The sequence below is a fragment of the Dromaius novaehollandiae genome, chromosome 2, assembly GCF_036370855.1.
Source record: "Dromaius novaehollandiae isolate bDroNov1 chromosome 2, bDroNov1.hap1, whole genome shotgun sequence".
NCBI lineage: Eukaryota > Metazoa > Chordata > Aves > Casuariiformes > Dromaiidae > Dromaius > Dromaius novaehollandiae.
The window spans coordinates 157,897,022-158,185,379 of record NC_088099.1 but is presented as its reverse complement, the minus strand read 5'-3'; the positions used below and the strand labels follow the sequence as shown (position 1 = coordinate 158,185,379).

Genomic DNA, 288,358 nt, shown 5'->3' with positions numbered 1-288,358 from the left:
AGTCAACACGGCTAACTCTTTATAAAGCAAGAGGTAACAAGCTGGTCTGTACACAAAGTCACTGGTAGTATTACTAGAAAATGATACTGATCTCCTCTTATGAAATTTTCTAAGATTTAAGCAAAAGTACAGGGATTCTTATGCTGCTCTGAAAAATCCCAGTTTAGATGCTTTGCTTTTAGCTATACATTTGGAAGTGGAATTACACAAATGATAGATTTAGCTGGACTAAATGATAACGGTCTCTGAAGCTAAGGCTGTTCAGGAAGGTTTCACTCAGAAGGGTTTACCTTCTGAATTCCAGTTCCATTGTTTCTCATTCACTACAGGATGAACTGGCTGCCTAGACTCACCAATTTTAACCCACCTTCTGCACTCACCCCTAGTTATCTCAAGAATATCTGACAGCAAACTGAGTGGAAAACTCATCGGCATTTTATCCTATTACAGCAGAAAGGAATAGTCCCATTAAACTGGCCTCTTTCTCTAAGCACAGCATGATTGCATCTACGTAAATTCTTATTTTCATCACCACAAAGCAAACATTGCCTTTTCAGCAATAGGGTAGCATGAGTATTCTGCAGTGCAGTTCAGTACTTCATGCCATTCTCTGCAATACGTCTTCCTATAAAAGCAAGCTAGAGCCCACCCTTGCCTGAAACCCCATTTAGATAATGGAATCTTAACAATCCATTCCAAAAACTACCAGAATCCATCGCAATGAGAGACCGTTTCAAGGAGGATTTATAGGTAGCAGGCCTTTGGTAGATGGTTGTGTTACCCATCTGTGAATTCCCATTGCTGTGCATAATTAGGAAGTATTTACATATGCTACTGCATTTCACTGTTCTGGGCCACTCTAAGGATGCCAAGCTACAGTATCATAAATTGTATTGTTGAAGCAGATGGAGCTCCTTGCTCAGTTCAAACTTACAGTTAGATGTAATTAGAGAAGTCTGTGAAGAATATTCTTTATTCCTTTAACAACTTATCAAGTTCTTTATATTGCAAAGCAATTCAGATGAGAGGTCTTTAGAAATGTATTACTAATAAGTATTTTTAAACCATATCTTACAGACGGCTCAACAATTACACACTGAAGGATTATTTCCCACCCTGGTCCAGGCACAGTTACCTTGTCATTTCCCTCCCTCTTTCCCTCTTTCAGAAAAATTACTCGACTGGCCATTTCTCTAGCATTTTCCATTTAAGGATCTCAGAGCATTGCCACTATGAAGTATCACAACACTCCTCCAGGATACTAACCTCATTAGCTTCTGAAGAAATTGAGTGCAAAGAGATTAATGTGAAGATATTTTAAAAGTTGCTGAAGGTTTGGTTGCTTTTTTTTTTTTTTTTTTTTTTTTTTTTTACTCACTGTGGCCTCATTTTCAGAAGTGCAGTTCAGCCACAAATTCAAGCAGCAGAAACTGTAGATGCTCCGTATCTTAATCACTTTTACAAGGCTCAGACTGGGTCTTGGCTGGTACCCCGAGTAAGCTGGCATTGAAATTCAAACCTACAGAGCATCCCTTCATTACACAGGGTCATGGAGCAGGCTGGGACATCCTACGTAACATCAAATCCATTCGGTATTTTAAGAGAAGTTAGGAATTTTAGTAAGATCTTCACAAAGGATTAGTTTTACCAGTTTTCTTCACTCCAGTTGGCTTCTGCTGGGCAGTTAGAGCCTCTCTACAGCACACTCCCAGGGCTCAGTGGGAAGACCCGTGGCGGGTCTGGTGCAGGCCAAGCCCAAAACCTTGCTCCTTGTCTTGACACAGCAATGCACTGCAACCAAGAGGCTTTCCAGAAGCCAAGTGCTAGGGAGCAGGTGCAGAGAGACAGCTTCTGGAGCAAAATCACCTCAGATCCTGCATGGCCAGTGATGATAAAACCCAGCTAAAATCAGCATTAAACACAGAATGGCCCTGGCTGTACTCCTGTTTTGGAAACACAGTGCCGAGAGAACTGAGTTGTATCCAGAAGGATTTATTTATTGCTATCCATGGTGTATTGGAAGCTAAATTAGTCTTACAAATGCCATTTCTGGATTGGTGAAGCACTGCACTTCAGCTTAGTAACCCTGCCAGATGCAAGAAAACTCTTCACCTTCAGCACAGATAAGCACCATCTGGACACAGCTACTGAGAGCTGACACAGTGTCAGTGCTGCAGGTGAAGTCTTGCTCCCTTCTCCTGGCAGCTCAAGGCAACCAGAGTCTGACCAAGTCCAAATAAGGACCCATCCCTCTGAATTGGGATCTGCAGTCAAATTGCCTCTACCCTACTGCTCCTCTGTCATGTAACACACTTCCACCTTCACATCCATCATGCCGGTACTTCAGGGATGCAATCTGACTCTCCAGATGCACAGAGTTGATAGGAGGAACAATGACAAATTTCCCCTCACCCAGAGCCACACAAGATACGTTAAGATGAAATTTGCTCAGTTTCATGAGAAAGATCAGAGCATGCAGGTTGCTTCCCTCCCCTCTTGAATTATCCAACTGAGCAATTAGAGTAGCTTCTGTCCAACACACAACCACAGCCCTCTGTCTCAAGTAACCAGCTCCGATAGGTGACAAGTGACCTCTACTGAATGGCTTAGTTGCCAGGCCATTTCTCACAGGAAAAACACTTTTTTTTCTCCTGAGCAGAAGCAAGCTAGTAGTTTGGAGCGATTACAATTCAAAGGAAGCACTCTTAAGTCAATGATCATCACTGAATGACCTCATGAGTCACCTCAGTAGGTCTATGCCATGAGAAAGGATTACTGCAGCAAGGTCAGCACCCCATAGGGATATTAGGCCAAGTTGGAAGCAAAAGGACAGTAGGAGGGTAAAGACCAGCCAAGCAAACAAAATAGACTTTGCACTCTGATAATTCCCAGTTCACACTCTTTACTTGAACAAAATAGCAAGCTGTGTAAAATATTTTTAAAACTGCTGAGAGAAACAAGCAGGTGAAATTTAGAAGTGCACACAAGCTCTCACTGCATCCCATCATAATCATGTTCTGACCATGTTCCTGCTGTGTCCACCTGTGACTTGTTAGCAAGTCTCTTGGCATGAGAGAAATGCCCATTTCTGAACTATCATCTTTGTTTCTTCAGGTATAACTTTGTCAGGAAGTTTTGTCACATACTACCATAACATCTAAATGCACACACAATATCTGACTTACTATCCCCCCCCCCTCTCCTGAAAGGATTATGACTTTCCATTTTGGGATCTGCTTAATGGCAAAATCTGCTGCTAACAGAAATGATCCAGATAAGAGTACCAAAACCTAGAGGAAAAAAGCAAAGCTAAGTAACAAAGCAAAACTACAATAGAGGTAATAAAACAGCAAGATGATTTACACTGCAAGGGACAATCTGAACCTGTCATACAGGTACCTGAACTTCTTAGCCTCTCCTTACTCACAGTAAGGAGACTGTGAGGCCATGTATCAGTATTGCTTACTCTTTCAAATGTGCCCTTTTTTATAACTCAAGGCAAAGATGGTACCCTGTCTTCCAAAATCTCTGGAGACTTATTCCATGGACATAGCACCACCAGCTACAATATTTGAATTAATTGCCCTTTCCGGTTCACATGCTCCTTAGCAACTGGTTCTTCCATGTTGAGAAACTTCATATAGCAACTTCTCTTCCAACAAGGTGTCAGCTGTCATCTTCCAAAGCTCCCCATTACTCCTTGTTTTGCACCAGGAGATGCCTGTTCTTTTTTGGATCAGACACTGTTAAGACAGATAGCTATTTACTAACATAGTTATAGAAAAGGTAATAGCAATCATATGACCCTCTGATGATGGGAAACCTGAGATGATAGAGCATCGGACGGACCTCTCATAGGACTATGGCATGACACGCAGAATTCTCAGTCATGGTGAGGTTCATCAGCTCCTTCTTCTGGCCATTTATACACCCTAGCTGACAATACCTTCACTAATATTAATCACTGAAATATGGACTGAGCTTTGGAAAGCCCCTGGGGTTATACGCCGTAACATCACAATTATCACAATTATCACAAGCTAATCTTAGAAATAGTAGATATAGTGGACAGACAAAGTTATACTATAAATCAGGTGGGCAGAATAATACATCTCATCATATGCTTGTCTACTGACACATATAGTGTTCACAGTAGGCATACACTTGGATCAGCCTTTATGTGGATCACTAACGCCTCATACAACAGTCTTCCAGGTTAACCGCTACACTCCTCTTCAGGCAGAAGCATCTGTAAAGACATCTATGTTGCGAGTTTCTAGCACCCTAGTCTCTATAATATTGTGGTGACTGTTCTTTCATCATTACAGCCTTTTCTTTGCTATTGCATACTCAGTGACCTCATCACAGACTGCTTTCTCTCCCTGGTCACCTAACTTCTTCCTATTCCAGCTCTCATAAGCTAACTATAAAAATTCTACACAATTCATCCCTCTTTTTCTGATGAAATATTCTTCCCCTCATTGTATGGAAAATCTGTACTTTGGTCTCTGCCTGCTCAGAACTTCTTCCTTCCCTTCACACTGTGCAAGTATCCTTCACAAGCAGCTTTAAGCTCTGCAGCAAACCCAAGAATTGCAGAATCACAGAATGGTTGAGGTTGGAAGGGACCTTTAGCGATCATCTTGTCCAACCCCCCCTGCTCAAGCACAGTCAACTAGTGCAGGTTGCACGAGGTCATGTCCAGACAGCTTTCGAATATCTCCAGAGGAGACTCCACAACCTCTCTGGGCAACCTGTTCCAGTGCTCTGTCACCCTCACAGTAAAGAAGTTTTTCCTCATGTTCAGATGGAACTTCTTGTGTTTCAGTTTGTGCCCGTTGCCTCTCGTCCTATCACTGGGCACCACTGAAGAGAGTCTGGCCCCATCCTCTCTACACCCTCCCTTCAGATATTTATATGCATTGATAAGATCTGCCCCCCGCCCCAGTCTTCTCCAGGCTAAACAGTCCTAGCTGTCCTAGCCTTTCCTCATATGAGAGATGCTTCAGGCTCCTAATCATCTTTGTAGCCCTTCACTGGACTCACTCCAGTAGCTCCATGTCTCTCTTGTTCTGGGAAGCCCAGCACTGGACACAGCACTCCAGATGCAGCCTCACCAGGGCTGAGTAGAGGGGGAGGATCACCTCCCTCAATCTGCTGGCAATGCTCTTCCTAATGCAACCCCAGGATACCATTGGCCTTCTTGACCACAACAGCACATTGCTGGGTCATGGTCAACCTGGTGTCCACCTGGACCCCCCAGTTCTTCTCTGCAAAACTGTTTTCCAGCAGGTCAGTGCCCAGCCTGTACTGGTGCCTGGGATTATTCCTCCCTCAGTGCAACACTCTGCACTTCCCTTTGCTGAACTTCATGAGGTTCCTCTCTGCCCATTTCTCCAGTCTGTCGAGGTCCCTCTGAATGGCAGCACAGCCCTCTGGTGTATCAGCCACTCCTCCCAGTCTTGTATCAGCAAAATTGCTGACAGTACCTTCTGCCTCAACAACATAATGAATAGGCTGAACGGGACTGGACCCAGTATTGACCACTGGGGCACACCACTAGCTCAGGCCTCCAACTAGACTTTATGCCACTGATCACAACCTTCTGAGCTCTGCCATTCAGTCAGTTTCCAAACCACTTCACTGTCTGCTCACCTAGCCCACACTTCCTGAGCTTGCCTATGAGGATGTCATGGGAGACAGTGTCAAAAGCCTTACTGAAGTCAAGGCAGACAACATCCTCTGCTCTCCCCTCATCTACTAATCTAGTCATCTAATCATAGAAGGCTATCAGGTTGGTTAAGCATGATTTCCTTTTGTAAATCCATGCTGACTACTTTTTTGTCCTTCATGTGCCTGGAAATGGTATCCAGGATTAGCTGCTCTATCACCTTCCCAGGGATCAAGGTGAGGCTGATCAGCCCGTAATTCACTGGATCCTCTTTCTTGCCCTTCTTGAAGATTTGAGTGGCGTTTGTTTTCTTCCAGTCCTCAGGCACTTCTCCTGATTGCCATGACTTTTCCAAGATGATTGAAAGTGATATCTTTCAATAATATCAGCCAGCTCCCTCAGCACTCATGGGTGCCTCCTGCCAGGGCCTCAAGTCTCACCAAACACCACCGAAGAACTCTTTCCTCTTGCATGAAGAGCTCATAAATGACAGATGTGCTGCTATGTGCAATGTCATTGGCACATCTCCCTCCAGTCTCAACCCCTTAAATAATCCCCAGCTCTGGTTATTTCTAGAACCTGCTGCTATTTGACAATTAGCAGCAGAGACTGCATCCTGCTGAGTTTTTTCAACTTTCAACAGCTCTGTCCCACCAAATCTTTTGTCTTTGGAAAAGACCTCTCGCCATTCACACCACTAGCATTTCTGACCAATTCATTTTAACAAATTAAAGCCATTCTTGCTTCTCCTTTATTGCCTTACAGCCAAGCTCTGCTCCAGAAACTACAGACACATTTGCTCCTTACTCATGACAATTTCAAGGTCTTTACAAGAGCAATTTTCAATTTCCCTTGCTCTGTGCAGCACCAAGCACATCAGATCCTAATTTTGCACGCCACTGAGCACTGCACAAGTGTCAAGTAATGAATAGAGCTGTCAATATTTAATTTACTGGGCTCTTCCCTGGGGCCGTCAACACACCTCTCCAAAGCTCTTGCTAAGAGGTTCCTTCACCATGAAGAAAGCTCATCCATTTGATCCACTCATTTTTTAGACTTTTCTGTGGCATGACCTGCAAAGAACTGAAATGATACTTACATATCAGGTTCATCATCTCGGAGCATGAGCTCTTCTCCCTCTTCAGTCTCTTTCAGATAGAGGCAGTTCGCTGAAGCATGAGGCACCCTAATCTAATACATTTAGCCTTTTCTTACCAACCATTTCATGTTCAGTTAGTGAGGGAAGGGAGAGAACAGTACCGACAGGCAGAATAGACTTGGACAAGCTTCGCTCCCCTTTTTTCCCACAGAGAGTCTGTGACCAAGAAGAAGGAAGGTAAGAGGAAGACCTTAAAGGCCTTGCAGGAGGACATAGAGATAAATATACACATAGTGCATAGTTCTTATCCTGTGTCACAACATATATTTATCACAAACTAAGTGAAAATAGAGATAAAGAGGACTTTAAGAGGTCTCTTAGTCCATCAAGGCAAGTTCAAGTATACTCAAGCCATCTCTCTTCTTCCATTTTCCAGCACAAATTGCAACATGCAATTTGGTGTTTCTATCCCAAGGCAGGGCTTCTCTTCATATTTATGATTATATTCATGTAATCTTCAAGAAGCTCTGTGAACGCTCAGAGGACACCTGGACTAATGCAGTGGGCAGGAGCCATTACCTGCCAACAGATGGATTTGGAAGGAAAGGAGGCAGTTCCTTCAAGCCAGAAAGACAGTCAGATTGAAAAAAAGCAGACCTCATGAGGCAGAACAAGGAACAGGGAAACAAAAAACAAGGGGAGAGAGAAACTTTCTTAACAATGTGTTCAGCAACTGGACTTCAAGGTCTCACTGAGCAGTGTAACACAAGGGGACTTTTCAGCTTGAGGCAATAAGGCAGGAAGGGCTGATTCTGCTAGTAGTACAGCTCACTGATGCTGTGCCAGCATTTTAACAGGGAAAAACCACAAAAACGATCTCCCTTCAGCTTGCAGCTTAAGAGTCCATGTAAGTTGGAGGCAACATCTGAACACATCAAAGTTCACTTCATTATTTCCAACCTGAGGAACATGAGAGACCTGCAACAAAATGAAGCAAGTCAGACTCGGTTTTCAAGAATCACTTTCTTCAGACTGGGCCAGTACTTAATGTTTAAAATATTGTAAGCTAGGTTCTCAGTTGGTCCAGACAGAACCAGAGCTTTTGAAGGGACATACACTTATTTTCATCTGCTGAATGTCTGTCTGCTTTTACCTGCAGTTCTGATTGCCAAACTTATCATTTTCTAAGACAGACCATTTTTTACATGAAAATGCATTCATCTTTATAGATTCGTTATTACAGTTTCATAATAGGATTACACATTTACCGATAAATACAGGAACGTCATGTCTGAATCTCTGATCCTGCACAAAGAGATTTTTGTTTAACAAACAATCCATTGTTTCCTGTTGCTTTGTTGCCCAGGGGTTAATTTGGGCATGCCACACGCTAAGGGAATGTATTGCTTTGAGTCAGAGAACACTGGGGATGCTGTTTGTCTGGAATATAAAGAAAATGGAGCCAATCACTAAGGAAAATAAACATTCGGCCTTATGCTTTGCCTTCTTTGAAGTTGGGTTGGTTCTGAAGGTGGCACTTGATCAGTCTGATGAAAAACAAACACTGACATTGTTAATATTGTGACTCAGCCCATGTGTTTTCTGCAGAGTGATACACCATTGTAAAACACTGAAGCATTATATCCAGAGGGAGGGTCTGTCCCACTGCACAGAAAAGTGCCTGGTTTCTCAGCCACAGCCCTATCCTGGAAGAAGTCTGACTCACTAGGATACCTTGGGAGCTGTGGGAAATGTATACCAGATTAGAAAAGACTTCCACCAGTAAGGCTCAGTGGATGTTCCCACCTGCCCACGCAAAGGGTGAAATGGTCAAAGGCTAGCACAGAGAGCACAAACAGGAACGCCCCCCCCCCCCCCCCGCCCAAAAAAAAAAAAAAAAAAAAAAGCAAAAAATCAATGTTAGCAACAGAGAAATTGTAAGACTGGCTCCGGGACTCAAGAGCTGCTAACAGACCTGGTCTGCCAGCCTTCCAGCTCTGGTCGCACATAAGCCTGGTCCAGCTTGGCAGAGCCAGGAGAATCTGAGTCAGTCATGTCCATTTGTCTAATCCCACATGCAGTGAGGTATCTCTTAAGAGATCTCAGCATCTGTGGCAGTGTAACAGGAGAGGGGTAAAAAGCATGGGTCCAGCAACAGAGAAGTGGAAAGACTGTAAAGCTTTAGCAGATGGGTTCATTCTGTGGAGAAAGCCACCTGTTTGGAGAAAAAGCAGGAGTCCATACTCTCTGTTGTAGATGGCAGCATATTCTGCTTAGTTCAAAGGCAAAGTGGCATCAAGATATATGGAGATGCCACATAAAAAGGGAAAAATTAAGATCTCCAGGCCGTGGCTTCAGGTTTTGTTTTCTGATTCCAAAGTTGGCATTTTGCTGCACCAGTTTTGTGGAAAGGCATGAGATACGACTAGGTGACTCCACCACTTAGGGGAGGAGAGTTTTGTCATTCAACCTCAGCTTCTTTTAATATAGAAAGGGTTTTTTCATTGATTGTAACTAGCAGTCATTTTAATTGCAGTGGGGAACAGGAAGTGTAAGTATAACTTACACTTAAGTTAATAATAAGTGGAGACATCTCGCACATGAAAGAATGCCCCATGGGAGGAATACAACGGGAGAAGGTAGGTGTAAGGCTACATCACTGCACCCCTCCTCCCAGGACATGAGCCCTGTAGGTATCCAGCAAGCCTGTTGCCATCAGGTGCCCCCGCAGAGGGGCAGCCCCTCTTCAGGGCAGAGGGACAGGAAGGTGCCAGTGTCACACAGATCCCAGTGCATGATGGAGGAAAGGGGAGAGCTTGCTAACATCTCCTTTCCCCTGCCCCAAACCCTGCATGGAGGTGAACCCTGTCTCACACAGCTCAGATCATACCTCAAATCCCAGTCCATAAGGAAAAGCAGGGAAAGTGACTGAGGCAGTCTTTGAAGGCCCCATATACCATTTTACCCCAGGGAGAGGGCAGGAAAAGGGTCTATAGGGGCCTTCTTGTCCTTCCCCCTCTTCCCATCTCCCCACATCAGATCACAGCTTACATCTAAAAAAAGGAGCCTGAGACACTAACCAGAGCTCCCTCACTGTGATCATCCCCTGCCTCCCTGCTCCAACCAAATTTTCATCCTTTCTCCACCAGAAGTTTTGATCTTCTCTTTCCCTTCTTTTCTTTGAGAAAACAGTTTTCAGGCTTTCTGGACTGCCCACTGAATGCACTCCCAAAAAAGAAACATGAAAAATGCTCTTGGTGAGGGAGGAGCACAGCAAAATCCCTATTTTCCCTCCTAGATTTCTACCTGCACTGGCTTTGGGAAGAAACCAGCAGCTTCAGCAAAGACAGAGTCTGCAGGAGTCCCCACAGCTCATGTAAAAGCAACAGGCTAGAAATCCTTTTGCATTTTCCTTCAGGACGTGCAGAGATATCTCCCTGGACATTTAGGACAGAGATTTGGTTCTCAAGTACATGAAAAAGAAAGAAAGAATCAGACAAGTGTAGCTGGTTCCCTTCATTTGTCTTTTCAGGCAGGGAACAAGGAGATGGAGAAAGGGCATGCCACACACTGGATCTCCTTGCTTATGTGATTCTAACATGGGAGAACTTGCCTGTGCTGGCCCTCCACATGTCCTATCAAATTTCAAAGCAATCTAAGAAAGTGGGTAGATTTTGGACCATGCAGGCAGTCAGCCCTCAGGAACAGAGGAGGAGTCTGCAATCTTGATTGCAGCAGGACATGGTCTGGAGCCTCATCAGGTCCCACGTGATACACCTATTAATACATTAGATTCACAAAGACCTTCATGCTCCCCCTCCTTCCTAGGTGGGGTCCTCCTCCTTCTCTCAGGTGTTTGTAGAGCCTGGCCACAGTCTCTCCTTTGCTTCTTGGCCCAGCCTGCACCATGTAGCTGATCAAGTCATTGTGTTCTCTATTGAGTAACCATGTCTGGAGCATGAGATCAAGGAAGAGAAGTGAGGTCCTCAGGCTTGACTGCTGCAAGGCTCGTGCCACCAGGGTTGCTCCTCCCACAGCTGCAGAGCTCCAGCTCCAGCTGTGTTCTCCTTCCCCAGCCCAGGTGCAGTGATGAATGTCTTGTGCGTGGTATCATGGCCAGGCCTGGATCTTCCTGGCTATTCTGACTCACAAACTCTCACCCTGGGAAAATGGTATGTGAAGGGCCCATGGCTTCAAAACCAAGCACCACAGGACCATGACCCCAAAATGCCTGCATTCTCACTAGTTGTGCTTTTATGTTGTCATATATTTCATTAGCTTGCAGAGCAGCTTTGCTTTGAGAAGTGAAGTATCAACCAAAGCAGTACCAAAAAAGCTAGCAGATACAGTCTTTGTTTCTTGAGTCCTCTACTTTTTATAAAAGCAGGAGAAAAGATGTTCCCCCAGTAAAAAAGAATAAATTAAAACTCTAGTGGTGTTCTTTCATGGTGCTGAAGAACTCTGAAGTGTGCGAGTAGAGAAGGGAAATGGGTTAATATCCAGGGCTGGCATTTTTAAAGGTACCTAAAGGACTTAGATGCTTAGCTCTCCCTAAAGACCAGGCAGAACAGAGTGACAAGCTACATAAGCTCTTTTTGAAAATCCTTTCCTTAAAGAGCATATTAAAGCAAAGGTGGAAAGCAGAAGGCGGACATGGTGGTACAGATATCCATGCAATGATTAGTCCTGAGGTCAGCAGAAGTAATAATCAATTATTTGTTCTGCAGCTTGGACTATGGACTGCAAGTTTATGCCAGGCCCCACTGGGCAAATGCATCAGGAAAAGACAGTCCCAAGGAGCTTGCTTAAGCATTTTATTCATTTCATTAATTTTTTGCCTGGAGACTTCTTTTCCCCTTGGGGATGGAAGACTTAAGATATGGTTGGAATTTTTAAAGTAGTGTGTGGGACTTAGCCAAGAAACTGTCCCTAAAATTATCAGAGGAGTTGGATTAAACCCTTTGTGCTGCTTGAAAAACAGTCACCAATATGCAGATAGGCTTGCCCCAGGGTAAAAAACTTTTTACTTCCTAAGGATGGGACTGGCCTTTTGGGTTTACCCTAAAGGGTAAACATACCCTGCAGTGCTATTCAGTACTGCTTGTGTACGGCAGGCAGGAGAGAAAACCATGTAGCTTCAAGAAACATGGAATACTATGATCTTTTGTATAAAATGACTCTGTGAACAGTGTATGGCTCGCAGATGCTGGTCCTGCCCTTCAAGATTGGACATATCAGTGCAAGAGCCTGGATTACAGAGCAGTGCTGGCAACTGAGTTACAGTTCAGGACTGGGGACTGCTGCTGTTTGTGTTCAAGGAGTGTCGAAATCTTCTGAAATGTTTAAAAGATCGACCAGGAAAATGCTGTTTAAAAAAAAAAGAAGAAGGTGGTTTTAAAGTCCAGGTGAGGCTGTTATTGCTCTCTACTCTGCTGGTATCTTCAGAACAGCTGTGTTTGATACTTCCCTGCGGGGAGGATGGCTATAAAAGTCAACAGCATGGTTTTGTTGTGTCAGATTTCCTGGCATGTCTCGAGGATGTGGCTGCCTCAGTTGGGACTGTGGGGAACACGACAGCTTGCTGCTAGAGCTGGAGAACTTTGGGAATATCCTGGAAAGAGAGAGGAGGAAGCTAATGACTGTATCTGCTAGCTTGTGCAGAGGCACATAATCATGCCCATAGGTCTGCACAGTTCTGCCAAAATCTCATACGCTGGGCATCAAGATTCACACAGATCACTCCTTCCAGGCGCTTGGCCTGTATCTCATGCAAGTACAAATCCGCACCATGGCTTCTCTTCAGCTTCGTGGCCCCGTCACAGGAAAATCAGTTGGTGACCCTGATCTCTTGAGCAACTGCACCTGGCACAGGGCGTCACGGGGCAGGAGAGCAGCAGTACCTGGGCTGTGCCACCTAGTTGTGCCTTACTACACTTGTGACACCTCTACAACATGGTGCTCCCACTTCTAGCCTCGCATCTAGGTTGCGTGACCAGAAATATGAGGTCTCACCCATTAGAGGAACAGAAAATATAGACAAAATGCAGGCAGGCCTTCCAGAGATGAGGCGAGACCCTAGAACTGTTATTTCTTAGCAGCGGGTGTTCTCTTTACCACTGATATAACACAGAAGTCACTCCCCATAAGATATAAAGATCAATCAGGCCCAGCATCAAAACCAAAACTGTAATTAAAGCAAATCCTGAAGAACATAGAGTTCTGTACCACAGCACTGACCCAGCAAAGTCTTCATATAGTTAAATCACACTCTCCAGCAAAATGTTTATGCCATACAGTAATTGCACCAGCTGTAAGATCTGCAATGATGGAAATCCTTTGGAAAAGTTAGAATGATAATTCTATAATATGTTCCTATTAATGGACATTTTATACTTCAAACAGTGAGCCAGGAAAATGTTTTCTCCTCTCTTTCTACCCTCTTTTCCCAGGGCTCTGCTGTGGATGCAAACACTGAGAACAACCAACATCACTCATACTTTTTTTCTGATTTGCAAACACTTCCCCTCCTAGTTAGAATGAAAATCATGAGACCATTTGAAAAGAAAGCTTAAAAGCATAAAAAAGTAGTGGTGTCTTGCACTAGAAAGCAAGCTTTGGAAAAAATTTCAAAAGCAGCAGGGTTTTATACTGAATAAAAACTGGGAATAATAATACTTTTTTTTTCTTTTTTTAAAAAATGCTGCTTTGCAACTTCAGAACTTAGAATTCAAAATCTACTTTATTCTCAGTTAAATGCCCATACAACCCTAGCTGGGGCTAAAGGTGTTTTTACAGAAAGCTCATATTAGCCTGCCATCTACTTAAATCACAGCAATTGCCATTTTTTGTCATTATTAACGTGCAGAGCTGCATTTCCCAATGTTCTTATAGGAGTATGAATCACACTGACATTCAGCGGGATTTGTGCTCCTAGATAATATTTGAAAATTCTACCCATAAATATTTATACTGAAAATATTGCCTGGAATACATCTCAATAAAGCCAGTGTCCCAGTTGCACAGAGTAATGACAGAGTAATTTAAATAGTAACATCAAAAAACAAGGCATTGCACAACTGAGGCACTAAGGTACATCCCACTGAGAAGGAAGGCAAAATAGAGTCCGGCACAAGATGCCACGGTGTTTGAATCATCTCATTATGATCATGACAGACAAAAGCTGAGCAGAGAGCCCCAGCAACAACTGGTATTTCAGTGGCATTTCAGCACAGTGCTTAGCATGCTAATTACCAGAAAATAACACAGCCCTCTGTCGTAAAGCTAAATTGAGGCTGTTGCACTCCACATAGGCCAAACCTAAATGCACACTTGATTTGGCATTAAACATGTACCCGGGCATCAGCAGTGTTTTCAGCCGTACACGGAGGGTTTGTGGCAGGGCTTAGTCCAGAGCGGTGTCTGGCAGTTGAGCTGTGCCACCTTCCGATTGTGCTCAGCCCCCGGAGGAGGAGAAGCGCTCTGGCAAGTGCAATGCTCAGCTTTGATAACTCCAACTTGCGATATTGGCAATATTGCACAGGATCCAAAAAACTGCAAGCCAGAAAAACTTGGACTTCCATTTCTCTCAGCCCAAAGGCTGAGAGAAAGATCTAGAGGAAAGAAAGGATTCTGTGAAGGTTGGGGGATGCATTTGAATTACTGCATGCTTTGCTTCTTTGCTGGGATGGAGGTGTGAAAATAGGACAGCTGCAAGATGGCAGCAGCAGAGGACAGGGCAAAGACCATATCCATCCAGATGGCTCCTGAATGTCAAAGCAGAGTTTCAACAGGTGAATAGAAACTCCTGAAAGGAGGCTGTCATGTCAGAAAAGTAGTCTGGAGGAGATGCAAACAAATCCATGTCAAATGAGTATGAAAGCAGTGAAAATAGGGAAATATCAACAGGAAAAGAAGACCATGGGAAAGAGCAAATCTTTGAGTGAATTACTATTGGGAGATAAAAGCAGTAGGAGAGAGACTAGAGCTGCCTGGGATGTCAGATCAGTATCCAGCAATATTTGCTTAGGATTTATATAGCCCTTAAAGCGAGGTTAGACAGAACAGATGGGTAGTGCATAAGTGTTCCTTGGAGTTGGTCAGGGTGCAAACCCTTAGCAAGCCCTGGAGAGGCTGGAAGAGAGCAGCCCAGGAGCTAGAAATGTAGACCTTCAAATTCCCAAAGGAAGTTGCAAATACCCAACACTGTTTTGCATAACCAGCACCCAACTGTTTCTGAATATATAAGGTATCTCCAAAGCAGTGAAAACTCCCACATTCACTTGGCCTTCAGTTAGCAGCAGTAGTGTAGAACCAAGCAAATGAACTTCGACAAGCAGCATTTCCATGCCAGGAAACAGCAACAGTCTTCATACACTGCCCACATGTAAACATGAGAAGCGCTTTCTTAGCCTCATAGCCTCTCCTAGCAGGGCATCTCTGTTCTGGAGGGAGTGTGCCTACATTGACTACTCCAGCAGGGAACAGAGAGAAGGGATGGTCCTTTTGATAGACACACAAAAAAGAAAGTTCCTATGTACAGAAACCTAATTCCCTCCATAAGACAGATATTCACAAATTCAGCTTTGCTCCAAAACAAAGATATAAACTCTATTATACAAAATAAGCATCTCAGCACTCAAGGCAAGTGCAGAGCTTCAGCAGTAATAAGAAGCTCCTCAGGTTTGGCTCAAGGGCCTGCAATGAAGGCAAAGGGAACTGTTCCTCTTGGTGCTCTATCACTGCCTGGGTGCTGGGCTGGGTCCTTGAGAACAGTCTGGAGTGGTTTAAGCTGCAGTAGTACAGAGTCAAAGTAGATTTTGCAGCCCGCACTAAGATGCATGGCAAATTCACTGAGCTGAGCTCTGCTGTGGCAAGTTTGCAACCGATATTGGAGTCAGGCAGTGAAAAGCCATGGGACATCTCTGCATGATACTGCTGTGGTACCCTGGTACACTTCCTGGAGAAAAACAGTGGATACCCAGTAACATGCTGCCCTTTATTAAAAAGCAGGAATTTCTAACTTGCCAAGTGCTGCATTGTTCTTGTATTCACTGTCAAACATGGTCTAGAAGCAAGAGTGACATGTGATTGACTAGATTATCTGAGAGATGCACTTTTTTCCCTAAGCAAATATAATGAAGAGAAATGTTAATATCCCAGAAGAACTGTGCACAGTATAACGTACTCTTCACATCTGACCATTGCCTGTAACAGCAAAAGCTTTCACTTTCATTAAAATCCCAGCTTCAAAATGTCTCTGTAGCTCTGTCAAGAGCGACTCTTTGCAAGTCTCTCTGAAAAAAAATTGAACACACTTTTTTTTCTAATCTAGTTGGCAGCTTTTTCTAACCTAAATGACATTCACATTTTATGTAACACTTCTTTTGCGCACCTCACTGCTAGTGCGTCTCCCAGCATTACAACACCTTTGTCTCACGGCCACCATGATTATTAGGGGGCAAGGCTGGTACAGGAGTCTACCAGGTCAGGATGTCAAGCACTCTAGCCATGATCGCTAACTGTCCTTGAAGACATGCTTCTAAAATAGCTATGGAGAGCACAACTGGACCGCTGCCCGCCTCTCAATGCTATTGCTAGAATGACGTGAGCCAGCTAGGTTACGTGTGATTAGGATACATGCTGCAACCACATCTCCGTGTTGCAGTACAAATAAACTTTCACAACAGTTATTTGACAGGGGAAAGAGTATGGTGAAAGGGGTGGGTGGGTCAGAGTTAAGATTACAGTAAATGGGCTGTAATGTCACATGCAGCAATAGCAGCCATGTGATCAGTTACATGCCGTTAAGAGTGGCAGCTTCTCATTTCCTTGTTTTTTCTGGGTTTCCATCTAGCATGTAGCTGCCTGAACAAATCAACTTAATGGCGTTTCTCCATCTGTTGGGATATAGTGTGATAAGCTTGTATAATTTGTAAGTTAATTATTTACATATGTTCCTGAAATCAGAGAAAAAGAGAAAACTGTATACAGGGAAGGAGCAGGGACAGAAGGGTTAAGAGACACAACAGCCAAGTTCACCTCTGATCTTATTGCAGCTAAGGGTGAGCTTGATGGCTCTTACTGACTTCCAAGAATCCTCAGGTATGAGGTTTGAAGAAAGCATTCCAAAATCTAGTTATCAGGCCAGGTTTCCCACTAAAAGTGGTTAATGCGGAAGGATCCTAACGTTCTTACAGAGTCCCAGGCTCTGCTGAAGCACGAGCCTTTCGAGCTGGCCCGTCAGGGACAGGGTGCTGCTGGCATCCCGCACACTCTTGCTCTCCCCCAGCAGCTCCACTGTCCCAGGGCACACAAGGAGGGACTTCCCTGCCTCCCTCACAGACAGGCCCCTCCAGGCCAAAACCTCCCTCTGATAAAGGCACTTCTGGCAAGAGAGTGCTTTACACTTGGAGTGGATGTGTTGAAATATCCATCTGTTTCATCTTACATCGTTTCCAAACGTAACGCATTCACAAGTCTGGCACAGCAGACACACAGGTTTGGGCTACAGCTGCTGTTCTCTGCAAACACCGAAGGTTTAAAAGCCTCATGTCTCCAGACTGCTTTTAGTCATTGATTTTGTTTAATTATTGCCTTGGACACAAATTGCTGCCAGACAGACCCTTTCCTTCACACAAGCAATGAGCAAGACAGCAAGAAAGGGAATCATTGCGGTATCTTTGGGCAACCCCACAAGTTCTGGCTTGGGACCGAGCATGAGATACTAGAGACAAGAACATCTTTCGGATCAGACAGCCTCACACTTTTGTGAGATACAAACTTTTGGAGGGATGGAAATGACAAGTAAGCAATGTCATTCCCTCTCTTTCTGTGGGACCAGCTTAACCTGACAAAAACCTAACAGTTGTGCAGGGCTACAAGCCATTTTGCAACAGTTGATGCCCCAAGTTCAGGGAGAGGCAGGACATTTATATTTTCCAATTTTTCTCCTGGACACCATTTGCCAGCGGATTCCAGGGGAATCGTAAGGCTGACTTGCTCGCTTCCTCACTCCACACATTGCACCCAACAGGAGGGGTAAACGAAACAACCTGTCAAAACTGTTAAAATTTCAGTTTTTGCTAAAATAAAGCTTTTGTGAAAGAAGCATCTGCTTCTCATTGAAAAAAATATATTTTTCCTAAAACTGCCATAATATATGAATTACACAATATATTGCCAGCTAATTTTACATCACCCATCTTACACTATAAATAGGGGCTCTTGAGACCATATTGTGCTGTACAAGGTGCATCTGGATCAGGACTTCTATGAAATGCCATTGTCCCTTGCCACAAGAAGACTTGCGGTGTATTATAGGAAACACATGCTATTAAGGATCCTGGCCCACGGAAGAGAAAAAGAGCGTCGTACTGAATTAAAACTTCCACTATGATCCCATTTCTGGGAATGGGGATGCCGAAGGGTTTTGACAAATAGAAGATGCTGAGGGGACAATGTCATGATGTTAGAGAGACTTTTGGTAGTTCTTACTCAGACAAGAAATTCTTAACAAGACAAGTAGCACCATCCTCTGGACTTCAGTGGGAATCAAGCAAAACGTGAACAAGCTTGGTTCTTTAGCTAGTGTTGGATTCAGATTTCACTGTCTGTGGAAGTGTCGAGTTCCCTGTATTCCCACCACTTGCTGGAGTCCAGTGTGAGGTTTCCATCAGCACCACGCTCAACAGTCTCAGAAATTTAATTCAGAATAAAACCAAAGCCACCGGAGCAACAGATTAAAAGCAGAAAGAAGAAAAAATTAGCTGAAGAGAGAAAACCAAGAAAAAGCAGTGTATATGAGGATGTAAGCAGAGCTCTTTTGAGAGCTATTTTCCATACTATTTTACAACCTGTAGACCAGTATCATGCTCTCCCGATTATCACCAAGTCATTGAGTCAAAGTACTGAACAGAATCAATTTATTCTGAGACATACATTAAGGAAAGCTTTGACTACTCATTAACACTAAAACAAATCCTGGCATTTTCTCTTCATTCTTCATTCAAGAAGTTAAGGACCTTGTAGAAAAAAAAATCCGAATATTGGAAAAATGAGTAGTTTCACAGTGGTTCCTCTGTAAATGGATTCAAAACGATCCTGATTTCTTTCTCAGTTACTTTGATGTTTTCACTTTACTTCAAACCTGTGTTCAAGTTTGGGTGCAACTGTGTAAGAACAAAGTAAAAAGCTAACAATTTCTTAAAAAAAACAGTGCTAAAAAAGGAAAATTCATTCTTGAACAGAAATGACTGGATTTTTAACCATGATGTTGCAAAAGACAAGATTCAAACCATCGCCCTATTGGGAAAAATCCAAGTGAAAGAATGAGTAGTTTATCAGACCGAGTAGAGAATTTGCTCTTGTCATTATGATGCCTGAAAAGACATCTTTCTCTGTGATGTAACCTACTGAACGAACAGATTATGGGGCCTGATGCTACTAATGTGCAAGGTAGGGAGGCAGAATTCCTGGAAGGGAAATGCACTGCTCTGTATAGTATAGGAATACTATATATTATATAGGCATTACACTAGGGGATTTCCTCAATTCAGTCAGCTTATGAAATCTTGGTGCTTAATTTATATTTGTTGCAAAACAAAACACCTTTTGAATCATGCAGGGATAGTGGTAAACCTATGTCAGATGGGACTATAAAATCATTCTGGTAGTTTTTCAGGTAGTGTACTGGAAGGAAGATAATTTGGTGTTTTGAATTAAGACATGTTGCTTTCAATATACAGCAGAAAGGAGATTTAGCACTTAATTTCCCTAACTGCTCTGCCAATACTTATATCTGAATAGGGACTAGATGACTGTTAGATTAGATAGGGTTGGACTAGCTGATATCCAGTGGTCCCTTTCAACCCCAGCAATTATGTGATACCCCTAAAAATCTTTGCCTCCTCTGTCACCATCCTGATAATTTGGTGTCTTCCTTTGTTTCAACAGATACCAAACAATATCATCGTCCTTATGGAGAAACATTGTTAGTATTTCACACTGACAGCTGTAGTCTATTCTGGGACATATCATTATAGATATTGAGGATCTGAAGCTTCTGTGAAATCAATGGGAGCAAAAGATGCTCAGCAGCTCATGACTGAGCTCATTCAAGGAGACAGCATTCAGCTTTTGTTCACAAACATCTCTCTGTACTGGTTATGACTTCTGCTCCCCATTAGCACCTCCTGAGGAGATGTTCAGCACACAGATATGGCCAGGGTCTGGGGATGGTTCCTTATAAGCATACCTGGTTTGTTATGTACTGGCAATAAGTCATTATAGTAGCAGATAAGGCTCTTAGCACCAGACTTTGCAATGTTTTTCTGTAGAAACACATACTGGCTGAAGAAAAAAGTGAGAAGCTTGTATTCACTGATGCAAAGACATTTTGCCCACCTTTGAACTCACTCAAGACACTGAAATGAGGAGCAGAGCCAAGAATGCAGCAGCCCTGCGCTGTGCTGGGAATTGGCCTCTGGCCAGCTTGCTGCCCAGTGCTGACAGCGGCAAGCCACTGCCACTGCTGGCAGAAACTCTGAACTGGTTGAACCTGTACCTCTCGGCTTGGGGGAGGATTTTTTGCAACACAGACCAGGAAAGCTGAAGGAGAGTATCAGAAGACGACTGCAAGCTACCGCCCTTGTCTACAAAGAGTGGTTGCTCAGTTCTGCTCCTCTTGTTGGGTGACTGTGCTCTGTATTGGGAGTGCATGTACACATGTATAAATAATACCCAGATATACTGTACCTGCCTCTCACCAAAGGAGAGCACAGATGACCCCACCAGGCTCCAGACACTCTCCTGTCCAAATAATTCTTCCCTTCTGTTGATGCTGGGTGAAGATCCATGGTCCATTCTCTCCATTCGCTACTTTCCAGTCCTGTTCCCAAATGATCTGCTTTAGGGATGCATTCCTTATATTTACTGTTGCATCAAAATAGAGATGAATTTCCTCCTCATCTGCCATGTAATTTTCCTGTAACACCCTTCCTTTCCTTCTTAAGTTGCCTACAAGGAAGCTGACTCAGAGTGATCATTTGCTCTTGCAGTTGGTCTAAAAATAAAAATCTAAAGGCAAAGGATTTCAAATGAAAGGCGATGCAGTGACTGCAATCATCAGATCTGAAGAAGATGAAAACACAGAAAGTGAGAAGAATCCCCTGTCTATCTTGCAATATTTGTATGTTCTCGCAGTATTGGTGCTGAGCTCCTCTGCATTGCTATATTGCTTATAGCTGGATTTCCTTTACTGAATTAAGAAAGCAACCTACCCAGCCCTCATTTCTTGAACTGTTGTTCAGCCTTTCTTTACAATGCTTTCCTCAATTTTTTAATGGTTTGGTGGATGTTTAAGGAAACACAGAAGTTATTTTAATTGCCCTTTTCCTAGAATGTTTCAGCCTTTCAAATTGGAAGTGGAAAAGCAGCCTCAAGGACACACAGGTTTTGTAGGATAACCATATTTATCTAGTGCTGGAAACCTTTGGCCTCAAGCTTCACAGCTCATTACACACCTGAGATGGAGAATATCTGACAAGAACTGCATGACCTGAAGGGATGAGGGGCTCCCTTACTAATTTTGGTCTTTGTATGATGCACCTTCCATTTGGGAAGAGGGCTAGTTCTTTGGTGCCCAAGGACCCAGCAGTTTTCAGCCAGGGTGCTGTATGATAAACACACACAAAATCATCTCTCCCAAAGCCCAGTCAAAACAGATTTCTCCAGATGTACATTCTGCTCCGAGCTCCCATTGTAATGGAAGGGAGAATTGCACTGAAATTGAAAACTGACTGAAAATTCAGTGGTCTTAGACATACTAAAAATACTAAAAATGCCAGTAATTTCTGTTCTTGTTTCTGACTGAAATGAGCCGCAAACACTTCTCAGTATTTTTCTAAATGACCAGAATTTGTGGGTGAAGTAAAAAATGTAGTTAATAAACTAGAGGGACTGTGTTTGAAACACTTGTCCTAATTAACAAGAGAACAGGGAATGAAACAGATGCTCCCTTTGGTCCTGTAACAGGACTGCTGAGATAAACCTACTTCTGCAGAGTCTCAAGGTTCAGAATAGCTCAGATCCAAAACCCTCAATTCCCCCTTCCTCATCTAAAAAAAAAAAAAAAAAAAAAAAAAAAAAAAAAAACAAGGCAGCCTGTTATGCCTCTGCCTTCACAGCACTACTTTTGGTCTGCTGCTGACCTGGGTGGAGCTGAGGCAGGGAGCAGGCAGTGTAGGAGATGAGATGTCAAAGATGGGATGCTACGTTTTCTAGACTGTCAGGCCTTTGATCTGACAGACTTTAGCTCTTCCCCAAGGAGGACATTGTTTGGTTTTCCTTCTTCCATTGCAGCTTCTCACCTCTCTCCATTCCCCCATCTCAGCTCCTACCTGAGGAATCACAGGAGACAAATTCTCCAAAGTGACCCTGGTAGTCGTTTCTTCTGCTGGACTTCTGAGCCATTCAGAGCTGATTTCCTTTTGCCTCTCCAAAACACACCAGTTTGAATTTCTCTGGTTATATGACATTGTATCTTATTGTCCATTGGTCTATAATAAGTTCCAAATACCATGATCCTTCCTCTGCATTTACTGCACAGTTACATGGAAAGGAACTTTATCATGGCTACGTTTTTGGTTTTCTCTTCGTTGCAGCCTGCCCATGGAGGTATGCAAGTCTTCTCTTGCTACTAGTTACAGCCACAAGAGTCTCGGCGAGACTAATAAAGTTGTAGTGGTGTAAGTAATGGCAGAGTTTTCCTCATCCTAGAAAACTCCTGTAGCTTCATATTGTGACCTTTTTCAAATCCTCTCCTCCAAGCTGGTCTCTTGAAATAGATATATTTCAAAATACATGGCATTTTAAAACCAAGAACTGTACATATGCTGTAATTACGCTTTATTTTGTCAAGGTCTGTGCTAGTCTTTAAAATGCTTGCAGTAGGCCTCAATCCAGGAAGGAAGGCAGCATCATTTTCCAAGGAAATAGTTTAATTTACTAAGTGTATGTGTTTATGACTCTGCATACACACAGTTGTCAAATATTCAACAATGAACCACCCTGGTATTTACCATGAAATATTCAGAGCAGAAGTAACATTATCACAGCTCCCACTGGAGCTCTCCGGGAGTGGGTACTATACTGGTCTCATGCACAGAATAAGACAAAAGGCAGCCCCATAGCGGACACTGGCCAAGAAACCGTGTCCTTGTAATTTTGCCAGGCTACCCCAACAAGCTTTCTCCCTCCCATAAACAATAAGGTGAAAAGGATTTATCTGTTTACCAACTGCAGTTAAAAATTCCTTTGAAACGTCTACGTCTACTCTCAGGAGGAAGAAAAAGCACCTTCACTTCTCTACGTGAGCCTTTCTCTTAATCTCCTCCTGCTATTTTTTATTTCTCAGGTCCCTTGAGGCTTTTTCTATATGCATCTTGCATGCTACTAAACTCATTGCAGCTCAAACACTAAGGCTTCCCATTTACCAGTAATATTGGTAATTCTCTTCCTTTAAGTACTAAAAACATTGTGTCCTTTGACATTTTGGTGATGCATTACCTGTTGTTTGGAATATAAATGTGAACCCAGAACTGATTTTGCAACAGACAGCAGATTAGCATTTTCTTGTAGAAGTATTTCAAGGTTTTAAGTTCCATTCCCAGCTTTTTCACAGGACTGGCAGAATTTGACATCATTATGCATCTTTGACTGAGGAGAGTACTTCAACATGAACATTACCTTGATTATTACAATGTCCAGCAAAGTCCTGTTTAACTGAAATTGCTTCTATTATTTGACCTTGAAGGTAACTGCTGATTCCATTAAGCAGCCTACAGTGAAAGGACTGCTTACTCTGAGCTAAGCTGTACAAACCTCACTAAGCAGACCCACTAAAACCAAAGAGTACTGGCATATTGGTTCACTTTGTACAAAGAGTGTATGTTAAGAAACAGGATATATGGATGTGAAAAATAGATAAATAAATAAACAACCTATTTACAGAAAAGAGGAACAGAAGATTTTCAGACTAACTTCAGATATCTCCTATAGGAAGCTACTCTCTCCCTGTGCATCCAGTGGATCAACACTAGCCCTTCTAGAGAAGAGACCTAACTCAGATATCCTGAACTACTCTCTGGAGAAGTTTGTCACTCTCCACTGATGGCATAAGTGTCCTATTTTAAATACTATTGAATTAGATGCAGTAAGTTAGGCAGTACCTTTTCTCCCCAAAGTCACACTCCACGTTTGTTTTGTTTTCTGGTTTTGGGGTTTTTTTTGTAAGTACAAAGAATGCAGATATGGCTATAGGGCTGATATTGTAACTATAGTCCAAGTTAACTTTTCTTATTAAAAACTGTAACTTAAGGAAGCAATAAACCAAGTCTTCCAATGCATCATGAGAAACTATGTTCTTTTGTATAAGTTAGATGCTGCTCTCCTTGAATACTTCATCCCCTAGACAGTTCACTGTATTAAAAAAGTGGTGAGTCAGGTTTGCAATGTGGCTTCAGCAATGTGCTTCTCCTAAATTAATGGGGAACCATTCTCCACAGTCACATATTTTCAAAGTGCTATATCAGTGAGAGTGCCACGACTTGAGGGGATAGTTAATAGACCTGATGTGTTTGAAAAAGTTAATCAAAAAGAAGTATGTTACTTCTTTTACAGTAGCATATTCAGTAGCATCAGTTGCTCTATAATCCCATATTGTCTGGCAGATGTGAGGCATGTAACTGCAAAGCAATGCTAATGGAAGATCTATTTTGCCCAGACATCAATTCAGCAGTACCTATAAGCACACAGTTCAAAAGCTTTCTGAATTTGGGTCTCAATTATAAATTAAATAGTGTTAGGGGTGGATGAAGGGGAGTTTGAAGAATTCCATTTAAACAGCTTCTGCAGGTAAGATAATTCAGGCTCACTTTTCCACAATGCAGCTGTACACAATTTCCAGTCAATAAGCTGAGCAAACGGCATCTGCTTGCAATAAAGCAACCGGCAACAGCTGCAGCAACTGATAAAGAAGCAGAAACATGCCCTAGCAGGGACTACCCTCTTCCACAGAAGCCTTGAGGGCCAAGCTTATGTAGGGGAGACCACACACATGCAAGGGAGGCAGCAAGTTCCCTGTGGCTCCAGGGCTCCTGCTCCTCCTAGCAACACGGGCTTGGCAGCGAGCACCCTGGGGAGACAAGATGCAAGAGGTGGTAGCAACCTCCACTCTCAGAGGAGTCAGATGCAGATGATGACATTACACAAGATGCCTTTCTTCAACTTGGCCTCACCCCCAGGCTTCTCTCCTGCCCCCTTATCAATGACCGCTCTTCCTTTCCTCTTTCTCTTATTTATTTGCTCTTATTTAATCTACTCATCACAGGACTCAACAAGCCCATAATTCCGTCATCATTAAATGAAAAACAAAAAGACCACCTAATGTGGCTCTAAACCCAGCTCTTCTTTCAGTTAGTTCACCATTCCCCCCATGTCCTCCTCAACTGTCTAGGTATAACCCCTCCAAGACAGGGCCTTTACTGTCTCACTGGATTTGGAACAAGAGGAATCCAAATATTTGTCAGCAGTGTTACACAGATGAGCAAGATACAAACCAAGTATGACTTTCTTGTGTCTCTCACCTTTGCCTGTCTTTTTAGAATCTTTAGGTAGTGAAACAGGTATATAGACAAACATAAAAAGATTTGGCCCAAGAGCTGAAGTATCAGTATCTTCTGGTACCTTGCACCACCAAGGGACTTAGCACTCAGAACTACAGTGAGACTGTTGTCTTCCTCTTGTGCCTATACAATGTGAGATACTGACTCTTTCATCACACTTTCTCAGCCAATTGTGCTTGCAGTTATGGGTCTTAATAGCAGTAAGGGTCCAGCTCAGCACTTGATTACCAAGCAAAAGTCACAGGAAAGCCAGGAGCAACAGGATCACCCCTGGGGATTTCAAAAACAGCACCCTTCATTAAGTTCTCCATGGCTGTAGTTTCTAGAGGAGAAAAATCATCTCTTTCAACATCATGGTGAAAAAAAAAAAAGTGAAAGGTGTAGACTTTGAAGTGGTGGGGAAATACCATCATTCACTCACAGACAGAAGTCTGGCATTCGTTACGTGTGACAGGGAGGCTGCGTGCTGCAATGCACATAAGGACACATTCCCTATAGAAAGCAGAGATAGGCACATGCTGCAATCTCACATGCCGTGCAGGTTACTTTTTACACAAGCTGGCTAGCTGACACTTATTCCTCCCCACTGCTGTGGGAAGCCATGAAGGTCTTCCTCCTCTTTTGGCCATTTTTCTTTCTGAGGCATCTCATTGCTAGCTGGAAGTTTATCCTACCTGCATGTGGACTGTCATCAAGCCTAGGTTTTTTCTGTTCTGGCTTTGATCTCCTATCCAATTTAAAGACTGAAGTCCTTGATCTAACTGTAACATTTTCTGTATCCCCTCTCTCTGATGGAACAATTAACCTCTCTGATTTTTACTAGGAATACTGAATTCGTTATTGACATCCTGTATCTGTTCCCTGCTCCTACTACTATTCCTTTGCTCACTTGTAGGTTTATGACAAATTCTGAAATGCAGGTAGGACTTCCTGAAATGCCAAGCCAGTTTTAAAAACCTAAGAGCTGGGCCAGCCGACACTAGCCAAGGAAAAGGACGTGTATTTAAATCGTCTAAAAAAAATCCTAGCTCCTATTAATTAATAACAGAATATTGATTGAGAAGATGATAAGCAGTAACATTAAAAGCAAAGGTTTAGCTTTATCATCACATTTCCTGATTAGTCAGAGTTTAATTTCTCCCCTTGGAGACTGCATTAGTGTTGTTTGCACTGAGTACCGTGGTTAGTCCGCATAGCCTGTTACTAACGACATTCATGAGGATATGGTAGGCCAAAGAAATATCACAAACAAAAGAAAGAGAAAACTATGCCTTGGGCTTGACATCTGAGACTACTCACTTCTTTTCTTGGCTATATGGACTATTCACTTCCCTGCTACACGAATGGCAGCAAACTCACGTTGGGCCCGCAGAGCTCTGACCAGCCAAAATTGTGCCTGACTGAAGGCTGCTCAGTTCACTTGAAAATTTCCAAAGTCAGAAGACACGTACGAAGGATACTACGGGACATCCCCTGTGTTACAGCCAGTGGCTTTAAGGATAGTGAAAGCATCAAAAACCCACAGGGTTCCCCACTGGAGCAGAACCAGGGAGGAGGATTAATATGCTTCCTATTGTCTCCAAAACTGCACCCATCCAAAACCCGTTCAATCCCCCATCATCACCTGCCAGTCCCCACCAAGCCTCCCCAGCTGTCTTTGCAGAGATCTGCCAGGCTGTGGGATCCCGAGGGATTATAGGGAAGCAGTTACAAATGGATTTTGGATCCTAGATGAAAGAGCTTGACAACTACTCTAGTCTTTCTGAGGGAAACACTGAGAAGGAAAATCATAATCTCCCAGTCCCATCCTGACAGTGGGATCTTGCATAAGTCACTACCATTTGTGTGTTCAGATTTGCCCTGCACCAAAAAAGCCTGATAGTGTCCATTTACCTGTAATACTGTGTGGGGATACAGCATGGATTAATTAGTACTTGTGCAACACTTTGAGAACAAAACAGTGTTATTTATGATAGTAAACACCCTCAAGCCAAAGTCATCTCTGGCCAAGGGGCTTCAGGAATGGATTTGGTCTGTTATTTCTAAGCATTATTTATCAGCTTAACAACAGTGATTTCAGCTGTTTCCAAGTTTCCAAGTTCTGAACCTGTATTCCATGAAACAGGTATTAAAACTGCTTTTGACTTTCTTCCATGAAGGTAGAAAGATTAAATATACACATTTACCTGTCAGTAAGGATCATTCAGGCAATGCTCCCATTACAGAACCATTCATGTTAATTACTGTATTATGTTTTGCATGCTCTGTCACCTCCCTGTGGCACACTGGAAAAAAATGGAATTTTTGAGAAAAACCCACAACTATTTTTTCCTCTTGTTAGAACAGAAAGACTTTCAGCAAATTGTCCTTTTTCTGCTTCTTTGGAATTCAAGCAGAATTCGAGCTCCCCCTGCTGTTTGCAAAAAAATAATGTATGTCTGAGCTAAATCAATTCTTAATATTGAGTTTCTCTGGCCAAGGGCCAGATCCTTGGGGATCCCACTATGGAGAGAAATAAGTAGCTAGATTTCAGTCTAAGTCTGTTCTTGCAGTCCTGCATCTGAATATGGAAAATATTAACAAGGAGTTCAGATATTTGATGTTTGAGTCAGAAGAGCAGAACATTTAAGTGAGCCCAAGAAGGTGTTGACCTTAAACTATATTCCAATCTGAAGCCAGAAGTGGATCCAGACCTTTTTTAGTAGACAGTTTTCCTGGCAACACTCCTGAGGCTAGAGCAGAGGTCAGAGCCAACTTGCTGTGTGATGCTGAAGTTATATCATAAACGAAAACAGTAACTTTGCACATGGAATGATGTCTTTTATATATGGGAAAATATTCTGAACTGAGGTTATTGAAAGAAAGGATATTGCCCCTGCCAGAACAACTCTTAAATCAGTAGGGCGCAGGCCAATACTAGAGAAACTAAACAATTTGAGATGCCTTATTTTTTGGCAGCTCACCTTGACAGAACAGAACAGAGTCCGGTTATCTGGAGCCAAGGGTTTTAAGTCCCATTTTTAAAATACCTCCGGCATCTTAGTGTGAGGTGTGAATTCCCCTTAGATTAACCAGTAGTTGCCCTCAGTCTTTTAATTTGCTCATCAAAGAGGCAAACAGCTCTGAACTGCTCTCCAGAAGAGGCTAAATGAGATGCTGTGAATCACCCTCCAGGAGCACCCCTCTGGTTGACTAGACAGGAAGACCGCGGCGAGTCGTGAGCCAGCAGAGACACCCAGGTGCCTTCATCACCCATCCTTGATCTCCGCAACTGATGTGATGCTTTTGAAAATAATGTCTTTTACCGAGGTTAACCCCAAGGGAGGGGGGGAGGGGCAGAAAGAAAGAAAAATAAAGGAGACTTCTTCTAATACAGATTCCCAAAGGCTAAAATCTTTTCCTGTTTTTCTGGTTGTATGTTGGGTCTCGTAATGCAGCATTAGTGAACTTGTTCCAGGCAAGTTTTAGCGTAGTTGTTGTTTGTGGTTTTGCCTAACGTATGTGAAAGGGCAGTCTAAGTATGGCTTGTTTTCAAACTAGTTTAACAATCAGAAGAGTTGGGTGGGAATATAAAAAATGAGGAACAGGGTTAAAGTTTAAGATTCAACACTTGCTCTGTATCTGTAAGAGAAAAAGTGAAAAGCATTATTCTGCGCTTGAGTTTGCTCTTCCGTCACAGCACAGCAACACATAACTCTTGAGTGGGATTCGCTATGGTTTTGTCTGCATTTGGGTCCTGCTTGAAAGCAGGGTGATCAGAGGCTTCCCCACGTAAATCCTGCTTCACTATTACTGCAAAAAGTACTTATACCAGCACAGCCATCTTGGCAGAGCCTTGTCATTCCTAGAAAGTTTCAGCAGATTAGATGCATCTGATATGTGCAAAAGGTCATGCAGCACTTGTTTTCTTTGGAAGAATTCCCCAGCTTCCAAGTATAACGGCACAAAAGGAGAAAGGTATGAATAGCAAATGGGCACATTCAAATTGATGAGGACCGCCGAGGCAAGATCTTGGCGCTATCAGTATTCTCGAGCTCTCTCCTTTATTACTGCCTGGCCACTTCACTCCTTGAATAGCAGTACCAATTTCTAAAGAAAAAGTTATTGACACCGAGGGAAAAAAAAAAAAAAAAAAAAAACCTCCAACTCTTCAACTTTGTCTAGTGAAACAAAAACATTCTGCAAGAGAAATTGAGAATTGTTATCATCTGGATGGTAACAGAGGCAGATGAGTCAGCCGTGCATTGCTACTGCTTGCTTTGTTTATGTTTCCCATACCACTTTGAGTCTCTCCATTATTCATTTTTATTTATTTTACAGCATCAGGGTTGCAAAAGCTGTGAGCTGTTACAAGAGCAAGGTCAATACTCCACAGAGTGCAAAGTTTAGCAAAGCTGTCTGTGTATCTGAACTCTATTCTGCAATCCTCATATTTAAGTGAGCTGTAAGAGCCCAGACCAGCTGCCAGATCACAATATGCATGGGCACTTCTGCAAGGTTTGCTAGACCTTCAGGTCTTCCTAAGGAATACAGGATTCTCATCAACCTAGAATGCACACAAAAAGAAATTAAGTAATTTACAGTTGCAAATGTTTTCCACTTCTCTTTTAGTACTCATGGATGCAACATGCGCTACATGAGACACCCTGCTAACATGGAAATGCTAAGTGAAAACCCTGCCGCTCAAGAACGGCGTTTAACGAGCCTGTAACACCATCACTGATAGCTAGCAGTCACTCCGGTCCTAGGAAACTGCCTCCACACGAGAAGTTTCTGGGGAAAGGAGCATGAGAGGAGCATGAGTTTGCCCCAGCACTTCTCCAAGGATAAACTCCTGGTGGGACAGGAAGAGCAGTTTTATTTCTACCACCATGTTTCTATCTGTGCTCCAACTCCCTCCTTATAACACCACTGATGTAGGTTTCTCCAGCTCCAACAAATATTTTCAAATCAGTTTAGTGGCATCGCTGTATTACCAGCTACCCAAATCCTTTGGTTTTGCCATCAGGCAAAGATCCAAATAGCATCTTTTCATAAATATTCTTTCCTCTAACAGGGTGACAAACAACAGCCAGCAGTTTTCTCTTACCACACCTTAATTCTTAACTAAGAGACTCCCTTCATTGTATTTTCTGCTCACCAACCTCAACAAGCACTAGAGGTGCCTAACCAAGACCTTGAACACCCTGGCCACCTTGCAGATTATCACACACCTATAACGAACCAGTAAACATGGCTGCACCACACAGCATATTGGCAGCATACTGAAGCGCTAGCAAAAGCCTGTAGCGTCCTTCAATGCAAAGTTGTTTAACCTGTCCCAAAGCAGCATTACTGTCCTTTCCTTACACCCTTCAGGCAGTTGCATCCAGGTTTCCTAAAAAGTGGCAGTATAAACACAGCTGTGGACTTGGTCTCTCTTAAAGCCTCATTACTGCAGTTCAATTGTTGCTGGCTATTTTTCCTTTGACTTTCCAAATTACCTGCAGCCTCTATGTTGCTGTAAACTAATTAGGCTTTAATAAGTCAGAAAAGGAGGCAGATTAGGATAATTAGCTGGGCCCTGTGATTGATTACCTGGGCTGTTGTGGAATACACTAGGTGAAAGGCAATGAAGAAGGGACTGGGCATTTGCAGAGAGCCAACTGGCTTGGGAAAACGGACACTTAGATTAGCCCTGATGAATATTACCATTCCTCAGCTAAATTTAGCTAATTCATAATAAAAAATGCCTCTAGCATAGGTGCATCTCTTTCTGGATGCAAAGAAAAGTCAACGGCTTAAACATCCAAAGTTTGGACTTCTAGCATTTAGGCAAACACGGTTTTCTCTCTCTTGTCCAGATGGCAGCTCTTGGGCAGCAGCGACCAGCGTGGTCTGTCCTTGGGATGCGACCGCTTGCACAGGCAGCACAAGAACAAGGAAAACCCCGTGCCCTCTTTGGCGTTCCCTGCCTGGAGAGCTTTCAGAGAGGCTTTGAGTCAGCCCGAAACACCTGCCCGCGTGTCCCGTCGCACCGAGCGCTTGCAAACACCCAGCCAGAAGGTCTTTCGGCAAACACCCTGAAATAGCACAGGCTCTGCGCTCGCGTACAGGCGGGCCGTGAGTCATGCCCTCTGAATCTAGGTGTGCGATTTTATTTCCCCCATGATAATGAACAGGTAGCAATTCTCAGCTAGTCGGCTCATCACATCAGCATAGCAAAGCTTTAATAACCTAATCCAGCTCTGAAATGGATCCAGATTTGAACCAATTGAAAAAAAAGTCCTCCAAGCAGTTATGAATGAGTCAGTTTATCGCATAGCTTTAAGTGAATTTTGATAAAATGTTCAAAGAAAATGACTGCACCTGTGTGAGGCAACACTGAGTAACAGGGAAAGTTTTCAGAAGACATAGCCATGTTTTGAAAAACACCCAGTGCAGATAAAATGAAAGAATTTCTTCCATCTTTTCTTCCTCCTACGTATCCTCAAGAAATCAGAAGATTTTTAGAAACCAGCAAAAGTTAGTAGTATCTGGGAGAATATTATTATGGTGCATCAAAGCTCCAGCCCCATCAGACCTTTGGGTGAGACTGGGCTGCCTCTGCAAAATTAAGAAAGGAGAAACTACAACTTTATCAGCCGGGGGAAAAAAGGAAGTTTAGTTCCAGAATTTTGGCAATGTTAGGGCTATGATTACTTATCTCTGCCAAATTATCAGTCCCTTGACAAGCACATTAGAGAGAAACTCCTTTAAGATGCCAGCCCTATAAATACACATATTTATTAGGAAGCATGTAGTCACTGATGAAAAAGAACCCCTTATCCAAAAGCTGTTCCTGAAAGCAGAGCAGTGGGGTAAGGCTGTTCAGATAAGGTGAACTCAGCTACACCGGATCCCAGGATGCTATCATTTAACTTAAAAGCTGTAATAAGCTGCAGGACAAAGGTTTCCAATGAAATATAATTGCAATAGTCTACTTCTAGAAAACAGTCTTAACGAAAAGCCTCAAGGGTCGCAGCACTATGCTATAGCACTGAAAAGCTGCTGTCTACCCCCTCTCTGCCATAGGCTCCCTGCATGATTTGGGGCACATCATCAAATAGTATTTTTATTCTGGGTCCAGCACCCACATTACAAATAATTGTAAGCTCAGCTCAAAGTTGTGAACCTGAACACCACTGCTCATTGCCACATGGGCACCTCTGGTCATGATCCAACACCTTCCCAAAAAGCAATGGGTTTTTGTGAGTCTGAGCAACATCAGGCCTCATTCAAGCCTGAAGTCACTCTGAATTCAGGAGTTCGCTCTATAGCTCATTTACTGACAGGATCAGGCCTCTCAGGAAAAGCTGCAGCACCAGATGTTTTCCTTCCAAAGCATCAGTCTAATGCTTAGTACCCTCAGCCACTAAGCGGGAGAGTAAAGGTTGGGTTTTTTTCTGCTGCTGACAGAAATTAAAAGCCCTGTTTCCCCTTCAGAAGGTTGTTAATTGAAACGCTTTGAATCACTTCTTTTGAAATACAGGTAAAAATGCAGTTCTAGCCCAACGCTTATGGAGCTGCCTGTGAGGGAGAGGCTGGATTTCAGTCTCAGGCCAGTTTTACCTAAAACTATTGCTGTTTTATGCCCTACCTGCTCCAGTGAGTGTGAGGTTATTGTCTGCACAGCTGTCAAAGGGAGGAGGAAGGGTGCCACATCCACATAGTAGCCTGTAGTACAATATTTAAGACATTTTTCACAGAAATAGCATTTGCAGTTTTGCAAAATCTCAGGATAAGGGGAGAACTTCCATGTCTGCTACGTTGTTATAAAAGGGTAGGCATCACCCTCTAACCCCTTCTCTGAATGAGGATCCCACTCAGTAGTTACTCAATACTTAGAAAGAGCATACAGTTCCCATTCTTGCTCTTTCCTGCCCCCAGCACTCACCCCCATCATTTCAGGGCCAGAGTTTCTAAGTAGGCATAGGACTATAGGGAGGTGCTTAAATCAAGACTTTTGGGGCTGGGATTTACCACCCACCCCTGTTCTCAGCCACTCTGACTAATTAGTGGTAGGCAGCTGCATGCTGAATACACTGACTTTGGGTAATTCCCCGCTTAATGCACTAGCTTTTTGGGTCATCACCTTTTTTTTGCCTCAGCTCTCATCTAGAGGGAGGGAGATGCCACAAGGTTCCTTAGTAAGTCAATTTTTGCAACCTTTCTCATGTATTGAAGACGATGAAGGTTCTGGATTCTGCTCTAATCTCCCAACTTTTATGTGTCTAATTCATTATCGAGGTCTATTCTTGTAATCCTGCTCTTATGAGGAGGTACGTGGTGGGGGGACTGACTTGCATCTCTCTCTAGCTCTTTCTGCAATGCGTGCTGCAAAAGGGCCCGAGTTTTCCCTGGGACTCTGCGGGTTGCTGTGATGCAAGCGGCGCGCTGCAATAATTAATAACACGCAGATATGAAGAGCAAAAGGTTGTTTCTAGTTTTGAAGAAGCAGGTTTGGCTGAGGTTCTGCTAAGTCAGTTCCCACACTTGAGCTGAAAAGCAAATGCAAATGTTTCACAGTGCCCTGAGCAATTTCACTAAGTTCAGCCAGGGCCAGCAGGATAGCTCTTCTTGGGAGGGTTCCTCCCTGGCTCTTTTCCTCTCTTTTCTGTGCTGCATCCTTTCACTACACGGGAGGAGAGAAAGGCCTCAGATGCAGCTTCTTCCCTGGGACCTATTTAAAATGTCTCCTTCTGTGTAAGCCATGGAAAGCAAGCAAAAGTGTGGATAAAAGCTTGAGCCTTTCTCCTTGTGTGTAGATGTTTGTAATTATTAATCTCACAACAGCAGAGGTAAATATGATAACTGCATGACTCAGACTATGCCTCAAAGGTCATTCTCAGTTCCTATCCCAAGCCAAAGGGGAAGAAGGAAAAAAGCCTGTTATATTCGTGTTCTCATTTCTCTCTGAGGTGAGTCACCCTACCAGTTAAATGCTATAAAATGACAAACATTGGTAAATAAGATAATACTAATGATACTGATGATTCAACTGAAATAAACACACATCAGTCACTGCTCAGTAGCCTGAAAGGACCTTATGAGAAGAAAAAACCTGCTCAAATCAAAGATGAGATGATGATTGCAAATCTGTTATTAATAAATATTTTTCTATGACAAAGTGTTCCGCGCAGTATTTATATTTCATTATGCACAACACAAACCAAGTGACTGGAAGCATTACTCATAGCAATTGTGGAAAAAACTGTGAGAACTCTTTTTCATTTCTGCTAGGGCAGTGCAATTCCCTCTTTGAAAGAGCAACAAGCTCGCATTCATACAAAATACTTTTGTTCTTTTACTTGGAAGTTTAGGTTTCTTTCCCAGATTTGTGGGACCAGCAAGCAGATTGTTACCAACTCCCCAACCAAGCAAGAAGCTGCACCGCACATCTGCTTTTAAGGTGTACACCCAATGCACAGAGAGGCTTGCAAGAACTACAGTTTGACAGAATGGCTCTTCAGCTCCAGGGGCAAAAATTCAAGGCTTTCAGCCCCAGGAAGTCCCAGGTTTCGGTGCAGAGAGCTGCCATCACAGGCTTTGATCACACAGCTCACACAGGCAATGATCTTCCCCAAGAAAAGGGCACGAGGCACAGAGACACGATGCAAGGCAACATTTTGATCGACAGCATGTTCTCAGTACACTGCTCACATATGTGCTTGCAACCTCCTCTCTTTCACCTTAGGGATTTCACGAGATGTACCAGCAACAGACTGAACAGGCACAGTCCTTTCTGCACTTGATTTCCCTCTCATATTTTCATTTGTCCTAGGTTAATGACTCTCTCATTCATCTGACAGCATATTTGTCCTTCAGTAGAGTCTGCAGCTGGGAGAGTCCAAATTAAAAAAACACTGAGCCAGAATGAAGCCTAGATATTACCAAGGTTGGTGTGCAGGCTTTAATGCAGGTGGCATTCCCAATTTTGCTGCTGCAACAACCTTTTCTTATAAGAAAGTCTGAAGGTACAAATCCTGCCCCTGATACATGGCTGCCACCGAAGTCACCAACAGGTGTTTGCACAGAAGGTAGAATTTGCAGCTTGCTTTGCAGAGCAATTAAGCCTGATCTGCTGGAGAAGGGTGAGTCACCTCACGCTCACCTTCCTCCCCTTGTGAAGAATGAGCAAACTTCAGCCTGGTAACCACACATATCTGCTCTGCAGCACCTATGGGATCTCTGATAATTCAGAGTCAACATGGAGAGGGAGAGAATCTGCACCAAAATACCAAACAGAAACAATTTTAGGCCTGATCTTGCAGAACAGCAGTGATTGATTGACTTCACTTTCTGACCTCATATTCCAGAGTGTTTTCATTTACAAGGATATAAATATAAAGAAATTCTAATGTCTTTGGGTGTAAATCAGAAGTAACTCAGATGAAGGCACTAGTGTACGTTTTGTTATTACTTGCAGTGTGTGCCATATATCACCTAAACCACAAATTTCAAGGCCAAATTCTGTTCTCATCTGACATGGTATAAATCCGGAGGAACTTATCTAAGCACACCCAAGTCTCTCCAGACCTGACTTTGTCTAGCTGTATTTGTGATTTAACAGCCACAGCACAACGGTCACAGAGCTGGAAAGGCACCAGGGACGAGGAACTGCTCTGCAGTTAACCTTGAGGCTGGCCATCTGCACTGGCTTCCCGGCTTTGTCACAGTCTCTTTTCCCTAATTCCCTTTATCCCAATGGATCAGTTCTGCCTCTTGGAAACAGAGGGTATTGATTCCCTCCCAAATTGTCTCATTTGTCAACTCTCCATCACGATGACAGACTCTTAGTAGGTGTTTCAAAAAACTCTGTGACTAGATTGAAAAATGTACTCGGCTACATCCATTTTTATGTAATAATGTTAATCCCTGCATGGCAAAACAGTGGCATTAAAAAAGTGTCAGTCCCTCCTTTTCTTATTGTTAATTGACCTACTTGATAGTTTTTTTAACCAAAAGGACTTTTAGGAGGCAAGTAGTATTGGCTCTGCGACCTTGCAATAACACTTTCCTTTGGAACTTCTGAATACTTCCCTAGGCAATTGAAATGATTTCAGTAGCTCCATCCACCCATGGGTTCGCGTGAAAACAATTAGGTTCTGAGAAAACATCTACGCAGCTGAGCTTATGATCCAAAGTAGTGAGGAAATATCTCCTCTCCACCACCACTGTGAATTTTACATAAAGCTACCAATGAGCACAGACTCAAATACAGCTTTTCCACCCTTAAAAATAGCTTCTCTAAGTTAAGCTTCAGGATCCAGCATTTTGCTATTATTTCTTTTATCTGCCTTAATTAAATGATTCTTAATAAAAAGTCTGAGTTTCTGAATATTCTGGATTTCACAGCTATTCATTAATGGATATTAACTAGATTTACAGACAATAATCACAGCACAGGAATATGATTAAGATTCCTGTCCTAGATGAAGGGTTTTTTTAAATCTTTTTTCCTTTGGAACCATGTAAGAATTTGCAAAAATGAAGAACTGAACACAGATAAAATAAGCTGACGCAGGTGGTTTGTCAGGGTGGTTTTGTACAAATATTCCAAGGGGCAAAGACAGTCACCAGCCTAGCTAGAAATGCCATATAATGAAACATGTTCAAGGAAGGAGCTGCTCCCACCACTCGTCCCGGGACTGACCCCCTGGTTTCCACTTTGGCTGTACTGTGCGTCTCTAAGAAGCCCTCTCTATTTCAGTAGCCCTTGCTGAACAGCAGCATATCATCTCACTTGCAACAGCCTGAACCCAGAATAACTCCTGGTGATCTCAATTACTGTAGATTTAAAATACTTTCACTGAGGCTGGAAGCTGGCCTGCAGAGTGGGGAGAGGATGGAATAAGGTTCATGCACTAACCACTGCAATAAGGCCGCTTCCTGACCGACAAACACTCTGTGCTCCCTATCCCGCAGTGGACTTAATTCTGGAGCAGCGATGTAGAGAACCATTTATCTCCTTGAGAAGGGAATTTGGGGCATTACCAAGAGAGGAGAGCTGCCCCGAGGCATGCTGGATCTCTGCCTGGGCAGCCCTGCTCGGCGGAGGAAGCCGTGTGGAATGTCTCAGGGCTGCTTATGTAATTTGTTAAGCAAACTTGGCTGCATACCGGTGCTGGTCAGAACATTTTCCACAAAGTGAGATTTCAGAACTGAGATGTTCTTGTCAAGACATCAGGTTTTGAGAAACGGTTTGCTTTTTTTTTTTTTTTTTTTTTTTTTTGCAAGAGAGTCTTGCAATTTACATCTTGGTGGTTGGGCCAGTGGCCAGGAGATGAAAGAACCAGGTGAAACTCCTTTGCCTGCACAGTTGAGAAAGAGCTGGAACAAAATCTTTTGACCAGGAAGACAGCTGGGGATAAACAAGTCTCTCACACTCCAGGCACCTATTGCCTTAAAGACAGGGAACAAAAAAACAGTCTGAAACCCCGAAAATTACTGCAAAACAGAGTAGTCATCTTCTAAGTTAGTTCTCCTTCGTATGCAGCGGGTATGAGTAAAGTGGTTTCATGTAGGGAACAGTAATTGAAAACAGTTACTGAAGCGGTAAACAAAACCAGAACACTAAATATTAATGTGCAGTAAGTGTCCATGTAGGTTTTCCTTCAATATTAAGGATTTAAACCCCACAGTGTATTTGCAATAATCCATTCTTGTCATTTTTAAAACATTTTGTTCAAGATAGCTCAAAACACTGATCGCTCTTGGCAATGAGAACAACAGTTTTCTACTGGAAGCTAAGGATAACTTGTTCTAAAGCTAAAATTTCTATAAAGTTCAACCAAGTGGCTCACAGGCAAACAGGCTCTAGCAAGAATAGTGGGTCAGGACCTTGGTTTTTAATTCTCATCTGAAAAAGAGCACCTCCAACAACACAGAGCCCCATAGCAACATGCTTGGGCATTGACTCTGCACTGAGTCAGAGGGAAGAATGCCATTTAATGACTCACCAGCACCACTTATGCTGCATTGTATAATGCTAAATAATGTAATCTGTCTATCTACTTGAGAGCCTTTAAAGAGTGCTAGTATGCAACATAAAGAGTTTTCACTGGCATACATGAAAGGCATTAAAGACTGGATCCTACTCAATGGAAAGTTGCCATCATTTCCACTGGGAGCTGGACCAGCTTATATGCAGTGCATAGTGTTTGGGAAAGCACTTAGGGGAAAAAAGAAAAAAAAAAAAAGAAAAAGGAGGTTCTTGAAATCAAAAGGCAATAGCTATCAAAGACAGTGGTTTCTGGACAAAGTTCTGTTCTCAGGTATTCTACATTATCTGTGCATGCAGATCTCCCTTTGATGTCGATGAGAAACCTGCTCATCAGTGGAGCACCACACCGACAGTGAAATCTCATTGTACCGAGCAGGGAGAAAAGCGTAGCCTTACTGTGACACATTACCTTCGTTGAGTTTCCGTGTCGTTTCCTGTAGGTGGCACTGCTAAATTTTTTAACAAAAGCAAATTTTGTGAACTCTGACTAAGTTCTCAGTTATTTAGTAATCTTATCTGAATGGAAAAGCTAAACCATGCAAGTCATTTCCTTGTCACAGCAGCACGCCTAGCACAGACACAGAGGAGTCCATGCCTGATCCTGCACGCAGAGAAAGTCTAAGGCAAAAGAAGCTCGAGACTTGTACTCGTGTCATCAGCTGAAATCTTTCCTACCAGGAATTTAATACAGATGGGGAATTCTGGATCTGACTTCCTCTCCGGATTGCAATTTTAGGAAATCTTTACCTTCCCTTTTACACTGTAACATGCGGACATGTTGGAGCCATTCCCTACCTCTGCTATAAAACATACACTCCTCTTTCAGTTCGTGGCCCATGATAAATAGCTGTCTACTGTTTGCATCTGCCAGCAGTTTCAGTGCCTCACAAACTGTAAAGTGAGAGTATCATAGATGCCAAATTTCTCCTCTTGTGGCAGAAGAACTATTTCTCCTTTCCCAGCCTTACAGACAAACCCTGACATTTGCAGCAAGCCAAGATGGTCAAAGTGGCAGCAGATGAGGAAGGCTGTCTGGAAGGCAGAGGATAGATCCCTTTAGGGACTCTTCACCTCCACATAAGCTCTGGGCATCCCATCTGAGGCCCCTACACAACAGAACCATGGCACATCTGCACACACAGGGACGTAAATGAGGGTACAGGCATCACTCTGCAAAACACCGCCCCGTGCAAGAGCCATACCCCAGCTGCCAGCAGGCTGGCTAGCAATGGGCTGACACTAGAAGGGCAGTCCCACACAAATCCAAGCAGCAGATGCCATAATAAGATGGACAAAACACAACAGGTACTGCAGTACTGGGCAGGCCCCAGATCTGCAAACTGAGTACTCCATCTTCAGCTGCTGGCCACCACCACATATTATTAAAAAATCAGCAACATATGTTGGTTTTCCTGCTAGCTCTGTCTGACTAATATGTAACCTGTCAATATGCTTCTCTTCAGATATTGTAGATAAATGGATAAAAACTCCTTGTTTCAAGAGCATCATGTGGCAGGAAGTCCCTCATGGCAGATGTTACAGCAGCAATTACAGATTGATCACCCTCAATTTCACTGGCTGTCCTTTTCATTGTCAGATATAAGGAACAGTAGCTAGCAGGGCCACATAACCTTTTGGAACATCCTATTCGGATAACATTGTTCCTTTCCATGTTCTCAGTTCACAGAAGACTCAAATTTCCCCCCAGACTTGCTGTTTTCCTTATTATGGGAACAGAATTCATGCAGGACTCAGAGTATGCCATAATTAAAGCTCCTCTGGTGGCCACATTCAGAGCAATGTGGATATAATCATAAGGCAGAGAGAAGCTTCTATCATGACTGCCCGCTTTGTACCCCTTTGATTAATGGAGGACCTCTCAAGCCAGCTTCTTCTGCCAGCACTGAAGGAAGAGAGCAAAAAAAAATCCATCTTTTCCTCTATTCCAATTGCACTCGTTTGACAGGCACTCAACCCAAGGACATTGCTTGCCTTCCAAGGTGAAAGCTCTCAAAAAATTAATGCTTATGTATCTTGTAAACTCCCAGTTTTTACTATCATCGTGGGATTCAAGTATCTGGAGAAGAGATTTGACTTATGAGGGATGGCAGCATTAGCAGCTCAAAAGTTCATTCATCCTCAAGAGCATATATATCAGCTGAAATGGGTTTCAAAGGACTGCTCACTTCAGCTGATTTACAAGTACACCACCAGACACAGAGACACTTCTCTCAATGACATAATTTTAACAGGCCAGGAGCATTTTGGTATTGCAGCCAAGATTAGGATTTTTTTTTTTTTTTTTTTTTTTTTTTTTTTGTCAGAGGGAAGCTTTGTTTTGCATGTATTTAGCCTCAGGTACAGTTTCCTGTCAGTATTGCCAAGAGCGCATCATTTCTGCAGTAGAGGAGAAATTGGGAGACTGATGTGCTTCACTGCTTCACCAGTCCCAACTGGAGCTGATCAACGCTTTTGCAGCCGGTCAGGCAGAGGACAGGAGCCAAAGTGCCTGGTGCAGGTGTGCCGAGCGGCAGAGGAAGCACAGCATTGCCCTTTGCTGTCTGCTCCCGGGGCTGGAAGCAGCTGCAGTTTGGCTGCTCATGCCCCGAGAGCAGCAGAGCCGACTGGTCCCTCTTCACCTCCTAGCAGAGGAAGGCAGCCGCAAGACTGCGGTGCGGCCTGGCAGGCTGCCGTCACAGGGGGCACTATGGAGGAGGCTCTGGAGAAGGTGCAAAACTTCTCTTTGGGTATAAAGTTTTTTTGCACAGCCCCAGGGATTACGGACGATGACGAGGCCATCAGCTCACAGGAGCACTGCCCAGCTGGCCAACGGTGCGGTGCATTGGCTCACTGGCAAACCCGACTTCCAAACCAGCGTCATCAGCACCCACGATGCCAAGCAGGGCCTGCTGCCTCATAGGATGAGAGAGGGTTCATTGAGGGAAACGGTAAACTGCATAATACTCCCCACCCCCTCAACAAAGCCGATACTTGATGGGGGAAAAATGAGGTGGCAAGGCTTAATTTTTCATACGTTACATTTTTTCCCCTCTGCTAGAAAGCGGAACTTTTCAGCCCCAGCATTTTCGCCTCCAAACTGAGTCTGTGGAACAAACTTTGAGCTGCTGACTCAGATGAACGCCCATTGCTTTCAGTGGGAGTTTTGCCCAAGCTACGACTGCAGGATTTGGTCACTATCATATAGGAGCTAGGTATTTTTAAAAGTAATTTTTAACTCATGTGCTGCCTTCTCCTCTGCTCATGGAACAGGCTGCCAAAGCTCATGTTATTCTGATGCTTCTTCAAGACTCTTCCTTTAAGTCTATCCAATTTTCTCTCTATTTGAAGAGTGATGGGGAAAAAAGAGAGAATTCTGAATTTCTAAGTTTTTTCCTCATCTAAATTTCCCAGATTCAGGGAAGGGGGGGGGGGGGGAGCTAAGTCTTGGAAACTCTAAGCGTCGCTAGGTAGGGACTGCTTTTATAAACCTTTCATAACACAGAACATTTTGCTAGAGTCTAACTAATAGCAGTCATGGTTCAAATCATTATCCCTGTGAAGGATCCTATAGCCCACTATAATGTTAAATTCATGTTAAGCAAAATGCGTTTCTACCATAAATATTCTAATAGGAGACAGTCATGAAGTCAAACTCTGCTCCCAGATGCAGTGGGCTCAGCCTGACCTAGCTGATCACAGGAATATTTCACCCTAGAACAGAGAGGGGAGATGAAAGAATGATTTTTACTCCAGTTTGCCAGATGCTTCATCACTGGGGTTGCTGTAGAGCAAGACACAGTCAGGCACTTGGATGGCAGACAGCCATGGCCCTCATCAGTACCACTGAGGTGAAAATTATCACGCTATAATTCAAGCCCTGTCATGCCTCATTGCTTAATTATACAGTTCTGATTACAACGGAATCATTTTTCTATAGTATGTCCCAAGCTGACATCACTTTGATTAACAACTCATTTATCTGATTACATAGTAACTCAATAACATTTTGAATTGGAAGGAAACCAGGAAGCCCTTTCATGCCCGTTCAGCTTCCTAGCTAGCGTGCATGTAAGTACCTTGTAATTTCATCTTCTTTATTTATGGCATGAACAATGCTTTAATGACCTGCAGAATGGATCAAGCAGTAAGGCACAGAGATATGAAGATAATAAAACATCTAAGAGCCGTGAGAGAAAGAGATAGGACCTACAGGGACCTGTAGCACTCCTACAACTGGTGCCATCTTCAGGCTTACATTCCTAATCGTTTATTGCAGCAGGGCTCAGAGGCACCAGCTATGTCGTAGACCTATTATGCTAGGCACTGAACAGGCCTCTAATTGAGGAGAGTCTTTTTCAAGGAACTCACAGGCTTAAGCTTTGATTCAGCAAAGAACTGAGGCATTGAGTTTCTGTCTTTAGGCTTCATTATCATACCTCCTCTTGCAACACCGACTCTTTCTTTTATGACTCCCAATGTTTCCATAATACGTTGTAGTTCACATCTTCAAAGTGCTATAAAATATAGCTAAATTAAGCTTTAAAACTACCCCAGTGAGATCAGCAGACAGTTGTTTCAGAGATAGAAACTGAGTCATAGAAATATGAATTGACTTATCCAAGGCCCCATGGTAAATCATTGATAGCAAGTCAAACAGAAAATTACTACTTCCTAAATGTCTGCTAAGCCCACCACACCTTGCTATGTACTCTAGATTCACCCATTTCCTTTTAGGTAACTTCCTATATATGCTTTGGGAATAGGAAGAGAAGAAGATCACCATTAATGACCATATGGCCCTAATTGTCATGGGATCTAGGAGAGAGAACCATGAGGCATAGCAACAGCATTTCAGCAGAAAAGTTTCCCATCAAAAAAGGGCTGTTTGGGTGAGATCAGTGTTCCACAGAAGTACACTCATTCCAGCAAACACCCCAGTGGAAGCCAAACAGGCTGGCGTGCTCATTGCCTGCCTCATTCCTGCTACTTGACTCCAGCACACTTCAGCAGCGCTCCAGGGAGCAGGGTATGCCCCAGACAGTGGCTGCTACCCACCTGGGACCCTGCAGGATTTCCATTGACCCAGCTGTCCAGCAACTCTCCTGCTGAAGCCAAGGCAAGGGCTATTAAAACAAATAGAAATTATACTCCAAAGCTGCTTTTCAAATGAGACTTCTGGCAATTTATTTTTTCATGTGGCAAACCTAGTTTTTCATTCCAGTTTGGTTAGAACAGTTCTGATAACAAAACCATTTTTTTCTACACTCCTCTCAATGGTTTCAGCTGCTTAGAGCAGCATTTCAGCTTGTAACATCCTCAGCAAAGGCACGTCTGCCATACATGTAAGGTGATGTTAACAGCTGCCAGGTATATTGTTCATTGTCAGCTCAGGGTTACAACTTCTCTGACCCCTTAAATAACAGCTGTATTTAATTCCTAAGGCCTCTCCAAAGCCAGCACTCAGGGTACACATCCTTGTCTACTCTGCTGATGAGTGGGGAGATTTCAACTGCAAGTTGCTCTGAGTTTCCGAGATGTAGCTCTATCCATTAAAGCTCAAATCAAGACCCTCGCTATGTGATGTGCTGTGTAGAAGCACATGAAATAAGCCATTTGCTGCCAAAGTTCACAACCTATGTGACAGATCAGAGGCAACAGGTGTGGCTATCTTGTCAAGAATTATCTTGGTAGTTTTCCAGTTGTTTTCCAGTCCAATGTCTGTTTATTGACCTCCTGGCATTTCATCTGTGAATACTTCCTACTTCTCTTCTTGACTACATGGGCTTGGTATGCAGCCTTCTGCAAGAGAAAGATAATGTCCATCATGTGGACACTCGATTTGTCTGGAAATGTCTTCCCCAAATGCCAGTGGAAATGAAATGTTTTGCATATATCTGCAGCAGACTGCAACTGAATTGAACACAAAATGACAGCTACCTGAAGCCTACAGCCCCCTCTGAAAAATTTAGAGGGGCAACAGAAGGAAAATCATAAGCATTTTACATCCCCTTTGAGGGTACATGCTGAAATATGACAACCAGAACTTGGTTAAATTCGTTAACGAGCAGCTGGAAGAGTCCAGAAGCACAATTTCTAACCTGCTTCCAAGACACAGAGAAAGGATTTCTGCTGTACAGCATATTCCCGTAACAGTTACTTTGCTGTCTCCACCACACAAAGCCATCTGGCTTCGGTTTTACCCACAGCCCAGCACTCGTTATTTGAAAGGCTGGCAAATCTTTCAGGCCAAGACTGATCCAGCTCTGAGCAACCAGGGGCAGATTGGGAGTGTGGAGTGAGAAGCATCATCACAGGTCTGGGGTCCACAGGTCGGCGAATAAATCCAAACCAAAGAAGTCACCCATGAAAAACCCACCCAAACTCGAGCAAATTTGCAGAATCCTGAAGAGCCGAAGCCACTGCATTTGCTTTACTTTCTAATGGGGAATAAAATACAAATCATGGTGAAAACATGATTGTGAAAACTGTTTGCAGGACCCATCCTGCTTCACTTCTAGCCCAAGGCATAGATGCGAGGGGAAGACAGCCATAAACAAACTGCGTATAATTATTCCATTATTACAGTACATGCCTACTGCGTGGGTGGGAATTCTTCTCTTATATCTCTAACGTTTCCCTGCATAGCTTCCTTCACCCCCCATCATCTGTTCAATTAAGTAACACAACCAAAGGACATTACCTCAATGTATTAACAGTGGATACCAAAGCAATAGCAAACAATGTCTGACAAACTTTTATACAGGTGTGTATTCATCTGATTAAAAAAAATAATAATAACACTCCCACAACCTCCGGGTTCTTTACTGCTTTTCTTTGCCTTTCCAGCTTTGCCAGGTGTAAGTTATTTGCATTTTATTATTATTTTTTAAAGAGTAATAATTAGGGAGGGTGTGAACACAGAAGCACACTGCATCTGGCTACAACCTTTGCCAGACTTCTAGTCCTCCTTGCATTCCAGGGATAGAATCAGGGAATTAAGGACTTTTGTAATGTGGTGCTGTGGAAAAATGTATTTCTCAACCAGGGCATGATTCCTTACTCATTCATATAGATGTAAATCAGGAGTAACTGCATTAAATCAGCTGAATGTTACAGAATTAGGATTGCAAGGAACAGAAGTTATCCTGGCTTTCTTTTTTTGAAAAAAGGAGAAATACAATGAAAGATTTCTTGTGGACAGTTTGTATTTGCATATTTATTCCCAGAAGTGTAGAATATTCTTTGTGTGCTTGAAGAGAAGGTGTATTAATTGGATAAACAGCTATATATGAAATGGTGACCAGCAGTCTCCTTAGAATACCCTATTGCCTCTGTCAATGGAAAGGCTTGGGTAATCAAACACAAGTTTATATCTCTTATTCTTTGGGTTGGAAAATGGCCTGGACTAACTCTTTGCTGGAAAAATGTTTCTAGCATCTCCCATGACCCCAGCATCAGTGGGTTAAGCTACAGCAGACATTGTGGGTTGTCTCTCAGGAATACTAGTACTCGATATCGTAAATCTTAATTAGCAAATAGTCCTAAATGATACCTGGATCAGCAGTTTTCCTGTACGTTCTCTCACAGGGGCTGTGCTTTTCATACTCCATTTTGACTAACATCACATTTGCTGCAATGAATACTTCACCCTACTGGGACAGCCTGAGCTATATTTGCCAACCTTCAGTAAATATCGACAGCTTGACATGTTCTTCTGTATTTATTGACGAATGAGAGAGACCACCCAGTTCCTAAGTTCTTGAATTCACATTCAGCTTTCAGCTACTAAAGGACCATAAACTGATATTATTCTATAATAATAGGGACATGAGACAATACCTTGGCTGGAACATCACTCCACTTTTCAGAACTGTTCACCTGTAGGGTAGGTGGGTCATTAGTTTCTTCAAAGACTGCATTCCTCTATTAGCTCCCTTCCTATTACACCCTACATTTTATTAATACCTCCTAATGGAGAAAAGTCGCTTCTTTGGCTCCAGCTAATTCCACATACACCATCCAAACCACTGTTGTCCTGTACTGGCTGCTAGCATTTACAGCTGTGCACAGCAGAGGTAGGATATTACTCTGTCCCAAGTGAATGATGTGCCATCCTTTCTGTACTGCATCCTTTCTGTGAAGCAGAGGGCAATCGACAGTTTTCTGCATGTGCCCTTTATCTGAAGGACATCCATACACAGTATATTTCTATACATACAAGTCAGATATCTTGCTCAAAAAGATAGAAAACCAGTCCTGTATTTTCCTAATCTCTCAGTCTCTTTGCAGTTGGCAGGTTTTGCCCATAAATACACATTACGCTTTTGAAGTAAACAAAAAGTTTAGGGTACTCTGCATTTATCCAGTCCAGCATATGTCTGTTATATGAAAAGAAATAGATCTTAACACACAGAGGACAGTTGTCCTGCCACGTGCGGAACTACTTTTCTCTATTAAAAGAGCATCATGTCATAATGAGCTAGTCAGGCTGTGAAATACAGTTTTAGCCTTTAGCTAAAATTGTAGGAAAAATTCTACAGCCTTTTAAACCTCAGTGAAGGGAATTATTTATGTTCAGACTATGACATTAACATTTTGTCCTTCAGGATCTGCTAGTATCAAATGAAACTTGTGTTTATTATTTGCAAGGTGAACTAAAATAGTGTCCAGACTGGACAAGGAGGTCATGACTCAAAAAAGGCCTACATTTAGAAGCGCTTAGGCATTTTAGCATCACTAAGATGTTAAAAAACCTTGCTCAGCTGACATCTAGTGCTGCAGGCAACCAAGCTCATGCCAGAAGCAACCTTTTTTTTCTGACACTATCAGGCTTTTTGATAGCATCTTAGCTAATGCTCAAATCCTGTCTGGGCAGGATTGAACCTAGATATTCTCCCACTTGTCTCCAGGGTTCCAAACCAGTAGATGTACTCTACACCTACATCGCCACACCTTCATGCTCAGACCTCATACAGAAGACCACTAGTGAGAAGGCTATTTTATGTTTATCCTCATCCCATTTGAAGCCATACCAAGATGATTTCCCTTGAACTGAGGAAGTTTTAGGTTCATTCACTTCTTCAAGCACTCAGGAGATGTGAGAATCTGAAACCAGGTCTCTTGACTCCCAAATGAGAGTCATAGTCCCTGAATATCTGGGTATCAAGGAGAAGACATGTCCTTCTCCCCAGTGTGAAAGGATTGTGCTGGCAGGCCCCTCCAAGAGCAGCTAAAGTCCTCCTAACTTGCAGTCAACATCAGGACTGCCTGGAGGGAGGCACCCCAGTTAAGGGGTCTAGCTGTTGTTTTTTCCTACCAGGCAGGTTAGAAGTCTTTGCTCAGCTTGCGGGTGTCTACAAACCCCTGTGCTAAAGGTTTTACGCTCCCCAAGCTTTGCATGGGAAGGAAGTCTGAGTGCCTAACGCAGGGCTGGAGACAGCACGAGGCAGCAGGGTGCCTGGAAGTTAGGCAATGCAATGTCTATGATCACATAAGGAGTTAGCCCAAATGGCCTCAGAGATATTTCACAGAGAAATGAAACAGAGTCTCCAACCATTGCAACACTTGCCATCAGAAACTGCAAAGTCAGCTGATTTTGAGAGCAAATTACTGGTGAACACAAGCGCTAGCATTTCAAGCTTTCTACTGACGCATGCTTTAAAACTGTAATACTCCCAGCACTAGGCTGAAAATATCGTAAATGCCTTATTTTTCCTTTTCCTCTATTATTAAAGAAACTACCTTGCTAATTAGAGAAAACCTTCTCGTGAGAACCTCTGTCGGTAAGTGAAGCAGATAACTGCTCTTTTCTCCATTTGACAATCTCTTTCAAACTCACTTTTTCAGTCCACCCACTGACAGGAGAAGCCAAGACCCACCTGCTCTAATACTCCAGGAACTTGATTCTGTTCCTGGCTCTGAGACTGATTTACTGTGTGACTTTCATCTCCGTGGGAGTCCGTTTCCCTTCCCCAGCTCCATCATCCTTCTCTCTTGTTAGACTGAATCGTTCAAGAGAAAGGCAGCTTCTCATTAGCATGAATGCTTTTACCTAGCATGGAAGAAGCCTGATATAAACTGGATAGTTTTAGTGCTTACAGGATGCAACTGCCCACCTAGGGGAATTTAAAGGAGCCAACTATTAGACTAGATTTAGACTAAAACATGATCCTCGGGCTGGAGCTTCTTTCAGCTTTGGAGCAGCATCAAGAGACTGGAAATCATTCCTACTATTTTGTTTGTATGTCTTGATTTTCCAGTTCTGGTATGAATGCAGCCAACAGTAGCTGGAGTTCAAGGAGGTCTGTATGCAGACAGCATAGACAGATGATTTTATGATGTCTTCATTATTCCATTTACATGTGATGCCCAGAAGAGTAAAGAAGTTAATGAGCATCTTCTAATGCTCACTGGCCTGTGAGAGAGGCTTTCTGGGTGTATGGGAAGTCTGCACGGTCTCAAACCTGAATACGCTTTCTGTTAGAAGTTTATTGCACAAGGTCAGATTTCCTCAGAAAACAGCAGTTTGTTACTGTGGGCTGCAATAAGTTACTACAGCTCCGAGAAACAATCCAAACAAGCAAAAACCTCCGAATGCAATACAGCATCTTTCCTTTCAGCAAACATGACAGTGCTGACCCTGCTGAATCTGCGAGTCATGTTTGCACCGCAGGCAGCTAGCCACCATGGCTGGGATTCCTTCGCCTTCACTTAGCTGTCCAAAAGCTAAACACCAGGGTCTGCTCTAATCACATTAGGCTTGCTGTATATATAATTAATGGGGAGTAAGAACTGTTTTCACCCCAAATACTTCCTTCCATAGACTTTTTACAAAAGATTCAGGTCTGAATAGGTCAGATTTTGATATCTACCCTGTGCCACACATTCATGCATCCTCCATCACAAGGCCCATGATGGCTTAGTCACAAATCCTGCAGAATAAACCCTGAAGCTAGAATAAAGGTCATCATGACTCTTCTCCCATTCTTGAGTTTACATTGCTCAGCTCAAGTGCTTTCACAGAAGGTCATCAGCCTGAATAAACCGAGGTTCAGATCACCACCCCTGACTTCTTATTCGGTGTGACTGCTGCTTTCAAGGGATATAGCTCCAGAGTTAAGGTCTAATGGGAGGTTCAGATTACTAAAGGACAATAGTTTTACATGGTAACAATTGTGCTGAAGTGTCCACAAAAAGATGACAGTTTTCTCCATTTGTCTGCTTCTGCAGTAGTAAGACTGCACTGTGATGACTCTGTCTGGAGAAAAAGAATCAAATTTTAGGCAGAACCTAGATTTTTGTGACTGGTAGGCATAGTAGCCTGAAGGCAGACAATGACCTGGTGAATCCTTACTCAGCACTGAGCAGTGCCTTTCAACAGTTCTTCTTATTACAAGACCTGTCTGCTTCAACACATACTGCTAATCAAAGGCCATTTTCTTATGTTACTGCTAAGTCCTTATTTTTAAGGATGCAGAAGAAATTTGGGGATATGATGTGAATTTTGAAGCATTCAAAAGATATCCCAGAAAACCCTGGGATATACATCTGCTTGTGAGCACTGTTTGTAAAGACAAAATTAGGGCTGGCATCTAGATCCAGGTGCATATTAAAGTCTTTGTCCTGTCAGATCTCTGAGATGTGTGTCAGATATGTCACATGAGCTAATAAAAATCATCAAAGGGACACTGTTTTTCCAACTGGGAGGGATACATCTCACAATTTCCTCTGATCAGCAAAGTGGTCTCTCATTCCAGTTTCATGGAAAGGTTTCTGATCCAAGTAGAAGATTTGTTAGAAGACTGAAGGGACCTCAAATGTTAACGACATCCAAGTAATCTTGGAATTATACTATGAGACACACAGGAGTGACATTCAGAAGATCCTGTATTTTTTGAAGAGTGAATTAAGTAGCATGATTTACTTATGAATAGTACCAGAAAATAAGCACATTTGTCACCAGGCCTCTTTCTTTCCCAAAAATGTAATCTTCTCATCAAATGTTGACTGAAGAAATCTTCCTTGTGGTTTTCTACTCCAGCTGAATTTTCTTGTCCAAGTGCACCTATTTCACACAAACATTTCCCAGCATGCTTTCTTCTGGTTTCAGTCAAGGCAAAATCCAAAGGTCAGCAGTCTGCTTCATGAACTTGCTTCTTGTGGGCTTTACAGTAGAGATGGGTGGATGAGAGCTGGGCAGAGAGGCCATAGGAAGTAAAGAGAGGTAGAAAGAGGTCATATGAAGGACTTAGACTGGAAACCAAAAAAAAAGGTGTCTTGTGAATAGAGGAAAACACAGTAAAACTGAACATTGCTGGTATGCACTGAAGAGAGAAACACCTGGCAAGAACAACCTGCTTGTTTTTTCTTTTACACTCAGAAGAATCAGTGTTGTTGACTGCAGACACGAGGACGCTGAGAAACTAGCATATTTTTTGAGCTCTGCAGTGTCTGCTGACACAAAGGAGAAGAATTCCTTTGGCTGAAAGGATTACTAAGTTAAAAGGTATGGCCAGGTTCGAGTAGCCAGGTGAGATCATCTGCCTGACCCTTCCACCCTAAAAAATTACAAAACATGCCCTACATTTCACATACAACCATTAGCATCAGTATCTCTGAAAGTCAAGCCATTTATTCATCACATTTCAAAATTTAGGCAACTACACTTAAAATATAGTCTTTAGCTTTTTTAGGCCACATATTACTTTCATTACAACCCCACTGAAAGTGTAAAGAAAAAATATATCCCTGGCATTACCACCTGGATTTTCTCCCTTTTCTCCCCATTGCTAACATCAGGATATTTCAGGCTATAGCAAGGTTTCTTGCATTATCATCTTGTAAACTGTTGGAAACCTCCAGACCACTGCAAACCTCAATGCTGACTATTCATATTTATTAGAAAATGTATTTTCATTTAGAACTTATTGAATTCTATTTTCCTTCACTGCATACTTTTAGGTCTAAAAAGTTTTAAACATGTTGAGGGAGGAAGCACCAGAAACTACCCAAGACTTGACTCTTGGCTATGTGTGCTGGCACTGCTCCTGCAAAGCACTTAAGCACATGCTCAGCTCAGCACACAGGTAGGCCTTCATTGACTTTGCTAGGAAAGGTATGCTGGCTATGCAACATCTTACAGGACAAAGCTCTTCACACAGCAGTTCTCAAACACTTCCCTGTTACAACTCAGTTCGTGACATTCGCATGACTGAATATTAATCCAAACAGTTTAGTATCTGTTGAGTCAGGATGCCACTTGTAACCCACTTGGGGCATGACCTCTAGTCTCAGAACTGTCCTAGAGCCCTGCTAGCACACAGTAAGTTTCTGTTTTGATTGTATGCCAGTATGTGACCACTACACAAGCAAGGAAAACCTAACTTCTCTAATTACTGAGGCTGGTTTGGGCACTAGTCCAGTTCTGCCAAGTTCTTTATCTTCCCATGTAGTTAGTAATCAGTCTGTTTCCACCTCACCCATATTTACTCTGGTAGCTGAGCACCATCTCAATAAGGTGAGCTGCTCATTTTAGATTCTCTTTCCTAATTGGAGCCTTTAGGCATCAGATCATGTTTGTGCAAGACACTATAAAACACCTCAAAAAATTCAAGCTCTAGTTAATTGAGGCAATAGGGAGCCTTGATGTCATCTGTTGTCTCTATGATGAATTGGTTGCTGTGACTCTGAAAGTCATAAGACACATTCCTGCTATGATCCTCATCATTTAAGATGAGTTTTCAGTATCTTTTTAGATCACTAGGACAGAGCATTCCTATATATCTGAAGTTCTGGTTTCTATCTGTAACTCTAAGCATCATCATATTAATGAAAACATTTGATGCTTTTCACCTTTTTTCATCTTTTGTCTCTTGTTCTATGATATACTAGCTCTTTGGGGAAGAGAGGGTATTTCTGTTCAGTTTTTATCAGCTCGTCATTGTGTTCAAACAGCTCCTGCTCTGAAACTAAGGCCCCTGGTCCCTGTAATGGAAATGCTTATACCCGCTGTGAGTGAGGGAACCAATAACCACAAATCCCATACGAGCAGGCTAATAGCAGGAAATTAGCACAAAGTAAAATGTCATCTTAAACAATCATATAACACTTTAAAGCATATTCCATCTCTGGTTTATACCCTAATTTTCCATGTAAACAAATATTTCCTTAAAAAAAATCACTGTGGGATTCATCCCACTTAAGTAAGCATCTGCAAGCTTTGTCTTCTCCAGGGTACTCCTTGAGGCTCCCTCCACACTCAGTGGTGAGACAGACTCTTCAAACAGCAATTCAATCCCATCCTAAGAGAAGTGGATTTTGTCACCTGATACTTTTTGCTTCCCCCTTAATTGAATGTTGCCTTGTTCTTTTATAGTTCAAGAGGGTAAACAGGAACACCCCCCTGACTTTCTCTATTCCATTCATTAATTTGTATAGCTCTTAGTCATCTGCTCTCTAACAAAGTAGTCCTATTCTTTTCAGTTTTTTTCCTGAGGGAAGTCTGTCCCTGCTTAATTATTTGTGTTGTCTGTTCTCAAACCCCCTCTGTTTCTGCTGTCTCCTTTGTCAGGGCAAGCTGCACTTGGTAGTCTTGATTGCAAGGCTGACAATTCACACTGGCAATTCACGCTTTGCTGACTAGTTATGCAAGACATTCAAGTCAGAGGAAGAGAAACTCCACATATCTTGTGCAACTAACCAAAACCATGTAAATTACTACTGAATATGCAACTAGGACTGCTCTGCTTCCTGTAGCAAAAGAAAAAGGATGGGAGCTTCTGGTAGGCCTTTGTATTCCTCGCTGTTTCCAAGCCAAGGAGAAGAGCCAGGGCTGTGGGAAGGAGGGGGGTGCCCCGCACAAAGTTAAACACGTCCCAAGACACGGCGCCTTACTCTCTAAATCGCCACCTTGTCCTGTTTCAGTGTGCTGTTTCCCACCATTCAGTCCCTAGGACTCAGCTCCCTCGGTAGCCCCTGTCCTCACCTCCACCTTTTCCCCCTGCCTCCCACCCTCTGCACCAGAGCAGTTCCCATTGCCCTCAGCAATCAACCCCCCCAAATCCCCCTTTCTCTTATTCTGCCAGACACCCCTCCCTGCTTGCCAGTGTCTTCTCGACCCATCCCTGTGACAGAAGCACCCCACCCCTGAGTACCCCTTCACCTAACCTCTGCCCCAGAAGGCTTGGAGAGGTTTGCATGTCCAAACAAGGATGCTGCTGCCCCTTCATCAGACTTTGCCACAGGGAGGGAAGTAAACAGGGGCTGACAGACCTGGTTACCATAACTGAGCATGAGCCTGGCCCACTCTTCCCACATAAACAAGCCTTGGTCCTTGCTCTGCTGGGCACTCAAAAGTAGGATGTAGACCACGCTTCTCAAAAAAATCTCCCTCACTTGCACCTGAAAAGAGATAAAGAGGGTGTCTGACAGAAAAGAGGAGCTTCTGAAGCCTTCTCCACAGCCCAAAACTGGGATTAATTCCCTTTTTCCTTTTTTTACTTTTCTAAAAGCAGCTGTGAATTATATAATACGACTGGGAGGCAAACGGAATGCTCTGTCCTGCTGCTGAGACTCAATGCAGGCAGAAAGCACAAGCCGTTCACAAAAGATCATCAGCCTGTGAGTGACTACTGGGGAAAAAATGCGAGTGACTTCCAGCAGCAAAGCAGCCTTGGGTGCTTATTACCAGCACCCACTGTGAGACAGCCATGGGAGAGGGAAGCTTTCCCGTGCACCAGCAGCAGGCTGGTATGTCCCACATAAGCCTCGGCTAGTTAAATAACACAGTTCTGACTCTGCCTTGCCTGAGCATCTTAGGTAAGAGTGAATTGTGAAATCCACAACCCAATATTACCCTCTGACATTTGCTTTTGAAGAAGTTACCACAGAAACCTCAAAAGCAGGTTTCAGCGAGACACACGTAGGGCTTCAGCCCTGCATCGGCCCCATGCGAGGAAGTGCGTTTCATCCCTGCTCCCTCTCTCCCCTCCTGAGGCCCCACCAGCCTAAGAGGGCCCTACAAGGAGACCACAGATGCGCCATGGGGGGTCTCATGGGGCAAGGTGGGAAGGTCATCCATGAGAAGGAGCTGTGTGAACCTCTGTAGGAACCACAATGTATGTTTACAAGCCTAAGCCCAGATTCGGGTATCTGCCCGATGAGTAGGGATGGCAGAAGATGGCCATGGGGGTTCCCACCTTCACCTCTGTGCCCTGCCCCTGCTTCAAGACAGCTCAGCTGCTAGTGTGGCAGTAATCGAAACCACTGCAAATTACAACTTCGTGCATTAAGGAGAGACAGAGCCGGTGCCAGATTTGCTGTTAATATTACTGGTCTGCAAATTGTGCTGGTTCCACGGCTGCCTCCCAAAGAGCTGAGGCACCTTCGCAGTGGGAATGAGAGCTTCCGAGGGAGAGGTGGGGCCGACTGCCAGCGGCAGGAATCGCTGCAGGCATCTCCGGGCAAGTCAGCATTGCCCATGAATCAGAGGCCTTACAAAGTGGATCCGAGGCGGGATGTAAAATAATGCACATAGCTCTAATAACTGAGGAGTTTTCTGAGCCTCATGATGTATGGCATTTCCCCATGGCACAGACTAAATCCATGACTGCATGCTTTCTAAGAAGCTTAGGAAGTGATTGTATAAAATTAGTATTAACTAGTTTCACTGTTATTAGATGGAAAATTAAAGCTTTCAACACTAAGCTATTCAAGGTGGTTGCTACACAAATGCTCTGTAATGCCCTCATCAACAATAACCATAATTAAGGCTGCTCCTTAAAAGCTGAGGAAAAATGCATAATCTGTTGTATTATAATCCACTTTCCTATAGCAGCCATGAATTTAAAAATCTATTAAGAATGGCATGTACAGGAAGCAATTTCCTGTAAGATCACAGAACTGCTCAGCCATAAACAGAGCAAACTCTAATCAGTTGCAAAGGATAATCAGACACATCCTGTCCAGGATTCAAAACACCAATTTATCTGTTTGGCTGACTTTGCTTCTTTCTGCATATTACAGTTTGTGGTTCTAGTGTACCAATATATTTAAGGAAACCAAAAACCTTGGAGGATGATTCGCTTGTACCATAGTTTGGTCATCTTAAAAATCATACATCTTTCTTTCCCTTTTTCTCTCTTTTTTTTTTCCTTAAGGTCCTCAGCATCTACAGACTTCAGATCTATTGAACTGCATCTAGCCAGGCAAAGAAACACAAACTCACCCTCCTAGGCCTGCCAGGACAGACCAAAGGAAAAAGCTAATATTAATGCTAGCAAGGCAAAGCAAGCTGCGAGGTGCAGCGAGAAAGGCTGCTAACAGTGCTGCCACTGGAATAAGGGACAGCAAATCTGCTGCAACAGCTGCAGCCTGCCCCAAAGAGTCGTCCATGTGCAAGAGGGGGAAAAGGGGGCAAAAGTGTGTCAGGACTGGATTCAGAGAGCAGGCTGCTAGCTGGACCACATCTGAACCAAGCCTAGTGGAGAGGGTCACCTTGTGTCAGCCCTGCATGGTTAGTAAATGATCAGTTTCCCTATTTTGCAGATCAGAAAGTGGAGAACAAATTATTTAAGGCCATCCAGAGGGTCAGTGGTAGAAGAAGTACTGTTTTTCTCACAGGCTCTGAGCTGTACACACGGTTTTCTAGAATGACATATTCTACCAACAGCATTCAAAATAAAATGATAATGCTCAAGAATTCTAGAGAAAAAAACAGTGCAGCTGTCTTGCTCTAATGGATCTGTGATTACCTGCTTCACTAGTACCCCAGCATAAAGGGAAAAAAAAAAGTGGGAGAGGGCCTAAAATCCCCTCTGAGATTCGGATCCTTAAAGTTATTTGGGTGGGCAAAAATGTAGATGGAGTCCCCAAGGCACTACCTCACCATGCAGGCAGTAAGTTCTCAGTGGCAGGGCAGTCTGCCAAGGACTCAGGTGAGGTTTTAATGATCAAGGCTCTATATTCAGCAGAAATTAACTGAATATGTGATGTTTTAAATAAAACATTTCAGTCTGATTCCATGTTGGAATAACACACCTATGTGCTCTCAGGATTGTCAGTCACAAGTTTTTCCTGGAGTGAAGCTCACAAACCAGCCCTTCTTCATTAGAATGAAAAAGCAAAACTTAAAAAAAAAAAAAAAAGAAAGAAAAAGGAGAGCTAATGATGTAGTTATGGTTCTTGGATTCAGATTTCTGGTTCAAGAGAAGGGGGACAGCCTTCCTTGAATTTAAATTTCCCATGTGCTGGAGTAATGCCTCACTGGTGGATGTGCAATTTTCACAAGCCATCTTCTAGACAACACTGACAATCTTTCTTTGAATATGTTTTATACGAGGCCTGATCTTAGTTATGTTCCAAGGGTGCCCATGAATTAGACTGTATAATCAAATATACACCAGAAAGGCAAAGTGGAGAATCCTGTGGAGTCTTGCCATGAGCAGAGGCTGTGAGACATCCCATATCCCAGCTCTTGGGCACTTCAACCTACATCTACGTGCAGAAACCAAGACATTCAGGACTTTTTCCCAGCCAACTTGGCACAGAGACCCTCCCTCCCCCCATGCTCAGTACAAAGCATTTGCCATGAATATCCTGGCCTGGATTTTGCCATCGAAAATCCTAGTATAACTTGCTGTTGACAGAACATGGTCTGTTCTTTCATAAAAAGAGATTTAAATAAATCTCCTGTGTGAATACATAGGGTTCAGCAAGCAGGCAAAATTGGATTTTCAAGAGCCCTTGCTATTGTTTTCATTAAAGTTAGCAGAAAAACTCTTATTAAGTTTGAGGGGGACTCTGCAGCCAGTGCTAAGCTACTTTAAAAATCCTGTCTCTATTGACTGAAATCTACAGTCTCACTCCAAACAAAAATCAGTTTCATGCAAGCAGCTCAAAAGAACTAGACTATGAAAAATCCATAAATTAGCTCATAGGCTAATCAGCTTTTCAAAGTCATTCTTATTTGTTTCCCTGGCAATGAAAAACAGCCAGAAGAAAAAGTCTTCACACTCATGAAAGTGTTCTCTCTATAGCTACATGAAAAAGATCTGAGGGCTTAAGTGAATGATGAGTGCCCAGTAATAACCTCTTCAAAGTGTGCCCTCTATGCAAATGTCCCTGATTGTGATAGTCAAAGGAATAATAAAATTATACAGACTAAAATTCACCCCGGGTGGAAGGATTCAAGTGGTACTTGCCTGATGCTGGTTGTCTCATGGAGGTCAAACTGAAGCCACTATAAAACTGATAACTAGATGATTCTAGGGTTGGTAGGAGACCTTCCTGATGTGTCTAAAACATACTGTTGGTGGTTATGTTTTGGTTTTCATAGATTTTCTTCCCCCTTTTCAGATCATAAAAAGGAGGGGTTTAGGTGGTTTGGAGGACTGGAACTCTAGGCTACCAGACTCAAACCAGCACAAACACCTCCTTTCCCAAGGAGACATGACCCAATAACTCATCAGTGGCTCCTGTGAAAAGAGTTGGTGGGAGCATCATTATCTCGTACTGCAGGATTTGAAAGGGTCAGAATACAATGAGTTCTCTCACTATAGACACCAATGAGATTAATTCATTCTGGTTTAGATCTATATTTCCCTTTGTATTTCCATATCTTACAGGACTGATACTGTGACATCTAATCTCAGGCATGCTGGCACTGAAGCTTTCACAGAACCATTTTGGTGTGGATTTTTCTGTAGGCCAGGCAGAAACTGGACCCATCTAAAGAAAGCAACCCACCCTCTGCTATTTTGATAGTTGGTTGTTTTCTCAGATTCGTCAGTGGCTAAAGAACCTGATGTTTTAATTTGGTGTGAGCTCTTTCCGCTCAAGAGGGAAACAAGAAGGTTTTTAATATAATATTAAATTATTAATATTTTTAGCCCTCTCTAGGATAAAAAAATCAGTCCCTGTTCCTCCATCCCACAGAGGCTCAGCTATTCCCAAATAAGTCTTCCTCTATTCATGGATTTGTAGGAGGCTGCCTCCCAACATCTCTAACCAACAACGGGCCCAAGAGTTGGACCACCTTATTGCTCTCTACCTGACGTTACATCAAGACTTTCCCAAACTGGTTCTCCAGCAAATCTGACCAAAGAGAGCAATGACTGCCCACTTATATAATCCTATCTATATCTTCCCAGAATGTCTAGCAGCAGCAAAATGTCCCAGTTTCCCTCTGGCGACCGCAGCTCCAAAGTCTACTTAGCACAAAAAGACCAAACCCCATAGCAAAAAGCTTCATGTCACTTACTCTCAAAAGGGCCAGTTACTGCCCACATCACAGAACCGTTTTCACACTACATTTCTCAGAGAAACACTCTCTTTAGCACTTCTGATGCCTTTGTTCAGCCAGCCTAGAGGTCCTTGTGGCTAATTAAATAAGACTACAGCGTGATCTTCCACCCAAATGTTGCTCTAGGAAACTAAAATAAACCTCCCTGGTCACCTTTGCCATCTGTTCAGACACACAAATGCACACATCCCTCAAGAGGCTTTCAAGAAGGTGCAGTCATAAGTACCTCTCTGTTTGACGGGAAAACAATAGCAAGCTATCTGATAATCCCCTGTATGTTTGCAAAGAAGAAAATTAGCAAGTCTAATCTGTGCATTAGGAATTTGGTTCACCCTCTTATTCCCATCCCTCTTATTAAAAGGCTGACTGGTGGAAGCCTGGAGCTCTCCAGGGCCCTTGCACTCTCATGGGCCACTTCAGCTTCGCTGAGAGCCCAAGTGGGAGTAATTCTTCCCAGCTGATCTCCTGCAGCCCAAAGAAACCAGCCTGCCAGGCCCCTTTCCACAGGACCAGATCTCCAGCCCATTTCTGCCACCCCTGTGGAACTTGGACTGACCTGGAGCTCCAGGTTGCATGGATCAGCTCAGCACTGCCACCATGTGTCGGGCCCTGCTCCACAGCACGTGGCTCTGGCAATGTGTCCCTATCAGTCCAGGTCGGCATAGTTTGATGTCTCACAGCAGCACTTCACTGAGCAAGGAATCTAACTTCACGCTTCGCTCCCTGGCCCAATGGACCATGCAGTACGGACCACCTACAACAGGAGGGATTGAGAGTGTCCCACACTGAGACACCCTCTGGCTTGCTGATTACCATGGCCACCTGGGAGATACAGGTGCAAACCTCCATCAGCAGAGAGAGGATATGGAGCTCCGGTGCCCCATGTTCTGGTGGAGTGTTTCAACCACAAGAATATTTGCAGACAACTTTGGCAGGGGGAGTTCTGATTTTATATGTGTGCTCTGAAACACATTTTTGCTCAGGTCCTAGGTGACAAATATGGGCAGGAAGGACTGTGGATCACAGAGGGATGTAGGCACTCCTCTCAACACAAAGCAGAAGCAGACATGATGCAGACTTGCCTAGAAGCAGAGATGCCAGGTACTGACAGAACTTTGTTGGTGAAAACCTGATGCATACTATCTTTTTCCTACTTTGATGGAAAATGAGTAGATGAGTTTGTTTAAAATCTGGGCTTATCCTTCTCTACAGGTGAGACTTCAGTGCTGAAGTCTTGTGCATTCAGTGTGACTCTATAGCTAAGTAGCTGGTGCACTGAGAGTCCACTTCCAATATGCATCTGGGAGAGTCAGATTCCAGTCCCTGCTCCAAATAATGTTTTTATTATAAAATAGAAGCCCATCAACCAGAGAGATTCATAAAGATTCATAAGGTCCCAACAGTCATGGAGCTGTATTCAAATGTCACTGCCCTACTGCTAGTAAAGAGCAGAGCTGAACCCTGGTCTCCCACACTCCACAAGTGCCTCCCAATACTATCATCTTCTCCAAACCTGAAAACATCTGTGAGGGCAAACTGGACCCTCAAAGCAAGAAGGTGGAGGTACATCTGCTTTGTCCACCGGTTTTCCAGAGATGCAAATACAGAAGTAACAGGGATACTCCTGTAAATAAGAGAGAAGTTTTGAGGGCCTAAAGTGGAAATTAGACATTTAAATCCTCCTCGAAAGCCTAGCCTCATCATTCTAGATCTTGTAGGCTTTAGGTGTACTTCTCCTTACAGCACCTCGGCACTTTTCTGCATTACCTGTGTTTGTGTGGTAGAAGCAATATTGATCTTGTTCTCTCCATACCTTCCCTTTTGCAAGCAGTGGCTATTACTGCAAATAAGGTCATTAACAACAGGTAAATTAACTATTATATACAGGAAATGCATGGATTTAAATGCATATAGTCAGACACAACAATCAAGTTCAAGGCATCGTTTTGTTCTGTACTTCAGAAACAAACCTGAGTGCTGGGCCCTGCCTGGAAAAGGTAACAAGATGAAGTGGAAAGTGGTTACCGGCTTGGGGGAGGGGAGTACTATTCCATAACATGCTGCACAATTGCTTTATTTCCTGGAGCATTATAATTAACACCACATTCTTGCCCAGAGAGGTAACTACCTCCAGGACAGAGCTCAGGGCCATCATCCGGACAGCATAGGGAAGCTTGTACTATATTGCATGGAGAATATGAGGGAGGGTTTTTCTTCCTAAAGCATTAGACATTAGCTTGTGTTTCCTGTCCAAATATTTGGATCAACAGCACTGGGACCAGCAGATTTTTCACTAATGCTCAGCAAAATGTTCTGAGCTGTTAATGCACCCTATTCTGTGAGCTTTAAAATGACATGAATGTAGGGGAGGAGGGGGGAAGTTGCAAAGACAGTGTCTCCTCCCTATACCTTTTTGATCTTTCCTCAACACTCTCATTTCTCCTCAGGCAAGTAAGCTCTAGAGAAACAATCCTAACAGAGGGTCAGACCTACAAGATAATATGTGACATGTGGGTGCAAAGTTTCTTGCACCACGGGTTGGGAAGAAGCTGGCTATGTTTTGAAAGCAGACCTTTTTTGACACAGGGTCTTGCATATCATCTTGCTGTCACACAGTGTTACCACACCACATCACCCTGTGTGACATAACCGACAAGCCCTGTTGTAACCTGCTTTAGTATGTGTCACATCAGCCCAGACATGGGAAGGCAACTTGCTGTTTGATGCTTGTAAGGGTGCATCAGGAAAAATGCAATCGGGCTACTTCCCCTTACCCAGAAATATATCGAAAGGAAAGTTGAACATAAAGAGCTGCTCTCTTCCTGCCCCATCTCCAAGCAGGCACACTTGACCCCCAGAACATTTCAGAAATTCCAGAGTACGTAGTGATATAAAGCCACTGAAATGGAGTAATGTCCCGTGAAGAAAGAGGCTGCCTGTTGAAACCTAGTATTTCACATTCAAGTAGGAGGTGGTATGATAGCACACACATCAGAAGAGTCCTGCCAGCAGGCATCAATAAGGAAAAATGAACTTTTCTGCACTGACCCAAGGCATTTCCATTCTGTCTTCTACTGAAGTTTGCTCTTAGCGCCTTACCATTTTCATAGTGGTGATATCAGTCTGGAAGTGATACCAAGAACCTACTCAGAATCGGAGAACTTTGCACTTTCCTTTTCATTACATTCCCCAGAAATTACCAGTTGCCTGAATGTGTGGATGTCCCCACATATGACATTTAAACAAGCACTGTCATGATTTATCTTGTCCCCAGGGGATTTCTAACCTATGTGGACTATATCCATATATGATGATATATGAAATATATCATCATGCCACAAATTAAACACATTAAACTAAATGACCTCCTCTCTTGCTCTTTCTTACTTTGCAACCTTCTAAGCATGTGTCATTGTCCCTGACAAGTTCAATACCACAGACTCACCTTAAATTCAGAGAAATAAGTTCTGTCATACAGCTCAATAAGCAACATTTTAGAAAACCTCTTTCTATATTCACACAGCAGGTCTTTCACCCCTAGGTGCCAGCTCAGCAAAACAACTAGATGCTCACTTGCACCTTGAAGTAGAGGTGGATCTCATCCAGCAAGAAAAATTTGCTTCCCCAGCAAACAGAATTGAACTATGAGCCATGCAGGCAAAGAGGCAAGATGTTTCTCTCCACAACAGCCTCATAATCAGTTTCTTGTCAGCAAGGGAAATCTGGGAGAAAATGTTGCTCTGTACAATGTGAGCTACAGACCCATTTGGTGCTCACCTGTCCCACCAAAGGCCTCACAGTGCACGGGCAGGAGCATCTGGCTGATAACACACTCATTGCAGAAGAAGAATGAAGCAATCACATCTTTAAGTGTTAATGGCTTGGAGTGAAAAAAAAGAGTGAGATACAAGCTACAGGTCAAATCTCCCTCCCAGCCTGCAGTGCACTGGGATCCATCTTGCAAGGTTGTGAGTGTCCTCCCATCTTTGTGGGCTTGTACCTCTGCTTTTTCACTGGATTTTCTCACCAGATAATAAAGAGTAACCATGGCAGAGCTGCCCACAGATGTCCCTGAGTGTCTACCTCACGCTGCCTTGGGTCAAACCAGCTGGAGCAGCACTAAGGACCCCATACAAAGCAAGCAAATCCCCAAGTGCTTTTACCAGAAGCTGAGATTCCTTTGGTGCACCAGGTGAGGCATCTCACTGCCTGCATGATCATCTCAGCGTGACATCAGCATGAGTGGTATGGGGAGGAGAGACACTTACCCTCTGTGTACACAGCAGCCACCTAGGTGAATAGCTGGAGGCAGTATGATTAATAAAAGCTGGGATGTGCAGCTATCTTGATGAGAGAAGCTGATGGGATTGCCGCACGTTACTGTTCCTATATTTTCAGGGAGAAGGGACAGTGCCTCGGCGGTGATAAATGTTTCTACGGACAGATGGGTAAGACTACGAGCCCGGCTGCATGAGTGTTGATAACCAGGCATCAGTGGGAACGCCGAGGAGCTGCAACTGTAGGGAAGGCAATGAAAGAAAAGCATACTGAGCACTAACACTTGGACAGAGATGGGAAGAGGGCATTTGCCAGGGCAAAGACCCAACAACGGCTGCTGGATGCCATACCCTATGCTCTCTTCTGTGTGAATGGCTTGCTCACGGGCGTGTGATGACTACTCAGCCACCACGCGCAAGGTGGCCACCTGCCGTAGGAGCGGGACCAGGCCCTGCCTCTGCAAGAAAAAAAAAAAATTTGCCCAGCTCTTGGCCAGCCGCCAGGCCTCTTCGCACTGTGATCTTGTCAGATCACCTCGGAGAAAATGGATTAGTGTCTTGGCAGGCTCCCGGCCAAGGACAACAATGGGCGAGCGCTGGTGATTCACCAGGAGGTGCCAGACAGTCTTCCTGCAAGAGGAACGCCGCCCCGCTCCTCCGGGAGCATGCCGCTGCCGTCATGACATGGAGACCTCAATCCCCAACAGCCTTTGCTCCTTCATGACCCCCTGAGCCCATTTTTAAGCGCTTAGGTTTTAATCCCAGGGAACTGGCCAAATTCTAGCACAAGGCCAACCCAGCTGACGAAATCCCACTGAGCTTCCTCTTCAGTGGGGGTTTCTCCCTGCTGCTTGGCCTCAACAGTGCAGGGGTGCAGCATGGGAGGGAGATGCTCTGCCCGGTCCCCACGGGCTCCCACCTCGCACCAGAAAGCGTCCTGCTTCTTCCACGGATCAATCAATCAGTCTCAGACATGGCAGGCAAGGCTCACATAGTGACACTTCACTGCGGGGCTCTTCACTGGCACCATATACCTCTGCTGGTTTTACAGCTCAGCACCCCAGCAGCTCCCCAGCTGCCTGACCTGAGCCTTGCACAGGCCATGTTGGAGAAAAAGAGACCGGGGAAGATTGCTTGCAATTGCATTGCGAAGCTTGTGGAGAAAAACAGTCTCCACTATTTTGTCTTTGCATAGTCCCCCCTGCAAAAATCCCCAATGTCTAAAGAGATGAGGCTTCTATAATTGGTATTATATAAGATTAAGATAAAGAGTATTTCACTAGCTAATTTGCTAGGGATTCGAGAAGCAATACACTCTGAATGTTGATGGACATTACATTTAAGTCCTATCATTCCTTACAGCTTCACCATCTTTAATATTTTGGGGATTCGTTACAAGAGCAATTTCAGCAAACTTGTCATATCCAGGGACAGAACCAAACTAATCAGCGACTTACTCAAAACTATATCAAGTTCTGTGTTTGAGCAAAGTGTCACTGGATGTTTAAGACACTCATCTCTCTAAAAGCATTGTAACTACACTTGTGTTTTTAATTTCTATTTCTCAGTGGCCTTTATATAATATATTATCCAACTTCCGGAGACAGCAAGGCACAGAGGAAAGACTTGGAGAAGAGGCTTACAACCTCCCTTTTCATGAAATTTAAAATCTTAAGGTTACTTCAAAATTACAGAAATGAAAACAAGTGAATGTGCAGATGGTCAAAGAGAAGCAGAAGGCTCATGGCTGGAGAAATTTTATTGAATGTACATATCATATCAGTTATTGTGTCAATATATATAAATGCATAGCTAGTCCCAGAGTCCCAGCTTTCTAACCCAGAAGCCCACATTTTATTCACTAAAGTATATGCCCAGTGCTTTGAGGCACTTTATAGTAACATGCATGTCTATATTGTATTTTGTTGCAGTGTTTCTACTTCAACAGTTATTTATAGATATAAAATAGTTTGTGTCCCCTGTGGCTATGCATTTACTTCTTAGTAGCAGAAGATTTTACAACTTTACTGTACAGTATTTTGACAAATAGATGTATTATTAGTCATAAAATATCCTACTCCAGTTTACATTCAAGCACCTTTTGCTTCTGGTTAGGAAGCACATTTTCAGTGCCTTCAAAACCTCTTAAACTCTGTAAACATAGCTATGCATCTTCTGTAGAAAAGAAAAACAATCATCTGTCGTGATTTATGGGTGACTCTCTCTCTGTTAATCCTAATAATAGGGTTAGGAGAGGCAATTCGCAACCTAGTTTAATCTTTGGATTTAAGGTTTTTCAGAGTCTCTCCTTCTGCTGCACTTCAGCACAAATGAAAACAGGCAGTAAAAGAGTGGCAAACTGAAATATAGGTGGATTAACCTCTGCAGAGTTGGCCATTCGCAGCCAGAACTGCCAGATGAAAAACAGGAAACCAATCTGGTTTAAGAGCAATAGCGAACTGTAAATATGCATCTCGATGGAAGCACTTTCTCAAGCTGCAATGTTCTTAGCATACACCCTTTTGCTTCACAAATGCCTGGAGGAGGAGAGCTACATTCTCAAACTGACTCCGAGCGTCTCCTTTTCTGAGCTATAGCCTGGCAGCCATATACATGGCGCAAGAGTGACATTCCTCCTTCCCTCACCACGGAGTCAGTGATTCCCACCTTGTGGCTGGGGAATGGACACATAGTCTCTTCCGACCCTATTTTTTATGGTCCTCTGACCCCACTAATGCTTGCACAGTCCTTACAGAAACAGGGAAGGGTCTGAGCAAAGCCTTTGCATGAAGGCGAGTCTCTCACCCCACTCTGAACCCTGTCTGTCCCAGCTAATGCCATTTCTGCTTCCCAATGCCCATCATTTACTAGCCTCATGCCTGCTTCTGACTGCATGTGCGAGACTGCCTGGCTGGAGTCTGTCTCCGTAATGCACTGCAGTCATCAAATTGCCGTGATGCATCCTGGCAGTGCAGACAGCGCGGAGACGACGGTGCGGTAAGGCAGGATAATGTAATGCGGCCACAGAGCCAGGGCCCGAGAGGAGCCGACTGGAAGCACAGGAAGCCTTCTCCATGAGGCATTAGAGATACTCATACGGCCACACTGATTAATATTGCCTCTCCCAAAATGAAATATGTCATCTCAAGGTCAGTGTGAGTGCAAAACACGCCAGTGGAAAACTCCCAGCTTGCTCAGATCGAAAGAAGGAATGAGGAGTGCAGAGCAGAGGGAAGCAAGCACTAACACCAAAAAAGATTACAGACAAACTTAATAAGGATTATTGCATGCCATGGTGTAGTATAAAGGATAGTTTTTTCTCTCTCTTTTTCTTTTTTAATTCTTCCTAAATAAATAGCCGAGGTTGATAACTGCAGATGGGCGCTGAACTATGAGCCGATCTCAGTTCAGGCAGAAAGCCTCATTACAGAAGGCAGCACATGGAGACAGAAAAAAACCCAAATGCCTCTGCAGGAAAATTGGACAAACGGTATATGGACTACAGAAGTAGTGCTTCCCTCAAACAGAGGCCTCTGAGGAATATGATTGGGCTTGAAGGCAAGGGGAAGACACTTCAATAATGTACAGACAAAGGAAGTGAAGGAGTAATACAGAAGGTGAGGATTTGGACATGTTTTTGCTTCTAGACTCCTGGCAGTGACATTTTTAATGGTCTGTGGGGGTAAGGTATTTTACGGGAAGTCCAAGGAGGCTATGGGAATTGGAAATTGCTTGAAGGAGATTTGCTTCAATGAGTGCTGCGGCTTCCCTACACCTCTGGAGATCAGGCCCCATCATGTTTGTGAGTAACACAAGCTCACGGCACTGTCTAAATGCGGTGGTTATTATTAGCAGCCATGCACGGTGGATGTACAAGCTTTAAATGCTCAGGCCCAGCCTTTGAGAAGAAACAGCCTGTGTTTAGCTGTATACATTTGCAATGATTCATGAGATTGTTTGCAATCGCTGTAAAAATAGTACTTACGCAATTCAGGAGCTACTACTGAAATCCTGACATTATTGGGTCTTCCCCTCTTAGTCACACTCATTTCAATTAATTTCCATGCCACCGAGAGAACTTCATACAGCAAAGGCATAAACCTGAAAGAGGAACTGGGGGAGTTAGGAAATGCAGCGAAAGGGGATGATCATTTCTTTGCAATTGTGATGAGGAAAGATTGCAGCTGTTATTCCCCCTGTAGAAGTGAAATGTGCAAACTCAACGAAAAAAGAGAGACAAATCTGTGGAGACCTTTTTTTTGTATTTTGCCAAGCTGTTTTTCTTTAGTTTTAAACTGAGCCTCTAAGACATGGCTGGAAGGTATGAAGGAATGTGTGTTTTTCCACCCATTTTCTATCAGTGCTTTACAATCCTTTCTCCACTTCCTTCTGGGCCTGGCTCTGCACTTTCTACTGCCCTTCCAGCCTAGCACGTGTCAGCTCAGCAGCCCCTGACGAGGACCATCTGAGGGATGGCTCAGACCGCACAGAAGGAAATGGAGTTTAGCCCTCTGCACACAAGCAACCTGCCAGACCTCAGCCCCTGAGTTGTGGCTCACACGTGGGGCCCTTGTCACCCACACCAGGCCCTACATCTCCACTGCACAACCTCAAACGCAGATGGAAAAGAGATCTGGGGTCTGGATAGAGCTTCTTTCACTGTTCTCGGCTACGCTTAGAAAGCTTTCAGAGCAGAAGTTTTCGGGCCAAACGATGAGCCCCTTCCCTATATTGGCAAAAAAGCTACAACTACTGCTAGGTCTGCTGAATCCATGGATGTTGTTTGGCCCAGCAGCTTCTTCCTAATGTGAGAAACACAGAGTTCAACCCCCAGGCTGTCCCCAGGCCTTGGGGACGCAGGCACCTCTGTCACAGGAACTGTGTGGATTCTTGGTCACTCCCACTTTACTTCAAATTGAACCAGAATTGTTCCTGGTTTCTTTACAAGTCATCTGAAATCCAGATGAACTTGGTAGAGCCCTGGGCATTCAGCGCATCAGAAAACAAGGATTTGAAGTGCAATCTTTCAAAGTGCTCATTCTTTGGGAGTGGAGGGCATATCAACATTTGGGTATGCAGGAGCACCAGAATGGAGGCCTTCAGAAAATCCTAGCCATAAAGTTTGTCGTGCTCAGTGAGCAAAACCTAAATACGAAACTGCTTTGTAGAAATCAGGCCAGAAGAAATAATGTTCAACTTGGTATTAACAGCAAGGCAGGCATGCAAAATGGGTTTGAAAAGCAACTGGATGTAGCTAGGCTGGCCAATACAAAAAGATATGCCACATAAGCTGAATTTGGGACCCTCTACACTCAGTCACTGTGACCTAACATCTCCTTGAATCTCACAGAGCTTACACAGAGGCTGCTGAATAACCTCTTTACTTGTCCACTCTGGCATTCTTCCTAACCCATTACCCCTTCATGGAAATGGGATTTTAAAGACCAGGCTGCTCAACTCATCCAAAAGTAGTGTTGGCTTCCCAGTAGGTTAAACACAACTTGTAGCTCAACCAACAGTTTCCCTCTTCAGTGGCACATGGTAGAGAATGCAAAAAGGCACGTAGATTTTGTAGAAGATCAAGAATGCAGGAATTGAGCATGTTCCCTCAGCACAATGGAAGAGCCTTTCCCTGTAACTCTGAGATACCTATTAGGTCTCCAGGTGTTACGAAAAGGCACACTGAGACAGAAAGCCACAGTCAGGGCAGAACATCAAGTTGGAAAGCATGTACTGAAAAGGACCATCTTAGGACCATTTCATCAGGTTGGGCACCCTGTACACAAGCAGCATTTCAAAATAATTTACAGGATTAGATCACAGACTCTTAGACTGCATTATCAGGCAGTATTAAAAAAGGAATTGCTCTATGGACCTTGCTAGCCAATTTACAATACTCCTGGAACCTGTCTGAAAAAATGAGCAACAGCAGAGCAATTTCAAGTGTGAAAGGTGTTGGCAGGATATGGAAAAAACTCTTTTCTAGTGTATCCTCTCCTTTCTAGCAATGTGGTACAATGTGATGCTAGTTAAGGAGATTTGTGTAATCTAGCTCTAAAATGCATATTTGCTTATTCTCCACAGAACACAGACAAGAGCTGCAGCAGGTCAGTGCTCTTCATACTCAGCTTTCCATGTCTCCTAATACTGAAACAGAGGTGTCCTTTGGATAGTCCATACCCATTCAATCTGTTCTTTAATGCCAACAGAGGTGGTGATTTTCATATGGACTTCTAAAAGAAATTGCCATTTCTTTTAGAGCCATGAGCAGCCTTCAGATAGTAATCAATGGTTCTTGTTTTCTGTGGCCAGCAGTGCAATGGAAGCATTCAGACAGACCCATTCAGAGGTAACCTTTCTCCAACCCACAACTGGACTTCTGCAAGAAAGCCCCCTGCCTGAATAAATCTGAAATATTGCTTCAGGATTGCAGAAAGAAGAAGAGAAGAGCAAGAAGAACAGTCAGGATAAGACACAGGGGTACAAATTAAGAAACCTCTGGACAGCTTAATATGGAAATACTGCCACATGTGAGACAAAGTGATAGAAAAGAAAACATAAATCTTGCTTGTGCCCCAGCTAATTCTCAATGCAGCAGGTCAGCTGAGCTCTCTCACTTCCAGAATATAAACATGAACGCTTAGTTCATATTGACATAAAAGGCCAAAAGTAGCCTGAAGTAACCAGAATTTGGAGTAGACAAAGAAACTAGAAGAGGTACTGTGTTTTCTCTGCAACCAAAGCAGCTCAGATAAGAAGCATACATTCACTGAGGCACCCATAGCCCTGGATGCAGAGTCTCGTCCGAGCACTGAGTGCTTCCTATTTACTCTGGGGCCTGCTCCTGAGACATGTTCCCACTGATTCAACACTGAGAAGCAAGCCAGGAATTTCCATGTGGTTTGGGTCCTTGTTGCATGAGTGTCTTGCTTCAAACCTCATTGTCAGAAAGCCTTCTCCCAAAATCCATCCTCACAGTCTCGATCTCTAACTCTGCCGTGCTGCACACTTTCTTGTGGACAGGGGAACTGAAAACCCTGCTAGCCCACCAACCATGGTAGCCGTCCTTTAAAGCCAGAGATGTCACCCTCCCAAGGTAATGCAGGCATGGGGAGCTTGGGGCAGTGGAAAAGAGAGCTGAGGTGTTCACGGCATAGCAACGAGCTACACCACTGGGAATCACATAGTACTGGAGGGCCCTCATGAAATATGTTGGCACCAGTATAAACCATTGTCTCTCTGATTACAAAATGGCTGTGTTGAAATAACTAGCAGGCCGTGCTACAACACCAAGCTCTTATATACCACTTGTCAGCCATCGTTTTCAAAGCACTTTCGGAGGGTGGGAAATGATTTATGCAAGGTCACTGAATAGAAACAAAATTAAACCCCTCTGTGCCTGAGTCATCTGCCAGCATCCTAACCACTGAGATACTCCAGGAAACCCCGGCTTCTTTGTCATGTTAGCCATCCACAGGACAGGGTATATAGCAACAGCAGCAGCAACAGCTATACAGCTGGGATTTGCTTTGGCAGAGTTATCAGAATAATTTTAAGCGAGGCAGCTCTTAAGCACCACGTATGAGAAACAGATCTATCTTTTCAAATGCAGCAAAGAGATGCAAATCACGGAGTATTTTTTTCTGGAATATATGGTGCAGAGGTGACCAGGAAGGACACACTAATATCACATTTATGTTTAAAGTCATCAAACTAGGAAATGAATAATTTGTAGTGTAGGAAAAGAACTGCAGACTCTATAATTCTGCATGGTTAATGATCTTTCCATGACCTTTCAGTTTTGCACCTCATCTTTTATTTAAACTATCTATTTCGAGCTGCAAGGCTGGGGATAAAGCACAAGTCTGGATCCGTTTTCTTACAGCATTTCAAAATTAGAGTGAGGGTTTCTGTTAAGGAAGCCAGAAAGAGAGAAGCTGACAGTCTGTCTCCTAGCAGTGTTACGGTGCTAAGCAAGGAGTCCGAGGCACAAAAAAGCCTGGGAGACAAGACTCTAGTCTTTGGCTTGCCAAGTAGCACCAGGTTAGCCACTTCATCCTGCATTTATCTCACTCTGCTTTTGGTACTTAGCTAAGTGGAGAAAATGGTTGGGAAAATGACAATACAGCTTCCTGTATTGTCAAAGGAAAGAGGTACCTCCGTAATACTGAATCCCTAGATAAACTTCAGGGACTGTTGGAGACTTGGGTTATGCCTTCATCAGCTGAAGGGAACTTCACTGCCTAAAGGTAGGCAGCCTGGCCTTGTTCCCTCTGTGTCCAAGCTCACTCCCCTATAGTTCCTCTGATTACTTGGGAGCCTTAAAATAGCTCCCAAGGTGCCAAAAAAATATTTATTCCCTTAGAGGAATACAGTGAAGGACCGAACTGGCCAGGGTTTTAAAAAGAGCCACCTAAACTTGAGTCAATGCGCACAGTTTTGAGAAGTGGGGAGCACTCAATCTACAGGGTGTTTGTATACCGCGTCACTTAGCAGGAGCCAGAAACGCAGGCTGAGGACACCACTTTGAACATCTCCTTGGGAAGCGGCTTGGCCCAGCATGCTAGTGCGCTCACTCCCACTGCACAGCTGGCACTGAGGTGCTGTGTGTCACTCCCTCTGCTTGCTGGAGCCATAAAACTCATCCCATTCAATACTCTGGGAACTGTTTCACCATTAAAAAATGTAAATTCAAGTAGCCAAAAAAGCTAACCCATAAAAAGCTTTGAAGTTTGCTTACAAACAAAATACCTTCATAAACTCTCCCAATCCTGTTTGTGCTAAAATATTGACTTTTCAGAGAGGTAAATATTTCTCCATTGCTCTTTGCATAGAAACTTGTTTCTGCTGTTTATCCACATGCCAAGGCCAGTAAGTACTGCTGCAGTGTATATAATCCCAGTTCAGAACCTGCAGTGCAGTTCCCAGCCTGTTCCCCAGGAAATTAGCTAGTGGCAATACTTTCATTAACTTCAGGGAGAGCCAGGTTTTATTTGTCTATCTGTGGTGCTAATCTGAGCCTTAAAGTGAGCTTCAAAGGCTGTTGTGGTCTTTAGAAAGACTCCTTTTGTAAGCAAACTGCTGCTCTGTCTCATGTCCTGTTTCTGGACTCCAATGCCTTGCACATGGCCTTCTACAAAGCTTAAATCATTTGTTTTTCCGGGGTAACAATCAGTTGTGGATAATATTTGTAGCTGAGTCACATCTAGCAAGGGCAAAAGATAACGCCTGTTTGTGCAAGTATAAGCCATGTCTCTTCTTGGGACTGTGCCATTTGACTATGGCCAGCAATAATCTTGCATGTTCTCCTCTTCCTTACATCTCATTTAAGTTTTATTTTGCATGCTTTATTTGCAGAAAAGGAGAGTTTTCTCACTTTTTTTAAAAAAAAAATTCCTGTGATTCCAGCTCAGAGCTACCATCTCAAACACTGGACAAGCTCATGTAAAATGTAGCTACCCATGCAGGGGAATAACCTCTTCTAGCTGCCCTTGGAGAAAAGAAAATATTTCCCTGAAAACCAGAAAAATAAATCAACCTGTTTTGTTTCCCTAACAGAGACACCTCCATCTCCTCCAGCCCACCCTTTCCATTTCCAGCCTCACGGATGTCCTCCCTCTATGCTAAGCAAGGAAAGAAGGTGGTCGGACACTGGCACTGAACTCGGGCCATTCCTAAGCATCTGGGAAGACAGACCAAAATAGGGCCTCTGCAGCGGAAATTCACTGCCCAGACTGCTGGGGCCTGAGGTCACACCGTACTGCAAGAATGAGGAGAAGGTCCTGCAGCAGAAGAGCTTACATACCTGGCTGAGGCAGATGGGGAAGAGAGCTACACAGCCACAGAACTGTTAACATCACGTGACTGGAGACACGTGCCTACCTTGTGCGGGCCCTATACTAAGTGGCTGATAATTCTCTTTGCCTAGCCCAGCTAGAGGATTTGGGGCAAGGTGTGCCAGATGGCTGTAGTGGACAGGGCTCAAAAGTGTAACCTGGACACCTGGCAACACTGCCCGCTTTCCTGACAGAGAGCAAATTGAATCCGGAGGTGCTTCCCGCCCAGATGCGATTGCAGATGTGATGCATAGAGAGATGGGCTGAAAATAAAGAGGTCCATCCCCTAATTTTCTAAACCTGTCAGACCTACAGCAGGGAAAGACAGCAAAGTTCATCTTTTTATACTATCTCAAAATACCTAGTTTCATTCTGGCAGTCAGGAAATGAACCTGACTGCTGAACTTCTCCACACTGAAATGTCCCCCTTCCCCATTCACTGACACACCTTAGTACAGTGACGCATACTCAGTATGGGGGATATCAGCACTACTGGGTACCTCTCTGCAGTGCCTGTACACTAACATACGCAGCATGGCGACAAACAGGAGTTAGAAGTCTGTGTGCAGTTACAGGGCTGTGGTCTCACTGGGATCACAGAGAAGTGGTGGGATAGCTCACATGACTGGACTGCTGTGATGGATGGTTACAGGCTCTTTAGGAAGGACAAGCCAGAAAGGAGAGGAGAAAGAGTTGCCCTTTATGTGAGGGAGGAGTGGGAATGCATGGAGCTCTGCCTTGTGACAAGTGAGGTGCTAGTTGAGAGCTTGCAGGTCTGGGTTAGCAGGGCAGAACAATGTGGACTCAGGTCACCCGGGAGAAACATGTCCAAGTGTGCAGCGATGGGGTCAGGAAAGTCAAAGCCCACCTGGAGTCAAATCTGGTGAGGGATGTGAAGGGCAACAGGAAGGGTTTCTGCAGACCTATCAGAAGAAAAAGGAAGACTAGGGAAAAGTGAGCCCGCTGCTGAAAGGGGCAGGGGACTGGGTGACAAAGGACATGGAAAAGGCCAAGGTATCCAATGTCTTCTTCCTCTCAGTCTTTACTGGTAAGACCAGCCCTCAGGAGTGCCAAGTCCCTGAGACCAGTGGGAAAGCCTGGAGCAAGGAGACTTGCCCTTGGTGGAGGAGGATCAGGTTAGGAAACATTTAAACAAACTGGACATGCACACGTCCATGGGCCCTGATAGTATACACCCACGAGTGCTGAGGGAACTGTTTGATGTCATTGTGAAACCACTCTCAATTATCTTTGAAGGGTTGTGGCAACCGGGAGAGGGGCAAGAAGGAAAATCTGGGAAACTATGGGCTGGTGAACCTCAATCTCTGGGAAGATGATGGAGCAAGTAATCTTGGAAACTATTTCCAGGCACATGAAGGACAAGGTGGGAGTAATCAGCATAGATTTATGAAGGAAAGGTCATGTTTAGTCAACCTGATAGCCTTCTAGATGAGATGACTGGCTTGGTAGATGACAGAAGACCAGTGGATGTTGTTTATCTTGACTTTAGCAAGGCTTTCAACACTGTCCCCCAGAACATCCTCATGGATGAACTAATGAAGTACAGGCTAGATAAGTGGACAGTGAAGAGGACTGAAAACTGGCTGAACTGTCAGGCTCAAAGGATTGGGAACAGAGGTACAAAACCATTTGGAGGCCAGTCACTAGTGGTGTCCCCCAGCAGTACTGGGGGCCAGTACTGTTTAACATCTTCATTAATGACCTGGATAATGGGACTGAATGCACACTCAGCAAGATTACAGACAATACAAAGCTGGGAGGAGGGGGTTGATACACCAAATGGTTGTGCTGCCACTCAAGGGGACCTCAACAGGCTGGAGAAAAGGGCCAACAGGAATTTCATGAAGTGCAACAAAGGGCAATGCAGAGTCCTGCACCTGGGAGGGAGTAACCCTGTGCACCAGTGCATGCTGAGGGCTGACTGGCTAGAAAGCAGCTTTGCAGAAAAGGCCCTGTGGGTCCTCATGGATAACAATGGGCAATTGGACATGGGCCAGCAATGTTGTGTTGTGTCCAGTGCTGGGCTCCCCAGTATGCGAAGGACACAGACATACTGGAGCGAGTTCAGTGAAGGGCCATGAAGATGATTAAGACATTGGAGCATTGGTTGTACATGAAGAGGCTGAGAGAGCTGGGCCCATTTAGCCTGAAGAAGAGAAGACTGAGGGGGGGATCTTATCAATGCATATAAATATCTGAAGGGAGGATGTAAAGAAGACAGAGCCAGACTCTTCTCAGTGACACCCAGCAACAGGACAAGAGGCAATGGGCACAAACTGAAACACAGGAAGTTCTGTGCCAATATAAGAAAACACCTTTTTACTGTGAGAGTGACTGAGCACTGGAACAGGTTGCCAGGAGAGGTTGTGGAGTCTCCAGCCTTGGAGAGACTTGATTGGACATGGCCCTAGGCAACCTGCACCAGTTGACTCTGCTTTGAGCAGAGGGGTTGGACTAGATGGTCCCTAAAGGTCTCTTCCAACCTCAACTGTTCTATGATACTGTGTTACCAAAATACAGTGACTCACTTCATAGGAAAACTGGTAGGGGAAGGACCTCTAAAGATCATCCATCTTGTTTTAAATCAAGATCATTTTAAAAGGTTAAACTGTACCAGTATAATTCCAGACATTTCCCAAGCTTGTCCTTCAAGCCCTACTGCAACAATTGATTCCAGTCTTTCATTGTCTTTGACGATCAGATTTTTTTTCCCAGTGACAAATATGAATCCTTCTTGATGAAACTTCAGCCCCTACTTTCTTGCCAAAGTGCATCATACATTTAGAAAAGACTAAGTAGGCTTTTTTTGTATTTGGAGACTACTGTTGTATCCCTCTTCAGTCTTCTCTAAGCTGACCACAATTCCTTCAGTCTCAGCATGACAAGGTCATTCCTTTCATTCCTATTTCCCTCTTCTGGGATCTCCACATTTGGCCCACACCTTTACTGAAGTGCCCCAGACTTAACGTAATACCCCCACCAAGGCCTCACCAAGGATAGCAGAAGGATGACTTCATCTGTCTTGCAAGCTGCATTCCTCTTACTAGAACCCAGTACGATGTCTGCCTGTTTTGAAATCCCATGACGCAGCTGATTCATGTTCAGCATGTGATCTGCTATAACCCTAGAGTCTTCTTGAAAGAGAACTGTCAGCTAAACAATTGTTCCCTGTCCCAGATTTGTCTGGTTACTGTATTTCTGCTCATATGTAGCATTTTGCACCTGCATCACTGAACTCTTCTCTTTTCAGCCCATTTCTGCAATTTATCTTAAACATTTTGATTTCTCATCATGGCGTCTAAAACACACGCAGCTTTGTCATCTCAGATTCAGTAAGCGCTATCTATTTCATTACCCAACTCATTACAGAAGAGGATGACCCAGGACAGACCCTTATAGGATTCCACTGACTGCAACTTTCCATATTGATGGTAATTAACTGATAACCACTCTCCAAGCACAACCACTTTTGCTAGCTACTAGTTCAGTAGTTTATTCTAGACCACATTTGCCTGTCATCTGGGATTACATCAAGTCAAAAGTCAAGATGGAAGACTTTTACCTTCTCCCCATCCCCTAATCCTTTTACTCTCTTGTAAAAGAAGAGATCAATTTTACATGATTTGTTTTTAATAAATGCAGGTTGGCTGCTGCTCATCCCTTGGGCTTACGAACTGCTTGTTTGGTATTTGTTCCAGAGTTTTTCCAGGATTCGAAGTTCAGAAAAGTGCTTACAAATCCATCTTTTCCCTCTCCTCTCCTATATTCCCCATTTTAACATATAGCCAACCTTAATCCTGCCTACTTCATGGAAGAGTCCAGAGGGAAATGATGCAGAAAGATATGCCAGAGCTTTGACCTGGAACTGCCAGACTGCCCAGGCTTGTGGGACTCCTGTCCCAGCTCCCTGTCTCCAATCCGTAAATTGGCTCTTCTGTCTTGCATAAGACAGAGGACACTGACCTGCTAATGTATGGGTAAGGTGGAATAACACCTTCAAAATGCCTGTCTTTAAATGTCAGTGCCTGGGAATAATGTCTGACTAGCAGAGATTGATGGTTCCTGTGCCAAAACCTGGAAAGAGTGAGAATTTTAATATGCAGGTGTCTTAGACTTCCAGTGCTGGGGAGTAATTGGTTTCAGAATAATATATCTTCTCGCATTTTGTCATGAATCTTCTCCTGATTACTGCTCTGCTTTATGGCTTTCTTAAGGTGAACTGGTACATTATATCATGGGTCTCATTTATCAGATGTAGTTTTAAAAGTGAATGGTGCATGCTCTCACAGAGCATGTTACTTCCAGGCCAGACTGTCTTGAACAGTCAAATCCAACCAAATTGCTCCAGGCTCTGTGCTGTGAAAGATCTAACCAAAGTTCCAGAAAAGGGCAAAATCTCCCACTAAACCTTTCCCCTCTCTCACCTTTCCCCTGACTGGCAGGTTTTCCCTCCAGTATTACACTTGTTGGCTCCCTGTCGGGCTTTATTTTCCAGCAGCCCGACTGTCACCAGCCCCTGTTTTCCCAGAGATAACATTTCCATACGTCAATGCTCACTATCTATCCATGTCACATTTAGCTTTAATCCGGGCATAGACTTTTGTGTGAGGCCTTTGCAGTCAGTACCTGTTGCAATGGGGGTCTTGTAACATTAGCTTGCAAACGTAGTTAGGCAACCTGATTGTGTTTGATGGAAGTATCTTGAGTAAACAGCTTGTTATGTACGTGGCCACTTGCTCAAGAGGTTGAACGTTGCATTACTCATTTACACATGGGATGTTTTGAAAATAAAACCCAAAACACTGCCTTCTTATCAGATAGTGTTTAACTCATTCATGTTTGCAAAGGATGATTCTGAAATTCCCTTTCTATAGTACCTTTCCTCTTACGACTGTTTATAAAAGGTGACCAAGCTTATGACTACCTCAGGGAGGTAGCCATAATTAATCAAAGCACAATTTAGTTATTTACATCCCGCCTATCTGCAATCTCCCTCTAGTTTCAATTGAACAAGGCTTTCCTTTCCACTTCCTAGCCTAAATTGTTGCTCTGGAATGTTAAATATTTGCCACAGATCACTCCAAAGCTGGCTGTACTTCAACAGGAGATAAAGTGACCTCTGGGAACTTTTTGTGATATTTTCAAGAGGTTTTAAGATCCTACAAGGAGGGCAAAAAAGGCTCTATATACAGAGTAAGATTTTGTTGCATGATTAATTAGTGTTATATTCATTTTACAAACAGATAAACTGAGTCAGAAAACCCTTAGCCTTATCTGCCCACCCAGACTAAAGGCAACCAGAACTAAAGGACACTTTCAAAAATTTGACACTATCACCATGGTTCCCAACACGAGGGGTCAAAAACCCAAGTAGAGCATCTGCAGTTACAAGTGGGGTCATAAATCTGACAGAAACTCACTGTAATCCAGTATTTGTCCTAGTCATGGGGCTGTGCTGAATGACCAGCATGGCAGGAAAGAGTTTGAGGAATGCAGTCCCAAAGTAGCCACGTAGATCAAGGGAAAACATGCTAAATCACATCAAGTTGTATTTAAAATCTTCCTTACTATTTGTCCAGTGCAGAATAAAGACCATTAGGTAATCTAATTGGGTAGTCTGAGAAAATATTAAAAAGCCATGATATGCTCATAGAAAAAAATCCTGTTATGATCCTCAATGAAAATAAAATGAGTATTTTTGTTATAGAGGTAATTAACACTATTTAAATAATCATTTTAATTCACTTACTTCCATGATTCTAGTGCTGCGGATCAGGTTTCTACCAGCCAGCATTCATGATGCTCTGCTAGCCCCAGGCCTCCAGTTCTCACCATCCTTATGCTTTTTTCCCTCCTGGACTCTCAAGGATTCCACTTTCTAGCTTGGCAGTTTTCTCTGAAAAATGTTGAGCAGCCAGTTTTCTTCACTCTCACCTCCATTGGCTGGCCACAATAAGCCACAAATTTCAAAAACTGCCATAAAGTTAAAACAAACAAACAAAAAACTCCAACCCAAACCTCCATGGAAATAGCCAAGTCAACTACTCCTATTGGATTCTGCCAGCCTTACATAGACCCCTGGGGCCAGGTTTTCAAGTGCTTATTAAATACAATTAGGTCTTCTTCTTTTAAAAGAGGGTGCATATTGGGTGCTGAGCACCCACCCTCTTTTAAAGATCTGGCATACACAATTAATCCAAGCAATAACTGAGCAATCCTAATTACCTGTTTACACACACTTAAGTAAGTGGTCACAACCAAAAGCCATGTCTATACCAGTAAAATAAATATGCTGGGGACCATATCTGACCCTGAGGCCAACTGGCATGGAACGGCATATCTGTACAGCTAAATTCCCTTACCCACCAAAACAGGGTGGCCATATCCAACCTGCCAATTGAGAGCTGAATAGCCCATGTTCACTCCCAAACCATGCCTGGGAATTGCCTGGGAGCCTGCTAGTTAATACAGGCCAGAAGTGCACAATGGAACATTTTAACTATTAAATAGCATAGATGATTGTGTATCAAGACCCAGGAATGTGTGCCGCTCAATATACTAATATGGACATAGCCTGAGAGTCAGCTATGACCTGAAATCTTTCTGTTAGATGGTACTTTTTTTTTAATTCAGAACTAAAATTAATGGCCCAATGTAAAACCAGTGAAGGCTGCTATGCCCCTCTATCGACTTCATCTGATTTTGTCTCCGTTGCTAGAAAATGTATATTTATAGTGCATATTGTTAGTATTTATGTTGCGATATCACCAAGGAATGCCAACCAAGGACAGGGACCCTTGTGCTAGCTGCAAACACAAAAGAAGATGTCTCTTCTTCAAAGGTCTGGGAGATTAGTCTTCTAGCAGAGCCAGGATACACTGTCATCATTGAAGGGACCGACTACATGGGCTGGCGCAGACAGATCACAGCTTTCTCTGCCCACGCAAATCCGAGGATCAGCTGTGTGGGAAGCATGGTGTTGAGAGATTCCTTCTGGCTGGCCAGGAGCCAGGTTGAGTCCAGATGTAGTCTAGACAAATAAGGCTGGAGTTGCCAAGAGACAGGCCCGAGGAGCTCCCAGGCAGCATATTTCTGTGGGGAAATACGGCCTGCCTTCTCCAGCCCAAATCCCACCAGGCCCACGCGTGCTCGGCGGGTTTCCCAGCCGCGGTCCCCACCGGCCTGGGAGCCCCTCACTGAGCACCACTGACAAGGTGGACTTCGCCCTCCTGTCCTGTCCGGGGACCATGTTTGGCCAGAGCTCAGCACAGGCTGCAAAACTCACTGGCGAAGCTCCCCCAGGTATTTCCGCACTGCGGGCAGCACCCGCAGGGCTGGCCACAACACGGAGCTGTGTGGAAGCGCTGGGGAGAGCCCGAGGTTACCGCACGCAGCTGAAGTGACAAGTTTTCAGTAGCACAGCTCTAGATTAGTCTTGAAGGGGTTGGCATAAACCAGGTTGAGTTATGCCTGACCCAGGTGTGAACCAGAATGATATTTTGCCATTAGCACTGGACTTTTTTAATACTGAAAAATATGTTTTATACAGAAAGGGGGTGGTATTTCCCCTTGACCATGCTGTTTGAAGGTAATTAATTCTTTTTCTCTCTCAAGGGAAAAAAAAGCAACAGCAACCAATGAAGCAACCCGAAAAAAAATGCAGTTTGGTCGCTGCAGAAACAGAAACTCCTGCTTAAGTGTTGCCACCGTTTAGTATCGCCGCCTTAGCTGCTGCCGGCCTATTTGCAAGCAAGGCAAAAATTGCATGCTCTGTATTGGTATGTTGATTTCCTTGGTGCGATGGCTCCTGTGAGACTGCTGATCTAGCTCAGCTGTGGGCCCGCATCCGCGTGAGGGTTGCAGGGGCTCCTTGAGGGCCGCGATGCTGTGGCTGCCGGTGGCCCCGCCGGCTGCTCCGAGACTGCTAATCCCCTGGCCACCCGGAGACCCTTGGCTTCCAGCTGCTTCTCCACCAGGAAAAGCCTTTTTATGTCACCTCTGCAGTATGAACTGAGCTCAGAGCTGAGCCTTTTGATATCCTCTCCCACTACTGAGGGTTTTGAGGGAGATGTGAGCCCAGCTGAGGGCTGCCAGCTCTGCCCTGCCCTCTCAGTTGCGTTTCTGCTTCGGGGCTTTGCTGTGCCGCAGCAGTTTTGTGTGCCTTGTAATGCTGGCTAATTAATCCGGGATTACAGCACCTCAGAAGGACAGCTTTGGAATTTGTTCATTATTCCCTCTAATCCCAGTGCTTTGGAGAGAACTCGGAGTAATTGGAATTGCTCAGAAATACGGCAGCGGATGACCAAACGCAGCTGGAGGACAATGCTCTGGTGTGTCTGTGCCCCAGATGGAGACGGAGAAACGCCAAGGCTCCGGGATGCTCCCCCAGTTCAGGTGCTTTTGAAACTTTAGTTAAGCTCTACCTAGAGGAAAAATCTTGGAGTCAGGACCCCATGCCCACTGTCACAGTGAATAATATCTCAAACAGGAACCAGCACTAAAAGAGTTAGTCAGGCAGTTTCCCGGAGAAGGGGTAAATGCTGCCCGGCCCTCTGCAAGGGTGTCCAGGGGTGGGCTGGCTACGAACGTCACCGCAGCCCCCGGTAGGGTGGTGGTCTCTCCGGGGTGCCACAGGGGCGTGCAGCACACAGCGGGATCGCAGCCACGGCACACATGTGCCAGAGGAGATGCAGCTGGTCAAGGCAGCAGCGAGGCGTGCCGGCCACATACCTCTCTGCATTGCAGTAATGCAGCTGCAGGGGGTAGAGTAGGGGGTCGTTGCCCATTTTCCTGGGCAATTGCCTCTAATTGCAGCGCAGAGAGTGTTGTCACTGGTAAAAGCAAGATCTGGAGCATATTGTTGCAGCTCTGCAGCCAGGTAGGGCTTCCCACATGTCGCCAGAGCTGCGCGGTCCAGCTGCTCGGACACACCATAGCAGCCAGCATCGAGCTTAGCGCCTCTGCTCCTCCACACCCTTGAGTCAGCAGGGAATAGGGAATTTCTAGCAATCGCCAGATGCTCCAAAAGCTCTTCAATGCCACTGCTCCAGCTGCAATCCCTACCACCACCACCTGTGCTGCTTCCCCCTTTGACATGTATCCACCCTGGCTTGGGTGAACCTGCCTGCTGTAGGGGTGGGAAATGTCCTGCTCGCTGGGACACGGCTCAGTAGCCCAGCGCTCCCTCCTGCCCTCTCCAGAGCATCGCCAGCACCATGCTTCCTGCCCTGCATTTCATTTATTAATGACAAAATTCTTTTCTTTTTTCTCATTAAAGGCCCAAACAGGTCCAGCTGTCAATTATTCCTGGTCTCTGTGTTGTTGGTCCACGGGGAGATATCATACTTGGCAGCTCTCCTGTGTCAGGCAAAGGCACCACAGAGGAAACAGAACAAATCTTGCTGGCTTCCAAAAGATAGTAAATATTTGCGAAGTGGTTATATTACCTTGTTTCACCCTCTGGTTTTCCTAAAGACTAGCTCACCCTCTTGCAGATCAGCTACTGCTTCTCTGCCTGCCAAGTGTGAGCCTGGCTGGGGGAGGCAGCACTGGGAGTGTGGCTGCAGAACAGCAGTGACATATGAGCTGGCTCCCCAGGAGTTTCTCGTTCCTCTTTCCTGCCTGCCTCGTACCTGCTGTGGGCTCCTGCACAGTCGCAGGGACGTGGAGACAGAGAGCAGCCTGCAGCGAGCCCCAGCACTCAGCTGGTGCCAGCTACTGCAGGAGGGAACATCGGGACACAAGCTTCCGCCTGCCCCAGCTCCAGAAGCAGGTATTAATGCACATAATAAAACTTTTCTTGCCTGATTTCTTCATAAAACTGCATTTCGCTGTATGGTTAACATCACCTGTGTGGTACCCTGCAAGCTGGCATTCCTTGCAAATAGTGAAGCTGTGATGAGGAACACCAAAGCAAGTGAAGAGGCATGTGAGCAAACGCTTGATAAGCACATCAGCATACAAGAACCTGCTTCGTAAATCTTTCCTCAACCATTTAATACAGTATTCTTCAGTGACGGAGTCCTCTGGTGAAGCGTTGCTGCACTGATTTGACAGTGGCAGCTTATACGTACCCTGGGAGGAGAACAGATAGTTGGTGCTGGCCAGCGGGAAATGTTCTTTGTGATCTCTGCTGATGTCAATGCTTGTTCCCCGCATGGAAAAGATGCAACATGTGTAAGATAAGTGAGTCATCCTGGGTCAGGCCTGGAGCCAGCGCCCGCTGAGCTCTCCTCCCAGCTCTGCTACTGATTTGCTGGATGGCCTTGGAGAGTTTGTTAGGCCAGAAATTTGATATTGGGTGCCCACAGTGCTCCTTAGAAAAGTGACTGGTTTTTCAGCATCTATTTTTTCCACTTATTCTCACAGCTTCCTGAAATATCAGCCCATCTCTTTTACCTCTCTGCTTTGGTCTTTTCCCCCTGAAGAGTGGAGGTAATTGCTCGGACGTATCCTAGTGCTATGCAGGCAGGCAAGACAGACCTCGCCACGAGAAATTTGCCATGTTAGACTCTCTAACCCTTTGGTGGAGGACGGAGGCACCTGAATTAGATTGAAGCTACAGAAATGCAGAGCTCCATGCTGCTGGCTTTACCCTGTCGAACATCCCTGGCCCACTGCTATTTCCCCATTAGCAACTGCATTTTCAGATCTGTCCCTCAGCCAGCGTTTAATCCAGGCAGTGTGTGCCCTATTCATCCTGCCTAATGTGAGCTCATTAATCAAACTGTCATGTGGTGGAGAAATCCAAGTATACTGTGTCAACCAGATCTGTAATCCTGTCTGAAAAAAGACAACAGGTTTCTTTGACACGATTTACCTTCCACGAAACCCTGCTGATTAGCATTGGTTTTATTTTTAGCCTTTAATTCCTTGTTGTCAGAGTCCTGAATTAACTGTCCTGGGGTTAGAGCTAGGGATGGTGTCCAGCCAAGCAGCCTATTGTTCCCCAGAGTGTCCCTTTTACACTTACTACGTCCAGGAGCTACACTGGCAGTCTTCCATGTCTTTGGAATTTCCCCAGTTTTCCCAAATTTGTAAATATAAAACTTCATCGAGCATTTTAGCTGGCTCCTTTAAGGCACAAAGATAGCTGGGCCAGATGATGTGAAAAATGTTTAATTTTAGCAGATGCTGCCTCACATCCTCCTTTGTTCCAGATGGTAAATGCTCTGCTCCATCCGCAACATCATATGGGAAGAATATCCTGCTCCTTTCCAAACGTGGAGCCAAAATAGCTATTGAACATTTCTGCCTTTTCTGCACCACTGTTTATGATTTTACCATCTGCATTTAGTGATGGATCTATACTGTCATGGGGATGGGTTTGGGAGAGGAGGCGACATTGTTCCTAAAATGATTTTGGAATGCTTTCTGGATTTCTTTAACTCCCCTGGCTGTTGATAGTCTTTTTTATTGCTTTGGCTGCCTTTTATCAATCAGTTACATTGTTTTAATTTGTAATCATTGACATTTTATTACTTTTTTTGCATGCTTTATGTATTACTTATTTATGTTATATTGCTCTTTCTAGATCTCTTTTTAAACAGGCTGTTTCTTACCCAACACATCTATTTTCCATCTCCATGAGATCATGGATTTTTATACATCCAATAGAATATTCTTGGATAATTCACAGTTTTCATTAACACTTCTCATTATACATTAATGTTCCCAATCAACTGTACCAGTAACTGCTTTAAATATGTGCACACAGACCCACACGCACACACACATATATACAGTGCAACCTTGAGAACTCAGATACAAGGGGACCATGAAAAATGATCCCATTAGCAATAATTTGTATTAAGTGGGAACACCAAAGACCAAAGTTGGCAATGTGCTGTAATGACACTGAAGTGAGAGGGTGCGTTTAACCCACCCTCAGCACAATGAGCAGGCCTTCAGTCATGTCATTACTAAAAAAAGTCGGTGATCTCTGTCTCCGGGATGTTGCTCTCTGCTGCTCCGGAGAGGTCTCAGTTCCATCAGTCACAGTGAAGTAATGTGATGTACCAGCCTGTGTCTCCAAGAAGTGACAAAGTTTGTCAGCATGTGCTTGGGTTTCTGACAATGATGCATGTTCCTCAGGTCTGCTGATTTCAGCAAGGGCACCAGCATCACTCGGATTTTCTCTTACAGGAGCTATAGCCAGAAATTTGACTGCGAGGTCACAAGGACTTAGCTTGCCCCATGGCGACTAATGTTTCATTGGCATAAACCCAATCCTGCTGCAATCTCTTCCAGTCCTATCAGGCCATACACTTTTCTATGGCTTAACTGCTGTTCCACCACCTCCACAAGCTTTGCCAAATCCTCCACCTCAAAGATACCATCTTTATGCACAAGCCCACATGTCTGATGCAGCCAAAGTCGTCAATCAAATGGAGATTGTCCAGCACCATCAATGTGGGGTTCCCCCTCCCCACACAGGACACCAAAACCTTCTCCACTTGGGTTTTGGGTTCTACCTCGTGTATATTTCTGAATGCAGAGATGTATGTGCATTTATGTGCATACAAATGCGTGTGCATGCTGCAGACATAGACTGATAATTAGGGCTCTAATCTACTTGCATGAGATAAATCTGATTACGATCTATGGTACAAAAGCAACTTCTAATTTTTAGATTAAGTGATTAACTCTTCCATTTCTGTCAGAAGGAGGCTCTTTTTTGAGCTGCCCCGGGCTCTCTGAAGTTTGCAAAATAATCGCCTGATTCTTTTTTAACTCCAGGGAGTTGTTGTTGGCTGGATGAAGCAATCAAGCTACCAGTAAACTGGATTAAAATCCTGGTGGGGCTTCCTCCTATGAGTTACGAAGAGGTGACTGGAGGACTGAATGCCCTGTTGCCTTGTGCATTGAGGTGGTCCTTTTACAGCTGCCCATCAGTATCTCATTTTCAGTTTCATTAAGTAGGGCTTCAGTCCATAAATCACATCGAGTTCCTTACCATACCAGAAGGAAGACATTTCCTGCTAGCACTGGACACAAATGCTGTGCAGGCTTTTACAGTTTGGCAGCTGTACAGATCCCAGTCCTGGCTCAGAAGCACAAAGATTCTGGGTTTTATAAGGAGCGTGCAAAGCCATTGAACAGGGTCTGACCCTGTACCTCTACAAATGATCTTAACAGAAAGCATGAGCCTATGTGGACGGTGTCAGATCTGTTCAAATCAAGAAGGTAGGATGAGCTGATATCAGTATGAGAGGAGGGCAGCAGATACAAGCTTTCCAGACAATATTCTCCAATGTGCCTTTATTGTGCGCTTGCCTCCGTATCCAGAACAGCAATGTACAGCTTTGGGCTGCATTTCTGTATGCTTTTTAAGTTGAACATTTACCTGTGCTCAGCGCCTGTGCTCCAGTAGCTGCTGCGTTCCACAGTGCAGCGTCCGAAACACCCAGCTCAAAAGCACAGTCAACAGTTGCTTTGTCCTTTGTCTTTATTAGTCCCACAGGAGATAATATTGCCTTTGCTTATGACCCTGTGCTCTTGCTTGCACAGCTGTCTTCCTGCCAGAGCACGTATTAGTTCCTGAGCTCAGGGTGCGCACAATGCGTTTTGTTCTGTGTTGACACAGACGCACATGCTGGTTTACCCTAATGACACGGGTCTCTGAAGACGGAGAGCTAAATTCCACGTGGCCATGGCAGTTTCACAGGATCCAAAATATTACCGGATGCCTCCCTACATGTCAGAGCTGAGAGACAGGGAGCCCAGAGTGGGAAAAAAAGAGGTGATTTAAAGGGCAAAATAGTCTTCTGGCACTGGCAACAGTGACAGAGCTTTCCTTTGCCAACAGATGGACACCGTCTAACTGGGAGCCCCATCCTGAGAGCACGAGGGTACCTGGGCTGCTCTTGGGTGCTGCTCCAAATCTCGGGGTCGTGGCGACACGGCTCTCTGCACTCTGCTAGCTTCAGTTGCATCATTCCTCTCATCTTCTGGCTCGGACAGGCAGGGGCAAGCAATTCTTGGCAGCAGCCTCTGGAACCGCATCAGTACTGTACTATCCGAGCTGTTGCCATCTAGATGGCCTTCTCTTCATCCAGCTCCACGAAAGGGCACCACTGCCCGTTCCTCCAAGAACTATCACAGTGGTCAAGCAGCGCACCAGGTCCAGAAAGTGAAGCCTATTGTTAATAAGGGATAAACATCTGCTTCAGCCGGGAAGCCCAGTTGTCTACAAAGCAGATTAAAAGGTTATCCTAGGTAAAAGAAGGCAAACAAAGCAAACTTGTGGGCTTGTTTCCGTGGATACTTGCCTGGAAGTAGAGGCATCCTTTAGAAGTCTTCATAGCCTCAGTGCAGCAGATTGTTATGAATCACTTGGGACAAATATATCCTCAAAGCAACAATGACTTTTTAGTCCATTGTAAGTAGCTCATGTGTTGATGTTTTAGAGAATAACATTGCTTAGTGTGTTTATCCTTTCTGCAGGGTGACGCAACAACATCTCTGTATAAGGTAGCCAGCTCTTGTGGAAAGACTCATACGGCAGGTACAGCAATCACTGCACTATTAGCCCGAGCATCCTGTTGTCGTTTGCACAGGTTTTCTTTGGGGTGTTCTGACATACACTTTTCTCCCTGCTGCTTGCTTTACTCCAGCAGATGTGCGCAAGGCACCCAGTTATAACACATTCCAATTTTGCTAGCCTCAGGAGTAAAACTTTTTTCAGAATCTCCAAAAATTTAGTAAACTCCCTTATGTGTGTTTATGTAGTCTTTCATCAAAGACTATAGAAAGAAGCCATGTGGTCTTGTGGCTAGATCAAAGCTAGAAAGCTCCTGAGATCTAATCTGGGCTGAGCCAATGACTCACTGGGTGGTTTTGGCAGGTCACATGATCTCAGTTTGCTTAAGTCTATCCAGCTGAAAAAAAGCAGGCAAGAAATACATGCTAGATCCAACCCGAGCTTTCCAGCACAGACATATTTACAGGAAAGAGTCGCAATCGATATAGCATATGCTCAGGCTAGAGTTAACATTCTGTAACAAAGATACCAGATTATCAATAATACATATTGATTTTGGGCCTATGACTCTTTCTTGGTGTGTGTAATTCTCAAACAACCCCAACATACTCAGGATTAACTGAACAAAAGGCTCCATGTACATATGAATCCTCAGGATATTGCGCTGCAGTCATGCTTTTCCCTCCATTCATAAATCCACGCTCCAACAGTGGGCTTGTTATGTTCTGTTTTTGCCACAAAGGAGTGCATTCAGTTTTCTTTTTCCATGGTTTTATTACTTGCTATTTTAACAGAGACTCTGAGGACGCGGTGTATGAGTGCACAGGCAATTGCCGTAATGCATGCACGCAACGGCGTTTTTGCTTTGCACAGACCTGCAGCCTGTAACGCTGCTCCCAGGCTACCTCTGAGTGGGAAAAGCCCAGCTCAGCAGCTGCCTGATCCCAATCTCCAGTTAGTATTTAGCCAACAATTCCTCCTGGAGAGATTCTCCCGTGGCGCATAGTTTCCCTCACGTGTTTTCCCCTTACACCTGTTTTGAGGCTGAGAACATTAGGAAGGCAATCCTGATCCTAATCTACCTTGTAATCCTTCCAGCCGAGCATGCGATGGAGTGAGCAAGCAGCTTGCCTGACGGTTGCAATATTTGGAGAGCGATCCTGCGCCTGCAGTTACAGGGCTGTGCGGAGACGGCGTTGAGTCACAAACAAAGGGGGAAAAAGCAAAAGGCTAAAAGTAAAAGCTTCCAGTGCGAATCTGAGATTTTTGCTATCACTTAAACCACATTATCCTCTTCTCAAAATTGAAAGCCCAGCAAGGGAATTTAAAGACACTTCTTTGCCTCCAGTAGGCTGGGCGCAACCCCAGAGTCATCCCCCTGGCAGGCATCAGCCTGCAACGCCCTCCCCCTCTCTTTCCTCCCCAGTCTCAATAGTCCCGAGGAAGAGCTGCAATCGCTTGTGGGGACAAAGGGCAGCAATATCAGAGTGGCCCAGAGACTGGAATAAGTCATGTAATTATAAAACACGATCAGCAGCCCTGGCAATTGGGGCATAACCATCTTCGGCCCTTCCCACATCGCAATTTCCCACCCCTGTTGCTGCACTCCCATATCTCTCTTCGACGCCCACACTCTTCCTCCCCACGCTGCCATGGCTTCGCACCGGTCCCATCACCCGTAGTGCCACCAGGCACCTTCAAGCCCTGAAACACGCCCCAGTGCTGAGGCCCATGTCCCACATCTCTTGAACTTCCATCGGCTGTTTTTATTGCTGAAATCCCCATTTTTCTCTTGTTTTCACAGTACTTTGCAAGAGAAAGAGAAAGCGCAGCTGAAGAACCTGGAGGGCTATCTCACACCTGGAGGTGTGAAAAGCCCAGCACCAAAAGAAGATGTTTTGGGGGCAAAAAGAAACTCAGACCCTGACGGGCATAACAGGGTTGCTAGCATCTTCTTAGGGTTAGGCCTGTCCTTCCCATCGCAGCAGCTGCCATTGCAGGACGTCACGTCGGGCCCTGACAGTCGTTCACAGCAGCTGCTGCCGGGTCTGGTGTTAAGGGGGGACTGCCTGGTGCAAGATTACAAGTCAGGATTTGTGCTGAAGCAAAATGCCAGCAGGCTCGGATGTTGCTGGCATGCCCTGCACTCTGTTTAATATACTGACAAATAACACCGTACTAAACTCCGAGGTGCAGGGAAGTAATTAAAACAATAAACTCCTTAAGGCTGAAATGACCAGTAAACCTTCAACACCGGGGCTCGTTTAGTCTGGAGCGATGAGCAGTCCTTGCATTTTGCATGCGGATGAATTTCCTTGCAGTGAGTGAAATAAAAAGCCTGCCAGCTGAAATCGGTAAAAGGAACTGCCGAGCCCGGGTGTTGAATATGGGAAGAATCGCAACTTCTGCACCGGGCTCGCATGGCTCTGCCCTGGATGGAGAGCCTAGAACAGTGTTTTACTTTGCACAAAGTGCTGACGCCAACAAATACCATAATAGTGGAAGTAACTTTAACAAAACATTGCTGGCTAGCACAGCACTTCTGAACCCAAGCCGCTTTTTTTTTTTTTTAAAGCTGTTTTGAAAGTTAATTGTTGAGCCTCACCAAAAAAAAAAAAAAAAAAAAAAAAAAAATTGGAATTGGACAACTATTTATGCCAAGGTTAAATTGGGTCAAATCCTGAAATCCTGACTGCAGGCCAGATTCTGCACTTCCCATTGATTTACACAGGAATGTTGCATGCACTGTAGAATTTGTCCCCGGGTTGTTGCTCGGTCTCCAGTGTGTGAAAGCTGCACTCGGATCTCCAGGTTTGACCCAGCCTGCAGCGAGCGCGACCGCAGCGCAGTGGCCATAGTCACTCTGCCAACCCGCGGTGGGTACCGCGAGGCCGAGCGCTCTTCAGACTGCAGGAGCTGTGTTGGAGTTTGTGTCAGAGCAAAAATGCTGGGTATATCCTCAAGATCTGGCTGGAGATTTTCCACGGCTGAGGTCTGCAGGACCAGATACCCCCCCACGCACTGCGGCTGAGTAACCTCTGTGCAGAAGAGATGCTCAGGCTACCAGCTTTTAATTACAGCTTCTCAGAGGTAGCTGCTCTGAGTGGAGCTTTTCTAACTTGCACTGGTGGGGTAGGATCCACAAAGGACACAAAGCCAGAGAAGGGGGTCATTCCCACCCCCAGCTGCCTCTGCCAGTCCCCTGGCATTTTTTGGTACTCTGCCTGCAAAGCAGGGGGAACCGAGGTATGGGATGGCCCCAGTGGTATCGTGCTGGACGTCCTTGCTGCAAGGAGCATCCTTGGCTGGCCCATGAAGGAAACCCTTTGTGCTGCCCACGCGGTGCGTGGCAACCAGATATGAGAGGAGAAGCTGGCCTTGGGTGCTTTCAGGATGTGCGCTTGCTGCAGACACACACTGAGCGGTATTTATTTATCCTCACTTCAGACTGCTGCAGCCACCTGGACCATGGTTGTACCATCTGCCTACTTTTTTTGTTTTCTTTGGTGGTCTCCCAGCTTAACTTCTCCTTGTTAGTCTTAAACGGAAGCATTTCTCCCTTTGCTTTTGAGGGCTACATGTGTGCTTGGAAGGCTGCAGGCACGCTTAAGGAAAGGGCACCGTCCTAGCAAGTGTTTTATGGGCTGGTCAGCACTGCACTGCATTTTGTGTGTGCCCAGCGTGTGCTGGGACTAGATAATCCCACCCGTTGCAAAGTCACTCGTGCTAGTCACTTCCAAATGGCTTGATAACCCTTGCAAAACTGCAGCTGCGGGACCACAGCCCATCTAACGCTCGCTTCTGAGCCGGCTACAGCGGCACCCCATGTTTGTCACCCTGTGCAAGTCACGCCACCGACTCCGAGAAGTGCCACGGATGTTCAGGGCTTTGCCTTGCAGTGCCAAGCCATGAGCACGCTGCCGCTCGCATGCTGGTGGGAGCCCGCTCCAGCGGGGATGCTTTCCACAGTGATTCATCCTGACCTTCGCCTGAGACGTGCGACAGCTTCCTTGCAAACAGCAGCCTGATTTCTGCAGGAATCACACAAAGACCGTGGCAGTGCATTTCCAAAAATAGTCAAATACAATCGTTTGCAGGGGTAAGAAGATCTGGACACCTGTTTCCTGGCAAGGCGGGGGGGAGGGGTGTCCATCATCTCTCAGCTGTCCCAGCGCCCGAGCGAGATTAGCACCTGGGTGAAGAGCAGCTGACTGCTGCTGAAGATAGCAAGACCGAGGTCAGGCCGGTGGGAAGGAGATGGGTGAAGATTGCATCACTTTTCCCGAGGCCTCTGCCCGTGCTGGGTGTGGATGTGCTCGGCCGCCCGGTGCCGCCCGGCGTGCCGGGAGACCGGCGCGGGACGGTGCGGCGGCAGAGAGGCTCAAATCGAGGAGGAGTCGCCTCTATCAGCAGCTGACCGAGGCGGCCGGCACAGCTGCGCCTATCGCGGGACGAGGCCTCTTCCTTCGGGGCTCTGACTCACGGCCGCGTGCGGGAGCAGGATGTGCCTCACGGGCTGCCCCCGCCGCCCGCCTCGGCCCGGGCGACCTCTCCGGCCTTGGTGGGCACGTGGAGCGCCTCGAGCAGGCAGAGCTTGGCCCGCTGCGAGGGGCGGCCGCTCAGGCAGGGACGCGGGGGCAGGCAGGGAGCCGCGCGGGGGTCCCGGCACCGGCCCAGCCTCCCTCTGCGCCCGTGGGACCGGGCACCTGGGCTCCTTCCTCCTCCCGGGAAAGCTGGAGATCATTAACTCCAGCGCAGCAGGCTCTGACATTAAGGATCACGAGGCTCGTGATAAAAAAAATCCCGTGCCTTTGCTGATTCAGTTGTTCTGCATGCCAGGCTGAGCCGGGGCTTTGGGGCTGGGGGACACGGGGCCAGTCCGTCCTTGGTGGTGGGTCTGGTTGTCTCCTGCTTTGGAGCCACGGCTCTTCCAGGCGGTTGAGCCTAAGAGAGTAGCGCCAGGTTGCACTGGGGAACTCACTGCCCCAGGATTTCGAGATCCTGAAAGCGCCAAGTGCCCGGAGGATGGCGAAAGCGCCCGGAGGATGGCTCTACAGCACGGCATCGCCTGGGGCAGGGGGACCCCCCACGCGCCCGGGCAAGGGCATCCCACCACCCCTTTGCAAAGCCCCTGCTCTCCACCAGGACACTCCCCAGCAGCCCTTTTGCCCCAGGCGATTTTTTTCGGTGCTTTGCCCCCGGCCACAGCAGGGCACGGAGAGCTCGCAGCCCACAAACCTCCGCGAGAGGACGAAGCCGGCAAGCGGCGACTCGCTGAGGATGCCGTCGCGAGGGCCGGCAATGGCTTCCCCCTCGATTGCATTTATGGTTGCTGTGATTCATCTAAATGTTTATGGCTTTGTCACTACCTGGAAATTAAAAAGGGGAAAAAAAAACCCCAAAAAACGCTGTAGTGAACAATTTTCTGCTGCAAGGCACCGGGTGACACAAGAGAAACTGAGCCACCAGCTTAGGTGGTGGGGAAGAGTCGTTTTCTGTGGTGACTAGAGCTATATTTGATTTCTTAGGCAACGTCGGCTTTTGCATGCTACATTCTTGGGCTAATAGCCAGCGCTGTGTGTAATACTTCAGCCACACTGTTGTTACTTAATCCTTTCCTAATCTGCAATTTGCGCAAGAGGAGTCAAATCTAAGCAAAGCCACTGAGAACATCTCCACTAATAATTTATCAAACCCGGCTTTCGCTGCCGGTGGGAGCAGTTTTTTCCCACGACCACCCCGCGCAGCGCCCGCGGGGCAGCTGCCTCCCGGCCCCGCCGCGTCCCCGGGCGTCTCCGAAGCCCGGCTTTGCCCCGTGCGGCGTGTTGCATGGAGATTCCCCCATTCCTGGCGGCTCTGCCCCGGGGAGCCGCCGGGAGGAAAAGCGTTCGCTCTCGCCCGGCGGATTTTATTTATTTTGGTCCTCTGGGCAGCGCTCGCTGTTGTTAGAAACATGATTGCTTCATACAGTTATGTTAATGTTTGCATTTGACAGCCTGTAATTGATACTTCTGCTGCGACGGCTTCAAAGCCAAATTAGGAAATGAAGTGCTGCGCATTAGCTTGTTTAGCTGGTTAAATACTGTAAATAAATACGTACAGTGCAATGAAAGCTAATGAGTTTTCTTTAAGGCATTTTCTAAATGACTGGGTCCAATAAAAACAAAAACAGAACAAAAAAACCCCCGTTCCTGCTGCAAACTCACATCCTGCAGGATTTGTAGTTTTGCTGTAGCAAAAACTGATGCTGGTTGAAATACGGTCTATGGGTTTCACTTTGGGAAAAGGATTTTGTAAGTTAGGGAGGAATTGTCATAAGAAATGTTGCAAACTTTAGGGTGCTTTTACCAACAATAGTTCTGAAAGATGGTTCTTTTAGCAGAGACTTTTTTTTTCTTTGCAAGGGATTAATTCAGACTGCGGTTATATGTCAAGCTATTCTTATCAATGCTCTAAAGAAAACATTACAATTTTAAGAATCATTTGCATAGGATATTTCTTCATGCTGCTAAATCTATGCAGTGCCGTAACGCTAAGCATTTTTTTTTTCTGACAGAACATCAGAGCGTGAAAAAAGTGTCAAAAAAAAATTTCCTTTTGTATGAAGAGATAATCTGGAGAGACTTGCTTGACAGGATGCACTCAGGACAGATTGGACAATATGTGCTTTTAAAGCCACCTCTCCGGCCTACCCATGATCCATTAAAGCAGAACCAGAGAAGAGCCTCGTACAAGCTTTGTGAGTCAGCCAAGCAGCACGAACCTTCACCTTGCCCATCCTCACAAAATAGCACTCTTTTCCCCTTTTTTTCATAGATGACACACTGAGGCAGAAGCGTCCTAAGCAGACTTGAAGGTGCTCTCCTAAAATTAGGCCACACTTTGGAATAGGTAAATCTGAAACTGTGGGAATAATCTCTTAATTAACCGCCTATAACCTCAGCAGTATCACCTGCTTGGCAAAGAAACGTTGACCTTAAAGCCGAGTGTACTGAGCTGGCTGTTTTACCCGATGCTTTAAGAGCAGGCTGATTTATATATTTTGCCATGACTTTGTTAAAAAAATCACTGAACTGAGGCCTGAAATGCAACCTAAGCATTAATTTAGAGTCAATAAAGATATATATCTATGAAGTAAAGGTTATCCTGAGTGGGAGGCAGTTCGATGCTTGTTTAGGAAGCCAGGAGGCAGTGAAAAACCTCAGCCTTTTTTGTTTTCAGCAGAAGACTGATGAGAACTGAAGGCTCCCAGCATTTTTCAGAGAGGCCAGCAACATCTTGCAGATGTGGGACTGAAACAGTGAGTAGCCAGGAGAAATAAAAGAAGAGATTCCTACAGCCCTTGTCCAAAAGGACCATTTAAAAATAGACGAATTATGACTCTCCTCATAAGAAATGTGTGCATTGCATAAATCAAAGTTCTCACACCCACCATCAAAGTTTAATCACTTAATATGCCGATCTTTCAACATGCTCTGAAACTTTGTATACAATAATACAAACGATGGGGTTACGAAGCAATAGCAATTTATCCTGCTGTACAAACGGATGTTGCATGATAATCCCTAAAGCAACACAGAAGCTGTTTGCAGATGTTACTACAACTTAGCACTTATTTTAATTGCTCGGCAGTGTAGCTCATGTGAAATAAAGTCATGGGGTGACCTACACATTCACCTACGGAGGGTGACTTAACTGCAGGCTGGGGGAAAAAAGAAAACGGTGTTTTGAAAGTTTTCAAGGTTTTACCGAAACACGAACCTCCTGCAGCTGTTGGAGAAAGATGCATCAGGGCTCCCGCCCAAGACCCGAAGTGTGGCCGGGCAGGGGGTAATTTAATCAGACAGGCTATGTGACGCATGTATTTTTACCACTCTTGCAAGAATAACTTCAGCAAAGTAACTTGAGATATTTTGATGTTTGACAGTCACTTGGCGAGCGTTAAGAAAATATGCTTACGGCATAGATCGCCAGTTCCTTAGAGTGGGAGTCGAGGCACCTTGAGTCCCTAATTAAAGCTGCTGCTTTCCCTCATCACCGGCCAGGTACCTCTTCCCTCTTACTGCTTTCGGCTCCCTTGCTAAATATAGACTCGTGTTGCCTCGGCTCGGAGAATTGCCTGGGAGCAGTTGCTCCGGCGAACGGCTTTGAAGCAAAAGGACAAAGTTAAACACGAGGCAAAGTATAAATAAAAGTCGAGCCTCTCTTCCTCCTCTCCGCTTGCTGGGGATGATCTCACCGTGCCGGCTGGATTGCAAGGACGGCTCGAGCCCGCGCCGCGATCCTGCTGCTATTCACAGCCCTCGCTCGCCGGCGCCAAGGGGCTACGGCTTCTCCCTGCTCGCTGATAGCCAGGGACCCCCCGGCCCAGCCGCTGCCCTCTCCCCCTGCCATGGCCATCAGGCCCGACGGGGCTCGTGTGCGTTGGCCCCATCGTGCTGGACAGCAGGATGCGACCCGGCCCACGCAGCGCCTGGCCAAACCGCGCTCACCCCAAAGGAGCAGGGACCAACATTATGAAACCGAGTTTATTAAAACTTTCTACAAGTCAGACCGTATCATCCAGGTTTCCACATTATATACACACATATTTACAAGTCGGACATAGTGTTTTTAGCTTTTCTTGGCAGAGTCTCCCACCAGTATATACAAGGTACTGCTTTTCTCAGGAGGGTTAAACTGTATCACAGATACAAATGTCAAGCAATCATGAGAGGTTTAGTGCAACGGAGAGCGGGAGCGCCCCGCTCTTAATGCTCATGATTCTGTCAAGTTAGTATTGCCAGCAGTAATTCACATTAAATTGCTCTTCGACACCTCTTGGGACAAACAAAGTACGACAAAACGAAGGAACAAAACACAAACCACCCGCCCCCCCCGAGCAGTACGGTATGTACAGAGCACACAGGCCATGAGGTATGAGGGCGATCTCCCCCGCCGGTGCCGTGCGGGCCCCGTGGGGCGACCTGGCCGCCACCGGGCCGTGCATTAACCATCGAACACCCATTTCCAAAACCACGCTCGCACCTACAGCGAACGGACATCTCTTTACACCGGGCGCAAACGTCACACGAAGCAGAAAGTTCAAGGCAGGACTAAGCTTGACTTACCCCCAAACCAGGTGGCTAATGATTTAGATCTACTTGTCCTCCACGCACATTGGAAAGACCATGAATAATCATGCAAAAAAAAAAAAAGTTTTTTTTTGAGAGGGGGAAAATAATGTAGCTGGAGGCAAACAACATACCTGAATAACCAACTAAGGACGTATAGAGATTTTATGCTTAAGACTATCTTTCTGGGGATGGTGGGGGGAGAAGGAAAGGAGATGCGATGCTTTAAAGACTTGAGCCCGCAGGAAGACACAAAGCGTTCACATGGGCTGTACGAGGTGCCCGATGCTTTCCGAGGGAAGGCTCCCCACCCCATAGTGTTACATTTTGGTAAACGGATATGTTTTGGCACCCAGAGCCAACGAGAGCTGCTCCTCGCAAAGCTCACCGAAGGCAGGAGATGACCGGGACCATGCCGTGGTGACTCTAGGCTCGGGTATGTTCAAAACGCTTGCATGTTCAGCAACCAAAATCAGAGGGGATCCAGCTGCGAGATCACCTGTTTTCTCTTCCACGAAGAGTTGCAGCAGTGATCACAGTAGTGATTTGTCTTACAGGTGGCCCTTGACCTGCTTCACGTTATTCACTTATAGAGAAAAAGATCACCCGGAGCAACACACAGGTAGCCGGAGGCGGCGGATTGAGACCTCCTGCCCTCGCCAAAGTGTGCTTACAGTCAGAAACCCCCTGTGTGAGACTGCCACGGTGGCACTCCAAGTCCACTCCCCTTTTCACCAACTCCTGTCAGATTTGCTCAGGTAGGAAGGCGCCTTGTGCTCCCCCACCCACTACGTTTCACCGGCGGGACCTCCTTAGCCGCTGAGGATGGGGAACTCAAAGAACTGCCTCTCTGCCTCTTCCTCGCCCAGCGATACGGCTCTGCGGTCCAAGCCGAGCTGGTCGCAGCGGTGCAGGACATGGGAGGCAGGAGAGGAGCCAGGCAGCTCCTGCACGGGTCCTCCAGGGCCAGCGGCAAGGACCTGCCAGCAAAGCAAGCAGGTGAGACCCGGCAGAGGCTCAGGGAGCAGATCTACTGCTTGACATTTATTTCAAACAAGGTCACTTTTCTGACCGTACTGGCACTTTAAGATGCTGTGAGTTTGCAACGTGGAAAAGAGAAAAAAAAAAGAAAGAAAAAAAAAGATGCCGTGCGTGAGAATCGTGAGGGTTTTTTTGAGATTTTCAGGATTAGCAGAAGAAGGAACTAATATCGTCACTGTCTCCATGATATTCTGGAACGATTTGATCCGCAGTTCCCGTTTCCTGGTCGGTATATCCAAGCTCCAAGACCGCTTCGAACCAAGGATGAAGCAAGATCTCCGGAGCGGTGAGTCTTTCGGAGGGCTCCCGCCTCAGGAGGCTGCGGATGAGGCATCTGGCTTTGGGAGAGACGTGGTCGGGGATGCAGAACTGTCCCCGCCGGATTTTGGAAAAGAGAGTACTAGGGTCCGAGTCGTGGAAGGGGTAGCGTCCCACCAGGAGGGTGTAGAGCATCACTCCCAAACTCCACACGTCGGCCGATTTCCCGGAGTACGTCCCCGTCGTGTTGAGGATCTCCGGGCTGACGTACGCGGGGCAGCCGTGCTTGTCGGAGAGCGCGTCGTCTTCGCCTTTGATGATGTGCGTGTCCTCCAGGCTCTCGAGCCGCAGCTGAGTCCTAAGGGGCACGGGAGAGGCAGGCACACGTTACCGCCCGGCGGCAGCGAAAGACGGGCACGGCTTTTCCAAGAAAAGCCGCCAGCCGGGGCAACCGCGACTCCCCGCCTCGCGGCGGCGCAAAGGGAAGGAGAGGCAGCCACTTGTCAGACTGGGACGGAGAAGCTTCTCCCCATCACCCCGGGCTTCAGCAGCAGCGGGGGCTCTCGGGGCGGAGCAGCAAGGCCGCACTGCTGCTTGCGGGCCCGGCTTTGAGCAAACAGCGCCCGGCTGCACAGCTTTTCCAACTCAACATCTGCATCTCCTCCGCACCTGGGGTCATCCTCAACCCTCCTCAGCTTTTATTTCTGCCCTTTCCAGCTGGGTACCGCCGCGACGGCCCCTTGGGGCCCACCCTGACCGCCTGCTGCGCTTAAAGCGGAGCTTTTACTGAATCAAGGAGCCGTTCACGTGCTGCAGGAGGGCTCGGCTGCCGGGGTGTAAATGCGCTAACTGCAGCCTGTCCTCGACGTGACCTCCTGTTGTAATGCAAAATACCCATTGGTGCTGTAAACGGAAAATATGACTCAACGCGGACTGTGGGCCCCGGATTGGCTGCCGCTGTGCTGAAACTGCACCTGTGCTCGCTAGCCGAGGAGTCTGCCCGCGTTGCTTAACCCTCTTGTTGCCAAATTTGATGCACATGACATTAGCCTGTGCAATGCGTATTTCCAAATGAGCGAGACTGTGTGCAATCTAACATTTCAGCAAATGTTTCATCTCATTATGGGTGGGAAAAGCTGCAACAGCTTCCTTCAAAGGAATTACTCTCTTTGCATGTCAACATATGGTTGTATCTGTTTCAGAGGGGCAGTTCTAGTTAATTTTCTTATCGCATTCATAGGATTTATCTTCAAGAAGTATCAGCCGAGTTAGTTAAAAAAAAATGCATCTTCCTCTGCTTCACTAACAACACATCAAGTTTCATCAGACTAAGCACAACTGCATGAAAGCTTTTACTTATTATAGCCTTCAATGGGATAAGCACCTCATCAATGCCAGTTTTGCTTATTAAACCCCATTTCTGGCTGTGCCGTGCTAATGCTGCAACGCGAGAGCAGCAAACACCCCCGGGAAATACAAACAACTCCCTCATCTAAAATTAAATAGCAATTGGGAAAGTATTTCTGTGGAAGGGGGCTTGGAATTGTCTCTCTGTAAATCTATGCTTTAGGCTAAGTTTTACCAAGGTGTTTTTCCCCTTCGAGGAGGATTCCCCAAGGAAGAGTTAACCAGTAAGAGATTCCCCAAGAGTTAACCGGGACATCACCGCCGGCAGGGATGGGAGAGAAGAGCTCTCTCGTGCTCGGTGCCTTCTGGTCACCTTACGCTGAATGAATTGCACGGATGATATAGGTAGACACCCGGCACTGAGGAGCGATCGCCCCTTTGTGCACCACAAGGTTTCGGGGAAGCTCTGCCGAGCAAGTGGGAGCTCACGCCGAGCTCCCTCAGCTCCATCAGTTGAGATCTGACTAAAAATACATGTGGATCAATTAGATCTGTGACTATCACAGAGACGTAATATGGACCTGCTTGGATCATTCATCGGTGACGCCTGGTTTACGCAGCAATTTCCACTACCCACAATATTTTTTGCCTAAAAACAGGGCATTTCTCGGGGCGGCGTTTCTCCCCGCCCTCCCTGCCAGCAGCTGGCGGCTGCTTACCTTTCCTCATTAGAAAAGACAAATTTCCTGAGCTTGAGGTCACCGAGTACGATGGCCGACTGGTGGCAGTGAGCTACAGCCGCGACGATCTGCTTGAAAAGCCGGGCAGCTTCATCCTCCCGCAGCCTTTTGCAGCTCCTCACGTAGGAGTGCATGTCCCCAAAGTCCTTCTCGAAGAAGACATAGGCCTTGGTGTCTCCGAGGATCACTTCCACGACCCCGGTGATGTTCCTGTGCGACGGCAGTTGAATGTAGGGCCGGATCTTGTCCTGGTAGTGTTTGAGAGGGAACACCTGTAAGGAGGAAATCAAAGCAAAATTCACTCTCAAGGGCGTTGAAACCGGCCTCTCTCGTAGCAACTCTCCCCAAACAATGATGAGGGAGCTGGAAGGGCGCCAGCGCTCGGCAGCGCAGCTCTTCCCGGGCCCCTTTCCCGGGCTGTTAAAGCACTGTCGGTTTTACGCCGAAGGGGAGGAAGGACCCCCCCCCCCCCCCCAAAGCCCTCAGCATCCACGCGGAGTCTTTCAGGTGCCCTAGGGGAACCCGCAGCCGCGGCTTATCCTCAGCGCACGCAAATCCGCGCCGCGGGCGGGCCGGCTTCGCCCGCCGGGTTTGCAGGGGCGGACGGGGAGAGGCGCCCCGCGCAGCCCCGCCGCAGCCCCCCCGCAGCCCCGCGCAGCGCCGCGCTCACCTTGCAGCGCAGCTCCCGGCCGGAGCTGACGCTCAGCGCCCGCGACACCTGCTCGCGCTCGGCCAGCGGCAGCAGCAGGTAGGAGGCGATGAGGCTCGGCCCGGCCGCGCCGCTGCCCCCGCCGCCGCCGGCGGGCGAGGCCGGGGCGCAGGGCGAGCCGGGGGCGCTGAGGCAGTCGGCGGGGCCGCCGGGGCAGTCGGCGAGGCGCGGGCACTTGGCGGCCGGCGCCTCCTCGGCGGGGCCGTCGGGCGGCGGCAGCCGCTTGGCCGGGGCGCTGCGGCAGCGGGCGGCCGGCAGGAGCAGCGCGGCGGCGCGGCGCGGCGGCGGCGCGGGGCGGCTCATGGAGGGGGCGCGGAGCGGAGCCTCCGGCTGCTGGTGCTGGTGCTGCTGGTGCTGCTGGTGCCGCTGGTGCCGCTGGTGCCGCTGGTGCCGCCGCACGCGGGGCTCAGGCGCGGGGCGGCGCGGAGCGGCGCGGCGGCTGGCGCATCCCCTCGCTGTCCCCGCCGCAGCCCCGGGCCGTGTCCACCATCTGCCGCCGACTCCGCGCTAAAGTAGTTGAAGGCTTTAAAAAAAAAAAAAAAAAAAAAAAGGGAAAGGCAGCGAGGTCTTTCCCCTCCTCCCCGGCCTGACGCAAGGGGAAGTGGGCCGGGGCCGGGGCGGAGGCTGCGCCGCGCCCGCCCCGCCGCCCTGCCCGCCGCCCCCCGGCGCCTCCGGCCTGCGCCGCCCGCGGGGCCCCGTGCTGCAGCGCGACCGGCCGCGCCGTCGTCGGGGGGTTCCCGGGGGGCTCAGCCAGCCCCGGCGGCGCTGCCGGGACACGGGGCTCCCGTCCCGCCCGCCCGTTCGCTGCCGCGCCCGCAGCCCTGTTTGTGCCCTGGCCGCGCTTTGCATCGCCAGCCCGTGCGCGTTTGCCGTCGGATTTAAGGCGCCCCGTCAAAGCGCTTCGCACTGGCCGTTGCCCGTTTTGAAGCATCCGCTGTCCGAGGAGGGGACAGGAGCCACCGCGGAGAGCGGAGCCCACCCGAGCCGCCGCCGGCAGGCTGCACGGACTGCTATTTAATAGGTTTCCAGCCAGGGTTGTTAGTAAATGGGAAAAAAACAGGAGGAAAACAGACAACAAACGATCGCTGGAAAAAAGTGCAAACAGCTGTAGTTTTGACAAGAGTTCCTCGGAAGGAAAATGCTCCCAACTCTGCTGTCCACAGCTATGCAAATTTTCCGTAATTCAGGACTGAGGCTTGCATAATAATACAAAGAGCCTGGGCTTTTGCTAAGCTGCAGAATCGGTTTTGCAGCGCGTCTTGAAAGCCCCGGTGCTAGTGCGTTTAAACAGTGGGATGTGAGAGGGCTAGATGGGGTCCCTGCGTTTCTAAAGCCTGTGTTTGCATGAATGCAGGTATTTGCTGAGATTCCTGATAGATAACTGCACTGCAAAGCCATGCATGCCTTCAGCTACTCCTAGTGTATTTTAAGAAACACATGAAACTCTTGTGCTGGATGACTCATAGCATAGCAGTCCCATTAATGCATTTAAACACAAAATTCATATGCCAAAAAGGGATATCCCAGGGGCTGCATTTTCCTTTTTTTATTTTCCAGAAATGTGATTCTATTAATGTTGGCAGATTGTTTCTGAGCAATTCACCTCCACTCTCAAAGCATGGTGTTTCGTTTTGTCCCTCTCACAGATAAAACATGCCTGATTATCCATCAGACTTGTTTTACTTTTCCCTTCCTGGGCTTTTTACAATTTGGATACCATTGCAGGTTTAATTTAGTTGGTAGGATTTTGCATAGACTGCTTGCAACATCTGGGATACAGTAATGTGGGGGTGCGAGAAGGGTGTCAGCGCTTTTGGGGGGCAAGGGAACGGTGTAGACAGCTCACCAAAATAATAATGGACCTACAAAACCTTGCTATAGCTGACGTTATTAGTATATAATGCCATTCACCGTAGTGAATGAAGACATTAATGTGAAAACCGAGGCGCCTTTGGTCCTGGCCCTCCCAAAGGTCCCTCTCTTCCCATCCATACGCCGTGGGGGCTTCCCGCTGGAGCAGCGCGGGCATCAGCAGAGAGCCCCAAAGGTGCCTCCCGTGCCAGCAAAAAGGCGATCGAACTGCCGGAGAGGTGCGTGGTGCTCTCACGGGGCTGCAGGGCCTCTGCCAGCTGGCGGCACAGGCACCCAGGGGGACCACGCTCCCGATGCAGGTGCCCACGTGTGGCTGAGGTGAACCCAGGCTTCAGTCTGCCCGGGGCAGTTCTTGGCAGCAGGAAGCCCCTGCTGTTTCTTTAAAATGCTTAGAGTGCTTTGGGGTACTCGGAGCGTTAATATCATGAATAAGCATATAGTAGCCATGGAAGGTTAATCATTAACCGAATTAATGATGCTCACGGTGTCAGTTTTATGTTTTGGGTGTGGGTTGCCGGAAAAGGTCCACACGCAGCACCCTTCCCCACCAATTCCTCCCAACACATGCAGCAGAACACAGGAAGGGATTTCCCATTTGGATTTAGGTTTTTTTTTCTCATTTTGGCTGATCCTGAAAAAGCAAATAGCAAAACGATACCAAGGATGACTGTCCAATGAACCTTCACAGCACGGTGATACTCAGAAGAGTGAAACGTGTCCTTCTTTTAGCCATATACGTCAGTGCTTGCATGCAAGCCTGGCGGGGGGGTTGTTGTGAAGCAATGCAGAAAATATACAGGAATTCAAGGGAGCGGTGCGTGAAGAGCTGCAGAACTGTTTGCAGCCTTCAAGAGATAGATTACTGCAGAACGCGAGTCTGCCGCACGTCCCACAACAGTCACGTGTTAGAGATCACTCCCCAGGCTTTTAAGCATCCAGGCATATCTCCCTCATTAGTTTCCTCTTGAAATCCAAAGCCATTGATGTCTTCCTTCTTTTCCCTGCACAAGCCTTCATCATGTCATCTCTCCCCCCTGTCCAGAAAGATTTTTCTCATGCTACCTGCTTAGCATACATGAAGAAAGAAATTCAGCTCTGCTCAGGAAGCTAGCAGTGAGCCCTAGCATCTTTTATCTTCAACTGTTTCAAGGACTTCAGAGGTACGCTGGGCATTTGCTACCATATCTGGATACCTTTTGTACCAGCCGATCCCCTTTGCAATGGGTTCCCAGGAAGCCCCGGGACTGAAGGCATTTGGGATGATCCATGGGGCCTCTTTGCTCTCTTCCAGGGTGTTGTGTGTTAAAAAAGGAGATTCCTGAGGGATATGTTGTAAGAGGAGATGAATACTGGTGCTGGCAAATCCCAGCTGTGCCAGGAATGAGTTTGAGTCTGAACAGGTTAAAAGCCCTTCCAAATGAAGCAAGGCAGTCTCACGCATCTCAGATGGACAGCACTGTAAAACACTGCGAAGCAGAGATCGGTGCAGAATTACATTTATAGACTTAACTTTGGGATAAAATACTGACTCTGTGCATGAGTCTTGTTACCTCAGTGCCAGAAAAATGCAGTGTTGTAAGCCAAATTCCAGCAGGCTACAAGGAACCAAGCACACAGCCCTGGATGCTCAAAAAGGGGACAGGTAGAAGTAAGGTGGGGCAGGCCTGGCCTTCAGGAACACAGATCTCTAGTCTGTGTGCTTGGCAAAGCACAGTGGTGTGCAACAGGCACTTTCCAAACACTAAAAAAGTCCAAGGAGTTTGCAGTCAAAGAATGGTACAAAATCTGGCTGTAAATCTGATCTGGTCTTGCAAAAGGATGACTGAAGCAAGCGGGATTGCTAGCTGTCTTCTCTCTTCCAGGAATCCCGACTGCTAGGCAGGGAGCTTGGGTTTGGAGCAGAGGCGACAGCTGGTCACAGCTCTGAGATGTCCCAGCAGAGGAAAAGGTCTTGCCCAGCACACATTGGCTAGGGCCACAGCAAGGTAGGTTGAATGTTCCTCTTCATATATACTTTTTTCTATTTTTAAAACAGATGAGCAGTGCTATCGCACCTGCTAGATGAAGATTTAAGAAGTGGAGGTATTTTCGGTGGTCATGTTTTCACATGCTTTTCACATTCCCTTTTCCTGATGTATTACTTTATTTAAGGGAATTTTTGTTATGTAGTATTCAAGCATCTACCTGTCTCACCCTCAGCCACTGCCTACCCTCATCTGATCAGCTGCTTTTCCTTAGATGCTCACAAAATTATCTCCACTGCTCCAGTTCTCTGACCCTTTATCTTTGTAACTAGGACAGCCAGAGGCAATGAGAATTGTGTAACCATCTCCCCACTTCCCAAGTGCCTGGGACAGGTCTGGCTGCTTTGATAATATGTCTCATGGGATACACAGAGTAAATCGGTATTAGATTAGGCCACTTATAAATAAACTGGCTGCTTGCTATGGAAAGAAATTAAAAAGTCATCATTTTAGTTATCAGATGAGAAGAATCATGACACACAAATATTTCAGCTAATATTAAACTGTCAGGCAAATGATGAAAAGTAAATATCTTTATTTTCCAAGTTAGCTCAAGCCATGTAATGATATTTAAACAACTACTAGATTTAAAGCCAGCAATTTAAAACCAGCGAATAGTCCGTAATCTACTACAGTGGTGCTATGTGGAATCAACCTGCATGGAAAAGGCTTGAAGTGCAGTTGTGTGGCCAGGTGATAAAGAGCTTACAGGTTATGTTTTTTATAACAAAATCATATCTGGGACAAACATACAACCATACTGAGACATTCTGGAATTCAGTGGCAGATTCAATATTAAGATATAAAACACATGACAGGCACGTAGAGACATCAAACAAACTGAAATGTGATGATGTTCAGATGTCTCCCCTCAAGCCTTCACAGAAACTGTTCTTAGGCTTGCTGTTGCTGGGAAATATAAATAATTCCCTTTTGAGAAGCCAGTTGTTATCAAATCCAAGGAGTCTCATGAACAGCATCTCCTGACTTTGTTTCTTTGTGGATTAAAGAACACAAAGGCTTCTTCTGTTACTTGAAAGATGTGTGGAGGCTCAGGTTTTAAACCTCAAGTTTTTACTTCAGAAGTTGATTGCACAAGTGACCAGTGAATGAGTGTCTCTCCATTTCCCTTGCGGTCAGAGAAGATCCTACTCATACTGAGTTTACAAGCAAACACTTCCTTTGGTAAGCTTCCCATGCAACTCAATTCATGTGAATGCTTTCAAGCTCTGTGTTCGGGTCCGGACTAACATCAGAATAAGTGACTGAGGCAAACTCGCTCCTTAGCCCTGCTGCTCCACTTTATGCAGTATTTTGAAATGATGAAACACAGTTCTTATCCACCTCAATGCAGTCCCATTAAGTCAGTGAGATTACTCGTGCATCACAAAGTTACATGGGTATTTACTATATGATTTACACTCATCCCAGAATTATACCTGATTAACAATCAATCTCATATTTTTACTTCTTATAGCTACCGGCTGGCAACACAGAATCTGGTAGCATCTATGCATATGATTCTTCTCTGAGCATTGCTGTGACCATGTTCATGTCTTTGAAATAATATATGTTAACAGTAAGTATTTTTTGACCAGATTTAAATGATTATATAGGAATGATTATATAGGAATATATATATATAATGCAAGATTTGGAGTCTCTATTTGCAGTCAGAACTTTATATATACAGAAAAAAAAAAAAACTTTGACCACTGATCCCTTTGCAGAATAATCTGTACCTGTAATGGGGAGCCATCAGTTAAAGGCTGTAGCAAGGAGAAAGGAAGAACAGTCCTTAGGTTATTCTAACATTTTCCACTCCAAGAACACCCTTACTAGGGGTACCCTTACTGTATAACAGAGCACTATCCATTCCTGAAATATCCAGTGAGTGCCACACAGAACCTCAGGAGATTCTTCAGGCAGGATGGAGATTAACTCTCACCTGAAACTGCAGTGGAAGTTAATCAAGTTGCACAGTGAATTCTAAGTTTTGGCCACAGCACTAGAGCTATTCTTGAGAAAAACGTCATGAGGTACTTGTGACCACAGGTAGGTAAGACCTTTGTCATCAGCCACTCATGAGGAAACATGAGTATCCAAGAGGACATTGTCTAAAATAAGGCAGTGTGTTGGCCTTGGCCGTTGAGTCATCAGTATCACTTCCTGCAGCCCCTGCTTTTGCTCCGGGTATTTCTCAAGGGAACACTGACTTAGCCCAGGCTTTTTGATTCTTCCAGAATGAATAAGATCACAGCTCAGGAGCGGTAATGATGAATATATCCTTGATTTAGAGGACTGTGTGCTCCTTTTAGCACAAGTGTGCTAAATCTTCCATGAGATGCCTGCCTGATTAGTTTTTATCTTTATACTTTGTGGTCCCACTGACTCGAAAACTTCAGAGAGAGTCTCTAGTTTTAACATGGAGAATTCTGTTTAACTGGGATAATCTGTTCAAGCAAGAGAACTGTGTTAATGGCTCATGCCTCAGGGTATCACTGAAAGCCCTTGCATATAGATCTCTTTTGCCTTTTATTTGTTTTAATGTTCGATCAGACATTTCTTTAATCACTTGAAATTCTACATGGAACTTCTCTGGGAGAGACAGATCCTCAACATGTTTCAGTGTTAACCACATCTAGCTTTTCTGTATTTGTAAAGCACACTTTATGAAAAAAAAAACCCTATGAGTTTCTTTCCTTAAATATTATTGCAAAATTAATTTTCTGACGTCAAACAATGAGACACAATTACTCTGAGAACTGTTAACATATGCATGTTTACATATGATATCTTATAGGCAAAACAGATTAAGATTTGAAGCTTTAACTGCTGCTGATTTTCCACTTCTGTGAATCATACAGATCAGCTTATTCATCATCAGACACTTCATATTCATTCTTTAACTGTTTCAAGCTACTTCTATCCAGAGCAGAGTTGTGCACGACACGGACCACATCTGAGTAAGGAGGACGTGACTGCGTAACAAGACCTAACCTTTGCAAGTGAAACAGCAAAGAGCTGCCAACAAATACAAACAGCCACCCCAAAGAATCAATAGCATTTTATAACTTCCATCAAAAAGTCAGTTGACAGGCACAGCAGCCTTCCCCAATTGCCAAGGCAGTTCTGTTTTTCCACCCAGTAAAGTGCCAGGTGCAATTCAAGCTAATGACCAAGCCTCTAGTATTTCAATTTCAGCTGGAAAATTACTTGTGAGCACAAACAATAAGAGAGAACCAGCCACGAAAAACCAACAGGATGGCTCAAATTCTAGGTCCAGGGAAAGAAATTCACTGATCCTACGTGGAGTTCTTTGGATGTTATGATCTAAATTAGATTGAGAAAGGCCAAACATTTTGGGGAGCAGAACTTCATGGATTTCTATAAATACAGGCAATTTTCTCTAGTAGTTGAAAATCTATGCAGTACATCACTGATCTGGATGGGAGTTATTTAAGTACCATAGTCAGCAGTCCTGATGTAAGCACATCAAATATTTGTCTTTTTCTGGATAATATGGCCCTAGCCATACTTGAAAAGAGGTATCTCTGATGATAAAAGAAACCTACCTCTATTTAAATACACATATATCTTCACCTCATATAGAATTAGTATTAAAGCGAGGCAGACGTTTGCTGCCAAAGATCAGTCCATTTCTTTCAGATGGAGACTGAAAGGATTTCAGGCAGCATCTGCAGCTGCTGTTCAAGTTTCCAGATTCACTGATGGTGCCTAGCCCAGGCTAGCAAAGGAAGAAAACAAAATCATTTGTTGTGAGGCAGGAATGGGAACATTCAAAAATACCTTTCCACTTACAGAAGAAATAAATGAGCGCTTGACTGTTTGTTTTCTTCTCTTTTAAAGTGTTGCTTCAGATTCGTTTGGTATTTCTCCGAACTGCATCATCTTAACCAGGCATCTCACCTATTGCCTGTGGATTAGTTAATGCAGAGACAGACTGAGTGGCTGCAGCTTCCAGTAGGGCCATTAACACTGCTATAGGTCAAGCCCTTTCTCCTCCATGTATGGCAAAGAAACGTACCTAAGTCAGCAATCTCACTTATATTGTTATCCACTGGAACATGAGGATAACGATGGTATCAGGAATGTAGCTATCTAAGGCTATATTGGTACAAACACCACACATAGTAAACCAAACTATGCTGCCACCAGTTTGCGGCTATAAATTAATCTAGACATAATTTTGCATTTATTATGTTATGTGTTATTTGAAGGCACATTCAAGACACCTACATGAATTACATTTGAGGTGTAACACTGTGGCCAGTGGGAACTGTATACATCTTTGCATCTGAAAACTTGGGAGCCTGATTACCACTAAGGATTAGATTAGATCCACGAGAGCAACATTAATGCACATCTCTCAGAAACTGCAGAGATCGTTAACCAGGGTGTCGCACATGTTTCTCTTTCTGTGTGCTCTGCTTGTAAATGGTGCTGGAGTAAATTTAACCACACATTTGAAAGAAAAAGCTAAGAGCAGTTTAGGACATTCTCCATTGTTTTTAGACAAACATTATACCTAAAATCTTTCCTTTTGGTATTTAACTGCATTACTTCCCTGAAAATCAGTGAATCATCTTCTGAAAAGTTATCAGTTTGAGACCTGAGATGTCTTAAAAGGGGCCTGATTTTCACACATAAACATACAAACAAATATATACTGCTCAATACCCCTCCAGGCTCTTTCAAATATTTCAGATTGAGCTTCCGGGCTTCCACTGGCAGAAGCACTCATGATCACTGTTGAGTTTTAAAGGTGGACCTTTGGGTTAGACCACATTATAAAAATCATTCAGTTAACTCCTGTGAAAATCATCCAGTTAACTCCTATGAAATGTTTTGAATACAAAAGCTCAATGCAAATAATAATAATTCAGTTTCTATTTTATGCTATGAAATCAATTTACAGATTAATATTCTTCAATTACAAAATAACAATTTCAGTCTGAAGTGGTTTGCACGCCAAGTGCAATTGGGGTTAATAATGGTCTAATAAAGGAAAGCTGTTAGCAAATAGTATCCCAGAGTGAGAAGCTTAGCATTTAGGCACCAAAGCTACATTTTATACCAAATGCCAGTTCATAATTTCAGAAAAATGACCTAGGAAAATACCCTCTAACCCACCAAGGATCCCAAAACCCAGAGAAACCTATTCTTTCTGTTCTCACATATGCCAAGAGATAATTGCCACCTTACCACCAAGGCAGCTTCTTTTACCTATGGCTATTTCTGATTCATATACCTGGTGCCTTATCTGCTACATGTCTTCAGATCAATTTAGGTGATAAGTACTGAGTGTCACAAAGTTTAAGTCCTTTTTTGGATCTGTGCCCAAATGCATGGATATCTGAAGTTTATATATTTTGAGATTAACTTCTTCTCAATTCAAGGCATATGGTTTGTATTGTCTACAAATTAGTTCACTGAATACATTTTTAAGTAAGGGTCATATCCTAATATACAATATTAAGGTAAACCTCCCTGGGAATTCCAAGCCCCAAAAGCCTGAAATAAAAGCTTCTGCATCTCAAAAGCCAAGCATAAGTTACGGTAGAATGTTCATTAAATATAAGAATGAGGCCAAGACCCTTAAAGGCGAGGGGCAATTTTGTGTGTCCAAACACAAGTGCTTAGCACCTACTGCAAACCAAGCTCTATTAAAGTTCCTTGAGGTTTGTCTTAAAACATGGAAACACTCCCAAGTAGGGTGTAAAACTTGTGAAAATCCTGGTCAGGGTGCCGTATTCTGAGTAAACCCATCAGTTACAGGGAGCAACAGACCTATTTGCAGTCCTGAGCAAAACACTCACTACTGAATGCTGGCAGAATTTGCCACTCTAAAATGCTGAAAAGATTAGCACACTGACAAAGAAGCTTAAATGCTGCAAAACACATTTTATTTTTCAAATGCAAGCTTTTAGAATTTCAGGAAGGGAAAAAAAAACAATTTAAACTGGAATTCTTCATATTTGGCAGTTTAAAAAGGCTTTCAGTTACAGCTGAGACCTTCAACTTTGCCTATAAATGAAACACTTTAAATAACAATCAGTTACACAACCTGCTTACAATCAGCAGCTTATCTCACAAGACCTCTAATAACAAATTTTCTTTGTGGCAACAGCGTATCCAGCTGACTTCTACAGTGTTGACCAGCTTTGTTTATTCTGACTGTCAATCGCTCTTTTAAGTGCTTCATCTGGCACAAGATCTGATCTTTTTACATCAGCATGGCTACAGCCAATTTTAGGGCAGCTGTTAAAAAGAAAAGAGAGACTCCAGTAAATCAGAAGAATTGTATTTGTCAGATATAGGCTTTTACATAAAACCTGCTGTTTTATTGCATTTATCTGAGGTTCACTCTCTATCAGTTCCTTGTCACCTCTTTTTCTTAATTCCCTAGCTCTCTGTGGGGAAAAATAAATCTGTTTAGATAAACAGGTGGGATTCAACAGCTCACAGTGAGAAATGGTGCCGTTCGCCCGTAGACTACTGTCTGGCTTCATGTATGCAAGCTGCCTGCAGTAGTGGTACCAACGCTGTGTGGAAATCTTTCTATGTTGCTTTCTCTCTCTGAAGTCCTCTAAAAACTGCTAGTGACTACTTCTTCCTTTATTAATCTGCAGTGGATAAATATAGTAAAGATAAACAGGGAAACTGATTTATAGGGAAATAGATAAAACAGGATGAGACCTGCAGAGGCTGACTGGTGAATCAGTGGAAGATCTAGTTGAAGTGAAAATTGGCCAGTCCTCTTATGAACTGAGAAAGGGCAGAAAGGAGAGAGAGGGTCAAATCAGCAGCCTCTAAATGAAGATCAAATACAAAATGGCTTACAACTACTTAAGACAGTCAGATAAAGACAGATTACTTGAAGGGTGAAAGATATTCAGGGACCAGAGGTCATTTTCCTTTGGCAGAGGCCCAAACATGCATGGATGGTACCCACAGTCAAAAATCACACTTTTTCTGGATTTTTTTTCCCTGTTAGAAGTAACTTTTGTCTGAGCTGCTGAATTTACAGTCAGTATTCATAGCTTTTATACCAGATTTGCCCCCAGCCTGCTGTGTTTGTCATGGGTAAATCACTTAATTGCTCTGTGCCTCAATTTTTCCATCTATCACCTTATTAGAACAGTAACACAACATTAGGACAATAATTACTTGCAAGATTAATGAGTAACAAGTGCTCAGAAAGCCTCCCATAAAACTTCTTCTGTAAGCATAAAGTATTAGTATGCTATTCCAGGCAGCGGAAAATAGTGGGCAAACTGCGATAAGCAGGAATCGCCTCAAGGGATCTATTAGCAAGTCTAGCTGCGCGAGAACTGGTGGCTGTGCGTATGCCAGCTGAAGAGCGGATATGCAGCCAGCAGACTGCCAAATGCACCAAAGAGATCTCGTGTTCCTATGTAAAGGAAAGCTTGTATGAGGGAATAGCCACTTCTGTAGCTCCTCCGTGAGCAAGGGCTGTGATTGCAGGGTAAAGGTAGAGGGGGAATTTCCCCTCACCGGGATTCTGCTCTTTCAAGGTACCTGCTTTCACTTGAACAATGCTAGCAGCAACACGATCAAGTAGCAACACAACGAGAAAAGTGTCCTCAAATGAGGAACTTATTGCACACGCTGGCCTGACTCCCCACCACGGCAGACTATGGTTTCTCAAAGCCCGACTGCATTTTCATGCAAAAAGTTAAAAAAATTACAGCAGGTCAATGAGATTTTGCAGAGAAAACTGAGCAATCTTTCTTAATTCAGTTACAGCAAAGCCCAGCTATTGCTCTGTCTGTTTTTTTCTGCCATACTGGAATAAACCACTGTAAAATGGTAAGGCTGCAAGCTAAAAGCTCAAAATTAAGAACTGCAAGGATTCAGACTGCACAAACAACGTCAGTTTGGGTATACTGTAGCTTTTGAAGATGCATGTTGTACAACTTTCATGACTTTTTACTTTATGTTTTCGCTAAGTCATTTCTTTAATTTCTTCAAGGGTAAAATAAAATTCAGTCACCTGACCCTACTAATTTTTCAGCAGTGTTGAAACTTTTGATCCACCACCACAACATCTACTACCATGGCATCTTCCCAATGGATTTAACAACAAAAAGAAATATTTAGATATGGATATCCTAAATTCAGTTCCTGATTCTGAAATAGCTTTAGGCTGTCATGCACCTGCTCCCTAGCTTGTCCATCTTCTACAGTACTCTCATTTCCTTCTTTCCAACTTGTGACCTGTTTCCCAACTCCATTTCATTTTTCCAGCCAAGTTTCTGTCCCTCCATGTTGCTGGTTTTGTTGCCATTCCCAATACAGTGCACCCAGTCCACTAACCCTCCCTAACCCTAACATAGGCAAGTTGCTTCTATCTTCTCCTTCAAGCTGTCTGGATGCTAAGGTAGAGGTTAGAGTACGGATAGCTACTGAGAGCCAACCCAATCGATGCTTGATTTAATAGCAATGCTTTGCTGTAGCCAAGAAGAAGTGTGGAATAAAACGTCCTGCTCCACCCTCCTACCTCTGTGGCACAGTGTGTAGGGTCTAATAAAAATGCAAGAGCTACGGATGGAGGAAGTAAGCTGACTGCGACTTAATCATAGAGGAAATCATGTTTCTAGTCTCTAACAGACCTTCCTGAGCATGTGAAAACTGCACGTTTATTAAAAAGTCCATGACTTTTCAGTTTCGAACAAAATCCCAAACTATGAAGATCTTGTATATTTCGTGTAAAAAACAAATGTGAAATTAATAACAACAGTTCTGATGAAATAATACTTCCTCTAATCTTGCTCTAAGAAGTGTTTGAGCCCCTTTTCTTCTTTTTCTGATTTTTTGAGGGGAAAATCAAAACCATGCCAAATTTGAAACTTATCAGGGAGAATGTCAGGTGTAATAATTGAACTTTTACACGTTTTCGATCAACAAAATATGTCCTAGGTGGAAAGTCGCAGGCTGCTTTCATGCTGTAAAGTAAGAATTATTTCACTGCATTATAGCAGAAACTACACAATCCTGTCTGATCATTCTTAAACTCTACACTACTTAATATTTTTAATTTTTTAACTGTTTTTAATATTTTTCATTTCCAATTGTATTGGAATATAATTGCAAAAGAGGGTGCACACAGGAGAGAGACAGGGTTTTTTTCATTAACCTTAACGCTTGCTAAATACGCAGTAGGAACAAAACGAGCAACTAAATTTTACAAAGCTAAAGTTTCTCTCTGTTGCTCATGGCTACATAAAATCTCTTTGATTCTGTTGTGCAGGCACCATGAATAGCTGTGACTTCCCCACACACTTCCTGAATATATCCTTCCACATTGTTTTCATAAAAGAAGGAAAAAGAAAAAGATCCTTCATGTGTACAGTACTAATAGGAAGCCTGTGACTTGGGCAGACACTGAAGTATTATTTCCTGTAGCCTTGCCAATCCAAATACATTTCCTAGAACAAGTGGAATAGAATTCCACTTACACAGCAAAGCAAATAGCTTTTCCACACATTCTTGTTAGCTTACCGGACTTTCTTCTTTTGCTGCTTTCGAGACTGGATAATTTTTAGAATGGCATCTTCTTCATAGGTATGACCACAGACTTTGTTTCGAACTGGCCTCTTCATTTCCATCTGTAATCAATAAGGTTGGATTTAAACGAACTGATAATGCCCATGAATGTGCTTCATACAAGATTTTTAAATAAAACAGCACGAAGACTGTTTGCCACTCATATATGCTTTTCCATCCAAACCGTGGGGTCAGGTCTGGCATGGTAAACTGCATTGCGGGGTTTGTTTTTTTAGGCAACATTGCTTCTCTCTGATAATGATTGAAATTTATACTGCCTGATCTTTAACAAGTATTGCAGATTTATAATAAACAATCTAGTGAAGAATAAGAAATAACAATTTCCCAATCTATTATATTAGCAATGATAGCTTACCTGTGTAATGGGACAAATAAAGTTCATCTGACTCTGAGTCACAGCTATATCTTCATCAATTTGTTCAATGCCCTCATTATCATTATTATCTGATTGAAGACAAACTAGAATGGGAAATAAAACAATTTTCATTCAATATGTAATATACATAGTCAATACTTAAATAAGCAAATAAAATCCAGCATTTGCCAAACATCATCTCATAGTGATACTAAGATGCCACAACATTTTTCTGTACCACTCCCTGAAAAAGATATCACAAAAAATACTGTAATAAGGTTTCTGTTTGAAAATGTGGATTTTTAAAAGGCAACCACTTTTTGCAGGGGGAGGAGGGCTAATACTAGCCAATACTAGAAAGGAGAGAAAGAAAAGAAAGCAAGCTGGCCAGCATACATGTAAAGTCTTTGGTTTTCCTTGTTCAAGTTCATAAAAAAACAGTAGCTTGCACATGAGTCTCCAAAATCTAACAAAGGATGAGGTGGAGCCTTTGCAGTTTTGGCACTCCTGCCCTCAAGATCAGTTTGTGTTTGAATGCCATAAATGGACTTGCTATAAAGCCTGTATAAATACACAGTATATATTTTAAAAGGAATTTGTATTATTTATTATAATGCATCATTAAGTCATGCCACTGTATTTTAACAAGACTGCAATTAGTGAAATCGGCTTGAGAACAAAAGCCAAGAATGTGTTATTTGAGATAGACAATAAAAACATTATTGAAATAACCTTATGGAGGAAGGGCAGAATGAAATACTATAATCTCCCAGAATACACTTGATGGCTGTATGCCAGGGAATGAAAACCACCTTGACCTAGAGAAGATACAAGTCCTTACCTCTAACAGCATCAGAAGGAAAAGAACCCATGGGTACACCATGAAGAAATTAATTAGCCATACATTGGAGCAGTTAAGGAGGATACTGACTGCTAGGTATAACCTTAATAAAGGTACACATGTTGTTTTATCTTTGGCTTTTTTCTGTCATTGTGAATGTAGGCTTTTAGCTGAATTTTACCTAGTAATAACTTCAGGCTTAACACCTGCCCTAGCTTTCCATTCCTTTGGGGTGGTTCCGCAATGTTTTTGCAGTACCCAGTACCCTGGAGCACATTCTTCAAGGTATCCCAAACCTAACAAAATATTTCTCTCTCTAGCTTCACAGGCTAGTTTGCAATGTAGCAACACAGCGATAGAAGAGGATGAAATCTTTCAGTGGCCTACATTAGCTTTGATAGCCAACAGGGTACTGAGAAGCATATTCGAACGCTGAGGATTTAGAACTACTATATAATTTGCCTTCTATAAAGTGCCAGCTTTGGCCACCTTTGCTGCAGCTGCTGTTGTATGTTGTCAGACAGGCTTTGCATCTCCATATTCCTGTTGTTTGGTCCTCTGCATTTGTTAGTGATCAGCGTCCCCTAACTTATGGCCAGTCCTGTGTGCCTGTTTAGTGTCATCAACTTCCAGTTCTCTCTTGGAGCAATCACGATGTTTCTCACACCCAACCTAGACTCTGAGCACACTGCTATGTGAGTAAGCACATCCCTGGTTGAGGTCCTCCAGTCATTCATATCCCAGCCATCATTCCACCTGATCACCTCTGGGTATGCCGGTCTTCTTTATTTGCACCTTAACTTCCACCCTAACAGAGCTTGCCCTTCCTTCCATTTTAACATACAAAGACTTTTTCAAACTCTCAGGCTGATTCTGACCTAGGTATTCCTACAGAGACTTATTCAAGCAAGCATCGAGGGTATTTCTGTTTCTAGCAAACGTCTTTGTTAAGAAGGCCTTACTCAACAGAATACAGGGGGGGAAAGAAGAGCTCAAATGTCAAGTGTCAACCATAATTTTATGGCTTTTAACGACAAGAATATTTTCATATCTTTATCAGCTACTGACCCTCCAAGAAAAATAAATGCTTGCAAATCAGAAGGAAAGTGGGCACAATTTAACAATAAATACTGAAACTGCGACAGCAGAGAGAACAGAAAGAGATTTGCATCTGTTACCAGATTTCAGAAAGGAAAACCTGCCACATATTATTCTTGGATTGCTCACATATAATGTTTACTCTATCATAAAGTATTTTGACAATTCTTTTGTGAAGAAGTGGAGTTTTTAAATGAAGGTTTTGAAATACAAACCAATGGGTGAAATCCCACTTAGACAGCAAGGCTAAAGAATATCACAAATACTGGTAAGTGCAAGCTTCCATATGGGCTGCTTTATTTAAATACCATATTGATTTTTTTTTCAGTGAGTAATGCCAAGAAAGAGCAAGAGATTGAGATTTTCCTTAAATTCATGTATCTGCAGTTTTTGGTATACTATGGCTCTAATATCTCCTTTTGAAAACATCTGGAAACTTACACTTTTGTACGCTGTACTTTGTTCCAACTCATGAACCTGGCATGTAATTCTGGTGCTCCGGTGCATTATGTCAGGCAATGAAGTCAGAACGCAGCAGTGCTTATGAGATCTAGGCTAGATGATTGTTTACAGAGGATCATTTTTTATGTCAGTATTAATTAGATACCAAGGAAGCTGGGTAAAGTTTTAAAATGTGCAGTTTGTGCCTGTGATTTTGCTTTTAAATCTAAGTGCTCCAAGTTAGGCATGTAAGCGGCCTCTCTTGCAAGACTGTCTACCTCACTAAGGACCTTCTGATTTCACTAAGGAGTCACCACTTCATTCATCACTTCCGGGTGTTTTTACTTAGGCAAAAATGTAAGAATTTAGGAGACTACATTGAAGCATCCAAGTTTGAAAATATTAGCTCAGACTGCGGTGTTGGGGCTTGATTCCCCTCTGAATGTCTCAGGTCTCTAAATTATGTCAGATAAATCATAGTCTGGGGCTACTTCTCTCTTTTACTGGCTATGGAGGTGATTCAGATGCCTAATGTTTAGATGGTTGACACTAGGTGACTTGAGACCCATTCCTTTTAGGTGGGATATATGAATTTGCATGAATTAAAATCTTGCTATTGCTGCAAGCTTGTCTTAAGTGCTTCACGTTGGACTTAATTTGCAATAAATTTGTATGCAGTCTACCAGAGTAGGGCCCTGGTTTCAAGGAGTTATCATAGCACAAATGAATAATTATTTAAAATATTTCCCTTTCATAAGCAGCTAATATTTTTAACAATAAATACGTAAGATTGGGATGTTGTAAGTGATACTTCTAACACGTCAATAGCTAATTAGCATAAATCAGATAAACCACCCACAGATTTGTTGTTATTGCTTGATGTTCTAGATTACAGAAGGAGAGAGGAAAATAACTTTTTCAATTACTGTAAATTTTGCAGAGATTACACTGGAGGAATAGACACACATACTCCCTGAACTGGTCAGTAGGACAGATGCTCTGAACTACGGATCTGTTCCTATCAGAAGGGGTTTTTTTAAGGTCAAAGGGATTGTTTATCAAATGAAATGTATAAAAGTTTGGAGGATTTAACTTACAAGTCTGACTACTCTACATGAAGAAGAAATAAAAATGCCAGGCCATACCTGTTTCAGATAGGTCAGGTTACATTTTTCTAAAATGGGTTTTCCTTGCAAATTAAGAGCACATGAAGAAAACAGTGAGTTACTGTTGCTGAAATTCCAATGTTGCCTTAAGTAACAGAAATACATACAGCTGTTTTGGTACTTTGAGGTATTACATTTTAAGAGCCTTATGCTGATGATACAAAACTGGGAAGAGTGGCTGATACACCAGAGGACTGTGCTGCCATTCAGAGAGACCTTGACAGTCTGGAGAGATGGGCAGAGAGGAACCTCATGAAGTTCAACAAAGGGAAATGCCGCATCCTTCACCTAGGGAGGAATAACCCCAGCTGACCTGCTGGAAAGCAGCTCTGTGGAGAAGGACCTGGGAGTCCTGGTGGACAACAAGTTAACCATGAGCCAGCAATGTGCCCTTGTGGCCAAGAAAGCCAATGGTGTCCTGGGAGCATTGCCAGCAGGTCAAGGGAGGTGATCCTCCCTCTCTACTCAGCCCTGGTGAGGCCACATCTGGAGTACTGTGTCCAATACTGGGCTCCCCAGTACAAGAGAGACATGGAACTACTGTAGGGAGTCCAGCGTAGGGCTACAAAGATGATTAGGGAGCATCTCTCCTATGAGGAAAGGCTGAGAGAGCTGGGCCTGTTTAGCCTGGAGAAGAGAAGACTGAGAGGAGATCTTCTCAATGTATATAAATATCTTAAGGGAAGGTGTCAAGAGGATGGGGCCAGACTCTTTACAGTGGTGCCCAGTGACAGGACAAGAAGCAATGGGCACAAACTGAAACACAGGGAGTCCCATCTGAATATGAGGAAAAACTTCTTTAGTGTGAAGGTGACTGAGCACTGGAACAGGTTGCCCAGAGAGGTTGTGGAGTCTCCTTCTCTGGAGATATTCAAAACCTGCCTGGACATGATCCTGTGCAACGTGCTCTAGGTGACCCTGCTTGAGCAGTGGGGTTGGACTAGATGATCTCCAGAGGTCCCTTCCAACCTCAACCATTCTGTGATTCTGTGAGCCTTAAGAGATTCTAGTTTTCCACCCAGCCTCACAAATGAAATCTGTTATGAGTATTACTAACACATTTTATATCTGGCTATCTCAGCAATGATGCATACAGCTAATTAGTGCCCACTATTGCACTAAAACTGCATTCTCACAGAGGTATCTATTTTTGGTAACACATCATAATGAATTTTGCAACTGCCAACTGTTTTTGACTTATTCAATTTTAATTAAAAGCTGGTAGTACTTTATATCTCTATCACTTTCATCTCCTGATAAAAAAGTGACTAATATACCCTAGCTAAGTTTTTACCAGGTCTGCTGAGAGAGTGGGAAGTTTTAAGCCAACTTTTAAAAATGAGAAATCTGTAGTGCAGAGACATTAACTGCTGTATTCAGAGCTATAGTAAGCATTGATAGTATACATAAAAAAATTAGAGGAAAGGTCCTCTCTGTTGGCATTTTCACTTCTAGGACAGACACAATGCTTTCTGCTTACTGCTTCCATTGGCAAAAGCGTCCTACACCCCACTCCTGTTTCTCTAAGGTGAAGTTTGTCCTTATTTGACCTTAAGTATGTACCTGCTGCAATGTAAACTTAATTGATTTCTTTCCTTTTGTGCTGCACTGTTTTACCTTCTTGCCTGCCACCAGCCAGACGCTAATCCCTGAAGTCAAAGGGTAATGTTAAGCATGCAGGATTGAGTCTTTGTAAGACTGAGCCACTAGACAGACGAGGCCTTGGCTCCCGAGAGGTTCTATTGTACTACTGACTCTATAGAAATAACAGCAACTCATCCAGGCTGGGAAAAATCCTATCTCTGAAAGCTCCAAGAAAAACAGAAATGTTACGAGGGCAAGTCAAACGCCAAGTGTTCCTGCCAGCTGGACAAAGAAAATGAAAAGCGGGGGAGCTGAGGGACATCACGTCCAAGGGTTACAGTCTAAGAATCAAACGGGGCAGTGACTGGAGCTGGGACACTACCTGCTGCTGGTGCAGGGTGAGGAAAGGCCAAGGACAAGTCAAAAGGAGGGAATGAGCCCAAATAATGTTTTCCACAAAACCTGCTGCTGAGCACACCACAGCCTATGAGTGAGGACAGTGTGACTCTTAGTGCTCTGAATTTGGATTAGACTTAAGATCAGGAGAACCAGACCAGAACAACTGTCCAGTGTCCTGTCTCCCACATGGATCCACAGTAAATATTACAAGAGTGAAAAACCAGGGAAAACATAGAGTAATACCTTGCTGGTAAACTTTCCCAGTCTACAGCAATTTGTGGCCAAGGACTTCCTGAGTCAGAAGTAATATCTTTGTATTTCATTGCCCCTGGAGTTTTCCTCCGATGAATTTGTCTAAACTTGGAGAGGGTAATTTGGGCCTGGGCTTTTCAGCTTGATTAGAGACAGTTATTTTTGCTAGAAAGGTTAGCAACAGTTTAATTTTCCTTGAAACTTACCACAGAGGCTACAGGTTACAGTTTAATTTGATTTTTAAGAGGGAAAATAAGGTGTGCAAGCTACAGCTGCAGTCCAACAGTTCAAAGGCTTTCTGCTTTTGCCGGAGGCAAGCGATAGTTTAATTTGCCAACCAAGCCAACTTAGGCTTTGCATTAAAGTACATTATAATTTGATTACTTGCTGGTGTTGCAATACACAAGTTGATCTAAGGAAGATGGCCTTTAACATGTTGCTCCAGATTGCAATTGCAAATTTACTTGCTCCTGCCAAGGCCAAGCAATTTGCAGTTAATTTACTAACAAGTCCTTCACATGTGCCCTGTTTTAAACATCTTGTGTGAGAAGTACATAGACAGGGATTTGGTCAATCTAAAATAAAATGAAAATACTGGGAGTATAAGCCATTCTGATTTTCTGAGAGGTGTTAAAGACCAAACTACAAATTAGATGAACAAATTAGCAAATTGTTAGATCCTTACATAATAAGAGCGGGGAAGAAAAGAACAGCATCCTGCACTAAGCAACTGTCTAAAAATTCCTATAACGCCATCAAATTCACCGCATTTGCATATTTTACAGTATTATATCCCACTAAGCTATAGGCCTTTTAAAAAATACCATTCATATTAGAAAGACTGTTCGCAGTTAATCCTTTCACTATAGGGTAAAGCTGATGGATGTCAGTTTTCCAGAATGCCCTTATAATGAAGACAGACTGTGATTTGATGCAAATGTAATAGGACACTCGATTACAGAAATGTAAGTGAAGGAGACAGAAAGACATTTGAAGCTGCATACAAAATCTGTTTAATCCATTAATAAATAAAATGTGACTATAAAACTCACCTAGAGTTGTCCTGTGAAACCTTCAACTCATACACTATTCAAAATGAGAAGCAAAATATGCTCCTTGCCTTTAGACTTTGGGAAAATTAGACTGTATTCATTGGGCACTGTGTCCCTAGAAACATGAACAGAAAGTGCATCTGTGATGGTAAATGATGCAGTTTGAATAGTTTGGCAGGCAAACACAGAGAGGCAGCTTTCTTGCTCACTTTGTCATTGCATGCAAACATGAGAAACCCACACTTCAAAGTCCATGGATGACATCTCAAACAGCAGTTTCCTCTTCACTGAAGTCTGGACTAGAGCTGAAGAAGCTCCTGGGAGAGATGGAGCTTACCTAAAAAGATGTTATGAAAGCTCATCATTAAGCTCAGAGGAACCACTATTTCTGGAAAATCTAAGGAGGCCATATTCTTTTATCTTAAAATAATCACCTATAATGGCATGCAAATTTAATAAGCAAGTCAAATGCCAAAGGCTTGCTGAAATAAACCTAACTGATAAACAGATTACTTAAATGACCAGCAAACTCTAGGTCTACATGAGTGTGCTAGGCATATGACAATAGAGCAAAAGTATTAGGGATGCCACAGTAAAAGCAAAAAATGACAAAGACTGGAGCCTCTGAAGGAAAAAATATGTATCTGACAGAAGCTACTAATTTGCTAGTATGTGAAAAAAAGCATTTTTACTACTTGGATTTTCTCCTACTCCTCAAAATAAAAAAGGCTGTTTCATATGGTATAGTGTATGAAGGCAGTTTCCATGTTTAGGGAGTGTCATTTAATATATCAGAGTTTAGAAGGAGAATATCACACACATTTAAAAAATGAAGAAATTCATTAGACACATGAAAGAAAAAGTTGCAAAGGATGCAACCAGAAAAAAAAAAAAAAAAGATCTACCATTTCGTTAGAAGATGAACCACTTTCCATTACTAACATTGTGGTCAAAATCTGGAATGTCACTGATGCAATGCTAACCATCAAATGACATGAACATGTAGGGCCTACACAAGGAAGCTGTTGCAAAACAAGCGAGGGTGTGAATCTAGAATGCATTAGCTATATGGCATTAATTCACTGTGTGGATGCTCTTCTTCTGCACTAAGAGTGCATTTTGGCTGTTTAGCCTAATTCACTTCCACAGTGGACTCAGAAAGGCACTGTTAACGCTGGACAGGAGTACGGACAGAGAAGCTGTCAATATCGACAGCAACTTGGAGCCACATTCATTTATGCACAAGTTCTTAGGCAGTCCTTGGATGGCCTGTTCTGTAAATTTAATTCAAATTCTCTCAGAACAATCCATGCCAAATATTCTGTACGTATTAGCTCAGAAGCATAAACAATACCTAAGACATCTCTCAACAAAAGACGACTTCAAGCGTTCTTGGAGCCTATATTCTTGGAGGTCACTTTGCCCATTTGAGTACATCTTTTATGTATTCTTGTACTCACTCACTATCTAAAAACCTGAATGAGTGATAGATTTTCATATGGAACAAGCTTTTACTAGAAAACATTCATTTGACAGAAATGTCCCATTCTAACAGATAGACAGAAAACAAGAAGAGCAGTGATCAGGCAAGCTGATCAGGCAGCATGGTTTCCTAGCAATCTATCCAAAGGGCTGCTGTGGAACCAGTAAGCTGAAAAGCCCCTAGCCAGCCCAAATGACTAACAGAAAACACCCTGCAAGACTATCATTCTGATTATCATTTCCTTCTCTCTCTTCAAGTCCTCCTCACAAGACTTGTTCCCAAAGACTTTGTTCTACTTTTTCCCTGAGCAGCTCTGTTCAAAAGCATCTTAAAAAGTAACAAAAATAATACCATCAGACCCAATGTCAGGAGACCAGGGATTATAGACACTTGTTTGTAGTTTGGCATGGGTTAGGGCATAAGCAAGAATATTTATGAGGTGTAGGGTGGGAAGGCATGAAGCTATAATCCCTAAACATTAAGATGTTGATTTTGTGATTGACCACAAATTCACTGACTCAGCAGCTGCTGTCTGAAACTGCAAAGAGAAAACAGGAAAGAGAGCAGCCCCTCACCTTCAGGAATCAGGAGGTTTGTATTAAACGAAGCCAGCGCCACTGCCCCCCTCTTCGTCCAAAGAAAGTCGAAGAGACTGATCTGTCTCTCTTTAATAGGAAAAGGCAGATGAGCTCTTGAATAAAGACAAGAGCTCCCAAATAAGAAAAACCCAAATTGAAATGGTGGGGGCAAAATATCCTCCTCTCCATCCCCTAAAGCCCTGTTAGGCGAGATATTTTATTGCAGAATGAATACTAATGAATTTTTAGAGCAACATTTGCAATTTTGTTATCACAGATGCATTTCAGTCCTTCAGAATGCTTTCTAAAATTTTTAACTACTTCAGAAATGGATTTACTTCATTTAGAAATATATAACATGAAGTGATTACAATTCAGTGTGCAGTGAAGCACCATATATACCTATATAACTCTCTGGAGTTACATTATTAAGATTTATAGAAAGGGAAGTCATGTTCATTTTCCAAGTTTTGTCTATAAAAATGACTCTCTTCTGTATTTGAAATATAAACATTAGCTCTCTAGTTTCATACTATTCCGAATTCTGTAGTTTTGCACTGGCTGAAATGCCTCTGCTGAAATGACCTCCAAGAGCCTTGGAGCCTTCTTCTTCCTAACTCAGTATTATATCTGTCTACCTTTTCACCTACCTACTAACATAGCCCCTCACAATATCATACCTACATATCCAAATATTAATAATTTGTGGATGTAATAACACCCAATTCCTTCATCTCTAGATCATAAAACACTATAAAAAGGCCAGTTTTACTACCATGACCATTTAACTGGTGGGAAACTGCACAAGGCAGGAATATGCCACCAGCATATTTTGTGTGCTAGACGGTTGTCTTTCTCATTAGACCACATTGCCTTCCCCCGAGTAACAAAGACTATGAGCCATTTCCAAACACATTCTTAACAAATTCATCAGTTCTATGCTAAAAGCAAAAAGCACAGTACAGAAACCAGTATCTTCTAGTAATTGCACAATATCTGGTTGTTTACTTTGAGAAAACTAATACTTGCACTGAAAAACACATGATCATTTTTTTTTGGTAAGTCATATTTATAAAATGGTGCTTCTTTGCTAAGAAACACGAGAAGAGAAAAAAATCAACATTTAACATCATATCGAAACAAGTTAAGAAATAAACCTCATAGATGTTTTTTTAAAGAGGAACTTAGAGACCTACCATTGCTCAATCACAAAACTGCAAGGTTTTCATTTAGGTTAAGGCAGAGTGACATATTGCATGTGTGTGTTATAAGACATCTTGCATAAACTATGTTGTTCACACTGAACATTTCTGAACTATAATAATCTTACAAAGCTGTTCCCTAAAAGAAATAAAAAATGCTGCTAATCCCAATTTATATCCTTCAAAACAATGTCATGGAGCCTTCTGCAGCTAAACATAACGTTATCATCACTTAGGAACAGCTGAACAATTATTTTTCTCAACCTGTCCTGTGATGTGAGATTAGGCTTCTTAATGGCAGGCAGTAGAAAAAAATCTAGCACTAAAGCCCAGACCTATAAATACTCATGGATTATAACTGCAGCAATCTAATAACTTTTGATGGTAATTAGTAGTTAACTTTAAAACTGATCAATATTTATTTAAAATCTCTCTGCATAGATTCTCCTTTGCCAGGAGTGTAACTGGAACAGTGCTTCTTCATTAACACTACATGCATGAGTAAATCATTACCATTCTATAGATGTCATCTGCATAGCAGCACATGCATTTCAGGCCTAACCTTCTGCATGGTGCAGAAAATACACAATGTGGAAACGGCTATGGTTTATGATTTATGGCAAGTGCACTGGGAAGACTGTGAGGGGCTTAACTAATGTTAAGCATTAGACAAAGTCTTGTAGGCCCTCACTGTCTCCCATGTCTACACTCTCCTCTCCAGATTAAGTAATAAGCTACTGAAATGGGACAGAGAAAGGACTTGACCACTCTCAGCACAAATGCACACAGCAGCAGACACAAGAAGGGCTAAGCAGGACAAACAGAGCAAGGAAAGATAATGCTGAAATGATGGCAGAGCAGTTGCAGTGTCACTTGTGCTTTATAATAAGGACAGAGGAGCACATAGCTAAATCACACAGCATTCTGTGCAGTCCTCACTTGCTAGCAAAGCACTCTGCATTATGCTCACCTATTCAATCTTACATTTATTATCAGGAGGGAGTAATATTACAGCTGTCCTCTTAATGGACTATTAACTTTCCTTGCACTCTTTGGCTGGCACATCAGTTCTTGCAGAAACACAAACAATCCCTGCATGTATGCTGAGAAAGAGCAAGCCTTCTGTATCTCAAAATAAACAGCTTAATGTAAGTGAAACAATCAAAGTGCACTAATTACGGAAGGAAAATTAAAAAGAATGCAACAGGGCTACACTCTCTAAGCAATTACCATTTCAAAACAATGAAGATCCCCACAAAGGCACAACCTGTTTTTGCCAATGCTCCTTTTACATCAGAAATCAAGCACAACTCTGCAACACAGAATTTAGGTTAGGTCAGTGTTACTGAAACTCTCCAGTTTGTACAGGTAACTAAGGTTCCTCCTTTCTGGAATGCTTTTCTACATGTTTGACCACAGTTAGTAAAAATGTGTGAGAATTAGGTTCAAATGTCAGAAGGACTGGAAGGAGTGGAAAACCTTTATGGGTAGAATCAGGATTTCCCTGATTCCAAGCTTTTATTTGCAGAGACCATCACTGGTGGTTGCAGGTCTCAGCTCTGTGCGATCAGATACTCATTTGATATGGCCTACATACCAATAGTAGAACATGTAACACAATTTAGGAGCTCTTTCATTTGATTAAAAAGCTGGAAAGGCCTTATAGTAAAACCATAATGGGACTATACCCTTAAAAAATAGAACAACAGAAAACACTAGTCACAGACAAAAGACACAGTTATGCTTTCCTCATGACAAAACGTGCTCAGCCTTAACTGAAAAGCTGCTACAACCACGGATTTTTTAAAGGTGTCCTGCTAGTTTGCTCATTCCAAAGCTGAGCATGGTCCGGCATCCCATTTCACATAAAGAAAAACATATCGTGTAGCAAAAAGGCTTTTCAGAGGGCACATGCTTGAACAGTAAATAATTCCAGCAAGAGAGTACAGGGGAATCCGGAAAACAGCAGTGAGTCGCATGCCAGGTTTGTAAACATAGGAAATGATCACTTCAAAACTTTCAGCTGCTTGAGGTACTGTCCACCCATATATGACAAACCTAACAGGGAAGAGTCACTGTTAGTGACACCCATAGCTATGTGGAAAGGGGAGTCATTTACCAGCAAGCAGAGTTCCTTGGGAAGTGACAGTATTTGCAATCATGCATTCCTGGGTTACTACATTTGGCCTCTGGCTTGTACAGCACAGAGCTTGAAACCAGGAGCTCGATTATCACTGACAATGCCGATCTGGAATTTCAGGAATGGGTTGCAGTGGGTCCCGGGAAGCAAACAGCACTTACGAAGTGAAGAAGCACTCTCTACCTTTGCCAAGAGAGAATGTTACGTTGCTCGGAGATGTTGCAAGAGCATGCAAGCAGTGTGGGAAAAGCGCGAACAGAATTGGTCGGGCAGGAGCTACAGATGGGATCGCGTTATTAACGAGGGGGAAAAGGCGTAAGGAGTTCCACACAGCCAATGCTTGGAAAGATCTATAGCAAATTATTAAACAATTAGATTACAAGCAGCTAAAGGTTAATACGGTAGTAAGCAGCAGACACTACGTTTCTTTCCATGTCAAATCATGCCAAAGTGATCTAACCTGCTTCTCTCATAGATTAACTGTCCCTAGTGGAGGACAGAAATCAGCTAATATACGTGCATTTTAAATAAAGCTTCTGACACTTTCCAGATGACATTCTCCCAACCAAACTAAAGAAATTAGTATAGATTTTCACCTAGATCTGAGAAACAACACAATAATTAAGCTTTCTTGTGATTACAGTTTCTTTTTTTCTAAAACAGGTCACCGGTGTTACAATCATTACAGTAATGCCTAAAAAGCATAATGGAGATCAAACAAGATTGTACAAGACATTATACACATTCATGAAAAGACAGTTTCTTGCGTTACACAGCTACAGTCTAAACAATCAGGACAGACAAGGAAGTATCTTACCACCACTGTCAGAGATGGGAAACTGAGGCACCAAAAGATTAAGGGCCAGATTTTCAAATGAGCTCAGCACATTTGTTGCTGAGCCTGCTTGAAATTCTGGGCATAATCAACATCATGGAAATCACTAGATACTGAGCTCCTTTGAAAATCAAACTTCAATATGAAAATTTGGCCCAGAGGTCTTTTGAACATCAAGAGGCTTACCCAAGGTCACCCAGGAAGTCTGCAGCAGGGCTGGGAACTGAACTGACATCTTCTGACTCCCACTCTGGTGCATAACTAATGTTGCTCTGTATTGTTTTAATTAAGTATGGGGAGATCTCAAACCAGAGAATGCTTTTAAAATGAAAGAAAAAAAGAAACCTTGCAAGTGCACTCAGTTTCCTCTCAGAAGTATCAGCATACTGGACTACTAGCAACACACAAGAAGTAAGGATTTCAAGCTTCTTTTAACAAGCTTCCGTTTTCCTTCAAGAAGATAAATAGTCTGTTGTTTGCTTCTCATACATAAAGGGATTCACTACAGAACTGTCCATTTTTCCTATAATAATATTTTTCTTCTACTTGTACTATGCCTCTGACCCATACAAATATTTTTCCAGTGACAAATGAGGATAGAAAAAGGAAGCCTGCAGAGTGCAAAGGCTCCAAAGCATTAGTAGACAACCTCTGGGGCAAGGAGTGGAGTCTTACGCTATTGCTTATTATTACTACATTTTTCCCTAGGTAGAGAGAGTTGTTTGAAGTGGTTTCCTTGCTAATGCAGTGGCACAGCAAACTATTTACTCTGCATATATATGTGGTTGCTTCAGTCCCTCTCTTGCTGTGCCTGTGGAACACCTAAGATGTACTGCTCTCAGCAGTCCTTTCCCTGGCCTTGGCAGCTTCCATAGGCCTGCAGAGTCTCTAAGCATCTTCTGTGAGAAGTCTTAGTTGGAGAACTACCACAGCCATCTCAAGAAATAGAATATAGAAAAATATAACAAAGGTGAAAAATAAATAACAGCTACAGTAGGTGTCTGCAGCAGCTTCTTTTAAACCAAAGCACTAAAGCCTAGAATGTGGCATTATTTTGTCAAAGACAGAATAATAGGTTAGTATTTCTAGTCTCTTTTTTTTTTGCCATTAAAGGCTTAGCCTACTTTCCTGTAAAAAATTACGCAGGTTGATGCAGCTGAAGAACTCTTGAAAAGGAGGAGTAGGTCAGTTCCTTAGCTCTCCAACCCAGATATGCAGCCTGCGATCACAGAGGACTTCTGAAGTCACTTTGTTGTATGCTGAATCTCACTGATAAGACCCAGTGAGAATTTTGCCCAGTTTTCCTCGAGCAGAAAGCTACATGGTAGATAGAAATGGAAATCCTGGACAGTGCTGATGGCTGAAGATTTCATAAAAGAGGACCTGCTGGGGTCATTATTCTCCTGATATCTACTAAAAGTAGAGAAACACCTTTCTTTCCTTTTTCCAACTTTCAGTCTTGTACTTCTCTCCTTAGTGCTATTTTCAGATCTGCTGCCTACTTTGGGCTCCATTTCCTTCGGGATCAGAAAACTGTCTGACTTTCTCTGTCAAATGAAACTTCCACTTTTCTTCTTCTTCACCATTTTTATGGCTGTAGCTTTATCTGTCCAATTGCAAAGTTGATATAAGCTTAAAAACAACTTTGTCTCAAAGGGTCAAGAAATACTTGTACAAGAAAGACAAAATGTAATAGGTGTGTGAAGCAAACAGATGGTGGAGTCAGAGAGATGGTGTACAAGTGGTATGTTTGTTTCTACAGATTAGCTGTGCATTCAGTTTCTACATACAGAGCTTTTTTTGTCAGTAAAGATATTATTAACTGTAGTTCAGCACTGGTTCAGGAATTACTAGTGTTTCCACAACAGAAGTCATTGAAGGGGGTCTTGAGGGAAGGCAAGTTATTTGACAGCACTCCCTTTCTTCTGGAGAGTGCTTCTCATGTAAGGGGTGGCAAAGCAAAAGCATAGGGACACTTATGGGAAAACAGGTGGAAGCTGACAATCAAGCTAGCTAGCGCTGCCCAAGTAAAAGGGGCAGTGGGTGACTCCATAAAATCACACAGTGCATAGCAGACAGGCGTGGCAATATTTTGAAGGTCCTTAAGGGTAAAGCATTCTCAGAACCTACTCCTTCAAGAATCCTATCTATCAAGTTCTTTTTTTATATCTTATCTCTCTCTTGTTTCACTCCACACCCTCCCTTTCTGAATGGCTTTCTCATTGTCTTGTCTCACTTACTTATCTTGGACTGCAAGCGTTTTGGGGCAGGGAACACATCTTTCTTTATACAGTAAAGAGGCAGTGCTTTTATGCCAATATACTCATAATTAGTGATAATTTCTTCAGTATACAAAGTGAAACTGCTCAAACAAGCATTAAAAAGCAGTTATCTAAAACAAGGGATCTTTAACAGTAAATGAAAACATTACTGAAAATCTTGGGGTTAACCTTTTAGTGTATGCTTAAAACAAACCATGACCACTGTTATATGCTTAGGTTGCACGTATTCTGGAATGCTGACTGAACAGACATATGTGGGATCATCCAACATCTTTGGAGGCTGATGAATTTGAGTAATTAAGTTTTCACTCATTACAGGTCTCCAAAAAACAATAACTGGATCTCCACAAGAGCAGAGTTCACTCTGGATACAAGACTACATCTTTGACTCATTGGGTGTTTTGATCAGCTGGATTTGGTAAACTGAGGCTGCATTTGAGATATCTGTATTGGCCATATACGATATTGTATGCTGCATTATACATTATACATTCTGCTATCTGTATATAGATACAGCAGTAGATCTTACACTGTACATTGTTTTACCATCTATCTTTTCATTTTTGACAAGTGTGCATTTCTAACGACCTAATGAAATACTCTCTCCTCCTCCAATGAAGTCACAAAAGGAGTGTCCTTTTTTATTAACTAAGGAATTTTACTGTATAATATGATGGTGATCATGAAATAAGCTCCACAAGGGCAGTACACAGCAGTCTTGTCAACTGTTGTGTTGCACAGACATCTTGTCATCCCAAAGCTCATTAAAGGATTGAAATCCCTCTCTACATATGGTGCTGTCATGGCTAATGTCCTGAGAATGTCCTGTCTAGTCTGTTGATCATACAAAATATAGAATTCATGTAAAATGCAGGGGAATTCCTATATGGAGATCATAATCCTGCAGGTAAACATGCCCACACTGAGCTAAAACCTTAAAAAGGTTCTTTGTACAGAAATCAGGCAGCACCAATATATTAAAACTGGCATAAGCTAGCAGCTTTAGAACCACCTCCACCACACTCTTGCATTAATCCTGCAGACTTGTCTGGCACAGGCAGCCACACATCTTTTCTAACATGCAGCATCATAAAGATGTGGCCATCAGATGCTCGAACATTTAAAGTGGGTTGAGTATTTTAATATGGTAAAAGCTAGTTTCTAAATGAAATCTTAGTTAGTAGTACAATATCACATTTCTTTCCACAAGAAAATGAACTATCTTGAGATAATGCACAGCTCTGACATTATATGCAAAATTTGTCAAGACAGATCACTTAACCAAAACTAGCAACTTATACCAAAATATGATTTGAAATGGTGAAAACCTTATCAGAGGACAACATCAGATTTAATCAGCTGAGTAATACTTTTGACTATTACAGAAATAGATTTGCGGAAATGCAGAGAGGCATTCACATTTCAGAAATTAAGAAAGCGTACAATCAAAACATTATGTTAACATTAATTTAAAACCTGAAGAGGAATATGTTCAGGCAAGTCTTATATTTCAGACATTTTATTTTGCCTTTGAAACTTAAAAAAAAGAAGCAAAGACAGACATGTCGATGGCTGAATGGGTGGGTGGGTAGGTCTTCCTGTGTAATGAATCATACTTTTCATTCAGTTTTATGGAAATCTTGCTTCAAGCATGCCTGTAATTATCATTTATTGCAATCAGATGTATGGTATACCAGTCTGCCATACAATACAATTTATAAGGCTCTGCTAATATACTGAGGTAGAGAGTGTCTTTTGGGGACACATCGCAATCTGGTTCCCCTCCTCAAAGTGCATGTGTGGGCTGGGAAAGCTGACGATAGAAATTTTAGTATAGAATAGTCAGGAGGGTTCTTTGCTATAATAGTCCAAATTGCTAACTGCAGATGTATAGAAATTATCAACAGAGACTGGAATAACAATCTGGACCCAGTGCCCGAAGCTAGCACCATCTGAGAAGCTGTTACTAAGTGGACACAAACTAATCAAATCATCGTCTGCCTTTTTGTCAGTCCTGACATTTTCTATAACCTTCCATCACTGCCTCATTTGGGTACCTGCTATGTCAAATTGAAAGTGGGTGAAATCCTCCCAAGGATTCAGGGACCTAGCCCTGCACTGGCAGACAGCGCACTGAATTAGGTGTTGGAGCTTCTTACACAGTGCTTCAGGAAAGTCAGCTAACTAACAAAAGGATTTATAACAACCACCAAGCTCGAAACTGCTGAAGCTATCTATGACACAGGACATACTGATGGCAGCATTTCAGATCCCTCGTATTTGGGAGTTTGGCGCCTTATTCTGAAATGCCTCCTATGACCAAATATTAAGAGTTCTGAGACTTCTCTGGAGTTCAAAGCCCTTTCTTTCAAAACTATAGGAAACGATATTGTTTCTTTCAAAACATGGCCAAAAGAGAAAGCAACAGTTCCACTGTTTCTCTTTCATCCAATAATTAAGCAAGTGGAAAAACCATTCAATTATGCTTGGGTAGCTTAAACTCTTATCTCTGCACAGCAAGATTTGTGCTAACAGCATCCATACTAAGGAAGAGCAGGGGGACACTCTGACCTTTTCCACCAAAGCTGGACCACTGTGCAGCTGGAGTAATGGGTCAAAAAGAGAGCAAGCAAAATAGAGTATGATTTTGCAGCTCAGAGAGCATGGCATTCAGCTGGGAGGCAGGAAGCTTTGAGCTTCTGCCTCAGCTCCCTAGGTTATTTCTAGTCTGTCCTCAAATGCTGTCTAATGTAAAATGTAGTCCTCACAATCTTGAGAGCAGTGCCAGTGCCAACATCTAGCTGCACCACCCAACCATTAGAAAGCAAAACCATTACTTTTTTTGCTTGGTCTCCTCCTATCACTCCCTCTCTTTTCGAAGGGAAGACCAAGACAATGGTCTAGCCCAAACAAACAAATTAAGTATCTCAGTTCAGGACCGGCTTTTGGATTGCTCACTACAGATGTATAGATATCGCGCAAGAATGGTATATGGCACAAAGATGCTAACTGCATCCCTGAACAAGGTGCCTGAATCTACAGAAGAGACACTGTTTTATGTCCATTCAGTGGTCCAGATCACTTAGCTGTTCTTATCCTGCTGCTTAAGCTTGCCGTATGTTGGAAATCCCATCCTTAAAGGTCTGTTTTCATTCATCATAAAGAACACGCAGGCACCTAACTCAGCATAAGGCATTCCACTACACAACTTGGTCTTCTGATGTTTTAAAGAAAGGCATCTCTAAATCTACAAATGTCTCCCCAACCTCCCTTTGTTTTCAGTCTGAATTTTTCCAGACCTAAATTGTTAGTGGACTTCATGGAGTCTATGGCGCATCTCTCTTTTAGCACATATTTGTGTTCTTTATGGTAATCTTATTTCAAGTGCAGATTTTGTGTGTTCACGCAATGAGAGAAAGAGAGAAGGGAAAAATAATGACAACAAGAAAAAGCTTATCATCCCAAACTATACTTGCTTAGAAATTCATGGTGGAAAATATCCAGCAGTTTAGTTAGAATGAATATTTTTACTGTGTTGACAGATATATTCAATTATCACTTTTTCTTTTTTGTAACTACAAATATTGGAATATACATATTAAAAAGGAGTTTTTTTCCATTTTCAGGGTATTTGTGTTCTAAATATTAAAAATATGTGAGCCATTTAATGTGACATTTTAATCACCATTTCCTTTTAGGCCACTTCATTAGTATGCAAACAATGATAGATCCTTTGGAGGTAGCCTGAAAAAATACAACTTTCACAGACTGTATTTACAGAGCACTGCTAATTTAATATTTCTGTATCATAAGAGACAATTCTTACCTCTTTTTGTCACTATACCTTTTTCACTGGGTGATCTCAACCACTCACACAGCTGCAACTACTATCTTTACGACTGCAAGCTGCAACTACTGTCTTTACGACTGCAGTCTTTCCATTTCTAACCTACCTCTTCTCATTCGGTCCTGTATCTCAACCCAGCTCTCCGTCAGCTCATTTCAGATACCTCAACACCAGATAGGTAGAAAGGGTGCAAATATGATTCTTAGATCAGAACCTACAGTTCAGACAAATTTTCACAACGGACTACAAAACAAGGAATAAGAAAGTAAAAAATCTTCAAGCTCTCTAGAGCAAGAAAACACCAAACACGCACTAGATAAGCTACATGTCTGCTTCATCTTGAACAGGGCCAACGGTGAAACCAAGGGGCAATTCTGGAGTCCAGGGTGACAAGCAGACAAGGATGCCTTTCCAGTGAAGGCCCCTTACTTCTAAGAAAATACTACATAAAAGTAATTCTTCTGTTCCTTAGAACTGATAATCTAGTGGGTTAATATCAGTTTTACATCAGTGGAGAGAGAGCACCCCTTACTTCTCCCCCCCAAACCCTTATACTTCTTCCAGTACCTGCCTCCAGTCAAGCCTACTTCAGTGTTAGCTTTGATACTCTACTTTTTCATAGGCAGATTCACCTGAGCTGGGCTCCAAGCTCTGCTATCAGTATTTGAGCTACCCAGTATAATACAAAGTACTTCTGGCCCTTCTGTGACCGCAGTATACACATACTCACTTTTCACAGTTTTCAATTTTTACTTCAGCTGATGACAAAACTAATGGGAAAAAGGAAATAAAGGGGAGAGACACTGTTCAACAGGCAAATATGGAGGATAAATTCATCAGAGTGAGAAGAAAAAGAAAAGTATCTGTACAAGTAGAAAACCTACAGAAGTAAAACGACACCTTGAAATTAGACTTACATTCAAATTTTTGATTTTTAGGCACCTGAACAATAATGTCCTGAATCTTGAGATGCTCATTATACATAAAACCCTTTGACTTGAGACTCAGTGTTTCTAAGAAATCAGGACATCTATTCACATGTCTAAAGATTGGCTCAGTTTATGCCAGTAAATGCCACAACAGTGAATCAGCAACTCTTCTAAGAAATAGCATTGCTAGCTACCTCATGCACTGAATGAAGCCTTACACTAAAGCTGGCCATCCAGTTAGAACATTAGTTATCTATGTTCTCAGAAGCATCTATCCATACATTATTTTTCTGTCTTCATACAAGACTTTCCAACAAAAGGAATCCTTTATCCACATACAAATGCAAATATTTACACACTAGAAACAGAAAGTCTGCTACCAGAAACACCTTCTTTACTTTCCTAAAATCCACATTTTCTTAGGTGCAAAACAAATCCCTTTGTGCTTATTTTTTTGGGCAAGAAATAAACACAAAGGCTATAAAGTAGCAGTATTCTCTAAAGACATAATGAAGTCATATATGTCATTAAAGTTTAGTCAATCTGCTTCAAAATCCTCTAAGGCAAATACATGCAAGGTTAACACAGCTCTGCTCTTCTACTGATTATATGACTTGATCTCCTTTGAGAAATGTAGATCTGACCTTCAAATTCTGCAAGTAACTAAGAATTTAAAACTAGGCATATGCAGCCAGTTTTTGACAGCAAGAAATCTTTTCCACTTTTTCAGTAAAGTAGCTGGGGGGCCTGAAATAGAACCCCAGTCTTGTTTTTGCCTCTTTCTGGAAGCAATTTTCAGTTATTTAGGCAGCTTTTAGAACACCATACCTAAATGTGTATCCATCTGTCTCCTAGAAGTCTGGAGCTGCTGACCTAATAAATCTGGGCTAATAACATACTCATATATTTTAACCCTCACATTGATCCTAATTTGTCTCAACAGTAACCTTAAGAATCAGACTGCAACAACTGTGCAAATGAAAAAATCAGGTTAGTTTACATTGTTCAAATTTCAAAATGGACAGAAAAAAGGGATAAAATATGAGCACTTTAAAGGTAAAGGAAATGTGATTTATGAAAATGTAAGCAACTGAGTCTTGATTTCATCAAATTGATTTAAATGAACTTCATGTTTTCAGGAATGTTTTTTGGTTGAACAGGGGGCTCTGAGACTCAGGGAATTCTGGCTTTAGTTCCTAATCCTACCATAGAATCCTTGTGTATTCTTCAATAAATAATCAGTCTCTCTGAGACACTACTTCCCATAAGTAAAATAGGGATCATAAAACTTTCCCACCTCACTGAAGATTTCTCCAGTTGGAGAAATGTTTTGGGCATGAAGGTGGTGTTTAGATTAAAAGCAGAAAGGTAAGTTGTCCTGAATTACTAAGAGATACAGAGTAAGTTATAACATTGAGATGAGATGAGATGAGAATAGACTACTGATTCTAGAATTACTGCCGATAAAGCAAAATCTTTATAAATAAACCTAAACATTTTTGCAGTGCAGGAGAGCATTAATAGAAACTATTGATCTCAAAAGGCTCAAGACCATTTCTAAAGTTCAAGGGGAAACTGCAAAGAAAGTTAAGTATTCTTGCCATATTTCTGAAAGCACAGGTGAAAAATGAACTTCTTCCTAGCTTTTAAATATTTTTGTTTGCAATGTAAATTACCACTGTTTGCTCCAAATGATTTTTTCTCAGAGGATCTGCTTTCGATGCAATTGTTTCTGGCTAGGCTCAGTAAGGCCATAGAGTGATTTTTCTCTGCCACTTGGAAAGGCCTGCCAGAAGAGGCCAAATGGGAGTTAAGACTTGATTTAAACAAGTCTCTCAACTTCTGTGCAGCTCCCTGATTAGTTCGTTTAGCTGGATACTGATGCTATAAATTATACCAGAGAATATGTGTTGGGGTGAGCAAAGAGGGTGGGGAAAGGCTCACTATGTATTTTACCTTGTAGATACACAAAGTACGGTTTTAAGTGCAGGAATAAAAGTGAATTAATTTGCCTTGTTGAGCCTATGAAAGACCACTTTTCCCCAGTTCAAACAAATATAAAGTCATAAACGGTCTGCCCCTCTACAACTCTTCATTCAAGTAACAGATGACCTTGTAAGGGTTCCTGGATCCCCCTTAGATTAGAATCATTTTCTAGAAAGATACTTCATCTAAATTAATTAAACCTCATACTGTCACTGTAAATTAACTGCTTTTGTTCCCAAATTACGTTTTCAAAATTTTACAGCTCTAATCCTTTGCATCACTTCCCAGTAGAAGGCAGGCTCTCCCATAATGTAAACTTACTAACAGAAATTATGGGTGAAATGATAGCAATATTCAGCTGCTCATGATGCTGTTAAATTTTAACAGTTTGTATTGAAATTTTCTGAGCCAGCTACCTGACTCTGGCTGCTACGTTTGTTTTGATAACAAATTCAGCAAATGTGGTGTAAGTCTTTTCCGAGACAATATAAGGCCAAGACAGGCAGTAAGAACCTGTAAGATTAGCAAAACTCTGTTTTACGTGAAGAATTCTAGACTCTCCAGTCTCAGAAATCTGCCAAGGAAAGGGAAACCCTCATGTCATAGATTTGACATTTGACAACCCCACACAAAATTGGACATGTTAAAAGTCTAGAAAAAACATCATTTCGTGCATATCTTAGTAGAGGATTATGAACTAAGAAGCTAAAATTTCTGAAGATTTCCTCAGAAGCAGCAGCTGAGGCACAGAAGGTTCCATTCCAAAATTATTTAAAAAATTACATTTCTGCAGGACTGAGGAAAAGTCCTTTTATGTACTGAAAGCTAGAGAAGAGGCAGCAGTGGAATCAGTGATCCCTATTAGGGATCAGTGCTTGAACTAATTTTATTCAACATCATCGATGACCCAGAGAAGGGACTATGTGGTGATGCTATTAAACTCTTTCTGATGGTGAAGTGCTGCACCAATGATGAGGAACTACATCAAGACTTTACAAAAGTAAGTGGTCAAAAAGGTGACTGATGAGCTTCAATGTAGATAAATGTAAGGTGAAAAATAGGGAAAAATAATTAAAACCATGGCTGCACAGTACTGAACTTGCAACCTGCAGTCACAAATCAGGAAAGAGATCTTGGAGTTGCTACCACCAGCCCTCTGAAGTCAGCAGCTAAATGTGCAGCACCAGTCAAGGAAGTCAACAGATTGTTGGGCATCATCAGGAATGGTATTAAGAACAAGACATCAGGTGCCATTCTGCCTCTAAATCACTGGTGCACCCATATCTTGGGTACTGTGTACAGTTCTGTTTCCTGTATCTCAAGGACAAAGCGGAGCTAAAAAAGGTACAGAAAAGGGCAATTAAAACAATCAATGAGAGGGACAGCTTTACAAGGAGAGACTAAAAAGGCTGAAACTCCTCTGCAGCCTAGAATCTGTGCGTGAAGAGAATAGGAGTGAATGAAAACAAGAAACTAGGAATAAGAGAAAGAAGAAGAAGGGAGGCAGAGTTAGGCAGAAAATTAGATAAGGAGTAGGAATGCACAAGCGGAATGAGCTGGGCAAGAATGAGGGTGGTAAGATGAAAAATACAGCAGCAGCTGGGTTGAGGGAGAAGAGGTGGGAGGGACAGACACAAGGAGAAGCTGGGATGAAGACTGTCCAGAAAGTCTGGGAAGGATAAGAGGCAGAAATATTCAAGGCTGCAGTAAGAGATTTTCTACAAATACAACATTTCTTCCTCAAATCTGGAATTAAACTTTTAATTCCAGAATTTCAACACTTTGGGAAAATGTGCCTCGTCTCTCAACAGCAGCTGGTCAGAAAAGAGAAACATAAACTGCTGTTTCTGCTGGTATTATTTTGCCTTAATGGCTGGGGACACTATATACCCAAATGTTCCAAATAAGCTAACAACCATACCTGGTCAATATGATAATTTTATCATTTCAGGTTTTTTATATGGTTCCAGATGAATTAAATTGTCTGTAGTAACACACTAAAAGGGAATTCCTTTTACAGTTCTTGATTCCCTGCCACAGCAGACTTAGGGGTATCCTCCCAGAGGCAAGGACAAACCAGTTGCACCATTTTGCTTTGTTATTTACACTGGAATAAAATTATTCAAAAATGTCTGGAATTTCTTTTTTTCCCCATGAAAAAAGTCACATTTGCTAGTTTTCATTCTGAGTCAGAATGAACAGTTTTTAAAAATACTGGAATTCTTTGCTCAACCAATTCAAATCATAATGTATGTGACATGACATCCCATATACACCAACAATGTAAGTTCTAATATTTCCTAACTTTAAGCATTAAAATTTTCATCTTGAAAGTCTTGTAAGAGTTCTGTTTTGTTCTGATAATACATATAAAGTGGGGTAGTGGACTGACAGAAGGTTGGTAGGTGGAAAAGAAGGGAGGAGTAAGGCATAACAATGAGACATATTTCTGAAGTTTTATAAGGCTATTTCTGTGACATTTCAATGAATCATTTTCCAGCATCAATAAAACTTACAAAATACTTAAGCCTGTTTAAAAGCTGTTGCAATAATGGATAATAAACTAACAAGAGATTCCTTACGTCCCTAAGAGGGAGTTGTCTAACTCCGCATATGCTACTCAGTATACTGTCTTCATGGAAACACAATAGCTTTTGTTCCATTAAAAAAATTTAAACATTAAGACTTAAAAAAACCCTCTTTTGCAAAGTATCTTCTTTTTCCAGTTGCAATCCCAATTGTGGTAACTACTCCTTAAGCCCTGTAGGAAACTAGGAAGCTCTGAATAATTCTGATAAGATCAGTTTTACAAAAGAGTATGTCTAAACACTGCTTACACAAAAGATTTCAGTTTACAGGAAAGAAAGGGAAATCCCCTCTGCAAGAATTGCACAAGATGTACCAATTACAAGGTATAACTTTATAACATAAGGACAAGTTTTTATTTTGGTTTCTGATGACCACGTTAGCCACAAAGGTAAGTCTTCAACAGGTTGTACTATGCACATATAACTGGTGTCAGGAGGCAATAATCACTCTACAGCCACCTTGTACAGACAGATATTTTTAGCACTGTTATGAAAAGAAATGGACATTATAAAGCAGAACACTTGTAAATGTAAAATAAAAAGCACCACTCATAACACTGCATATTCAATCACATTTTTTCTCATCAGAAAAGCAGAAAACAGATTTACTCTGATGAAAACTGTGACAAACCTAGTTCTATTACCTCTTTACACACTCTTTAATAAAACATGTTTCTAAATAGAAAACAATCTTTTTGGTATAATATATATGGCTGAGAATTTTACTGAAAACAAAATAAAAAAGCAGAGAAATTAAACAAGTAGAGCTATGTAAACATGTGTTTTCTTTATGCATTTGTAATTTACCCTTTCAACCTCACATCTAAGTAAATAAACTTCTTTATGCAAGATACTATCAAACTAAAAATCCTCTAAGTTGATTAGCCACATCCAAATATAATTCCATTCATACTTATTCATATCTGTAGTTTTGACTGGAATAATAAAATATTTCATAACAGCAAGTGTGATTAAATACTTCCACCTTGAACTGCTGGAATTGTGCAATATCATGCTGAAACAGCTTGTTAGAACACTCTTTGACACTACTTCAGTCTTCTCCTTCTTGTTAAAAACAAGCAATTAAAAATTATTCATATTAATATTCCAGTCTTAAATGCCCCATATGTTCATTTACAAAGATGTTATCCACCCTGAATAGCCAATAAAACTTTTCTTTCTATATATGTTTCTTCCTGGATGATGATTCATTATATTGCCTATCTTTATATTTTGTCTTACACTTTCGTAAGCCTTGGAATCCAAACAAGAGAGTAGGAAACATCGCGTTATATCAAGAATATTAGTTAACAGGGTAATTGTCTAAAGCATTTCATTTTCTTGTTAACAATATGTCTACACACCATAAAACTCTAATGCACCAAAAGAAACCTGTTCTGTTGTTACAAAGAGAACTACAAAGCCAAATAAGTTCCTCTTCGTCCTGTGATTTGAATGACTACTAATCTAAGATTCTGTGATGTAAAACCTCAAATAAATCTAAATATGTTTCACTGTATTCACCACGGAAGTCCTCCAGTCTGCTGTTCCCGTTACCATCCAAGTATTTCACAATCCTTCTGAATGGATAAATGAGAAGAGCTATCTAACTCTGACAAGGCTCTCTTCTCTTAAGAGGATAGTTTAAGTTCTGTTTAATAGTTTTGATGTTCTAAAAGCCTTTGACATAACCTCACGTATGAGTTGTTTCACAATTATTTTCTCAAGCTTTTTCTTTGTTTTTTAATGTTATTTTTATATTAAAAGCTGTGCATCTTTCTCTACCCTGCACTTACATAAGCTTCTGTGTAAGCCTATAATTTTTTTCTCCCTTTAACATTTAGCCTTATTTTCAGATACAAAAACAGATTTGGGTTGTTCTTCCTGTCATGTACATTTTTTGTCTTTCCCATTTGAATTGAGATTAAGAAAAAAAAAAAGAAATTGGTCTAACATTAGACTACTTTAACAGGAAGAAAAAAAAACTCATTGAGTTTACCATTTTACACGCTGAATCTAAATGTGGGAGGTAAGTACTTGCCCACAAATTCTCCAGAAACTTATGAAAAGAGAGAAAATTAAAGAATCTCTATTACATATACTTTCTGGTTTTGCTATTAAAAAGCAAGTATATTTGAGCTTTGAATTTGAAGCTGGGTGAAATGTTCATATTTGTTTTACAAATTTTGACTGAACTGTTTTACTTGCGTCTTCACTGAAGGATCACAGTAGAACACACCAGAGGAGTTACAAGACTGCTTTTCTAGCATATTTAACAAATATTTTTCTTTTATGAAGATAAGCTCTCACGTGTGCATTACAAGACAGTCACAGTTTCATACTTTTTTTTAACATGGGATGCCTGTGTTATCGATAGCACCTGAGAGGTGGAGAACAATAAATAGATCACTATTTAACATTTCTTTTTATCATCATGACGCAGTGTGTGGCTGACTGTCTCATTCACTAAAGCCATCAAAACCAGCATTACAGAAAGATCCATTTCCTCATAGGTTTTTCCATGACATTATGTGCTATTCTTGGCCCGGCCACCGATTTGTGGGGTGACCTTTGACAAGTCACTTTCCCTTTCAGTATCTGAATTTCCCCATTTGAGATGGCTTCGTTGGGAAAACACTTCAAGACCTACTAATTAAAAAAAGATGTATACACAGAGGTAATCAATCAAAAGCCAGTTTTGTGTACATACTACTGTGCATAGGCCTGTAAAGTCATCAGCACACCCACCAGTCTTGACACACCAACTCCCCGTAATGGTACCCATGATAATGACTATTGCTGTTGTTAGCACACAAATACCAGGAAGCTATTTTCTGTAAAGATGCTGACAAATACTAGATTGAAGTAGGGAAACTCAACCTCAAGTAAAAAAGGGTATGATAAGCAACAGATTTCTTCACTGTGCAAGTTCATTCATCATCTGTTATGTGTGCTCAAGGAGTCTGCTGAGAAGGAACTAATTTTACTATTGTTTTCCAGTTTCCAATTTTTCAAAGACACTCCAAAATATATTCAGTATATTTAATGGAGTTGTATGTACAATCAAAAGAAAAAAAAGAAAAATAACAGTGAACAAAAGCAACTAAGTAATGGCTTTATTGCTGTTTATCATCCTACAAAGCCACGTAAGAATGTGCAAGACAGAACAGAGGAGCAGGAACTTGCTCTGTTGTAAAGGGAAAATTTTATGGATGCTTTCCATTAGACTCCTATAGAAGATTTCCAAACTCAGATGATGATCTTTCTGCCTCAAAATATAATCTGTGGTGCTAATAGTTTCTGTACAGTAAAATGACAAAATTGCTGCTAGGAACAGCGCCTGCTGGATATTTAAGTACTTCAAAAAGAGCCTATATTACAAAAGACTCAGAAAGGATGTGAAACCTCACTTCCAAGTACTTACAAAGTAAAGTATGTTTAATGAAACTTCTGCTGAAAATGAGTAAATAGCACATGATTATACTTTGCTTCTCTATTTTAATATAAACTCAATCTAATGAGTTGACTTCAACTGAGAAATTATATCTGTGACCTTTAGTGTTCTGCCCTACGAGTTCCTACAGGGTGCTTTTGTTTGATGAATTTAGATTCAGACCTTCCATTCATCATCTTCTCTCTTTTCTTCAGAATATTATTTCAAAATAGGGCTCTGAGTGTATAGTCCTAATTACTTACAAACAACCCTCTTCTTTCATCGTCCTCTCCTCCCACAACCATCACCCAATAATAATAAAAAAAAACATGCAAAAAGATGAGTACATCCCATCAACATTTCTCCCAAGGAACACCCCAAACCACACTTCAATCTTGTGACTAAAGCAGTAGTTTGGGACTCAGAAGATCTGGGCATTATCCCAGTTTTCATGTGATCTTTGGGAAATTAGGAACAGTACGGAATTTCTCACCACGTTCTGCATCTAGACTATAGTCTACCTCTGAGTGGGGATTATTTCTTATGATGTGTATATGCAGTATCCAGCCTGATGGGACATCCATCAGAACTGAGGTGATTAGAGTCTGTTCCTCAGAAAATCGCAAACACAGTCATAAATACAAGTAGCTCGGCTGTAAGAAAAGACGGGTGTTGAGGGTGGGGGACTTGAAAATAGACACAATGGGAACAAAAAGCAATCAGTCAAGAAAAGCCTCGAAACAATATTCAAGATTTTCCCAAAAACTAAGCAGAGCACAAAATACAGGTAGGTGGTCTTTGGTTCTACAAAGAGGAAATACAAATATTAACATGAACAGTACAGGACACAGTGCTGTTGACACTGCTAGCAGTATTTCTACAGCACAAACCTATGCAGTATTTGCAAATTTCATAGTAGAAATCAAAAGATATTGAATCATTTTCCTTTGTTTTTAATTTACAAATCACACCTCAATTTTTAAAAATGCAGTGTTCAGTTTTTCTCTTTTTAACCCTCCAACAGTTCTCTTAATAAAGGCAACCTCTACAAATGTCAGTTAAAGGTTCATTTATTTCCTTGCTGATTTCCTGTAAAACTTGTGACTCAGCATGTCATCTGAACCTGTTACCCTGTGTACTGAAAGGACATTGAACACTTTTGTAACCATGCCCCAGCACTTTCTACCTCCTCTTCTGTCAGCAATGTAGAAATCGTCAGTGAACTGGAGGTGATCATTACCCTGTCACTAAACTCAGCCCTGCATATAGGTATGCACACGCACACACATTGCTAACTGCGACAGAACGGTTTCTGCCATCTTTATTCACTATCTATGAATACACTTTTTTCTCTGTTCCCTATAAATGAATACCTTTTTTTACTATCAATAGTTCTGATGTTAACTACGTTGTCTTGAATAATTTCCTTTCATTACTTTCCCTCCAGTAATTCTTTTTTAATAAGCTCTGCTTTTAGTAATGTAGCTGTCTTTACAAACACAACTCAGAATCATTAGTGTCTTAATTTTTGAGCCCTGCTAGAAATATTTGATAAGAGGCTCATTTTCATATACTTACAATGAACTCCTATAGTCTGATTATTTGGCTACTTAGAATGGTAGGCCAAGGACTAAAATCATCAGACCTATTTAAAAAGTCTTCTCAAGAGACTTTTTTCTTATTTGGTCTTTCAATTTTTGCAAAGGTCTGATTTCTGGATTTCTTTAACATATTTTTTGTTTCCTAGCTTAATGACATTGATTTCTGAAAGCTATTTATATATTTTTTTGTTTTCAAGGAGGAATTCAATATGCTTTATTTTTTGTTTTTAGTATTAAATTACCTTAAAATGCTGCATTTAAAATGGAGTGTTTCATTCCAAAGGTTTAAATAGAACCAACTCAAACACTGTAGCGTATCTTTCTATCTGAAATAAGGAATAAGAGTAAATAGTACTCTCTAATTTGTTTTCTTGGCACGATTCATTATTTGATGAACCTCTATTCTATCATTCTGTTTCCAGTCTAGAATTCTTCACACAAGAAAGTTTTTCTCTGCCTTTAATAATTTTCCCTGCCTCTTTCTGAACTTTACTTTAACTGCCTTCTCTCTGAAGATAAGATCCCCACAGATAAATAGAGCATTCACAGTGAGGATGTATAATTTGCATGTAACCTCTCAGCTTTCTCTATTTTTTTTTAATATAATCCTTTCCTCCCGCTGTACTGTGATCCGCCTGGTTTGGGGGACCCAGAAGAGAAAACACTCATCATTTTGGGCCCTCCTCTCCAGTTTGTTAGTAACAAAATGAGGCAATATCCAGCTGGAGGGGTTTAGGCTTCTAAAAGGAAGCGGGGAGTAAAAGCATGTGATCAACAAGGCTTTAGATAAGGAAGCTAGTGTATTGCTGGGATCAGTTTTTGAGAAAGTCAAAGCTCTGCACCTCCGTCTAAAGACTGTAGGTGAACAATGACAAAGCCTTCTGACTGTGATGTCTATCCGACCTCATGAGCTGAGACCTTGTTCCGAAGCGTATGTTATACTGGCTTAACTAAGAAAATTCTTAGGGAAAATAAGTTAATATGTCCTTCTGAAATGCCTTGATTTGTGCCAAATCTTCCCTTTGGAAGGGAAGGCTGGGCTGCCAGTTGCCAAGTAGAAGCCACTAGTTCCACTCCTTTGGATTCTGCCAGGCTGTGACACCTCCAGCCTCTCCTTTAGGCAGGCAGAAGCTTTTGAGCCTGGTAATATGTATGCATATTGGACATTGTCTTTTCTATGGGTATTATCCCTACAATTCTCTGTGCTATCTCGAAGTAATCTAAGGTAATATTTACCATGGTTCACACAGTCTTTCTACTCTAATTTCTTTGCTAACTTTTTAAATTCATTCAAAAAAATGAGTTATTGTATTAGGCCCTTCTTTCTGAATGGATCCCTACGTCACCTCATATTAACTCTCCTTCATCATGTAATCTGTTATTTATTCCTGTTCTTTATTTTATCCTCTCTTGGTCTGTATTCAGTTGCTTTGAGATAAAAAAAAGTACCTGGCACACCATAGAAAGGGACAGAACTTAACTTGCCAAATCTGATAAAGACTTTATTATCCACAGCAATTTCAGATTTTGTGCCATGGGTCAGGAGACCAGACTAATTCCGTGGTTAAACAGTACATCTGTTGAAATTATTCTCATACTTAGAAAATTTAACAATGTTAATTTGTTCACCACCTGAACAGAAATACTTTAAAGGCTTTCTGAAAGCTTTGTAAGTTCTGGCACTCTACTTCTGAAAATTACAGCTCTGTTCATTAGGGATAAGTTTCAGCCATCCAGCTTTACTTCTGGTGAACAGACATTTTAACTGGGCTACTTGTGGCCAGCGATATCAGGCAGCAAGTACTCCCTAGGTATATGTTCTGCTTTAAGGTGGGTGTAGAAATACACCCACCAGGGAAAATAAGGAAAGATACGGTTGAGCAGGGACAGTTTAGTAGAAGTACTGGCCTGTGACAGAGGAGAAGGGGATTCAGTTCTCTGTCCTGACACACCTTCTGCAAGATCCTGCACAAATCACCTAAACCTGGATCCACAGAGATGAAGATATGCCTAACTTCCACTGAACCCTCTGGGAGTTCAGTCCCTGAAAATAAGTTTGTGGAAGTAAGTCTTGCTTTTCTGGGCCTCCACTACCTATCTGCAAAATAGATAGGCCAGTGTTTCTTATTTTCAGAAGTGGCTCCGCTTTTCCTCATTAGTATCCCATAGTATCTAGGAATTTAAAGGCAGCACTGGCTATATAGGATATTACACAAATAGACAGGAGGAAAGAGACCTAGAAAAATACGTTTCGGCCTGAAAGCTGTAATTTGTTTTTAAAACAAGCAGTCTCACCATCTGAGCGCTCCCTGTTTCCCTGACACCCCACTGCACTAGGAAGATTCCAGAATAGTAAAAACTGTTTCTTAGCACCGCTGCTGGTATGGGGAAAAGAAAGAGAACCAGCAAGGGTACAGCAACCAACCCTTCTTTTCAGAAAGTAACAGAGAGAAGAAACACTCTAAATTTGAAACAGAATTAAAGATCTTCTGCCAAAATATTGTTGTCATTAAGCTCCCCGCATTTGATTTATTACCCCTTCCTGCTGTTCCTATTTAAACTTGCCTTTCCAGCAGGCATGTAATCAAAATCACATTAAGTCTTCCAACAGCTTGCTTGTGGTGGCTATTTGTAGTAAATATTTACTGATAGATACTTTAAGAGAAAAATCATACACATGACAATTATTTGGAAATACTGATCTAATTCAGTTGGATCAACACATGTATAGGACCTGAGGTACAAGACAGAATTGAGTCACATTTTACTTATTTTTAGTATCTGTTTCATATCGCTTCACTATGAATCAATAGTGCAGTTACTTCCTAGAATATCAGAGAGATGTAATGCTGAGAGAGACGTTTTTGCTACATCCAGTTATCTCACTAGGTATGAAAAAAGTTCCTACTATATGAACTCTCGCATTTGTGAGAGCAGTTGTCATTCGCTCCATTTAAAACTTTTCTAATAGACAGTGTTCAAATGGTTCTTAGGTTTGATGATGGCGAAAGCTTTTAAAAAGCCCTATTTTGGAGTTTGGAGAGTTTGGAAATTCCATGCCTTGCTAGAAAATGTGAATGTTATTCAGAAGTTCAATACCATGCAACGGAAATTACCCTGAATGATGTCAAATAGTCTGTAAACAGCTGGAATTTTAAGGCTCCAAGACCATAAATTAAAGAGAACCCAATCAATTTTTCAAAGAAACAAATTAATACAGCTAACTTGTGGCAGTGCAAAGCCACTTATTTTAAGGACTTTTTAGGACCTGTGCCTCTCACTTCATGATTAAATTGTCAGCTCAACGTATTTCATGCTAACTGTCTCAAGACACTAAAACTGTGATCAATCTGGTGATTTAAGACACCACAACAGACCGAGTAAATGGTAGGCAGCATGAGAGTACGTATGCCTCCAAGGAGGAAGCTAAAGGTTTCATGTATTAGATACACTGACGTGAGGGTAATGGATACCACTATGAAGAGCTCAAAAGAACCACAATCTACTTCATTAAAAGCTTTTTAAAAGAAACGGTGAAACTGTATGGTTAACCTGTTACTCTGATAACCCTTAGTAGAAAGAATCGAAAAGGGAGTCATGTATTTAAAGTTTGTGCAAAGTGGTGAGCAGCTGTGTTGTTGAATCAAAACATATTACAAGCAACAGAAAAGCCCACCTGTGAGCACAGATATATAAGGTATATGCTGTTCATCTGATACAGTTACAAGCAAAATAAAATCATAGACAGCAGAAACTGGCTAGTGAGAAAAAAATATATCCTAACACAATGAACACATTGGGCTTTCTGCAAAAATGGCAAGGTCATAAGGGATTCTGAAATCTTTAGCTTGTTTTTGTAACTTGTGAACACATAACCTGGATAAACAGGGAGAGAAAGGCAGAATAAACCCCCTTGTATCAATGACCTTTACTCAGCAGTAGCACTTCAGTTTCTCAGGGTCGAAAACAAGATAGCTTTAACACAGCCAGCTGGCAATATCATCCAAGCATTACTTCACGGAAGATGCTGAACTTTCAGGTTCTTCTGAGTAAAGAGAGACACGTCTGTATTTCACCAGCATACTGATGAGCCTCCTTTCTAAATTCTGAACTGGTGGCTCTACAAGGCATCATATTAAACTACCTGGGAGACAGAATATGGCCTTGAGGGCTGCTGCATTTCAAAATAGTTGATGATGACATACAATCGTCTGCCAGTACCTGTTGAGTCCTCTCAGAACTGCAGTGAAATGCAAGAATAACTTCCAACATATCAGCAACATCCCTCATTCACCAAAGCAATAAACCACAATCAAATATTCTTTTAGATGTTCACCATAAATGTGATGATTAGGCAACTTAGATCGAAGAATGAAAGAAATTAATGCACAACTAACACACCTAGTATAAAAAGCAAAGGAAAGCCAAACTTGGCCTGGAACCCTTCCAAATGCCATTGACAGGCAAACTCAGGGAAAATAACCAAACTAGCCTTTATTCTCCTTTCCAAAAGGGTGAAATCTTGGTCTTACTGAAGTCAAAAGCAAAACTCTCAGTTTAACAGTGTCTGGACTTCATCTGCAGGAAATTAACTGCCAGACTTTCAAGCATTTTGTCTGTTGAGTAGTATTGAAACATTCATCAACAGCACAGCAGGATACCAGCATCTCTGGTGATTTTCCTCTTGGTAGATAAGGATTGCAGCAGCTTCCACGTTGCTGGATTTATCTACATTTTAAATAGTAGAATTATAATCCTCCTACTTTTCTTTTTTTTTTAGACAAGGAATTCCCCATCAGGATGGCCCTCTTCCAGGCTGAGCTTTTCAAGTCTCCTCATCTGCAGCTGTTAGTTAGTAAGAAACTTGCTTTAGTTCATTTGAATATTCTACCATTTTCTGTTTAAGAAACATTATTCTAGTAGGAGACAAATCAGCTGTCAATAAATTATATCACAGATGCACTTGGCATTCTGTGAAGCCATTTTCAGATGACAAAAGCTTGAATAAACATGTAATTCCACCACAGAAAAAAAAACAGGCTTAGGATAAAGCGATGACAAAATCAAGAGTATGCAACGTCTACTACTTAACTGTTTTTAGATGTTCAGCATACCCTCTAGAATTCAATGTATACCTCAGACCCTCCTTATTTAGTCCTGGAAGTCTGTAATCCTTTTATGAGGCACCAAGCATGGAGGCAAAAGGAGACTTAACAGACCCAGGCAAGGTATTGCGTAAGTGTATCGACAACCAAAGCAAAGTGGAACAGTAAAGTATGCAGGTTGATAGACTTATTTCAGCTATCAAACTTCATTTTTTATAGCGTAATAAAAATAGTTCCTTGATTACACAACAGATGGACATTCAGCTTTACTACCTATGTCAGGAATATGCTTATGCTCTGATTTTGATTATGTTAACAAGTATGAGACTCACAAGACTCGTAAGTGTGGAGAACACAGTTTCTGGCATTGAACAATCTATTATCTTGTCAACCGCAGTCTATACTATGGTTTGAGTTTGATTACAGACCGGTAACAATGCTAACAAGGACATTTTATAAGCTGAAATATTTTCTGGTCACTCTGTGAAGCTGGAAGACAGTAAGCAGGCTTATTACTTATTACTTCCTTGGTTTATTTGTATCCATGTAGCACTCAAAATGTTCAAGGTGTTTTACACAGATTTTTTGTTCAATACCCACCAGAGGAGTTCCCAGACAAAGGAAATAAAATAGAAAAATGATCTAGCTTATAGAAAATTCAATTAAGCACTTCTGCTTCAAATAAGAGGTTTATTCACAGTGCTGTAAGAAGTGACTGAAAATGCACACTACATTGTTTGGATACTGAATCCATAGTTAATCCTATATAAATGCTCCACAGAGAATATTGCAGATTTAACGAACAATGTGAATGTTCTCTTGCACATCACATTCCATCGAGTACTTGTACTGTAAGCTGCTTGGAGCAGGGACCTGTCACTGGTAATTAGGCCTTAAAAACTATGTACATTAAGTTCTGTATTTAAGATTTTTTTCTTCTTTTCAAAGTTCCAAACCGCAGATTTGATGTTACAGTTTTCCTATAAAAGAGGTTAAGAAAGAGAACTCCCATTTTAAATACATAACTGTTTATTTTGGTTTGACTCAGATCTTACTTTCTCTTTTAGTTAATTCCTGATTTTCCTAATGTAAATGATGGGCCAGTATGTTTCAATGTTTGGAGGTTTTTTTAAACATGTGTTCATACAATAAAATCTCCAGTCTATTACAGCGACACTAACTGCGTAAAACCTGGCAGAAGCACATTTTCAGGACACATTCCAAGCTGTATTTTAGCCTCACAATTTCTGCAGTCATCAAGAGACAAAAACACCTTTAGATCAAAAGATTTTGTTGAATCAAATACTAGGATGAGGACCACAGAAACAAGTTACTGGGAGGCCAAATTTTGGTGAACTTAAGGCTGCTTTTTTCTTAGAAAGACAAGATAAAGTAGCTACAAACGTCCTTAAAACTCAAGAAAAGGAAGTTAAATACTTCCAGCATGCCCAAACTCAAACCTGCTTCAAAATGGGTCTTTGAGAACACATAGTAAGAGTGATTAAAACACCAAAAAAATCTTTTATGCCCTTATGGCTCCTCCCACACTACTGATCATCTGAGTCTTTCGACATGCAACTCTGCAGGAGCCAATCCAAAAGAAAACACGCCTGAAATGCAGTTTAAAAAAAAGAGGGCACAAGACTGAGCACACGAATTTCAGAAAATGTGACCTTGTGTACTTTTTTTTGAACCAAAACCTATTGTTTTTTAATAACTTCCACCCATGAGTTACCTCCATTTCCAGAGCAGAAAAACAGAACTGACATGACTGAACGACAATATGCCATAGCCCAGATATTTTCTTCTGAGTTTACTAAGAGTATAAAACAGCATGTACCAAATGCAAGGCTCTTTCTTTGATGTTGAGGTTAAATCCATGATTGCTTATCTTGTGAAATCAGCCTCTCAGGTAAATGTGAGTCTCCACACTGGTTTAGTTGCAGCAAATTGCACTGTTCTAATTTATGACAAGGGTTCCCACTCCTGCAGAGTTAAGCACACTCTCTTTACACCTTCAAATTCGTTCTTTCTCAAGCAATTCCAGCATCATCTCTCCTCTGATACTGTTTCTTTGACAGAATTGTACTATTTATTTAAGATTCAAACACAAACACCCCCAAGGGAGCTGAATATCCTCAACTCCTACATATACGTATAGTTCTGTCATTCCCATTACTGCCAGTCACATGAATCTTTTATCTCAAAGGTTTGGGCCAATGCTGTCATGAGCAAAAGTATTTTTAAGAAAAAGCTCAAATATGAGTGCACTTTGCTAAGGATGGAAATATTTTTTGAACAATAGGTGTCCGCGCACCTACAGAGTTGACAGCTGAGCCGTAAGCCGTTAGCAAGTACAGAATGTAACTTTAATTTTAAAACTTTAAAAGACTATTTTGAACAATTAATCTTAAATATAATAATGATTTTTATATACTTGATTATGCAGTGCAAAGCACCTGTGAATTTTTAAAGTCTGACAGGTCCCACTACAGTTTAATACCATTTGCAATACAACTCTTGAAATGATATATATTTTTGTGGTACTTCGTGCACACACAGCATTTAAAAATATTTTAAAATTAACATTTCTGTCTTCAAGGATTTGCAAAATAAGGCCCTAGCCCTACATAGCCTTATGTCAATGGTTTTCAGACTGTGGTCTGTGAAACTGTAGATTACACCTAAAGAGTTTAAGAAAAGCAAAATAATTTTCATCAGGCTTAGGCTTGCTTGATAAGGGCCCACACCTTCACTGTGTGAAGCCTGCAATTAAAATTGGTAACTACTGTGTTAGTAAGAGTCAAATCACACAGATATAAGTAGAGTTAGGAACTGGAGACCCACAGCAAAAAGCTGTTTATGAGGTTCCAAGTATCCTGAATTTCCACTAATACTCACTTCATTACTTGTTCATACTATCTACTGGATTTTCTAGCTCATATACTAGTCACCTGGGCCAGGTCTAGACTTTTGCTTGTCTCAAAAAATTCAGTACCTCCTGTTTCTGCTTCCATAAAGGGGACACAATGTCCATCCCTAAAGCTATCAGTCACTATTCTGGATGCACTTTAAACCAACATGTACCTTTCTTCCCATCTGGCTTCAGTTAGAGAAGCACAAAACCATTTTTCTGCTAACACCTGTTAATTTCATTATCTTTCTCATCCAGTACAAACAAAACCCATGATAGCAGATCAGCCCACAAATTCAGAAGCTATGAGTCGCTACATGATAGGAATCTGGCAAAGGCTCTGCTTTCTGTTTACAGTATTTTGAGACAAATAAGCCATTTGTTATTGATGAAACTTGCTTCCTATTTTCATCCTGTGATCAAACCTGATGCCCAAAAAGAAAATTATTTCTGCAATTTGGGATATATTCTGTTGATGTATCAGGACATCGAGCAGAATTCTCCAGCATTTCTGCTATCCTGCCAACACTGTCTGTTTTAATATCTGGATAAAATAGTTGCATAGCTGAACAAATCCTGAGACAGGATAAAATGTAGCATGCTTTACTGATAAAATATGCAGCAACTCTGACCTGTGATCTATTCAAAGTTTGCTGCTAGACTCCAGCAAGCGTTAAAGGAGGATGTGTCCTAGAACACACCACCCCACAAGGTAATTATATTCTGCATTGGTAACTATATCCTTGCCTTTTCTGTGGATACTCACATTTTTCCACCACTCTTCTGCTGTATCTGGGAAGGACAAGCTAGAACATCGTATCGTCTGTAGTGCAACAATATGGTAGCATTTTTAATCAAAGAAATTTAGTTACTGCTTAGAGAAAGAGAGATCTATACATTTCTTTCATGTCCAAATTCACAGCTATTTGACAAAGCCAGTATCAAATTTAACTTAACAGATGCTTTGTGCTCAAGCATATAAGACAGCAGAGCATATTCAGCTGTTTTATTAGAGATGGCAGTGTTAGCAAGATAGCTTATTAAGATACTCATTATAAATTCCAATTTCAGGGCTTATAATTTTGCTAAATGGTGCCACTTGGACTGAAACTGACTGACTAATGGATATTTCCATCAAGCTGAATGTCAGCCAAAAAAGTGCATCCAGTGCACCACAGCCAAGAAGCTAAGGAAAATTACGCAGTTTTACCTCCATAATTCTCATACTTTGGTCTTTGGACAGCTCCACCATCCCTTTGTGCTGACACAGGAACTTAAAGTTAAGCTCAAGTCACCTCTATGTTGGAAGTAAGTTTTTGTCTTTCCCGTAAGAATCTGTTCATCTGACCAAATTATAACTTTCTGAAAAACTGAAATTTGTACATTCACAAAGGGCTTCTGAGGTTAGCAATGTGGAGATTTCATCTGGTTTGGGCATGAGTCCAGAAAGAGGAGGGAAGACAGTTGTTCCCCTGCCTAAACTAAGTGGAAGAAGAAGCTTTCCAAGACAAATGGAATAAGAAGCAAGCCTTGGGGAGGAAAGAGGAAGGCTGGGAAAAGGAGTCTGAGGGGAATGAAACTGGAACAGAAGACTGGTAGAGAAAGGAAATGGGAAGTTAGAAAGGGAGTTTCCTTATTCCAAATTTAGAAAATGAATGAATTGAGATGACCTATGCAACTTGATTTAAGACTGCAGTCTTATTTGCATAAATGCTGAAGTCAATGGGAATTGTTTGCCATATGACAATAAGGACTGTGATAAATCAAATCCTAGGCTTCTCAAAACCAGCTACCAAAATGAGTGAAAACTTTTTATGATAATCTCTCTGCATGACAGTTTTCCATCTGTCAAATTGGGATAATAATAATCATCTCATATGGATAATGTAAAACAAATTCACTAATGTTAACAGAGCACTCAGATACTATGACTATCATAAAAAAGCACAACAGAAGTACTAACTCTGGATTATGAAGAAGGTTTGATTAGTGTGAAGGAAACAATAAACCAACCTTTTGTTCTCTCTCTGTATATATGTGTGTCTTGAGTCTAACACAATGAAGTCTTGGTATATAATTAGAACTCACAGGCAGTAAGCAATACTCATAACAGCAGTAAGAAAAAGATACGGCACCACATACTTAACAAGGTGGAGAATATAAAATACTAAATAAGAATTGAGAGGAAAACGTAGACCATGACTGTGTAACTTAAAGGACATGCTACGGCTTTGGTGTGGGACAGCGTGGGAGGAGATAAAATAAAGTAGACTCAGTAATTGTAATTTTAAAACTTCTTAGTTTGTAAGGTTACCTTTAGAGCCTTTATAATTTCCTTTTAACTCCACCCGATGTGTGTGTGCACACAGACATAGGTGCATGCAGGCACTCACAAACCTTTCATAGTGACATTCTGTGTGTAAGGTTTATCTAGATATTAGGTAATTTTCTGTTAAACCAATAAAATGCTTCTAGAACAAAAATACTAAGTTACTGCATAATGAAGTTAACAAATTCACTTATACCATAAATTATTCATGTACAATAGCAGCTTGAAAATGCATTTTCCAATTCTTTTGAACTTAAACTAATCTTAAAACAACAAATGATGAAAGTTCAAACAAAAGCTAATTTTGTTTAATGAACTAACCATGGAGGTATTGTGAAAGTATTGTGCAACCAAATGCTAAGCTAATTATTGTGAGATCAAATAACTGTTGCCACAGTTACTGGACAGTGTTTTCCATAACCACTTTTATCTCTTCAATAAATCTTTGTGACGCAACAAACATAAAAAGTTGACTGTAACATGACTATAATGTTTTGAACAGCATTTAATTATGACTGACCTGTCACTGTGACTGTGTTTCCTTATTTATCAGAGGACAATAAAAGCCCAGTATCTCCTCAAGTTAATAGAAACAGCTATAGCTATAACTCTGCTATGGCACTGTAGCTCAGGTAGTTGATATTAGCACCAGAGTCCTTTTCTTTTAGTTATCACGCACTTGTGCTGATTTGTTTGTCTTTAGAGTGGAAAGCATCAAAAAGGCCAGATTGCTTCATTTTCCCCAATTAGCACAGCAGTTATTCTTTTATTTTACTTCAGGTTAGATGATGCAGTGAACTATACAGTAACTGAAAGCTAAAAACAAAGATATGGGTCATCAACAGTTGAATATGAAAGCCAAATTCAAAGGCATATGATACTGTATAATAAAATGAAGCCAGCTGCTCTTGTTTAATGCTCTCCATAAGGAGTCTAAAATAGATCATGTCATAGAATCAATCATTGGCTTTTGAAAAAAATGTTCAGAATGACAGAGAATAAACATTTTATCCTACCTACATTTTTATGTACACAATTATACCAGGGGACTGATGATTAAATCTAATGTTTGGAACTAATCTAAATTTGAAAGGTCTGAGAACCACCCACATGGTGCAGCTGAATCATCCCCTGAGATCATATAGTGACCCATGTGCTGTGTCAAACATCAGATTTTTTTCCTGAAAGTCATATTGACAAAAAATAAATCTACCATGCAAGTAAAGAAACACAGCAGGTAGTGGCTTGGTGGTCTAAAAATTGCTTCATTAACACAGTTAAGCTCTGTGCAGATCTATTTGGTAAAAAGTTCAAAATTCTCAGAAGATACTGTTTTTGTCTGGTGAACTCCAGAAAATAAAGACAAAGATGGAGACTGGAGCACAGGACCTCTGAGATTCTCAGTGGAACTTTCTGAATTCGAAGTCTGAGTACAGATGTTGAAATCAAATCCCTAACAGCAGAAATTAAATGCCTTCTAGGCATCTGCATTAAGTAACAGTTCTCAGCTTCTCCGATATCCCACAATTTGACAGTCGTTCTGCCATGCAGAGGGACGTTGACAGGCTGGAGAAATGGGCAGAGAGGGGTCATGGTGGACAACAAGTCGACTACGAGCCAGCAATGCACCCTTGTGGGAAAGAAGGCCAGTGGCATCCTGGGCTGCATTAGGAAGAGCATTGCCAGCAGACTGAGGGAAGTGATCCTACCAGGTTACATAGGATGCTGCAGGAAGTCCCAAAAACCAGATGTGGATCTGAAAATGCTTCCATCTGAAGTGCATGAAAAACTGATTATCAACCAAAGCTAGTCATAAATTCTACAGTGTAAGAGAGTTTTGGTGAAAAGTGTAAATTTGTCCAATTTCACAGGTTTTGAGAAAACATTCTGGATTTGTAGACCTTTCTTCATTTCACCAGCAAGTTTCTGATTTCCTGATGGGCTGCTGGGAGGAAGTGAACTTGCAGGGTCTGCGAACACAGAACAGTCTCATTACACTATATATTCCAAATTTCCTGCTGCAGACTCAGGAATCTGGCTATTACAGGGACCCAAAAGATCCTCCAGATCTCCCAGAGTTTACTGCAATAAGAGGCATGGAAGCCAAAAGCCCTAAATCAAAGCCATGGAGCTAGGGACAGGCTCCATCGCCTTGAGAGCTACTCTGACTGCCCCAAACAAGGGAGGGGTGTTCCAAACTTCTAATGGGGCAGTCCAAAGAAGCAGGAGGTAGGTCTTGCATGGAGGGCCTGCTTTAAAGCAGTCTTGGGATTCGTGAAGCTGGGAGTGTCATTCTTAGGAATTTCATTGTTGCTAACCGTGGTTACACAAAAAAAATAATGAAGGTCAAGTCAGCACTGGTATGCTAAATATCATTTCAGAGGAACAATTTGTTCATTTTTTCTCAGCAAATATTTTCACAATTTTCAATGCACAGGAAATTTTCCATTTGAATCTGTTCTACAAACAAAAATCTTGTTTTTGGATATATTGGCATTTCTGTCAAGCACAATGGCAAAAAGAAAAGAGCTGGCATTTAGAGACCAAAAAAAAATCCAATTCTAAAATAAACTCTAAAATAAAAAAGTTACACAGGTTTCTCTCAAGGCAGATCTGTGCAGACTCCACAATGTTTTCTAAAATTTGCAGCTTAGCTAATAAAGCACAAAACAATGCCATTCCTCTCTACAGCACATGCATCCAGCTCTTGTGTTAACAGCTCACAGAAGAGGCGAGTGGCATGGGCCGTCTTTTCACTCCACTGATCTGTGCTGCTGCTATGGCCCCAGAACAGCCTCACGGCATCTGGACAGTAAAGATCTGAGCCTAGAACTCAGAGAATCAACAAACATTGCCATTTATCTTCTTGCTTCTCAGCTGAACCAGCACTTAGTGATTCTGTTAAGTAAGACAAGAAAATAGATGCCTATAAAAGCATTTGATCAGATGGTTAACAGAGGGATGAGCTAACTGAGAAGGCACAGCACAGAAAAATAATAGCTTATGAGATCTGAAAACAGCAAAGAATGAAGAGAAAATCAGTTCTAATAACAAGAACTTCCGAAAGATTTTCACAGTGTTGTAAGTGACTCCAATGTTGAATTTTGGATCACAAGTCAATGATTCATGTGTTTTGGGGTGATTTTTCCCCTTTCTCATTTTCCCAAGCCAGCAAGGAGTTTCATGATTAATTTACCTAAGTTTGAATGCTCAACTCAAGCTAACTTTTAGCATGTTTATCAGTGTTTCTATAATAAAGCTGCCACCTGGAAATTACATGCCTGCAATATAAACCGTTACTAATAACTCTTTTTCAGATAGAAAAGAAAACACTACCTGTGTTCCAAGGATAACTGTTTAAAGCAAGAGACAAAGTGGTTAGTTACATTCATGTCACTTTGAAACTCTGAAATTACAGAATGCTAAAAAGCTTGAAAAAAATACATTATAACAAACCTTATCAGTAGTCTAAATCCCCATAGTCCTTACTCAGGGCAAACGTATATTTTGCCAGAGAAAGGATAAGGTGGCAGGAATTGTATTCATATGAATTATAGTATTAGCTAATTTTACAGCTTTGCAGAGGAGGACCTGGAGGTCACGGTGGACAACAAGTTGAACATGGGTCAGCAATGCATGTTCGTTGCAAAGATGGCCAACAGTATCCTGGGCTGCAAGCACCAGCAGGCCGAGGGAGGTGATCCTTTCCCTCTGTTCAGCACTGGTGTGACACATCTGAAGGGCTGTGTCCAATTCTGGGCTCCCCAGTACAAGACATGGATTTACTGGAGCAAGTCCTGTCAAGGGCCACAAAGATGATTAAGGGACTGGAGCATCTCTCATATGAGGAAAGGCTGAGCAAGTTGGGACTGTTCAGCTTGGGGAAGAGAAGGCTCAAGGGGACCTTAACAATGTTCATACATATCTGATGAGACAGTGCTAAGAGCATGGGACCAAACTCTTTTCAGTGATGCCCAGTGACAGGACAAGAGGCAAGGACACAAACTGAAACACAGGAAATCCCTTCTGAACCCAAGAAAACACTTCTTCCCTAGGAAGGTGGTCAAACACTGGAACAGGTTGCCCAGAGAAGCTGTGGAGTCTTCATCCTTGGAGATGTTCAAAACACAACTGGACACGGTCCTGGGCAACATGCTCCAGCTGACCCTGCTTGAGGAGGGCGGTTGGACCAGATGGTCTCCACAGGTCCCTTTCAACCCCAATTATTCTATGATTCTGTGATATGCTGGAGACTGAGATATTTACTGTAGCCAGGGAAACTTATACATTCTTCAGCTGTTTATTTGACTAGAAAATTGTGCAGACTTAGCACTGTGACAAATTTTGGCTTTACTGATGTTAAACTGCAAAGCGTTCAGTATATTACACAGAAATTTCAAGAGGTGAAAAAATGTACTGTGCAATCCGTGTTAATGGGAGCACATTTTGCATAGTGAACTGTGCTGCAGTTTTGGAGTTTTCCATGGTTTTTGCTCCTCTTAACATTCAAATGTACGAATTTACAATGACTAAACCAGTTCACCTCCAAGACAGCATCTCTTTCTCTGTGCATCGCAAACGAAAGATCTGGATTAAACTTTGAGCACCTGTTTGTAAAGTATTTTGGAATTTATTCCCTGAAAGCCTAGGAGAGTAAAACACTTATGAACGCAGATATTAAGAGTATATAACCTCAGACAACATTAGGCATTTCGTGATGCCAGACAGCCTAGAAAAAAAAAGCAGACAGTCTGTTTCAGACAGCAAAAGAGGTGAAGTGAGGAGAAATAGGAAGAAAAGATGAACAGTAGTTGAAAGAATGAATTCAGACTTCTGTTGTTGGGGAGAGTTTTAGGTTTAGCTTTATAGTTCTAATGCAGTGACTCCCAAGCTTTTCTGATCATAACTGCACATCTGGGATCACCACCCCATTTTCACTGCAGCACCTGGTATTCTCCATATTTGAGAGCCATTGCTTTTAATGGCAATTTTGAAGTTTTTATAAAATTATATGAAATCATTAATAAGCCCAAAGCACTGGACCCTTGAGAAACAAAATACGTAATTCTCCTCTCCCTTGCATTACTTGTTCAAAGGAGTTTCTCTTGAATTATAGCAGCGTAAACAAAGGGGAGGACAAGGCTCTGCATCTCCTATATAAATAGAAAACATTCTTTGTACCATTACACAAAACTCATTTTACAAAAGACTTTTTCTAAAGCTTTTATACTATTTTACTTATTTCTTCACCTGATTAACTTTTAACCAAATGTAGATGTTTTCCCTGACCTATTTTCAAAGCTAACTAATCCCTAAATCCTCCAGTTATGCAATCTTGAATGATTAAACATTTGTCAGGAAAGAGTCTGGATTTGTTTAGACTGAATAAATTTCAGTTATTTAAATACAGTTCATTGATTAAATTACATTCATAGAATGCTGGCTCTTGTCACAGAGTCTGCCAAAGTAGCTCTATTTAGATGTATGTGATATAAGCTTCTGCTCATACTTAAGCCCACAGAACACTTGCATGTGGTGCAAGTTGGAAGAGAATGAGGCTATTTTTATATAAAATACTCCTTCAATCTCTTTAGAAATATTACGATCCTATAATAAGTATATTGCAGTAGCACCTGAATGCCAGCCTGGTCAGAGCAGCATTATACTAGGTAAAATGACAATCTCTCTTCCAAAGCATGCAACCTAAAAGGCAAGACAAACCAGGTGGAGGAGACAAACAAGCGGGTTGGTATGGGGGTGGTAGCAAAGACAGGGTCACAAATAATAGGATGCACTGAATTCTCAGCCAGTGAGGAAGAACAACCACATCATGCCATCTGCCCAGTCATAATTAGATTAGAGTTCTCTCTATGCATTACAGCAGACCAGTTTTGAGGAGACTCTTGGAGGATGATGAGACTTTGTCCTGGTGCTTCTCCCATCCTTAATAAGGTGTCATGAGAAAAAGCATAAAGATGCTCAAGGCAAAGTGGAAAATTGAGACTGGTAACAATGCTAAGGTGAGTGTCAAGCATGTAATGAGAAAACAGATCAGAAAGGTAGAGAAGGTCTAAATTGTCCAAAAAGACAGATTCTGTTTGGCTTAGGGCTTGCTCACATGATCACAACAATCTCAAGTCACCTTCATGGTAGTTTAAGCTAACTGGTTTTACTTCTCATTTACAGTGGACTGGGAACTGCCATTTCCAGTTACAGTATCTCAGCTGAAAGGATAAAACCTCAATTTGCTGGTGTTGAACAGCTGCTTCTTACATCTTAGAATGTACTAAGATTATTTGCAGTGAAATGAAGACATCTTTAGTGGCAGCATGAACACCAAGAGAGTGACTTAAAAAGAACTGAAAGGGTCATGCACAACTGAAGTGCCTAAATACAACACCCATGTTCTTTTTAAAGCAAACAGAACCATTTCTTCAGGGTTATAAATGAACCTCTAAATGAAGCGGTCAAGAAAAAAATTTTTTTTTTTCCTTAAGGCAGCTTATTCCCTAATGATTCATGCTTGAGTTTCTGCCTCTTCTCCGAAAATAGTATGTCTGGACTATCTCAGGACAGGAATCCAGAATACATGAACTGCTGGTTTCACCTACTCTAGAGACTGCTATTTTAATCAGTCAATATAGGAGGGACATATATGATTCACATTCAGACTTTCTAAATACAGAGATTAGAACTTACTGAATGTGCCTAGGTTCTTGCCTTCAACTCTGAAATGAAGAATTGAAATTTTATTTTCAGTTCATTCTGTTAAGTCACTCTTTGTCTTCCATTAAGTGAGTAGGGACTATGGATTAAGCAGTCATCAGATTTAGCAAAAACACTTATTGTAACATTGCAACATATCTACTGAATATAAATACACAAAAATACCTTCCGTTTTGCAGGACATTTTCTGTAAATACACAAAGTCTTTTACACAATTCAACACAATTCTGGAAATGTAAGTCATTTTCAGTTTCTGCTAAGGCAGGAAAGACAACTCATTAAACTTTATGCATCAATATTGCAAAATTCTGTAAGGATAAGCCAACCCTTAAAGAGAAAGCCAAACTGTACTTGCTCACATTATGGATGCACAGTCTGAGTGGCTACACTATATGACTGCAGCCATTAACCTGTAGCAAGCAACAGATAACCGCAGCTTTAGAACAGGTACGGATAGCAGCAGATTCACTTTATTTAAGACAGAATCTGGGGGAAATTCACAGCTTTCACATACACGCACACTTGATGTCTTGTGGCATCGCACAATGAAAACACTGATCAAGGACTAAAAATAACTGAGTAAAACTAAAAATAGAAAAATAAGAACACTCTTGAAAACAAAGGAAATGAAAATGAGGGAAATGAAAATGAGGGGCAACTTATGTACAGAGAAACACTGGCAAGGCCACTTACATAGTACGGAGAAATAGAAGGAACTATGCTAGTACACATTCCTCATGCTGGGTAGCCTTACCATACAACCTCTGAATGGCTAACACTGATCAGGATATGGCTTGATCAAAGCAAATTTAAAAAAAAATCATAACTGATGGTGAGCAGGAAGATTTAACACACAATCTATTTCCAGGAAAGTTATTTCATGGAAGTAAATCAAGAATACAAGATTAATAAAAAGAACAGCAAAGGCATTTTTTTATGTTTTATTTTCCTAATTTTTAAAGCATGTCTCCTGAAACCACTGTGCTTTTTCTAAACCAATGCAGTCACAATACACAATCAAAGCAGTTTGATTTATTTACTATTTCAGAAGCTAGACTGCACATTAAATAGCTTTTCCTGTCGGCTTTATACGGAAGAGCCAGAATGACTTGCTGGAATATCAGCTGAACTAACAAAAATCATCTGGACGGCACCTCCTGTTCTTATCTCAACAGGAGGTTGGACCTACAGCAAGGTTATGGGAATTCTTGTCATTAGACAATTACTCTCTATACAACTTAATGCAGAAGCATGACCCTCCATGTTAACAGGCGACACAACACAGGGGCAGATGGATATCAGGATCCTCAGTGAGGATGAACCAGACTGCATGACTGGAGAGGGCTCTGGTGCCAGGCTGTTTCTCAAGGAAGGTGCCTTCTACCAAGATCTTTTCAAGCACAGGATGTGGCCAGATGGCACTGCCCCCATGACACCAAAACGTCAGAACACCACGCATCAGCTATTGACCCGAAAAGGAAAGACTGTAGTGTTGTAAAGTAAAAGGAGCGAAATACAGCCACTGCAAGGACGGAGTGTGAGGTAGGACTCAAATTAGTGAATCCCATGGTTGGAACATGCAGCTTGACAGGTGCAGACAGTGTACAAAGACACAGAAGTGAACATATATATGTCATGTAACATATACTGCCTATCTGAAAACATTAGTAAACAGGCAGCATTCCTGCTAAATTAAACAAACTGAAAACTATAAAAGTCTGTAAACACAAGTTTTAAGAATAATGGTGCTGGGTAAAATCCAGCAACAGCTATGAGTGGAGACCTCATATATTTTGCATTCTTAAATGTTTCTGGACAGACTTTGAATTAAGAGATAATATGCTTAACCTGAACATACATTTCTAACAGTTCCTCAAGTATTTCAGTACTTCCTGTGATGTCTGTTTAAAATATTTATTTCTGAATGTAAAAATTCATATCTCTCATCCAGGAACAGCAAGCCCTTTTTATGCTTATGCCCTCACACCTCATCAAAATACTGTAATTTTGCCAGATACGGGAGAGAGCCATCAAATAGCTTCCATTTCAGCTCTTGAAGAAAAGCTAACTGAGAAGTCCAAAGACTGTCCGTGTCGATGGTCACAACAGGTTCGGAGAAAAAGAATCTCCCTCCACCCAATATTTAGCCAGTTAGAAGACACAGCTCCTCAAAAAGAAAGTGCACTAACATCTCTACCTTGCCATGTTTACAATCATTTTGTTTCACTGCAGTCTTTAGTTTCACCTGAAATAACGTTGAAACCAAACATTAAGCCAAACATGTACGGAGCTTTTTTGTAGAAAGTTTACTAGACAGCGGGGATGACATTTGCCTCAATACCGATGACCTGCATAAAACCTATGATGGTGTTAAGTGCTTGCTGTGGCACATAGATCCTGTGCTGTCTCCTGAAGCTTACTATATGCTATATGCAAGGTTTTCCAGTTTAAACTCTAGTGTTACGTACGTGAAACATGCCTTATTATTTAATTATTCTTTATTCATTTATTTTTATAAGGGTGTTGCATTTTGGTGTTATAATGCTACCACCAATTTAAAGCAAACTGCACAGAAAAAAAGCAGAATAAACCACATTATTTCAAGTTAGAACTTTTGTTCAAGTATTTGGTTGCTTATTTTAAAAAGAATAACTTTAAACAATTTTCCTCTTTCTTGAAAAGACTGTTTTTCTATTTAACAATCTGTTCCATGAAACACCTGGCAAAATGTGGCATGCAGCTGAAAAACATTCTTTCATTACAATTCCTGGAAAAAATGTAAGAGCCATTATCTATGACAAAACTTTTGTATTTACTTTAACAAAGAGTTAATTTAAATATAGTGCTGATCTGTCCTCCAAGCAATACTGTACAATCAGAATTCATCATGCTGCCTATTATAGATGAAATGCCATTATTTTTGTGGTTATAATGAAGTATATGAAACACATCAAAGGAGAAAATAGCATCTGGTAAAACTGAAATGGTATCTTACATAAAAAACACTTTTCTCCTCTTCAAACTTGGACCAGACCTGCACCTATGAACACTGACTAAATACTGCATCACGGTTTTGACGATCCACTGTTTTAACGATCCACTCTCAAAAAGGTTCACTGACCCAAAGAGATATTATCAGGGGTTATATTACTCAGCCACACGTCTTAATGAGAAACTTTCCCATTCCCATACCCACAACCACGGACAGGTTCGCTCACAGACACACCTTTCCATGCATCATCCAGGCAGGTAAATGGATTGTGCAGATGGTCTGAGCATACCACTGTGGAGAAACTTAGTGCCCTAAGTTTCAACACGGATGTCTTCTGTGTTTTTATGCAACCGCTTCTAAAGAAGCTAAGGAGCTGTAATTAGCATACATCATGTCTCTGTGAGTGGAGCTAATCAGGCTCAAGAATCCCAAGTGTCTCCACTCCTGCGCAGTCCTGCTTCTTGCTTTGGAATTTTCAAGCTCTTTTTTGCTAATTGCTCCAGCTGCTGTCAGACTTCCTGGCACCACGGAAAGCTTCCTTCTTGTGTGTGCAAATAGCGGGGGAGACTTTCCCTCTGCAAATGACCTTTTCTCTCGGCTATGAATTTCACTACAACTATGGCCTCTTCTGAAGACATCAGTTGATACTGACAATACACACCACCTTCAAGCTTCATGGCTAAGTGCTATGCACTCAATTTAATTCTCATTGAATTTAGGGGGAAATTCCCAGGCTATGTCTATACTGTAAGGTCAACAGTTGTTTGAAAGTGAAGTATTCTGAGTGTCGGGGCCAGTACCACACTGGCTGCTGCCAGCACACTTGTAGCTCAGGCTCAAAGCATCTGAATTATGACTACAAACAGCAGAGGTTATGTGATCTCCTGGTAGGCTGCAGTTGGCTCAAATCTACCTGCACCTGATCAGATCAGACCACATGACTGACAGCTTGGGGTCATGTTAGCAGCTTCAAGCTTTCTTCGCTGAGAGCATCTCCCACAGTCAGACCTAAGTCTGCATCTGAGCACACACCTACTGTAAACAATGCGGATGATGGGCAAGTCTGGAGCTAAGAATGGGCTGAAGAGTTATCATTCAGTTATCTCGATGAGGCATTTACTCAGACTTTAGAATCTATATCCTATTCATTGAATAACTGTTCAGTTCTATATGTGATGTTGACAATATTTTGACCCATAGATTATATAAGACCCAACTGTTTTAAGAAACTATCTAACTAGCAGCTTTCTTGTTATAGCTAGTTATCTGTTGGGCTTCTCTTTAACCTGCATCTCTAGGACCAATGATCAAATATTCTTCACTACAGGTCTGGCCTTTTCAGCTTGCTCTCTTTGGTAGTTGGACACTGCCATAAATTGTCAGTTTCAGTACAATTTTTCACTGAAGTTATTTTGAAGAGTACATAACTGTTTCACACCATGAAATAACAGTGTGCTTGTAGGAGTTATTAAAATTCACACCAAAATAAAAGTTACTATATAGTGAGTGTTATGAGCACAGAATTGTAACAGATGAGAACTAAATAATATTTAATAACTCCTTAAAGGAATAGCACAATACCTTCTCATAACATACCATGATAACATGATATTATTTTTCTTTGCAGTTATTTTTCAACCAGTTAGTTCAAAAAATCAGAGCTTCATGAGTTGTTTTCAGCTTGGAAAAAAATAAAAAAGCAATAATATTGTTGCGTTAATATATCAGAAGGATGATATATAAATTGCTACACCAAGAACAAATACCTTTAACATCTGTCTCTAAACACCAGAAATCACTTTTTTACAGTTAAATTGCCACTGTAAATGCAAACCTTAAATAGATTTATACATTACAAGATTAATAAAGAGGTAGAAAATAGTAAAAACAATTTTTTTCTATATTCTACTACAGGATTTAGTTCAAAAATGTCAAACAAAATATTTGCTATGTAGAATTAAGGCACTGCACTATATCCTCATTCAATTTTTAAGTCAAAAAACAAAAAACAACCCAGCAATCTCCCTTCTTTATTGAAAGGTCACTGTAATGCAATAGGACACAGTAAGCAATTGTGAAATTAAGCTCTCCAGAACCTGGTTGCAACTTTGGAATGTGACCATTGTTGTGCAACGGAGTTTGTCACCATCATATGAAAAAGCCATTGGGAAATAAATCTTTTGTTTACCTGTTCACCACAGATAACTATCGACTGATTCACATTCTATAGTATTTTTCTATGCTCTAAAACAATACTTGAAGTACAAACACATCATGATTTTTTTAAACAACTCTGTTCAAGCATTTTTGGAATAATCTTCCTACATCCTACATGCAGAACGTTTCCTATCTTTTCATTTGTTCCTCTTTAAAAAAAGGGCATGTCAGAAGGTTCACAGCTTCTTAAAAGTTTCTCAGTTCTTGCTACCTATTTTCACTTGTACAAAAAATACAATAATGGTGTTGGCTTTTCTGTGCCATATTAATCATGTTGAAATAGAGGCTTGACTTCTGATCAGGAACAAGCACTAAAGCAAATGAACTCACAGGTACAGGCATCCGTGTATGTAGAAGTCTGAGCATATTTTTCTAATTACGCTCCTCATTCTCTGGAATACGGAGGCATCTGAGGGCACGTGCACATAGGCAGGTGTAAACAGGGCTCTTTGGCCCATTCCCTTGGTTGGACAGACAGAAGGTTGTGCTGATTCAGAATCTGCATAGCCACATTTGCATGGCAGTGAACTGGCTCGATGTAGAGACAACGCAGGCAGAGGAACTCGAATATGCCTGCACTTGTCTGTAGACACTCCTCCTGAGCTGCATGCTTTCCACGATACACAGAGGGCAACATAATAAACATGATAACCAAGTTTCTCAATCAAGGGGCTAAAGCGAGCCTCCAAGCTTATTTAGAAACCAAAAATAAGACTCCATGTTTAGATGGGAATTTAGGACCCTAACTCTGTAACGTGCAGTGTTGATGAAGAAAGTTAACTTTCAGTTTTTTAAATTTCTCAATCGTTACAGCTAGCCAGCTATATCCGAAATACACACACTAGCTATACCTTAAAGCAGAAGTTAATGAATAGCATCTCTTTGCACTCCCTTCTCCTTTGGTGACTTGACTCTCCCAAGAGTAATGAATTTAATTACAGAAGATCTTTTCAATTGCTAATATCTGTGAATAGTCTCTGGTCTCCAGTAACTATCAATCTCAAGGCAATTTGTCCACTAACACTTCATAAAAACACCTGCCACTGTAAATTAAAAAGGCTTGCCAGAGATTTTAAGATGTGTGTGTGGGGGGGAAATGGAAACAGATAATTCTGAAAGAATAACGTCTTTTGAAAAAGAAAAGAATTTGGCAGCTGTTTAGAAATTAGCAATTTAACATACAGTCTCCTATTTTCAACAGGTGACAGTGATTAACAGTCAGTCCAATGATGCTACGGGATCCTGTATGACTATGTTTGCGACTCGACCTCAAAGAAACTGCAGCAAAAATCACTACTTGTAAGATTAAAGGCTCACAGGAGAAAATCTTAGTCCATAAGGCTGGTTCTATAAGGGCACAGCCACATAACAAATAGTATAACAGACAACATTTTTTCTGGCCACCTGTAGCTCATATTTTACAAGTACTACATTTTATGCTTTGTAACAACCATATTATTCACAGCTCTTAGGGAATTAAGAATTATATCCTAAGCATCCCACCCATTATATATGAACAGGGAATCCTCGGGTTAGAGGTACCCAATAAGATCAATTTGAATGACAAGAAAAAGAGCCTGCCTTCTGCTGTTGAAGGCAGTGCTGAAACTTAACATATCCACAGAACACATTTTGTTAGTGCAAAATTTCTATCACTCTCCCATCGGCATCTCACAGACATATTCGTTCCTATACTGTACCTGAAACACACTTGAAGACCCAGGAGAAGAATGCAGCAAAGTGGGAGTCCTCATAGTCTGTAGTGGTTAAACAGGTATGGATTCTTTCAGCACTGTGCATATGGTTTACAACTTTACATAATGTGCTCTGTTTGTTCTATTACGTGAAAATATTACCAAAAACCATTTTGGATTCATAACTGGAACAGAAAATTATTTGAGAACTGAGAGTTTTTATTTGTCATTTTAGGATGCACATGCATACAGGAGGTTGGTTTCAGTTCAACAGTGTATTTCTTATGCATTTATGGAAAACAGTTCATGCTTTGTAATAGAGTTCACATTCAGTGCTAGACTCTCTTGCTCCCGTGTGCTTAACCTAGAGCCCAGCACACGATCTTCTGGACTGTCCTGGAGAGAAAGACTCCACGTGACTGTCCTATCCATACTCTATCTGTCAATATGTGTGAGTGTGCACACACAAACACACACATATGCGAAGGGAACAATGTGCTACAGCTTAATGGAGACACTACTTCTATGTCATGTATAGAGATGCCCAAGACGTATCATGCCTTAGGCGGCTCCAATCTTTCTGATGATCCTCGGAGCAGAAAAACCTCCTACACAGAGCTGTCTTTTAAAAGGTACAGTCTCACCCTTAATATAAATTCTCGTGTCTATTGTGCATAACGTGTCTGGAGGTGTGGCTGAGGTACAACCTATGCAGTAGCTTTGAAGAGATTGCTAAAGAGCATATAACTTGAGTAACTACTGAAATCTTTTTAATAACAATGATTTGAGGGGGGGGTCACTGTCAAAGAGATAAGACAGAAGAAAATCAGAAACTTTACAGTGCAGTTATGCCTGTAACATTATTCACAATTCTGTGCTATCTTCACCATCTGTAGTTCAAGGAAGAGATAGATAACAAGCTTTTTAATTGTATCCAGATATATGGGATTTTACTTCTGTAGATGTTTTGAACTTACTTCATTAGTATTTTAATTTGATTTCTGGTACCTCCTTAAAACACATGCAAAAAGTTACACGTTGATAGCATAAGAAGGTTTTTCTTCAATGAATTTTTTCTTTACAAAAACATAGTAATAATTTTAAAATGTGGAAAATATTTAAGAATGTAAAGATTTTGTTATCTGTTGTTCTAAGAAGTGACTTTTAGTTAGCAATGACATTTAGTTGAAAACAAAATTTTAGCATACTGAAGAGCGATATTTGGCACTGCTAGTGTATTTCAGGATATCATCACATGGTTGCCTCAGCAAATTGCTTTTGGTTTCAGCCCTCTCCCATTACCCCTATCCATCTGACTGAAATCAGCTGATCTTTTATAGGCATTCCCAGCCAGACAGCAAGCCACTCGCTGTCAGATACCAACAACCATATTTAGGGTATGCCTTTTAAATACAGAGGCCAATAGGAATACAGTTGACTCTTTTTGTCTGCCCCTTCGAGTTGACTGACTTCCCATCAAAAAACCTTAGCCAGCCAAAGAGAATATGTTTTCAAGCTACAGTCTCAGTATTCCAATTTCACGTAAGCCTTAACTGCAAGTGTAAATAAATAAGAAAAGAGATGTTAAAACGTTTAAAGTGTATGTTACATAATCTGTATAAAGTGTAATTAACTTTTAACATCCATGCAATCATTTTGTTATTGCAGCTAAAAAATAATTCTCAGAATCCAGCTCTTCCAGAATCTCCAAGAAAAATACTCTTTGTTTCACCATTTTCTGATTCATTCGACTTTGGAAGCAAAATAAACACATTGCTGTGTTTAATATTGTTGCACAAGAGAATTCACAAGAATGAAATGTGTTCAAAGTTCCTAGAAAAAAATGTAGCAACGCAGGCTGCCAACTTGTTCAATGTCAAGCTCTAGGCAGTATAGCAGGACTAGCAGTAAATGACTCATAGTGAGTCACGCTTTAGCTATTTTTGCTTTTAAAGTACTGCCAGGCGCTGTGTTAATATTCAACCCAGAGTAAATTTAGCAATGCAAGAAAACAAGTGTTTCCATGGTTGCTCCTTCACAATGTTTATGGTATATACACAGCCATTAGGCACAGGAATTAAGCCAAAGAAAGAATATGGAAATGTTCCTCTTTCATTTACAACTGAATTTTGCTACATTGGGTTTCATGAGTCACTCAGCTACTAGTTTTTCCAACTCTAACAAAAATGTAAAGCAATAGCTAGCACACCACCAACAGCACTGTTAGTCGTCAATAGCCACTACTTTCCTCCAAACTATTGCTTTTGCAATAATACTACTGACCTGGAAGCAGACTGGCACATCAAAAAGCAAATGTAAATGAACTAAATAGTCTATCAAGAAACAAGTCACATTAATTTTTCAGGACAGAAGAAGACAGACATGAAGGTCTCACTAGTGAAATGAAGTGTATCAGTCATGGGTAACACGTTCTGTGACACTTCTGAGGAGGAACTGGCAGGGAGGAAGGAGATTGGGAGCCTCTGTGGCGTCATGTGAAAAGGGAAAGCAGCTGCAGAAAAACCAGGAAGGATGCTGATTCAGCCTGGGGAGCAGTTTGGTAAAATGAGGGAAGTGGTAAAGAGAGTACGGCAGAGCTGGAAAATATCTGTCCATGACATAGCCACAGTGCAACAAAACCTATATGAAGGTACAATTTCAACAGAACTATCTGCATAGTGGTGTTTTCTTAGGTTAGCAGATATTTGTGGAATATGAGCCCAACTATGTAGACATCTGTTGAAGTAAATGGTATAACGAAACTCTGTTTGAGAGGAGGAAGCCAGAATTTATCTGGGTTGTAGGAGGAAAAAAACGAAAAAAACAAAACAATGGATGCTGAAGCAAACGGTAGGTAAATAGCTTACTTTGCCCCTACTAATAATAGAGTTGCTAAATGATTACGTATGATTGCTTGTTAAACTTTTTTGTTCATATTTTAATTCAGTGATTTATTCATTATACTTAAATTGCAGTAATTACTATTTTTATTGTAGAGGCTGATAAAGCAATCAGGCGGCTTTTACTTTTTTCCCCTTGAAGAAAACTCTTTAGCTTTTCTGCATGAAGCCTTGCATGCAGCAATATGCAGATGCATAGGTTTTTTTTCCTGTTTTCCTATCTGATTATAAACTAGTCACTTAGTTTACACTGGAAGTTTATAGACAGAACCCAACGAACAGCCTTCCTGGAAAGACTTCTGTGGATTTCAGTAAGTCTTGGATTGACCCATAAACTTTCAAATAGGGAGCAAGGGAGAACACTTAAGTCTGGGCCAAATCCAAAGAAGTGAAGCAAACTACAGACACTGAAGTCCAAAATGATGATTTGAAAAAAAAAAATCCCGTTTAGTGGCCTCCTAACCCTGAAGGCATCTATATCTGGTAAGCTCCTCCCAGGTTCTCTAGGGATCCGAATTTCTGACTTCTGTACTTGCCCAGAGCTGCCCCAGCCTGAGTAATGAGGAATAGCAGCTCTTTGTCCTGCGACCTCTTTGGCTCTTGAAAGTAAGCAAAGCTCCATCCAAGTGGAGGAAGAGAAGGTAGTAATGGATATGCAGAGAACCCAGTTTCTCCATGCCTTGCTGAGTGAGCTAACTACCAGAATACAGTCATGCACCCTTATCTGCACCCTTTGTAGCCCCCTTACATTCCTGGCTGTGCGCACTGCAGATCGTGCTTCAACTAACGTGATGAAGAGTGCCCTCTACAGACTAGCGCAGAGCTGAGGGTTAGTTAAAAACATAAGAGTGGCTATATCATATCAGACTCAAGGTCCATCTCATCCAGCAGTCTTTCTCTGATGATGAATAAGAGTAAACTCCTAGGGGAAGGTTAATACAGGGAAAGCCTATAGTGATGTTTTCCTAGTAGTCTTGCCCAGACTCCACTAATCTGGTCAGGGGCATTTGCAGGATCCAGAGAGGAGCCAGAAGTGTCATCTTCAGGCTTAACAGCCCCGAGGGATTTTTCTTACATACGTATGTGTGAATGTATTTGCCACACTTTCTGGGCAACTGTTGTAGCCACACAATGCTATTATATAAAAAGTAAGCACTCCCACCACCTCTCCACTCACTGTTTCATATTTGCAAGTGTTAGGTGACTTCTCTCCTTCACAAGGTATCTTCTGTGCCTGCTAGAACACCTGTTAAGTAACTTTGTTTTTAATCCTGAGATCACTCACAGCATGTCTGGTAGCATAACAAATCTGCATCCATATTTGAGATGATAAGCCATGATAAACCTAATCACACTTGTAAAGTCAGATATAGTGTCTCAAATGAGAGCTAATAACAGCTGAAAGATGACAAGTTACACCATTTCTCAGATGTAACTGAACATCTGCATGCTCCAAGCCTGTTCTAGAGTAAACAAAAATGGCACTGAAGATGGTTTGATTTCCTTGACTTTGTGCTAAAGCTGACTGAAAGCAACATAACTTGAGTTACTCCTAAGAGACAGTATAAGCAATTACTACTTCAGCTCCTAGATAACATCAGTAATTGGGTGAGTGCCTGCAATTCGCAAATCCACAGATTAGAGCCATGGTCCATTTCCTCTCCATCTATACAATGGGAGCACGTGTGCTCAGCCTCACAGTTAAAGCCCTGATCCACCCCCTTCACTGTGGTACATTATACTCGGCAGGTTTTTAGGCATCTTATGCAATACAGTGATTGACATACAAATGTAAAGCACATTATGCTGACAGAACAGATTCCTCACGGAGCAAAGCTGCTCACACAGATGGACCACAACCCTCCTCATAGGAGCCCAGGCACTTAACTCTGGGCTCTGGCATCCAATCTGAGGTTCACAAACCTAAAAGATGTGTTTTGCAGTCCTTAAGCACTTCAGTTCTCTCCCTGCGTTTCAGCTGATTTAACAAGCTTGGGGCAGTGTGAAGCAGAGCTCCAGGGCATTTCATGGCATAAAATTCAAGTTAGAAAGAAATCATGCTTTACTGTGAGCTTACTCATTCCCAAGGCTTTCAAGAAGGAAATCAAACACTAATATCAAAAATTATAAGCGGCCAATACACATGAACCTCTGATATGAAATTAGAGAATATTTATTAATCTCGCTGCACATTACGAGTTTGCATGTTATGGTATATCACAGGTATAAATCAGGGAAATTCCACTGACTTCAGAGGCTATGCTGATGCTTATCAAATAAAGATCTAGCTCAACATGCATTTGTTGAATAACCTGCAGCTCTTCTGAAAGACACACTGAAGAGCTACATGGCAAGTAGTCTCAGGAACTATAAAAAAAGCAAGTGTTTTCCCTTCTCCAAACTAGAGTTCTCTGAAGTTACTATATAGTGTGATAAGCACTGACGGATTATTATTTTGTCAGCAGTATCTCAGATCTACTTCCCTGTTCCTCCTCAAATGCTTTTTGTGTTGGTACTCAATCCAAATGCTTTACTGCAGTAGAATTTCTTTTGATCCCTGTGCATACTGATGGTACAAAGTCCCACACATAAATGACTAAAATGAACATATGGCAAGGGTAAAAGAAGCTACTATCCTTCCAGGAGTAAGAGAAATAGTGAAGTAGCGGAGAAAATGAGTAAATAAAACAAAGTTCCCTAAGTTTAAAGCTCCACTGAGCTTTATTTTGCTCCTCCCTCCTCAACATCCTAACTTCAAAAAGAGAATGTCTCAACTGAGTAATCATAAGACCGCGATGCTCTCCCTTTTCTCCTTCTTTGCCTCCCTCTCCTCGGACTGCTTTTCACCTTCTTTCCTGTGATCACACTTGAAATTTAAGCTGTAAGCTCATGGCACAGGAACAGAATTCTTCCATTCTTTATTTCTGCAAATATGTCTAAATGACATGTGAAAGACACAATGGCAAGTAAAACAGTACTGAGCTGGCAGAGGCAGTCCCTGCATTCCCACTGCTTAAATTTTTAGAAAAATAAATAATACACATTATGGCAGCATGAAAAAACCCTAACTGTCCAAAAAGGTAAGTGAATGAAAAATCCCAGTGAAAGCACATTTTGTTACCAGAAAACACATGTTCCACAGGGTATAATCAATCTATTGAAGTCTTCAGAATTCAACAGGCAAACTTTGGCATCTATTTCTATACTTCTTACTCATCTGAAATTTATAAAACTTTTCCAATGAGTTCAAATACAGTCACAAGACACGCAATTTAATAATTTTCCAAGTTGCACAAATGGATTACTATAGAGTCAAGAAATATGGGAACTGACTGAACTGAACCAAATATCATTGAGGGAGAAGATCTACATAAGGTAGGGTGCAGTGTTTCTGCAAGAACAAATATAAAGAATTTGGCCACCAATTTGCTTAGCCTGAAAATTTCTTACCATCTGAGCAAGGTTCTAAGGTTTTTCATTAGTCTTCCAATAGAAGTAGATGGGGCAAAAAGTTAATATATTTTAAGATGGAATTTTATTACATGATTGAGTGCAAAGAGGTGATCGATTAGGTGACTGACTGCAACATCAGGAGAACAGAATCAGCAACCACAAGGCTCCTTCCTACCTGTGCTCCTACAAATAGTAAAAAAGCCATGCCGGCAGCCATCAAAGTGCTCAGTTAAGAGAGAACAATCCCATGACAGTAACAAAAAATTACCCAAAGTATTATCCCTAAGTGTATAATAATAATAAAATTTTTTTCTATGCAACACACCATGGGCTTTCTTGATTTTATATATTCAGTGCTGATCTGAAAACTCTGGGAGCTGGGCTGATACGAAAACAGGAATTATAGGTTGCAGAAAGTTTTGCAATGATGTACATTTTGAAATGTCAATCTTTCAAAAATATTCATATATGATTTTTATTGATATATGAAAAATATTCAAAAATATCTTTCAAAAACACATAGATATATAGACCAGATGAGAGAAACAGAAAGAGATAAAGAAAGAGTACCATTAAATATTCACTGATTGGAAGGGCAGATATTTATAACAAGAGAGACATAGATCTGGTGCTCTTTCTGATTTAGATACCTCCTTCATCTGAGTGCATTTACCATAGGGCTAAAAGGCCAATGTCTCTCAATATTTTCTTCAGCAGTTGTTTCTATTTTTATATGCAATTAAATACACACTGAACAGAAAGAGAAGGAGACTGATTCCACAGCCTACAGGTTAATCACCTAGTAGGCCCAGATTCAGTCCAGGTCTGAATTAAAAACTGCTGAAACTAGAATCTAGGTCTCCTATATTCCGGGTAACTCCCAATGGAGAAGGGCTTTTTGCGGTGGTGGGTTGATTTCTCCTCCATTTTAACCACAAATTCCACTTCAGACCCTTAAATCCCAGAGCAATAAACCTCTGCAGAAAGTTCTTGTTTCAATGAATCACATTTTTCAAAGGCAATCATTTCATCAAAAAAAACATGACCAGATCCATTGGCAACTGACATTCTCTGTTCATCCGCTAACAGGATTAATGTTAATGCAAGCGTCTGTCTCTTTTCCTATAAACATAGCTAATTTTTGACCTGGAAGAATTGTCCCAGATTGCAAGACAAGCATTCTGAACCTGTCATTCATCCTAGATTTGGTCCTTTTTTGCAAATTAGCAAAGATACTAACTTTGATGGTAATTATGCAGTTTGGATATTCATCTTCAGTATTTGTATACCTCGCATTGCTGCAATATTTGAGCATCTTGTAATCTAGCTTGTTTCTCTTCCCAACAACTCTGTGAAATAGAGGGTTTACATGTGAGATATAACCATCATCAATTTTGCTCACTCCGTTTCACCCCTAGGCACTGGTCTAATCTTTCAAAATTAAAGGTGGGTTAGTTCTAGCCACTAGTTCCTTCCCCAGAATATCCAGGCAGAACAGTCCCAGACGGACAATGACAGGTCAAGTCTCTCCCTCTCTGCCCAGGCAGTCGTCTAACCCTAGCCAAAAATCTGGCCTCATTCACACAAATGCCTCTACACATCTTCATGTCACTCCTCAGGGGCTGCAATTTGCTCCCTCAGCATCATTCCATAAAAATAACACTCTGGCAGGCTTAATGCAGCTATGTTATTACTTCAGGTTCTCTGAACTGAAAAAACACAAAAAACAGTAATGATGTTTTAGGGCCATAGGAGTGCCACATGAGACACAAGGCTACAGAGTGCTGCACAGTGCAGAGTGAATGTGGCTACGCTGCTCCTTAGGGTACCAGCCCTGAGCAGCATGGACATGAGCTATTGCACGTTCCTCAGTCTCTCCTCGCACAGTCCACAAGGACCATATACACATAGCCAAATTCAAACACAGACGTAATGCTCAGACCCACAAAGATTTCAGGCAGCTAACTTCCAGTGAAATCTTGTCCAATCTGAACCCCAATGACTTGATCTAGGTAATAACAGGACGACGGTAACAAAGGAAAGAACTAAACCCAGGTCTCCCGAACTGCAGGCTGCCTTCCTGACTCCTAGACTATCTTTCATTTCTTTAATAATCAGAAGGCTGTATATAAAGAATTTTACTTAAATGAGAAGTGCGTATCCCACACATATCACTGAACTGTCATAATAATATCCATTCCAATCCCATTTTCAGTAACTAATTTTCAGCTTTTGGGTTGAAGTTGTTTCCCCACAATCAGATCCAATAAAATGATCTAAATGATTATTTTATATTAAGAATAGTAAGAAAAATACATTGGCCTAATTTTTCAGCTCTTCCTCTGCCTACACAGCTAAGAATAGAGTTGAAAAATAGACTAAGTAGTTAGGAACTACTGAAGAGAAATGCAGACTTACAAATGAGTTATGCAACTTTGCACAAGTCACTTCAACTATTTACTCAAGTTTCAACTCTGTTAGATGGTGAGGAATAAAATTAAACTGCCTACCCCAGTACGATGTTGTGAGGATTAATTGGATGATACTTGTCAAGCATTATACTACACAGTGTCATGTTGCAGCTTGATTTCCTATCCTATTAAAGGCAAATCAAAGACTTCAGTCTTTCCCAGAGTCTCGAGATAGACTGTTTTATGAATTTAAAGAGAATTCCTTCCATTGTATTATTTTTCTACCCAAAACTGCATCTGAAACAACACTTTTTTACACCATTATTTCCTGGCAAATGCACGGTTTTAAAATACATGTATCACATAGCAGTGCATGATGGTGTCTACCTGAACATCAGACATCAAATTTAAAATTTCCTTTGAAAATATATGCTCATTTATATTGGTCATGAATCTGTCTTTGCAAAATGTTCAATCATGTTATATACTTTTCCCTTTCAAAACTTCTGAGGTATGTTTTTGTCAGTGGAGAGGGCAAGCAAGTTCATTACAACTGCAGTGCTGCTACTTTCCAAACAACATCATAATGACTGTTTTCCTATGACAAAAAGTTGCCAAAACCAATATTGCATCTCAAAATGATTTGTTTCCTATCAACAAAGTACTATCTTTCTTCACTTTGCCAAATTCACTCCTTAAATTGCTTGGCATAACCAGCAATATTGTAATTCATTCAAATCTTAATACTTTCTACAAAATGACTACTGAAGTTTGTTTCTGTTGGACGCACGCAGGGAACATAGTTATCAAGGATTCCAAAGTGCATGTTACCAGCTACTATAAAAGAGCCATGAAACATTTCATCTTTTGTGCACTATATGTGAAACTAAATAACCTTCGATAAATACAACAGTGGCAGCTAGGGTCACAGGAGTAGAGATAATAGCCTCCAATCAGTTCTTTTCTTTTCTTTTCACAGAGTATTCGAAACTTAAACTGATACCTACAGATTAAAGACAACTCTTATTTTCATTTCATGAAGGCACAACTCTCATATGCTGTGCCAGAAGATGCCTTTGATATACATACTGGCATGAAATAAAAAGAGTGGGTAATACAACATTAAACAGAAAGTGGGATTTTAAATTTATAGGAGATACAAAATTCAGAGCTACAATTTCTACAGTTATCATGACTTAGTCCCTATGGGCTCAGTCCTGCAAGGTTCTGTACTGCGATTACAATCCAATAAGGAAGTGCAACATGCCAGCAATTTCACTGATTTCAAATGATTTACTCTTGCAGTTTAATTTATTCAACTAACATTTCCCTTAATCAAAAGTAGATCACTAACCACTCTGCAAATCTGGGATCCTTTTGCGTAAGCGGAGCACCAGTCATGTACAGTTAAGGTCACAGAAAGTTTTCCTTACAAACCACATCTGCAATCTTTTAGAACTTTTGGATACTACAATATTTAGTGAATATGCCTAAAAGCATATTTGAAAAAGATAACATAGTCATTCTGGGGTACAAGAAATGCTAAAAAACTTATAAAAAAGAAATAAATGAAACTTCTTTTTTTAACGCTTACATTCTAAGTAGTTTTGAGTAGACTGATGAAACTTTTTTCCATCAAAAATAAGAAGTGGGCATTTAGGAACAGGATGCAGGATAGTTCTGAAAATGCACCTTCAGTAAAAATCACCGGTTGTTCACATAAAAACCTATCTGACAGTGTTTTGACACATATCATCAGAAGTGGAGATTCTGCACCATTTTGCACATACTTCTGCTAAATTAGCTGCATAATAAAGGCTTAGAGATTGAAGGAGAATGCCTGCCAACTGTATGAAAGATGAGGAGGAAGCAAACTGCTCTAAGACACACTGCTATCCTTACTGCCATGAAGAAATGCACGTTCCCAACTTCAGTTCTGCATCTGAGTAGCTGCAGAAGTTCAAAGCTAAGAAGGACTCCTTTCTGCAGAAGTGCCTAGAGGAGAGGCAGGACTGGAGGCGATGCAGTACCTTTCTCCCCAGGTATGAGGGCTACCTACCGCAGGGCATATTACCTGTCATGTGACAGGGAACAACCATGCAGCTCCCTCTTCATCACTGTGGCAGCAACTATCAAGAATCTCAAGAAGAAGAGAGATTGTTAAATTAAGGTTAGATTTAACTGCTTCACACCCTGCACTGTACCTAGGAAATCTTGTATCAAGAAGGTTTTTCTCCTTCAAATCCTAGATAATTTCTAAGTAGCAAGACAATGTGAGAATGTAACATTTCCTTGTTTGGCTATTCTAGATACAAATGCCAAACCTGTATAAAAGATATGTAAGGATTAATGGTCACTCAATATCACAGAGAAATCATTCTATCATCTACCCCATCTGCTTCTTTGAGATGGGAAAGGCTGGGATAAAGGAAAAAACAAGAAAGCACATCTGAGAAAACCTGACTGGAGTTTTATGTTTTGATATGTTCTTTGAGTTAGCAATAAAAGCAAATCCCAGGAAAGAGCTAAAAATTGGAGTATAAAGTCTATGTGTATGCACTGCTTAAAACAGGCCAGGAGTTTTGCACTAAGTTGTGCCAAAAACTAGCAACACTAATAGTCGAAAAGAAAATATAAAACAAGTAGCTGCTGACAGTTATTAATATACATGTCACAAAAAGTAGTTTCAAGATGTGTCCCAGAATTTGCAGACACATTACAATACGCTGTATTACGAGAGCTGTTTTACTGAAATCACGATTATGAAGCCATAATCTCGTACGGGAAAAGCTAAAGAATACACATACAACTTGACTTAAGCACAACTGCTGAATACTTAACTGAGTGACCTTTACAAAAGGGAACAAAATGTACACATGGTGGATTATGAGGTAAATCATCAGTTTATCGAAACTAGTGGATGTCTTCTACAGTTTTCATGAACGTTCAGCTGGCATTACAACTCCAAGCTTCCTCCCGCTGAGCCCCATATTCACTCCTTCTTTACAGTAACTTGGCTTACGCAGTATGTTAGATAATACTGACAATGCTCAATTACACATCTCAGTATATTCATCTGCTATGTAGAGCCCAACAATAAGAAGAGGCTACTTTCAGGATCAGGGCTTTACTGAACTAGATGCAAGTACATGTGTAGGTTTAGCCTGTCTTGAAGATGTTAAAATCAGAGACCCTGATCCTACAAAAATGTGGGCATCTATAATTTTTAAGTTTGTGAATAATTTTTTTATATTCAAAATTGTGCTTACAATTTTGGGGCTTTTTTAAAGGCTAGTCATGAGTGGGGAAAACAGACAAAAGGGAGAGGGAAGTTGAGGGTAACAGCAAGGAGATCACATTACTGCATAGAACAGAGACTGGTTGCAGGTCACTATATCATATGGAAGCAGATTTATGTAAGCGAGTATAAACAGACTCCACCGACCTTCAGTCAGCCATTATTACTGAAGAAGCCTTCCTGGTAAAGCAGCATTTTGAAGAGGGAACTGAAGTAGGAAAGCGACCTTACAGGGGATCAGTGGATTAGTTAGCCAGAAAAGACAGCACTGATACATATTCGAAGCAGTAAAGTGGTGCTTGCTTTAGGAAATTTTACTTTGAATTTTCCATCTCTTGGCTATCTGTGGACCTGAGGTGGCATTTAGTTTACCATTTCAAAAGACAGGGGGCTGAAACAAATTGTTTACTTGAACACAAGATCATTAAATTGCATCCAAGCTTGTTTGTTAAAGTTCAACTAACAATTTTCCATTCAATCTTTTGAATTGCATTAAACGCTGCAATAGGGGCAAATGTGATAGATTTCCCGCATCAAAGACCTTATGAATTCTGCTAATCCTAAACTGACCTGGCTGATCAACAGTCCACGTACTGGGCGCAGCATTCGATCAGACATCATCATGCATATCCTGTTGGCCACAGTCTGACCTCTATGCACAACCAAAACAAAAGTCCAAATGGCCAATAAGACAAACCTTGATTTCAGACAGGAGTAGTAGAAAGACGTCGTCTTCTTTTTTTTTTTTTTTTTTTTTTTAAAGAATAGCTCTTATGGAGCTTAATTAATTTGGGGGATTTTCAACAGTTCTACCAGTTAGAGCTCAGTCACATAGCCTGAGCTGAACATATTGCTAGGGCATACACCCCTTCCTCAGGCAATTACGGGGTGGAAAGTAAATCCAAAGTCAGTTATCAAGATTTTATCTTCTCACTTACAAACACCTGGAAATTAGGAATTACAACATAATGGTGGGGCGGTAATAATTTTATGGTTATGTAGGGAGTGAAAATTACACTGTTTTGTGGTCTGCAACTTGGTGTGTTCATTCTTACAGTAATGCCAAGAGATCTATTAAACTCAGAGATCCGTGCTAATACTCAAATCTCAAATCTTAAAAACCATAAAGATGGGAAACAAATGTATTAAGCCCTGAAGCCCTAGTCCTAGCAAGTCTTGAGATATCAGATCTAAAATTCACCTTGCCAAGCATGTGCTCACACTTCATAAATCTCTCTAGGGAAGCAATCCAAAGTCCAGTGAAGTCAGAGGGAAAAATCTTTCCGCTAGTTTCAGCGAGTTTTGGATTGGGCTCCAAAAAAACAAAACTCAAGGAGAGCTACAAGACAGCATCCAGAATTTCAGTTTCCAATGGTATAAATCATTAATCTATGACTCCTGAAGTTCCTGAGATACCAGTTTATGTTGAAATCAAAATGTAGGGTGGGAGGGAATAGGTACAGGGGTCAAGGGACAGCAAGCAAAATAATATGATTTCAAAACATAATCATGATTGGGGAAGAACAGCACAAATAGTGTTAGCGCCCATAAACTTTCCCAGCAACAGTAACAGAGTGATTTTTTTAATAGCTGCTATGTGTGCAGGGCAATAAAAATATACTATTTTGCTGTGTTGCATAAGTACTAGAACTGCTAACTCTCCAACTTCTTTGGTAATTCAAGCACAAATAACTTAAAATTTTAACACCTAGTGAATCAACATGAATTAAGGAAAACAGATTTTAATATGTTGCAGTGTTATATGGTGCACGCACAGAAGCTGTAAACCTGAGAACATACACAGTAAGCATTTTCCAGCAATATAGTTCTATGATTAAAGCAAAGGTCTTCTTAGAGTTGCAGCACATCCTAAGTTGTGAAACAGGAGCAATTTGTTTAAGTGACAAATGAAAACAGCTTACCTAATCCTTTTAGAAGATCCTATCAATTAAGAAAAAAAGTCACTGCAAATGAAAAAGCCCACCTTACCAAAAAAAGATGTAAAGCAAGATTTTAACAATATTTGTATTCAGACAAGGCAAGAGCTGTGGGAACCTATAAAAAACCACGAAAGTAACTGCACTTAAGTTTGGAAAGAGGAACACTCACCTCTGTTCGAGCCGTAAGTGGCAGTTCTGTATTTTAGCACATTTAGTAGACATGTTACCATTTAGCATTCAAAAAAATCATTTTTTAAGTAAGACTTACATTGTTTTCTCATTTCTTTAAGTTGATCCTTAAAATATATGTATTTTTCATTCCTTTGCAAATCTGAGTCACTGTTCTTGCTCTGCAATGCAGTAAATTTTTCTTTTACTAAATATTGCAAATCTGGTATATTTTCTGGTTTATCCCGTTTCATCTGTAAGGAACAAAAATGAAATATTTTTACTCATTATGACACATGCTGTAAAACAAAGCAAAAGGTGTCAACAAAATACTCAGGAGCATAAACTCAGTTTCTTTGACTCCAGTTAGATCTTATGCTCTGAAACCATAACCTCTAGGTAATTATTTATTCCAGCAAAAGTAACTATTAAAATCTAGAGATTAATTTCACAGTGTCATTTCACCTAGTTGCTGTATATGTGGCATTCTTTACACTAACAACAGCGAAAATTGTATCTTTGCAGTCAAATTAACTTCTCTGAGTGGTAAAGGTCAAAATGTTGACAACAAACAGTGTAACACTGAACATGAATGAAACCAAAGAATATGACTCTGTCCCAAAGAGTAGGGATGACTGGAAAACAAAAATAATGTTTTGTAAGAGTTTTCAAAAAACGCTGCTCTCTCATCATTTTTCAGTCAGCTTTTCAGAGGTTTATAGTCTATCTGCATGACTGGGAAGACGACACTGGCAAACGCAGTACAGACAGCTAATATGAAAGGAAACCACTTCAATTTATTTGCGCTATGTGAACTACAAGCAATATGTTTTACAGGCAGGCAAAGACAGTTTCTTTAAAAGGACTTTCTTATACTAATTGTATCTGGGATGACTGAAGAATAAATGACTGGAAATAATAGGGAAGTCACCACATTGGCAATATTAACTTATTCCAAGAATGTGAAAAGTATTTGGGGAAGCCAAAAAACAATAATTAGATTTTTCCTTCTGTTTCTCAAAGCAACGTTAAATTCTACCTGTACCTTTGACAGGCTTCCGTAAGAACTAGCTGTTACAGGTATTTGGCTGGGGACTATGTTATGCAACAACAGCCAGGAACAGCACAAACTCTGGAAGAAGCTGGCATCCGTCAAATCCTTAATGCTAAGCGTTCTCTGAACCAGAGAAAGGTTATTTCTAATCCAGCCTATCCCAAACATACGGCAAAACATGCAAGTCTGAAAAAAAGGAGGAAAGCACCATTTCTGCTGAGCCACTCCTTTCCTACCACACATACTAAATCCTGCCACTCACCAGACCACCATGTTATTATTCATCGAGAAAGACAGCAAAAGGGAGCCGGCTACCAAAAAAGGGTCCATTCCATCAAATCAATTATGGGTTCCAGAGGTCACAAAGAACCTGGAAATCCTACGGAATATTTCTTATTGAAGAAGCTAAAGAAAAAGCAAATCTTTGCATAAAAATGGACTTTGGGAATATATAAAATGCTACACAACCAAGAAAGCTTTACTGTCTTTTTAATCAGAGCAAAGCAATCCATTGAACTATTATTTCTTTCAAGAGTAAAGCCAATTTGGCACATTTACTTTAAGTAGGTGCAAGTTGTAGCAAGAAGAAAAATAAGAGAAAACCACGTACAGCCAGGTGATAGCAAGTAGTTTTCAAAGGCACCTGGAGACAAAAGATCAGCTACCAAAACATCCAAAAATGAATGCGATAAAGGGAGTGCCCAGGAACAGCTAGCTACCAAAGGAGCACAGTGACTACGAGGCACAGCAAGAGGTTTACAGGAAGCGGTGAAGACCAACAGCAGATCATCACGGACGCTCAGTTCGCTGCATAAAGCCAAGCAGCAACTTGCAGTCCTCACGTTATGAAACTTGACAAAGGGAGCAAAGCAAAACAGACATCCTATGCCTGGGGCAACGGGGCCAATCATACGCACTCAAATGATTTGTCTGTCAGCTCAGCATCACTGCAAACTGCTCCAAAAGACGGCCTGTTGCAGTAACAACACTGTTCTACGCTCAGCCGTGGAAAAATCTTGGCCATCAGCTGCGTGCAAGCACAGGAAAACAGTTACTAAATCAAAATACATTTCAAATCCAACACATGAGAACATAATGATCTGGACATGAGGTAGCGCACACATACTCCTTTCTGCAACAACTCCCTCGGATTGTTTTCACAGACCTTCTCTCCCTAACATAAAGAGAACGTCCAAATGCAAAACTGCACTCCCAAGTACCGCCCAGATAACAACTAATCACTAAGACTTGTCCTCATTAAGAATGAGAGTGCTCTGGCTAGATACCATACACAAGATCCAGTCATGGACAGTACAAGAAACAAGTGCCCCTGCAGTGGCTGATACTTGCACAAAAAGTAAAAGAAATGATCTGACATTTGCTACAGACACCTCTTTACCCCAAAGGTAACAACAAACACCTTTTCCTCTCCACAGGGACTAAGGTGCTGCACATCAATACAGTTACACTGGGCTCTTTTGTTTCTTGACTCATGGAAGGTTTGAGTACAGAAATCCACCAACTTCGTGTCCTCAGGAACACCCTCGGGGTGGCAGGGGAAGGAAAGGGCCATAGCCAGCCTCAGTTCAAATGTGTCCCCTCAGCTCCAGCTTCCAGAAGTCGAGGGCCTTACACACGTAAGCAGAACAAGAGCAGGAACTGTAACCTACCAAAAAGGGCTGCCATTTGAGAGGCTGCGTTACATGCATAGGAACAAGCGTTGTCCCTGGCGCGATGGGGCTACCAAAACCTGCGTGGGTAGAACGCCCCAGCCATCTGTACTAACCGCAGGGGAGCCATTACTCAGCAGCCGCACTTGGCTGCATAGATTCTCATCACGCAGCTTGCTGCCACAGAGCTAACAAAGTAAGGGCTGAGCTGCTGTTTTCTAAAGGCAACATGAACAATTCCACTAGTTTTCAAGAAAAACAGAATATCATTCACACCAGCTTTTTTCCCAATGGTAATACATTAAGTTTTGCTGTGGCTGAAGATATTACAGCAATGCAGCATACATGACATCAGCTCAGATAACCATATAATACAGAAACCTAAACAGTCAAACAGCAGAGGTCCTCAAAGACTGTTTTTGCCCGTAGTTTAACTTATTTCACATGCTTATAAGATTAAATTCAGTTTCTGTTCACCTCCGGAGAGAGGATGATTGCTTTCATTAAAATGATTAGTAGAGACATCATCCCTAACCACGCTCCATACCGTGCCGTCACGTAGGTCCTTACCAAAATGCTAGGTAGACCTTCTAGAAGGTCAACATGTCATAGGTGAATAATAAGGCATGTCCACCCACTACAATAACAAGTATATATGTTTACTGTGCACAAGCAATTTCTCTCTGGTGCTGCATACGCTATTCCATGAACAGGGTTGAGAGTGGTCTAACCTAACAACATCTATGACAGCAAATGAAAGAAAACTTGCCATCAGTCCTAGTTCCTCATGGTGGGACAGAATTGCAAGATCTTGTACACTGCATCAGCACAACACCCGTACAGGTCCATCACGGTTTTCTTTAATTCTCACCACCCATTCCTACTCTACAGATTCAAGATGGATGTAGTGATGATGCGATCGGTATAACAAAATGAATGGGGACAATACGAACATCAGATATGGCAGGGGGACAGGGCAAAATTACCAATATTCAGGGCAACAAGCTGGGGGTCATACTTCTTTTTGGTCTCAGCAGCATGTCAAGAATGAATGCTCATAAACAAACTTGAAGCCATTGGCACATTGAATTTGTCAGTAAAAATTACTTCACATGGGAACCATGAAAGACATATTAAGCAAACGACTGCACGTTTGGTAACACTGTCAGCCAAAACCAGCATGCTAAGCAACACCTTGCAGCCATTAGTCAATCCATTGAGAGTTACATTGATTTTGAAATGGGGTGGAGGCATACACACCCTCCAAAGCATCCTGGAAATGACATATACCTATGAACTGGGAGTGTTCAGGACATGGTGAAAAGAAGTATCAGTCACAACTGCTTGTTTACAGCAAACAGAAAAAGCAAAAGCATCTACCCCTGATGGTCCCATAAAAGTAAACAATCACAGGGGTATTTACCATAGGAACTCAGCAATAATAGGAAGAACAGACATGTTATATATGATTATTAATTTATATACCATACATGACCTTCCAACAGCGCTGACAGGAAAACACATTTAGAAACACAAAAAAAATTGTTTAGAAAAACGTAGCTGTGGTTCACTTACCCAATGATATATTTGTTCATGGCAATACACCACACTGATCACAGCAGAGATGTGCAAAGAGGCTACTGTGTTTGATGGGCAATGCTTATGAAATGACCACCTTCAAGGCAGGTCTTTGACTTCTACCAGTATCTATCTATACCAGTGAACCCTCCTTCTGTAGATTCTTTCACTGGTATTGTATTACATGCATAAACAGCTAGACTGGGCCTCCAAAAATGGCACTTTTTGCAGCGTGAGCTTGCACAAGCCAGAGACATCTGCAAACTCTAGGTATTCTAAGGAGCAGTCTAGGGAGCTTTTATTTCTTTGATTAGTATAACCAAAAGGGAAATCAGTTATTCTGTTACAGATCAAGCCCAGAACCAGTTAGGTCAAAAGTACCATTGACTGGAATTGGGCCAGCTTGTTGTATTCGCCTACGTATAGTAAGGAATCAGTGTCTAAAAAGGCACTCATTAGCGTAATTCTGCATGCAGCATTTCAAAGTTTAGTAATTTGCCCTTCCCAGTACTACATCTCAAAGCACTTTACAAACACTAAAGAATTTAGCCTCAAACTTTAATTGTGACATATGCACAGTCAACTGTACTTTACAAGTAGGGAGCCTTGTGGCATGAAGAGATGAATAGCTTGGCCTAAGGTTGCACAAGGATACTGTGGCAGAAGCAAGAATAAATAAATCCTAGTCCTGTTCTTTGAGCACACAGCCATCCTTTTACCTTCTCCTTTAGTTGAGGGAAAGTTCAAATTAATATCTGCATTTGGTTCACTCTCTACAACGAGGCCTAAAACAGCTTGCAGCTGCTTGGCAAACTTTGTGATAGAAAAGCGGCATTCTGCCTACCACAAAAATGCTCCAATGGACTTTGCATTGCAGTGGTTCAGCATGTGACACCCCATGGTTATTTTCTAGCCTTTTCTTTCTTCTCTAGTACAGAAGTCCTTCAGCTGCATGTTTTTAATCCAGCCACAGTTTCTAGGTACCCTTTTCCAGGGACGTTGTTTATGTCCCTTGGGTTTCTGGTGTTTGCCATCACCACTCATTAGACTTCACCGAAATTTCTGGCCACACCTGAACCATGCTGAGGTCTCCTGTCCGGTGATGCTATCTGCAAAAGAACTATCTTTCCAAAGAATTCAGTATTCTCTCCTTAATCTTTCAAGCCACACACTATTTGTTCCCTACAATTTAATGTCTATAAAATATGGACTTTTAGAGTTTAATTCATGGATATTATTGACACCTGTTATATGAAAGGCAAAGAAACAATCCTGTTTGCTAATGACCTTTTTAATGAAGGAGTCAGCTGACAAGGCAGAATTTCTTCATTTCCCAAATTCTTTGCTGTTTCATTTATGAAAGGGAGGGTGATTACTCAGTGCTAAGAAGCTCAGAGGCATGTAGTTACCTAGATATTTATATCCTTTTGTGACAATCTGAAAAAGGATATGCTGACAGTCTCCTGCTAACTCTGAACTCATAATAATTTAAACTGTATTTACACTACAGCCATCTGCCTGCGCACAGCTTTATGGAACACTAATAGTAGCTGTGTATTTCTGAACTCCTCTATCAGATAAAAATGACTATTTTTTCTTTATTTACTTCTGCTATACAATAAAATCAACCAAAAATGCATGGCACATTTTTTCTTATTTAATGACTCCTATGTCCTTTTATGTCATCATTACCTCGCTAAATAATATTGATTTATTATTACAAATACACAGCCTTTCAAAACACATTTATTTTACCTCAGGGTAAGTCAAAGTTTGCTGTGATTATTTATTATAACCAATTTTTTTCACTGAGAGGGAAAATAACATGGGAGCTAAGTAAATTTGTGGGTTGAGTCACCCATACACTTTGTGAATCATGTGAGAACCAACTCTAAGTGAGTCACCACTGTAACTGAATCAGGCAGCAAAATTTCAGCTTAACCTAAACAGTCATTTATTATTCTTCAGTGGCTGCATGCAAACCCTTAGCGAATATCAGATCATTTGTTGAGGCACAAATAAAACACAGCTCTTGGAAACATCTGCAAGGGCAGTCAGAAAGGATATCATCATTCAGCAGCAGGATCTGCACTAGTTTGAACACAGCTCTGCTGCAGTCAGGATTGCCTAAGGGCCCACATCTGATTCAGGAGATTCAACACCTCTATACATCATGGCTGCAGGGCTGGGACTCCGGTTGAGCAACACCTTCCCAGACGATTGTGAAATGCCAAGAGAGGCATGTTTATGAGAGCTGACCCATACTTATGACACATACTGCCTATCAAACTGGGCCAGCACAACAGAAAATGACTGTCAGCACATTGCAGATATCCCCAAACTCTGCCAGAGTAACAGTCTGAAGGTGAGGCAGGTTGCAAGGGTTGAAAAGCAGTACAGCAATACGGTGGTTGCAGCTCAGGTGTCACAATGAAAAGGTTAGTACCTTCCACAGTTTCTTTTTCCTACTTCAAATGTAGCTGGAGATATTTAACTTTTATATAGAAAGTAAGCACAGCGGGCCATATGCTGCTCCTCTGTATATTGGGGTATATCCAAAGTAACTCCTCACAAGTCACTGCACGTTAGAGTCATTCTACAATAAGGCTAAAAATAGATTTGGACCCATTCTGGTTGCTTTTTTCCTCCTGTTCAAAAAAGGAACCACATATACATAGTGGGATTAAAGTAAACAAGCACCAGGTGAAGAAACAAAATTGCCTGGGTGCAAATACAAAGCTTACCACCTGAACAGCATTTCTTGGGGTTCTCATCTGTTAGAAGTTTCACCTCAGATAAAACGCTTTACTCTGCACATATTTTGACAGCAAAAATGATCTTTGTACTTCCCCCAGTTACCCGCAATGGTGCAGTCAAGACTGTGAACATTTTTTTGTTTCCCTCCAAGACCCTTTGGGCGCTGCTTTGCAAAAGACAAAAGGGTAAAAAAGAGTAATGAAGGAGGATCACATTTAAATACCAGTATTGAAACTACCTGCTACCAGTGGGGCGAAACTAGCTCGTGAAGACAGCAATAAATGTGAGCATTATAGGTGAGGTTTTCCCAAGATACCAAAGTGAAGAAAGTTAATGGAAATTCAGCACCTTAATCCCTTCAGCATTTCTGAAAGCCCAACTGCCTGTGGTTTGAAGTGAGGTTTGGACTGAATAATGATTTCAACCAAACAGAAGTCTGTCTTGATCCTGTTTCTCTGTAGTTTTTTCAATAGATTAAGTATGTTGATGACAAAGCAAAAAATTCTACAGCATTCAGGAAATACTTATGAAAACATTTAAAAATTATGGTTCAAAAAACAGTGGTGGAGCAAGTACATAAATTTACTAATCCTGTTTCTCCTCTACATTCTTTAAAGTTTTGCCACAAACATAATTCATGTGCAAGTTAATTTTGGTGGAGATACATAGCATGTTGTTCTAGGTAATTTTGCCTCAGTGCAGATTAAGGCCAATAACAGCAAAAATAACTATTCGTATAAAAATGTTGCTTTGTTTTAACAGTATATTAGAAACTGTAAGGCAGATGGTGCATCTCTTTTAGCATGGTTGATTCAGCAAATGCATCAGGCTGTTCAACCAGTTTACCAAGCTGCTGATTAATTCATATATTTAGAAAACACATTAACATGGATATGAGAGCATTTTTTGTCTTTAATGTCCCACTCAAACCGATGAGAGGTTAGACATTGATTTCAGTGGGAGCAGAAGCAGGCCCTAAGGTGATTTCGGATTAACAACCTGTTTATTCTTGTGTGGCTTTGCTTGCTTCACTGAGATGACTAAAACTCATGTTTTCCACAGTGTGGAAATAAAGAGCTAAATCCTAAAACAAGTACAAGTTTGTGTTATCTTCATCAGCTCCTACAAAACACAGTTGATTTACACCAGCTGTGAAGCTGATCCCTGTTTAAACACAGAGTGAGACTTATCCTTTGGAGAACTGCATACAGCATGTATTGTTAAAATCAGCTGATTTTCCAGAGGGATGTCTTCCACATTCCTTGGGTATACCTTAAGTGGAAGTCAAGCAGACCTTTTCAATTTTTACTCCTTTTGATTTTTTTTGTGCATCTGATGGAATTTTTGTTCCCCAAAAGTGCTACAGCACTGAAAACATTTCTTCTCCGTACTCTCCAAAACAGTGATGTGAGTCATGTTGTCATTTCTCATGAAGACCAAATGTAACCTCTCGACTTTTGGGAAACTGCAATAGGATTTCTGTGTACAGACATTAGTTAAACAACATATACCCTGATGTCCCTTAGAGCCTAGACTCACTGAATTAATATACATATACTAGTATATAGAAGGATCAGGATGGCAATACTGCTACAGGGATCAGCTCTGCCTTTAACACCAAACACCAAATTCAGCGATGGTTGCACTAGCCAGGAAAAAAAATCATGTAAAGAGTGCAAACACAGAATGCCTCCCCGCAAATTTCCTCATAGGCGGGGAGCACCTAGCTTGCTTACACCCACAGTGGGTATAAAAGTCCTCAGCTGACAACCCCAGTCTTTGCCCTAGAGCAGAATTTCCTTTTACTTTGCACTTCACTGTGAATGCCTGAGAGACGAGTGTCTCCCTTGAGCCCTTCCACATGTCACATTCTTTAGTCATTATTAATAATGTTTTCTTATTCGGTTTCCTACTGGGACAGCCCTCAGCAGAGTTACTAGCCACTAAATCCCAGGTCTTACTTCCATTCTTATCCTTTTTGATCTACCAGTTCTGGCTGACATCTTGCATCTCTTCGCTCACCTTGGCAAACACTATGTGCCTTTCCTAGGACATGCACAATTTCTATCAGGTTGCATAGGACACTCCGGAATATATCCTTTTTGCTTTATAGGTGTCCCAAGGCATCTCAGGCAACTATTTATAGGCTCCCTGCAGGCAGTATATCAACTCACAGACAATATTTTCAACTGGAATTGCTCTCCTCCTCTCTTTGATTATAAATCCCATCTTTGTCATTCATGCAGTTTTAACAAAGCCTCAGAAACAGACCTGTATGAGAAAATCAGTATTAAAAAGGCCTTTGCTTTTACCATGCTAAATTAAGCTGCTTATATGTTCCTCTATTTCTATTTTTGTGAAATAAGACAGTATGTGCTGTGTACCCTACATGTCTCTCCACTGACTCTCCAAAACCCTTGGAGCCTATCCACACCTCGCTACCTGTGAAAGTATCAAGAAGTTGGTTCTTGCCAGGAAGCAGCTGATGAGGTCAGTCGCTGCCACTCTACCTGTTTGATTTTCAAAACAAGTGCCTTTGCACTTTCTCTCTCCTTGTCTTCCTCTTGTGGGAAAGCACCTCATAAACATTTGGGAATATATCTTTAAATCCTTCTTCAAAATGCCTGTTTTAAAAAATCTTCCTTTATTACGATGCCCCAAAAGCCCTCCAAAACTGTCAGACTGCTATTGTGCTGTGACAACTCTCTGTCCTGAAGGACGGAGTCCAAGGTCCTGTTTCGGGAGCACCCTTTTTATAGGGAGCCCCGTAGAATTGGGTCCTAAGAAGTTCTATGAAAACTGATCAGCTTTTTCATTATAGGCCATTACATTAATTTCCACATCTTGGCTCAAAACCAACTTGTTGATATACCTTTGTATTCTCTACAGTAAAAGGAACTTTAAAGTTTGTGAACACTGTAATAAGCTGTAATTAAACAAAATACCAGTGATAGTAATACCTAACTGTAAAGCAGGCAGCGCATGCATTCTGTTAGCTGACTGTAGAATAGAAAGAACATATGCAGAGTTTTTAAAAAATCTGAAGACATATATTTTGTAACTCTGTCTTGCAAGTTATATGCGATGCCTTTTCTAAGTCTAAAGCTAAAGTATCAATCCAGTTTTAAAATTATGGATAAATAAAAATGAAATCTTATTCCAACTCACCAGCCAGTACAGACTCCTCCATTACGCAGAATGATTTTTACATGTTGTTAAAAGTAATTAGAATTCAACTCTCAGTTCAGTTAAACTGTTTTTAAATAGTTCATAGTTAAAATAATTATTTGTGTGAGACTGGTCTGTGACAGCAGTATTAACTTCGTTACATCTGCAGAATGTTAACAGCAGGTTGAGGAAAAACAGGAGAAAAATGAGAGCCCTCATTTGCAGTTATATAAGGCAGAAGGAGATGGTTCTACATGAGAGGGTGTCTGCATGGCAGTGGGAATAAAAGGAGTGTGAAACAGAAGAATCACTAAATTCCTAACACACACTGCTAACATACTTTTTGTAAAAGCAAAATAAATTAGAAGGCTTAGCCTCAAATTTAAATGCACTTTTCTTAATATTGTCTCAGCTGACAAGTAAAAGGCTACGGAGTAGAAACTTTATTTGTCCTAACAAGAACTTATGCACACAGGGAGTTGAACTGATATGAGTTTGGCCATAATATTGCAAAAACTGAGTACTTTTTTGACCATCAACATTCCTGTTATGCTGGCTGACAATCCAAGAAAGTTGATGCCCACAACTAGAAACTATGTCACTTACCCATATGATTTAAAAGCACAAAAAAGAACTCATTTTCTTCCAAACATCTCACTCTATGCGTGCAAGTTTTTCCTCTCTGATCGTTTCAAACTCAATGTGCATATTTTTTCTTGTTCCTCAGTTTCTGCAATGCTGTCAAATTTGTCTCCCCAAATTCTTCCAGGCTGCTGGCATACACTCTACGCCAGCCAACTCACCTAATCACATCTCTTTTGTCACTCCAACTTTTCCCAACGTCTTTCCTAAATTTACAGTCCTAGATCTTGTATTTAGTACTACTGTTTGAACTCATCCTTCCTGTCTGTCTCTTATTACTTTGCTTTCCCTCTTCTGTGCTCCCTTTGAACACATCATCATTCATCACAAATTCTCAGTACTGCACTCTTCCTCTTATAACTTGATTAAACTCGCTTTTCCTTCATTTCTCTGACTCATCCACTGTATATCACATGCTAAACTTATTTCTCTCTTATTACTAGATCTAATCATGGGATGCCTCCATTCTTCCTTTTATATATTACATTGTCACCAAACACTAGTTCCTGAGTCACTGGCAAAGGAGCGGGGAGCAGATGGAGCGAGTGACTACCTCCCCTTCACACAGGGGTCAGCATTCCTTGTTTCACGAGCTTCTCTTCCCCACCAACCCCACCAGCACCTCCTCTCGTCCAAGAGGCCTTAGTTTTGACAGCAGACATAGCCCATCTCTACAAAAGCATCAATATCTGCCCTTATTTTTCAAGTTCATGAAAGACTCACGGGATGAATAATAACAAATCTCATCTTATATAAAATGCTGAATGCAAAAGATCCCAAGAACAGGACATACAACTCGCTGCCTGAGGGAGTTACAGATAACAATCAGTAAACTCATGATCATTGCCTGGTCTATCATTTCATTGCTTTCAGGGCAGAGACAATGAGACATGCCCTACTGCAAAGCTGGGGAGCAAAACCAGAAAAAAAAAAAAAAAAAGGAAGAAGAAGAATGCCCAACTCCCTAGCAGAAGAAAAGCTCTTTTGCAGAGTCACTAACCCAAAATGGAATAATTAAAACTCCCACTTCAGAAGCTACTGCTTTGAAGTGGAAGTGCTGATCTCTGTTTGCACATTAGCAATGCGTGTGTCGATTTCCACGCTCAGTCTGGGTAAGAGATTGCAGATGACGGTGACGAGGCTCTGAATTAGGACAAATCAAATGGTTGCGGACTCATAAAATCCTGCTGAAATAATTAGCAGTCTCTCAAGATGATGTAATTAGTATATTAGCATAGTTTCTGCTTTAGAAGTAAATACATTTTACTAATGTGCATGTCTGCTATTTAATGTCAACTCTGCAAAAAGTCCTTTGAACCCGTTTTGTCTGTCAGCCCCTTTACAAGCTACTACCTTATGACAGATGACTAGATTCACAAAAAGACTAAGCTGTAACAAAGATGCAAATTGCAGCATTTAAGCTTTAGAGACCCTGCTAGCTAATGCAGTCAATCCCCTAAATTAGACCATCAGCCTTGTTATAAAATGGAATGAGAAAGCCAATTATCAAAAAAAAAAAAAAAAAAAAAAAAAGGAATCACAAGAGCCAACTATCTAAGCAAAGAGTTGCTGAAGATACTCAGTAGGACACAGAGTCCTATTCCTCTAATGGGGATGGGTGCCTCCACCACACACTCTTTCCTCGAGTCAGATGCTTAAGCCAGGCAAATCCTTCCTCTTCAACAACGATGAGAGAGAGGCAAACATACTATCAGATTTAATATCTCAGTGGTTAAAACAGTCATCTCTAAGTTGAGTGACCTGTTTTCAAATCTCTACTCATCCCATATTAGCTGTCCTAGCCCATAGGCTATTGGATATTCTGGGGTAAGACATCTTGATCTCTCCTGTTTGAAGTTGTTCCACTTTGTATAACTAATTAAAAGTTAACTGGAGCAAGTACTCGAACCTGACTCTCCCACATCCCAAGTTATTACCCAACTATGCAGCTTAAGATTCATTCATTTTCTTTCTGCATGGTTCTTAAATCATGCAAGCACTTTCAAAAATCCTATTATCTATTTTACATACGAATATTCACAAAGCAGAAAGTCACATTCACTTCGGAATCACCACTACAAATACCTCCCATTCTTCTTGTATATAGTACCAGTTCAGTTGCCTAATAGTGAAAGCTAGTTTTCTTTTTCAAATCCTTTGTCACGGTATAATCCATTTTTGCAAGTACAAAACACACACTTCCTGTGGTTATTGTTTTTGATTTCTTACTTGGAAAATGCAACAAAAAGCCTCAAACTATATTCATAGATAGAAGAATAAAGGAATATTGGTCTTTCATAATGATTGATGATTATTCTTTGGATCCTAAAAATATGGTATGGGCTTCAGAAAGCACATGATGCGATGAACAGCTCCCTGCCCTAAAGAGCTCGCAATGTAAATGATGGACCTGGCACACAAGCAAAGATGCAACATAAACCACACATCAGGAAAAACAGAGATTACAAATCCAGGATAATGAGGCACAAGTGAAAGCTTGTGAGGCATTTCAAAATAAGGACAGCTTGGTATAACAGGCATTTGTTCAAGGACTGTAAGGGCATTGTGGGCCGATAAGAGAAAGATAACAGACTAGGGAATAGATTCAAGAAGTAGTACACATGACAAAATAATTCAAGGAAGACTGTTTGGCTGATCTACACATGCAATAAATGTAAACAGTTATCCTGGTATAAAATTTGCAGATCCTTTTATTTCATTCAGTTTACCCCTCCTATAAGAGAGTTTAACAAAATAAAATAAACGAAACACAAAAAAAAAAAAGCAAAAAACCACTCATCCCACAGCATGAATGCAGGGTACACTGGTGTAACTGTTTTTGGTCTACTGCTATGACTGGTAAAACCTTCCACATAGACAAAGCCCTAGTTTCAAAACGTGAATTAACTGCAGTCTGAGAAGAGATGAGGGAAAATTTTACTAGTGCTGAGTCCAACAACAGTATTCCTGAAATGTTAAATGTAACAGTGTTATAAGGCAAGCAGGGAAGATCTGATTCCAAAACCCAAAATTTAGGCTGTCCAAAAGCACACTAGTTCATTTGTGATTTCCTGACATATTTTTGCAATACAGCATTCTGTTAATCTTCACCATGCAGGAGATCCTCCCCATAGTAGAGGTTTGTGGTGACATAATACAGGCACAAACAAATCTCCAGAACAAAAGGTTAAAGTCTTTTACAATATCTAATTTCTGTAGAGATTTAAACATTTAAATATGTCATTACAAAACAAAATGACTCAGTATAGATGTAATTTAGATGTACCAAAATGCATTAGTCATTCAATAAAACCAGCACTGAGGATTTACTAAAAATACTTTACAGAAGAAAAGTAACAACACATATTTACTTTACTGAATGGTTGCAGTGGAAAGCACATTAAACCAGATCCCACATAATTCACCTTAATCTGTATACCCCTAAGCTAGGACTGTTATTCCCAGTCCTAAAACAGCACAGCTAACTCATATCTGATTTCCAATCCTTGTTTCAGATACCAGTGTAAGCGGAAGCAATGTGTGATGCTACCAGCGACCAAAAGGCAAATGAACCAGCTCAGGGAACCATTTATCTGTCAGCATGAAAGGGTCCCTGCCAGGTGGGAAATCTCACTAGGGGCAGAGTTAACTTACATCAGCTTCATACTTATCTGGTACTTCAGGGAGCACCAGCAAGCAGGAGCCTTGCAATCAGGACACGAAAACAGGAGAAAGGCAGTTAAAATGGCAGTCATTGCAGGGAGCGTAAAGGAATCCCATAGATGCTGCTCCTGAACGATGATAACACAACACAGAACACCAGTGCAACCATTTCTGGTACCTTGGCAACCTCCACCTCCATGGTAGTGCTGAGAGTAGACTTTGCCATCTGGGGCTCGGACCGCTCAGAACGTCTGATGCTCCTCCCTGTGGCTAAGAGCCACGGCTTCAATCGGGGAGGTGCATTCTGGTCAACTCACTGCTGTGCTAGGTGAAGAGCCAAGAGAGGTGAGCAGGCTTCACTGCATCACGGGTGGTGCAGAAGAAGTAATAGGATTTTTGAAAAGATTTCTCAGAGGTAAGAGCTTAAGCCCCATCAGAGTGAGAAGGAATGTAAGATCGAAGCAATGGAGGAGCACAAAGAGGATACAAACTTGCAGAACAGCAGAAGCTGGAAGCCTCTGACTTGAGGTAACAGGAATAAAGCTCTGTTTCTTCCTTCAGCTGTGTACATAGCAGATTCAGGAACAGAAGAGGATAACAAGCTCTTTTGAGAAAAAATTCTCAAGTCTCTGGATTAGTACTGCTAACAGTGTTAGTGGCTGGTGATGCTCTCTTGTGTGAGACAGAAGAATCCATCCCTATTATCCAGGTAGATCTGCTGTTTGCCCAGATCCTGGATCTCCGATGTTGCAGAGAGATTGCCAAGAGTCATCCAACCTTCTAAATTCTATCCCTTGCTGCTAATCCGTGTGGGACATGAGTAACACAACCAGCGGAAAACTTGTGCAGATCAGAGAAGACTACAGAGTTCTGAGCAAGTATGATGGGGACAGGAACCCAAGTAGTGCTCTCCTCAATCCTGGTGTAGCTGGTGTCACCAGCAAGGCTTTCGTTTCTTTGATTAATGATGCCTCATTTGATGAAGGACTGCTAAGAAGATAGGGAATCCACTTGACAAAGGGAAGAATACCTTTGGGAACCAATTTGCTAACCTAGTCACGATGGCTTTAAACCAGGTTCACAAAGAAATGGGTACTTCGGCCCAAGTGGTAAGGAAAGGGTGCATATAGACGAGAAGGCACGTGTGAGAAAAGGCTACATAGGGGAGTTACACATTTCCACTTAGAAGGGAGGGCATTCAAAGGCATACCTCAAAGTGACTGGATACTAATGCATGGAGCTTGGGTAACAAACAAGAAGAACTGGAAGTCCATGCACAGTCAGAGGGTTATGAAGTGATCAGGATCACAAAGATTAAATGGTACAGCATGCACAACTGGAACACTTTCATGGATGTGTAGGGAGAACAAGCATGGAAGAGAAAGAGGAGTTGAACTTCCTTACAAGGTATCTCCTTGACTATGCAGAGTTCTAGTGTGAAACTATGGACAGGTCTTTCATGAACCTTCTGGTCAAAAGCAGAGGAAAAATCAACATTGGTCATGCTGCAGTAGGGGCCTGTTACAGACCACCTGACCAAAGAGCTGAAGTAGACAAGGCTGTCTACAAACAACTAGTAAAACCAACCCAATTACTGGCCTTGGTCCTCACTGGGGATTTCAACCATATGGGCAGCAGGACATTGTGCAAGCAATGCAGGATGTTTCTAGATGGCACTGGAAAACTTCTTAATGCAAATACCAGAAAAACCAGTCGGGTAATACTCTACTTGACCTCTGCTCACAATCAGGGAAGAAGAGGTGGCCAACGTGGTCACAGATAGGAGCTTGGGAGTGGTGAATGCTGATTGCGTTTAGGATCCAGACGAAGCCTAGGAAGATAAGCAGAAGAATTACCACTCAGGATTTTAGGTGAGTGGACTTCAGGTTATTCAGGGAATTGCTCCGCAGAATCCTCTGGGAGGCTGTCACACGCGGTGCCAATGATAGCTGTTCAGTTTCCAAAGAAAACTGAAATAATCCTGTTGTACAGGAAGGCTGGAAATTTCAGCAGAAGGCTGACTTGAATAAGCAAGCAGCTTCTTAATGAACTGAAATGCAAAAAGACAGCATATAGGAAAGAACAGGCAAAGGAGTACAAAAGCATTGCTTTGGTACTTAGGGACAAAATCAGGACAACCAAAGTGCATTTAGAGTTAGAACAAGTGAGGGATATAAAGAGCAACAAGAAGGAGTTTGGTTAGGTCAGAGAAAACAGCTGTTGCTGAGTGGGGGAGACAACCCAGTGATGGTAGAGATGGAAAAGGCTGAAGTACTCAACACATTTTTCCCTCAGTCTTCACAGGCAGACTGTTCCCAGATCTCCAGGTGTTCCAGGATGCTTTGAGAAGCAACAGATTAGGGATAACAAGTTAGGGGGTAGTTAAGAGTTGCTGGATGTATTCACTCAAATCAATGTGTTCAGATGGGGTTCATCTGAGGGGGCTGAAAGAGTCTGCTGATGTGACTCCAAGATTGCAGTCTATCATCTACAAAAAAAACATGGCCATCAGGGGAGGTCTCTGACAACTGGAAAAAAGTTAATGTTCTGCCCATCTTTTTTTAAAAAAAGGCAGGAAAAAGGATTTAGGGAACTACAGACCAGCTAGCCTCACCTCAGCCCCTGTAAAGTATGTACCACATCCTTTTGGAATCTACTTCCAAACACGCAAAGAACAAAAAGGCAATTAGCAACAACCAGCATGGATTTACCAAGGTCAGATCATGCTTGATCAACCAGATTGCCTTATGTGATGAAATGACCTGCTATGCAGACATGGAGAGAGTAGTGGATGTAATCAAACGGACTGCTAAGGAGATTGAAAACTGGCAGGACAGCTGGGCTCAGAGGGCAATACTCATAGCAAACACTAGTTTGACATCCACTTGGTAGTCAGTAACAAGCCGGGTGCCCTAGTGTGAACAGTAGGGCTACAAATATTCAGTATCCTCACCAACAACCTGGACAATGAAACCCAACGCACTCCCAGCAGTTTTCCAGACTAGGGGCATTTTTCACAGACTAAGCGATAGAGGTTTAATTAAGATGTACCTTGAGAAGCTTCAGGATTAGACCAACAGAAATGTTACAAAGCTTAACAAGGAGAATAGTTCTGCACCTATTCTGAGAGCAGAAAAGCCCCATGCATCTGTGCATGCTGGCAACTGACTGGCTTTGCAGCAGCTCTGCTGAAAAGGACATGGAGGTTATGGTGGATGCTTAGGCGTGTGTGAGCCAACCTTCTCATCGCAAGTAAGGCAAATTGGATACTGGGCTACATTAGGAGCAGTGTGGCCAGCTGGACAGGGGAGGTTACCATCCCCCTCTACGAAGGCCCGTGATGGAATACTCCATCCAGTTTCGAGCTCCCCAGTTCAAGAGGAACATGGAGAAACTGGATCTCTCCAGTTTTTGAAGAACAAAGGACTGACGAAGGACTACTAAAATGGGGAGGAGCCTCAGGCACACAACCTGTGAGAGAGGTTGCAGGAGCTGGGATTTCATAAAGAGGAGGCTAAGGGAGGCAAAAACTACTTGAAGGAGAGTTACGAAAGTGATGGAGCCAAACTTTTCTCAGCAGATGGAAACATATGTGGAAGACCATGTATTTTTCCTGACAGTGCTATCAATTTAGTGTTTTCTCTTTTTTAAAAAAATGCATGCTTTGTTGTCTTTTATTCATCATCCCCTGTAATAAGCAGCCTGTACTCAGAACTAAGTTGATCATATACATGATCCCTCTTGGACCAGCTTTCTAGTTTATAACACTGATGATGGGGATATAAAATACATTTTTATGTTCATTGATCCAGGAATTCCAGGGACTGTTGTTAAAACTTTCAGATTTTGATCTATTAAAATCAGTGGGAAACCTACACTGCATGGTACCTAAATGTCCAAGAAAACATTTACCACCTGGTGTGATTAATACCAGAGCAGGTGCTTCATCTTAAATTTCATCAAATTTACAAGAAGGGGATCTCAGAAGACACCCATCCAGAGCTTCCTCTCTTCAGTGTTACAAGCAAGATCTGTTATTTAGAACATGTTTTATAGCTTCTCTTCTTTTTCTTGGGCATTACAGGAGAAAATCGGCAACAAGACAAGGATCTAGCTCAAGATTGCTCTCTTCTCTTGTCCAAGTGGGTGTAACTTTGTCAACTTCAAGAAGGATTTTATCTGCTGGTACCTAATTATTCAATGGTTTGTGTGGTTTTATGTGATGCAGATTTTAAGTTAGCTTTGAGATTAAGAATTTTTCAATTAGGTAACAATGCCCAGAGCAGGAGACGTTCATTTACTTCTTTTTTAAATCATCAAACAAGAAGATAGAGATAAATTCTTAGATACCTTGAACACTTTCCATATATTAATATTATGGAGGTGAAAGGTAGTTTTTAGGTAGAACTATGTTCCAAAACAGGCTTGAAACAGAGCATAAATATGATTTCCTCTAAAGCTAACTAGCTAGTCAACATAAATTTCAGGATGGAGTAGTGCTTGTAGGTACTAAATTTTCTGTGTAGTTTGTTTCCTAGTCATAACTGCATTAAGATGCGAGTACTGCATCTGACTAAAGATTCATATGCTCGTCTTTAGTAGTGGCAGAAGCAAACACCTAGAGTACAAGTATGACAAGAGGGCCAAATAAAAAGATCTTCCTCTGTCCCCCATCATGTACTCTCCCTGCTTCTAGCAACTTGCAGTTTAGGGATTTCCTGAAACACTGATTATATCTCCATCTTTGTGTCTAATAGTCATCAATGAGTTTTGCTTCCGTGAATTAGTCTAGTAACTTTATGAACTCATTAATGCTTCTGGTCCTGTGCCACATCCTGTACCAATTAAGTCCACAATTTAATTATTCACTGTGTAAAAAGTTGCTTCCTTTGTTTGTTTAAAGCCTGCTACTGGATGATTTCATAAAATGCCCCTTTGTTTTCATGTGACATATTGCAACTAAGTACTTCTGTTCCATCCATGACTGTGCCTACAATTATACTCACCTCTTCTCTGAATTTACTGACTGTTTCTCCTTGAACAGAAGTAAAGCCACGCCTGTGATACTCTAAGTGTTTTTTCCTTTAGCTGGATTTTCTCCTTAGCAGTCCTAACTACCATAAAACACAGTCCTTCTATTCCAAATTTAACAGACAAGTGAGCACTGAAGAGAACTAATATAATGGTGAATGACTTTGATTTTTGAGTTTTGGGGTTTTTAATGGCTGAGTGCAAATTCATTTTAAGCTGTTATACATGTAACAGCTATAGTGTTCTGTGCTGTGTACACGAACCTGGTTGATGGGATTTGACTGTATGTTTTTAAGGCTGACTGATGAAAGAGGTGAGGCACATGCAAACCTAACTGGTAGATTAGAGAGGATATCTGAGTATACCTATGTATGCAGAGACATACATAGTTATAATTGACTGGGAGAGCTCTGTGCTAATCTGATTGATAGGCCAGGTTCTCAGAAGACACTATTGAATAGGATCTCCACTGTTCTGTCAGATTTTCTCTGCTAAGAGATGTAGTGCATTCCTGTGGGAAAGAAAAAAAAATTATCCACAATATCCCCGGAATACTTCTGCTTCTGTATTTCTTCTCTCTTTGGTACATGCCACCAAACTAACCACAGCCAACTCTGGTTTTGGTGAAAGTAATGGACCAAAAGGGATTCTAAATCCTAAGCAGGCTGCACCATGAGAAGCAGGCAGAGGAGCTGCTCAAACTGAGCATAATCAACAGGTCTCCTGGGAGAAGAGGTGAGGATGAGGGCCATGGCTGCAGCAGTTAGTGGAATTTAGGGGGAGGTTTTTCAGGGGACAGAGGGGTTGTTAATAGCCAAGTCAGGAAGCGCCCTATTTCAATACTGAAACTGAACTGGACCAGACAATCCCCAGAGCAGCCCAACTTTCACCTATATCTTTTGATCACCTCCAAATAAGTGTAAAAAGGAACCAAGGAAAAACATTCCATCCACAGCCCACTTTATCCTTACAGCAGTTATCACGCACCGCAAAACCACACCCCGCAAGTCTGCCCTACTCGAGTGGCCACCTTTCCACCAACCTTGTGAACTCCCTTTCCCATACAATCCCTTATTACACTATCCTCTCCCCACACAACAGACTGCCGGGGAAAAAAATTGCACAGTAACTGCTTTGTACAGAGGATGAATAAATATGTGGTCAATGAAACATGGTGAAACATTCATAAACAAGCTGTGGTGATACAGTAAGGCACAAACATATATAAAAAAAAAAGTTGGAGAGTTAACAGTAGCAACATCACCTACCTTTTCATTTATTTGCTTTTGTGGAATTTACCAGGCATCGCGTATGTGAGTGCGTGCACGGGTGTGAACGTAACACTTTACAAGGAAGTTTTTGGTGTATCTGATGTACGCACTTATTTTCTTAAGTCTTTTAAAATATTTTTCATTCACCGTCAGTGTTAACACACAAGTCTAAGGAAAAAAGAAATGCTTCAGCTGGTTAAATCAGCTTACTCAGACTATGCGCTTAGCTCAGTTAAGTAAGATGGGAGCCCAGTAATTAGTTCAACTTGCCAACACTTATTATCAAGCACAGTGTTTGCAACTCACTGTAGGTTATCAACAATGGGACCACGTTTAGGAGATACCGTGACATCTGGTATTGATTTCTGGCAGGATTTAGATCTTTTTGAAACCTCTAACTGAAGTTGGAAAGATAATTAAATGCATACATACTTTTAAGCGCAAATAATTTTTTTACCGTTAACAGCCATTATGATAGGCGTAGTTACTTTAGTAAACCACAAAAACAAAGAAGTCTTATGCTGTATTTATTTATTTATTTTAATCAAAGCACAACATCCTATGCATAGGAGCAATGCAAAAGGGGAAGGAAGAAAGACAATTCAACATTTGCAGAAAAGGTTGAATGCAAGTGCTAAAAATCATGAGAAATCCATTACCTAACTTATTGAAATAAAAGAAACATCAAAAAGCTATTCTTAAACTCTCAACATTAAAAAATAGAACAAAAATGCTCCAAAAACCTGTAGCTCTTCCCATTTTCTATAAAAACTTAAAACATTCAGACAAATTTATATTATGAAGTTGCCTGAATATGGTACATTCTAAATTACAACATGTTACATGTACATTCCTGATTAAGCCCACTACTGTACAGCTCACCAAGAAAAAATCCCAAATAATATAATTTATGTGGAAGCTAGAAATGAGAGCAGTAACTTCTATTAACTCCTTCTTAACTGAAATTCTTTCATAAAGAACAAATTCATAGTAGTCGCAGCCACAAAAAGTATAATCTAGTTAATGTTATAAGAAACATTCATTGTGAAGCTGCTAAGAATTTTGGAAAGAGGGAAAATCTGAGGAATTGAATGTTCTTATTGATAAGGTCAGTACAAAACATAATGGGGAAAAGAGCAAATGCTTTTAAATGAGTGGACTAACACTTAAACTTTTGTGGAAGAATACTGAAACACCCAACATACACACGTAATCTCTGGAAACAATTATACTAATTAAAACAATACTGAACATTTGTAGAGAGACATTTTATGGAACCAATTCCAAAATGGTCTCCCCAAAGACACTGATCAACTAGGGCATGTTCAATTAACAGGAGAAATTAATTTGAAGTCAAAACCCCTGCTGCTGAGAATCATCCAGCTTTTACCGTTCCTCAGCACTGAAGTCCTTGGACTGTCAGCAGGAGCTTTCTAGCTGAAACGGTTAATTTAAAAGACTATTTTCACTGCTGATCAACTGAAGCTACAATTCCTGTGTTTCTGGTAATATGTTTCATTAGCTGAAACAAACAAAAAACCCATGATCAGAGATGAAAAAGCCTTTCAATTTGCACTTACTGGCCACCTCAACACCTACCAACAGAATATTTCGTAATTTTTTCTCTTTCCTGTAGGTTAAGCTAAGCCAGGAAGAGTTAACTCATGCTGACTCTGAAATGCAGACATTGCCTAGAGAAGCGAGGATCCAAACCAGAGGGACTTTCAGTTGTGCTCTGTTGTGATCTTCTGGAATTCCAGAAACAGTTCACACTGCCAGTTACAATCCTTGGTATTAAAATAAAATCATAAGAAAGCTGAACTCTCAAATTGCTTTGAAATCCTAAAGTGGAAAAAAAAAACCTCTCTACAGATGGATTTATGGGATACTGTCCTCATTTCACAGATGTGGAAACTGAGATCGTGGCTGAACAAGATAGTAAATTCAGTTTCCATGTCTAGTACCGAGATCAAAAACACCACAGCTGCATGACCCACTGATAGAGTGCAACTCACTTTGCCCATTCTAATTTTCCTCAGTTATGCTCCATCAGGTAGCGTCTGTCCTGCAACCGGCATACAGCCAGCATAAACATGATATCATGTGATCTGGCTGATTTGATGAGAATGTGCTACCAGGCGATTTGGTACTGCACAAAAGTAGTATTAATGAACATGGGATGATTGCCCGAGGCACGGAGTAGAACAATCTGTCAAGGTCAACCAAATAGGTTGCTGGTAGACCTGAAAATAGTATCCAGTCCTTCTTAATCCCAGGCTAGTTTGCTACCAATTGGGCAGCACTCCTGCCCAACATAACAAATACAGTTTTCAAATTAAGATGCATTTTTCTTTTTTTGCAGTTTTATCCTAAATACTGTCCCCTGCTGCCACCCTGCTCTATGGGGGTCCCGGTTCCATGCGATGAACCAAGCTCCAGAGCATTTCTTTTGACACGAATTCTCACTCTGCTAACCAGCTCAGGCCCCTGCTGCTCCACCCCTATCCACACAAGCCAAAGACCATTTCAGTAACTATGGTGTTGACCCTGCAAATATTTAGGAAAATGCTTAGCTCAACAAATGTAAGTAATCCCACTGAAGTCAAACAAACCTATGTTTGTGTGCAAGGGTTTCCAGGGTTTAGCCTCCAAAAAGCAGGATATATTTTTATGCTTGCTTTAAGACACCTGGAGACATTACTGAGGATGTGCTATATTACTACATAAATCAAAGAACACTATTCCTATTTCTTTATATGCAGCTTACTATAAAAGCATTTTTAGTGCAGCTCATGAAATGTCAACTGTAACATACTACAGTAGTGAACTATACACATAGCCTACTAATTCTGGGAAAATCAAACGCTTAGCCCAACACATACAGAGACACACACAGAAAGTAAAGTAAATATTAGAAAGCAAATATTAGAAATGTGTTGAAATGCCTTCTTGTCCCAGTTTCAGCAGGGAATGGAGTACATGCCTATAGCAGTGCAATTTTGTTTGAATTACTGTTTGGGGACTGCAGTGGGACAGAACAAGCATAGCACTGTTGATTCTAAATTATCTCAAAAGAATTGCATTAGAGAAGTTTAAAAACATTAAAGAACTCCAAAGTTACGAAATGCCAGAATTAAGTTTGCCTGCAAAAATTTTATTCAGCCCTATGGCATTATGTCTATGTAGAGGTTTAATTACAGAGTTCATTATTTTCTACTAGTATCCCGCCTGAGTCACAATAAGGATTCGACCCAAGTGTCCATATTTTGCTTGTTCTGTAAGATGAACTAACAGTCTCTGAAGTGGCTTCATTGCTAGACAGCAAGTAAACAAGTAGTAAAGAGTAATTCCAGCTGGCATTCAAGGAAACAAAATAGCGGCCATGGAGATATCCATCATTAATGGAAACTTTAAAGCTGAAGTAAAGTCTCCAGAAATCTACTTGCTATCTGATGGGAGAGAAGAAAAATTCACAGGTGCAGTGCCTTTCACTGGGAGATTGCATTGTTGCTGCTGATGGTGGAGTCTAGTACACTGTAAGTGAACTTCGAGATAGATTCATTAGGTTCTACAGTTACAGTGTCAGACTAAATGTGTTGAAATACTACAAGAGTCCATTTTTTTCCTACCAGCCCAAGAAAAGATCTGTCCACTTCATTAAATCCATTTTCATGGTTGCAGAGTTCACATGCATCTTCCTGAGCAGTTTCTATGTAGCACAGGGCTTTTTTTGATGAAAAGAAGGTCTTGAAATTTTCTTGACTAGCATACAAGATTTCAAAATCAAGAAACACTGCTGCACCGCACGTACCAAACAAAGATGATACTCTATTGGAACAGTAAAGGTCACAGTTGCAGATATGGATATCACTGGTGGATTTTGCATTAAAACATGCTGTCATGGCAATGCCAGCAAGAAGAAAAGAGGAGCAAAGTGCTCATTAAGAAAGTGTCTGACAAGGCTGTTTCTTGAGCTTCTATCAAATCCAACAAGACTCTAGGAAGTTCCATGTCAAAAATGGTTTCACTGACAGCACTATCACAGGTATCACAATGCCAATCAGTGTTCACTGGCAGAGAGTCATGAATCGACTACAACACATGAATCCCGTGGGATTCCGAGTCTTTTGATATTTAGCCATATGGAAGACTAACTAACAATTTGATTTTGAGGCACAGAGATGTCTTTAACAGGCAGCAAGGGTCACTGATGACACTGTCAGTGCCTGCCACACAGACTAGACTTGGTCATCACACTAAGCTGTGCTGCTGTAACTGTGCCACCAAGGAGTATGGGGGCAGAGTGGAATCACATTCCCTGGCTGACCTTGCTATTCCTTCAAAACCCACTGCAGGTGGAGCTTCCAGTACAGAAAGTGTTTTGTGGGATTAGTTTACTTTATCCAAAGAGGTGACATGGCAGAACCTTTTCCAAGAGGGCACTCTGCCAACACAGCTATGCCAGCAGAGCCCGGGTAACAAAGATAATATCCTTGAGTCCCTTCTGTTTTTCTCAGACCAAGAAAGGCTGCTCAAGTCATTAGAGCACTTGTCTTCCAACTTTTAAGTGAAGAAACTAGAATTCTTCTAAATTTAGAATTCTTCTAAATACTTTTCAAGTCAAAAATAGCCTCCATGGACTTTACTGTAAAGAAGAGTTTTAGATAGGATTCATTCCTTTTCTGCATATGCTGCTTAGATCATTTGTAAGCTGTGCACTTGGAATGAATATGACCTTCCTCCACACAATAAAGGCACTTGCTGTATCACTGAAAGGAATTATTCCTCTATAGGATTAAAACCCATACACTTGGCCATGCAGATAGCAGATCCCAGTATCCTGCTCTAAATTATTGACAAAGCGAACAAACATGTCCTCCCACACTCTGCCCAACGAACTTAGCAGTCTGAAAGGGAACTTCTATCAATAGAAATAAATGTAAGACTAGTTTCTGTATCTTTTGTAGAAACAAAACTATTCTTATATAAGGTGCATTCCTCATCTTTGCCAAGAAGACAGAGAAAACTGAGCACGTGACAAACTGTGAAGTCACACATGCATGAATGATCCTTTCCAGACTTCTCAATTCCTATGCAAGATGCACAACTACATCAATTGTATATATTTTTACAGATAAAAAAAAACAGAGAACAGTTTTATTACACTTCATGTGTTCAAACTGTAATTATCCTTGATTTGACCCTTGAGCTGCAGTTGTAAGTGCTCAAGTCAGTTTCCATGTAGGACAACCAGAAAACAAAGATGACCTCAGAAGCCTCTGACATTTTGATATAAATGACTCGTCTCAAATGGCATGGGAAAGCTGTAGCAGAAGTAGGGATAACACCCAAGTGTCAATGCAATTTGTAACAGTCTCATCTTTTTGTTCCAGCACGACACCAACCTCTTTCCTAGCGCTGTATTAGCCAGTCTCTTCCCCATGTGTGTCTATATGACTTCATGACCTTCCAAGCCCTGACTTTTCCCTTTCAATCTGCCTCTGCTCACACATCCTTCCTTAAAATTATTCTTACAAATGCTTCTTAAGCACATCTCCTATGCTTTTCTTCCTCCTCACTCAGGTTTAGTCCTCCTCATCCCTCTCAGTGCTTAGGCTTAGCAGAAGGCAGACAGAATACAAGCAAGATAAATAGTCAAGTTTAGCAAAGTGATAACTTAAAACAGAAAGTACTAAGCAACCTTTATCACCAATGCCACTACCAAACTCAACACTTTTCTCTCATTGGCAAAAAAAAGCCCAGATTCTCTTCCCCACCAAATTCAATGAAGACAATGAGACTTGGGGTGCTGCAGAACAAAGGAGAGGCAGCGTAACAGAGCCTGTTATGACTTCCTTGTTCTCTAGATACATCTACAATACCTTGAGATTTATTTTATTTACAAAAATCTGGGGACTTCACAAAACTTACCGCAGCTTTTATAGCCTGAAACAAGCCAAATGCTTGAAAAGCAGAGATAGCAATCGGAGTTTATTGCCAACCTTCTTCTAATCTAGAAAGCAGAGTGGGAGAGAGCGAACAGGCAGAGTATGTTGGCCCTCTCCCAGCGAGAGCTCTCCCAGAGCAGGGGACACTTGAGCAGGCCAGGTCAGCCTGGCGAGTCCCAATCACTTGGGTCCACTTCAAGAGTATAAACAAGTCAGTAAGAGATAATCCAGCACTCTCAGTCTTTTTTGATGGTGGTGGCGGAACACTAAAAATAAGAGTGCTGTCTGGACTTTGCATGGAGAGGGCCCAAATATCGGCTAATATGTTTAAAAAATACCCGTTACAAATGAAAAAAGCAGCAGCAGTAGGAGTCCAGTCATTACACAGGTACAAGAAAATCCAGTAGCACAGGGAGTTTCCACAGACAAAGGATTTCCCACAGCCTATTGTTGGAAACACTGTGATTCAATTGCTCATTTCTTACTCAACAGGCTGATGATTTAACCAGAAGAGGATGCTGATACGTTTCGTCTTCTACATTCCACCAACTGCAGCCTAAATCAACAAAAACTTGTTTTTTAAAAGCATGCAACTATATTTCACGCTAGTTCCTTGTTATTTATATTACATACTTCTGTTGCACAATATCAACGTTTTGTCAATGTCACTTAAATGTATACATAACAAAATAATAAATCAAGAGTTCTAACTGATGCTGTCTGCAGAGAGGGCAAGCTATCCTTATCTTGTTAACTTACAGTTGGACATTCACTACAAGCAGGTGATAAGAAGGTGAAACACAGAATACAACCTACTTTCAGATTCACTGCTGTATGAAGAAACTAAAAGACCACAAAAAATGATAGCAAACTCACAAAATAATCAAATAAAATGTGTTTTTCAGCTTGAAACAAATATTGTTAATACTGTACATGAAAACAGTCAGCTTGTGAAAATGAATGACCTGCTGCAACTTCCCAGAGAAAGCCCTCAGGGAAGAGACTCAGCGGGATTCAGGGAGCAAGCCAATGGAGGCTATTTTAAACACAAGCTTTTCTACAGCTGCCTCCACGTGCAGCAGTCCTCAATTCAGTAACAGTATCTCTATTTCCTGAAGCAGATTTTAAGTTGGTCTCTGACAGGTAAATGGAGACACACTGTGTAGTTCTAGAGGCAGTACATGCCGCTATCCCCTCAAACAAAGCATTAGCTTTTATTCTTAGTGAACAGTCTTGTATCTTTGTTCTGCTGCAGAACCTTATACACTTTTCTTCCTCTTATTCAAAAAGATTTGTTCAGGGTGCTGGCAGTGGAAAGCACAGAAAATTCCCCAGAGCGAGGTAGGAAGGAGGGATGGGAGAAGTGTGGCTGATTAGCCACTATTGACTTTATAATCCATCTAGTCTCTTAATTTTATTGTGTGTCTTGCAGCTTCATTTTTAAAGCCTTTGGAAAGAAAAAACAGGGAAGGAGCTTGTTTTACCCAAGCAAGGAAGGGTCTCTGACACAACATAAATGAGCTAAATGAAAAATAGAAAGCAAACAAGAAAAAATCGTCCAGGACTTTCTTTGTGTACACAAGACAGATACTGCTGAATCCAGTCTTAAAAATCATGAAGGTATCATTGCCCTACTGAAGCCAAACAAAAATACCTCCATTTCAGCCAAGCACTTAAGCCTGTGCTTAACTTAAAGAGCATGAGTAAATGCATCTGAAGTAAACAGGATTTGAATGCTTTGCTGATGAAGGGAGAGGCTTACTCTTTACACACTTAAGTTATGCATAAACTGATGTGTTTTGTTGATGCATAGGTATAGTGAGAGAAGTTATATAACTGAAAATGTCTTGAAATTCTTTTTATACAAAGTTACAACAATAACACATTGACTAGTTAATAGCTTACAAAAAATCCATATACCACCTATGTTTCACTGAAGCCCAGATATACATCATTAATCTCTAATGATGTGACGACTAAATTAGATTTTACTAGTAAGGCTTTAAAAATAATGAATACCCCAAGTAAAAGGAAAAACTTCTGAATGGTCTGACAAATATAAGCTAGGAGCTCTGCAATTATGGTGACGTGAATTGAAATGTGTATTTAGAGACACTGTACAGAGAACATACTTAATGCTGGCCAGCATTTGCCAACGTGGACATCGTTTTCAGCTCCTTCTAAACATACAGTATTTACCTATTGGGATGAAAATTTTTCAGGTTACATATCTGATTCAGGATGATACTTAAAAGTTCCTAAAAGAAAACCAGTTTACAAAATAAAAATGTAACCATTTCCTAGATTTAAACTAGAGGGAAAATGCATTGCTTTGCTCTCCTGTTATGCTCTGGAACACAGATTTTATATCTTGAAGGGCAGTCAAGGATGTACCCTTGCTTTCTCTAGAAAAGTCCATACAAAATTGACACCTAAAATTCTATCTGCAGATGCTAAAATAGGTTATTTAGAAAGTTAAGTTCTCCAAGTATGGTGCAGCCCCAAAACTGAAGGGATAGAGTAGACTGCACTGATGTCTTTCAATATCTGCATCTGCCGTGGAGCCTGTGCTTTCAATACTTCACTTGCTGATAGCCAGGCAGTGACGATCAGGAAGCAGAAAGAACAAGGAGCTGCGTTAAGAGAACGGTTTGGAGACAGCCTGATGCAATAGGAAAAAGAAGGGAAAAAAAGCAATGTAGTGCAATCGGGATGAGAACAAGGTTACAGAGCTGAGCCGGTTATACACAGTCGGAGAGGCAGGGGAAAGAATCAAAGGGCACGGACAGGATGATAACCATGAAGAAAAGCGGCAGGGTGGGAAGAGCAGGAAAAGAAGGAGCAAGCTGGCGGGAGGAGGACGGCGGCTGAGGCAGATGCCGCGGGGCGCGCTGACGGGCCCCCGCAAGGGCGCCCCGGGCTCACGCTGCGCGCAGACACCGCGACGCGCGGCGCTCCCTGGCGGCCATCGCCGGCCGCGCCGCTGCTGTCATTCCCCCCCCCCCCCCCCCCGCCCCCCCAACAACTCTGCTCTTAGGTTCGCTGAGCACAAATACATAAACGAATGGGATTTCGTCTGACATCGCCTTCTGTTTGAAAGAGGCAGGAAGAGAAAAAACCCTCTTGAAAACTTGTGTCCCGCTACCTAACCCGTGGCACCCTCTCCTCAGCCTGGTTTGCTAATGAAAAGGAGCTTATGCAGCTTGTGCGCGTGTCTGCGTCACCCTGATCGCTCCAGCAAAGGCGATCGCATCCAGGACCGAACCAGAAACCCCCTCCAAACATGAGATGCTGCAAGTCTGGCAAAAATGAGTGGTCAGGCACCAAATGAGACCCTGGTTAACTGAATGAACAGTTAACAAGCTCACCCCTTCCTAAGCATCAGCAAATTCGTGTGGCAGAAAGACCCTGGAAACCAGGCTTCATTAGTTCTGCTGCTACTGCAACCACTTGTTTATTCCTGAAATCAGCTGCCTCATTCATTACGCAGCTTCCATCTTCCTCAACACATGAAGCAAGTATCGTCTGAGACTGGTGTTTTAACTACACAGTCCTCATTCATTTCCAAAGCACTATTCATCTATAATCTGACTGGTGCAGGAGTTTTGTGGAAAATAATACTGTATCACAATGCACGCATACTGGGAAGCAAAATTATAGCTGCATGGGCAACCTTAGTATTTTACCTTTTAAAAAAATCTAGTTTTTCCAACAATATATTATTTTAATGTAACACCTTGTATTTAGCAATAAAAAGATAATATTTAAATAAGTATATATATTGGGTAACTTTAATAGAAGCGACAGTTTACCTGATTGACCGTTTCTTCAATTGCTCTCATATAATGATTAAGCTCTCTGTCCATTGCAGCATATTCTAACATCACATTTTCCATACTGTTAACCTCTTCTACATCATCTGCAAAACAAAGTATTTTGTACATGGATGATCAATTGTATTAGCTTCAGGCAGCATTTTCCTTTACAGGTATGAAAACAAATATTAATGCCATGAATTTATTACATTCTGAATGAAAATGTAGTAACTGCATTTCAGCATCTGTAAGGAACAGCAGGTGTTTTCAAGCTCCTCAAACATATACTTCTTACCTATTTTGCAACCATAAACCTTGACATTTCTTGAGTAACTTGAACAAACAGCTTACTCAGAAAGACACTTCCCTGGTTTCATGTGAACGAGAGTGTGTGTGTGTAATTTCATCTACCAACACCTAGTCATTAGGCAATCAGGGTATTTTCTGCAAAAGTTATATTTCATGACTCACCACACTGCCTCAGAAATATTCAGAAGAAACTTAAATGCCCTCTCACTACAGTACAGTTCAAGGCTATAATTAGACCCCTTTTCCCCCAATAAACATAGCTACTGCCAAATCAAAATAGAGCCAGAATTTTATAACACAGGAATTAATGGAAGACTGAATAGTACTTATAAATCAAACAGTAAAATTTTAATTGCCAGTGAAAAAATCAATGAATACAGGACGTGATTAGTAATTCATATCCAATTTTATTCTATTTTGCATTGCTCCTAATTTCACTCCTTTCATCTCCAATTACACCACTGCTCTCCCTTTCTAACTTTGCTGCGCATGCAGTCAGCTAGATAAGGACTCTTCGTAGATGCTCCAGGGCTAAACAGCCACTGCTCTGTCTCCTGACAGAGGTGCATGTATCACACCAAATATGGCCAACTCTAGGAGGACAGACAGCCACAAGCCCCTACCCCATTTATGAAATTAAGGAATTGGGAAATATAAATCTTCATTTCTTCTGTTCCCATTTATTTCTACCCAGTAAGTTCCAGGTATAAGGAAAGGAGCTGGAAGCAGCGAAAAAGCCCCCAAATCTGTAAAGCAGAGATAGAGGGAGTCATTTAATGGAGCGTTTCTCTTCCCAAGCAGATTAAGTAGCCAATCTGTGCTGTTATTTTTAGGAAGAAAATCATAGTATAGCTTTTTAAACTATTTCATTGGGAAGAAAGGAAAATGCCTTCCTATCTGGCAGGCTGGGGCACTTTTTAAGTTGCTAAGTGTATTAGTACATTAGAGCACAAAAATCTGTCTCTGCAGAAAGTTAACATAAAGCATCATGCCTGGCCTTCTTTGCTTAAGAGCAAAACCTGAAACAGTTGCTGAAACACATCACTCAGGGATAGAAGTTTCATACCATATGAAACAGTGATGGATTCAGGAGACAGAAGGAAAAGCTCTAAGATAAATTTACACAAAAAGTTATATAATAAGCCATACTATTTTGTGAACATGGCAATTACAGTCATGATGTTTCCCTTAATTATATACAGGCTTGGTATGTATCCATTTTTCATTAAGTAGATGAATGCGTAATGCAGGCAGAATCTTGGCATCCCTGCAACTTTCTTCTGAATAATCAGCGTTTCCCTCTCCCCTTCCCCTTCCCCCCCACCCAGTTTCCATATCCTATCTGGTAGCTATGATCATGCTCTTTTTCCTTCCTGCTAGGAAGCATATGAAGTGCCTCCTTCAAGGCTGATACAAATGGTACTCCGTGAATCACAGGAAAGGTTTGCGTAGCAAGTAACTGTCATTCTCCTCCCATGGCCCAAATGAATCATCTCAACGACATAAAGAAACTACAGTGGCCTAAATCTTTTTTTCTAGGAGAATAAAAGGGTATTGTTAAACAGCAAGGGAGCTATATTAATGCCGTCTTTCCTAAAAGTTCAGAAAAGGTTTAGATAAAGAATAATAACGTTGCAACTGATCTTACAGCACTGGAGAGGTGCATTAAAATTAAGCACAAACAAAGAGGTGGAAGGCAGCTCAGGCAAGAGGGACATTATCTGTAACTACGTCCTGTCCTACATTCTTCTGGTCCCAAGAGTTACACCCATCCACGGGCCTGTTTTAAGTCTCAAATGATGTTCATCAGTGTTGTTCTCTCATGCATATGAAGCTATGTATGTTTTACATATTGGGAAAACTCTAAATGAGTGTCACTCATGCATGATTAGAGCCTGCCCTTAAAGAAGTTACGGACATAAAGATGGATCCTGAAGGACTGAATAAAGGTCAGTGTTGTCCCTCCCATATTTCTACTCTTTGACAGATAGCAGAGTCCACTTTATACCTGTGGTTCAATCCATAATTCAAGGCACTGAGAGCTAAAAGGAAATCCCCTTCGTTGTTCCCAGCCACTCATCTCCCCATCTCCTAAAGAAAATGGGAAGGAAAACTTACATTTCAGGCTATTCCATTTGCCTTTAAAAAACTCTCATAATCCCACATGACACACTGCAATAACCGTCTATGCATGACCCCTCTGCTCCCACTGCATCCTCCCTCCCCTGATCAGCTAAGGGCACTTCTGGCCCTCCCTGGCGAGGAGCAGGTGTAGAGCAGAGCTTGAGTACACAGGATGAGAAGCTGGGTTCTAGCAGGTGACTGTCCTGGGATGTAAAGTTTGACAGCCTCACACACCGAGGCAGAGGTACCAGCACCTTTAGCGTCTCCTGTTTAATAGCACTGTGATATTAAGAGGAATCAGAATTTAACAATTTTATCAGGCTTTTGAAAGATTAAATGGCATTATCCATTATCCTCCCATCACTACTTTTATTTTGGTTGTGAGGAAAGGAGTGGAGGTTCAAAGTAAAGAGAAATGCCAGGCACTGTCCCTCTCCCATCAGACTGTGACCACATTCTCTGCTGAATACCCTCCAGCCAAATTCCAGCTACACAGCCAGCTAACTCTCCCAAGTACTCAAACCTTTCGTTTTTGTTCTGCAGGCCAAAAACCTAGCTCAATGCCAACTCAAATACTTTGCAACTGCTGGATCAGTGCCTTTCTGTTATCTAATCAAAAATTATCCTGATCTTGTTTCTAATTCATATCTAAAGAATGCATTCCAAACCCTCTGCATGTGCTTCTAGCTACTGCCACAAAATACCGGAGAAGTTACATACTGTAGTTAAGTCTCCTTGTTATCTAGGCTAAATATGTTGATTTCACTAAGCATTTTTCTGCAAGACCTTACCCTCACCACCCAGAGATTATACATTTTGCAATATTACATCTTTTATTTAAAGAAAGTCCAGTTCAAGGCCATAATCTTCATTTTCAAAACTCCACGTGCATGATGTTAAAATTAGCTGGCTGAATATCTACACTTCATAATTATGAATTTCAACTTGCCTAACTTTATAACTCTTCTCATAGTGAAAACAAGGATATCATTGTGAAAAGTCTCTCTACAACATACATCAAAAAATACATAAAAAGACTAGCAAGAGTTCAAATCTCTTATTTCTAATAAGAGATCAAAGTGACCATGCTCAGGTGGCTTACTGCTGATTCAAATTGTAATCAATCAGGGCAAAGTTACATACCACGAAGCCAGAAGTGCTAGAACAGACATTGCAAAAACAGGATGGAGTCAAATCAGCACTGTTGTAATACTAATTATATTAACACTTTTCTAAAATACCACCCACTTATCCAAAGCTTTTAATTCCTTCTAATATCTCTGAGCTCATATTTACTGTTTACTTTGGTTATCTGCATAGATCCACAAGTTAGCAAATTTTTAAGATTTCATTCATAACTTCCTCTTTCTCTGTGCAAAAAGTCACTAACAACATAATTATTTACTTATTTATGGTATTACAGCTGTCCTACAGACAATACATAGTAATACATAGTCTGCCATGGAGGTAAACTATTATTTGAATTGCTCTCTCAAACAAAATATTATGGAATACCATTCAATTATAGGAAGGCTCTAAGCCTACAAATATAACAGTACTTAAAATGATTGTTTAAGTATATGTGACATGGATTAACATAAATATACATACACACTCACATTTTTATCATATTGGCTAACAAAAGTCAAGCTTTCAATTTGAAACAAAACAGGACATTACGAGTTCTACCCTTTGCACTACATGTTAGGTTGCTTTTAAATTCAACGCTACACACTATTTTTCCATCAGGCTCCCCCATCATTCAACGTAGAAGAATGGCATACCTTTGCCCACAGATTTTGACAGTACATTTCAGACGTTTAAAACAAATGTAACACAGACAACTGTGACTTGATCCAATAGTGATAGTAGCAGTAGTAGGCAGTTGTCTTCTAATGCACCAGCAGCAGATAAAATACACATTCTGCCAGCAGGTTTCAAGTTACTGCTGACAGCAGAGGAATGCAGGCTCCAGGACTCCTTGATTTAGTTCCATCTTTGGGATACAGTTAACATTTTTCATTGTTGTTAGCAAATACTTCATTTTCAAAACAACAATAAAGTGCCAACACAGACACATATACACACGCACCATTTTGGTCCATCCAAAATGATTGGTAATTCAAGTCAGACCATACATCTAGAAAAAAAACCCACCAACAAGAAATGAACAAAAAATACTGACCTAACCTCCTCAAAATTTTTCTCACAAAACAATTGGAGAAGGCCATGCAGGGAAATGGCAATTGGTGGAATAAATGGGAACCTGGAGCAGTAATTGCAGAATTTCACTCCATATAATAGTCAGAAGATACTCACTGCTGAAACCAGTCCTAAAGAAGCTTCAAGCTTCTCAGGAAACGCTTAAACTGGGCTGTGGTGTATTCCAAGCTAGATTTCCCTCCCTGTCTCCTAAAGAAGCCATTTCGTTTGCACAGAATGCTTTGATATACAGGGAGCTACGGACTGACCATGCACGACCTTACAGACCAATGTTTGGTGCCTTTACGTAGGTACCAGCACTCCAGTGAAAACTAGGTATCTTTTACACAGTGAAATGACATCAGTGAGAGAAAGAGAAACCTACTCCTCAACATCCTACAGCCTGGCTTCTAAACTGTTCTCCTGGAAGATGGATGAAAGGGAGTTCAAATCCATGAATCCACTCTCAAGGAAAGGAGGAAGTTGAACCTGAGTTTCCTATATTCCAAAGAAAAAATCTGAGTAGAAGGAAGAAAAGTGAGAAAGTTGTGGGAGACAGGACTACAGGAATCTGTAAGGAATGAAGGGCACAGGAGAACTCTGTTAGCTGCCTGTGTCCCCAGTTCCACCAGAACTGTCACTTGTGAAGGGTTCCTAAAGCTTTATCTAATTTTCCATTTGGCTTTTGTTAAGAAATTGCAAAACAAACTACAGTGCAAGCATTTTGCTTTACCTGAGTGAAGTCTTTTGAGGTTTTATTTGGGAGGAGAACAGGAGATTTTTTCATTTTGGATTGAAACATTTATTTTGTTCAGCAACTAATTGGAAAAAAGTACATATTGTCGATTGTCCGGTTCTCTCAGATTATCTTTTTTAATAAGATGAGACAAGAACGTCTGTTAGATTACAAACTACTCCTGACAAGAAAATTCATCTTGCGTTCCAAGCCATTTCACTGTAGGCTATGATTGCCTGAAATGAGAAGAGACAAGATTCAGCGACCCAGGAGGCTCCTGCCAGTCTTTTGGAAATGAAACCCGAGCACACTGTATTCTAGAGTCAACGTTTTAACAGAAATGGACTACGTGGGGTTCCTCCATTCTGAATGTCCAGTTCAAAATATCTCACATGGCCAGCGTTTTCAGAGAGTGGGTGTCAGGCGCATTCCGAAAACAGAGTCATCTCAGAGTGGGCACAGAGAAGCTCAGGCACCCAGTATTACTAGTTACTTTTGAAAATAACTTACTACATTATTCTTTAATAAAGTAATCATGAAACTTTTGCTCAATATGAAACTCCCTTAGACACCATTGCCAGCAGAACTAGGCCAACAGTAGTTTTGAAAGTAACTTCCTTATAATACTTGTTTTTCTTAAAGACCATCAGGGGAAGGCTAGAAAGTCATAACGACCCCAGTTCAGATTTGAGAGATCTATCTTACCAGATATTTCTGCCACAGTATCTGAACAGATTGCAGGTAAGAAGGGCAGTATCTCTCAACTCCTGTTCACATTGTAGTAATACCCAGTGAAATAAACTGGGCAGCTCATACAGTTTGATTCAGCAAAGCACTTCAACAAGTGCTGACGTGCTTTGTCATATAAAATCCAAAATAAAATAATATTCAACACAAATAGAGATGGTTTAATTTAGGCCAAGACACAAAAAATAAAAAGACATCAACTGGTCTTTCATATAGGTAAACAGAGTTTGCTATGGGTGAGAAAAGGAAAAAAGTCCTTAAATAAAATCTACATAATTTTTACTGTCAGAACCTCTATGCTGGGTGCAATGCATACAATACCAAGTCACGAAGACAAGTAGTATGTGCACACTTACCCAGCTGAAAAGGCATGCTTGCTTGACTAAATGTTAAGGTCCATACAACTCAGAGGCTACTTCCCTCCCTTCAGACAAAAGATAATAGATTTCTCCTGACCAGTACACCTCTTTATTAAATTCCAAGGTCACAGTGATGTTAACCTTTATTATATCGCTTAACACCTACTTAGTTTTGCAGAAAGACCAACTTAAAGTTAAAAAAAAAAAGACAATTGAACTAGTAGATGGGACCAGTGAAAAGAAGATAAACCATTTACAAGATGCAACAGTTCTGAGAAGCAACGCAAGCTCTCCTTTCATAATTCTGTCAGTTTTCTGGCATTCTGATGACATCCATCCAGAACTACTGTGCTCTGTTCAATAAATGACTACACCAGCATTCCTCAACACTATCTACATTCACAGGCCCAAGGAGAACAAGAACACAAGTCATGTTGACAGCTAAGTAGCAAGCAAACATCAAGTGTGATGTTCATGTACCTTTTCTTTGGCAACAAAGGCAGCTTCACAGACCATCTCTACAGACACTCACCCTTGCTCCTCCCTCATAGCTTTCTCCTCTACCTTCCCGCACAGCTGGGACAATGTAACTTTTCAGAGCACTACACTGTAAACTGGATCAATGAAACAATCCAAGCTAAATATAGCACCCTTTCCTCAAAAAAAAAAAAAAATCATCCCCTGGGGAGCATGGTATTCCAGTGATTGAATTTACAGTACAGATGTGCAAACAGTTGTATCGGCACACTTGAGAAGGAGGAAAATTCTAGTGGTGGCGGGAGGGTTGGGGGAGTAACATCCTAAGCCAAATTGTTCACCAAGACAAAAGTAGAGAAACCACACCTGTATTTTCTAAGCAAGCAGAAGGCATACATTATCTTTACGTAGAAATCTCAGACCAATCTCTCATAAAATAAATAACAAAAAAGCCCTCTATTTTCCTAACTCTGTGTATACATACATACATATTAATATGTATATACATCTCTTCTCGGTGTATTTCAACATATGATGAAATTAAGACTGAAAACAACATTCAATATTAATTTCAATGGGAAAGGATTTTCCTATGACTAACAAGCTTGCCTGTGGAGGTGTGGGCATGTCTACACCACACAACAGAGCACGGTTCAGAGCCCCAAGCTGCTGCTGACCTAGCCTTCTCAAGAACTAGAGATGTGAGGGCTGGAAGGATTTAAAAAACAAAGAGTCTGCAGCTGTCCTCCTTCTACCCACCTTCTCCTTCCACAACTTGATATGGTAAGAATTTGGTCAAAATTTTCTTTTCATGAAATATTTTCCCTCACAAGGAACAGTGAAATACTCTTTAAGATAACTTTTAACAGCATTATAATTGCTACTCTTCGATCCATCAAAACATTTTCTAAAACTACTACTTCAAATGAAGGTATTTTATTTCAAAACTTTAATAGGCAATTAAAATTTCCATAAATGGTTAACAGCCTGCTGTTTCTATGGTCTTCACTGTACAGGAATACCTGCAAAAATCATTCTGTTCATCACTCATTTCCAACTTGTTTATTCTTTATTTTTTAAAGAATCATAAGTTTCTTCTCTATTAACACAGAGATCTCTACTTGGATACTATGAGTTCTAGAGACATAATTCCCCCTTTTTGTTTACAGGTCAGCAGTATTAATGCTTTCTGTTGTCAATAACAGAATCTTCCCTGATTCTGAATTGCATCAACAGGTCAAAAAATACACTTAAATACTTCAGTATGAAGTGCAACTCTGTCTCTTAATAAAAGGCATACTTGTCATTATCCAAAAGTAAACAAAACTGCTAGGTTCTTCACAAAATAAACTTTCCTTGTGTTAATACATCTGTTACACTTCTCATCTCAGAAAAGCTCATTCAAACTATACCTTCATTAAAATAAACACAGCACTCAGTCACTCATTTCCTCCACCCATAAACTGGCTTTTGGGGAAACTGAAAATGGGAGGGCAAGACAAAGAAAAATCAGTAAAGATAGGAAAATAAATTGTTTTCACCCAAGACCTTCAAAATTCCCAGAAACGTTACATCTCTGTCCAGAACTGGAGGCTGCTTACTTAGCTCCAAGAACAAGCTAACAAGCTCTCATCAGAGCTTATTAAATCAGATGCAGCGTCTCAGTAAATCAGATGCAATGTCTCAGTAAACGCAACTACCTCGGTTCCAGACTCAAGCTACCGTAACGGCCAGGTCTGGTGCAGATATATCAGATTCAAAATCTAATTGCAGACTAGACGTGTTCCATGTCTCTGTGTGGCGCCACAAGAAATGGGGGTCACCTGCTGCACCTTCTGTGGCCTGGCCAGTAAACAGGACCATGGCGTGGGGCAGAAGCAGGGGAGTCATCTCTCAGAGAAACCGAGTGCAGCTTCACTGCAGAGGCAGTCCTGCTCTTGGTCTCTCACTGCATATTCCCATATGTTCACAGGTGTCAGTACTAGTGCTTGTGCCTCTGCACAGACTACTCAACAAACTGGTCCCACAGAAAACTGAGAGCGCTATTCTGACACAAGCAAAACCCTATTAGCAGACTGCACTGTGAATGAGCTCTAGCACATATCAAAGGCGAAGGCAAGACCAAGACAATTATTCCCCAGCAGCACTGACTGATTTCAGCTCAGTTGAGTGATCACAACCATATTCCCATGTGGTAAAAACGCAGAATCCAAACTAAGCTTCCACATCCAACAGCAACAGCTTCATGCAGACACAAACAAATGCTCTTCCAACACTGAAATTTTAACATTATTGAGCTAAAATGAAACAGTTGGGGAAGAAAAAATGCCAAAAATGTTTGTTTTTTAAAATATTAAATATTTTGATTAGATACTTTCAAACATAGCTTTTTTTACTCTGAACCTGCATAATCTTCCATTCTGAATTTTTCTATTTCTGCTGCTACAACATCTGGTGCTACTGAATTTTCAGAAACTAGAGAACTCGCTCAGTAGCCGCAGACGAAGCTAAGCTGGACTTCAACTAACTAGTCAGGGGACTAGCAGTAATCAGCAGCAGCAGCAGCAGGAGCTCAGGATGAAAAAACTATGCAGTTTTATACCTAACTTTTTAGACAGACTTGGCAGTCAACTCCAAGTTCTACACCACTATGGACAGAGCAGTAATGTATCTACATCAGGGCTGACACTTGTCCCACACATGTAAATTCATATACAGCAAGGAATAAACAAAAGATAAATCTGATTCTGTTTCATAACATATAGCAAATAACGGGAAGTTTTGTTATGTTCTTTTAAATCTGCAACATTGATCTGTTAGATCATCAGAAATGGCTGTGTTGTGGGAAGGTTGGCACAAATAGAGGCATCTTCTCCAGAGTTAATTGTTTGTTGAAAATGTAGATACTTCCATATGCTTTGGATATTATCTAGTTTCTGTTAAGGAGAGCTAACAGGGCACAAGCAAGCTCGGACTAAAGGTGTCTAGAACACCAACAACTGACTTAAAGAAAAGTCAAGTAAATGTCATCCCTGACATAAAACATCCAATTCAGCATCAATCACACATTGGCACGGTAGCCTTCAAGTGTAAACCATGCAGCAATATCAAAGCTAAGACTTTCAGAGCCCATAATTCCCCTACATGTCCACAAAAAAAAAAAAAAAAAAAAAAAAAAAAAGAGCTAATCCTCTTATACAAAAAAGGCAAAGACTGGACACAAACTGCAAGCATAATGAAAACCAGCAATTCGTTCTGCCTCTAGCAGGCCTCCTCTGCATAAAACCTCTTCTGTGAATTGGCAGATCTCCCTTTTTTGGCATGAATCACTGGTATGTGGCATTCAATCTGTTGCTTGCATATTGGTAAGTAACAAAGCTATATCCTTCCATTACTGGAATTTCATTTCCCACAAACTTAATACAAAAACTTCTCCTACTATGAGGAGTTGCTACTTTGCTATCATGTGGGAATGCACATTTCTTCATGCAAGAAAGCACAATGCATTTCTGTATTGCCTGGGTCTCTCACATATGCACAAATATTTATGATTTTGAGAGGACACAAGAATTTGTTTGAAGGCTTAAAGTACACTGCAGATGATGATCTCTTAACGTGCTTTTTAGATAACCCTGTTTATCTTTGTCTATAGCAGAAAAGAAATAGATTAGTAGGGACCTCATGGCTATCGGGGATTGGGAGGGGCAGGGGGGGTTGAAAAAAAGAAACTAAATTGAGACCAAGCGTGGAAATGTTCTGTAATTCTGTACATTCTGAAATGTACTATATCAGGGAACTCCTTCCCTTTATGTTGATAAGGTTTTAGTTTTAAATTTGTTTTAACTTGTTTAAATTTTCTTTAAGTTTAAATGAGGCTTTCCGTATAAGCAACTGGGCCAAATCTGTGCACTGACATAGGTTTAAGAGAAGTTTAATTTTCAATTAACAGATTACTTTGAGGCATGAGAACAGACTACACACCTCCAACAAAGAATGGATAAATGATGAATCCAAAAATACTTAAGAGATATAGAATTTGAATGATTGATGGCATATCTAATTCATCCAAAAAACAGCTGTGAATTATATCCACACCCACAAGTAATAAACTAAAAAAAAAGTCTTGTGAAAATGTCACATTAATCTACCCATACAGAAAATAGTCTACTCGCCCACTGCTTACTAAGATGATTAGTAAGGAAATCACAAGTTAAATTTTATTCATCTGCTTAAGAAAAATAGGAAAGAGTTTGCAAGGTTTATTTAACTGCCAAGATATTATTGTCACTTGACATTTACATGCAATGTATAATTCCATTCCCACTTACAGTCTGGGGAAAGCCTGTTAACATACTTCCTTAATGTGTGAACACTTCTTTGAATTGTGTTCTTTTCATCTGCCACCTTCTCCTTAAGCCAGCTGGCTCCTTTTGTTAAGCCTTTTTTAATAAGAAAGTTCATTATATGTAATTTATGGAGGAGTTTGAGATTGTCACTTTCTATTGAGCGCTACAGCATATGCATATTTCAAAGCACTCTATAGCATTTGTTGATAATGTCAAAAAAAGCAAGAGGGTTCACACATTTATATATCCTGAATAACTCTAGAGTGAGAGTAATCAGAAAGACCACACATCCCTTCTCATTTGCAGCCACATGAACCAGTCCCCTTTCAATTTATATGCCAGACTACTCCTTCTATTTGCAAAAGCTTAACACCTCTGTGAAAACTTCAGAAGTTCCTTACATGGGAAACATCATTAGAAAGGCATTTAAATACCTTTGGTCACCTAGAACACCATCAGTGTACTGTATCTTCTACACCAAACCTGCCTCCGCCCTACATCCAGTCCTGCTTTACCCTTTTGCTGTGGCTTTCTCATTTCTCTCCTCTCTTCTGTTTCATTACACAGATTTCTTTACCACTTGTTCCTTTCCCCTTCTCCTCCTCTGCAAACAGTTCCCCCATCCTTGCTTGTTCTTCCCTAAGCACTTGGTGGCCAACTTCTTGATTCCCTCTTCTATTAGTAGATGACATCTTCCTGATGATCACAATCCTCAGGGTCACCTCCTACTTTCTCCCATCCTCTTATATAATAGCAGCTCTAACAGAATCATGATTCTCTATTTTCTCATTGGTTTTATTGGCATAAAAGTCCATTAACACACAAAGAAAAAACTGAAACAAAAAAAGCTATCAGCTCACTAGTCACTAGTAACTAGCGCTATGTAGTGCACTGTGTGGGAACTAAGCTAATGCAAACACTGCCTAAAATGGTGGCTGGGGCAGCAATGTGAGCGACGGCAGTTTACTTGGCCATTACCGTATGCCCTACACAGAGTATGGTGTCATATGATGCTAATGGTGAATGCCAGGCCTTTACTCAATGACTACAGGAGGGGTACAGGGATTTTTTTTTTTTTTTTGAAGGGGTTAACTGTATGCTGAGAACTTTGCAGATACATTCCTATCTTTTTATATGTCTAGCAGTGCATAATTTGGACAAAGACTCTCTCTAGACCTATAAGCATAAAACAAAACCCTCCTACTAATTGCATTTTTCTTCAATAAGCTCTTTTAGTATTTCAAAGAGCCCCACAAATTATTCAAAGCCTGGAAATTGTGACTTACAGCAAGACTGACTAAAGCAGCTCAACCTGCTTAGTTTAAGGAAGAGATGCTGCAAAGTGACGTGCTCATGATCCACCACTACTATCCTAAAGATTTCTGAACATACTGGGCTGATTAGCAGACAAAAAACATAAGATCCAATAGCTGAAAACTGAAACAAGGCTAATGAAGAAAGAGTACATAAGGTTCTCTGCCAACAAGAGTTGAACTATTTATTCAGAGTTGGGATGTATTCTCCATCGCTGCAGCTGACTTTTTGCTGGACCATGGGTTTCACTGGTAATTTTCTTTTCTAAAGCAGTCTCACTAGTACATTTTTTGAATCAGTGTAAAATTTTCTCTGTTCACATAGTATTATTTATTGACCCACTAATAAAAAAATCAGATTACACTCCTGTAGACATGGCTGAGGGGTCCACTCAAAAAATTCATCTAATTGCAATTTTCACTTAGTGTCCATTGCATGTTTCAGTAGTTCTAACCATTTTGTAATGCCTATCCTGGTTCTTTGAGACACAACACTTCTTATTCGTTAATTCAAAAAAGACAAAGATGTAATCTTTATTACACAATTGTTTTCTCTTCTGCTGCCTTTCACTTCGCCTGCACACACTTTTTTCTTGCATATCTATCTCTTACCTTTTCCAACCACATACCTCCATTACAGACTACTGAAATTATTTCTAGACTTTTGCAGTGTAATCTCCACAAGTACCGAAAAAAAAAAGCAATAACAGAATTGAATATATATATATACAGGAGTTCTAGATATTCCAATATTAATACATCCTCTCCAAACACTCCTGACACCTCCTTTTATGGAAGGGAAACTGAGGCCTAGTGAACTTTAATGACTTGCCCAAGGCCACACAGTGACAAAGCCAGATTGAGGACACCAGAGTTCCTAGCTTCAAGCCTTCAGAAAAATCAGACTTGGAGAACCTCAGTTGTTCTGTCTCTTTCATATAAAGCTATCATGAATTCCTTGCTCTTCCTAAGAGAAAATGGGATAGAGAAAGGAGAGGAGGGAAGAAAAAAAACCTGTCAGAATAATAATAAAAGATATTCTACACCTACAGTTCAGAGGACCAACTTATGCCTGCCACCAAACGCTTAAATTGTTCATAGGTCTCAGTGTCAGCAATCATAAGAAAAACACAAGCCTTGCATGTAATTTTGACTGATAAAACAAACATTGCTATTTAAATTCCTGGTGAATCAGTACACACTATAATCTTCATTCTTCACTGGAGTGTCAGCCTGCTACAAAATTTTGGTGTAAATGGAAACCTATCATGCAACCTAGATTTCAGTCAGAATATATTTTTAAGTTTTCTTTTTTAAATTACTTTTATCTGAAACTATTAAAAAACACAGAACTAATTCTACATGCACTGGTAGAAAAAAATAATTGCAAGTACCAAAAAAAGAAAGATAACAGAATAGTCACAAGTTCCTGAATTCTTTTTTTTAAAAAAAAGAAAGAAAAAAGAAATGAGTGTCCTATATCTATTAGTAGGGGTTCAGGATGATAAGGTCTCAGAATGACCCTGTCTGCGTAAAGGCTTCTTTTCTGCTTTGACAAAACATTTAGAACACGTCAGCAATGCTTGCTTTTAAACCAGATAATTCTTTCCATAGTGGAAAGAATTAAGAAAAGAAACAGAATTGCTTTATTTTCTTAAACTCACTGAATGCTGACAAACCCCGATTTTCTATTTTGTGGGTTCTTCCTCCCTCCCTAGATTTTTAAGCACACAATTAGGTCACTGAAAGCTAAATATTGATCCATTCAATTGATAAAAATGAAAGCCTTCAGAATGGGTTGTTCAAAGCCTACGCGATTTTCAATATATACTGGATGCCTGTACATTTAAACAGCAGTTAGCTGTATTTTCTTATTGCCATGTTTCTGTGACAGAAATATGACAATAAGAAAATGACAGATTAATATACTACAGAGTATATTTTCATACAGTAAATTATTCAGATAAAATATTCCTCTCTGGCTTTTGTTCAAAGAGGTTGATTTATCTGTGTGCTGAAGAGCCCACACAAGACCTCTGCAGTACTTCACAGTATTTTGAAACTGGAGCAGACCATTAGGATCATCTATTCTGATCTCATGCATAGCAGAGGCCAAAGAACCTCACCCAGTAATTTCAAGCCTATAACTTATAGTTGTAAGCTCACTCATTCTCTTAAGGTTAACATCACTGGTGTACAGAGGGTCTTCAAAAAGGTCCATATAGCATTTAAATCCCACTTATGATCTATTTTGAAGACTGTTGAGAATTTATGAGGTCTAGGACACAGAAATTTATAGTGACTATGGGTACATGAGGTAACCACCAGGTGACTGCAAACCTCCCTAGCTCATACTGACCTTTGAGGGGAGAAAATTATCCATTTCCTTAGGAAATTCAGAAAGCATGTGTGTGTATGTATGTGTGTATATACAGAGTTGTATAGTATATTTTTATGTACATGTGTATATATATATACGTGCATATATATATATATATATATGTACATATTTTTGAAAACAGACACCATGGGAAGACCACCCACTGTAACCTCAGAAATAAAAAGTGTGCAGTTCTCATCTGAGCACTCACAAGAGCTCTGACAAAAACTGAGAAAGGCCAGAGTACAAGCTTCTGTTCAGGTGCAAACTATCAGGGGAAGACAGTTCCATGAGAATGCACTAAAGACAGTTATTGAGCAAGCTTGCTTTGAATCAAGACCGGATTTCACTCTGAATGATGCTCTCTACTTCAAGCACAACATACCAGCCTCGTGCAAGAACAACTGGACAAAATGCAACGACCTGTATTATGTAGGAAGTCAAACCAGTAGATTATGTTGATCCCAAACAGCTTTAAAAAAAAATCTGTGATCTGATAATATTTATTCTCTTTGTCCCCTCTTAACTTTAATCCTCCATTTACATTTCAATGTTACTAAATGCAAGAGTCTAGTGATAGAGCACCAACACCTCTGAATCCAATCGGTGCCAGAGCCGAGGGCAGCAGGTGAATGAGCAGGGGCACCAGCAGTAGGAAAGGATTTGCTGCCACCTATTGGGTTTTTTTCCTCCCAGAACAGCAAAAGTTGAGAGTCCTCCCTTGGATGTGTTCAGCTTTCTGAGCACCCAAAACAAAGTTGGAACAAAAGCATACTGCTTATTATAGCTACTTTCCCCTCGCTGCACTATGTTCTTTTTACAGTTGAAATTCCAGCTAGAAAATAATAACAAGCCCACACATTTATTTCTTCCCACTTTGTAAGATTACAGACTATGGTCAGGATGGTTTTTGGATAAATATAAGAGAGCTCAAATTTTTCATTACAAGTCATGTTTTTCCAGATTTTGAAACAACGTGTATTTCCAAACTCTCATTTTTCAGACATCTTGTTTGAAGAACAGTCTTCAGAACCAAATATTGTATTCTAGCAAAGGACTCATCAATGCTGGATTCAAACACTGTAAATTCAATTGAAATTCTTTAAGCACAGAATTAGGACCAAAAAATGAATTCAATTGCCTTTCATCAAAATTTGGGTACTGATTGTAGAGCACAAAGCACAAAACATCATTTTTCATCTTAGAAAAAGCACTTCACAAAAATCCAACCAAACCTTTCTGTTTCAAAAGAATTACTTAAAGAAAATCCTTGTGTGTGACAACATACACCTACCCATTTTAAGAAAACCTATCTATCTTCCTCACTGTGAAAGGTTAAATACCTATAAAACAATACAATAAGCTAACATAATATAGGGTGTGAGCATAGGTTACAACAAAAAAGAACATCTTTCAAGAAAGAATGAATCTTAAGAAAGGGATTTCAAGGAAGGAAAAATTAGTATTCTTGAGAAGGGGAATGTGAAACATTTTATCTCAAATACCCCCAAAAATATAAGTTTACTTTAAACAATGGGAAAAGACCCTTCTCAAGAGAAAAGTCATTTTGGTGCCTACACTGAGTTTATGCATGCCACCAATTAGTACCACAGACATTGGTGTAGCGAGATAACCAGTAAGTCCCTGGGATCTGAAAGAAACTTCCTCTGTGGATAGGTTAGTCCAGTGAGAGAATCCTGCAGCTGCCTATGAAGCATCTGGCAAAGGCTAACACTGAAGGGTTATTGAACTTGATGGATCAGTGGTCTCTGCTGGTTTTCTACCAGATCTTCCCTTATAGTTAGAAGATTTTTTCATATATCAAGCTTCAGTGCAAAGCCATTTATCTTCAGGATGGACTTCGATATTCAATATTTGCATTCTTCACCACGAAGAACTGCCCCCTCAAAACAAACAAACAAACAAAAAGCTCATTTGGAATTTATTCTAATCTAAAGACAAAGCAAATTCTGACAGACTGAGGCAGAGTCTTGGGAATTTCAAATCCAGGTAAAATTGCTCCCTCCTGTCCCCAAAGAAGTAATTGATTGCCCAGTGCTAATGGTATTCTTACACAGAATGAAAAACATCATTTGCTATGTCCTTCTCAAGAGTAACTTCCCAGATATATGGGCATATAGGACAACTCACAGGGCAAAACTAAAGTCTCCCAACTCCTCATGAGGGGTGCCCACATCACAGGCCATAGCTATGCCCACTATGAGGCCACTAATCCCGTAAGTGGACAGCAGCCAAAACCACAATTCACATACAAAGAAAGGTATGACATGCAAGAAAAAAAATCTTAACACACCTCAACTCCCCTAGACAAGGACAGGACAGCAAGTCAGTTTAGTCCCAGCTCATACCTTCAGTCAGCAGACCTACGTATACTGTAGCCTCTTCTCAAGACAACTATGTTGTATTTTCATTGTTGTTATAAAGCACAGTGATCTCTAATGCTACAGAAACAAATTGAGCATGAGTATTTCAGGAGCACACGTGTCAGCAGGTTCATTTCTGGATCCCAAAACAATCATATCATGGGTCATCTCACACACAACAACTCTTAAAATTTGTGTTATGTTGTAGTACTGCAGGAACACTGCATTTGAATTTTCAATGAAAAATAAGTTAGGAAAAAAAGAACAAAACCAAACAAATGAACCAAACTAATTTATACTCAAACACAGCTATGGATTCCATCCCTGTATTGGAGTTTGCACCATTCCAAGCAGGAAAAATTTTAGGCCACAGGTGCAGAAGCTTCCCAGGAAAGGCCCCCTGCTCTCAGTGATGAATGAACTTCTGATCTCCGACTCCAGTGCTTGTTATGGATTGCTGCAACGTGTTTAGTGAGGCACTGGATGTAAATATAATGGATGTTCCATAGGGCCTTATGAATCAACCATCTATTAAAAAGTTGCCAATAATTTCATAAGACGAGGCTGACCTATGTGTCTATATTCCCAGCACTCCTTCCTATATTAACAAGGGTCAGCAATGTTCAGTGATTCCTGTTTAACATCATTTTAAGAGACCAATGAGAGAAATCAAAATGTTATGGGTAATAAAAATAGCTCTAGGAATCTCACAAAGCCAAACACACATTTAAAAGATCCTACATTATCAGCTACTAGTTGGCTAGTACATCATGACACAAGTGGATCCCAAGTAACTTGGAGAGCAGAAAGCAGTCAGTAAAGGGAGGACATTCCACATGTGAGGTGCTGTGCAGTGCACACAAAGAAAAGTGCAGAGACAGCTGTGGGGCAAGGGGAAACAGAAATGGGTAAGCAGTGAGTATTGAGGTAATCCCTGCTGGCAGAGGAGAGCAGGTTATGCAATAGGAAACAAGAGCAGACAAGCAGGAAGAGCCAGAGCTGTAGAGGGCTAACTCACCCCGGGGAGCATGCCAAAGGATCGTATCACTAATACTCTGGACAGCCCACGGGTCTTCCCTGTACGTAGGGTATATGTAGTATGTAGTTTTTCAAAGTATGGAAAGAAAGACAGGGGACTGGAGAGGAAGGAAAAAGAACATTCTCATGCAAGGGTCACTACTGCTATGGGAAGATTATTGCTACATAATATAGATGGCAAACAGCCATGGGTAGCAGTTGACCAAGAAACTTTAGGGCAAGCTTCTGTGGAAAAAGAAAAGCTGCTCCATTCTTTCCCAGAATAAGATTAGAGTTCAGATGGAATAATTGCTTCCCACCCAGCTATTTCTTTCTACACTGCAGGGCCTCTGCATTTTACAGTAGGAATTTGATGCGTGGTTGGAAGAAGGTCCCAGACAGCAAGGAACTATCTTGTTCTCTAAATTAAATCCTGTCCATCTAATCAGATAAAAACCCTATCTGATCATGCTTTAAAATGCTTTTTAGAAGCTTTATGCTAAGAATTTCTTAACATCCTATCTACAGTTAGCATACTCTCCAGCCCTTCCAATTATCTGGCATTTGTACAGGACCTTCTTCCAGTCCCACACAGCTGTGGCTCCAGCTAGCAGACCAGAAGGGTCCCTTTAATGGGCAAAGTGCTGGGCTGGAAGCCAGGACATGACCAAAAGTTAGTCTCCTTTCTTCTGACATCTAAAGTTCTTTCTACTTCACAACCCCAAATCCTTGAGAACGTTCTCCTGCTTTCACTGTAGGAGTCAGATAAAACTGCCATCCTCAGAAAATTATGAGAATTCATATCCAGTTCCCTTGGGTAGAGCTGGGAATGGATTACTGATATGGCAGACCTATGTTGCGCCAGCCTATTTATATCATTGTCAGCATGTTCAGTCAACACATAAGGCAGGTTATACCAATTCCGAAAACAGAGAGTAAGACTTCTCCTTCAAGTATTTCACATGGATGTGCAGCAGTGCTTTCTAACTCTGTATGACTAGACTAAATTTGAGTAAAAACAATTTAGCACCTAACAGCAGTTAATTTAGTAGTGTAAACAGCTGTTTCTCAGTATGCGGAGGGCTCAGGGGACTTAAAGCTCAGTATTAGGAGCATTACAATTAAGAGCAATTGACAAGCAAGTACTGACTTAGTGAACTCTTTTTTCAGTCACACTACTAAAGCTCGAAGAACAAACTGAGGCTATATGTATTGAGATATAAATTACAGTAAAATTTAGCCCAGCCTAAGAGTTAACAAAAAAAACAAAAGCCCAGACTTGTTATCCAAAGCCATCTTTTGAGACTGAAAAAGAATTTACAATCATTTGTAAGATTTATAATTTATACATCCTAAAAAAACAGTGAAGAGCTTGACCAGATGATTTTAATTGTTAGAAATCAGTTATAAGTGCAATGTCATCTTTAAATTCCTGTACCTATTAGGACTCCAGTCCAGCAAAGGATATGAGCATGTACTTAAGCTTTAAAACACACAGACCACCCAAAAGCGGGTGGACCACTCAAGAATTTAAATTTATGCTTTCCTACAGTGTTTTGTTGGGATGGGACACAGAAACATCCATGAGTATTTTGAGCACAGAAAGGACATACCAAAACCAACTATACACGGTCTGTTTTCCTGCTTACGTGGTCATAACATTTGAAAATGTTTTTATACCACAAGCGTATCTTTGGAAGAGGAGAAAAATATGACCTTTAGACAATGTCAGCATCTAAAGATAATGACAATCAGCAGAAAGACTGAGACAGACACAAAACTTAGCTTTCTTTTTAACTCATTAAAAAAGCAGTTTTCAAATCAGCTGCTTCCCTTTGACATTCAGTTTGGTGAAACTAATTTTCATCTCTAGGTACATATCTTTAACTTCTTACAGAGTATATTTCAATTTTGTCTATTCGTCAACACCATGAAGATGTTCAGTGCTAAAGTCTGCAGATTCTCAGTGGACAGGCAAATCTTAATCATCAGTGTAACTTCACGGACATCAACAAAGTTAACTGAAAAATAAAACGTTTTCAGGATCAGATCCACCTAAATTAACAGCAGGTAACAGAAACCCTGGACAGCACTGTTGCCTTATTTTGCTAAAGATCATACATGTTCATAAACGGGCAATGCCTGACCTGAATATTTAACACTAGTGAATTCTTTGCAAAAAATCTATACAGAGCAAAGTTCAAATGGACTTAAATATTTTAGGGGACTAAGCAACAGAACCACTGAGGAAAGTAAGACTTGAATGAGTTCAGTCTTGGCAGTGAACCTTACAGTAGTCTAAACATCTTATCCCTACAGCACCCTGTGAACAGTGGATTCCTTAGAGGAAAGAGTCTTGGGAATCACTGTGGTTAATGGGCATTGAAGATTCCTCTCCAGAGTGCAGCAGCAGTAAACAAGATGCAGGGGGCACTAAAGAAAGGGGAGGTAGTGCAAAGCTAGGAACAAATTGTGAGTCTTTGTATCATTAGAAGCCTCACAGACATTTCAGACTGTTTTAATTCTACTGTGAAATATCTTCCTTTTAACTTTTTAATTTAACTTTTAACTAAAAGACTCACACTTCCCTATTACCTCTCACTAGGTTTCCCAAAACATCTCACAACATTTAATAAGGCTTAAATGGGCAACAATCATCTAAGTTTACTACTGTGGACTGCAAATTCAGGTCAAGAAAACTACATGCATAAGTAGAGATGAATGTGAATCTGCTTAGAAATGGTCTTGAATCTTTCCGTTCACATGAAATGGGAAACCATTGCTTTACATTAGTGTTATTATTTTGCAGAAAGTGAACTCGCTCAAGGTCAAAGAGAATTAGACTAGATTTTGTCCTACATTTCAAAATAACAGGAAGATGTGATCAGACCTTATAAATCTTCAGACCTTCAAAAGTCATTTGAATTGCAACCTATACCAATGAAACTGATTCCCTCACATTTTTAAGATTTCTGTCCAGTATTTACTGGAGAGCTCTGTTTAATTATTTAATTGAACCCTTCCTCCCCCATCAATTTCTCTAATACTTGCATATAGTCCTCCAAATAGCTGTGTCCAGTGAGATATTTTATCTTTACAGAACAGAGGGTCAAAAGCTGTAAGGAAATACACCAAGTTAATCAGAAGTTCTGAGCATAAAATGCTCAGGAGGAAAAACAAAGAACGAATCCTAAACCTGACAGCTGTAATACCCAAGCTAAAAGGCTCATTTGTTATTGCCAGAACATCACTGCATCATGCAAGTTAACTATGAAGAGCACAAGTGTTCATTTTTAATATAATGAATATAGGTATACTGGGCTTTGGAGATGCAATAAATATAACTACAGCAGCACAGCCAGCAATGGTAGCATCAGTATATGCACTGGCTTGTAGCAATGCCACCTTTACTCAGAAACAGTTAAATTCAACTATTTAAGGAGGACTGAAGTGAGTCAATAAGTGTACACCAGCTAACTAAAACAAATTAAGGTGCTGAGAGAAAGCATAGTCTCAGTTCAGTAAGAGGCACTCTCCATATGAAATCAGTTTAAAGGAAAAGCCAATGTTTGACTCAGTTCTGAAACTTTCAAGCATTATATCAAAATAAAGGTGTGAAAGATCTATTGTGCTATTTATTCATGAGTAAGCAATTTAATCTGATGGCCCTGATGTCTAACTCAAATAAGAGTACCTATCCTCTCTAGTCAGTCTTTGTTGCTTCCATCAGACAAAGGAAAATTATTTCTTTTTCCCTTTTGAATTATTACACATTTACAATATGTTTTTAAACAGCAGTCATTATTCACCCAAAAGACTTTTATTTCGGTGGTGCAGTAAGTAATCACTATTTACCTCACAGGGAGTTGAGAGGCTTAACTAGTGTTTGCAAAGTATCTGAGACTGTCTGAAGAAAGGCAAGGATGAAGAAAGGCAAGGATGAAGTACTAGCAAGACTGCTATAAATCACTGAATCCCCTGAGCCAATTCCTGCGCACAAGTCTGGCACTTGTTCCTATCAGCAGCCCTCTGGTATCATAATCTAACAAGTAGTTCCACTCCCTCTTCATTCCATGCAACACTACCACCATCTGTTTAAAAGGCTTAAATTCACAATCATTCTGCGTGGTTTTTATAACTTCCATAACCAGTGTAATAGGACTTCTTTGCTCTGTGGATGATTTAATTTGAGAGGATTACTGGCTATGCACAGACACATAACCAAGCCAGTTTCTTTGCAACGGGGTTGGCAACTTTACGGAAGCACCGCTTACTCGCTGTCTTCTCCTGCCCCCTAGCGAGCTTGGACTTCCACTCCACCTGAAGAGTCATGTAGTTGCTTTATAGTCCACATGCATACCAAAGCGCTGAAACACTGAACTCTTTTTGTTTTACATCCTTTAGAAGTGTACTCTGTATCCTTTTCCACTAAGCATGTCAGAAAGCAAAGATCATCTTCTAGCTTCAGAGCTACTAGTATGCACTAAGTGATTTTACTTAAGAGGAAAACACCCTCAAAATTGGCATACTATAAAAGCACTTTAAGCCTATCAAAGACAACCTACATTTGTTAATTTATATTTCTTGGCTTTATTAGAGGTCTGAAGTTAGAAAACCATGCATAGATTCTTTCATGAATCACTGCTCAACCTAAAAAAAAAAAAAAAAAAAAAAAGTAGTATGGCATTTGCTGCCTAGACTTCTATAAAAAGCAGCTTGAATACAACACCAGAGCAAACCCACTACCATACCTAAGAAAGTAGGGAAAAATAATCCAGTCAGCCTTAAAAAAAAGAAAAAAGTCTAATTTAGCATCAGGTCGGTTTATGGGAGGTACCTCCATGATTCTACATTAACCAGTAGCCAGTCCAGCAACATTACTGGGTACAACTTAATAAATACACTTAATATTGAATGTTTTCAGGATTGGGCCCTTGGAGAAGAGCACTTAAGAGAAGAAATCAACATCTCTTATTATGCTAACTTTACCTGCCCTTCCAATTATTTATCTTCAGATGTAAATGCAACTTCACGTACTTCCTGAGAAAGTTTTACCTATTATTCCCAAAAAGCAGAGTTGTCAAATACATGAACTCCAGGCCTAAGAACGTCCAAAGGAAGAAAATACCTTCACAGAAATAGCACTTGTCAAAGAAAATAATAATAATCACAACAGAATTCTTTGCTACTATAAAGCCTGGCAACAAAACCTGTCAGAACCTGGATGAAGTTCGATCTTTTAAAAGAAATTAGAAAAAATTGCACATGAGACAGCAACAAGAATGCAGTAGCATATAATCTAAGGCTGGCTCAAAATTGAATGAATACTTTGCCTCAGAACAGGAAGGCAAAGTTGGATAGATGGGTAATAATTCTACAGATACAGAAACTGCCACATACGAGTTGGAGGTAAGAGCTAAACAGTCAAGTCAGGCAGATCGGACAACCCCAATTCTAAAGCGGTATGAAAAATAAAAATATAGTATGTGTTTACTAAAAGCAGGTCTTGCCACAGAAACCCCCCATCTTTCTTGATGGCATTTATATAGAACAAAACAACTTTAATTCTAAGTCGAATAGATGAAGATGACCTTTAAGTGGTCAGTGGAGTGAAAAACAAATCTTAAAATGAAAGATTAAGAAAGCTTTGCTCATTTGACTAGAAAAAAAAAAAGTGACAGAATTGTTCCATGTACACAGGTGCATATATCAGCAAGGCAAAGAACAGAGGTGGCAACAAAGAGAACTATTTTAAATAAAGCGTTAACACCGTAACACCAGATGAAAGAGATATGAACTATAAGGTCTTTTACCAACAAATAATAATCTGGAATACTTTTTCTGTAGATCAAGGGGATACTATGTAAAAAATGTGGTGCTTCATAGTTTTACAGTCATGATTCCACAAGGAAAATGCCCATACTAAAATAAAATCAATTCTATGAAATAACCCAGCCATTAACATTGACTGTAGAAATTTCAAGTGATCTCCTCTCTGGCTAGAACACTAAATATGGCCCTTTTGGTTACTGAATGAAATGGTCAAAATAATTTGGAGGTTATAATTAAAATTAATATGCCAGAAGCAGGTAAGTGAGGAAGATAACAAAATTATCTAGGAGTATACAGCACATATCTTCAGCTGCAAACCTGCACAGTGGAGTTTAAGTTTTCTTCCACCTTTCCAAATGTGGCTGCAATATGAGCTTGATTTGACTTTCGCTGAAGGGTGAAATTGATCAAAACCTTTAGCTTTTGTTGCCTTCTGTGCATCATTCTGAGGTCTTGGGATTACCGGAATTCAGTACAGTCAGCAAATTTGCATGCATCTCTTTTGGTAAAATAGGAGAAATGGCAACTTCAAATGAAGAGGGGAAACAGAATGGGTTATACCACTTTTACTGCAAAAGAAATTCCCAGCTGACTGCTTCGATAAGCTTTCTATTTCCTCTATCATTGTAGAAGAGGAGCATCAATTATCTCTGACAGTAATATGGATAAAAAGGTCAGAGGATAGAGAATATACAAACAGAAAACTGTTCATCTTGATTTTACATGAACTTTGGCTTAGTTGAGTGCAAGACAGCAATTATTTTGTTTTAGAGGACTCTTTACTCTCTACTCATAATTAAAACTTGTTTAGGGCTTTGGAGCTTGGAAGATTTCATTTTTTCCTAGTGAAACCTTCACAGTAGATTCAAGAAGCTGTAGTCATAGGAGGCCAAATACTTGTCTTTGAAAAGCAATTTTGCAATGCATCTGTTGCTGTAAAACAGCAATGACAGGACTGTCAGATTTGACTACAGATTTAGGGTACTTCTGTTTGCAAGTGTCCAAATTGAAGCACCCTAAATCAGTCTAATTTTCAGCAGGAAAAGAGACAGCATTTAGAAAAATTGCATCTCTTACACGTGTCTCAAGTTTTGTACTCAAAATGAATAGTATTATTTTAATATATCTTGCCCTAAAGATTAAATAAAACACACACAAGAAGTAGTATTAGAATGAAAAGTCATTTTATTCACTTGCTTAAGAGGTTTTCTCCATCTGTTTCAGCACTGTTAAAGTTTCTACAAGGCTGTAAGACAACAAACACTGGAATGCAATTAGTCTTTTGTGTTACAAAAGCTGGGACAATGTTTGCTTGGTGTTCGTATTTTCACTGAATTTATCATTTAAGACAGTGAAGTGATTGGAATGGCAACACCCTAAACTAGCCAGAAGAGCTGCTGTTTCTATAATGAAGATAGATAGTGACTGTGAGCGAGTCAAAATGTGTAGGCCTAGGACTCATCTGTGAGCTTCAGGAGGCAATATAAGCAAGATAATATACTCAAAGGAATTACTTACTGAGACTTTCCACAAGGTCAAGGGCAACACGAGTAGCAATATCCATTCCAGTGTTAATGTAAGACTGGCAGTTTTTCAAAGATGAGAGAGAAGAATCCACACAGTTGAATGAGATTGTTGCAGCCCCCGGCATCTTGAAACCATTAGTCTAGAAACAAAAGATACAACATTTTGAATGCAGTTTACACACAAAGCATTTGGAAAGTACAGATAGCTAACCACAGAACTGTAACAGGGCCACTCAAACATCAGAGAACAGGGATGAAATCTCAGCTCCCAAAATGTCAGAGAAAGTTTAGTCAGTGGCATGAGTAGAAATGTGATTCACCAGAGGATTTCAACCTCCCACCTACTCAACACTAAGCAAAACTACACCACAAAAAGCAGCTTGAAGTTTTCATCTTCTCATTCCTATTGCTATACCACAGTGAGATTGAAATACTCAAGGATTACGTTAGCTTGAAAGTTTCTGCTCTATTTCAGATCCAAAGAAAGCCAGCAGGTCCAAAAACTCATCTGTGTTTTCTAGACATATTTGCATTAGGCTAATAAGAAATATGGCTTCTCCCATCAAATTCAGCCTCACCAAACTACAAGCCCGTTTCAACAAACATCCAGCCATCATAAAAAGATCAAATAAATGGCAACTGTTCTAAGAATGTATTTAGCAGCAAATTACCTAATACCATTTCTAAAGTAAAAGCCCACTTTACACATGGTATGAACTTCAACCAAAGAAGTCACAAACTTAGTTTTTAGTACTGATGTTCCATTGGCACAGAACACTAAGTCACACAAGACTCACGTCTGTGCTCTTTACCACTTTCTCCCTTTCCACTACAGACCCACAACTACAGCCTTGCTAGGATTAATTCCTTTTCCTGTCATTAATATGACCTTCAAGTGGGATTGCTTATACTGACCATATAACTTCAATCAACCATACTGTCCACACCAGTTGGTGGTCTCTTCTCAAAATTTTCATTTTCTGCTCTTCCTTTGTTCTCTGCCATAATTTGCCTGGACAACAGTAGCTAGTAAAAGAAACATGGGTCTGGTGTGCTGAGTTTTATGCTTCTAGTTGCAGGAAGTAAGAAAAATTCCAGTCAGCTTTAGGCAAACGATTATAAAAACAAAAGTCTTGAATAGCTAGAAATACCACATTAGTCCATGTAAAAAATAACTGGTATTATCAGGGACTACACTGAGACTATACTAGGGATGGAGGAAACGACATCCAAAAACCAAATTGGGGTACACCAGAAGTTAGATGTAACTAGTATGCAGAATAACAAGGGGATGAGTCATTCTATGGATTACTCCCTTTGACAGCCTATAATCCAACAGAAATCAGGACAATATCTAAAGAGAAAGGACAAAGCTTTATACCCAAGGCTCTGTCTCTCACCTTACTACTTTCCCTCAGGTTCCAGAACTATGCTTTGCACTCATCCTAATCCAAACAGCATTGCCATCTTCCACATGAATATCATATAGATTATGAGACTGGAATTCCTGCTGTCACCTTTCCTCTCTTACTGTTTTCTTTCCTATTGTTTTCTTCTTTCTACTTAAAAAAAGTGCCTGGCCACTCAAGACTATCTTTTATGACACTGTTCTGAGGACTTGAGTTTACGACAGCCTTTTAACAACACAGCTGCTCAAGTTCATGACAACTTGAACTTCTGAATTACATATGAACAGCCTTCCTCTCTCTCTCTCTCCTTCTAAAGGTGCATCTTGTCATAGAGGAGGCTGCAATCTTCAACAATAGCTCCAAGTCATCTCATCTTATCTGCTCTCCCCACCAAAAGGCAGTGATTGCCATCTATAATACCATTTAAGAGACTGCCAAACTGACAACAGAAGACAAGGAAAAAGTTTCTTACAAACTCCATGAAAGTAATGGAAAGGAATGCTCTTAAAGCTTTATTTAATAACAAATGCTTAAACTGTTACATGAAAATTTTATTCTATTTTTTTAAAGCAGCTGTTTCCCATCTCACCAAGAGTGTTTGTACTGAACCTCTGTAACCCAAACTTTATACACTGTTAGTCACATAAAATCATGTTAGCAGTTCTATCTTTCTGGGCCCATTTGGTGTATCAAAATTAACACAGAGAACCTAATTCACTTCCTGAACTTGGTATATCTCATTCATTGAGCAAGTCTGCTGTTCTTTTGGAAATTTCACACACACACACTGTGAAAGACAGGAATCTGAAAAAAACAACAACAAAAAGTTAAAAAGGCTTCTCCATTCTTCTGAAACGCGTGGGAACACTGAGTAGCTATACAGGAATCAAAGCTGTTGTCTACAATGCTAAATCATACCATCACATTGGTCATTTCATCACAATTTGTGTTTTGACAGGTAATTTAAGTATCCATGGACAGATTTTTTTTAATTTTGTAGAAACAGTTGACCCCAAGCACAGACTTCCCTCTCAAATTTTGTAAGTTAATTCTTTAAGCACAACTTACAGCTCAAAGCTGTCTATGTTGCCTTTAAAAGAAAAGGCAATTTCCTCCCTGGAAGAGGGTTTTGAGCAGTGTCTCTAAGGCGCTCCCTTTCACCATGAAGGTCTTCACTGGGTGCAGCAATGAAGCCAGTAGATTTGCAAACCCCGCCCTTCATCTTCTGGGAAATACAATGACCAAAACCTAGATTTCAAAAGGAGACCCAAGCGAGACTAGCTAAGCAGTTTTTTCTTTCAATAATATTCAAACAGCCCAGACAAGACTACGAAGCAGAAACCCTAGAAGGCTAAAGCTTCAATTCCGTCACCAATTTTTAAGATTTGAGCAAATGACCTAACTGCCCTCCGCTCCAATCTCCCAAACTTTGAAACAGAGGTAGAATACAAGATCTGCAGGCGATCAGCGCTCACTGTTGCTATCAGTCCCTACCTCCTAGACGCACTTGGCGGCCACTGTACCACGGAGACGCTACTTCCCCACCGCAGAGCCGGGGAGGGGAGCGCGGCGGGCCGGGAGCCCCGCTCCCCACCTCACAGCCCCGCCATCCGCCCGTGCCGGAGGCAGCGGCCCGCCTCACCTCGCCGCCGGGCAGGAGGCTCCCGCAGGACAGGGCCGCGCGGGCCCTCCCTCACGCTCCGCGCCCCGCCCGAGGGGAAGGCGGCGGCGGCGGCTGCCGCAGGCCGCTCCGCAGCCACAGCTGCTCACCTCGTCCCAGCCGCCGCAGCCTCGGGGGGCTCCTCTCAGAGGCGGCCGCACCACCCCTCCCGGCCGCGGGCGCGGGGCACGCTAGGGCCCGGGGAGGCGGGCTGAGCCCGCGGCGGAACCGCCTCATCAGCCGGCGCCGCCGCACGTGACGGGCCCCGTCATGTGATGGGAGAGCGGGGTGCCACCACCGCCGCCTGCCCGCTGCCCTCCTACCTGCTGCGGCTGCTCCGCTGGGGGCTGCACCGTCCGCGGGCCTTGGGGGAGCGGAGCAGCCTCCACCGTCCGCTCTCCCTCACCGAGCTAGCTGCGGGCACTGTAAGCGCGGCACCTCGGGCAGGTCGCGGCCGGCGCTGGGGTGGGAGGCGAGAGCTTTCCCCGCGCTGGGGCTGGGGCGGCGGAGCGGGGCCGCGTTGCACCGAGGGGGGCGGCGGTTGGTCTCGCGGCGCGGCCGTTGCCGCTCGGTGGGCGGCGGTTGGTCTCGCGGCGCGGCCGTTGCACCGAGGGGGGCGGCGGTTGGTCTCGCGGCGCGGCCGTTGCACTGCGGGGGCCTCACGCACTGAGGGGGGCTGTTGGCTGGGGAAGGAGCCCTCGGAAAGGGAATGAAAACGGCGGCTCGTCCCTCCTCAGTGAGGCCCGCCTGCACTGGAGGTGACTTTTGTGCAACTCCAGGAGCTGTCTGTGGGCTCTGCCATGTTTTTATCGTCATCTTGTGTCAAGACATCACATTATGGCCTGATGAATGAGGTTACTAGTGGGGATGAGAGGTCGTGTGAAGTCCAGGCCTGTTCTTTTGGGTCTGGGACCTGCACCGAGGCCTGCAGAGGAGCCCTTGTTGCAACACCAGCAGTGCCTTGCTCTGCACAGAGCAGGAAGATCAGACTCCTTGATTGCGTTTTGAGGCAGACTGGGTTCAGAAGAGGCACTGCCATCTTAAATGTAGCTCAATGGGTTAGAAGGTTTTTGATGAAAAGTAAAGTCAACTCATAACCTCCCATAAATGTTGCAAAACTAAAAAGCAGCTTATTTTTAGACATGCTGCATTCCAGATCTTTCAGAAGAAAATGCCCACAAATAAAACCATGGCCAGGAAATGCAACCACAATACAGAAGCTCTCTCTCTTAAGCAATAAGTAAAGGAAAGGAGCTGTATTATTTCCATTTGCTATAGGATTTTCCCTTGTTCCAGCACCCATTGTAATGGGTTTGGTTGTGTTTTTAAGTAGGTATAGTATTATAAATGCACCTCCTAACATACTGGTTTGTGCTTTCCTTGCTGCCGTCTGCTGCATGGCCTCGATTGCTTCAGTATTTGTTTCATTTTTTTAATAGCTACCTTAAAATTTTCTGGCACAAAAGATCATGCGGTTGTTTCTTGCCTGGTCACGCAGGTGACTGAGCTAAAACTGCATATATGTTGAATGTAAATTCAGTCTATTGTTTCATTTGAACAAAACATGGATCATTTAGATTTCATAAACTGTAAGATTTCATAGTGTGCTTAAAAATCCTTATAGAATAAATTGTCAAAAGTGTAGCTATGAAATGCTCAAAATGTGGATTTTTTTGTTTTTACAGGTACTATTAATGGAACAGCCGCTTCTCTCCTTAGACATTCCTCTTCAGATAACCTAAAGACTAACATTCAGAAACAGACTGCAGGACTGTTGCTGCTTGGTCACGTTCGGCTCCACAATGGTTGATTTTCTAGCTGAAAATAATCTTTGTGGTCAGGCCATTCTTAGGATTGTCTCCTGTGGAAATGCCATCATTGCAGAACTTTTAAGACTTTCCGAATTTATTCCTGGTGTGTTCAGGCTAAAGGACAAGGCTGATCAACAGAAGTATGGGGATATCATATTTGATTTCAGTTATTTCAAGGTAAATCCTTTGCTTGTGAAACTTTTCTTCAAAGTATTGTTGTCGTGATAGAGCCTGAGGGTTATTTCAGCTTACGTCCTCGTAAATGTGGAAACAGCGACTGTCATGTTAGTTCCTAACATTTATCAGAATTGACTAAAATAATTTCCTGCTAGCTTAGTATTTAACAAAAATTCATCAAACTGAGATACTAATTGGGATGTGCTTGCATGCTAACACTCCCTTTCTCGGCTGTCTTGTGTTTATATAGTTCTTATCATACTCAGCCTCATCTTATTTATTTCAGTGAGCAGAAACAGAGTAGTGAAGGTTGTGTGCTTAGCTCCCTGGGCAGAGTAGATGTACAACCACTACCTGTGCTGGGTTTTAGAGCAGGTAGCAGGACTGTTTTAAATGCATAGGTACAAAAGCAGTCCCCACTACAACTTTGAAAGTGTTTGATGAGTCATCTGGCCGTGCGTTTCAATGAATACTGATCACATGACATTTGAGTATTGGATTTGGGTGTTTTTAGCTATTACTGTTTTCTGAAGAAACTCAGAATTTTGCTTTCACCAGCAAGCTCAGAGCCGATGCACTTGGTTGTTTTGCTTTGGCGCAGTATGCCTGTCTTCCTTTGGTTATCTGTAGCTTTTTCTTTGCAGCCATAAAAACTGCCTTATGCTTTCCTGTTTGACAGTAGTGTGATTGTTCATTCACTGTGCTTGCCCATGTGCACTGAATCAAAAAATAAAGAGCAGTGTCTGTGAAAAGCTCTCATTTTTCTTACAGAACTAAGCTTCTTGCAGTACCTTTTCCCCCTCTATCACTCTCTAGCATGATTTGCAAGGAACTAAACAGACTATGTAATTTGACTTTCTCCATCTAGTTTGTACAATAAAAGAGACATTACTGTTACAGCAATGTTTTGGGGGATTTTTTTGTGGAATTTTTTTGGAAGGCATTATAAATTCTGAGTACTTGGGGCACTGAAAATCCTGAGCACAGGTGATTTCCCAGTTACCTTTAGATGTAGATTTTTATTACAAGTCTTTTTAATACAAACAACTTGACAATTTAAAAGCAGATAGGTATAACTCACCAGAAATATATTCATTTGGGAAGCTAGAAGATTCCTGAATGTTAAAGAAGCAAGACACTGCTGCCACTTTTCAGCATAACTGCAACAGAATCAGTAGAAGACAGTTTGCAAATCAGAGTTTCATGAGTTTACAGATATTAACATCATGAGCCCTCCATTCCTGCATTCAAGATGCTTGAAATTAGGTGATGAGACTTGAGATATTGAAAAATCAGTCTGTTTACTTTGTGCATTTAGACTTTATCGTCAGTTTGGGACCTGCTTTTATCCTTTGTTTCATGTGGCTATTTCATAGAAAAAAAGAAATAGAAGAGCATTTTTAAAACCACTCAGAAGTTGTCACTCAGATGTTAGACTTGACATTTAAGTCTATTTTAAGTGATTTTATGGAGCTCACATTCACAAAATCCTTTAAAGCCATGATTTCATGCCATGGAAGTGGTCTTTCGAATGATGTTAATATTTTCAGTTAACTGTTGGTGATAGGACTGAAAGGTGAGTAGACAGCAGCAAATGGTTAAAATGGTTTGTACCATTGCTTTCAGAAAGTCAGGCTTTTCTTCCTTTTCCCCTTATTCACAAACAGTTGTTAATTACATGGTTTCTGCATCAACTTTGGGGACTAGCATTCAGCTAGGTCTAGAATTTGTCAAAAGTCTCACATAGGTCTAATACTTGCAAGGAGTTTAAAGGTATGAGAAGATACAAAACTGTCAACTGTTTATGAGGCCTTAATGTTATGAATTCTGTTTGAGAAATCAACTGGGTCAAATGTGTAAAGGAAAAAGTTCCAGAAAGGAGATAGTTGCCACTTAAAAAAGCCCATGGTAAGGCACATGGTGGTTTCACATGCATCAGGATTTTACCCAAAGTGTTAACTGTTCTTTTCTGTTGACAACATGGGGGCAAAAATCGTTACATATATCTTATTCAAAAATATTTAAAATCAATCATATTTATAATGGTTATAGATTGTAACAAAATGTAAAACTTACCACTATGGGATCACTGTTTAATTATAAAGTAGCATAGAAAACTGCAGATGCCTTGTTTTAGTAGTAATTGTTAATTCTGTCATTACATACACCCTGGCTGTCATGTGTATTCTGTGTCCTAATGAAGATTGTCATAGACACAATCAAATATTCTCTCTAAATATGAATTTTCTTTCTTAGGGACCTGAGACATGTGAAGGCAAACTGGAAGCCAAACCTGAGTTACTGGATTTAGATGAAGAATTTCGTGAAAACAACATCGAAATTTTGACAAGATTTTATCTAGCTTTTCAGAGTGTTCATAAATACATTGTAGATTTAAACAGGTATAGTTTTTTAATGATACGTAGAGTTTCTTAAAGACTACAATACTGTTTAATTTTCATGATTAGAAACTTTTTCCTTGGAGATGCAATGCTCGCATTTGAATCATATTCATATGCACTGGGAAACCTGGCTTGCTCAACTGGGTACTAACTTTTACTCTAGTTGTTGCATACCAGCTTAATCTATGACCTGAAAACATTTAACATCTCTACCTCATTTCCTTAAATGTAAGCTAGAGCTAATTCTTTATGTTAGAGATTGTTCTGAAGATTTATGAATGAAAAGAAACTCTGTATTATTAAAGAAAGTTTTTTGGTCTTGCAGAAGAGAGAATCAAATAATGTTTTTTCTTGAACTTTCATGTTTTGGTGGAGTTACTCTATTCTGAAATTTGTTACTCTTTCCTGTCAAAACAATATGAAAGGTTCATGAAATACTTTAAGAAAGAAGTGCCAGAGAGTCCGAAGTCTAAGAATTGTTCATTGTTGTTGAATTTGGTTAAAAAGATTGAGCTCATTATGGTAATAAGCAGTGTTACTAGAAAACCCTGTAATAAGAAGAAATCAAGAAGTTAATCAAGATGAAATATTTTCCTTATAGCTCTATCTTTCAAATTGCAATTAAGATAAATTTAAGGTATTTCCAGTAGCTACTGTTGGAGATAACTTGAAAGTATGATAGTTTTATTAAGTTTGAAGGAGAAAGAAAAACTTTTCCTTCTCAATACTCTGTTCTCAGGCTGTGTCCTGCCATGTTAAGGTTAAGAGAATGATTTATTAGCTGTAAGTTAGAGTATCCTTCAGTATCTTTCACATACAGCATTAGCAAATAGAAGGAGGATTTGCCAGCTGGTCAACCTAACTACAGGTTCCAGCCTCTCATTTCTTAGAGCACCTGTTCTTTGTTGTGTGAAAAACCTCCAGTACAAGCAGCACAAGGAGTGTTGTGATATGTCTGTTGACTTTGAGTGAAAATTGGCCAGTTGAGTTCTGAGGACACATGATTTAAGAGGAAAATAGTCAATGACCAGCTCTTTGGTATGCTTCCTAGATATTTAGATGACCTCAATGAAGGAATTTACATTCAGCAAACATTAGAAACTGTCCTCCTTAATGAAGATGGAAAACAGCTTCTAGTAAGTACTCAACAGTTTTGTAATAGTAGAAAATGAACCAACTAGTTTAGTTCCAGATATATTTTGACATCTATTTTGTTTATATCTAGTCTCAAGTTACCAAGTGTGTTGAAAGGCTATGGCTCACTCTTTCAAAGACCAAAAATCTACAGCCTGCCATTTTTCACACTAATTTCACAGTAGTTTGCATAGTGTTAGTTTGTCAGCACTTGTCTCCAGATGTTACTACAAAATTGCAATAGTTTGACTTCTTTCTGATTTTGGGGGGGGGGGGGCGTCTGTTCTTTATTGCTGCTTTTTTTTCTTAACAGTGTGAAGCACTCTACTTATATGGAGTCATGCTGTTGGTCATTGACCAGAAGATTGAAGGAGAAGTCAGAGAAAGAATGTTGGTTTCCTACTACAGATACAGGTAATGTGGATTGGTATTCAGAAGAACTCAAAGCTGAGAGAATGTAACATGCAGTATGTTCAGTTAACTCAGGTTTTGAATTAAGACAAATGGAAATATTGGCACCCTTTTGATTGTCTAGTGCATACAGATAAACTCTGATAATTCTGTATAGCTGCCTGAATGTTGATAGAGCTCCTCACATTAGCTGTTTTTGCAGGTCTGTCTGCAATACTGGGGCCACAAGTTTCACATGTCGTCACAGCAGAGATTTGAAATCCACTGACAGATGAACTTTCACATGAAGCTTTAATGCTGCAAGTGTCAGCTTTGAAAGCATTACATGTTCCCAATTGTTGGAGCAAACCTCTGAAAAGTCCTGAGCATCTAGACAGAAAATGTATTGCAAGTCAGACTTCTTGTAGTTAGCGTGCTTGATTAGTCAAATCAATGCGACTTCCAGGGTAGGCTGTTGGCACTGCTTTATCGCAGCAAGGATCTCTAAGAATTTCAGTGCAAACTCTTTCACACATTTTGCAGCAAAAAAAGGGGACACTCTGTACCTGTGCTGCTTTGGCTGTGCTTATGGCTCTCAAGTGTTTAATGAGAAAGAATTCCTTAACTCTGGAATACAGGAATGGAGCAAGAAGGGAAATTCAGAAAGGAGGGGGGAAGGGAGGAGGGGCAAATGAACCTCTTCTGAATGCAAAGGTAGGTTTTTTTGTCCCTGAATAAAGTTTTCTTGGGTCTGTTTGTTTGTTTGTGCTTTGTATGCTTATCTGGGATTGCAGTATGGGCATTTAGTCCTTCTGTAATATGGTGAAAATTATATTCGTAGAGTAAGCATACAAAAAAAATCTCCCAAACCTTAGTATCTGATTACTTTCTTGGAGTGGAAGGTGGGGTTAGAAGGGAAGGGAGAGAAAGATATAGACAAGTCACACAGCTTAATTTTTTTTCCTTTCTAAAAACAGTGCAGCCCGATCCTCTGCTGATTCTAATTTAGATGATATTTGTAAACTGCTTCGAAGCACTGGATACTCAAGCCAGCCTGGAGCTAAAAGGCCTCCAAACTACCCTGAGAGTTACTTCAGCAGGGTACCCATAAGTGAAACATTCATCAGCATGGTTATTGGCCGCTTACGATCAGATGACATTTATAACCAGGTAAGTTACTGTGAGACAGAAGAGGGATCTGAAATGGAGTATGGAATGGTTTCTTGGGTAAGTTACTCAACTGCGAGTCCTAGAAAAAAATAAATGATTGGCCACTCTTATTAACTGTCTAATTCCTTCAGAGATTCTCATTGTTTTAGTTACTGCAAAAGAGATTTATCTTCCCTTAAGAGGCAATGTGATTAAAATGAAGCAGTAATATCACAGTTCTTAACTATGACAATTGCATGAATAAAGAAAAAGAATAAAAATTGAAACAAAGTATGTTCGATGATTACTACCTTTACAGTCTCTTCCCCTTTGAGGATGAGCTTCAACAAAGCATTGACTTTTGAGCAGGGTGGACCTTTCTTTAGGGGGGACCAAACCATCTTATTTATATGAGTGGCACACCTCTAGTGAATCCTGGATAGCTGAAACACTTTATAGATGCTAAAAAAACAGCATCTGAAGATCAGTGAATCGCATAAGCAATAAACAAAGGCAAGAACATTAATTTAGAAGTAAGGACTCTGTCAAAAACTTTCAGACTATAGACAGACATGTGACCTTTTATGAGGAAAAAATGCTTTTCTAGGCACTGTACCATGTTTATGGTATTTTTTAAGCTGTGCAAAAAACTCTGGATAAGTTGTGAAGAAAGCTCATTTTATGACATAATTTATGGCTCTGATAAGAAATAGTGAAGTGTTAGTGAGAGTGCTCTTCTTAAAGTACTTATTAATCTAAAATCTTACTTAAGTCTTCTAATACTTTTAATCAAAATTACCTGTCCTCTTTTTTAATATAATTTTGTTAGTTTATTGCCTTCAGATTAAGATAACATTACAACCCGTGATCTCTATTTTGTAGTGTTTACAGTTGATAATTAAAAACTTCCATCAAGGTTTCTATCCAAAGCACAGTTATAGCTAATGTACTTTCCCAAATGTAGTATAAAAAGTTAGAGTGAGGTAGAAATCTTCAGTTTAACACAGATTAAATGCAGATTATATTACCGAAGTGTCTTATGTCTGAGGTATTACTTCCTTTAATACTTGCAGTTTATTCTTGATAACAGTAGGCAGCAGCCTCCTATCTTTTTTATTATTAGTAGTCTGAACATTTCACATAATAATGTAATCAGAAAAAATTATGGGAAAGCAGGATGCCACTAAATAAAAGTGGAGAAAAGCTTTCCTAATGACAAATCATTTTGTCTTGTTGAATATGATTTTGATGCCAACTTTTGTGTTAGTATAGAGGTCTCTTACTATATTATCCTATGTACATTTTTTTTAATGAAATTTTACTTTTAATCTTCTTGAGCTTGCTGGTACCTGCAATTTGTGAATAACTAAATTATCTGCATGCTGTTTGCCTTTTACTTGATTTATTAGTCCTCATTTCTGTTTGAGATGAGGTACAAAATAGCTATTTCTGGCTCTGCTCCTTTCAGCCCATCTGAAGCTCTTTGATTCAACCCTCCTTTGACTCATTTACCACATAATGATATCTTACTATAGCCTATTAAATTTAGCATACATCTACAGTCAAGCTTTATATTCTGTAAATATGTCTGGTGAATGTGTTGCATGTGTAAGCATGTCCAGCTTGCCTGTGTGACAAATAAGATAGCCTCCTAGTATCCACGTATTGTACTCTTTAATATGCCCCATAATATTTGCAAGGGATTGTTGCATTATGTTATGCTTTGTTTTGTTCCCTCTTCCTAGGTTTCTGCATATCCGTTACCAGAACACCGCAGTACTGCCCTGGCTACTCAGGCTGCCATGCTCTATGTCATACTCTATTTTGACCCTTCTATTCTTCACACTCAACAAGCAAAAATGAGAGAGATAGTGGATAAATACTTTCCAGATAATTGGGTAAATGTTAATTCTATTTTTAAACTGTACCATGGATTTAATGTTACAGGAACAATTTATCTTACTTTCTGCAAAGCTTGCTGTAATGTTCTAAAAGTAGAATAGATTCTCTTCCAGGGAAATTATGCTTTTTTTGTAGTGAAGCAGACTGAGTCAAAGCTTCTGGATCAGCATGGAAAACTATCCTTTGCAAATATTGATTATCCTCTTAAATGCTTAAATCAACTGCACTCATACCATCAGAATTCTACCATAGAAAAATGTAGGTTGGAAGGTGTATCTGGATGTCTTCTAGTCCAGCCTTCTACTCGAAGTAGGACTAACTTTAAAGTGAAATCAGGTTGCTCAGGGCCTTGTCCAGTCAAGAATTGAAAATATCTGAGTTTTGAAAATACCTGAAATAGAGATTCTACAGCCTCTTTGGGCACCTGTGCCTGTGCTTAATCACTCTTGTGGGTGGTGTTCTCCACCCCCACCCCCACCCCTGGCCAACCAGAATTTTGCTTGTTGCAGCTTGTGATCATTGTCTCTTGTCCTTTTGCTGTGCACCTCTGAGAAGAGTCTGGCTCTGTCTTCTCCATAACTGCCATTTAGGTAGTAGACGACTGCAGTTAGATCCCTTAGTCATCTCCTTTCAAGCCTAAACAAGCCCAGCTCTGTCAGGCTCTCTTAATGCAGCATGTCCCCTAACCATCTTAGTGGTCTTCTGTTCGATTCATCACAGTTTGTCCATGTCGTCTTGTACTGAGGAGCCCAAGTTTTGACAGAGTACTCTTAAAGGGGACCTCATGGGTGCTGAGTAGATGGGAATAATCACTTCCCTCAATCTGCTGGCTGCAATCTTGCTAACACAGCCTAGTATGTGATTAACCTTCATTGTTGTGAGGCTGCATTTCTGATTCATGTTCAGCTTATCCGCCAGGACTGTTAGGTCCCTTTCAGCACAACTGCTACATAGGCAGTCGGTCCCTGGATTATGCTGTTGCAAGGTTGTTTTTTGTTTGGTTGGTTTTTGTCCCAGGTGCAGATCTGTGCATTTATCATTGTTGAACTTCCTGCAGCTTCAGCTGGCCAATGCCAGCAATTTGTCAAGGTCCCTCTGAATGCTAGACTTACCCTCTAACCCCCCCCACACACACACACGCACACACGTTATTTGAAAACTTGTTTGAGAGTGTGTTCCATCCATTGTCCAAATAACCTAAACGCCAAAGCTATCATGCTGTACAATCCTATATACCTGGTCAGATAGAGTGATTAAAATGGAATTCAAAGTGGCTCGGTAATGAAATTTAGGATTTCTACCCAGGGGCCCTACTTTGCAAAAAATGCTACTGAAATAGAGTGGTATGTGACAGTAGAGTCCCCAGGTAGCCTGTGTCTAAGGAAATCAGCCTCAGGAAGAAACTAGAAATTAATTAGTATCTCTCCAATAGTTTCAAATTGTATTCTTCTGTTCTGCTCCATAAGGGCAACAGAGAAGAAAGGAGTGAGGAGACTATAATAGCTGGCTAGACATTAAAATCCTTAGTTTTTTTTCAGAATTTTTTTCAGAAATAAAGACTTCACATTGTGAATTTTTGATTATGCCAACATTTTTATTCACTTGATTTCATTGTAGAAGCAGTTATTTTAATACAGTATGTATATTGTCATGACCAGGTGTGAATGAGTTAGCTGCATCTCACAGGGTGTTTAACTCTTAAGCTAGATTCAAATCTGTCTTTGTTGGCTGAACAGCAGGCCTTTGAGGAACTCTCAGCAGCATGAAAGTAGTGAACTCCACTTCAACAGTATTAGAGAGATCTTCATATCATGCACAAGTGTCCTATCTGCCTTTACTGACCTCCTTGCTGACATTGTTAGAAGAGGTCAAAGGCTGACAGTGTCCCCTGTGTGTGACCTATGCAGGATGGAGGAATATTGCAGCAATAGCATGACAAAGCTCATGATACCACAGCTCTGTATATCCTTCATCTGTCAGTAACCCAAGACTTCCGTTTATAATCAAGTACCTTACAAACATTTTTAAGTCAACCACTATTCTGTATTTTTAGGCACACTTGAATTTGGGTTGGGGGTGAGAGTCCAAAATCAGTTAGGCATTCAGTTCCTCCCCTTAAAATCACAGCTTGGAATCACATCTTCCTTCTGCTTACATTCAGCATAGAAAACGCATTATACTTCAAGTCAGTCATTTCAGCATTGCTGGAGTGGGAGTCATTTGGGTGTTTTTCCCCTGTCATAGTTGGTTCCCCTGTTGCATTGGAGGGCCTTCTGCACCGCAACATGGAAATGAAAAATGATAAGGTCATGGAAAAAAGTAGAGACCAAGGATCATGCATAGTGACTGAAAGAACTGTCAGCTTATTTTCAGAACTGACTAGGCTTCAAATTAACTGTGTACTACTTATTTCAATGTCCTTTTATGCTTTCATTTCCAAAGATTAGGGAGCAAGGAATACAGCAACCAAAGAAAGTTTAATTACCTCGTATTTACACCCATAACGTATCTCTTTCTACTCATATTGCTAAATTAAAAGCATGTCTCCCTAATACCAATATAAACACAAATTTTTGCTTCCACTCTTAGGTTATTAGCATTTACATGGGAATTGCTGTAAATTTAGCAGAAGCATGGGAACCCTACAAGGCTGCCAAAACTGCCCTCAACTACACGTTGGATCTTTCAAACGTCAAAGAACAAGTACGTAAGCTGCAGTTTAATATTTTCAGCAAGATTCAAAATATATGGGCATTTGGGGTATATTGTGTGTTGTCGTTAATGTATGAATCTTTTTCTCTTGCATACAATTATTTGAATACATATTGAAATTACTTGTGAGTTTCAAGTCTGGTCTTCCTGGTAAAGCTTGTTTCACTTCCTCTTGGCTTGATTGCACAGTTGCTGACGATCATCACTATGTTGTTCGGTATTGGGTTGTCTTAGCTGACTATGGTATTTGGTCTTCCACAGATACAGTTTTAGAATTTGAGCACTTATAGAGTTTAGCACTCAGCTAGATAGTTTGGGGCCTTCTAGGTTATCTAAACAATAATCTGAAAGAAGAACCTGATTTAAAAGAATGTCTTAACATTATATGTATAGATTTGGCGGGGGGGGGGGGGAGTTTCTTACTGGGCAGCAATATTTGTACCATTTTTTAGGAATGATTTTTTTTTAAGGCTACACATGTAGGAGGTTTGCAAGTCTGCATTTTCAAAACATTATCTTTCCTATATAGATTCTTTGGTCTAAAATTTACTTTGCATTCTGTTGTCATGCAGTTGCAGTGTATGACACTGCCAATCAGTGGTGACAGTGTTTTGTTTTGTTTTTCTTTATAGCACTTTTTGACTTGTGTGCCCTTTAAGTTCTTGGGAAGCCCGATATTGTAGATGACATTTTCAAAGGATTGTATTAATGCTAATATTGTATATTCCAAGGCTAGCAGGTATGCTGCAGTCACTGAGCGAGTGCACACTCAAGTGCAGCAGTTTCTCAAAGAGGGCTGTCTAAGGGAAGAGCTCGTGCTGGACAACATTCCCAAGCTGCTAAATTGCCTACGAGACTGCAATGTAGCAATCCGTTGGCTGATGCTTCACACTGCAGACACAGGTAAGACTTTGCACTATGCTTTCATTACAGAGTTGTAACTTATGCTATACTGGAGCTCCATCTTAGGTCCTGAGCAAAGACCAGGGTGTGCTACTGTTGAAGTTGGCAGTAGCTGACCTCAGTGGCGTCTTGAGCCGTTGTTTTGCTAATGAGTCACCTAAAATCTTCGACTGAAACAGTATGCATGCCTTTTCTTAATTCTTGGAAGCAGAAACAAGTATGAAAGTAGTATGATAATTCATGATCCTGTGGAAAAGAGAATAGAAAAAGTCAGGAAGCTTTATCTTTTCCTGCCTTACGACTTACAGCATCCTTCTGAGAGCTTTGTGTAGCACCAGAAGGAAAGCATTAACCAACTTTTTAATGTCCTGGTAATTCACAATTTAAAAACAAGTTTCTTATTGTGGTAACTGTTGAATAGTGCCTCTGACAGGAGTTTGGATCCCTAAACTTACCTGTTTAGGCATTGTCTTGGTTGTGTGTTTGGCTATCTTTTGGGCTTCTTAGTATATGAGAGCTTCTGTTACGGCCTCCATTCATTTTATGTAACAATTTCAGTAATGGGCTTGTCAATAATGAGTACTAAATTCACACTTAGTTTTTGGAAGGCAGTAAAAGAGGCAGCAGAAAAGTGAAGTACCACAGAAACCTTACTTACTCCCTGTTCTAAAGAGGGGGTTGCACAAGGGTGGTCAGATCTATGTTAATGGAGATAAGGGGGTGCTAACACATCAGAGTAAAGTGTTTCTGCTTTCAAGCTATTCAGAATGAGCCTATTTACAAATATTAAGAGCTTAGCTAAATTCTGTAACAGTGGAGAAATCTTGTCCTTCCATTTTCAGCTTGTGACCCAAATAACAAACGTCTCCGCCAGATAAAGGATCAAATTCTAACAGATTCAAGGTACAACCCCAGGATCCTTTTCCAGCTCCTACTGGACACAGCTCAATTTGAATTCATTTTGAAAGAGGTAGTGTGCCACTCTTGCCTTTGGTGTTTTCATTTGAACTGCAGAACAGGGCTGGAGAATTGAATAGCAGTAATATACTTACTGCTCAGTCCACTAATACAAAGAATAACTTTTTTGATTTGTTAATTGTGAGTTACAAAAAAAAACTCTCAGTTGACTGATCTGGTAAAATGTGTAAGAGTAGGCTTAACTTCAAGTACATGCCTTGTTGAACTGGGTTTCTCTTTGCATAGGCCAAGATGCTTACGCAAAGTATAAGTCAGCATTAGAGCGGTCTTCTAGGCTCTCTAAGCTAAAATGCCACTATAACCGACTAAAAATCGATGATATATGTGTTGTATTGCATTATAAAATTCTGTCAGTATAAGTCCATCCCACTAGCTATATTTTTCAATGCTATCAATTTTGTATTTAATATTCTGGCAAGATCGCCAAGTATTTAGTACTCACTGTAAGTTCCATCTGTTCAATATTTTATTTCATTTATATATTGTAGTACGCTGTCTTGCCAGTTTTATAAACCAATTTTTTTCCCCAAAAGATGTTCAAGCAGATGCTGTCAGAAAAACAAACAAAATGGGAGAACTATAAGAAAGAAGGGTCTGAAAGGATGACTGAGCTTGCTGATGTCTTCTCAGGAGTTAAGCCTCTTACCAGAGTGGAGAAAAATGGTAATAATAATAATATAAAATTTAAGAAAGTGAACTAACGCAATTTTATATTGTTTTTTCTAAGTTGATACTGAAAGAAAATTAAAAGTTTTCTTATTATCAAAATAAGTTTTATTTCCCTCAGCCGTCATAGATGTCACTTACATGCTGTCTTGTTAGGTTTTCTGCATATATTCCATATGTAAGCTAAGCACCCATATTTAGGTACCTAATGTTTAGTTGTCTATATTTTTAAATGTTCCTTATCACTTAATTTAGAGATGCCAGGTAAGGCTATGAAATGCCAGTTCACTGGCACATGTTTAATGGAGTTCATAAGCAAACTTGTAACTAAAATATAGAAGTTGAAACTGCTAAGGCAATTAACGCTGTAAAACCATTCATCAAACACAAACTTATGATTTAAAGGGCATCACCGTTGTTTTTGTATAGGTTTTATACTGCCCATTGTCCTTGGTAATTCAGAAGGGGTTTTTTTAGTGTTGTGTGTGACTCTTGCCAAAGTGTTTGCCACCTGGTGAAATGCAGAAATGTAAAAGCAAGATGAAGACCTTTTAAATAATCTCATATAAGTTTAGCAGTGAATATTTTTTTGTTGTTACTGACTAACAAATTCCTTATGCCTTTGCTGCTTATTATCTATGCAAGGATTTGATTAAATCTTTCTTCTTAAATAGAAAATCTTCAGGCTTGGTTCAGAGAAATCTCCAAGCAAATAATGTCTCTAAACTATGATGATTCCACTGCAGCAGGCAGAAAAACTGTGCAGCTAATACAGGCACTGGAAGAGGTATGGCAAAGAAACTTTGAGATAAATAGGCTAATATCTTTGAAAAATAACATTCGATATGCATGCATTGACTTCAAACAGATGAATAGCAAAGATCTTCAGACCTGAACCACTGTTAAATTCAGACCTGTTTTGTAATGTTATATATACAGTCACCAGGGCTTGCTTGTAGATCTTTTGACTGTAAAATAAAGGATGTAGCATGAGGAAAAAACTGCTACCTGCAGTTGAAGATCAGTAGGGTTTCTTTGAAGCAATGAATTCAGTATTAAACACAGTTTGGCAACATTACTCATTGTTTTATTAGCAATTCTGAAATTCTGAAACCAGAATTCATTTGAAACTAGAGGTGTAATTTGGCAGGCAAAGTAAAAAAAATACCCATACTTGTGTGAATTCCCCCTCCCCCGGCCCCAACTTCCAGGGTATAAAAAGAATCCTCAGTGTGGTATACCTTCTGGAGTAATTCTGTGAAATTTCTTATTTAATGTATCTCCAAAGTAGGCCAGGATTCTTTCAGTGTCTTACTATATTAAAAAAAAAAAAAAAGTCAACTTACTGATTATCTTTGTATTGCTTTCCTTTAAAGAGTAACAGACAAAAGGGGGATTTTTTCACTTTCTTTATTTTGGTAAATATAGGTCCAGGAATTCCATCAGCTGGAAACTAACCTGCAAGTTTGCCAATTTTTGGCTGACACGCGCAAATTTCTCCATCAGATGATCCGAACTATCAACATCAAAGAAGAGGTTTTGATCACCATGCAGATAGTTGGTGATCTGTCTTATGCTTGGCAATTAATTGACAGGTATATTACCAGATTTTTCTTCTAAGTTAGTCATCATTTTTGAAACCTTTAGGAAATAAAATGCAGGGATATTATTAATGCTAGAAATTCTCCAATTTAAAAACAGTCTTAAAGCCTTATTCTGTGAGCTGCCGAGTATATTCAACTCTCAAAAATTTGAATAAGAATTAACAGCCATCCTTGGCATATTGTTAGTTGCAGGCTATGTGATACTGTAACTTTTTACTCTCTACCTTGTCCTAACTGTAACAACTTTGTTAAGTTCTCTAAAATATTGGAGACCCTGTTTCAACCAAAAACAAACAAACAAAAACTGGCAAAACTCCTTTCCATGGTGGGATTTGGTGAGCTGCTACTTCATTAGCTTGGGTGTTACTGTCCCTGATATACTCTTCTTTCACCCAGCCTCCCCTTTATCATATGATTTTCCATGGCCAGTATCTCTTCATACCAAATTCTTCCTTAGTGTAATTTCACTGATCTCCTGTGCCATTTTTGGATTATGCTGGTGCCAATGACATATGCTTTAACAGCTGAAAATCAGAATTCCAGGGGAAGGAGCTGACTTTCATTTATTTCCTCTTCAGCTTTACATCTATTATGCAGGAAAGCATAAGAGTCAGTCCATCTATGGTAACTAAACTCAGGGCCACCTTTCTAAAGGTAAGTGTGAAAGAAAGTGAATGTACTTTAACACTGCAAGTCAGGTAAGGCAGTTGTTAAATAGACTGGAAGTCTGTGAAGTTACATATGATTCAAATGTTTTTACTGATGTTTTCCATGTCCGTATTCCTTTAGGGGTGTAATAAATTAATGGAAGGCTAGTTTTAAAGCAAATAAAACTGAGTTATGCATGTTACTCTGTGCAACCAGTCATATCATTGCTGTTAGACAAATTAGTCTCATCATCCAGCTTCTATCCATTACAGTTACTTGTGGGGTTCTCTGGGTGCGTAGATGGGATTCTCTGAATATGTGCCGGAGGAGACTGAAGGAATTACAGGAGTAATGTTGCATATGCACTTCATCTGTCATTATGAAGATCTACCATCAAATGAGAAGATATACTCTTTCTGTAGAAATAAGAATGGATAATAGCATGTGGGAGAGCGGGAAGCTAAAGTTACAAGAAAAATCTTTCATGCAACTGATAAAATCAGGGAATATGAGTAAGAGAAATGTAGTGTTACAGTTTGGGGTTTTGGCTTTTTAACAGAAAAGATTTTTTTGTCTGTTTTTTTGTTTTTGGGTTTTTTTTGTTTTCCTGGTTGGCAACCTGATGTTGTAATGCTGCTCTTTAGGAAGAATCCTGTGCTTTGAATTACAGTTTGAGGCCTGAGCAAGAAAGTTCAGGCATGTAAGTGATATTAGAAAAACAGACATGAAGTTAAAATTTTGACTTTATTTCTAGCTTGCTTCCGCTCTTGACTTGCCACTTCTCCGTATCAATCAAGCAAACAGCCCTGATCTTCTCAGTGTTTCACAATATTATTCTGGCGAGTTGGTTTCCTATGTAAGAAAGGTAGGCATTTGAAGAGACATAATTGTCTTGTTCTTCAATTGCTTATCCTCAATTTAAGAGGACTTTTTTTTTTTTTTAACTGAGAGTGTACTGACTGTGTTTGTCTCATCTCTCTTTTGCAAAGGTTCTACAGATAATTCCAGAAAGCATGTTTACATCTCTTCTCAAAATTATAAAGCTTCAGACTCATGATATTATTGAAGTGCCTACTCGCCTTGATAAGGACAAGCTACGAGATTATGCTCAGCTTGGACCACGATATGAGGTGCAGTTAAAATAGGGAATTCTGAAAAAGCATACCTTATAGATGGTCAACATCAGCCAAATTTAAGTAGATACAGCTCCATAGAATTTGCACTTTAACAGCAAAGCTGGATTTGATGACTGAGTAAGAATTAAAATGGACTAGTGTTACAATGAGGAAAGGGGAGGAAAGCATAAGAGGAAACCTAAATATATTTGTAAATGAGGGTAAATGTTTTTGATTAATTTAGGTAGGAAAAAAAATACAGACCCAAGTCTGGAATGAAGCCCTTACATCTGGAATACTTCTTCCAGGAGAAGGCCAAAGACTGAATGAGCCAGCGCTGTTAAGTTTCTTGGTGGCCCTCAGAGGTGAAGATGGGATGGAGGCATGCCAATTTGATCAGCTAGAAAAGCTGCTATTGCTGTTTGGCTTTTTGTCTAGGAGGGTTCTTCTCCACTGCTATCACTCTGGAAATATGAAAAACCATTAACGTTGTTTAGCTTTCTCTTTATTAGAAGAAGATGAGCAAAAATCTGATTAGACCAATAACTCTTTCCCTCAAAGAATATATGCTTTAGTTTCACAGATACCAATTACGTGTCATCTTTTTCCAGCAGTTCTTGCCACAATGCTTGCTTGTTATTGAGTTTTATATGAACAGGTTGTGGATTCTTTTTAAGCTGTCATTCAGGCCTGAATACGAGGTTTAGACTCCTGCGTTAAATTTTGTAAAGATAGTTTATTTTTTGTGTGGGCAGGGATGGAGCTGGAGGCAGAATTGATGGTGGGGGGGAAGAAGGGGAGGGGTTTTTTGTTTTCTTCTGAGAAGGGAGAGGGGAAAGTACTCATCTTCAACAAAGGCTTTTCACTTATGTTTTCTGTAGAATTGTAAGTTTGAACTGCATTGTCTCTATGTTGTAAATGTCATAAAGACAAAAGACTGGCTAGTCTGACTGTACTCTGAGCATATGGATGCTCACCTTATAGTTTAAAACTAAGTGAATGTGTTACTGTATTAAATCCATGGAAATATTGAAGAGAACCCATTGCTGGCAGCAGGTTTTATTGTGAAATAACTATGTAAAGCTGTGCCCCTAGCCTACTCAAAGGTACTGACTGGCATGTATGTCCATGGTGTTTTGTATGCCCACAATACAGAGGGCTAGGTCTTTTCTCCCATAACTTGTGCAAAGCTACTTGAAGGTAACTGTTCTTTCTTGCTGGTAACATACCTATCTTGATCTAATTTAAAAAAATATTATTATTGTACTAGATGCAAGACTTGAATTAGATGAGAAATTGAAGCTCTATCAGTGTGAATTTCTTTAGAATGAAGTAGGAAGGTAGCTCTAGAAAAGATTTATTATGTTTTTAGAGTGATTATCTGTGTATTAAGGAATCACTTCAATCAGTTGTATCCTCTGTTTCCTATTAAAGGTTGCCAAGCTAACCCATGCGATTTCAATTTTCACTGAAGGTATCCTCATGATGAAAACTACTTTAGTTGGTATCATCAAGGTAATGTTCCATTATTGCATTAGGAAAACATCACTTCGTAGCAATTAGCACTCTAGGATAGATATTTCAGAACAGTAAGCAGGACCTTGAGGGAAGATAAAAAGACAGTAAGAAATAAATTGGCATCCAAATTTTCAAACTGGGATGCCTAACTTTGCATCCAAATAAAAACTGTATTATTTAAGGATACTAAGAACACATGGTTCTCATTGTACATAGGTTCATCAACTTTAATTGACGCTTTTGGAAATTTGGAAAAGTGATTGCAAGCTTTTCTGAAGAGCTGTTTCTTCCATTGGCAACAGCTGCTCTTCCTACATTAAGATGCCTCTTTCAGGGCCTAAGAAGTAAGAACCTCAGGAGTAAGCAGTCTTGAGCAAACATGCACTAAGAAGTGTATAGTTGTACTACATTCTCAGTGGACCATTAACAAAGTTTGAAAGTGGGAAGTACAATTCAAACCTTTGCCATTCAACTTAAAAGAATAATTCTGTGGTCTAGCAGAAGTATTTAAATATTTATCCTTTGAACCAACTACTGGTAGAGAAGTACATGTGTTGGCACTGCTTTCCTGTTACATGATAAGTGCTTAATGTCTGTCTGCGTAAAAATGAAATATTTCTATATTTTTTTGATAGCTTTCTGACTTTCAGAAAAAAATGTTTCTTCTACTTAGGTGGACCCAAAACAGTTACTGGAGGATGGAATAAGGAAGGAGCTAGTAAAACGTGTAGCTCTAGCTCTTCACAGGGGACTTATCTTTAATCCTAGAGCCAAGGTGAGTTACAGCTAGATTTGATACTATTTTTTTATGCATCTCTGCTTTGATGGAACCTCTTTTATTATACTACCTGTTAGAAAATAATTTTTACTTTTCTGTACAGGTTTCCTTTTTGTAGATAAAGTACATTTTTTGAACAACTTAAAGGTTATTTGGAATGCCTTGTTTGATGTTAAAATGAGTTCATAAACTGGTAAGAGGAGATGGAATCCAAAACCCTATTTCTATTCAATTCCCAAGTGTCATGTGAATTCTGAGTTCATGGTTCTATCTGTGTCTGTGATGTTTGAGGACAACAGATGATGTATCTAAGCCACATGAAGAACATAGAAAGGAAAAGTTAAATAAGAAATATGACGATTGTTTTGTTCCTGCCCAGATTCCTAAGTCTCTCTCCCAGATCAATCAATAGTACCACTGAAGCCTAAAATGAAAATCAAGAGAAAAAAATATTTTGTAAGAATAATTACTTGAGAAATGAAACAACCTTTTTGGTTCTGGCTGGAGCATTATAAAATCCTGGAGAGACTGTTGCATGGAAAGGCATTTAGAAGCCTTGCACATTTTCTTATTATTCTGCCTATTCAGAGTTCAGTTTTTCTTTTCTTTTTTTCTTCTTTTTTTTCCTATAGCCAAGCGAACTGATGCCCAAATTGAAAGAAATGGCAGCTACAATGGATGGGTTCCATCGATCATTTGAATACATCCAGGATTATGTCAACATATATGGTTTAAAAATTTGGCAAGAAGAAGTTTCTCGTATTATTAACTACAATGTGGAGCAGGAGTGCAATAATTTCCTAAGAACAAAGGTGCTAGTTAAAACAAGAATGGCGAAAAAGTTGATCGGTGTCTCTATATTTGGATGTTAAAGTTTGGATGTAAAGTGACTGATAGAACATCATGTATCAACCAGAGAGCTGTGATTTCAACTAAATGTGCTAGACACTGCAAAAGAACATCCATCGCCACCTTTTTCGGAATGATTTCAGCATCCCCGTTGTATTAGTTGCATACAAGCAGAGCAAAGTGCCACAAACAGGCTTTTTAATCTCTCATAAACAAGCAATACCTTCCTCTCCTTCCTGAAGAAAACAGAAAATAATTACTGAATGATAGCAGTCCTCATTCTGTCTATGGCCAGGTATCAAAATGCAGACTTATAAAGACTGCAGTAGTAATCTGCCCTTTTTGGTCACCATGTTACAATTCACAAGTGAAGGAGTGAATGGATTTCAAATTTAGCTAAGAAAATGGCAGATGGTTCTCTTGCAGAAAGGAACAGATGGAATTCTCACTAGGAATTTAGGTTGTTCTCTTTATATTCTGCTTGCCCTTTGTCATAAGATTATACGCAGCAAAACACTATAATTCTTCTTTTTGCTTTATTTTGTTTTTTAATTTACTGTATTGCTCTTTAGTATTTACTACTTTAAAGCAAAAGAAATTGAATTTCTAAGGCAAATTAAAAATACACACAATGATAACATTGCAAATTATGGTTTTACTTTTCAGATTCAAGACTGGCAAAGTATATACCAGTCTACTCATATTCCTATACCAAAATTCACACCTGTGGATGAATCTGTAACATTTATTGGTCGGCTTTGTAGAGAAATCCTGAGGATCACAGATCCAAAGTAAGTCCTATATGCCACAAGCTGTATTACAGCACTATGTATTGTATTGGTCCAATTTCACTATATAAAAGAAAATATACTAATTATAGGCAAATAGTTTTTCCTTGGCTGTCATATCATCGTCTTTATCTAAAACAGAATTTACCCAATCAGTCCTGTACATTTTAAATACTAGTTTAGAAAAGTTGTGATTTTGGTCTAGGAAGCAAAACATTGCATTACACAAATAGGGGGAGAGATGAACCAGGGAAGAGTGACAGAACTCTTGCAGAAAGAGGAGTGACAGAACATCACCTGAGATACGTACAGAGTCTTTCTAGTGTCTTTCAGAGTAAGATAACTAATTACTCAGATCATCACAGAAACAGTCTGCAGCTCATTCTAAAATGTTGCTTGTTTAATTTTTCTTTAGATTCACATGTTATATTGACCAAATGAACACCTGGTATGATATCAAAACTCATCAGGAAGTAACCAGTAGTCGTCTCTTCTCAGAGATCCAAGATACTTTAGGTACCTTTGGTCTCAATGGTTTAGACAGACTGCTCTGTTTCATGATTGTGAAGGAGCTGCAGGTAATCTTTGAACTTCAGTTTCTGAAGATCATGATACTTCTATTGCTTAGTAACTTGTTTTAGTGGAATGAAAGTTATGTTAACTTTTGAAATGGCAGATTGAACTGAATATTTTGTTGTGATTGGTAGGCTTTTTAATAATAATCTTTCAAATCCAAAGCTTTCGAAAAATGTGTATTTGAATGCAAAGGTAAAATACTCGTTACAGATATAATTAAAGTTAATCTGGAATAAATGGTGCTAATCACTATAGGGTACATGTTAACATTAAACGGACCATTCAGAAGGAATGCCTTTCTAAGGTGTATCCTTTCTGGCAGTTATATACTTAACTTTTTCTGTCTAGGTATATACAAAAAATTGGGGGGGTTTGTGTCTACCGTGATAAATAAGGTGTCAGTTTTCTCTAATGACCTTTTCCATAATACCTCTACTTGAATCAATTTTTGATTTTCTTGAAAGTATCCAAAGCAGATCGAGTATGTCCTATTCTGGTTAGAAATTAAAAAAAAAAAATAGTTTTTCCTTAAAAACTGAAAAAACAGTTGGCTACAGGAGTATTATGTATTGATGAGGTGGATCTGCGGGTCTCATAAGACTGAGTAGTGTGATCCAGAAAAACTAAAAGTTTAACTACGGGATTCATCAGCTCTGCAACTGTGGAAATATTCTTTCTCCTCTAACAACAAAAAACTACTATTGAACACACACATGCTATGACTAATCTTAGTGGTATAACAGCCATGTGTGAGGATTTTAACATTATTTCTTTCTTTTATTTAGAATTTCCTCAGCATGTTTCAAAAAAATATATTACGGGACAGAACAGTACAGGATACCTTAAAAGCACTTATGAATGCTGTCAGTCCTCTCAAAGGAATTATAGGTAAGTGCTTTCTGTTTAAGATGTGAGATAGCTGTTGCCATAGTGCACTTGCATTTATTTATTTCTCTTCTTACTTTTTTCATTTTTCTTTCTTTTTTTAACTCCTTGCCCTTCTTCTTTTCTCAGCAAATTCAAACAAAATTTATTCTACAGCAATTGCAAAAACTCAGAAGATATGGACAGCATATTTAGACTCCATAATGAAGGTAGGTTTATATGACTCACTGATGCACAGAATTCACTCCAGGATCTTTAGTTAGATGCTTTATTCCGTGCATTTTACAGTGTCATATTATTTTGGTGTGGAATTCTATAGCATTAGAAATTAAGCATGGCTGGATATGTGAGAGTTCCCGAGCTTGTTTTGTGTAGACAGCTCTTAACCCAGACTTAAAATCCACAAAGTGCTTAGCACTGGGGTCCATATGTAAAATCCTATAGTTTGCCTAAAAAGGAGTGAAGCATTAGAGCTCTGACTGACTGTGAAGACTGAGCTAGTGCTCAGTATCAAGAGTCCTGACATTCCCCATAGTGCCATGTGAACATAAATGTACACCAGCTAAAGTTTTAAGTGGGAACATATGCTGAGTTTGCCTTCTTCACACACAAGTCAATCCAAGAAGCCAAACGTTTAAAGAAGCTATCCCATTAAAGAAGCTATCCCATTAACATGTCTGTTTATCTTCCCCAATCTTTCAAATGACCTAAATTTGAAAAATGTTAGCCATGAAATACCATTTGAAAGTGCTGTGAATGTTTGTATTATTGAAGAGAAGAGGGAAGATCAGGGAAGGAAGGGGTAAGTTGACTGCAACAAGCCTCTCTGTGATCTCCTGTCATTTTTACTTCCTGCCATTGCTGACCCTAAGGTCTAGGGAGAGGGACGGAACAGGATACAAGCATTTTTTACATACAGGTGAAAAACAAACAAGCAAATAACTGCATTTTCCAAAAGCACTCCTGTCCCCTTCCTTCTCCCTGCTCTTTCCCATCTCCAGCCTACAGCATCACAAATAGTGAATGTGTGTGTTTGCGAATTGTTCATACAAATGTAGAGTTAGTGAAAATCCATACATATAGCACAGTGTCATATCCACTGAATCTTTAGTCCATGCCCAGCTGCAGATCTTTTTTTTTTCCTGAACACTTCTTGTTTTAAGACACTTTTTTTACCTCCTATATTTTTCAAAGACCATGGGGGGCGGGGGGGGAGGTCAGCAATTCACAGTAGAAATAGAGGAAGACAAGTGCCTTATTTTTATTTAAAAAAAAAAAAAAAAAAAAAATCCTGCCACATGCACCAGCTTAATGTGCAGTAAGGCGTAGGTTTGGACACAAGATAATGATGGCTGTTCCCACCCTATAATGGAGTCTGAGCACAGTCCCTTAAAGACCTATCTGTAAAAACATAGCTTCCAGAGAACTGGGGTGTTGCCGTATGTTGTATCTCTTAGCACATGTGATTCTTTAAGTTAGTATTTCCAAATTACGCTAGTATTTTTCTGAAGAATTTGAAACTAGAATCTTAGCTAGTTGTGTAATTGTTCATTCTTTGGTACCCTCAAGAAGAAAAGGGGGATTTAATCCTTCTTGTGGACCACAACTTTCTGGATTAAAACTATTCAGCTGATTTTGTGAGTAAAGTAACTGTTCCTGTCTCAGTGGGAAAGGCTTCTTGTAGCTCAGTCATAGATATTTGCAGGTGTCTAAAAGTTGTTATGTCTGAGGTACTTTAAAAGCTGTAGTACACAGTCTGCTCTGGCATTTTGTATCTGTTACCGCTTTAGTGTGCTTTTCACACTACTGGGATTTGCTGCCTTTAACTGTGTATGAAACTTGGGCCCTATGACTACTCCTCTCCTTTGACTGTACAGTTAGGGTCTGTCAGTTCTGCTTGCAGGCAGTCCGAATCAATGCTAACTAAAATAAGAGAGTAGGATCAACCACCGGTGTGTGTACTTAGGTTGGGCAGCCCTACAAAGGCTCTTAGGGGCAATGAGGAATTAAGGTAATCTATATAACTGTAATTTGTAATTATTTATAATATTTTTTCATTAGTTTGACTTTCCTGTTCTCCCTGTTCTCCCGTTGCCTTCAGTATAACTCCCCACCCTTGTTTTGTTTGTTTGTTTAAACAGGTTGGTCAGATGCAACTTTTAAGACGGCAGATTACCAATGAATTGAATTATTCCTGCAGGTTTGACTCCAAGCATTTGGCTGCTGCTTTGGAAAATCTCAATAAGTAAGAAGCAAAATGTGCTGAAGAACAGCATGTATCAATGCAGTATTAATTGTTGTTGTCAACTAAGCAGTCCTTAAAATCTGAATTGGGGCAAAACGTGGAGGTTAGGGTTTTTTTGATCGTTATTTGAATCTGAACCCAGTAAAACCTTGGGTTAAAATAAGTAACTCAGGTACCTGGTAATTTGAATGAACATGTTGGTGGGCACTGCAGCTTTCTAATTGCATTTGGTTATACCTGGAATTGAGATCATATCTGGATAAGAGATAAGAACAGTGAACCTGTTTGCTGATTTTGAAACAAATTAGATCTTGGTTTAAAAGAAAGTATCCAAAAGCTGGTTTATTCTTGCTTGTAACTATTTACAAGTTTTCTGTGCATGAAACTTTTATGTTAGTATGACTTGCAGCATTGTGCCAGGTTTATCTGTGGACAGTTTAAATAAGTACTTAATGCAATTAATTTGTATTCCTTTTAGAGCAATATTGGCTGACATTGAAGCACATTATCAGAATCCATCACTGCCTTATCCTAAAGAAGACAACACTCTTCTGTATGAAATCACAGCTTATTTGGAAGCAGCTGGCATTCACAATCCACTAAATAAGGTTAGGCTTACCTTCTGGTGCTTGGCATATTTTGCTTTTCTATTTTGCAGATTATTAATTAGGTGGGGAAAAAAAGTTAGTATGTTGAAAAACTGTGTTCCTCCTCTTTATTTTCCTCAGATCTACATAACAACGAAACGGCTCCCGTATTTTCCCACTGTCAACTTCCTATTTCTGATTTCCCAGTTTCCAAAACTTCAGTACAACAAAAATTTAGGTATTGTATAAGTTTTTGTTCCATAGTTGTTGTTCCCTTGTTGTTTCCTCCTTGTAAACCTTATGAAAACCTATTTAAAATTAGCTGTATACAAGATGCTCAGTTTCTGACTCCTACAATGGAGTAGGAAACAGAATCCCAACTTTTGACTTTTTAATTCCATCTTATGCCTTATTGAATAGCTTGATGATATTTGCTGTGGCAGAAATACAGTTGCTACATTGTTTTTACTTTTCACTTGTAGACAAGCAGAAAGAGAGGCACTACACAAAACCTCATACGAATATATTATAAAAGCTTCTCTCTGCTGTAAAGGATATATTCTGTTTTATCAGCATCTATTGGTTTTGTTTTTTCTGTGCAGGAGTGATATGCAGACGGCCAGCTGATCAGATTGACTGGCTTCCCTTAGTTCTTGGACTCCTTACCCTATTGAAACAGTTTCACTCAAGATACACAGAACAGTTTCTGGCTCTAATTGGTCAGTTTATTCGTTCAACAATGGAGCAGTGCACAAGGTATCCATGTTTCTCTTTTTCCCTAAATATCACCTCTGGTAGGGTTTCAGTATAATCATCGCTGCTTTTTGAGTATGTTGTTCTAGTAAAATATATTTGACATAATGACTAAGACTAAAATGTTTCTCCTCTTGTAATGAGATCACATGGTACCTAATTGAAGAAGTATTATTTGAAGTCTGACATTTTCATACAGTTTTATCCAGATAACTGATTGGCTAATAAGACTGTGATATTCACGATTGTTTTATTTTAGCCAGAAGATACCAGAGATGCCTGCTGAGGTAGTGGGTGCCCTCATGTTCCTGGAAGACTATATTCGCTATACCAAGTTACCAAGAAAGGTAAGAAAGAATTCCATGTCTCCTGTACGTAGCACCAGGAGCGCTGGCCCCACTGAACTTACTTATCCACAAATCCAATTACGTTAGCTGAAAGAGAATGAAAGATAATTGGGATGTTTCCTTAAATGATGTTAACTGATACAGAAGTCACTGATTAAAATGCTTTTACATACTAGCTTGTATTTGTCTGGATTATTATTTTCAGATAATCCAACTGCTATTCAGTGTGGAAACTTTTTTTCCTTGTTCCTTATGTTTATGTCGTTAAACACAAAAGGAGACTGGAATCAAGTCCTCTAGTAATAGATGCTATTTTTGCTTGGAAATACATTCTTTTCTATCTGGAGCCCTGTTCAGGGGACCTAGATTTTAGTTTATTGTGTAGTTATGTAGAAGCTTCACACCTGTCTACTGTGGGACATGGCATCATCTGTAAATGAATGTCCAAACCACGGACAGGTTAAGTGTGTCCAAAAAAACTGTATTCACCCTTTTCAGGTGTTCTGTGAAAGAGTGCTGGAAGGAGACAGATGAAAAATATCACCTGCTATGAATAGGCCATAATGAATTCTCTTACCCTGCACAACCTACAAACTGTGTGTTACTCGCATACTTTGTGTAAATATTGTCATACCAGCCATATTATCCTTACAGAAAATTAATTTTGCTAGTATTTCAACTTCGTATGGATTTCAAGAAGCAGCCTGTTTCCATTTAATCTTCAGAGAGAAAGTCCATTTTGGGGAGCTCTGGGGAGGGATAGAAGTTAAAATAGTAGTTCTGAGATGTTGCAGAATTAAATAGCAAATTCAGCAGTATTCTAAATCTAGACCAAAAAGTTATTCAGCAACTCTAAACTCTGATTAAGCACCATCTCCAGCCCTTGTTTCCCTCTCCTTCTCTTCATGCCCAGGAAGCAAAGCCTTCCAGGCAGCCTCTCTGTTTTACACAGAAGGGAAATCTTTAAAGTCTGGGCCTGTAGAGAGACTTCCTTTAGGGTTAGATATGACTTATGTATCATCTTCAGATGCAGTTTATTTATACATAGGATTATGACTTAGTTTTAATACCATCTGCTATAGGCTGTACCTCAGTTGAGGAAAGTGTTATGCATGAAAAAGCCGTTTCCCAGTTATACTTGCAAATAAGAGATTTTTTTTTTTTCCAATTTCTTTCTTGTTCCTACCACATTGCACTGGGAGCTGGGAGATCCCTGTGTAAGTAGGGTATTTCAGCTAATGGAGCTGGTACTTTTGCCAGTTCCACTTCATTTGTGGGTATATGGAGACATGGCAAAGAGTGTTAGCATTCTTCCAAGTCTTATATGGTATCTAAGGGAACATGCGTTGGAATCATGACAGTGGTTAGGTGACGTGAGTTGGGCAGTTCAGGAGGTCTTTCTCACAGCCCAAGACTTGCTTTACCTCCTTATGTCATGTCCCTCCCTCACTCTGTGCAATAAGCCAGAACACATGGAGCATGTCCTAAAGCCTGCATGGTTCAGGTCAATAACACTGCGTGCTTGTTTTGATTAGATGTGCTGTGTTAATGGATAAACAAAGCATACAAATTAATAATGCATAAAATACCTAATTGTGACTTCCTATTTTCTTTAGGTTGTTGAAGCACATGTGCCTAGTTTCATTTTTGATGAATTCAGAACTGTTCTATGAATACAGAAAATGGCCAGGTCTTTCCTCCAAGCCTAAATCAGGGAATTGGGAACTGAAGGTGAGACAAATACTGCTCTTCAGAACTATCTTCTCTGTGTTTTGAGGCAATACCTACAACTGTCTATATGAAACATAACCATCAGCACTAGTATATATAATTAACATTTGTTTAAATCTTGGCATCATACGTAATTTCTATCTCATCCAATCAGTGTACATTTTGTACTGCACATTATAAATGCTGTATGTAATTGTTTATGTATAAATCATTTAGGTTTTTTGTTCTGAATAACTATTTATGAAAGTTTGGACTTTTGTATCACAAATAAACATTTAAATTGGAAGTAAAAGTCTCTGTTTGCCAGGATTGATGATTCCAAAATGTCAGTTTTCCTGTTAAAAGAACCATGACTGGGAATGAATGTACAGCAGGAAGAGGTTTGGTGCCTGCCTTTGTATTACAGAAGTCAAAGAGAGAAACCTCACTAAGGGACAGAGGAAGAATTAAATATCCATAGCTGAAAAGTCATGACATGCTATTTAAAGGCATAAATATTTCTTTCAGTCCAACTCTGACATGATTAGTACATATGAACAGTTAATAAATATTATAGTCGATTTTAACAAAAAAAGATAAAAGTATTTTATGTGTATTTAGATTTTTCTACTTTAATTTTGTAATTAAGCACTGTTAAAAGTAGTACAGCTAACTGCCTCCAGACCAGATCACTGCCAGTCCTAGAATGTGCTTGACAAGCTTTCTTCAATTCTATAACAAAATGCTGCATTGCAGATTAAAGCACCTTTGAGGCAAATATTAATACCACATCATAGTGTTGCTGCTTGAATAAAAAGTCTGTCATTATGCAGATGTAGGTATTACGTGTTAGTGTGCACTACAATCAAATATTTGAGTATAAGAGAGAAGTTTAGTGCTACATGAGCACTTAATGAGCAAATGTGAACTCTCTCACCATCACCACTATAAGCATCACCATGGTATTCTTGCCTCAGAGCTGCCTTTTCATATGGGAATCTTAGCGTAGTTACTATAATTCGTAGGAAAGATCAGCCTTTCTGCCACATGAAGAACACTGTGCTGCTACCCCATGGCCTACCCTCGGAAGTGCCCAGAGTGCCTTGAAGATTGGTAATTGGAGGCTGAATGTTTTTGTTCCATGTTAGCAGTTCAAGGGCTGACAACGTTGTGCTCGTATACAGCCAGCTTTGGGTCCATGGAATTGACTTTTGGCTTTTCATTACATTTAAAAATTTAATTCTAGAATACTGTAAACAGTATGGTATAGCCAGCACTTCTATTATTTCTCAGTGCTTTCATGTGCAATATATAAAAAGCCCTAGGAGAAACTAGAAAAAAAAATGGGATTGAACTATTTGATGGTTTTGTGTTTAACTGATCCCTGTCTACTCTACACAGTGCTAGATTGTACACTTGTTGACTCCATTGGTTTGAAATTAATCCAAAAGTACTATGAAATACAACAATAGTACCATGTAATAGAAAAGTTCCTGAAATCACATCCCGTGTGCAAATGCCACAAGGCCACCGAAGACACAGGGCAAATGAAAGAGAGCAAGGACAGGGGACTCAAATCCACCCCAAAAGTGAAGGAGCAGTTTTTTACTGCCCTTATACACAAAGTAAGCAAAATACCAGTCAAACTGCCTTTCCCCATTGCTTCAGACCAACACAGGTCACTCTTCTGTGGCCCAAATCCCCAACTCAGGCAAAAAAATAAAACACACTTGGAGGGACCAGTTCTGGCTCTCCAGGACAGCAACAAGACCAGACACTCTGCCACGCTCCTCCAGCCCCACAGTCCTTGTGGGCAGGGACTCTCCCAGCCTGGCCAAGAAGAGGCCAGGCACTTTGCGGTGCTGAGAGGGCTGCTGTGCGCAGCAGGGCCGGTCGCCACGCTGCGCTACGAGTGTCCTGTGATGCTGCTCGTGCCCTGCTGCCCTAGAAAAACAGCGGTGCCTCAGCCATAGTTCAGCCTACCGCCATTTCCACCCAAGGATAACTGGCTCCCATTATCCTTGGTGTGAGTTAAGAGCAAATTATTAGTAATATATTTAAAATATAATTCTCAGTTTACTTTCTGGCATGAAAAAGAAGACCTGCTACCTGAAGCACTTTTTCTTCCAGGTTTGGCAATGGCAGACAGGGCTTTCTCTCACCATCATTATGCATTTCTCAATTAGTTAGCCAGGCATGGGAAAGCTCATTAGCTGCCTTTAGATAAGCTCACATACAAGACTCACACCTGGATCTTCCCAAGGGATGATAGCATTTATATAGCTTCTATATTAATAGGGCATTTGAAACACCTTCCTGGGGAAAGCAGGAATGTGCAACTTGAATAAACTCCACAGAGACTCCTCCAGCATTAAAAAAAGAGTATGTATATGTCCCCAGGGCAAGCCTCCCTTCTGTCCAGGCTTCCCGTAGATGTAACAAACGGCTGCAAAAGGTAAGAATTCCCTTCTAGAAAGATTTTTGAAGCATCAAGCAGCTTACTAGCTGAATCACACAGGATTTTTAAAGCTGATACTATACACTAGGTTAAAACAGATATAATCTCATTTCTGGGTGCAAGTGTCTTTTAAACCGCTGAATACCGTGTTCTCTATTTTGCATTTGGCAAATAAGTACCTTCATATGCTCACCTAAGATAATTGATTAAAATCTAGACAATCCTTTCTAAAGGTATGTCAATCCCTAAAAGCAGGTTATTAGGATATTTTTAAGATGTGCAGCTCCCCAGCATGTTGTTCCAGGGCACTGAGAGAGTTAACATTGTGGTATGGGTTAGTTTGATGACTGATAATGCAGCAGTCTGAGAGAAGTGCCTTCCAATTATAGGCTTTAATTTTTCTGATTATAAAGATTGTACGTGACAACTGCAGTAGCTGATGGCTCTTGTGTAGGCACTATATGATAATGCTGGATAGTACCAATGGGATCAGACAAATTAAAACGAGAGAACTCTAGTCTAAGTGCCCAAGTGGGGATTGCAAATAATGTATATGTGCACTGTCTATTTCCAGATATCATTTGCAAGATAGCATAGCTCTAGGCAAGATAAGAATGCAGACACTAAATATGTTTTCAGGAGACTGAGTGGCTCTGCATGTGCTCTATAGCTAATTAGCAAAGGTACTCCTGTACACAAAGGAAACGATGGTCAGGCAACAGCAGACTTCCACTGCTGTACAGCTACCTGTGGTTATTGAGTTACCGTGTGCCAAAAAGTAAGCCACACCTCTGCTGTTTTAGAGCTTGCCGTTTAACAGAAATACAGGAAACTTGAGTTGAAAATGAGAACTCTGGTACTGGATCTGATACCTGCCTGGTGATGTCAGGAGCTTCTAGGGAAGCGGAGAGTCAGACCTTGGAGAAAAATGCAATATAGGTGGCAATCACTAGTCAGAAGAGCTTTCTGGCCTGGAGCAGGGTAACGGAACACAAGTGGCCCCAGGCATCCGAAGGGAGCTTGTAGCTTGTGAAGCCTCTCCAGTCTCCTGTTCGTTCTCAATTGAAAGATAAGACTTGCCTAGAAAAAACAGTATCAGGTTCAAGGTTAATAGAATTCCTTCCTACTGCTAGAGACGGTAATAAGGACCCAACCCAGAAGCAGGGAGTAAAAGGCAGCTTCCCTGCAAACACGCAGAGCTGAGATGGATTTCCTGTGCCTGCCAGCACCTCATCTCCAAAGCCCGCAGGGTTTACGTGCCTGCAATGGGATGTGCACTGAAACGCAACTGTTGTCATCAATGAATTGCATTTCAGTCCACCATTCAGAGACTGTTTCATATATATTTTAAAAAGCAAAGCAAAAATTACTCAAGGTCAAAGCATGTCCACCACACTCTCAAAATAGCAACCAATTTCTTTCGGCTAATGACCTCTTCTTCAAGAGTTTTCCTCCAGCTAATACTAAGACAAAGCACATGGCCTGGAAAACAGCAGCAGCAGCAAATATATTCAGTCATAAGAGAAGTGTTAAAGCTTTGCAACATAAAACTTTAATAGCAGGTTTGCATTTATGTTGAAATATGGACAAGGGATATGTTTATACCATGCTTCCACAGAAAAAGTATACGGAAGAGTTGCATCTGGGCTCACAACTGGGCCTGGGAAGCCTCACACAGCCATTTGGGCCCAGGATTTCAGTTTTCAGTCCGTAACTTCATAAAATGTGTCAGGACCCACTCGCTGATCTGGGAACCACCTGGCCCAGCATGGCTCACACCCAGAAAACTAAACTCTCATACACCCAGAACAGGGTGGCCCAGTCTGCCCACCTGCTGGCAGTGATGCCTGCTCACCCCGTCACAGCCAGCAGATGCTTGGGAGAGTACAACTTACTATTTAGAATACCTAGTAGGCTTTTATTTTCAGTACCTTGAATAGCTTTGTATCAGCAAACTGTCACGCTGCTGTTCACTATGCACAGCACAGGAGCCTGCACAGCTCTTTGGAGCTCCACTGGGAACAATTTAGGAACTGCTGACACTGTTTTCCATCTAGTACCGTCATGCTGAGCAAGCCACAATTTCAGGATGCATAAATAATTTACCAACTGCCCATATTTATTCTGGATTGAATGGATTTTGCTTTTGTCCAGAACACAAAAGCTGGTTCCAGACAGCAATATGCACAAGTACTGTAAACCGACCATAAATTACTGCCCTACTGACATAAAACAATTATTGTGCCTCAACAGTATTACAGTAAATACCAACATGTAGGTTTTAGGAAATGTAAGCAGCCTTAGGTAAGAGCTTTCATGCGGTAAATCAGTATGCGCAACTCGTACAATGTTACCCTCCTGTCTACCTGTTCTGTGGTGCAGCAACTGAGTCCTAGGCTGCAGCATGCTTCTGGCTGCAAACGTGGAGCGAGAACCAGAACTGAGAGGCAGGAGGCAGTGACTGGGAAGGCAGTGGTGGACACAAAACACGAAGGGGAAAAACAACATGGAACTGGCATTATCAGGGAGTAGTTTGTTTTAATCATCCCCATTTTTTCAGATTTCCACAGATGTTTGGAAACCCTAGCAACAGTATTGATGTTGCATGTACTTTACAACAGCTTGATTATAACCAAAATGAAGTGTGGTTATTCAAAAACAAATCATCATTCAACTGAAACAGAGATTGGGCAATACAGTCCAGGAATAGCATAAGTTTCTTGGTTTTTTTTTTTTTTCTCCCCTGGAAAAAACTATCATATTTCCAATATGATAGTTTTAAGCACGAAGTCCCCTACTTTTATGAATGATCAGACACCATTAACAAATCATATACATCTACAGAAAACTGTGCACTCCTCTTTTCTGCAGTTGCAGATTTAAGCCTTTATTCATACACTTCTCCAGAGGCACTATAGTCATGCTTGGGATTTCAAACATCACATCATACTACCACTGTCTCAGAAGCACAATCAGGTTATAAATTACAAAATCCAGGAGCTGATCCAAGACTAGTCAAGTGCCTTCTCATTGATCCATGTGATTAAAAGGGAAGGGAAGAAGAAAACTGCCACCACCACTCTGCCTTTTACCTTCTTGCATTGGAACAAGAGAAGGCACCAAACACATACACAGGCCACACAGGCATCAGTCTTCACAACACTGCATGCCTGCAGTAGGTGGTTATGCTTTTAAAGCTGTATTTAAAAACTCTCATTACCCCATATATTTTCCAATAAAGGGCTTGTTCAAAATGAAACAAAATCCAGAAGACTGAGACACTTAATCTTCATGATATAGTTACCTAGCAAATTTTCTCAGACAAGCACCCAAAAATGTGACAAACATCTTCAAGCATCAACTTCCTACCTGTGAACAAGCCTCCACACCACTTATTAGAAGCAGCTACAGTATTCTTTTTCCTCCCCACCACTAGCAGTTTTCCATACACTCCTGCACTGCCTAACTATAATCTCACCACTATATAGCCGCTTCTCTTGCTTCTTTGCTGTTGGTCAGACATAGCTGCATCCATCCGGGAATACAGGGATAATCACATACTCAACGAGATACAGATCCCTCACGTGCCTGCAACACTTTAATCAAGAGGACATCAATTAGGATAGAGCACAGTGTTAAATTTTGCAGTGTACAAATCCCTAGAACTAACCCCTTTAAAATTTGCATTTTTTTAATATATATATACACACACACACATATATATATGTTTGATGCAACCTGTGAGTTGTCTATGTGTGCAGTCTCTATGTTCTTCTCAGATTTTGAGTCATGACTGTGATTCCTCTTTTCTGGCATATCACTTCCCTTTGCTGCATATAGATGTAGAAAGCAGAAACCAGAACTCTTTACACTTTGTACTGCATACTTTGGCTAGCACTAGCTGTTGTTAGATTCCATCTTTGGCCATTTTGACTAAAGACTTTCCCCCTTGCTGCCAGCTTTACTATTCTCGCCCTCATTTGGCTCAGAAATGGTTTCTTTCATTCCTTCCTCGTCCTCTGCCTCCCTCCGAGAGAAGCGCCACAGCCAGGCGCTATGGAACGTGGCCTGAAGTTCTGTTCTGCAACTTCTCTTCACCATGACAAAGCTTTGCTGTGTGCTGCTGGCCAGCTGGGGTAGTAGGATCCCAGCCTATTTTTTCCAAACACTACTGAAAATCAATGCATTGATAATTTCAGTTAGTAGATGACACTCTGTGCTACTGCATGTTCCAAATGATCCCAATTTGTTCAATACTTGATCAAGTCCTTCCATCTTGTCCAGAAGACAAGTTACATATCCATTTCATGAGTCATTTGTTCTTCCTTACACATACATACAAGATTTCCCCCATTACAATTTTCAACAAGTAATATTTACTTCTATAGTCATGGCAGGAAATTTAACCAGAAGCTGAGTTCAAAACAAAAGCAAAGCACCTAAACATATATGTAAATTCTAAGCACAGTGGTATTCAGCACCTACAAAAAGTCATTGTTCAGAAATACACAACAGAGATCTACAGATATCAGAACTTTTTATTTAAGTAAGTTAGCTGAGGGGGTGTATTTGGCTCGGGATTGTTAATCTTTGACTTTTAAAGAGACTCACTGCAAATAATATTAAAAAACAGGGATATGTAAAAGTAACCAATATTTTCAAAATTGTCACAAATTTTGAAAACACATATAAATTCTGCAAACTTTGTATACCCTTAAAGGGGTATCATTTAGTTACCATTTACAATGATACTTGAAAATATTAGTATTTTACCCTGAAGTTTTTACGCATTGTGAATGTGTCTATGTTTAATTTCATGAGGGTATCAAAAGCAATAATGGTTAGAAAAATATATGTATTTTTGTTTCCTCTGGAAAAAAACTGGTCATTTAAAATATCCATCAAATAAAATACTAAAAAAGCCTCTCCATAGGTTTTTTTTTTGAAAATCCAACAGAAAAATTATGTTTATATACAGTTTATGCAACCTGTCATTTTCAAAAGATACACTCAAAAGTTTGCTAGTACAGAAACATGTAATCTGCTACTGCTCTCTAAACTCTTGGCTGCACTGATGCATGATTGTTTAGGCAAGCCAGAATAGAAAAGCCACACAGTGATACCAAAGCAAACATAAGAGAGGTGAGAAAAAAAATAAAAATCAAAATACACAAGAATGAAGGAAAGCATACTGTTGAAGATAACAGAGAGGAATATTAACCAACAGTAAAAACATGAACTCTTTAGTTACATGCAGTAACCTCTACAGGAAAAAATATATTCCAAGTATTAAAAGGACACTTTCACGGTACTTCTCATGAGTTTTTAGAAGTAATATTAAAGGTTACTTTACTGTCTCCTGGAAATAGCCTTGACTGAATTTGTTTCAGGGGGAATCATTTGATGCTGTGCTTCAGTTAGTGGCAGTATTTATAAACTTCAGTTGCGCACACACCAAGCTAAACAAAACAAAGAAAACCCTAAGCTTTCAAAAAGGAAGTGAGACAGATAGGAAGGAAGGAAGTTTCAGAAATATGTGCTTTCACTACGCAGCTGCAATGCAGTAGTCAAGAGAACTACAGTTTGATTATTACTTGTTTAAAGTAATTCTGGTTTAAAAATGATTTTAGAAAAGCAACATGACACTTGCAACAGTGATCAAATTTAAAGATATGGTGACACTTCATGATCTGAAATCCTTTACAGTGTCCTTTTAAATGTCAGTGGACTAGTATCTTAGCTGCAACTGAAGTAGAATAGAGGCAGATATTTCTAATGAAATAACATAAATCAAGAATTTTCTTACAACATTTCACAGTAACAAAGAAACAGTCTATGGAGCTATTTAACAGAAAAAAAGCATGAAGGATAATAGCAGCATATGGTTTACATTTTTCACTTTTCAGTTTATTAATATTAGTGGTGCACTCTATGCAATGGATAAAGTGATGAATGAATTTTCTGACAAAACTGGCAATTATCTACCATATGTCAACACTTAATTATGGTCCTTGTAAACAGCTAACTCATTTTTAAAATCAAATTGCAAAGGAAAGGATATTTACATACAATATATGGCTATATAACCACAAAACTAAATTTAAGCCAAATCCTGAACAGGGAAATTGCATTTTAAAGAGAAGAAAACATAATACACTGTTAAATAGTACATGTCCAAAGATTTTAAAGGCATCGTGACTTTCATGTCTTCTTCCTTCAGTCATTTCCCCCATTTCCATTTAATAGACTAAGTATTTCATTTCAGAGTAAATAAGTGGAAATATTATAGAGCAACTCCGGTAAAGGACAGCTCCACTACTGAGGAATGCTCGAGGTTTGGTGATCCACGACTCCGACTTAAAGCAAAAATAAACAGCATATAATGCCACAGCAAAGAAGTGACCAATCAGTACCATTGGTTTAGGAGATAACCTGTATTAAAAAAAAAACACACACAAAAACAAAAAAATGTAAATAAGCAGAAATGAAAAGCACTAAATTTTCAATTTACGAATAAAGACTGTCATTCAAGATCATGTTTGTCTTTCTCATTTAGGCAGCTCTGGTCCTGATGTCTCAACTGAAAAAATATGGTACATCCTGAGGCTGCTACGCACTCTGTACTCCCTTGTGCAGTGTAGTCCATGCACACCGCTGCTTCTTTCTTTTTTTTTTTTTTTTCCCCCTCCCCATTTCTCTCTCATTTCTCGTAGTCTGTGCCTGCCTTTATCATTTCCCAGGGGACTATTCTCAACAGGCTCTACCAGTTTAAGCTCTTATTCCAGAATGGGAGAAACAAATGCTCACCCTTCACACATTCAAAGTAGTATGATTTATGTGCATTTACCCATTTCTTGGGTTATCTGAAACACCTTGATAGTTACTCATTTTCCTGCTCCTTTTGCTCATATATGGGAGACATCTGTCACTACCCTCAGCTTATCAAGTATGAAATGCCTCTTTTACCCTTAACTCTTCAGCTAGCCTGGACCACTCTGCACCATTCAAACTCCAATGCCACCTATATTAACTTCTTTCCATATTTTAGCTGCATTAAAAAAGTCAGAAGCCATTGTGTTCAAATGCTAACAAAGCTTCAATCTAAGCCTAATCCTTAAGGCATCAGTTCATGTGGACCATTCTCCACGTGCAGATTTGACTGACTGGGAGCAAGGTAGGTCCCAACAGAGGTTCATAATACTTTATCAAGTTCACATTAACTATTATCAGTGCATTGAACTTACACAGATAGCAATCCAACAGGACCTGAGACACACTCGCCACCGAGTCTGAAGTAATGGAAACAGGCTTTCTTTAGTTGATGCAAGGAATCTACAAAATGAATTAAAAATGACTCAGCAAATATATACAGCAGATATTGAAAACTTTTTCAGCGTACACAACAGTGATGTAAAATCCATGACTTTGCAGCTGTCTCTCTTTAAGTAAAGGATAATCTTGCAAAATATCTACATATTTCTGAGTACTAACTGATAACAGTTTTTTTTTGAATACTAATTCCAGACTTTCCTTCACATAACTAAAACTCAGTTTACATAAGACTAGAGCTAAATAACTGGGAACACAGGTTAAACAAACCCCTTAAAATCCTCTGAAGTGCATATAAACACAAACACATGGACATCTGCTTATATACATATACATCCCACCTCCTCCTCACCCCATATTTATTTATCAAATGGTAACTAGTTAGATGTTATCTTTAAAATGTACTTACCGTCTGTGGCAGCAAAAAGTTCATATAGGGCCTGGGCAAGAACATTCACTACAAAAGAATGAGACTTTTTTCTTGACCAGTAAAATGTTCTTTTTGCCTGCAAAAGAGAGAAAAACATTATTTCTATGAGGAAACTACAGAAGAGCATTCAAAAGCTTTCTAAATGGATGAGAGAGTCATACTCATATCAAAGTGTAGAGTGGATTTAGTGATAAACTGTATTAAAACTACACTAAGTCATTGAGGAACTTTGGAAATTTATCTGAACCAGTGATCTAGGCTGCTCTTACATGAGACAGAGAAAAGCAGGCAGCTCCAGGGTGTGCTTTATCTCGTAATGCAGAGGTGGCTGGATTAGATCAGATACTTGACAGATATAACTCATGTATTTCTCTCTGTTGACTGAAAGTAAGTAGGAAATAACTATAAATCTGAGGTGATGAGCTGAGATGTAGATATCTATACTTGGTCAGGTAAATCCTGTATTGGCTATAAAGATCAATGACGTTCAGCCTCCCTTTAAATGCTTCTCACTAGGTGCACATGCTCATTATTCTCTAGGTACCACTCACACAAGTGTACTGGTCCAGCCTCATCCCTCTTAAGCTAGATCTACATCAGAAATGCACTATCAATATGGGAAATACCAAATACTATACTAGCAAAGCAGACTGACTATAGACATGGCACAAGAGTCTCCTTAAGCAAAACAAGACATACCACTAAACAGAGTTTTGCATCTGCCTTTTGCCACACAGCCATAAAAGTAATGAATCACATCTCTGCCTACTAGTGAAAGCCTAATGTATGATTTATCTATCCAAAGTTTTGTAAACTGCTGTGCCTCACTAATAACTTACATGTCCCTGAGCTGCATGAAACTTAGTGTCTTATCTAAACTGCAGCTAAAGCTGCCTAAACTAAGTCCAAAATAAAGCTTCACCTGAAGAATGTCAGAGTCTTCATACAGGTCTGGAATATTCTGCAGCAAACTTCTCCATATTTTAACATCGTTTAAAACAACACTCATTCCTCCACCAGTTAGAGGGTGCCTTATATTGTATGCATCTCCTAAAAGAAGAACTCCTAAGAAGAAGAGAAAAATTAATATAATACCGTACAACCCACTATGCAAACATTAAACTCAAACCCTGTATTTTGATATAAAACTTACAAAGAATTCATTCCCACCAGGAAACAAGACTTATAACAACTAGAAATTTAAAATCAGATGTCTTTGAATTATCTTGTTTAAAAAGCTCTAAAAAGGTAAGTGTTCAAAATATCTTTCCTGTATATGTGCACGTTTGTGAAATACATACAAACACAGAGCTCAAGAGCTTTTCTAATATCATGTTTTCCTTTTAAAAAAAGGAACAAACTTTGTATAAGCATGAGTGATTTCAGTCATGAACTGATTTGTTCTACATCTTAAAAATAAAAACAACCCTGAACTTTAAAATGAAGCAGATTAATTTGAAGTCTAGTGTCAATATAAACATTCTAGTCAAATTGTGCCAAATACAGACATTTTCAAAATACTGTTTTTCTTACCAGAATCATAAGGCAATTGTACTGAACAACATACATACCGACAACATACACATACAACAACATAGTCTTAAGTCTCACGAGTAATTTATAATGCTTTTTCCCCCACTTATTTCATAATACATACCTTTTTTGTCAACAGCTGAAGGAGGCAAGAAGCTTGCTGGCATAGTCCTCAAGCGATCATTCTGAACTGCTGTTAAGAATGGTTCCTTTAGGTGATCTGTAATTACCAAATTATTTAGTTACATTACTTAGGTGGAGTCTTAAATAATTTGCATGCAACCCATTTTAAACTCTTCTTGGAAGAGCTTAATGTAATCCTTCTGACTTGCTAACACTACAGATGTCAAGTGAACAAACTGCCGTCTGATGTGGAATCTAAGCAGTGCCTGTTTCATTGCAACAGTAACCGTGTGCATGGGAAAAACATCAACCTCCATGTCTTCCCCTCCTCACTCCAAATCTTGCAAGGATTTGGATGCCAAAGACGACTAACACAATCCAAAGATTATTCCATGTATATACAGATCTGATTTTAAATTCACACGTCAATATTTCAGCAGTGAAATTGGGAAAAAAAACCAATCAGTTCAACGGATGATTCCTTTAGGGCACATTCTAATTGTGAAGACTTTGGAGGGAAACCTTTCTAGACTTACCAGGTAGTTGTGGATGAATGTTCTCAATCATGTATTCTTTTAAATTTTTTGGCATCTCCCCTCGAATATCAACGAGGACCCGAGTCTCAGTTGAAGAAATCTGATAGATTAGCACTGGACTAGTTTTCGCTAAAACAAGTTCAGCATAATTAGCTTTAAACTGTGGTGTATCCTTAAAAATAAAGAGAGGGGGAGAAGGATCGAGACTGATTAATGAAAGCATATTAAACTTGAGAAATACAATATCATTTCTGATATACTTGGAAATAAGATCCCATAAAATACCATATCAAGTTTGCCTGTGTCATTTGTTGTCTTTAAATGAAGAACAGAAATATTTTCAAGAACAAAGTTAGCTTGCCTCCAGTGTAATTACAATTCTTTTGGTAATACATTTTAATAGCTACTAAAGTATATGTTAAGCTATACATTTCATTTAGCCAGTTCAGTAATATGTAGAAAACATGCCATTGTCAGTACATAATGTGATAGTTTTCCATAGGATCATTTTGTATTATTTTAATAAACAAAGTGGTGGGAGGGAAAAATACAATACTCTGTATATCACTATATAGAGATATCAGTTGAGGAAGACTCATAGGCTCCTAACCACGACAGTAGCCACAGTAGCTACTCATATGCTTGAAACAAGTTTCCAAAAGGGGAGAAACAAAGGTGTTGGGCAGCAATAATTATCAAAGATGGAAGGACCCAAAAGGTACTGAGATTTCTCCAAATCTGTGTTTCCAGTCCACTGGAAGTTCTGTGGTGTTCATTCCTGCTCCCTTAATTATTTTATCTATTAATCCAGTGGTTAATATAGCAGCTGTGGAGAGCAAGATACACTCAGTATTCCCACCTGAGTTCTCCAGTCATCTAGCTACAGAGCTAGATTCACACTTTCTCACCCAAAACGTATAGGTTTTTAAGATACGTATTTCCCTTAGTTATGCAGTGACCCATCTTCAGGCAGAAGCACAGTTAGGGTATTCTTCCGGAGTGTAAGCCACAAGTGGTTTAACCCACAGCTGTTAAGAGCAGCTGAAACTCAAGATTTCTCCCTGAACAAGTGCCCTAATAATAAAAATATTAGGGAAAAAATGAGTGTCACCAGCTCAGCCATTGACATCTTAACAGAAACCAGTTGAAGCAGCTCTACCCAGGCAAACAATTTTACAAATTACATTCCAGCTTGACAAAGGTGCCTACCTCCAACCTAGGGATTAGTACTTGTTTTATACGAGATGCTGAAACATCCCATTTTTAGTATTTCCTATACACACGTCTATGTAGTCCAGAGATCATTTTAACCAGCTATGCTGAATTCTGCCCTACTTGTTTATCCCTCCCTTGTTCAGCTATAGGGAAATTATATGCATAGATTAACAATGAACTCTACTGTTAGAGTCAGAAATCTAATTAAGTGCAATATCCACATTCTTTTTTTGTATCTGGATTACTTAGACTACAATTACAATTATTTAAAAATGTACTTTAAGAATTGAAAATCTGAGCGGCAATTGTACCACATATACTACATCTGACATGGCAACTTCAGTTATCCTATAGTTGAGACAGCGTATGTATCAATAATTTACGAGTTAAAAACATAGGACGAAAATTTCCAAGTGACAATTTTCAAGTGACACAAAAACTGACAGAATGCCTGGAAAAACATTAAAAACATGGTTCTAATTCTGTTGGAAACCACTTAATATCAAAATTCAAGACAGTCCTCAGCAGTTGCTTAAAAAAAGTATTCAAATCTTTTATACAGAAATATTCTCTCTGTAAAACTTCAGTGCCTCTACCAGCAATTACATGTGATTGAACTCTTGCATAAATCTCTTCTTTCCACAGATTCTGACTCGAACACTTTTCTTCCACTTTACATTGCTGTCATTTCCTTACTAAAAACCTTCCAAAAAATAACAAATAGTAACAAATGCTAACTCCATATCATAAAAGCCCCTTCAGTATGAATTCGTGTGAATGTTCTGTAAGTACCTACAACTTTGGATGGAAAACCAGAAAACAACAGGCCAAAGAAAGGAAACGTACATATTGAGAAGGTAGCGTGCAAAAGTTTCCCAAGGACTGATAAGCTCTGGAGACTAGCAATCCTGTGGAATCCAAAATAACTGATAAACTCAGGACACGAAGAGTCTGCTGAATTGGTACAAGACTGTCAGCACACACTAGCATCAGTAATGGCTTGTGTGACACTGTCAAGAGGACGGTGGCTGCTACATGCAGAGAATACAGGATTATACATGCAGGATTATGCATAAGCCTGATGAAACGGAGGACTCTGAGGGACCCTCCAAACACCACCTAGAACCCCCAGTGCATCAGTATGCAGTGGGGGTTGGCCTCCCAAACACTGCTCCAACTAGGTAACTGTAAGTCAATATGCGAATGAAGTATGTAAGCAATTAAGTGAATGTGTTGTGTGTACAGCTACCTGCCATTAATAACTGCAGCTTGATTCTATTGATGTAACAGGTTAATCAAAAAAAGGTGTTTTAAGAAATACTGACTGTGATCTGAGTGTCCCCCCCAACACACGTACTTGACCCCCTTTAAGGGAAAAAGCAGTTTACAAATCCTGTATCAAGTGTTACCGGGTATCACTTTGCAGTAATCTTTCCACAACATTTAGATGCTGCAAGGCCTTTGTAAGACATCAGACTCTGGGAAGTGAGTTTCTTCTCGTTTCTCAGTGAAGATCAAAAATAGGCAATACGCCAAAGCATATGAATAAAGTTAGTGAGCCAGAACATACTCAGTTTAATTTAAACCAACATTAAGAAACAGTAGCATGCCAGCTTATACAGTATTATATGTAAAACCTACCTTCAAAATGCAGCCAACAAAATGGGATGAAATAGTAACTTTGCTGGAGACCAAATTTTTCCTAAACTTGGAGAAAAGTCCATCAGCAACAACAGTAAGTGGTGCATGGAGCTCCTGCAGCATAAAAAAAAGAAATAACATTTCCTATTTTGATTCAGAACAACAGTAGAGATTACTTCCCAAACCCTCTTGTTTTCAATTGCACATTAGATGTTCTACAAAACAATAAACAGATGATCATAAACCAGATTTATAAAACATGCATTAAGAAAGTATTTTTTGCCTTCCTCATCTTGATATTTAACTTTACTTCTTCTAAAATTTAGCCTAATGATATGCTCCAGCCTTTATAGACATGCAATCAAATAACATATTTACGGGGACTGTGTAGCAACTTTGACAGAAATAAAGACAAGAAAGTAGAGTAACTGCTCCCTGCACCCTACAATGTTCTTCTTCAGGAAAAAAAAAAAAAGAAAAAAAATCAAAAAAGAAATTTAAAACAAAAGAACCACACACAAGCAACTAAACAAAAACAAACCAAAGCAGTGTAACAAACTGAAATGCAGAGTACACAGGCAATTCTGAGCAGTTCCTAGTATTTAGGAACTATGAGCAGAAATTGTGCATGTAAAGAAAATACAAAGGAAAATCTGAGTGAACTGATTAGGTTCAACTTGAATGCATGTACAAATTCTAAATGTTTAATACACTCATTATTCTCTAACATGAGGAAATTATTCTGATTACCATTTTAAAGTATATTTTTAAACATTTTATTGGTATATGGTAAGATTAGAACATCATAACAGAAACCATTCAGAGGTAGACGTTTTCTTTTTTAGAAAGAGATGTACAGCTTTCTCATTCATTCATTCAGTCTATACAGTCATTTAATTGCAAATGGCTATAGGTTTATAATGAGCATTAGCCCTTGGCCTTTAATCATTTCATACAGTAGGCATAAGCAGAAAAATAATTTGCCTTTTAAGCTTTCAGGCTGTAAATAATAGGGCAAAAAGTCACACCACGTTTCATTAGTACTCCTGGGAAACTTTGTAGCACTGGACAGAAGCATCCAGTGAGCCAGTATGTGAACTCTACATCTGTGCCTGGAATGTGTTCATCTATGAGCAGTTCCCTCCTGCACAGGAATGGGACTCAATCACTTGTATGACATGATCCTTTTGTCTTTTGCTGCATGAAGGGATGTTAGACAAAGGCAGACGGGTGTGGAGCTGAGTAAAATAGTATACATATTTCTAGTCTTTGAGCTTATGGAAGTGAGTTCAGGAACACAGTTCAACAGATAGTAGAACTAATAAAACCTTTTTTTCTGATGGATTCCTGCCTCAGATGATTGCAAGCTCTTATCATTCCTGCAATTAGCGCATGTACAAGTTGCCTGGCTGCATGGATTCCCTGGTGCCTAATGATCTGAACTCTCATGCTACAATTTTTCCACAGTCAGTGTACTTACACCTTTCCTCTATTCAGTTGCCTCTTTGTAATTTGACTTTATCGTACTGGCTAATTTCAGCTTCATTTAAGAGATCAGAAAACTCAGAGGTCATGTGGTAGAGAAGAGACTAGGGATGTGGAGGACAGAAAAGCACACAGGCATAACATTTGCATCAGCCCCATTTCCTTATGAAAGCTGATAAAGAATGGAAACAGCCTTTTCTTTTTTTAATTAGTTCTCCAGCTGTATAAAGTCACAGATACTGAAGCACAGCTAGAAAAAAAGGTCAGCAGAAATTTCTTCCACTGAGTTTCTACCATCAGAGATCTAGGCCAGCTTTTTCCAGCCACAGAACTTAGAGCACTCAAAGAAAAGTATGAGTTTGCTTATGCCCACTATACAGACAGGAACCATGCACTACCAAAAAAAGCCAAACCCCTTCTTAAATTGATATTGCTCGATGATAAAGTGAGTTGGATTTGAGGAAAACAAAAAACAAAAAATTTCTACCTTTCCAGTACCCAGATGTGATCCAATGGCATATTTTACTGGAGATTAAAAGCAGACAGACCATGGAACAGGACTTGGGATTCCCCACTGCAGGCTACTTCAAGGGGGGTCAAGTATGGTGTTTCCACTCAGCAGTCTTACAGCTTTCCAGTGATAGCACTCACGAGCAAATGGACTGAAATGCCTTTTGCCTGAGGAGGGCTTAAAACCAGTTCTCCTATATCTTGGGCAAGTGCTTCTAAATGACTCTTTCACATATGGCTATACCATTTTCATTTCTAAATGACCTAGAGATGTGAGATTTTGTTAGTAAAGCTCAGAGCAGGATCTTCCAACTCCTTAGGAGTTTTCTGAATCTAGTATGGAGGGCAGCAGAGCTTAGACAGGAGAAAGATACCTGTCTTTCCATCAGAGCACATCTGAACACGCTTACTACATAACTTCAGACAGTAAAGGAACTTCAAAACCAGGAAAGAAGATTTCAACTTTTCACTTGTCTAGAGAATAGGCAGTACACCCAGGACTTAAGCACATAGATTCTACCAAAGCTGATCTCTCCCAAACATTTTAATAATAAATTCACTCAGTTTAATAGCATTTAGCCAGCACTTCAGCATTAGTTGAGGCACAGAACATGAATCAAATCAGTGATACAATTAAAATAATCCAGAACTCACTCATTCTCTTCCTGTGTTCCAAGAAATGACTGGACAGAGAAGAATCTCTGTGAAT

At 41.0% G+C, this 288,358-nt stretch overlaps 4 protein-coding genes and 1 long non-coding RNA gene across 7 annotated transcripts in view; 2 read left to right on the top strand and 3 right to left on the bottom strand.

The window, feature by feature from the left end:
* Positions 1–95,903: 95,903 nt before the first annotated feature.
* TRIB1 (tribbles pseudokinase 1) lies at positions 95,904–101,123 on the bottom strand. The gene is made up of 3 exons (XM_064507859.1): positions 100,559–101,123; positions 99,868–100,160; positions 95,904–98,159 (listed from the first exon to the last, which is right to left on the bottom strand). The coding sequence occupies exons 1-3, from the start codon at positions 100,898–100,900 to the stop codon at positions 97,691–97,693; spliced, it is 1,104 nt and encodes a 367-aa protein (XP_064363929.1). The 5' UTR covers positions 100,901–101,123; the 3' UTR covers positions 95,904–97,690.
* LOC135327640 (uncharacterized) lies at positions 100,534–108,901 on the top strand. Its single transcript, XR_010388062.1, has 3 exons — positions 100,534–100,636; positions 104,332–104,454; positions 105,971–108,901. It is a non-coding gene; the product is annotated as an uncharacterized LOC135327640 (long non-coding RNA).
* Positions 108,902–110,398: 1,497 nt separating this feature from the next.
* On the bottom strand, positions 110,399–242,013 carry NSMCE2 (NSE2 (MMS21) homolog, SMC5-SMC6 complex SUMO ligase). Of its 3 annotated transcripts, none has more exons than XM_026110081.2 (7): positions 241,873–242,013; positions 238,686–238,833; positions 212,939–213,045; positions 182,445–182,598; positions 114,461–114,564; positions 114,040–114,146; positions 110,399–110,775 (listed from the first exon to the last, which is right to left on the bottom strand). In XM_026110081.2, the coding sequence occupies exons 2-7, from the start codon at positions 238,816–238,818 to the stop codon at positions 110,661–110,663; spliced, it is 720 nt and encodes a 239-aa protein (XP_025965866.2). In that variant the 5' UTR covers positions 238,819–238,833; positions 241,873–242,013; the 3' UTR covers positions 110,399–110,660. The 3 variants fall into 3 exon arrangements, with proteins under 3 accessions (XP_025965866.2, XP_064363931.1, XP_064363932.1); XM_064507861.1 differs by having other exon boundaries at positions 241,745–241,887; XM_064507862.1 differs by lacking the exon at positions 241,873–242,013 and adding an exon at positions 241,597–241,719.
* A 37-nt stretch (positions 242,014–242,050) lies between these two features.
* WASHC5 (WASH complex subunit 5) lies at positions 242,051–270,702 on the top strand. Its single transcript, XM_026110080.2, has 29 exons — positions 242,051–242,187; positions 243,448–243,750; positions 246,007–246,152; positions 247,204–247,288; positions 247,600–247,700; positions 248,654–248,846; positions 250,571–250,723; positions 253,317–253,430; positions 254,171–254,342; positions 255,185–255,312; positions 255,854–255,983; positions 256,661–256,773; positions 257,415–257,581; positions 258,169–258,244; positions 258,993–259,103; positions 259,228–259,368; positions 260,788–260,868; positions 261,545–261,646; positions 262,282–262,461; positions 263,165–263,289; positions 263,702–263,864; positions 264,648–264,750; positions 264,877–264,956; positions 266,889–266,992; positions 267,471–267,600; positions 267,721–267,817; positions 268,182–268,335; positions 268,592–268,679; positions 270,296–270,702. Exons 2-29 carry the CDS (start codon positions 243,565–243,567, stop codon positions 270,350–270,352), a joined length of 3,480 nt encoding a protein of 1,159 aa, XP_025965865.1. The 5' UTR covers positions 242,051–242,187; positions 243,448–243,564; the 3' UTR covers positions 270,353–270,702.
* A 6,665-nt stretch (positions 270,703–277,367) lies between these two features.
* Positions 277,368–288,358, bottom strand: part of SQLE (squalene epoxidase) — a 17,886-nt gene continuing 6,895 nt past the window's right edge. Inside the window, exons 5-11 of the mRNA XM_026110114.2 lie at positions 285,655–285,768; positions 282,799–282,970; positions 282,264–282,359; positions 281,529–281,671; positions 280,586–280,682; positions 280,092–280,179; positions 277,368–279,279 (exon numbers count right to left, since the gene is read on the bottom strand). Of these exons, the coding sequence (XP_025965899.1) occupies positions 279,087–279,279; positions 280,092–280,179; positions 280,586–280,682; positions 281,529–281,671; positions 282,264–282,359; positions 282,799–282,970; positions 285,655–285,768 (903 nt within the window). The 3' untranslated portion in view covers positions 277,368–279,086. The remainder of the gene's footprint in view (positions 279,280–280,091; positions 280,180–280,585; positions 280,683–281,528; positions 281,672–282,263; positions 282,360–282,798; positions 282,971–285,654; positions 285,769–288,358) is intronic.

What these genes read in the sequence shown, in the direction of transcription:
- TRIB1 (XM_064507859.1), bottom strand. Translation starts at nt 100,900, where the DNA reads ATGAGCCGCCCCGCGCCGCCGCCGCGCCGCGCCGCCGCGCTGCTCCTG. An exon ending in GCCGGGAGCTGCGCTGCAAG is followed by an intron (nt 100,161 to 100,558) that starts GTGAGCGCGGCG and finishes TCCTCCTTACAG; the next exon opens with GTGTTCCCTCTCAAACACTA. An exon ending in GTCTTTTCTAATGAGGAAAG is followed by an intron (nt 98,160 to 99,867) that starts GTAAGCAGCCGC and finishes CGTGCCCCTTAG; the next exon opens with GACTCAGCTGCGGCTCGAGA.
- NSMCE2 (XM_026110081.2), bottom strand. Translation starts at nt 238,818, where the DNA reads ATGCCGGGGGCTGCAACAATCTCATTCAACTGTGTGGATTCTTCTCTC. An exon ending in TAAAGAAATGAGAAAACAAT is followed by an intron (nt 114,565 to 182,444) that starts GTAAGTCTTACT and finishes TTCCCATTCTAG; the next exon opens with TTTGTCTTCAATCAGATAAT. An exon ending in TTATTTGTCCCATTACACAG is followed by an intron (nt 114,147 to 114,460) that starts GTAAGCTATCAT and finishes TATTGATTACAG; the next exon opens with ATGGAAATGAAGAGGCCAGT.
- WASHC5 (XM_026110080.2), top strand. Translation starts at nt 243,565, where the DNA reads ATGGTTGATTTTCTAGCTGAAAATAATCTTTGTGGTCAGGCCATTCTT. An exon ending in AGCTTGGACCACGATATGAG is followed by an intron (nt 259,369 to 260,787) that starts GTGCAGTTAAAA and finishes TTCCTATTAAAG; the next exon opens with GTTGCCAAGCTAACCCATGC. An exon ending in TCAGTACAACAAAAATTTAG is followed by an intron (nt 267,818 to 268,181) that starts GTATTGTATAAG and finishes TTTTCTGTGCAG; the next exon opens with GAGTGATATGCAGACGGCCA.